The following is a 288,358-nucleotide window of genomic DNA, read 5'->3' as shown; positions in this document are numbered from 1 at the left end:
GAGAAATTTCTGCAAGGCCAAACATACAAAGTTCCATGCAATGTATCAAGCCAATTTCATCATCTTTGGATGGGCTTTCATTAGAGCACTGAAATTTCTTCCCTTTACAAACAAAAAGTTTATGCATCATTTATTCTAATAAATACAAAACCCAGGCTTTTTTAATTAGTCTACAAGACTGATCTGCATTCTGTAAGACCCCATGGAACTAATTTTAGTACAGTGTTTCCAGCATCTTCAAATTCCTAGCAGAACTCCTCATGTAAGAAATACTTGGCTGTTTTTAAGTTTTTGCACTGTTAAACTTGCTGCCACTCAAATCTAAATGACTGCAGGCCTATTGGCAATTGTTCTAAACTGTCCCCTAATCCACTTTGCCAAGATTTATTATTACACTTAGTCTGCTGACTAACTGCATAAAATATTAGTCGGCCTTATGGCTGATGTTATGCAGGAGGTCACATTAGCACATTGATCCCTGGGTCTTATAATCTATACTTGACACTCTTTCAAGGGATGCTTTTATTGGCAACTGTAAACTTTGAAGTGCTATTCCAAGATAAGCCTTTCAGTAGCTGAATCTTAGGAGGAATGTTGCTCTTCCCTCAAACATTTGTATCTTTTTTAACACTTCAACTTCCACTGTTAAAAAAACAACAGTACTTGCCTTCTACATTTTTATGTCAGCCACCACAATTATAGCACAGAGTTATACACTTCTAAAGTTGGATCACTCTGCTTCAATGGAATTCTAGTAACTGGTTTTGTTAAACAATATTATAGTTCTCTTATACTTCTGTGTAGTACAACAAATTTTTTAAAAGCCATAAGCATATCTATAGATGGCACACATGTACAACACTACAGAGAGTAAGACAGTATCACATGCAGTGAACTTAGGCAAAAAGCTAAAAAAAGTCTGCAAAACATTAGGTTTTATCTTAAATTCAAAGAGTCTGAACATGAACACTTTTCAGGTGTAGATTACTATGTCTTAATGCACTAAGTACACTGCAAATAGCTTTATACACGTCCCTGAAAACCTAACCCAGGCTGGTCTCCAAATGTAAAACATCCCCATTGTGCTGTCCAGATCAAGTTAATAAAAAAACCCAAAGTAAACCTCTCCTTGTACAGGCATGACAGGTGAGCACACAATTTGTATTAGAGAAGACTTTCTGTAACAGAAAACTGAAACAAGAAACACAAATACCGGTTTTGGCATGGCCACCACATTATTTCAGCTCTATCAATTGCTGAGTTATGAAGAGTGAGAGAGAAAAACTCTCTCTATTTACTCAAACACTTGCAGTAATGTAAGGTTTTCTGTGTTGCTGTTTAGGTGGCCTGGAAAGGCCCAGGGATGGCCTTGAAGAGCCGACGCTTCAAAGGACGAGGAGAGACTTCTGATCTTGTCTCGGTCTTGGTGTTTATTAATTGTTTATCTAAAAGATTTTCTTTCAGCCCGACAGAGGTCTGCACAGCATGTCAGCCATGGGCACACTGCGAGCCCCCGGGGCGGTCACTTATCTTTATACCCGAAGTTACGTGTACAATATTTATCATTTCTCCCCAATACCTTCTACTCTTATTAACCGGTGCACTTTTAGTAATGACCAATCCCAAAGTGCCACCACCACCACAGAAGATGGAGGCCAAGAAGAAGAAGAAGAAGGACAGGACACGCCCCAATTCCTCCATCTTACTTCTTTAGACCCCCCTGTACCAAAATCCTAAACCCTGTGTTTTACACTTTAACTAACTTATCCCTTCACCATTCACCCAGTGAATTCCTCCCAGTCCTCATACAGGTCTCATCTCCTGTGTAGGATCAAAGTCCAGCCACCAGACACTTCTGGCAACATTCCAGGATTCCCGAGCCCCCCAAGGGTGGTCTCGGCCTCTCTGCACCTCCATCCTGAGGTGCTGAGATCCCACATCTCCCCCTTCTGTTTGCACCAGGAAGACCTCTTTTACTATCCGATTCATAGCGTGTTTTAAACATGCAAATATGCATGGGATGACAAGTATGAGGACTAGGAGAACTATTAAAACATAGAACCCTACTCTTAAAATTCCTCTCCAAATGGGAGAGATGTCAAAGAAGTCTACCAGCTGATCGATCCATGATCCTGTGATCTCGCCAAGTTTATTTATGCTGTCCTTTATATTTTTGATACTTTCATGAATTGACCTTGAATGATCTGAGAGATTCATGCAGCACATCCCTTCAAACTCTTCACACCCATGTCCATGAGCGAGCAATAGATAATCGATCGCCGCTCTGTTTTGAAGAGTCGCCTGCCTCGTACCACTGATGTCTTTTAACATGTCATCCAATGCGACAGACACAGACCGTGCATGTCTGCTCAACCAACAACCCATGCGGTCGATTTGAGTCAAGGCTACCCCTGATGCTGTTTGAGGTGAGAAAATTGCGGTAGCAATGCTCGCTTTCTTGTCCCAAGAAAACATTTTATCATTGCAATCTGCCGCATATTGTTCTATTGATCTTTTTTCTCTGCGTTTTTTCTCCCTTAACATGTTCAAATCAGGCGATAGTATTGAAATTTCTCCAATGCTGCATGGACCTCCCGTGGCATTAGCAGGAATGCCGTGCCAAATTCTGTCTCCGCAAATTAAGAACAAACCCCGCGGCAATTGCACTGGGACTTGGACCGATCCTTTGGTAGTTTTCTCTATATATTTACACCATGCTGACGCATTCTTATAGAATTCATGAATGGGAGTCAAATCGACAGGTCTTGGAAATCCAGCTAAACTTATAAATCCTAAGTTTTCTGTAATACGCTTAATATGCTTGCAAAGTATGGGATTTTCCACCAAGTAAAGTCTCAATTTTCCTTCTGAGATTTATGATATATCTTTTTCCTATTTAGCATTTACTTCAGACTGAATTATGCAGCGTGAGTGAAGCAGATTAGCATTTTAGCCACATTAATCCCTCTTCAAGGGAATAAGTCTTTGGAAGCACATGGGTGTCTCATGTATGACTGCTCAGACATACAATTGTAGCATTCTTATTTTATAGAAAGCCGTCACTACTGAAGTACATTTATCCTGTGAAAGTGTAGCATTACACATTTCCAAAACCACATGTTTGTTTGGGTTTTTTATACATGTAAACGGAAATACTGAAAAAGAAATTATTCAGCTACCAACACTGGGGAAAATATGGAGCCAATGGATGAAAGGTAAAAGGAAAAATATGTGTTTCTTCGTGTTTGTCCTGGTTTAGGAAAAATTTGGGACTTAACTTGAGAAAGGGATGGGATTGTTCAGGGTTTTTGTTACTGAACACCTGTTGCAAAGCATTCAGTACAAAATACAATTCCTAAGAAACCATTCTTTTTTCAAAATGAACCCAAAACTTATTTCATCCTTGCTGCCACTCACCTCCCTTCTTTTATGTGCAATGCTGTCTTTGGCAGAATTTCTACCTAAAAACAGCTGGTCAATGACAGAATTGGAATACAAAAGGTTCCTGTGATACAAATATTATTCAGAAATTGAAGAGTACTTCAGTATAAAAATTTCAACTTGTTCCTTCCTCTTATGCAAATTTTGAGACAAGAGACAGGAAAGGGACATGTGAAACACATTTATAGTCAGCCCAACCAAATACTTAAGCAAATGTTCAGGAAGAAAAGTAAAAGTTATAGAAGAAGAAATTCAAGTTACACTTATCTGTAACCTTATCAAAGTATAAAGCTAGTGTCAATTATGCTTTGACAAAATACTGCCAGCTGCAGTTTGTAACATTTATACAAAGCAATTTTCAGACAAGCCAGAAAAGAGAACAGCTTTCAACATCTAGAAAATTCTAACAAATGAGCATTTGACTGCAACACCAACAAAACATATTCAATAACTGTGCTATTCCAGTGATTCTATCACCTCAAAGACCCTTTTTTTCAAAAACAAGGTAAACAAAGCTTTAAGAAGAAATCAACATTACTTAAAATGTCATTGCCATTCTATTTACTACATAAATGAATCACAAGTATCTTGCTGAATGTCACTACCCTTCCAAATCAAAAGGTCATATGAAGCAAGGTTCTATTTTTGATTTACACACTTCCCATTAAGACAACTAACCAGACTGCTGAACACTGTATCCACCTGTTTCTTGAACAGTTGTGGGGCTGTTTGCAAAAGTTTGGAGCTAATTCAGCTGCATACCTCTGGAGACTGCTGCAAATCCTGATGCCACTAAAGTAAAGAACAATCATTACAGTGTTTCTCTCCCTTTCTGCATGTGGGCAGTCCAGGCCAAGAGGAGAGGCTGCAGCAAAGGGCAAAGCACTAACACAGTTCTAGACTGAGCAGAACATACAGAAGCAACAGACAGCAACAGCATTCTCCTTGAGAAAACTTATCAGTGGCAAGCACTTCATCACCACCAAAGCTCTGCACTGAGGGGACCAACAGGGAAAAAAAGAGGGCTGCAGAAAATAAAGCCACAGATAAAAACCCCCTCTCCATGGTACATGCCTGAATTCCTAAAATATTACATACTCATTTGCTCAGCAGCCATTTTTAATTTAACAGGGTTTATCCTATTATACCACTTTAACTATGTTACACATGGCACTACAGATGGTGTTAAATGACTCCAGGTAATCAGAAGAATGCTCTTCTGAGATAACTACATTTAAGAAGCAATGAAATTAGATTTCTTTTTCTTGTTATGTTCCAGTCCTATTTCTCACTGTGTTTAATACAAAACTAATTTCAGCTTTACAGCACAGTAACATTTTTGGAACCCAAAAATATGTGAATGAAGTCAGTCATGCAAGACTCGAGACTTTGTTAGACTGTCATAAATAACCTGAGAAATTCATCCATTTAAGGGAGAATTTTAAGGAATCTGGTAGGGAAACAGGAGTAAAATTTTCTGTTTATGCCTCCTATTACTCCACAAATTAGGAATAGCTTTTATTCACAATACAGAAACATGCTGCAATTATGAAATAACCCAATTTACATATTTCCATATTTCACATGCATTCAGTCCATGAATCACCCACCCTACTAGCCTTAATTCTTTCCACCAAATCCACAATTAGACTCTCATAAATTCAAAAGCATCATCTTAGGGGACAAGGGACCTTAATTTTTTTCAAATTACACTAGTCCAGTTACCAGTTTAAAAAGTTTTCCACATTGTAAGAATAAAAGCTCTCGTTTCTAACCTCAGATAGCTGTTGACAGTAACCATGATTATGGCCATCTGCAGGAATAGCAGTGACAACAGCTGCAGCCAAAGCCAAGCAAGTCAGACACTTCAAATTATACCAAATCTGTCCTTCCTCAGAGATCATCCTTCACACCTGGCATTTGCTGCACAAAACTAGGCAACTTAAAGATCTGTCCACAATGTATCTGCTGCACATGAGGTACAGGAAGTCCAAATTCTAGCTGCTAACAGCTACACATTTCTGACTTCACATTTGAAAACCTGAGAATTTTCACTTCTACCTCCATTCAAAGCTGCTTCTTTAGTATGCACACGTGAGAGAATGAGCAGATAAAATAGAAAAACAATTCTCAGCATCACTTTTAGCACTAGCAAACAGGACTACTTCTGTATTTGTATACTTTCTTTGGTAATTATTTTTTCAGTACAAAGAGCAAATATTATTTCTGCCAATATATGTTAATACAAACAGCAACTATTACTCTTCCTGATATGTGTTGTTCTTCACTTCAAAGAAAAATAAAAGAAGCATTTTGCATTCACACAACTACTATTATTTGGGTTTGGTTTCGAGCAAGTATCACACAAGTTCTAGCATGACTTTAGGTTTTAGGACACCCTACTTTAGGAACTTGTTTGCACAACACAGCCTGTCTCCTGCCTTCACAGGAACAAGCCTCTCACTCCACTGTCAGTCACCAAGAACAGCCTCGGTGTTCAGTTCCCTTTGCATAACTAAGCACTATGTAAAGTGGCGATTGGCAATAAGATTTTCAACACAAAGATGATGAGGTCCTCTAATTTCTCACTGCAGTTAGCAGTAGGGTAACTTTTGGGACAAATAGAGTGTTTCAACAAAACACAAAAGTTTGTCATTTTCCCAATAAATTAAAAAAAAAAAAAAGTTGTAGCTCCTCACCCCCAAGTCTACCAGAGGACTTAAGTGTTTACAAATTTTCTTCAGTGACAGTCACTGTTATGGGACAGGTCACAGCCACAGCAAGACAGAAATCCTAAACAACACAGCTTCATATTCCACTGCCAAGCTGTAGCGATACAATCCTTGCTAGAGCTTCAACCTCTGTAACCTCATTTCAGGTTTTAGGTCATTACTTTCTAAAGAGCTTCAGTCACAGTTATAACAGGTTAAGACAGCTAAAAAAATACCCATATCACAAATTACATGCTTTAAAAACTAGACTTCCCACCTCCTTTTTTTTCCAATATTAGGCAACAACAGAATTAGCACAGCACTATCTTACTGATGAAGTGGCTTTTCAGGAATATTGCTCTTATGGTGTTCACAAAGTGATTAACAGACACCCACATTGTCTTAGAATGTTAAAGTTTAGCTCACTTCACAATTTCTAGTTCTCATTTGACAATTTCACTTTTTACTTTCTTGTTTTGAAACAGGGTTTTACTTTTTTACATCTCATGAATTGGAAAACAAGTAACTAAATGGCAACCTACACATAGCCAGAACCCCTCAGAGGATGTTTCATGACTTGAGCTAACAGCAGTGAAATCTTGCAGTATATCCTGATATGTATTCACAGATAATTGTACAATCACAGAATCACCCCACGTGTTTAAAACATGGGGAGATTAGAAGAGAAAATCAGCTCTTCAAAGAAGGACAGCTTGTTACACCTTCAGAATGAGAACCCAGCTTCAGCCTTCCAGCTGCCTTACAACAGAATTTGCAGATGAAACAGAACCAATTATGTGTACACAAAGTAGAAGAACAACGGGTGCTGCTGAAACTGCAATATTTCATTCCAGTCTGTAAAGTTTGTGTGGCTATTTATTGGAAAAGTCACATTCTGAGTTACAACAAACAGAACAAATGCTTTCCTTTCTGCCTTGTAAATGCAAAAGGAATTCACACTTCACATAAAAACACAATGACACAAGCATAATGAGGCAGCTCTAGAGCCAGGTACTCAGACTCAATATCCTTGATTATCAAGGAGGAAGAATAGCTGGGCCAAGCAGTGGGAAGCCCAACATGACCATCCTCCTTTTCTAGGTTCCAACTCAACTTCCCTGATAAGCCTGACTGCACCCAGCAGCAAACACACATTTGCTGCTGCTTTGAAAGCACAGAATCACAGAATGGTTTGAGCTGGGAGGGGCCATAAACAGTAGCTAGCTCCAAAGTCCCCACTGTGCACAGGGATGCCACCCACTAGATCAAGTAGCCAGGGCCCCACCCAAGCTGGCCTTGAACACTGCCAGCAGGGGGGCACCCACAACCTCTCTGGGCAGCCTGTGCAGTGCCTCACCACCCACTGAGTAAAGACATTCTTGACATCTAATCTAAGCCTGCCTGCTGTCTGTACTGTCTGTGCAGAGAGAGTTTGTGTTAGAAGATCTGTTGTTATGTGAGCAAAGGCTGAACCCACACGTCGCTGGAGCACAGTATCACATAGTGCCTGCAAAAAAAGGGTAGAACTTCTGAGAAAATCCTTGAAGATTGCTTAAAACAGAAGACACTGAGCAATCTTAAGGTATGAACCACTGACTCTTCAGAGCCACTTCTCAATTATCTCAACATCATTTCCAGTACACATCTGACTCTATAAATGCCTTACAGGGTCACAGCACCAGAACATGGAAATGCCTTACAGAGATCACAACTAAGTCACACATAACTAATACTCCATAATTATAGTTGCTATCCATACATTTGATTATTCTGTTTTCATTGACACCATGGTTAATTTAACCAGAGAGAATTAGCATGCAGGCTCATAATGGGCAATAACTCCTCTTGGGCAAATTATTAACCTTCCTAAACAAAGGCATCTTCGCCTTCAAAATTCTCAATATTAAGACTGAGGTTCGGGCACCTTTTAATATAGAAATTTGCACATATAGTTACTGAGAAATCCTTTACTCTGCATCGATCCCATTGTTATAATGATCAATACCTGTTTTAAGAATCCATATGTGCATTCAAGCATTTTTTCCAATTTGCACAGTAAGGTCACAGGCAAACAAACCCATTTAGATGGATCCTTGGTAAACAAAACTCCTTAGGAGTTGAGAAACAGAATTCTAACTACAACTCTGGCCTCATATATGTGAGCAATAGAGCTATAGGAAATATTATAGTTGACTCTTAGAAGCTGAGAAGTTGAACATCCAGCTGGAAAATGACTATAAATGAGCATTTAAAGCTGTTCACCTCCTTCCCCCATGTACCTACTTTAACTGGAAAGTGAAGCATCAAGATCACTCAGTGCTACAGAACTCAAAAGCACTGCCAACCCTCAGAAGACCCACTGTCAATGTATTTCAGAGCTAAAGAGCCATTCTGCACAGTAGGTATAATGCATGGTGCAAAATGGTAACTAAGCCTGTGTCTGACCAGTCCCATTGTAAGTAATATGCAGCATCACGAAGCTGAAATGCACAGAAATATCCTGCTCAGGATATTTCAGCTAGAAGTGCAGGAATGAGGCATAAAACACTCATTAAACCCCACATGTCAGCAATACAGGATAGTGTCACACTATAGAGCAAACAAAAGCACAGACACTAAACAATATGTGACAGAGATGGCACAAGCCAAAAGCCTCTGAAATAACTCTCCCTCCCATGCCACCACGTGTAAATTAAGCTTAAATTTCTGGCACTCTTGTCTACTTGAAAGTGGGTTTTCCCAGAGAGGAACAAAGAATTATAAAATTACCAAATGGTTTGGGTGGGAAGGGACCTTAAGGATCATTTTGTTCCATCCCCTCTGCCATGGGCAGGGACACCTTCCACTAGACCAGGCTGCTCAAAGCCCCATCCAACCTGACCTTGAACACTTCCAGGGGTAGGGCATCCACAACTTCTCTGGGCAATCTGTTATCCTGTGTGTGGCACATCCATCACATTCACACCTCTCCAGTTTATGGACAAGGATCTTGTGCCAAATGCTTTGCACAATCCAGAGATGACATCAGCTGTTCTTCCCTCACCCACCAGTGCTGCAATCCCATCAGTGAAGGCAACCAAATTGGTCAGGCCCTTTGATTTGCCCTTAGTGACACCTTGTTGGCTCTCACCAATCACCTTCTTATTTACTCTTTGCCATAGCACAATTTCCAGGAGTATCAGTTCCATGATCCTGTAAGGCACAGAGGTGAAACTGAACAGCCTGCAATCTCCTGGGTTCTTCCTTTTTTTCCCTCTTTTAACACTGGCAGTTATGTTTTCCCTTTTCCAGTCACTGGTAACTTCACCAGTCTGCCACAACTTTCCTAATAGGACAGATGGTGACAAGATCGTGATATTTAGATAGTTAGGATTTGAATCCAGAAGCTTGAATTTGAAACAAATAGTTTATAATCAAGTTTTATAACAGCACAATTACAGTGATTAAACTAAACTGCTCATGTGTGATGTTATTTTATGATGATTTCTTTGGGCAGCTTGGTTGCTCCTCTAGACTTCTATTCATATGTCTAGAATGAAAGAGATCCCAACTACTCCTTGCATACCTAATTAAAGAATCCCTACAGACACATCCATCTCTAAAGAACAGCAACAAAGACATCAAGACTAACTCGGCACTCAAATAAAATTTCGGTGCTTTTTCCCCCATTTCCACTTTGTATCCAGTACTCCAGGTTTCTCAATTTGCACACACAAAACCCAGCTGAGGGTAAGCCTGAACTGACAAGTTTGCTTGTTACAGTCACCTACATCATCTGGCAATGTGAAAATTATTTTCACCACATGCCTTTTTTTTTGGAGGAGAGGCCAGACAATACACTACACTAACTTGTATCAAGAAGTGTTATATGACATTTTTTTCAATTTCCTCATGATCCAGTTGGAAAGAGGGATATCACGTAGCTGAAAAATGACAGCACCATCATGAAGCAGGAAACCCAAGTTTCTGCCATCTAAATTCTATCTTTTTGAAATATGTCTAAACAACTCTACTGATATCTCAGTCATTGGACAAAGACCTTCACCTGAAATAATGCACTTTCCAGGAATGAAGTCAGGATTTGGTACATTACAAAGAAATCTTTAGTAAAAGTCCTAACATGCAGGCAAGAAATCCGCTGTCTTCCAGCTCCAAACCTTCCCTGTCATGTATGAGTGTCTAGAAAACCTTATTCAAACACCTCAACCACAAGGTCTGACATTTGTTTCTTTCTGTGCCTTCTCCCCAAACTCATTAATCTGGCATTTTTTGCTGTGTATGAGCCTAGTCTTTGCATCAGAGGTGTTACAAGTGCTCCTTTACAAGTCACTCACAGCATCCTCAATCCTGACAAATGGCAATTTGAATCTCCTCCCGCTAAGGGGAGAAATCAGGATGGCTTTCACTTCCTGCAGAGGTGAGACTTCACCAAATCAGCAAAACTCCCAAAGAGCCATAGAGATTCCTCTTTAAAAGCAGTACACAGGAAGGACACAAGTCTTCAGCACCAGGTCTCAGATGAGTCATGGAATAAACATGTCCCCAAGGCAATGCTCCTGCCAATCAGCTGAGCCACAGCAACTGCAGCACACGGTGGCATTCGCAGATTCCCAGCCAGCCACAGATTCCAGCGAGTGCTCAGACTCATTTCTGCAGCCAAGGGTGAGGGCAGCAGGTGCCAGGTCATGGAAGAGGAGGCAAGGGGGCACAGAAAGGACAAAGAAGTGTCCTGGTGTGAGGTTAGGCAGCGGATAATCTAGGGTGGCACAAGACTGGGTCCTCACTTTTAAGGTAGAAATGGGCAAGGAAACATGGCAATAATTTCCTCATAAGCATTTACTGATTTATATAAAGATGGGAAACCATTGGTACACTTCTGATCCTGAGAGCTCCTTTCACTGCACTTTACTGTTCAGTTGAGCACCACTGCTACTCCATTTAAAACAAGGACATTTGAAGTGATAAAGACATCATAGCTTCAGAAGGTGACCTTTAACTATAGATTACAAATTGGACAGAGAATCTTTTGCAATTCCAATTGAAATACCATTCCCAGCATCTCAGGTGTTCTCCTATTCTATAACAGCAGCAATACATTAAAAACACATATCTCCCATCTCATGTTTGATGGTTCAAAGTACATTCTAAAAAATGCAGTTACTCAGTTTTATACTCCATATCAGATAGCTAAAAGTCAGGCACTAGGGCACCTAAATTACATACTGGAAGCAAATCCTACAGTATAAGTAAGCTTCCATTATATAGGGAGAAAAAAAAGCTTGCAAGTTCTTTTCAATCAAGTTCACAACCACAACTAGAGACAAATCACATGCTTAGTTTCAACAAAAACATTAGCAGGAGGCATATGCTGACTGGACTAATAGTTTCCATTTGTTTATTTAACAGTCATGCACCATTCACTACATTAGTCATTTGGTTCTTATCCTCCCCTCAATGGCATTGTTATAAGGCTCATCAGCAATTCTACTTCTGTATCACTGGCCATATTTTGTAACTGAAGTCTACGATTCCACATACAAAACTTTTGGGTTTGGTTTGATGGGCAGGGGGGCTGTGTTGTTTTTCAGGTTGGTTTGGGGGTTTCTGGGGGAAGGGGATTGTGGTTTTGGTTTTTTGGGTTTTTTTTTTTTTTTTTTTTGGTGATGGTTTTTGGTTGATTTTCTTAAGCACTGATTGATTTCAAGGTTCACCTGGACAACTGTCTTAAGAATACTGTTTTAACTCCAGGAAGTGCAAACAGCACTATTTAGAAGCTTCTCTAATAACAGATTACTAAAACTTAAAAGTTGCAGGATCTGCAAAGCCTTTATTCAGCAGTTCTACAGCAACAGGGTTTATCTCACTCCTTACCTACCCCCAGCCAAATCACAGGTGGGAAAGCAGCCAGTACAATTCCCACCCAAACTACACAGTTTGATAAAGGAACTGCTTTGTGAGGGGTTTATCATGCAAACATTCAGCATCCTACACTCCATAATCACACATTTCCCAGTTTACTGCGAAATGCTGCTGGTTCTCTTCTTGCTGGTCTTCTATTACAGAAATTGCCCTCCTGCTGCAGTTAGCATCTTACCTGGTGCCTCTTGTATTTCAGGACTTCCCAAAGAGAGAATAAATAAGCTACAGGTCACCCCATGCATTCTTACAGTTACTGTTTTACAGGGCTAGTGCAAGACAAACCTAGAAATTTGGAGTATCTAAGTGGGGCAAATAGAATCAGCTCCATTTAATGAATTTATCTCAGTAATTTCTGTCCACACCTCAGACATCAACTGCTGATGGAAAAAGGGGAAATGCTGACACACACAAAACACACTTTCATAGAACAGATGAGTCCTACACCATTACTCTGGTTTTGATTTCCAGCTGCAAAGGAAAGATAACTCAGAAGCTCTTCAGGTCTTGATTTCTTCAGTTGCATCAACAAAGGAGAAGAGGTTTTGCCTGAACAATTCAATTCCAGCTTTTCAGTCACACAAAAAATAATCTGAATTTTCTGCATTGATGCATATAGAAATTTTTTTCCAAGATATATGCAGAACACAAAAACATCAACTATTCATATGCAGGCTGCAGTAAAGAGACTTGCAGCTCAAACTCATGGAACATTTACAGGAGGCAACAGAGCACATCCTATTCCCACTAGAAATTCTCATTTAAATATCTTTTCAAGGCAGCTATTAACAAGAAAATCATGCCTGGGCTGCTCCCTGCTCCCCAGTTACTACTAGGGGAATCCAGTGCAACAGAAGGCATTAGATTTTTCTTCTCCACAAATTAGTTTCTATTTAGAAACTACTTATGCCTATTTGTGAAGCTCTGGAATCTAAAGCACTGTGGCAACACAAGCTTTCACAAATTATTCCAGGCTCCCAGTGCCAGCACAAAACCCCCAGTGGCTCAGAGAAAGGTACTATTGCAACTCCTGCAGTATCATCACTTGGTGAGTCTGATTACAGCAGTTGTGCAAGGATGCATCTCGATTGCTATCTGCCCTGAGCACAGAGTGCTGCATGCTGGAAACTGCAGTCTGCACTGGCCAGGCAGAGCACTCACCAAGCAGGGGGCAATAGGATCCTGTTTTACCATATTCATGGAGCCCTCGGCCTCCTGGCAAACAGCCAAAGCTCACAAAGCTCCAGGGTTTCCCAGAGTCAAATAAAAATGGCCAAACTAGCTTTTGGATGGGCAGTAACATGATCTAGCCTCATATCGAGTTCACCAGAAAAACCCAGAATTAGTTAAAGCAGAAACATAATCTAAATTAGGACATTAGTAATTAGGTCAAGCTAATACCAAAAACCATTATGCAAAATGCTGTGAAGAGGCCAGCAAGGCCTCCAGGGGCTGGGGAAGACACTTGAACAGCAGAAAGTTAGCTAACTGTAATTAGTGATTATGAACAAAAACTTTCTGCCAGATTGACCCATTTAAAATAAATAGAAGTTTTTAAAAAGATATGCATAAATTTAATGCGTGCAAGACTGAATTTGACAGAAGAGACTTTTAAAGAAGACAGAAAAAGACAGAAACACCAAAGGTAGCAAGAAGCTATTTCACATTCCAGTGACTAAACAGCAGAGCTTACTTCATCTGTGCAATGGATTAAAGCTTCTCCTTAAGGCTCATAAAGAACTTGATGACTGCATGAAGACAGAAGCTATCAGTGCTTTAAGCTGCCAACTTATCTAGCAAAAAATAAAAGGTCAGAGCAACACATCAAGTGAGAGACCGCTCAGAATGAGCACAGGTTCAACAAGAGGTGGTAAAGCAAATATACAGATAGTCAATGAAACCACAGACAAAGCTCATTTTTATCTTTCATCAGACTTCAATCCATAACACATGCCAAAAAAAATATCAAGTATGATGATTTTCAGAAGACAGGGACTTCCCAGCAAACTTCAGCATTTGAATGTACACCTGACTAACCAGAGTACTGAACACTGTACCAAACCAACACTACCTCAAAAAAGAATTGAGTAAATACTTCATCTTTGATTTTCCTCAACCTCCAATGCTCAGCCAATACAGCAACTTCAAAAGCCTTCTCTTCACTCACACTCATCTTCAAAGAGATTATCAGAGGAGTGAACCAACATGTGCTGATTTAACATGCATTATAAATACCCATTTTTGTATTGCTCTGCAATATCCAGCCTTTGTGGCAACCTTGACATGCCATCCACCTGCTTCCCTGATGCTTTTGACTAATTTCATTCTATTCCCTAATCCGCAGATGCTTTTCCTGAGCCAGTCCATATGGCCCCAGGTTTCTGTGCTCTCTGCACTGCTGGGCAGGCCCATGGGCTCTCCAGCCCAGGACTGTCTGGCAGAAGCAGCAAAAAATACCCTTCCCAGAGACAGCAAAGCAACTGCAATGGAAACCTGATTCCCTCTCCTCTGTTACCAGACACCACCTAGAAAAATCTGTCTTTGAACTGATGTGTTCCCCTCTAAAGGGGAGTTCTGAGCCATGCTATAAACACATTTTGACCAGGCTTCGTTGTAGAACAAACTGCTAATTAAAAATTGTCAAGAATTTTGCATTATTGAGACAAGATACAAATAAATGCACAGCTCAGCTTTGCTTTTGTGGCTTTATGTTTGTACAGAGTCCATTAATGTCAGTAAAGGATGCAAACACAAAGCATGTTCCAGGCTTTCAGAGACACATGAAATCTCATATTGGACACACGAAGCTACAAAAGTCTGGCAACTTAGCAGAGGAGTAAACAAAACTGAACACTTTCCCATGCAGTCTTTGAAATTTTGTCCTCAGTATTTTGTTGTCCTACATTGTGCTTTAAGTTGCAGTTACAGAAGTGACTTGATACTACAGCCAAAGTACAAACCAGCTCCTCTTCAGAGCCTGGACAATTTTCTTCATCATTGTTGCATGCCTAATTAAAGACTGCCATTACCACCTCACTACATTCCACACCTTTCTCAGCCAACCACAAAATTTCCCTCAGTTCCTGCATGAAATATTACATAGAGTAATATTTCCACTAAGTACAAAGTAAGGTCCGAGTTGCATCAACACCTGAAAAAACCCCAATATGCATCACTTCAATAAGTAAAAACCATGCATGACCTCTAACACAGCTGACTGATCCATTTACTATGATTTTTTTTAAAAACCCTACAAGCCTGACCCAGCTGAAGCCACAGACTTACCTTATCATCTGCACTTTAAGTGGACAGAAGTGACTGAACTAGGATAACTGTAGCCAGAGGTGCATTTACTGGGAAGCTGCTAAGGAAGACTGCATCTACCAGGAAACACACAACATTCAGTGATATTCTAGGAACTACTTGGTTACTCTCCCTTGTCATCAGCATTGATAGGTTTATGTAGAAAATAAAGTCTCTAAAAACATACAGTAATGTAATGAAAGGAATGCATTGTTATAAAGACATTTATGGTGGATTTTTACCACTGCAATACATTTAATTCTATCAGCATTAACTTTGTGGGGTTTCTACAACGTGATACATGCAAAGTAAGTCTGTGACAAGAGATGAGAAAAGGGGAATTCAGACTTCATTAAAACCATTATGAGTTACAGGGTTCTAGTTGCATTAGTGTGCCCAAATCATCCAAATTAGAAATATGACGATGTATCAGCAGGAAAATAATTGTAAGAATTTTTTAAAGTCAGTTTGATTTTTTGTTTGTGGTTTTAGTTTGTCTGGCAGAAGTGAAAGAGCTGACAAATTAAATTTACAAAGCAATTTAAGCCTCTGCTCCTCAGATCCCATTATTTTTCCTCCAAAGGTGATAAAAACTTGTGTTTTTTTCTCATTTGCACTTTGTCACTCTTGGTGAGGATCTCACAATCCCTGAATAGAATCAGAAACAACTACACATTATCTTCACCAAAGAGAAAATAAATTAAAAAAAAAAAGTCTTTGCAACACAGACTGAGGGGAAAAAAATGAGCCAAATCAAGTAACAATCTATACTATAATCAATAAAACAGTTTGAAGCACTAAAGCTTTTTTAAACAAAACTGGCTTACAACTATTTTAAGTTAGTAACAGATCCCACTGTAAAGTAATTTATTTTTTCATTCTATCAACTTCTCCAACCAGGAGGCTTTTTTATTTTAATAAACTAAGGGGGCAAATATGAGGTAATGAACAGGAATTCACCTGATTTGTATGCAAAGGCAATTAAAGGAGTTATTGCTGCCCAAAGTCAATTAAAAATAAAATTCACAATGCATGAGGAATATATATCCATAGTTTAGCTTGCTCTATCTAAAAAAGTATCAGAACAGATTAATACTTGAGTAAGAACATGCTTTCAAAGTTGTCCACAGAATAATCAGTTTCTTGAAAGCTCCTATTTCCCTCTTCACTTCTAAGAGGTGCTGAAATACACAAAGAAATTTTCAACATGGGCTGGGAAGCTGAATTCATTGAGAAACTGACCAAAACAAAGCAGATCAGCTTGTATGTTTCTAGGAGTAGAATTTCCAAAGATAACAACATGAGACTAGTGGAGTTTTGATGCTAGAAGTGAGCTCACTAAGCACTTTGTTTCACTGCTGGACAGAGAAAATGTCAGAGGAGGCTCTCCAAGATCCAACACTGCTGAAGTGAACAACTTATTTGCTCGAGTAATCAGAGCTACAGGGGCTTACATTTCTTTAGTAAGCAGCAGATCAATTACTGTGCACTTTAGATTTCTGACCTCCTGAGTCTTTCACATAGAGAATGTGATCATCTCTTAAAGATGAGAAACATCAAGACAGCACTTTGGTCTTCTCTTGATAACCTCCTTTTGCTACAGCAAGTTGGAAGGGCATAACTAAGAGCAACATGTTTTCTCAACAAATTCAAATTAGGGCACCTAACATTCCTGTTTTAAAAATAATCTCTTCACATTTGAGGGTGGTTGTGCTAGAAAGAATAAATATATTAAGCCACCTTTTCACCCAGATTTGCTCAGCCCTCCTTGCACTCTGGTCTAAAGATGCCTCAAACCAGTGACCAAAGGAAACCCCAGATAGTGCAGGTGTCCTCTTTCCAAATCATGAGAAGCAGGCTAGCAGATCTCTGCTCCCATCCCTGTGAGTCAGCACACAGAATGAAACCAGACAGGAGGGGACACAGGGCTAAACCCCATCAGGCAAGAGCAGATCAGGGTGTGAGTGTCACAGCCCCCGCTCACCCCCACGGAAACACGCTCCCAGAGCCATTGGGAAACAATGAGCCAGGAAAGCCAGAGCGGAGAGTCACCTCTGCAGGTAAAAGTTACAGATCTTCTGTGCACCCACACAGAGGAAACCAAGCACACCACTGCTAACCAGTACTTGTCACACCTAAATTCTGGTCAGTGTGATTTCAGAGGTATTAATTGACAAAATGGTCCCAGGTAACAAATTCACAGAGGCAGAGAACTCTGTGACAGATGAATGAGCATTGCTTTGAAGAGAGACTTCATATCCCTCACATCCCAAAAAGGTACATCACAAAGTCAGCTTCACAGTTTTTATTTTAAAAAAATCTAGAAAACAATGGCTTTCTGTAACAAAAATATAAGTTTGTTGGCTGGCTTGATTTTTTCATGCATTTCAGTACCTTCCAAAATACCTGGTTTGCCAGCTAGCTGATGTTTCCCTAGGTCTCAAAGAAATCAAGGGGCCTACTGGTTTTGCTATGGCTCCAAAATTTGGATTTTGTTCTCACATATCCAGGTAAAGTGTCCTTACTACCAAACTGCTGGCTATGTCATGACATCCAACAGCTAATAAAACAATGTGGGGCACAAGCATGACCTTTAGCCTCCCAAATGCAGGCAGGTGTGCTGAAACGGTTGAGGAATCTTCTCAGAGAGGTCAGGGTTGCTGTTTCACTTGTAGAAAGAGTGAGAACACAGTTTCAAAAATTTCCAATGCCAGAAAATCTCTCCTGTCTATCTGGGAAATGAAGATCCAAGAAAATGCAGTCCACAGATCAAATTCTCTTAATCTAAAATCAAGTGTACTCTAAATCATGCTGAAGTTTTTGGTCCTCTTTTCTCCAAAATGGAACAAAAGAGGAATCATATGAATCAAAGAGCTTTTACATTTTTAATTATTCTGCTGAACCTCTTTGCACTGCTACCACAAAATACACCTCCAGCACACCACTCAATAGGCTACACTAGAAACAAAGTAAAATTTAAAATGTTCATGAACAACTTCCCCTCACACAAGCATCTGAATTCTAAATTATTCACCAGAATTTCCTTTTGAACCTCATGTCTATATATGTGAGCACTCTGTTTAGTCCAGGGCATTGTCAAGTGGACTCCAAGTACCTTTAATCACTTCCTCATACCTGAAGAATCCATGAAACCTCTGATCTGCACTTTATTTTTGTCACTACTGCCATTCCCCTGTATTGAGATTTTCATCCAAACAATCTAGGGCACTACACTCTTAATGCAAAAATATTCCAAAACAAATATTTATCATAACCCAAGAAGATAACACTGAAAAACATTAAACAGACACTGCACACAAGTATTTAGTGACCACTGAAACTTGCATGTAGCAAAGAATATCAAAACCAAAATGACTGAAATGCAAACAGCATAAAAAACCAGTATGACTTCTGCCTCACCTTTTCTTGTTACTGAGCTTTAAATTATTAAATGCTCTCACTTCCTGGTCTGTCAGAAACCACATTGTTTTACAGTCAGAGCTGCTCACTCAAAGGAAGGAGGAGGGACAACAATTGTTTTTAGAGATGTTTTAAGACCTCTGGTAATAGCAGAATATCTTTGTAAACTTGAGGGTTTTTCTACTAATATTTGATCTCCTGCATCAAGGAAACATTACTTACTAGTCTACTTGCTTTAAATCAGGCAATTTAAAGCAACTGGCCCAAAAAGTTCAGTGGTATATATTAAATTTGTAGTTTCAACAAGGAAAAGTTGTATCCTCAATCTTTGATGAGAGTTATGAAATATTAGATACAGCCACACAGCATTCAAAAAATAGCAGCTGAGTCCCTAATTCATTAATTTAAAAGGACACAAACCATATTCTGGTCTTGTGGTCTTCCCAAAAAGCAGACTGTGTAAAACATGTTTGAATTAACTACTCCCTGACATCCTCACCCCCTGCACATGAACATGAAAGTTCTACCTACTTCCGAAACCAACAGGAAGCAAGAAGGGATGTAAACATCTTTGGAAAACTGCTTTGACTTAAAACAGTGTGTGTTTTTTGATGACAGTTTGAGTTACTAAATTAACACTTAACTTTCTTGTTGAGTAAACGTTAAATGTTTAAACATAACAATACATTTCTCATTTCTAAATAAAGCAACAATTTCTCTGAGGAAAACGAAGGAGGAGGATGCTTACAGCTGATTCAAGTATAAGAGTATCTATGAAGAGGCTGATATGCTTTTTTCCCAGCTTTTGAGGTAAGTAAAAAGAATATGGTTGAAATCCAGCATGGTGAAAAAAAAATATTAACAGAAAAACAGCATCAAAAACCCTGCAGATTCTTCTGCACACTCATGCTGTTTTCTCCCCTCATTCAGGCAATCAACTTACCAGGTTAAACACGGTATCGACTATATCTCTGTTGGACACTTCACCAACTTCCACCAGTCCTGTCAGCACAGCAAATTTCATCTTAATGCCTCGGATGGGGACTCCTGGATTCAAAGGCTGCAGCACACTTCCCCCTTCAGCAGCATTTCCTTCTCTTCCCGCTCCTCCTCCTCCATCATCACCTGTTGGCTGAACAACTTGTTTGCCTTCACTCGCCATGGCCAGTTCACCGCAGGCTACGGCTTCCAGCGCCAGCTCCACACGCTCGCCGCTCCGGGAAGCGCTGCCCAGCCGGGAAGGTGAGCGGCGGCCTCTGCTTCCTTCCCTTGGGCTCCGGTTCCCGAGGAAAGCGGCGTCCGGCGGGGGAGGGCGTCAGGCGGCCGGGGAGGACGCGCCCTGGAAATCGCGGCTCTCTCCTCGGCAGAAGGCGTCTGTCAGAGCGCTGCCCCCGGGCAGGTGTCCGCAGCCCTGAAGGACAGCCCGAGTGTGTTTCAGCCCGCGCTCCCTCAGGCGCTGCCCACAGCCCGCGCGTCCCGGCCCCTGCCCCGCTCCCGGCGGGAGCCGCCCTGGGAGCGCTCGCGCCTCTCCCCGCGGAAGTGCTCCCGGACCCGCCGCGCTCCGAGCCCCCACCTCACGGGTTTAATCTGCTTTTTTCTCTTTTTTTTTCTTTTTACCAAGAGGGAACGCGTTCCTCCTTCCCGCCCGGCTGCTGCCCGCCGCGGCCCCAGCTCTGTGGGGCACGGCCCCGGGCAGGTGCAGCGCCCCGCCAAGTTCGCACTCACCGCGGGCTGCGCAGGGGGCGCGGGCTGCCCGACGCGCGGCTCCGGGGCCGGAGGCGACTGCACTGCCCGGCTGCGGGCCGGGCTGGGCTGCGCCGGCCGCTACTCCGCCCGCCCAAAGGCGCCTCAAGTTCCAGCCGCCGCTGCTCCCGCCGCTGCTGCCGCCGCCTCACAGCGCGGTCCAGGTCAGCCCCATCTCCTTCCTGCCGGCGCTGCCGCTCGCTGCCGCCATGACAGCGCGGAGCCCCCGGAGCGCCTGCGCGGGCCGGGCGCGGGCGGGGCCCGGCGCGGGGCGGGAGGCGCGTGCTGCGCACGCCCAGGTGAGCGCAGGTGAGCGCAGGTGAGCCCGAGCCGCGCCCTGGCCCTCGTCCCCCTCACGCCCCTCATGCCCGGGGACGCCGCTCACCTGTGGGGATGCAGCGCCCGCGTGGGCCGGACGGCCTGAAGGCTGTGTGCAATAACTTGTCCCAGACTATTGCACTGTTCACAGAATTGGTAGGGAAGGGGCCTCCGGAGATCATGGGATCCATTCCCCCCGCCAAGGCAGGGTCACCTGGAGCAGGTGGCACGTCCAGGTGGGTCTGGAATGTCTCCAGAGAGGGAGAGTCCTCCCTGAACAGATCCCACTCTGTCACCCTCAGTATAAAGTTCCTCCTCATGCTGAGGTTGAACTTCTAGTATTTTAGCTTATGCCCATTAGTCCTGTTCCTGTTGCTGGGCACTTCTGAAAAGAGTCTGGCACCATCCTCTGGGCACCCACCTTTGTGATATTTATGTGCAGTAATGGGATCCCCTTCGGTCTTCTCCAGACTGAAGATATCACGGCTCCCACAGTCTCCCCATGAGAGAGATGCTCCAGACCCCTCGTGATCTTCGTGTCCCTTCCCTGGACCCCCTCCAGCAGCTCCTTATCTCTTGTCCTGAGGAGCCCAGAACCACACACAGCCCTCCAGACGTGGCCTCACTAGGGCTGAGTTCTGTAGCTGTTCAATAACTGAAGTCTGCCCTTCTTGAAGCAATTTTCTTTTTCTTTTCGGAGGGGTGGTTTTGGAGAAAGGGGGGGGGGGGGGGCGGGGGGAGAGATTGGGTTTTTTTTAAGAATCACAGAAACCCAGTGCGAGCAGCGGGCCCCCAGGCGGGCGCTCGGCGTTCGCGGACCCTCTCCGGAGGAAAGGCGCAGCTGTGCGGGAGCGGAGGTTGTTTGGATGGTCCAGCTCCGGCTCCTGCTGCTGCCAGAACGATCCCGGCGAGCCGGGTGAGTCGCTTCTGCCACCCAAACCTCCAGCATGGGCGGGCGCGCTGTCCTTCCTCCTCCTCCTCCTGCTGCTGCTGCTCCCTGGAGAGCGCAATGTGGGCCATGAGAGACGCCACCCAGATGTGACGAGCTGAGGGAAAAAGGGAGCAGGATGAGGGAAGGAAAACTCGCTCTCTTCCTTCAGGTGAAAAGCCTGTGGCGGCGGCGCCGGCTGTTTGGGTTTCTCAGAGCCGCGGTCACAGCCGCGCCCCAGCCCCAAAAAAGTCTCCCCAAAGGGGCGGCAGTGCCAAAGCCCGGTGCCCCGATGTCCTGCACGTACAGCTGGGGTAAAGCACGAGAAGTGCTGCCCTTTTTGTGCTCTCTCCTAGGGTGAGCTATAAATAGGCATCAACCCCATCCTGTGTCTCTTGTTTGACCTTTTACTTGAATTTATTTGATATTAATCGGAGTATCTGTTAATAAAAGAGTGGGACGGTCTGCTCGTCCGAGCTCTTCTTTCAAGGAGTCTTCAACTGTGCGTTTTTAAGGAGGCTGCCTGTGTTAGTAAGGATTAGACACACTCCTAAAGGCTGTAGGGTCTTGTACCAGCTGTTTAACACACAAACAAGTGTTTGAGGTTTGTTAATAAAGTATCACAGCCAACATGACAGCATCAAGGATTTCCAGTAGAAGGATCATCTCAGGGATGTGAACGTAACCTGCAGACAGATATGGAAAACAAATATAAGCAGATGTACCTTTTAACCCTTCACATCCTCTCTGACATAAAAAGCTGTCATTTATGTAATTCTATGGAGGGGGAGGGAATGAATCTTTAAATGGTAAAAATTTCTGTGTTTTGAGATCTAGCATTAAAGAATTTCCAAGGAGGACAACTGGCATTTGTATGGGAAATAAAACCTGATACTGCACCATGTTCGGGATGGAACCATTTGAATGTACCCCTCCCCTCCCTGACTGTGTTTACACAGACAAAAAAAGGTAGAAGCAAATTCAAACCGCAGTTTTTCTGGAAAATGCTTTTCTGAAGCGATCTGCAATGTTCTTTATAAGCATACTATATATTATTGCAATTATTTAATATTAATTATTATACTAACTGTATTATTACTATTAATATTATTATCAACATCGTATAAAATTTTAACTTGCCTGTGGCCCAGTTTGAGAATGCCATATTTAGTATGTGTAGGTATCAAATTTCCCACAGTTTTGGGGCAAAAAGTATGAGACACTCAAGACAAGACACATTCCATTATGCCTGTTCCATTCTCTTCCTACGTAATTTTCTCACATCGTTACTTTTATCTATAGAGAACATGTCAAGACTAGAACATTTCATAGCTGCTCTCCTCTTTGAATTTCCAAGTCCTAAGAAAAGACTAAGCTCCTTTCTTTCCATTTCTCATTTTCCTTCGTTACATACATACATATACATTATTAGGGAGAGATGGTAGTCTCTAATTTGAGCAGCAAACATCTGCAGTTTCTTCCTCAGAATGAGAAATGTTTAGGACTGTAATGTTGACATGGTCAGTCTCTGTAAAGCTACAGTGTCTTGTGTGGCTACACACACGCTGTGTAATCTTGACATTTTAATCTTAGTGTTTGCTGCTGCCAGCATTTCCCATGCATGTTTTGGATTCCTTACACCTACTGCTTGATCTTCCCTGTCTTTCTGAGTCACCTGTAGTTTGCTGAAGTATTACCTTCCCTCTTGTAAGGGACATACCATTTTTATTTGAGCCTTTAAGCTGGCTAAGTACACAAACATGTTAGTTTTATCTGCCTGCTTTTAAGTATACCCTCTCTCCACAGCCTTTAAGGTTTCCATCAGGCTATTTTCCACCAGGCAAAAGCAAAAATGAAATAATGTTTCAAATTTTTTCCATACCTAGTGACTTGGAGTATGTGTTCTGTTTGTGGCCTCTCTTGTTATCCAAAGAGAATGTAACATTTATTGTTAATATTTTTCTGCTTTCTTCTTTGTTTTAACATCTCACTAGAAAGAAAATACATAAAATACAATAATTGCAAAAATCCAACTTAATGGATTTCAGATGTTTTCATCTAAACTGCCTACTCCAATAGCCAGCAAGTCCAGCTTGCCAGGAAAAGCAGCACTGTCACGTTGAATTCTGTCAGATCTTCCTGTATTTCCTTACAGATAAGTAAATACTCCCTGAGTGGCCTTGATTGTTAAAGGCAGTGGGGTATGTGCATGAGTAAGGCCAGTAAAGTTCAGAAGACTGCCAGTTCAGAGTTCCATAGACAATTGTTTAAAAATGATTTTTCAACCAGCTAAAATCAGTGTTAAATTCTTCAGCTGACCTGTTGATCTCAGTTTGAGCTGGGTTTATGTTCAAGCAACCATGCCAAAAACCCATCACCAAAGATCTGGAGAAACAGACTAGACTGGATTAAAAAAAGTTATTTAAAAGATAGCTGAGAGTTAAAAGCAAACCCTGTGGTCCTGAGCTCCCCAAGTGTGGTTACACATCCAGTGCTGGTTCTGCCTCCCACAAGCAAACTGAAAGTGTTGTGCTAAGGGAATAGAAAAAGGACAGAAGTTTTCTGTAAACCTTACACCCCAAAAGAAAAATCAGAAAGTGTGGATTAAAAATTGACTTAAACCCCATCTTAGGAATGAACTCCACAAGATCTTATGGAAAGTACAAGCAAAGTCTCTGGGCCCCATTTGAAGAAAAAATTATACTTTCTCTTTAAATAACCTTGAAGTATTACCGTGGGTGCTGGTTTAGAAGCTTTGTTCAAACCTTCTGAACCCTCTATTTGTCACTGGTCAGACCCTTTGGGGATGCTGTGTCCAGTTCTGGGCTCCTCAGTACAAAGGCTCCTGGGCACACTGGAGCAGGTCCTGGAGCAGCCCCAGAGATGGTGACGAGACTCAAGCATCTGGCAGGAGGAGAGCCTGAGGGAGCCAGGCATAGAAGCCCTGGGGGTCATTTCAATGTGCATTAATAGCTGGTGGAGAAGTAAAGTACAGCAGCTGAGGAACAGACCCATGGCCAGCTCCATTGCATCTCTTGTAAGAGTAATTTTTGGCAGCTGGAGTCATTACCCTTTAAATTGCTGCAGATAAATCTGAGCAGTGCACAGGAATCAGATCTTTTAAGTAAAAGCTCCCATTTAGTTCATAAAGGAGAAGAAAGCAAGGGTCCACAATACCTCATAACTTTCTTCTGCTTTCACAGTGCAAGTAAATTTTGTGGGGTCTGAGGGGGTTTCATGACACCTAGTAACATCAAAAAAAAGTTTTAAACTAAGTATACTTCAGCAGTTTAATACTCTGCCTTTAAGCAAAATGAGGGAAGAGAAGTAATACATGATTTTATAACTTTTTATGACCAAATGCTTCTTAATCTCAAGCAATGGATGAGAAGAAATGGCTGCAGGTTGTGCCAGGGAGGTTTAGATTGGATATTAGGATCAAAGGGTTATCCAGCATTGGAGCAGGCTGCCCAGGGAAGTGGTGGAGTCACCCATCCCTGGAAGTATTTAGGAGATGTGTGAATGTGGCACTTGGGGACATGGCTTAGGGGTGAGATTGGCAGTGCTGGGTTGATGGTTGGACTCCATGATTTAAGAGCGATTTTTCCAGCCTAAATGATTCTATGATTTAGAGCTTCTTTAAAAATCCTTTACTATTTTAATATCCTGGATATTAAAATTCAAATGAAAAAGCCTCTTTTAAATATGGTTCACCTTAAATATGACAGGTCTCCTCAGTTTCTACAGAGAGCATAGTACATCAAGAGAGCAATGTCATCCCAAAGCAAAGATCAGCCTTGCCTAAAGAGAAAGCTTGCTTTCTTTTTGATTGGCTGTGAAGGTTTTTGCAGTATGTGTTTGATGGCATTATTTCATTTTTTGATATATTTTGGTGCATTTTTATAATGTAGGATTTTAAATTTTTATAATGTACTTTTTAAAATGCAGATGGTGATTTTTTTCTCATTTTTCTTTACAAGGGTAATCAGTCTAACTCCTAATTTGTCTGCATCAGTCTGCATCATGTGTTCATGATTGGTAGATTGCTGCTATCAGTGTTCTTAAAAATACAGAATTAATAAATGAATGTTTAATGAGTCTCAGCTAGGTGGCATTGGAAAATGCATTTCCATTCTCTAAGGAATTTATGCAGGCACTGAGCTGAAAAAACTGCTTTGCCTTGTTTCTTTGGTTCTCTTAACCTAGAAGGAGTCTTCAAAATGTCATTGTAATTCCTTACACTATGCAGGTTATATCAGGAAATGTCTCATGAAGTTTTACCACAGCAAATTCTGAATAAATTTATGGAACACCTCATTATGTACTACTCTTAATGAGCAGTTCTTACTTTTCCTTTAGTTCTGCACCATTATTTTGTTAGCCTTTTTCTTCCACTCACACATTTGTAGCTGCTCCCAACCCTTCCCTCATCACATTCAGCTTGCACTGCTGTTGTTTTTAACATACTGTTCAAACTGTCCAGCCAAGCCTGGTCCAAAAGAAGCATAAGATCCAGAAATAACTCCATATTCGAGTTTTGAGAGGGATTATGAGAGGTTTTCTGCATAAAACTCTCGTATGATCTCAGTGGATGTTTTGAAATCCCCAACAAATTGCTTCTCACAGAGGCTGGATTAAGATCTGTGGAGTAAATGCAGTTGCTGGCCTGTGCTACATCACAGCAAGGAATGAGTAACAAAAGCTTGAATGATTGCTATTATTATTTAAAAACAGCTCCCAGTTGGTAGATATGGTGATGCTTCAGTCTTTCAGTTCTGTTGTACAGATTGAACTACAAAGGTGAGAGATGCTCCTGTAATGGACACAGGAGCCATATGATCCCCCTCTGGCTTTTAGTACTCCTCTAGATCACAACACTGAATCAAAAACAGAAGAGAACAGACAAGCCTGAGGATTTTGGCAAAGTTATTTTTTTCCCAGAGACCACATAGCAACTGGTGGCTACACAAAAAGGAAAAAAAATAAGGGGGAGATTGTGTCTCTGAAAATTCGTGCTGTATTTGGTTTTCTTTTTTTTTTAATAGCTTATGTACATTTGGGATGCTATATTGATTTTGGCTCACCAGAAACCTTTCTATTATAGCTACTAATTCCTTATATTTTTCTGTCACACATATATTTTTGCTACCTCATTTTATTTTCAATGTAGCTCCTCCCGAATTGATGCTTTTTTAGGATTCAGAAGGAGGAGGCTCTGTGGGAGGGAGGAAATTTAATAGGGCTTTGTGTAGGACGATGGGCAGGTCAAGGAAGAAAAGGTGATCACATTTTAGAAGGAAGGAGAAGGACAATATCAAAATAATGAGGTGAATTAAATAGAGGATGGAACAGCAGAAAGTGGAAGGAATGGAGACAAAGAGCCTGTTTTAGAGAAACAGGAATCAATGGCAAGGAAACGCCCAGGGAGACAGTCCATACAGAGCAGTAATGAATCTGTTCCTGCTTTAGGAACAGAATGGAAACAGGAATAAAATATTTAGAAGATTGCAGTTTTACCAACCTTCAGTGTCTTTCATTAGATTATTAGAAGACATGCACCAAGGAACATTCTTTTACTTATTTACCTGAGGAGTCACAAAGTGATCAAGGATTGTCTGACCATTGTCTGACTGGATTAGCTTTGGTGTTTTACATATTAAGTCACTCAAACTGCCTACTTTGCAAAGCAGCCTGGTGCTCTGAAACAGTAGCTTATTGTTAAGCATCAGGCACTGTGGAAGCCAGCATTTCCTGAAGATACAAATCTTTTACATAATCCTTTCTGTATTATCCCCTATATGCTGTACCCATTAAATTTATGAAACCAGTGATTTGCCACTGATCCAATTACTCCAGTTAGCACCAACTGAAAATAAAAAAAGTACTTGCACCTCAAAATTCTGTAAACATCTAGCTAATTCAGGGGAGATAGGAGATCAGAAGAAAATCTGTAGCAGGGACCCTATATTAGGGTATGGAATTAAGGCAAAATGAGGAGATAGAATTAAGGAAGAATTAATTGAGCAAAGTTGGATCTAAACAATCTGCATTGCATGATGTCCATCTTGGTTTGATAACACTTGACCAGATGTGTAATACATTGATAAGAAGTACTACTGATGTTGCAGCAATTCATCTGTGGAAGGAGCAGGAAGGGACACGAAGCCAGTCCCAGCTGTTACCTCAATGACTGGTCTGTGTGAAATTCATCTTCTTTATGTTGATAAGAGATGAACTGTGCGATGAGTTGATGGAGTTGTGTGGCGATTTAAATATGATGGCAAGTGATCACCCCAAATGTTATTAGTAAAAGCAAGACTATTGTTATCTCTGCAGCTGCCAGCCACCTACTCACCTGCCTAAGGGATAAACTGATCCATTCCTGTTAATGAGGATTAGACACCATTGCAAAATTATTGATTTACATATGGCCAGATAAATGAAATTAAACTTGTGGTATGTTATTGCAATTTCATTTAAAAGCCCCAGCAGTATCCTAGCACTTGAAAATATTGCAAGAATTCTGACCCAGACTATGATGCACTGCAGCAACGTTATCCTGTCTAGAATTACTTTTCATTACTGCTATCTGTTGCAGAGTTTCACAAAGGTACTTAAGTATTGTTTCACTCTTGCTCTGGTATTACAATCCTAGTAAGTGCAAAAAGGCCCCAAAGACCCAGAGTATTTTTTAAAACTTATTCCAGTAGTTCTCATAAATCCTAAATTCACAGAGAAAATTTCAAAAGAAAACATTCCTGAGAGACTTTGGTTTTCTCACATTCATGCACAGAAGGCTAGAGAGATGTTCAATAGGATTGTTTTAATCAATGAAGACTGTTCTGCATCAGATGAAGAAGCCACATACTTCACATCAGTGAAAAATGCCAAAGGAGGAGGAAAGTTTAGCAATTGATATCATATTTTTTTGATTTTTGGTCTATTTAAGGCATGGACTTCTTTTCATATGGGAAAAGAAGAGAGATGGGAGAATGCTGCAGAAATAATTGCATGACTGTGATTATTTAACAGCCAAGTTGGCACTGGGCATCTTTAGACAGAGCTTCCCAAATCATGGCACGTGCCAGTGGTGGCACACAGACCGCTGCCAAGTGCTGTTCAGGAAAGAGCCAAGAACTGCTGCTGCCTCAGGGGCTTTCAATAGCAACAGCAGGTGCTGCACGTCCTCCTGTTGCCTTATCTATCAAGGGTTCTATCATCATTATAGTGCAAGCATTCCATATCTCCAGAGTTTGGTACCTCCTCGATGTTTCTCACAGGCAGCTCCTCCAAGCACTGACTGTCCTTGGTCCTTGCAGCAGCCATCTGACTCCAGATCCCACCAATCCACTCTTTTATAACACTGTTCTCATTGGCTACGGGTGTGGCCTGTTAACATCAGGCCTGCTCCTGATCTTTAGTAATTGGTTCAGCTGCAACTCTTTGGGAGACAAGATTACATTCTGTACCACCTCCATACTGTATCCCCTGCATCCTCCCCTTTGGGCCTGCCCAGGGATCCCAGAGCACAGAGGCAGAGGCGTCTGTGAAGAACCTGAATCCTCCTGCAGTTAGCACTTTTTGTGTCATTCACTTCCAGACACCTTGTAAATCTGAGGGAAGATGAACAGTCTAGGTTATCCATGTCCTACACTTCGGTCATTCCAAGTGCCCCTGGTAGATATTATTACTTTTTTAAGTACACCTAATTTTGCATCGTAATAATTTTTAAAATTATTTTTAATTGTCTCTTTTTTAAAAATAATGCAATTTTAAATTACTCTGCCAAATTCATCACTAATGGGTTCCCTGTACATTAAAAAGCTAGCTTTCTTCTGCATGTTTCCATTTCTTTGTTATGTTCTTATGAGCTTGCAAATCTGTAAGCACTTTTCTCTGTTTGCAGGCCAATGGGGGAGGTCAGGATGTTTATAAAGACCTGGAATTCAAAAAATTCATTTTGTATTTTAGTTTTGATTACTACCACTTAAGTGTAATGACAACATCCATCCAGTTAAAAGTCCAGCTTCATTGGAAATTGGGGTTTTATTTCCAGTTAAGCACTGCTAATCAAAAATGTATGAATAATGCTTTCATAAGTAAAACAAAAAAAAAAGGTAAAATAGTCTCATAAAATAAAGTAAATAATGGAGAGTGAACAACTTTCTGTTCTAACATGGCCATCTGTCATTTATAAAGACATCACCCCATTAACCTGTCTAATCAACTCCATTCTTTTTTCAAAGTTGGTTAGGTAAGTTTATGAGGAGACGTGGATGTTCTCTTGATTAAATCTGTTGTAAAATGGCGTCCCTGGTGTTCTGCTTGTGTGCATTTACACATATAAAGGTAATTACAAGTACATATCACTACTGTAAATTCCATGCCTGTCATATTACAGTACATGACATTTTCATTTCCTCCTGGTGAAAATGAAATCTGATATTTTCTGTTCAAGCAATAATGACCAATTAGAATTTGTTATTATTAATGTTTACCCAAAAGTACTCCAAGTCATGGGGTGGTTTCCTCCAAAGCAGCTGAATTTATAATGTGGAAAAAAGGGGGCTGACATGTTGCTATACCACCTTCAGCCATTCCCTCTCAAGCCTGGTTATCCCTTCAGCAAACAGGTAGATCCTTATGGAAAACCCACAATGCAAGGAAGAATATTACTGAGTTCAAGTTTAGAAATGAAAACTCTGAGATTAGCTCAGTTGGTCAGAGCCTGGTGCTAATAAAGCCAAGATTTTGGGTTTGATCCCTGTATGGGACATTCACTAAAGAGTAGGACTCTGTGATCCTTGTGGGAGTGCTCCAACTCAGAATATTCTGTGAAATAATTCCTTTCTTTCTGTGAAACCGTTCTTCTTGCAGAAATTTCAGAAGTCTGTCTCTGACATTTCCTCCCTGGTACTTTGCTTTTATCACAGCAAGCAGAGCTCAGCTGTCCTGTGGCAGCCGGAGGCAGTTGAGTTGCACCAGTCTTGGTGCAATGTGGTTAAGTTACCTACACCAGGATTGCTTTGGTGGCCACGGGTGCCACCAGCAATTGGGGAAATTATTGTAAACTGATCCTCAGAAGGATTGCCCAAGAATCAATCCAAACTGCACTGTCCCTGGGAATCACAACAGGAAGGTTTCTCTAGCATGTGGTCAAAGTTTATGGAGATAGCTCAAATGCTGAGTACATTTTAAATGCTTAACTGGTCACTTAGGGAAGCCTCAAATGGTTGTATTTCACAAAATGCCAGTTTTTTCACTACAAATTTCAGCATTTGGATTATTTTTTTAATTGCCTGCTTCTTTTGTTTAAAAGACACATCTTCAAATCCTGAGATGTGTAAATTTACTCAGATTTACATAGATTTTTCTAAAAAAAATCCTTCAATGGTGATGGAAAGCACCCTTATTTTTAGAGGGGTTTGAGTCTGAGAATGAAAACTTGTTATATTTGAAATCTTCCCTCTAAAATCTTTCCTCTCTGGAGGTAACCTGAGAGATGGACAACACACAAACCCACAGTGAAGAGAGGAGGAAAACCAGCCCTATACTCTATGGAGAGAGAGAGGGTTAAAAAAGAGCAAGCAGTTGGAATTATGTTGGGGCATATCATAGGACAGAAAGCAGAGGATAATTTTGGGAACCTCCCTTTGGAAAATGGAAGCAGATCTGCTCTATTCTCACTGAAATTCAGTGGAGGAAGCTGGCTGGGAAGTGTTACAACTCAAGGAATGGCCAGCACATCTCTTGACATATCTCAGGGTATTAGAAATTCAAAGTCAGCCTAAAAATATTCAGATATAAATTAAATACCCATAGCCTTGTGTCTAGCATAGATACAAAAGAATGGAGAATCTGACTGGCCACTTTTTCCTCTTTCCCAGGTCATATGCACCTATGCCATGATCACAGACATAATGTGGCAGCTGTTTCATCACCTTTTTTTCTCTCTGAAGGAAACTGACACTTGGTAAAACAAGGAGTAGGTGTATATCACCTTTATAGTCTGAAAACAGCAGGATGTGACACTATGCAGCAGCTATTTTCAAAACTTTAAAAACTGTGCAGTTTTGAATGATTTGTGCTTTACTGGCTCTTCCCTTTATATTTTTTTTTTCCTCAAAAGTGAAGAGAGAGAGTAGTATCAGAAGCAGAGAGTAGAAGTAGTAGTGGCAGACTAAAAACTGAACTTCTGCTTGTTCTGGCAGCCAGAAGACAGGATGTCCTGATGATGAGAATTTGTGGATGCCCCATCCCCGGAAGTGCTCAAAGCCAGGCTGGATGGGGCTCTGAGCAACCTGGTTTAGTGGGAGACTGTCCCTGCAGGCAGGCTGGGATGAGATGATCCTTAAGAGCCCTCCCAACCCAAATCATTCTGTGATTCATGGCAGGGTACTCTGAAGGGCAAAGGGCCACAGAGACCGGTCAGTGTGGGATGCCAGCCTCCTGAGAGCACAGGGACCATCCACCCAGAAGTGCAGGAAAATGGGTGCGCACAGCAGGCAGCCAGACTGGTTGAACAGGAAACTCCTAACTCCGTTCAAATGTGACAAGGAAGTGTCTGGGGCTGGAAGTGGGGCTGGGCTGAGCAGCAGAAACAGAACTTTTGTGGCTCTGCAGGGATGGAGTTGGGTGTTGCTACTGCACATTGCCAGACAGGATGTCAAATCCACAGCCGTGAAAATTTAAATTAAAAAAGCTTGAATGCATAAAACCCTGAGCAGCCTGACTGAACTTTCCAACCTAAATTACTAATGATTCTATATTCTTTACAGAAATCAGAGTTGAACAGGCCAGCCTATACCACTTTCCTCAGGGCATTGTCCATCTGAGGTTTATTCTACAGAAAGGCTACTTGCCATTTTAACTTAGTCATATGAAATGAACCTAACTTAAAGTCAATCCTTACTGTTCCATTTCTGGCAGTCTTTCTTTTCAATTTGTGTGACATGTATGTACCAGTATATGCATTTCTTTCTTGAAGGGGATGTCAGATTTTGAATCAGGATCTGCATTGTTACGAGGATTTAAAGATGGAATCGATGAACATCCTGATAAAATGTAGGGTAGAACTGATTTTTTTCTATAGAAATACAGGCTAAAGTCTACCTTTTTGTTGTTTATTTCTATGTGCACAGGCAGTTTATAAATGTATAATATTATATTTTGAAATGAGAGGTACTTCAAGTTCTTGTTAAAAATTGTCTCATTTTGAATATTGGTAGTTATTAAAGAAAGAAAATTTCTAAAAATGTTTTCTGATTGCCAGTCAAATCAGAAGAAAAAAATCCATGTGTTGTTAGTATGATGAAAAATAAAGAATACAAGAGTAGAAGGAATTTTCTATAACAATCACTGCACTTTTTATATAACATTTTATATAAATGAATGGATCTAAAAATATTTATAGCAGTGTAGTGAACCAGATGACTTCTTGATGGCACATCCTGTAAAATATTTGTGTGATTTTTTTTTGTCAGGATATCCCACTACTACAGACGTAAGCCCAGGGTTGAGAAGCCTTTCTGCATAAGTTCATGCATGTTGAAATATGGTGAGGTCCCTTTAGTTAGATCATTGTATTTAGCTGAAAAAGATCCAATAAAACAGCCCTAAGTGCAGATATAAAGATTTACATGATCTGGTATTGCAGCTGGACTGGTTTTTGATGAAAATGTCATGGGTGTTTTTTCCCCTTTTTATATTTTAAGTACACTTCCAGTAGAATGGCAAGGATATGTATCCATTTCAAAATAATCTATTTTTCAACTTAAAATTTGTATCTTAAAAGGATACAGAATTAAAATAGGTGTTATCAAATGTTAGCATGTAATCTCACTGTTTAAATTTACTAAATACAGCAAATGTGAGTCCTGCTTAAAGAAAGAAGCAAAAACTGAACAAAGGGTTTGGGATTCAGCTATAAAAAATAACTCTAAGTACCCATATGTTTCTAAAGGCTTGAATTCCAGCATTACAGGAGTGTGAATATTGTTGGGGACTGGATATAGTATCATTCTAGTGATAAGTCTATTTGCTCCTTTTTGGAAAAGAATTTTCCACTAAAATCGTGGCTGCCAGATTTCCTACATCCCTTGCTTTCCTCAAATATTTTGAAGGCTCCCATCATCTTAATATAAGCTGTGAAAGGGATGATTTGGCCCTGGGAGCACATATACAGCAGTTCCTATGACACTTCAGACAGCTGGTAGTCTGAAAAGCACAATTTGAAAACTCTTATGTGAGCAAATAATCATGTTCTCCACTTACTAAATTAATTTAATGGGCCACGTTGTAAAATTACACTGCAAGCCATTCGTGGTCCTTGAGATGAAACATGCTACTCTTCAAATAATGCTGTACAGTGAAATATTTATTCCTTGAAAGGAAAAAAAAGTCACAGAAATATCTCAATTTAGCTGTGGTACCTGATCTTTCATATTTTTAACATATGGACCCAGTAAAAGTGATGATTGGGTAAATAGACAGTCAGGCAAATGCCTTTTAGACAAAAACTTTCAAAGTCTAATTTTCTTAATTTGAAGTGGGTGCTGGATAAAATGCATGAGGAAAGTCAGGTTTTTTTGCCAACTACAGCATAGTGGAAATCTTCTTGCATAATGAAGTGTTAACTAAGTCATGCTTTTGGAGAATGATTTAAAGTGTGATTCCAGCACCAAGAGACTGTGAAAAAAGCGGGGCACCATGGTGCCTCAGTAATTTCAGCATAGGATATGCTGAGTTTGCAAGGAAAAAAGGTGGGAATGTTTGGTTTGGGATTTTTTCCCCTTCCTAATTTCCAGCTGCCCAAACTCCTCCTCTGAGATTTTTACATTTCATGCATGATTAAGTGGAATAAATTATCATTAGACTAAGTTGCATGATTGATTATAGGTCAGTTGGTAGGAGAAAAGGGGAGATTTTAAGCTGCACCATGGGCAAATTTGGAGGGCAATAACTGATAAAGAAAATTCTTAACTACCTCACTAGGGCTCTTTTACAAAATAATATAGGAGAATCAGATCTTTCAGAATAGCATAATAATGAGCTAAAACAAGCGTATATAAAAAGATGCATACCATTCCAGTTACAGGAAAACTCACCAGCAATTTTATGGATTCCAGATTGTTCTATCAAACATCAGGGACAAACACCAGGGAATTGGGAAGCAGACGGATAAATAAAATCTTGATAATCAATCCTTTGCTTAGGATAGAAAACAGGAAAAAGAAGAAAGAATACACAAAAATGCCCTAAAGCAGGTAAATGTGAACAATCAACTGAAGCATGACCTAAAAGAGCAGAGGATTATGGACCACAGGCACTATCTGCCCTCACCCTGTTTAATTTGCAGAAGTGAAAAATTAAGAGGCAGTGGCCTCTTTTCCCTACAGAGGCCACATTTAATTGTACTTACACTAAGAGATCATTTTTTTTGTCTTAATAGCTTTCTGCTCTTTCAACCAGAGGGCTCTCAGGACTCTGGCTCTGCCTGTGCCCTCCAAAGCTGCAGCAGAAGGAAATGGATGGAGATTCTGGGGGAGAAGGCAGGAGTGGCCACTCCCAGGGAAGGGAGTAACAGGAGAGATGAGAGGGACTGGAAATTCACTGTGCTCCCTCTTATTACAAATGCTGGGAAGTGAGCCATGCTAGCAGTAGTTTTTCTTCATAATTTATGTGCTATGCCATGGTGTTTTCCTACAGTGGGATCCAAACTATTTCAAGTATTTTTAATTAACAAGGACCCATAAAGGAAGAATTATATATCCATGCAAGAAAATAGGACAGCAGGGAGGTTCTCTCAGCCAGGGCTCAACAGAAAATCTTGCCAATAAGGTATAAGGCTGCCTGCATCTGCACTTACAGAGTGCTGTAAATACTTTGGGTGAATGTAAATTTGAAGGAAAATCAAAAGCAGAGAATTAAATAGGCTGAAGAAGTGCCATAGAAAAACATATCCTCACCAAAAATGAACACTGTGTGACAAAGTCCTCAGACCTTGATTTTTTCTGCCTAAATTACACCTGAGCTGTTGACTAATGTTACTCCCAATGAAATTCAGGTTTGACTAATCTATTCCATAATACCTGCTTGTTGTAGGCAAAAATAAAGTGTTACACATATCAAAACCAAATATTTTTTCCTAAATTAGAGTATTTTAATAAAAACTTAAGTGAATCTGCCATGGAAGTGGGCCATCAGGATCTGGCAGTGCTGAGGTACAGAGCTGGTTTGGCTTTTTTGCTAAGCAAGTTATTTCTGTAGATATACCCTGCCTGTAAGATTTGCTAAACTAGAAGTGCAAAAACAGTTGTAGGAGTTATCTGAGAAGGGGACAGGAGGATTTAAAACAAAGAGCTTGTGTTTTACTTTGCTTGTAAGGTAAAAGCAAAGGGAAATTTCAGGATAATGTGTATTATGTATACTTTATGACAACTAAAATAAAAGGAAAGATACTTTTTTACATCTGTAAAGAATAATCTTCTTGATTCAGATGCTAAATAAAATGATGATAATTCCTCCTTCAAACATGGAGTACATAAATAAGTTACACAGAAATACTGATTTTGTTGTGCAGTACATTCATAAATATTAGATAAAAAAGGAATCGCAGTTACAGAAAGCAACAAAAGCTGTTGCAGTCTCTTGGGTTTTCCTTTTTTTAAAATAAATTAGTAGTCTTTCTTGGAAATTTAAAAACAATTTCTATCCAGAAGTTAAACATATTTAAATAAATGGATGGCATAGATTTCCAAAGAAAGAAAGACCCAACATTACTGTCAGATTTATGAAGAAAGTTCCTTATTTTTATTTTAGTAGATTAAAAATTATATTTTGAATAAAGCACAGTTTATGTTGATTTACTTGATCATAGTTTGTATGGTCAATGTATAAAAAATTGGTTTCTAGAAAAGAGTCTGTTTTGACAGGAACTGAAAGTTTTCACTGGTGGCTTAAAAAAAATACCACAAGGTTACATTTATTAAGAACATTTAAAAATATCTTTGACATGTAGCAATAAGAAAGTGTTCAAAGCTTGATCATTTAAAGAGAACTAATAGAAATCCTTTTTGTTCAGACTGGTTATCTGAAAGGACAAGACTGAACAAGACCTTCATGCTCCTTTTTTAAAGGAGGAGCAAAGTAATATCCTGAAGTGTTGATTGAGCTGTGCACTCTCAGTTCTCCTTGGCTTTAAAGGTGCCCTATTCTTTGTCTGCAGTGTGTGATATGGGAAGTGACTTCTTCTTTCTCAAACCTGTGTAAAGATCTTTGGGACTGATTTGATTTTATTTGATTTAGGGAAGTTGAGAAAAGGAAATTTCTGGCACTTCCACTGTCCTTATCTTGCATCGTGATTATTAGCAAAGGGCACTAGAGAACCACTTCATGTTGAGGAAACTCTTTGCAAAGGCCAGTCATTTTGGGTGGTATAGACAAGATCTCAAAACAGTTAAGGAGGAGGGGAGGTCAGACTTGGCTTCCTCTATTTCCACAAATTTACCAGGAGCTACATAAAACATCCTGGCTTCTGAAGTAGGAAATCATGTTTATTCCTAGGTGGGGGTTACAAGTCTTCATAAGGAGACAAACAGTTCCTTTTCTCACAAAACCTTTCAGCTAGCAATAGAAATGAAATAGAGCTCAGCATTTAAAGTGAGAATTTCTTTAGCCCTTAGTTATTATCTTTACACTTATATTTTAAACCCAGTTCTAGTGCAGACATGCATTTCATAACTAGTTCTGACCATAGGAAATAATTTTGTCTGACATGGTGGATATGAAAACCACATTTCACAGCTTACCTTCGCTTCTGTCTCCTGCCAGGCAGTAAGGGCCCTCATGGGCCAGTCTGGTGGGACTGTGGGCAGCAACACCTCTGCTGCTTATAGCCTCTGGTGAAGCCAGATCTATTCAGAGAAGTACCACAGCCTAATGAAGCCCCTTTCTCAGCACTGCTGGTGCCACACCTGGAGAACTGTGAAGGCCCAGGTGGCCAAGAAGGTCAATGGCATCCGGGCCTGCATCAGCAAGTGTGGCCAGAAGGACCCAGGCAGTGTTCACCCCCCTGTACTCGGTACTGCTGAGGCCACACCCCAAATCCAGTGCTCAGTTCTGGATCCCTCTCTACAAGAAGGACATTGAGGTGCTGGAGTGAACCAGAGAAAGGAAATGGAGCTTGGGAAGGATCTGGAGCAGAATTCTGATGAGGGAGATAAGGGTGTTTAGTCTGCAGAAGAGGAGTCTTAGGGGAGCCCTAATGCTCTCTAAAACTACCTGAGAGGAGATTGTAGCCAGATAGGGGTTGCTCTCTTCTCCCAGGTAATTAATAACAGGACAAGAGGAAATTGCCCCAAGCTGAGCCAGGGGAGGTTGAGATTGGATAATTAGGAAAAATATGTTCGCTGAAAGGGTTGTCAAGCTGTGGAACAGGCTGTGTGGATAAGTGGTGGTGTCACCATCCGTGGAGGCATGCAAAACCCATATACAACCCATTTGCTTTTGCAGTTTAGATGTGGCACCTGGGGACATGGTCTAGTGGTGGGCTCGGCAGTGCTGGGTTAGCACCATTAACCCTAAGGGTCCTTTCTAAGCCGCAGGACTCCGTGACTCAGCGCGTGAATCCCAGCGCAGGGGCCGGGATCAGGCGCGCTCCAAGGCCGTGCCGCAGTGCATCCTTTGTGCCACCAGGCGGCGCCAGCGAGGGCGGCTCTGCCCCCCCTGCTCCCCGCCGTGCGGGCGGGCGCTGCTGCCGTGCCGCGCTCCGGGCACCAGGCGGCGCCAGCGAGGGCTCGGCGGGAGCGGCACCGGAGATCCGCAGCCTCTGGATCGCCCTGCGCTCGCCGCATCCCGGTGATCCACAGCCTCTGGATCGCCCTCCGCTCGCCGCATCCCGGTGATCCGCAGCCTCTGGATCGCCCTCCGCTCGCCGCATCCCGGTGATCCGCAGCCTCTGGATCGCCCTGCGCTCGCCGCATCCCGGTGATCCACAGCCTCTGGATCGCCCTGCGCTCGCCGCATCCCGGTGATCCACAGCCTTCTGGATCGCCCTGTGCTCGCCGCATCCCGGTGGTCCACAGCTTCCGGCCTGCCCTGCACTCATCCCGCTGGGGGATGTGCGCTACTGCAGAGAACTGACACGGAGAGCTCCTGCCAGCGCCCAGCGCGGGACATTAAATCACAGCTGACGCTGTTTCATGGCCCCCTCCGGGCTGGAATAGCTCCCAAGGCCAAGAGAGGAGAGGAAAGGAATGAGGCGCCTTGAGGCTCAGGTTTCACGGTGGTCACGTAACTCAAGTACACTAGAGGTACTTTTGCTGGACATCATAATGGGAAACAAATACAAACGCGTACATCCTGGTCTCTGAGGAGGAAATACACTGGGTTTTGTCCCAGTTAACAAGCTCCCGAGGCACTGGAGAGACCCTGCAGGAAAGCACCCTCCAAGCTATTCGGTTCCTTCAGCAAGGCAGACCAAGTGTTACAGTGTTGAAGGCAGTTCTTACCCGGCAATTGCTCTGAGATACTTAAATCAACTTACTGTTACCATCTTGGTCCCTCTCCCAGTTAAGGAGTTGAAAAATTCCCATTTTTGCTAGAACTTTTTTCTCCATGCACAGATGGAAACACTATGCAGAGGTTTCGCCATGGAGTGGGATACCTTGGGAGCCCAGATACCTGAACTACTCCTGCCTGCAGTAATCCTCCTGTGGGTTTCCCTCAGAGACCAAACTGAAGCAGGGAATTTAAAACGTGTTTTCCAACTAGTGGCTCCTGTGACGCTGTGCAGACAATCCCTGTGAGTGCTGCTGATGGGGGAAACCACAGCCCTGGCCAAACACAGGACACAACAGCAAAGATCTCATCTGTCACCCACAGGCTGCAGAGTCTCAGCAGACTTGGCTGGTACTCGTGTTTTGTGCTCTTCATCTTCATGGAGCTGGCACTCACAGCGCCCTTTCAAGGAAAGGGAAATACTCACTAATATGAATCAGTGCAGTAGGAATTGCAGTGCTGCTTCTTTAACTGGCATGAGGGTCATGTTTCGTGATTTATTTCTGTACCAGAGGCCAAGGTTATATTTAACATGCCCTTTGTATGCTTGCTGGGATTGAGGCAGGCAGATGAGCAGACACAGGTCTCAGAAGAACTGCTGATTTCAGAGCTGGTCCTGATGATGAGCAGCAGGACACAACAGTAATTTTGTCAGTATTTACAGATATATTGCATTTCCAATAGAACAGGTGATGACTGCCTTGTGCAGCCACAGACACAAGGGAATAACTGTGTGGGGAGACAGACTTTTGCCCATGTCATGATGTGGGGAAAGGACATTAGAATAACTTTGCAGCTCACCTGCCATCTCACCCCCAGCTTTTGCTGTTGCCCAAGATGTCTATGAGCACTTTGGTAGGAAGGGACATGATGAAAATCCACTGTGGTCCTGCATTTGTAATTCTGTGTCATGGTTTAATCCCAGCCAGCACTTCAGTCCCACAAAGCCACTCAGTCACTCTTCTTCCTGGTTAAAGGGGGAAAGAATCATAAAAGTGAGAAAACTCATGGGTTAAGAGAAAGACAGTTTAATAGGTAAAGCAAAATCTCCACACACAAGCAAAGGGAAAATAGGAATTCAGTCACTACTTCCCATGGGCAGGTGTTCAGTCACCCCCAGGAGAGCAGGTGACTTGGGAAGACAAACACCATCACTCTGAGTGTGCTTCCCTTCTTCTCACCTTTACATGCTGAGCATGACTCCATATGTTATGGGGTATCCCTGGGGTCCCTTGGGGTTGGCTGTCCTGGCTGTGTCCCCTCCCAGCTCCCTGCACACCCCCAGCCCCCTCACTGCTGGGGTGGGATGGGAGGCAGAAGAGGCCTTGGCTCTGTGTAAGTCCTGTTGGCAATAACAAAAACATCCCTGTGTTATAAACACTATTTCCAGGACAAATCCAAAACACAATTCATGCCACCTACTAGGAGAAAAGTAACTCTACCCCCAGCCAAAACCAGCACAGACTGGTTCTATGAGAGAGCCCAGTTATTAAAAAGGAGGAACAAGGAGGTCCCCTAACCACAATGTCCTCCTAACCAATCCTTTTCCTTTAGTACCCAAGAGAGACACAATCAAAAGTCCACATCTTCACCCAGCAAGGCTGCAAATAAAACCAAATGGGTTTTATTTGTTTACCTCAAAATCTCCTCAGCATTATACTCATTCCAGATAAACACCTACACAGCATGAGAGACAGGTTTTCTTGGTGTCAGGCAATTAAACCTCTATCAAGGTATAAATTGAAACACCAGGTTACAAATCACTGTCATCAAACATTGCTGGAGGTTATGTTTCTTTTCTGCAACTTACTAACCATATCTTTCTGGAATATGCTCTTTTAGATTTGTCAGAGAACTTGAATTCAGGTATATGGATGAGTGTTGACATACTGGAAATAACTTGTGAACATTTGTTAAAGAGGCTTGTGCCTTCATTTATTGGCTGTTATATTAACCTGAACCCATGTCATATTATGGAGAAGTGTGCACAGATATGAAGCTGTCAGATGTGTCAGAGCTAATTGTGTTGGACTCCAAAGAGCCTGAGGGTCTGTCCTGTCATTGGATTGTGCACCTGTGACTGATGCCGACCTGCCCAACTTACACATGTTGGGAAGGTGCCCAGTGAGGGGCTGGGGCATCTGCCAGGTCACTGATTTCTGACTGTCACACGCTGAGCTCTGTGAAATTTGACTTTGCTGTGCTACAATTACTTAAATGCATTACCTGCCCTTTGAGGCAAACAAATCAAATTTGCTGCTGCTGCTGTACACTGTGTTGTACTGCACTGTGCCTTTTCTTTATTCCAGCCTTACACCATCAAAGCTGTCATTGAAAGAAGATGTAAAATGGAAGGCAACAAACTGTCTGCATTAAGTGACATTTAACTGTGCAGGTCATGCTGGATGGAGTCCTGTTTATCTACTCTCTGTTGCTCATAGTCAGATCTTTTAGAAAGGAGAATATTTTGCATGGCTTTATCAAACATTTTGAATGCAGTTCATGCAAAGATCAAGAGTTCCTATGTGGTCAATAAGTGATAAGCCATGTTTAAAATGCATCAGTTAAAAGACAATCTAAAAGTGCTCCTTTTCCAAAGGATCATGCAGAATTCAGAACATGCTGAACTCAGAAACAGGTACATCATGACTGCTGTGGGAAGTGGAGGCAGAGCAAAAAAGTGACAAGCTGCCTGTGGAGAAGAGGAGGAATAAATCTTGCAGGAACAAGAACTCCACTCACCTTTCACAGGGTATTAATGCTGACCCTAAGAACTGGCCTTGACTCCCCTGAAATGAAGACCCAGGGCCTGTGTCTCTCCATGTCTCCTCTGTGCCAGGGTGCTGCTTTTCAGCCCCTGCAGAGGTACCTTGCAGAACAGCTGGGTTTCCTCCTCAGCTTACAGGCACTGTGTGCAGAAAGGATCCTCCACTCCAGCTCTGCAGTTTGGGCCCAGATGTAAAGCAGCATTTTGGAAAAGATGCACTCTAGCATCTCATTGGCTGTTCACACTGTGATTTAGGGTTAACAGCTGTTAAGACAGAAGCAGCACATACATGTTTTTGTTTGTCACAAGGACATTTAAAACCAGACCCTGTAAATCTGCAAACAACAGTGGTGTTGGCAATACACTGTGCTCTGTGCAAGGGAGAACTCTGGCAAACCATAGCTGGAGCATGATGATCACAGGGAGGAAGGCAATGGGGCCATGGAAGGGAGAGATTCAATGTGCTCTCACAAAGCATTTTGGCTGGTTCTGTGCTACAGGAAGAGCCTTTTTTTTGCAGCACCAAGCATAAAACATGTTTTTGCTTATTTCAATACATTGGAACAACAGTCATTTCTCAGTGGTGTAGAAAAAGGTGAGAACTTAAATACAGACTGGGGGCAATCTGAAACCCAAAATGAGAGAGAAGGAACAAAATCATGCGTGGATGCAACTGTGCAAAGTGGTTTGCCTGAAAGGCAAAAGGCTGAACAGGAGTCTCGAGGAGCAGAGACCAAAGGCACATGGAGTCAGGACCCATGAGAACCTGTGAGGGAACACTTGTGTTTACTGAGGTTTTCCCATCTGGTGGGATAACTTTACATGTTTTCATTCAGAACTACAGCTGGGCCAGGCTTGCCCAGGGTTAGAATACACTAGGTGACAGACTGAAACAGGATGTGCCTACCTGCTCAAAATTACCATTCTCTTAACTGGGTGAAAAAACAGGTAGGCTCTGCCACCCCCTGTCACAGTAAAGGCAAGAGGTAAGGCCATACTTCATTTTTGTTTTCATCAATATTTACTATCATTTCTTTCAAAACAATTCTTTTTAAAATAGCCCTCTGGATGACCCTCCACCTGGTTTTGGAAACATTCAAATAACATTCCTAAAGATCATCCTAGGCAGTTAATCCTGCACAGGTGGGTTAAGCACAGTGTAACATTTAACAGTGTAACTATCATACCTCCACCCTGCGAACAAAGCTAAATGCAAATATTACTTCTTTCCTCTCCCTGTATTGAGTTGTTCTGAGAACTAAGCAGGTATTTCCTCAAATGCTGACAATAAAATTTGTGTTATTCAATCAGCACAAATGTAGAGTTCTGGAATAATCAGAAATGGAAGAAGATATTCTGCAAGTGCAGAACCACAAGAACCCCAGATTCTCAGTGCCTGTAATAGGCCTTTACAAAAAGCAGAGGGCAAAGCAGCTCAGATCACACACAGAGAATATTTCTACATGATATTCTCCTGCCAAACCCAAAGATTACACACAGCTGAAGCTTCCATTCAATGCTGGATATGATTTTGAATGCATCCATCTTCCTGTAGACTCAGTGCCATCCATGTTAAATCAAAATTTGGAGGATTCTCCAAAATTTCCATATGCTATGGGTCAGGATCTGCAAGTTCCCAGGGTCACTTGTAAACACAAGATTTCATTAAATTGTTTGCATTTCAAAATGATGCTTGACGATTTCATTTTGCATGTGGGCTCTGTTTTTCTGGTTTTATATAAACATGTAATTTAATTGGAATATTGCTTCAGTTTTGGTCTTACAGAAGGGTCATGGATTTACAACTCTGAATGCTGATTATCCTATTCTTTTTTGCTCTTAAGATAAAGCAGTAACCCTTTCCATAACAGTAGGCAGTGATTGGAGTAACAACTGGTAAGTAAAGATGAGTAGGAAATAAAAACGAAAGGGAAACAAAAACTGCTAGTAAGTACAGTAATGCCACAGGCTGGGTCACACATGAGCTGTTTTCTGCACGATTTCTACTTTGAGGAATTTGTGCTAATTTCTGCCTTCAAACCCATGAATCCAAAGAAGCAACTGCTTTCAGAAAGCACTCTCTTTTTCTGTGTCAGTTCTAGAAACTCTTGAGAGTTCCAGAAAGAAAAGCATGGCCAAGCAAGAAGCTACTCCTACACATCAGGCTTACCTAAAGAAACAAGTATGAGAATCTCTTAAAGAATGCTTGTCAGCAATTGCCTCTCTTCACCAGCCCTATTTTCCCAGTCTGCCCCCAGAGACTCCAGCACTGCTGGGGCACGCAATGAGGCTCCCACAGGGCTGATAAACACCAGGCAAGTGCCCTCCATTCGGATCACTGTAGCACATTTCCCCTGAGCAGCACTTGTTTTCTTGAAGATGCTCAGCTCAGTTCTGCTAAAGCTGCCTTAAATCCCAGATATCCATAGCAAATAAGGAAGCCAATCCAAATCAGAATGAATACATAACTGGAAAGCTTTGGAGAAGAGCAGGAGATACTCTTTGTGTTAATGATGCCTCCAGGATTCTCCATCATTAATCGGCTTTACATTCTTATTGATCATAAATACTGAATATGGGGTCGAAGGATAAATTATGTGATGCCCCAGACAGCTGAGATGTAAAACAAAAAATAAAAGAATGCAGGCTGTGCAGCTAAGAACTGTGCTTGCTTTCTCTTTTAATGGGGAACCACAAGTCACAAAAATTGTCTTGTGGTGGAAGGGAACTGTAGACAAATGAGAAATAAACCCCCCATTGCTCGGGGCTGTTGGATAGCACAGCCAATGTGAGCATGGACAGCTCCTCCACCCCTCTGGAAGCCTATGCCAGCTAAGAGGTGTGTCCTTGCTCGTCTGGATAAAGCCTGGCAGGCAGCAAGCTTCCCTCTGAACTGTTGGGCAGTGAGGAACTGTGCATGACCCAGCAGTGCTGGAAACAAGTGCCTTTAATATTGCACGGCTGATCCGAGTCCAGCAGGATACTTAACAGCATGGATTGATCTCTAAAGAAGAGTGGTTGCCAAGGAAACCACTTAAAAGCCTGCTTTAAAATATTTGCTACATATTCAAAAGCCACAATCATTTCCTGCTGTCAAATTATAACAGCTCTTCAAAAATAATTTGGAATATTCTTTAATCATCAAGGCAGAAATAGTCACATGGTTCTTCTCAGCAGGCAGATGACTAAATTCTGATCTGGAACATTAAATATTATCTTTGTAAAACCAAAGCTGTGACACTGAAACAAAATCTGCTGTGCAACCAGCCCAAAAATCAGATCTTTCAATTTCATATACAAGTAATACAAAGTTATCATGCATGGCATCCTCATATTTTGAAGTATCACAACTTCTAAGTTATGATACTTCCTAATAGAATCATACAATCATTTAGGTTGGAAAAGTTCAAGGAGAAATTCAATTTACACAGCTAACATGCTGTAATTGGAGAATGCCAAAGGCACAATGTGAAGGGCTAGGAACATTCTGTTCTCACTTTTCCCTGCATTTAAGATGACATCTTTACAAGGGGTACAAAAAGCTCAGTCAAGCCTTTTTTTTGTCTGTTTCCAAATAAACTGCTTGAATATTCTGAAGCCATTTAAGTCAGGATAAACAACTCAACCATTTTCTTTTACTTTAGGAAACTCAGTCTGTTGGGTTAGTTAACTTTCTCGTAGCAGTCCTCAGTGCTGCGGTTTGCATTAGTTGCTGGAGTGGTGTTGAAAACACAGCAGTGGCTTGGCTGCTGCTGAGCAGTGCTGGCACTGCTCGCTGAGGAGGGGCAGTGACAGTGGCTCCATTAGGTGGCTGCTCAGGGGCAACCCACCACGCCAGGGATGACCAAGGAATGAAAGCTGACTTTGATTTTAATGACAACAGCCAATCCTCTAGGCAGGCTCTTGATCTGCCCTTCCCAGCACAGTGTTTTGGTACAGGAGTTTATTTTCCATCTTCACCAGGACAGAATCAAGCCATGTCATCTGAATTGAGAGGAATCCTTTGAGAACAGATGTACAACTGACTCCCACCTTCCCTGCAAGTGAGAACTGGTTCAGAGCCAGCAGTTTGATCTGGGCGGTCCTGGGAATTTGCTTAAGCTACACCACAGCCCCTCTGTTTCAGAATGCCTTCTGTCTCTCTGTAAACCATGAGTCCCAAATGAAGTAGAAATTTATTAAGTAGGATAACCAGAGGAAGACTACCATATCCCAAAGTCTGAGCACAGAAGGTTTGCACATCACCCATAAAAGTATAGAGTACGAGCTTGAGAATTAAGTGTTGCACATCATTTGAGCAGTGTCAAAACCAATGTTTTTAATTCTTGTTTCAAAACAGAGTGCCTATTAGCTTGCTTAGTCATGTTTCAGTGTTAACACTGTGATTATTTATACAAGGGCAATACCTGGCAAGAGTACCAAAAAGCACTGGAAGAAAAAAGCTGCTTATTACCCACACCCTGAGGACTGTGTGCAGCCCTCATCAGCATGGAGAAGCATGGCTGCTCCACCAGGGCTGGGGATAAGGGAGATGGTGAGGCAGGCAGGGACTTCCCTGACAGCTCCATGGCACCTAAGGAGAGCCAGGCCAGCAACAGGGGGGACAGCTGCAGTCCAGGGACCACCAAGCCTGACCACAGAGACTAGCCAGATTCGAGGATCTGTCAGCCAGGGAAGCACAGGATCATTGACCAGGCACACCCACAGCATGGCTAAGGCAAGGGTCTGAACTTAAATTTGGCTTCTCATCCTGGGAAAAAGAGATCCCCAATAAGCTTTCCTGCTGCTCTTCTCTCATCACCAATGTCCACACTGAGAGCTGGAGTATCCAGAGCTGTCCATGAGCTACTGAGAGGCAGTCAAATGGCCACGCCAGGGGTGACACAGTAGCTTACCTGATTTTGAAGGGCTGCCTTTGAAAAGTACTGTGAGAAATTATAGCTTTTGCCAGTTATTTGAATGTTGATATTAAAATAGTGGCCACTTCACTATAGTCACAGGTTGTTTTCTGGTCTCTTCTGACCAGCTAAGAGACCTAGATTGTACAGGCAGATAATCAGCCAGAAGGAAAAAAAAAAAAAAAGAAAACAAAACAAAACAACAACAAAAAAACCCAAAAACCCTATGAGGACAGAAAGCATGATGCAATGTTGTGTTATATATCAAGAGTTCTATTATCATTATAGTGCAAGGACTCCATATCCCCAGAGTTTGGTACCTCCTCAATGTTTCTCACAGGCAGCTCCTCCAAGCACTGACTATCCCTGGTCCTTGCAGCACCCATCTGACTCCAGATCCCCCCAATCCACTCTTTTATAACACTGTTCTCATTGGCTACAGGTGTGGCCTGTTAACATCAGGCCTGCTCCTGATCTTTAAATTTGTTCAGCTGCAACTCTTTAAGGGATAAGATTACATTCTATATCACCTTCATTTGCCCATACTGTATCCCCCTACAGTGTAAGAGTAAATTCTCCAACTTTTAACATCATGTGCTGGTGAAAAGAGCCTGGCACTCAGAATCAGCTTGCAGTGCATTTATAGCTTGGTGTGAGATATGATACATGGATATTACAATGGACATTTCTTCTCCCCCCAACCAGAATTCCAGCTGCTGTTTGCTCAGTTACAATGCTGGGCAGGACAGCACATAGAAAACCAACCTGCCCCTGCCCCCAGGAGTTTGGTTTGTTTTCCAGTCACACAAGACAGTCCCAGATTAAGGGTTTAGAAGTTGAAGATGGAAGCTTGCAGGAAAGATGAGTGAAAACGGGAAGAAGCAGGAGAGAAACACAGAAAAATATGTGCAAATCATTAATAAAATTGAATAAAAAGGAGAAAAAATAAAGTAGAATAGGAAGCAAGGGAGGGAAAGGTCAGGAACAAGAAGAAGCAGCAAAAACAGAGGCAGTAAGACAGAAGAGAGAGAGAACCTTGCAGGAGCAGAGATTCTTTTAGGAGAGCTGGAATCTAGGAATACTTACCTCATCCTTCAGGGGAAAAAAACTTGTGAGAGGAAAGTCCAAATTAACTGTTTGAAGTCAAAACCAAATATTGCACAGTACAAGTTCCTGCCTTTTGTGTTCCTGATTTTTTTTGCCGCCTGTTCTCCAAGTGTTATCAGAGGCCCCTCAAAGCACCAAATGCTGCACTGCAGCTCATCCTGCCTGCCCTGTCCTCTGACCTGTGTGTTCTTGTTGTTGTGCCCTGGTCTTGTCTTCAAGTCTTCTGCCTTCTCACAAAGCTATTCTTATGCTTACTGCCTCATTTTTTCCTGCTGCCTCTCCAGATGCCTCCCACTTGCCTTCCAAAGCCTTGTAAAGATAAGAGCAGTTCTACTGCACATAAGTGCTCAACATGAAACATTTATCATTTCCATGCTGGCCTTTCACTGCCAACTCAATGGGGCAGAAATTGTCTCCCAGCACTCGTGCCTCCATGTCATGTAGGACCCTGACACTTCTGAGGAGACCCCACTGGTGCTGCTCTGTAAATCTGTTTTACAGATAATATGCTGGTTTCGTTCTCAGTAATTCACTGTGATACACTCCTGTATGAATCCTTTGTGCTCAGGAGAACTGCTGCTCTCTGCCCAATGCCAGGAGAGTTGGCAGGAGAGCTTTGTTTTTCCTGTCTCACTGAGGACAAACGGGAACCAGAGAACAACTTGCAGCGACAGATGACACTGTTGCTATCCCCAAAAGACTAACAGGAACAAATTCCATTCTAAATGCTGAGTGGGACACCACACATCTGGAAACCAGAACAATCTGGTACGTGCTGCCATGTTCACCTAACCCCTTCTTCTACAAGTAGAGCTGTACAGTGAGAGGTCTGAGAGGTTTTATTGCTACTTTTCTGACCAGGTTTTGCAGCAACCAGAAACCTCACTCCAACAAAACAAAAGCTTCTTTACCTCAAAAATATATAGGACAAACTTGACAGCAACCTCCTTAACCTCCTATGGAAATTGTGTTGGCTCTGACTTTTCTCTCAGGTGTCTGTTTTCGAGTACTCTGGTCTCCAGCAGACAGCACGAAATGGAATGAACAGCGTGTTTCAAGGCTTTTGTAATCAGAGCCATCTGATTCGCCAAATTGCATCAGAGGTCAGAGACTGGCAGTAGCACAGTGTGGAGCAAATGATCCCTTTAAAATCCTGATCAGACATGGGTCTCGTCAGGAGGCAGCAGGGCTTTGCTCATGGAAACAGCTGCCTCAGAGCAACACACACAATCGTGCTTTAAATCTTTTGGATATTTGATGCATAAAGGCATCACTGCTGCTTCCAGAGGCCTCTTGGGCAGCCTGTGGGCAGCAGCTGCAGGCACAGCCTGGCTGTCCCGGCCCTCGGGCTTCCACCTGCCGAACCCAGGCCTGGAAGGAGGCTGGAGCCAGGTGGGGGCCGGGCTCCTCTCCCGGGACAAGAGGACACGGCCTAAAGCTGCTCCAGGAGAGGGTTGGGCTGGATCTGTGCAGGGCCAGAAGTGTGTCTCTCTAACTCAGTAAGTTCCGTGATTCTGTGAAATTAGGGGGAATTCCATCGCAGAAAGGGTGATTAGACATTGGAATGGGCTGCCCAGGGAAGTGATGGAGCCACCCTCTCTGGACGTATCCAAAGAAAGACTGGGTGCGGTTGGACTCAATGATCTCTGCGGTCTTTTCCAGCCTAAGCGATTCTGTGATTCTGTGAAGCCGGGGGCTGTGCAGGGTCACTGCGGCCACGGCCACTGTCGTGTCCCTGCACCTGGCGCGGCCCCAGGCCCGTGTGAGGGGCCGGGCAGGGTCACCCCGGCCACAGCCACTGCCGTGCTCCCGCTGCTGGCGCGGCCCCAGGCCAGTGTGAGGGGCCGGGCGCGGCCGGCGGGCGGGCCGGGGGCGGTGGGGGAGGCTCGGCCGGCGCGGCCGCCGCCGCCGGGGCCGATTGGCCGGGCGGGCTCGGCGGGCGGGGCCGGGCGGCGGCGGCGGGGCCGCGCTGCAGCCTTGGCCGGGGAGGCGCCGCTCTCGCTCCGCTGAGGCGCTGCCGCCGCCGGGCCCAGGCGCGGGAGGAGGTAAGGGCCGCCCGCCCGGGGCATGGGCCGGGGGCGAGGGAGGGTGAGGGGCCGCGCTCGCAAGCGTTTCCTTCTTTTGCCCCTTCCGCTCGCTCCGGTCTCCCTTCTCCTTCAGCCGTGGCTGCTGGGCGGGAAAGGCCGCGGCTGGGTTGGGAATGTCAGGGAGCCGGGCTGGCACATCACGGAGCGGGGCTGGGCACGGCTGGCGCTCCGCAGGGGCTGCCGCGGGACGCCGCAGCTTGATATGCGCGGAATAAACGCGGTCTGTGGCAATTCGTGATACGCAAACTGCAGCAGAGACACCTTTAAATTGCTGCTGTCCACGTCCAGTTTGCTGTCCGGGCAGGGAGGCGTGTCACGGATTGAAAAAAAATAAAACCAAACAACAAAACAACAACGCACCTGCTTTATGGCGAGCTTAACAGCCAGAACCGTACGGTCCTGCCCACATCCGTGGGGCTGGGAAGGCACGGGAGGCAAGTGCACTTGGAGTTGTACATTCCTTTTCACATACGTCGGATCCCCTGGGGCTGCAGGCATGCCTTCGCTTTCTTCCGGGTTTCCTTTTCTTCCCCTTTGCTTCTGGCAGCCTGGAAAATTTCCATCTTCCGAGGAGCAGGCAGCCTGTAAAACCACAGTTTTAATCACCTCATCCCGCTTTAAGTGCTGTGCTTCCCTGCCTGTCTGTAGGAACTGTTTCCCTCCAGGAAAACGTGGACAGATGACCAGGATCAGATGGAGCACCTCAAAGCACATTTCTATCTAGAACTGTCCATCTTGCACTTTGTCTCTCACACCTGTGCCCCCCTTTTCATTTCCTCGGTCTTGTTTTGCCCAGATTTGACTGCCCGGTGTTTGCAGGCATACCAGCTGGGAAAGCACAGACTGTTGTGTGTCCAGAGCTGTTTACATAACAAACTAAAAGAGCAGGTTCCTACTTCTGTCTTGCAGAGACGCTTGGAAGGCAAAACTATCGTCACTATTTTTACTTGCCTGGTGAGAGTTGAATTTGATAGGGAACAAATGCATTAATTAGCTTGTGAGTTTGGATTGATCCTCTGATTCATGCTGTGGATACAGGGTAGTCTAAATATAGCAAGCATTTCATGTTCTCTTCTCAAGCTGACAGAAGTGAAAGCGAGCGTGGGTTTTGCTAATTGACAGGCTTTTAGTTTGGGCCTGCTGTGCTTCACAGAAGGAAGTTAACCTGGTGCTGTGCAAGTCAAGGATAGCATGAAAGAAAAAGCAGCTCCAGGAAGTAAACCAGGTTTTAAATACCTGTAAGTATGCTAAAATAAGGGTGTGATATTGCAATCACCCTGCAGTAGAATGGAAAATCCAAAGATTTCAAGAAGTTCCATATTCAACTGGTGCAACAGCAGTGATTTCCAGAACATTCAGCCTTTTATCAAACCAACAGTTAACCTCTAAGTGCTAAGTAAAGAAACCTTTCCTCTTTTCATGCAACCTAAGAATTGCATGAAAGATAAGCCCACAGCATCTGAAGCAACATGCCTAGAGCTAGGAACAACATGTATATTGAAGGCCTTCTGAAAGGTCTGTCTCTGCCATTTTTCTACTAAAGCAACCCATTACTAATTTACCTTTGATTGCATGTTTTTTGTGAGGTCAGAGACTTTTATCTAGCAACCTAAAAACATAGTTTTAACAAATTTTTCAGATGTAGAGATGCAGTTGTGATTGGCTTGGGCAGAGGACAACAGCAAGGCACTCCAGCCCAGAATTAAAGTGTCTCTGGGGTACCAGTGCTGCTCTTTGCTGCTCAATTATATCAGATCACCCAAATTATTATTACACCCTAATAATAATAATAAATTATTATTATTTTTTTTTCATTCACCATAAGCCAGGGTATATTTAGATCTTTTGTTGTCATATAATACTTCTCACTCATAATTTTGCCCTTAGCAAACTTTTAAGTAATTAAATTAGGAATTCCTCACTGGGCTTATATTTTTAGTGTGGTTAGTTACAGTGATCTGTGTGGTCCAGTTTGAATTACTCCATTGCAAGCACATGTAATTATTACAAACTGCATCCCTGGACTTGGGTGAAGTTGGGTGTTATTCTACAAAAGATCACATAATCCAATCTTTCTGCACTTTTCAGCATGCTAGGTGAGTCATCCTTAGCGAATTTTTGTCTGTGCTGAGCCAAGGGATGTGTTTGAATTTATCTGGGCTGGAAAAGAGATCTGAGAAGCCAGTAGCAGGTCTTGTCTGCCTGTGTCAGCCCATTTCAGGGTTAGGAGGCAGAGAGCCTCAAGCCAGACAAAACAGCAAATAGCTGCAGGGGGTTTTTTGAGGGGGAAGTTTGTATGTACAGTTGTGGATGTCCATGGATACACTCTTAGTAATCATTATCAGAATTTTTTAAAAAATCACAATTAACTTAACAGCTCTGTTAAAAAGTATTATTCAGGATCTCCATAAATGTGACAGAAACAAATATCACATACAGATTAAAAATTTAAAATCTAAGCATGTATCTTTTTCCTCCCTTTCCCCTGGGAGTCACAGTGCAGATATCTCAGCTGGGGTTTGCAGACCATGCGAGATAAGCTCATTTTCTCAACCTTATCTCATATTTTCACATATTCATATTTTAGTACTGTCGTCACTCCCATTTGCTCCATCTCCACCCCTTTGGAAGCTCGGGCTGTCGTTCTGCAGGGGCAGCAGAAGCGCCTCCCTGGCTGTGTGCCTCCCTGGCGGAGCTGGGCTGGATGTGGGATAGTTTCCCGGTGAGTCACGCACATCCCGCTGCAGTGGCTCCCAGGGCGTGCTGCGCTCCGCACGCTTAGCGGGCTCTCAGGGTGACATTGTTTCCCGAATGATGCAACTGAAAATTCCCTTTCCCGTGCTGCTTGTTTCCTGATCGATTCTCCCTCATTCTCTAAGGCATTCCAGCAGCTGCGCACCTTTTGCTCCTGGTCCCTTTTCCCCGGCGAATCTCTGCGAAGACAAGTGATGTCCACAGCTACCCTAATTAGCTTGGTACGGAATGGAGGGTTCCAGGTGAGAAGGAGAGCCGCGCTCACGTCCCGGCTGCTGCAGGACGAGAAGCGCCCCGCAGCCGCCTGCTCCATCTCCACCTGCGAGCGCCGCGCCTCCCGCTTCGACCCCGACGGCAGCGGGCGGCCCACCACATGGGACACCTTCGGCATCTGGGACAACCGCATCGATGAACCCATTCTCCTCCCACCCAGCATAAAGTACGGCAAGCCCATCCCAAAGGTGAGCCTGAGCAACGTGGGCTGCTCCAGCCACATCGGGAAGCGAAAGGAAAATGAGGACCGGTTCGATTACGCTCAGCTGACAGAGGATATCCTGTACTTCGCGGTGTACGATGGGCACGGCGGGGCGGCAGCTGCAGACTTCTGTCATAAGTACATGGAAAAATATATTAAGTAAGTGCTCATCAAGGCAATGTATGTCAAATAAATTACAACCGAGATTCCTTCTTTCATGGGCTGTACATTGTAGCTAAAACTCCCAGGTTATGTAGCCGCCTGTCCTTATGGAACAGCAGGAGCGCTGGGTGGAACAGACATGCTATGAATGACTTAATGCATTAGTGCCTGCTCCATTGGGCAAGCCCAAAACTGCAGGAGACAAAAGCACAATTGTGTCCCTGTCCAGGAAAGGTCTTGGAACACAGGGAGAGTGTGGACTGTTTTCACACAGGCTCTCTGTAATTGTTGACCTGTGGTTTGCTTACACTCTTTTGTAGCTATCATATCCCTGAATGCTGGATAAGGAACTTAGATATTTCCAAAATTGGAGGATCATGCTTTCAGTGCACACAGTAAAATCACATTACCTTTCCACTCAGGTCCAGCATGATTCACTGGGTGCAGGGAGGAGATAAGACTGAGAAACAGATTGATCAGGATGTCTATTTCTTGGAAAGACGTTTAATTTCTTTGTTTACTTGCTTGCTTCCAGGGAATTTCTTGCTGAGGAGGAGAACTTGGAAAATGTTTTGAGCAAAGCTTTTGTAGAAATAGACAAAGCATATGAAAGGCATGCTAATGTCTCTGCTGATGGTAGGTAAAAAAAAATTCTACTCATATAAATGTGGAGAATAAAGTTTGTTTTATTTGCTCAGTAGCTTTGCAGTAAAATGTCCAGAAGACTGGCTTGAAAACAATTTTACTTAACACAGGATTTTGCTCTGGTCACTTACTGCAAATAAAACAATTATGCTTTACCTCCTACAAATGAAATAACTACTGTAAGTCTCAGTCAAATTTACTGGAGGAGTTATGAATCTGAATGTTAGCATAATCATCAATGAATTTCTCTTAATGTGATTCTAAAAAGGATTATGTTTTTCAAGGTAGCAAAGAGTGATTTAGATTTGCAAGGACCATAATTTTACTGGTAAGAAATGTGGAGAGGGGTGTTTTTGATTCTCTTTTTTTAAAAATTATTTTAGGAGTGTGGAGGTGGGTGCTTTTATATGTTTGCTTTAAAGCTGTAAATCCCGTGGATTAAAAGCAACAGTGTCAAAGTTCCCCTTCCTAACTTGGCTGCTGCACCTGAGGAGGAACATAAGCCAAAATTAATGCAATCCATATTGCTTCTGTACAAACAGAATCACAGGAGTAGCTGAGTGGGAAAGGGAAAAAAGCAGTGAAGAGGAAAACAAGTTTGGCCGTGGTAAGGCTGTGGTAAAGCTGGTACCAGCTCTTTTAGACTCCCATTTAATCCTGGCTGTTAATGAAGTTCTTGTATATGTGTCTAGAGACTAAATACCTCTGAAGTTGCAGTTGCAGCAAGCAGAGCTTATAGCAAGTAACATAGGAAGGGAGATAGAAATCCCTGTTCCAGTTCTGTCACAGGAGCTTTCTCAGCTATGAGATACAATTTTGAGAGTCAGTTTAGCCAGTTTTAAAAAGAAAACCCCAAACAAACCCAACTAAAAAAACCCCAAAAAACAAACACCTACCCACAACAGAAAAAAAACCCAAACAAAATCCCCTACAAACAACCAAACAAAAAACTTGTCCCCATGGTGGTGCACGCACTGGTAAAACAGCTGAGGTTTTACCACAAGAACAGAAACTGTAAAAGTCTTCTCTCCAAGAAAGACTGGAAACCAAGAAACCCTGTATGGACTGAAGTGATACTGGATTCTCAAGCTGCTTCTCTGAAGCATTGTTGAGTACAATCAAGTAATGGAGTGGCTTTCTGCACTTTAATTGCTAGATGAATCTAGGTAGGCTCAAATGCAGATCGGGTAGCCTGACTGCTGCAGCACTGCCTCTTACCTTAGCCTGCATCAAGGATTGGGAAAAAAGTCTTAAGCCCTGAGAGGCAGCCCTTAAAAAAGGAGGATCAGATCTATAAAGGTAATTTTCCCATTGCATTTCATGTTGTAAAAAAGACCAGAGTTAATTTTGACCTATGAGCTGAGTTTGAGCTGAGTTTTAGCTGAGCTCTTGAGAGACATCAGCAGAGCAGATGTGCTTTTTATCCCACAGCCTCTTTGCAAATGTATTTTCTTACCAATCCAAATCCAAGACATATTTGAGTACAAGTTTGTGTGCTTCCCTGGATCAGGCCATTTCATTTTCAGATCTAATTGTCCCCTTCCCTGCCCCTTTGTATGTAAGACAGCTCTTGGTTTGGCTCATTGCAGTGACCTCTGTGTCAGAGCAGCTCCTTGAGGAGAAGGATTGAGAACTGTACTGGATGTATTATTCTGTTTTTTTCTGAAAACTATTTCAAATCATAACACTTGGTAGGTGAGACTTACAGAATTGGATAAGAACAATATTTGACAAAGTGTGCAGCAAGCAGAGCATTTTAGAACTGCTTGTAGGATTTTTTTCATAACCAATTAACTGGTGCTGCTTAATGCCAGAAAACGTATGCGATGGTTACCAGGATACTGCACAAGCCCCCTTCATTAAAAAAGCAAAATAGAGGGTAAAAGAGTTGCCAAACATCCACAGGGGCCACGCTCTGGCAGGCACTCAGTGTTTCTCAGGCTGAGCACCTGCAAGCTCTTGCAGGAACATCAGGGATCTAAGAGAGCCCATTGTTCTTGGCTGGAAATCAAGCTCTAAGGCAAAGAACGGAGTAACAGGGTGCAAAGTCAAGTTTGGATTTCTGAACAGATTAAACTTGTCACATATCTGTTGTTAAAGTAACTCAATACTTTGTTGATTGCTTCGTGTGGATATTTCTGTTGTTGCTTATGTTTTGAAAGTTTCATAAAATTTCAGTGCTTGGCATGTGTCTGTTAGAATCCTGCTTCCAAACTGATTCAGTTTGCCAGCAAAATTTCTGATTAAGTGTGGCTATTCTGGATGTGACAGTCAATACAGTTGCTAGAGTGTCTTGAAGTTGGTGGTTGATTGTGTAACTTGGTGTATCTGGGTTACACTGGAAGCTCCCCAAGACTGACTCCTTTTGAAACCTGGCCATAGCTGAGGAAGTGCAAAATAATAGCTTTGACTTGTTCCAGCAGATGACCCTTCCAGGACTCACTCCTTTCACTGTGTCTGCAAAAAAAAACCAGTGCACATTAAGGATGTCCAGCTCTTTACTAACACACAGCCAGCTCTAAAACTTGTACCTGGGTGTTTGAAGGAAACTAAACCCTGGGACAAATCCCTGTAGCCAGAATGGCAGGTTTGAGGCATTGCTTATAGTACTATTTAAGGAGTAAGACCTTACATAAGGCATAAATTTAACAGGACTAGAGAGGTTCCTTGTTGGGGGACTCCAGCTATGTCTTCAAGGGCATGGCCCTCTGTAGGTCACTTAACAATGATACAGTATTTGAAATGATAGATAGAAAATACATAGCATGGTAGCTCCTGTGAGCTTTCAATAATAGAAATGGTTTATGTGTGTGTTCCAGGCACTGCTGCTGTGTCTGGCATGCAGTTCACCAGTGCTATTGCCAGCTCTATTGGCCTGCTGGGGCCTGCTCCAGTAACCCCTCTGACAGTGACCTATACCTGCTGTTTCACACAAAAGCATAAGAAACTTGCTGTAGGCAGGTCTGGGATAATCTCTGCTCTGCCTGAATCCTGTGTAATCATTAACAGCTTAGAACCCTGAAGCTTGGTGTTTGATACCTCTTCAAAAATTTGTTTTCATTCACATCCATGCATTTAAATACAGGCCAGTCACTTTCAAATCACTGCTAAAGTTAGGTATAGACCATAAAGGAAGCTCACATCCAACAAATGACATTATCCATGTCCCTAGAGATGAGCAGAATTTTCTGCTATTTTTTACCAGCCATAAAAACTAAAATGTAAAGGCTGAAAAGCTTTGCTCAGCAAGGATAGAAATAAGAAATTAAATTCTTTGCTTGAGGAAATTTGAGCATTTTCCTGAAGAAATGTGAGACAAAGCCTTTCTTGGCCTACTGGAATCCTATCAGGTATTGTTACTGCTTCTGTTCACTGTGAGCCAGAGAAAACAAGAGGGAGTTTGTCCATCAACCTCCACATTCAGTGCATCCAACTCTAATCACATTGGCCACTCACATCTGGAATAGCCATCTTGTTAAAACATAACCAGGTATTAACTTGTCTACCCATGTTTGAAAGCATTCTTACTGTTGAATCTTATTATGCCAACAAACAGCTGAAGTTATTTTAAAGTAATTCTATTTTTAAAGTAATGTTTGTTTTGTTGGGCTTTTGTAAAGTTACCGTTCAAAAATGATTTTCATTTCTTTAAATATGTTAACCTGCAACACTGAGGGAAAGGGAGAGCTGCAGAAATTGTACTTGAGTATTTAATAAATTTATCAGCATTGTAAAGGCAGCCTTTTTATCCAAGGGCTCTGATTATAACCTCATCAATTTAGAAGATACTAATTACAATATTAAAGGTATGTTTGTTTTGGCTATTTCCCATTAGTCAGAACAATTCATAAACTTCTATCCAGTGCCTTTAAGGTGGCCCCATTTCATTTGGCACTAGTTTGAACTCCCCATATTGGTGTAATTACCTTGAGGGAGCAGATGTTCTTCAGTGGCCACTCTTGCCATTTATGAGACAGCTGGTCCTCTAGCATTGATAAAATTCTTCATTTGATAGGTTGGTTGGTTACTTATCTCCATAGGGGAAACTAAATTTAGATTTTATTTGGGTTGAATTTAAACTGGTTTTGTCACACAGTTTTAGTGAGAAGGTGAGAACACTGGCCAGTATTTCCCCAGAAATACCAAGGCTGATTTACCAAGGCCAAAGATGCAGGTGCTTCCTACGTGACCTGCACAGGGCAGTGCAGGCAGACCTGACAGTGACTGACTCCACCTCCTGTTCTGCAGCCCTTATTCTCACATCTCCAGTGTTGCAGGTTTATTTTGTCTGAACAAAGTCCCTGGGTGAATTTCCTATTTGCCTCTGTGTGCGTGTTATTTGTGGCAGACACTGTACCTGGTCAGCAGCTCTAGAACTGGAGGCCCTGGACACTTTAAGCTGGGCTTCAGTGGAAAAAGAGATCTGCTTAATTTTGTCCCAGGTGAAGGAGTCCAGCGGTTCCTAGCCTGGACTACTGGAAGGTTTCCACATCCTCTTTGTCACATTAGTTGAGATGACTTGCAGTAGAAGTTGTCCAGTGAGTGTTAAGAACCTATTGAAAGATCTTAGTTTTATAGTGATATTGTTAGGAAAACAAACTCTTTAATTGTTAAAACCAATACATGTGCTGATGCAACGTATTTTGTGTTAAACTAGTAGCAGTTGTAGAAAAGCATTAGAAATGCAATCCCATCATCATTCCTGTGGTTTTGAGCTGCGCTAGAAATCACATAATGCTACATCTGGCTTCATGCATGTTCTTGCATCCCTCCTCAGAGCATGAACTGGATCCAAGGAAGAGATTGTGAGCAGCATGTATTTTTTCCTAGGAGTGCTATTTAACTAATAAAGTTCAAGTCACTATGTTCATTACCACAATTCTGGACAATATATTTTTCTTTAGTGCCAGCCCTTGATTTTGTGATAGCAGCTCTTGTCATTGGGAGTTTGCACTGAAAAGATGCAGATCCACCCGAATTCCAAATATTTCCAGTCTTCTGTGAATTGAAGAATGTGATTTAACTTTTCATATGTTTCTCAGCATAGTTCTAAAACCACAGAATGAAATGGGAAAGTAGCAGCAGTTCTGCATTAATTTTAATGTCTATATAAAAGGTATCTTCTGTAAAATAAATAGGTAGTTTAACATAGGTTGCTCTATTTCACTTGTTCTAACTGTTGGCTAAAACAGGTATTTTACTGGTTCTACTAAAATTTCTAATTGCACTGGTACTTTTTAATATCTTATTTTCATAATGTGCCTCAAAGTGACCCTGCACTGGGCTAGTTCTTGCTTCAGATGTGTCCTGGTTTAGGGCAATTGGTAGAGAACCTCCAAAGGAGGGCCCCTCCAGAAAGCAAACCCACACGTCCCCTCCCCGCAACCGGTTTGGGAAGGATTCCTCGGAGAGAAGTGGAACGAACCTGTTTATTTAACAGGCACAGCATCCCCCAGCACATAAAATGAACAATACCCGATGACACTGCTCTGAGAAAGTTGACAAAATCAGAAAGTCTCTTTCGGGGGTGGTTGCTCTGCTCTCAGTCCCTCCGGCGCTGGGCAGCTGCTGCAGCCGAACGGTGCAAACCCTCGGTGTTCCCAGGTCCCAGTCCGGAGCAGGTTCGAGATGGTCACAGAAACAGGAGAGGAGAAACAGTCCAGGAAGGAATTTGGACTGTTTAGCTAAACTAGCTAATAAGCAGAAGCCAAAGCAGAGCAGAAGCAAGAGCAGAAAGAGAGCAAGCAAAGCAGCAAGCCAAAAGCAAAAAGCCAAAACAGCCCTATGTACTGCCCGTCTCTGTGTCCCTGATAAGAGAAACCCAAACAAAACTTTCACTCCTCAGAGACAGTCTTAAAGGCACAGAACAGATAAATGGGGATACAAGCATCATAACGTCACCCCAGGACAAGATGAGAAACAGGATGTCAGTGCCCACCAGTGCCACCAGTCAGAAGCTGCCACATCCAGTTTCCAGTGTCCCAGCCTGCATGGCCCTGGCACAGCCCAGGGTGTGACCATGGCCACTGACGGTCACCCCTGACCTGCTGGTTCAGCGTTCAGCTAAACCCAGTCCTGGCTGCAGTAATAATACCTGTTTTAAATACTAACACCAGCTTAACCCACCTGTTTGTGAGGGTTTGTGTTTGGGTTTTTTTGATTCGTGGACTCGCTGCTTTCACTGCACAACAAGGCTCAATGCATCTTCCAGGGCTTGGTGACTTCAGTTTGCTCCCAGCCCCATTTGACTTACAGGGTGCTGAGACCTCACAGGACTGGGGAAGGAGGCTGTAAAGATCTCACAGTTCTTGCATTTCTGTTGCTACCTGTTGGCATGTGGTCAGATTTGGGGCTGCCTGGCATTCCTTGGGGTCAAACACAAAGTCCTGTCTCAAATCTGTCCCATGTCCCCAGGGCTGCAGGGCTGCAGGACCAGAGGTAGGAGCACATGTAGTTGTAGCTGATCTCTGCAGAAGCAGTGGTGGAAAGACAATGAAATGTTAACTGTTAGCATATGAAAGCAAGAATATAACTGGGGAGTCACATTCCTAAGCAAGCCCAAATCTCATCTCAAATTGGCTTGCTTTGAAAAACCAGAACAACTGGAAAAGCCCAGAAAGCAGGTGACCTACAGAGGCCCTTTCAAAGGAAATTGCATTGGCTGTAGATGCAAATGTATTCCAGGCAGTAGCCGGTCCTGTCCAGATATTTTGGTATAATAGCTCAGGTTAGCAGGAGCTCTCCAGGCCTCTCTTGCTGGGTTACCTCTGCAGAATCTGCAGGAAGAGAAGATAACAACTGTAAAGTGGGACTTGCCCTTTCAAAAAGCAAAGAAAATGAGGCAAGCTGGGCATTTTTTCTGGTATTTCTTCACTGCAGATGATACAACAGATCTTTTTCCTAAAATAGGCACTTGCATTTCTCTTTTTCAAGAGTTTCTTTTTTTTTTTTCTTTTTTTTTTTTCTTTTTTATCTCCAGACCATTGTAGCAATTGAAATGAGAAGCCCTCAAATCTGCTTGCATGAGTGAATCCAGGCAGGTCCCTGGGTGCAGTCAGCCAGCCCAGCTCCCTCCCTTGCCCTGTAGAGGAGGGCAGCACCAGGGCTCTGTTTCGCCCTCTGGGCACTCACAGTGAACCCTGTCAGCTGATCTCAGCAGTGCCCCAGAGGTTCCCAGACAGCCACTGCCACCTGCACCAGTCTGCAGGCACAAGGCAAGGCTGAATCCCAGAATCCATCTTCACCTTTGCGTTGGGACCTCCAACAAGTTCACAGGGAGCACCTTTCCCGGAAAAAGCCAGGAAGCCTGTAGGCTGAATCCCCCTCTGGGGCAAGCAGAGGGGGAGTAACAGCTCTGACAGTGACAGAAGGATGCCACAGACTGATCTACTGCTTCCCTCTGGTGGAATTACAATTACTGGAACTATAATTTATCAATTACTGTAACTATAATTTATCAATTACTATATAATTGCCTGCTTCACCACCTAAAAGAAAGAAAGAGCCATCAGCTTTATGGTGACCTACTTGTGCAGTCACTGTGCCCAGGGATAAGGACAATAACCCTGTAACTTGAGGTGAGCTCATGGGGCTGGAAAACGGCTACAAACTGAAAGGAAGCTACTGTACCTTGTACTGCTTTTATTCCACTTGCCCTGTTTGCATGGAGCCATGTTGTTGCACAGAAACACAGAAACACTTCATCCTTCCCACCTCCCCTCTCTTCCTCTCCACTCCTACATGCATGAATGTTTGCTTTTTTTTTGTGTATGTGTAAATTTAGTTTTAACTTCAAAGCAGTTACTTGCTGATTAGGTAGAGCACAAGTTGTCTTTATTTTACCAATTGAAATTGTTGCTGTTTTAAAGGACTCCACTCTTTGAGGCAGTGCTAAAACTTCTCTCTTTGATGACATTTGTAGCAACTCTGCTGAGCTCTGGGACCACTGCAACAGTGGCTCTGCTCCGGGATGGAATTGAGCTGGTTGTGGCAAGCGTGGGAGACAGCCGTGCTCTGCTGTGCCGGAAAGGAAAGCCCGTGAAACTCACCATTGACCACACTCCAGAGAGAAAGGAGGAGAAGGAGAGGTACCTGCAGGCTGATGATGTGGCTTCCTGAGCACAGTGGACAGCAGAAGTCCAACTGCTGCTGGGTTGGGCCATAAAGAAAGCAGAGTTGGACACAGAGCCCTTAGACCGCTCTGAGCTGGCAGTAAGCTCCAGCCACTGGGTCCCGTTTAGAGGACCAGGGATGTGGAAAGACCTCCATGAGCATAAGATCTCAGCAGTAAGATCAGCATCACTGAAATTCAGAACAGAGCTCTGACCACAAGGTTTAGACTTGTACAAAAGTGCCAAGTTAGAACCAACTCAGAACCTGAGAAAATGCACTGTGGTTCCCAGGTCAGGACTCAGCCCACCAAGACACATCACTTCCATAGAGCCCTTCAAACAGATAAAGCCAACCCTCAGCCCCCAGCATAGGCTCTCCATACATCATTCCTCATTCTAGCTACTGACAGAAATAGAGGATAGAGATAGGGGTAATGGTGTGAAGCAGTAACTCATTTGCTTTTTCTTTTGTGCTTCTGGACAGGATTAAGAAGTGTGGTGGCTTCATTTCCTGGAACAGCTTGGGACAGCCTCATGTGAATGGTAGACTTGCAATGACGCGGAGCATAGGAGATTTGGATCTTAAAAACAGTGGTGTGATAGCCCAGCCAGAAACAAAAAGGGTTCAGGTAAAAGATGGTCTGGTTTACAGGGACAGCAGCACTTGGACTAAGGGCTTCATAGGTATTTGATGCAGTGGTGCTACCCACACAACACAAGCCCAGGTGAAGCCTGATGGCCATGCATTGTTTTTTACTGAAATAACCAGAGAACAACTCTCATTAAGTTGTTTCAGATTAACAGGGCAGAAAGGAATCTGGTACTAAATTCAACCAGATCAACTTCTAAATCTCACTTCTCACAGCAAAATATATGATGAGGGAAGAAAGACAACACATGATATGTATTACAGGTGTTAGTCTGTTTGGGTCCTGTGGTCAAATGAATAATTTTGAGGCTAATGCTGGTATAAAACCATCACTGAGAACTGGGTGGGATATGGATGGGCTGTCATCAAAAAAGTAGGATGTAGAGAGATTTGCACAGTTGAGAGGAAGAGGGGGAGGAGGAAACGACAGCTGCATGTATCTTACTGTGGCTCTGTAGTCATCTAGAAAACAAACACTCAGAAGGTATTCAACCTCCACTTTGACAGGAAGCTCTCCTGTCAATTCATATTCTGTTTGTTACTTTTCCCCAATGCACCTCCCAGGGCCCCAAGAACTTCCATTGGTTTAGTCCCAATAGAGTGCCACCCACAAGGGGTTTAGGGAGATGACTGTAGTGTTATCATGTCTTCCTTGAAACCCTCAGCTTCAGGAGACATTTTGCAGGAGAGCACACAGCACCCCAAGAAAATAAAAAAGTGTTTTGCAAGAGTGTAAAACCATGGGGGCTGTTGCCTTGCCCTGCAGCACTCACCCAGGTCATGCACCCCGTGTGCTTCTGTTGCAGCTGCAGCACGCAGACGACAGCTTCCTGGTGCTGACCACCGACGGCATCAACTTCATAGTGAACAGCCAGGAGATCTGCAACTTCATCAGCCAGTGCCATGACCCTGCTGAGGCTGCCCACGTGGTCACTGAGCAGGTAATGCCAGCGCTGCTCTGGCCACCAAGGGCTCCTGCTTGGGCTGGTTTGGCTTAAAAAACTAGAGTTTTGTTTATACAGTACCACACATTCAATTAAATTGAATGGTGCTGGCTGAGACATTCACTATTCCTGCTGGCCAGCCTTTTCCTTGCCCTGGGTCTTGCCACATCCTTGCCAGGCATCATTCAATGAGCTTGTTTAGCTCACTGTCCACTGAACTGCACGGGATTGTAACTGCAGCTTCTGCCTGTGCTGAAAATGTCACTGTCATAGACAGAAATGGCCAGTTTCTGACCATGGTTCTGGATGGTAGCATATCCTATGGGAAGCTCTGGGGCATATCAGAATGGAGGATCAGGGCTGGGAAGGGGCAAGGGAGTCTCTGGCCTCAGGGTGTGCTGTCCCAGGTGAAGCCAGACATTGTTTCTCTTTCCAAGCGAGACCCCGATGCTGACACTTCGTTTCTGCTCTCAGGCAGTGCAGTTTGGCACTGAAGACAACAGCACAGTTGTCATAGTGCCATTTGGAGCTTGGGGCAAGTACAAGAACGGGGACATTACCTTCTCCTTCAGCCGCAGCTTCGCTTCCAGCGGGAGGTGGGCATGAAGACAAGGGCGCAGCGATCCCTTCCTGCCATCACCTGGACACAGTGTGCTACAGGAGAACACCTCCATCTGTTCCTAGGCTGACTCAGTGTCTTGTCCATCTCTTCTGTTCCCAGTGTTAGAAGATGCCACTGCTCCCTTGGTGCGTAGTGCCCGTTGTTGCTTACGGCTGACCGTGTCTCGCTGCCTGCGTCATTCCCGGCAGCGTCCTGGGTTTGTCGCCCCAGCAGCTCCACACATCACTTTGTTCACACAGACGAGGTTCTGGGCTTTCACCTGAGGCTGGAGGGGGTGCACAGTCATTTCATGCCTACCTGTACTCCTCAGGACCCTCAGCTCCCTGGCAGCTGGGTCCCTGAGCCACATGCTGGCTTCCTTGTCCGATAAAACATGGGGGAACAAACGCACAATGTTCTTAGGTAGACAGAAAGAGGGTTTGTTTCCTTCTTCTGCTGCAGCCACCTGAAACTCCCCTGTGCTCCAGGAGAAGTGGGTGAAAAATAAAGGAGAAGTTTTAGAATGTTTAGGTTCTATGCCAGTGGCATTTGGTGTAGCTGTACAAGTTCCTGAGACAGTGCTGCTTTGTGCTCTCACTGCCAGCATCTGTGATCCTCTAGCTCCAAGGAGACAGACCAGGCTGGAGCCATGTGCTGTTGGACAGATGGGAACCTTTCTCCATTGGGTCCAAAGCCTGTGCAGTCTCTGTGGACCATGCAGCAGCCCCTTGCACTGTCTTCTCTTTGCTGTCAGTGCCTGACAGAAGCACAGAGGAGGGAAAAAGACGCACAGTTTTGATATCAGAGACTTATCAACTTGAATTTCTTTTTTTTTTTTAATAAAGAAAATAAGCTAATTTCAAAGAGTTTACTCCTCAAGATCTGATGCTTAACACAGTTTATTTCTTCATACATACATGAGGATTTTCCTGCCCTCTGCTGAAGTTGTCTGAGTTAGTTGTGATCTCTCACATTTCTTCATGGTACACAAGGAGGTATAAATTGCCCCAAACTAGCTAAAGAAAGGAGAGAGCATTGTAACAATGTAAGGTAATTTTTGTAAGTTTTGGGTGTTGTTTCTAGTAGATATCAGATATTCAGATACCAGAAAGGAATATTATCCTTAAAGGAAGTGTTTCCACTTCCCTTCTTGGAGGGGAATCTGTATCCAGTGTACATGATGGGGGACCAGAGCTCTGATCCAGCTCATATCACTGCTGTGACATGGACTGCAGGTGACATGTTGGCACATCTGTCCTGGTGTGCCTCATTCAGACCTCTTCCTTCCTCTACTCCATGTCAGCTGTCAGCTCCTGTGGCAGTGAAATATGGACAGAGAAGAATTGGTCTTTTCTCAGACTTGCCACAGTATTTTTCCTTCTATGGATGCTTCCAACAGCACAATGGTAAAAACAAAACAAAATGAAAGAGAAGTTGCCTGATGTTAAATTACCTTGTAAAAAAAGAAAAAGAATTCTGAGGTGCCTGGACTGATTCTGGTTTTCCATTGTGAAGTACATATCTTTATTACTTTTATCCCTTTCCTTTAGTCCAGGGTTAGCCCTTAGGCAGTCAGTCCATTAGTTTTTCCTTGCCTGTGGTGGAAGGCCCAGCAGCACCAGCAGAGCACTATGTGGTACTGACAGCATTAAGCACTGGGTGTGCAGAGTGCCCTGGGTTTGTCTGTGCCATCACTTGGTGTGGTGAGCACAATGCACTTATTTGGGTTGTGACTGCAGTGGTGTGTGTAAATCTCTGCTGTACTGGGTGCTGGTGCCCAGGCCTGTGTAGTGAGCACACCACTGGTTTACAATCCTAATTCCCTCTCTCTCCTCAGATTTTCCCCAGAGTCTGGGTTCAGTGTTCACCTGAGGTCAGGATAGTTGCTGTTGGGGGTTTTTATTTCTCCTAACAGCACAGTTGTCTTCTTGGGGGAAGGATCCATCCATAACTTTGAAATTTTACCAAGGAAGGGATAGGACAAAGCTCTGTGAAGCAGAGGATGATTAGATTCTGATGCATTGGTGGTTGCTATTGCTGCTTCTCTACTATCACAGAAACACTTGGATTGGGAAGGACTCCTGGGCACCATCTCACCTCCAGTCCTTTCTATTGGATCCATTGCTTTGTCCAGTTTCTTTTCCACTCCTGGGGCAATTCCTGTCATTCCTGCTGTTGTTTGAGTCCTGCCCCAAGCCCAGCCCTCTCAGAGCACTGGACTGAGGCTTGGTAGGCACAGGCCAGGCCCCAGTGTGGGGCAAAAGCTGCTGGTTTTCACTGGGGTGGGCAAGGAACCCCTCCATCAGGTGACACACCGGTTTGCCAGGGTTGGAGCCCATTCAGGTGTAAAGTCCCAGGCTCTGGGTGGTGATACCTGTGCTAGGAACCTGCCCAAATCCTTGCACACACCCTGCCAGCCAGGGAACAGCTGCCTCAGGGTGCATTTCAGTGTTGCCTCACCCAGAAATCTTCTCTTGTACCATGATGACACCAGATTCCAGCAACCCCATGATGTGCCAACAGTGTCAGGAGCATTAGCAGCTCATGTAAGCATGAACAAGGACCCCTGGACCCTGGACAATCATCCACACCAATCCAGAGCGAGGAGAGGGAGATGTATTCCCTCATCCTCTTGTGGAGACAAGACAGTTCCTGCAGCTCAGCCAGGCCATCCGTGCCAGGACACAGCCCAGAGCCATTGTTTGTACAAACACATTCCCAGCTTCAGCCTTATAGAGGATAAGCAGTGCAGCCAGCAAACTCCCTGACTCCCACAGGAGCTTGTGGCTGCTGCAGCAATAACACACTGCATACAAAGCTGCCATTGTCTGTGCCCCTTGTTAGGTGCCAAAAAGGACCATGGAAGATGAACCTTGGCTGAACATCAGCTGCCCAAGCTGCTCTTATCACTCCCCCTCACAGCAAAATGGGGTCCGGAGGCAGAAAATAAAATGAAAAGACCCCAAAACCTGGTCAAGATAAAGATAATTAATAAAGAGTGTTACCAGCCCCTTTTCAGGTGCCAATACACAGCCCAGCATTGTGAGGGTGCTGTGGGGAGAGGAGCTCCATCCCAGCCAGGCCCAATAAACACTTTAGGTTTTCCGTCTGGTCACTAGGCCTCCTGCAGCCCAAGGCAGCTCTGCAAGCTATAGCTCCACTGTACCCCCCCAGGGACTGGCAGGATCCTCCTGCACAGCAGAGCTCCTTCAGCTTGAGGACAGAGAGCAAATTGTTCTAAAACCACAGCTGCCTGCCAGAGAGGTTTATTTTTCCAGGACCGTGAAGGATGTTACACTTTGAATGAAACAAAATGGAATGTTTGCTCTCTAGCTCACTGTCTTTGTTGTGCATCTGAGGTTACAACAAAAAGAGTATTTTTGTTTATGACAGACTGAACCAAACATTAGGGATGACCTCCTGAGCAAGCTGTAAAAAATGTTCACTTTTTTCTACTTTTTAGGGGATGGATTCTGAAATCCAATGGATTTGGTATGAATATTTTCCTGCCTGAACGTGGCCCCTGGAGCAGTGGAATCTCTCTCCGTACAGGCACTGTAGGAGGGTGGGCTGTGGGTGCAGAAAGGCAAAAATGCTGTCCAGCTAAGTATTCATTTTTATTGTGAGGATATGGGAGGCATGGGGTGGCCTCATGTTGCTGGATTTACCAGGAGAGGTGTTGAGGCTGCAAATGGATTTCCAACTTCAGTCTCCCCGCCCCTTGCAAAGATGGGGGTTTCATGCTTTATAGAGGGAACTCCCAAAAAAGTCATTTGCAGCCTGGATTTAGGAGAGCTGGTCTCTCTGGATGATGAACGTAGCACAGGAGACTGAAGTGGGGCAGAGATACAGTAATTAACTGAATATAGGCCTTCATTACAGTTAGTCCCTTTGGGCTGAAACGCTTAGGGCTGGAGAATAATCCTGGAGCATCTGAAAATGGGGGTGTGGAGAGAAATCAGCAATATCACTGCTTTTTACATATTTGGAAATTGAGAGGAGCTTAGACTCACTGCAGGATTTCTGCTGCATTCCCTGGGATCAGGGTTCCATGAGCCACATTTTCTGTCCCAGGTGGTGGATATGCAGTGGTCAGAGACATTGGGATTCTTGGCTAAGGGAGAAGCACAAAACAACAGCTATGAGTGAAACTGGTTTAATAATAATTTATTTTAAAAAACCTTCAGTTGGGCATGGCCAGGTCATTGCTCACTCACCCAAGAAGACAAAGTGCGGTACAAGAACACTCTGGGCATTCCTTGGTTCCAAACTGCTGTTCTGAATGCAGAGATACCCATCAGGTGCCCTCTCAACCCGGGATATGGAGTGCTTGGGCAGTGGTGCCTGTCATAACTTTCTTACAGACTTAAGTGCAATTGTGCACATTTATACATGCTTTGCCTTGGGGCTGTGTGTAATTTCTGTGGTTTGATGTTTATCTTTGGTGTAATCAGTGTTTGAATTTCATCCACTATGAAATTTTATAGAGGTGCCCATCTTGCTTTTTTTTTTCTTTAAAAATGTTTTTTCATCTTCATAAACTCAAAGCTACAGTAGAGCAGCTAAGTCTGTACTGGAACGCTTACCAGATCTTTCAATAAAGAATTGGCTTCTAGAAGCTGTGTCACTACAAATGGATTTTTCTTCCACCACCGCATTGCAAACAACCAGAAAAGCTGCAGCTTCTCAAGCTGTGTCACAGCTGTCCTGTCAGCCCTGGGCCTCATCCTTGCCGTAAAAAGCTTCTGATAACCAAGGCTCTGGCTACAAAGACACTCTCCCAGTGATAACCAGTGCAAAGCACCTCCTGTGCAAAGGACCTCTGGGCTGTGCTGCACCAGGATGTAATGTTCCAACTTGCTATTTCTGTCTGCCTGGGTGGCTGTCACAGTGAGCAATGCCAGCCTGTGACACAGGGCAAATAAACAAATTGGGCCTCTGCAGGAGCACAGTTTTGCTGCTGCATGAATTCAAAGCTGCTCTGTTACACTTGAAGAAACTATAAGGAAAAAGTAAGAGCCAAGGGTTTTAACTCAAAGTAGCCCTGAGATCACTGGTATTTTTAGTTAATATAGCTTTTCACAGTTGGGCTCAAACCTATTTAACTCTCTCTCCCTTGAAGGCAGCAGCCTTGACTTCAATGAGGCCTTAGTTGCCTACAGCTAAGCTCCAGCATTTCTTTTTAGGAGCAGAGTCCTTTTGTGCTCTCCTTTGTTGCCAATCCACATCTCAGCTCAGTTTGGAGCTGGATCAGCTCTTGGATATATGCACATATCCCATGGCAGTCTTGTAATCGCTGCTCACATGGGTAAATTTGAAGAGCTTGGGTGGTGTGCTGGAAAACCTGCTGGCCAGCTCTGCCCTTCCACAGGACTTGGGAAATGGCTCCCAGGTTTCTCTGCAGCTGGAGCATTTATCCCGCAATGAGCATCCCTGTGAGCGGCTGCTTTATGAGAAGAGGGCAGCAAAGCACCAGCAGCACCACGGTGGTTTCACTCCCCAGCCTCAAGATGGTCTGGGCAGAGCAGCCAAGCTTTTAGGACAGCTTAAAGCCTCAGAGGAAGGGCTGTGCCTGGGAAGGGCTGGGAACTCTTCCCAGAGCTCGTGTGAGCACCATGTCCCACCCCTCACCCGCACGGGATTTTCATCACTGCTGCTGGGCAGAGCCTCGCTACAGCTCCCCCCCTCAGCGCGGGCAGGGCAAACGCTCCCACCCAGACCCTGTCTGCTCCTGCCCGGCTCCGGCACCAGGGGATTGCATTCAGGTTCATCCACGACCGAGTTTTGGTGCCATTCCTTACAAATTGCCCTTTTTTGTGGGGCCAGGCCCACATTCATCGCAGTGCCACACAACTCTTCTCCAGGAAGAAAGGGCAGGATTTGGCTCCCAGCACATCAGCCCTGTTCCTGGGCTTGCTTACCCCTCCTCCTCCCTACACTTCACTACTGAATCAAATCTGTATCCTGACATGGAGAGAGATGTGTCCCACTGCCAGGAATTCCTTAAAAACACTCATACATTTTATACAGAACACTGAGCCTGGAAAGCAGCTCAGCCTCACCTTTCTGAACTGAGTTACTACACCTGTCATGAAAGGCAATTTGGTCACAGCAAATTGGCCACAAATCTGGTTTTACCTGCTAAATGGAAAGCCTGGTCCCAGGCAGTGCTTCCACCTGGCAGGAACTGTGGTGGAGCCAGAGCCAAAGGCTGGGGCACTTGCAAGGAGCTGCCCTGTCACTCAACAAGTGCCTCATTTCACTCCCAAACTGGCTGCTGGCCCAGCTGATGCCTGTTGGGATCTACAGGGCTGGGACTGCACTTTCCCAGTAAAAAGGTCCATCAGGATTGTGAGCTCCACCACTTCCCAATGCTTGTTCCTGGCACCGCTGCTCTCCACCATGCCTAGGAAATGAGCTTGAAATATTGCATATAGTAATTGACCCAGCTGCACAGAGCAGCCTGGAGCTGCTGTTAGCAGGAAATCTCTCCCCAGAAAGAGTGGGAGGCAATGCCAGATCCCATAGCCCAGAGTTGGCACGGTTACCTGGCTCAGAGCTTTAGTGACATTCACCCATGACCTGCTCCCTGGCAGCAGAGGGACACTCAGGCTGCAGCTGTCATGTGTCTGCAGCTGCTGAGCACAGTAACTCCCCCAAAACTGTTGAAGAGAAAGTGGTTTTGGGGTTTTTTTTCAGTGTGTGGAAAGATTTAAAATGTGGAAATGGCCAAGTGTGAAATACTTGAACCTATGCAAAATGGACATTACCGCCCTATATAACCAAGACATAGCTAAGCAAGGGACCACGTGGGACATTGTGGACACTTAAGTGTGAGCTCAGTGACCAATGACCTGAGGGCACAGGGCAGGCAAAGGGCAGCAACCTGTAAGGGGGATGAGGAATGAATAACTGGGGTGGGCAGTGTCAGCTGGCCAATGGCGGAGGCAATCTGATGTAGACTGGCAGTAGTGCTGCAGAGCATCATGTCTTCTCTTTCACAAAGTCTTCTCTATCAGCCTAGGTGGGAAAACCTCTATGGTATCAGGGGATTCCACATTCTGCTGAATTCACACTCTACAATTTAAAGCAAAAAAGAACAAACTAATGCACATGATTTCATGCTGCACCAACATGGATGGGCATACTCACACTCAGAAAGCAAAAATGCGAGCAGTAATAGGAACTTACTTCTCATGATGACACAGAAAAATGTTACTCATTAGCTATTGCTCCCGAGTTAAAAATGTTTATTCAACTGCAAATGATCTGTCTTTCCAACAAATGCAAACCAGCTTTTTGGTGGTAAATAGCAGGTATTTATTTGAAATGAAAAAAAATACTTCAGTACCTGAACTATTGCATTTAATCATGTATTGTTGTAATTGTGTTACTCTACCTTTTTGCATTGGAGACAAATATACAATGAACATTCAGATATCACAGATTGCACACTAGATAGTAAATCGTCAGGCCTTTTACGTAACCACCAAAAAACAGATATTGGATTCTGCAATATAGTACAAAATTCCACACTCCAGTCTTAGCCAGTTATCTTCAATTTACTCCTGATGCTGTACAAATAAATGGCCATTTAACTAGGGTTTACAAGTTAATAACAGGACAAAAAAAATATACATTGCACTGACACAAAAAGTCAGCTGTGTTAATAGTCATGCAACAAGTAACCAAACTTGCTGAAATTAAAAATACTTTCTAAAAACAGTTTTAACTGCATAAGTATTTTATACACAGTTCATTTACCAAAACAAAAGGAGTCTTTAATGATACAAAGCAAATATAAGTTTCTACCAATTTTATACATAAGAAAGTGCAAAATAACTTATCTAAAGTGTTTTGCTATTGAACTGATGAATGTTGGCTGGAGGCAGCCAACCCCTCTCAAAAGCATGACATTACAGTTGCACACTACACACGAATGTTAGGAGTACATGGATAAGTTTACTACAAAGAACAAGGCAGGCGAAGACATGTGAGGTACTTGCAGAGAATACAGTCTACTAATGTTAGTGTAAATGAGTATATTTTTGCTCAACAGATTTTTACATGGAAAACAAAGCAAGTATTTGCATTAGAAGCTCGAATGAAATGGAAAAAAACCCCACTCCCACGTGAACACCACAGTTGCCCACAGCACCAGCTGCCAGAGGGAATACGAGCAGGTGTGTTTGTCCCCCTCCGCCTCCAACAAGCAAAAACGTGGTTTTTTGGGAACAGCATTAAGTCAGAGGGCTGTGGTGGTTTGCTTGCAAAATGTAAACCGGGCCTACCTGCACACTGCAGAATTTGTAAGGAATGGGGATTTCCTCAGCGCGCTGCCAGCGCCGCAGGCACGGAACAACACCCGCACGACACAACTGCGGCCGACAGCGCCGTCCTCGGGAGCCGCAGCAGGGCCCTGGCCTGGCCTCAGGGCTGGACCTCATCAGTGCTGCTGTCATAGCCTTGCTTTTATTAGGGCTTAACCACGTGGCTGTACAAGCTGCAGTCCACAGAAAAGAACGCTTCCTTAAATTTGGGGATGATTTGGAAATCTGGAGGCAAGGGGAGAAAAACTGTGGACTCAAAGGCATTTAGAGTTGTTAAAACAGCCTTTTCTTCAAACAGAAAACGTTAAGGCCACTAGCCTGTCTTCTGAACTATGCTGGTTTTGCATCATTTTGGGAAGGGTGAAGGCAACGTTAGAGAGAACGGCTGAACACAGAAATTCCAGTGCTCTGCACATGCTTACCGAGGACCTCTTCCTGGTTTTAGGGTCAAATCTGCCAGGTAGCCAGGAGTCAGTGTGGCTACTTGACCATCACTCTTTGGATCCAAAATTTGGGTCAGCTAAGCTCAACAAACCTGAATTTACTCAACAGTGTGCAAGGGCTCTAGAGAAGCCTTTCTGTTCATTTGGGGACCTAGTATACATACCAAAACAGGAATATATCTCATTTTACAGACCAGCACACACATAATAAAGAAACAAGTATCAAAATACATATTTAACCTTCAGTGCATAAACATGTGATACCAGGGTAAATAGTAAGTGGTCAGAATTAACAAATTTTTCACTGCTAAAAGCTCAAATCAAGAGAAGACAGGGGTGCCCCCACAGCGCCAGGGACCCTCTGGAAGGAGCTCACCCCAACAGAGAGGGCCTGGAATTTCTGATGGTGCAATTCCAACAACAATGCTGGTTTTAAGGATTTGCTGTCCCTGGGCCAGAGCCTGCCCAAGTCATTCCAAGTGAAGGATAATCTCATCCCTTTGAGCGACAACATTCACTCAAGTACTGCCAGAGCCACCTGTCTTCTGTTGGTCTGGGTCATATCCTTACCTCTATTTAAAAGAATCCATTGTGAATATACCTAGCTCTAGATCAGTTTGTCACCCATTTACAAAATATATACACATATGTTAAAAAACAAAAACAAACTGACCACCACCTGCTGCCCTCCCTCTACCCAAACAAAAACCCACTGGCAAGACCTCATGCAGAAATTAGGTCCATGGGCCTATCCCAATGCACGTGCTCCAATCCCAGCAGATATCAGTGTCTCTACTTCATCCCATATGTAGTGCAAAATAAATGACAGAGTAGTAAAAAAATACTGCAATTAAATTCATATTGAAACTTAAAAACCATAATGGAAATCTACTGCTGTCCTCAAGCTGATGGTGTGTGCTGAAAGACAAAGAGAGCTCCGAGGAGCACTTCTGACATGACCAAGATCACTCTGCTTTAGAGCAATGCCTGTTGTTACAAAAAGGTTTTTTGCAGAGAAGCTAGGGGACAACAGCAGTTCAATTTTATGCACAAGGAATTAATTCTGTACCTATATGCAAAAGCCAATTGCTATTGACTAAAGAAGGTAAAAGCTGGTTCTTGCACTGCATGAATCAGCTGCTAATGAACAGTAAGTAATTAACAAAACTGCAGCTCTGACATATGTATAAAAGAGGCCTTATTAAATATGAACAACACTGAGGTGGTAAATAGTTTGGTATAAAATGCAACACAAGTGTACAATTTAGTTCCTGGTTATCTTACAGCTAGAATAAAATACTCCAAGTTCCTATTCTCAAAAATGTTTTCTTTTGAAAAAATCTGTGTAATTCTATGAATAGCCTCACTTAAATTAAGATACTGTGGGCAACTGAAAGAACAAACATGCACAGATTGGATTTTTAACAGAAATACACATAATGCCTTTGAGTTTTCTGTTTTTTTGTTTTTTTTTTTTTTTTAACATTCGTATTTAAATTGATAGATGAGATAAAGATGCCACACAAAGTACAGTGGTTAATCTGTAGTCCCATGTAACAGGCAGTTAAGTTCATATTTAGATAAAAAGGCCGTTATACCTATTTACAATATACACAGTTGCTTGCGAAGAAGGCAGATTTACAACTATCTTCTAAAAAGCCTTGCCCTCCCTCCCCCCAGTTAAGATGACTAACTCTACAAAAACAAGACAAGAAGGGGTGTTTACGATAAACGAGGATTTTCGTGACAGCCACCTCAGCATGGGCTTAGGGGCTGCCAGTTCTGTTGGATTTGTAGTTATTAACCATGTCTTCCTGGGCCTTGCTCTTCTCCTTATGTTGTTCGCCTTGTCTGCCTTCTGTCAGCACAAACCAATGCAATGATCCCTTTTTACTCTTAGTGCTTAGAATGCAGTATAAACATAAGTGTAAACAGACAATATTCCAATTCCTTCTGATGCTCTCACTGGTTCTTGGAGTGGCAGGGGGGCTGGATGAGGTTTGCCAGGCCCCATCAATTTCTGGGCCCCTCCTCTGAGCCCCGCTCGTGCTGCAGGTTGTAGAAGCAGTTCTGGCACACTCTGACCGGTGATGAGATCTTCAGCCGTTTGATTTCGGACTGAAACCGGCTGCACCTGTGGAGAATAAAGAACCATCACTGAACACAGGTCCTCTCCATTTCTACCCATTTTCTATTGAGCTCTGGGAATTATCACCATGACTTCAAACACCAGAAAACTGTCCTAACTCACCTTAACATAGAGATGCAATGTAGTGTGGCAGAAGCAGAATTTAACTCAAATGATCACCACAGACTCAACGCAATGAAACTGTGTGACAGCTCAACAGCAGCTGTTGTCACCAGTTTAGACTCAGACAGATAAAACTAGAAATATCATCTCTGACCCAGGGGATCAGAGATGAGACTTGCACTTCAGTTTGTGGGTGAGAGGAGAGCTCACACACATCCTTTATGTCATACATTTTGTCTGAGGCTACCAGCTAGCGGCCCCTAAATCAGCATCCTCGCCATCCTGCACACAGTTTAGGCAGCCTCAGTCTTTCACAAGAGTTCTGTGGTATGTCACAGCTTTGCCCCACCTAAAATCCTGTGTGGAAAAGAGCCCAAAGGAGGCTGTTGGCTGCTTACTTCTGGCAGAAGAGCTGTCCACAGTTCCTGCAGTGGTGCCGCCTCTCGGTGAGCGAGAAGCGCACGGTGCAGCCCGAGCAGCTGTCGCCGCCCTCGTCCTTCACCCAGTGGTCGGCCGCGGACCGGCCCGGCTGATCGCTCACTGACCAGCTGAACACCCTGCCCCGGCCGTCCCCGATCAGGATCCTGCTGTGATCCCTGCAAGGGAAAGCAAAAGCATTCCTGCAACAGCTCTGGCACAGTAACACACAAGCATCGATGGCCAATTTTAAATGTCAGAAAATGTAAAATGGTAAAGCACTGGTGTGGTGACTAACCCAACTGCCCTGCTCTAACTGAGAGATGGATCTGCAACACTCTGTGTAACACAGTGCAGCTGAACAGCTCTCCCTCTCTAGTGTTTTTATCTCAGTTCTTGAAGAAGGCTGCCCCAAACAGAAGCACCACAGAACAGAGTTATGAACAATGGCACCTCTTCCTGCTGACAACAGCCAAAACTGTTTGAAGTGCTCAAGTGTGAGCTACTCACTTGGAGATGCCGAGCGCAGTGATTTCTGCTGGGTGTGCGTTGTCCTTGCGATCAAATGCCGTGTGCATAGTTAGCTTGCTTCTGAACACCAGCTGACGCTCCCATCTGTATCCTACAAAGGAGTGGAAGTGGGAGGGGATAAAGTAAATTTGGTCATTCTCATTTTTGTTGCCTCCTCCCCCAACACACCTGTAACTGCAACTTTGTAGTACGAACAAAATCTCCCTCAGAGATTGAAGTTTTTCTCTTTTTCTATAACATTTCACTTAGAAATAAAACTGAGGGCTGTGCATGGTTTCTTTTACCTGGTTTGAGCTTGCTGTAGTGCCGTGCTTCAGCATAGCTGGGGTGGGGGTGGTTAACCTGAGCATGGGGATGCATTTTTGCTTGTCCCTCCGAATAATTGACAAAGATAAATCCATCCTTCTCATCCAAGCTGAGCTGATCTGACCAACGCCTGGAGTCATCGGAGCCGCTGTCTGCTGACCACGCTGCTGCTGCCCTGGCTGACGATGAGCGGGGCCTGTGGCTGGTGCTGCCTGGCTGGCTCTGGCTCTCCTGCACTTTGGTGTCCTGGCCTATGCAGGCATCATCTGCCTCGGAGTCACTGCTGTCCTCCTCATGGGCTTCCTGCCCTGGATGGGCACAGCAGGGAACAAGGCACTGTTAGTGAACCTGGCCATGGCCTGAGCTTTTTCCTTGCTCTGCTGCTGCACTGCCTGAAACCCAATGGGCACCAACTGCTGAGAGAGAGACAGTGCATGCAGGCATTGCAGGCATCTCGGAGCCTTTTCAGAGATTCAGCTCCTGCCAGGAATCACACCATTCATATTTTTGCACTTTTTTTGCACTTTTTTCTGTTTTGCCAGAGAATGACACACCTTAGCTGAAGCTACTTCCTACAACAGTCCCTCTGAGGAAGGCTATGATAGACAAAAGGAGCAAACACTTCAGAAACACTCAAGTTGGCAAAACCTTTCAGCAAAACTTACATAAGGAAGCACAGTCAGCTATGCTGAAACCGACTGAAAAATATGATGCAGACTTGTTAATAACAGGACTTGTTAATACAAAAGAGCAATTAACAAAGACATTTATACTCCAAGTGACACTGAAAATAACCAAAAGCTGTATTTATATAATAATTACTTATGAGTAAAAATGAGATTCAGATCCCAATCCAGATCATATCTTCAACATGAAGAGTGCAGGAGATGGCTAAAAGAAACAGTCATAAGGCACAGAGCAAACTCTTCCAAGAGTGGAAAAGAAAATCATTGCTTGTCTTGTTTAAGCTGTTCCATCAGTAGATTCAACTTGGCTGTTATGCTATAATTCCATTTCACACTAAAATATATCTAGCTTTTGGACAATCCACTGAGCGTGCCAACAGCCAAAACAAACAGAGAAAAGTTTTGCCTTCACAGAACAAAAAGCTATGATGGGAACATTTTTTCTTACATGTAGCAATATGAAGCTACCTTAAGTAAGGTGGTGAACACAGAACTCAGATGCTCTGTTCATTGTGCCACTGTGTATCTACTGCCTTTTGAGATAAAACCTCCATCATTCCATTCTGCACTGTATAACCACAGGACTTGACCTCCCTATAGCAAAGATCAGATAGAACAGGGAAATACCAAACACTTGTCAGGAGACATACCTATTTGAGCATCCTGACAGTCCTCTTGCATTTCCAGCATCTCCACAGGCTCTGGAGCTGGTGTTTCTGGCACTTGCAAAAACTCCATCCGCCAGAACTGGAGGGACAGGGGATAAGCAGAGTGGCACTTACTGAACTCTTGCCTTTTTCCTGAGCTACTTGAAGAGTTAAAATGGCTTTGTAGAACTGTGTATTCACAATGGTAGCATGCAAGGCGGGTCACATCTCCATACTTAACTCTGTTTTTGAGGACTAGAAACTATAAGAGGACATCTGTGTTCATGCCTGAATCCACTCCACACAGCTGTCTGACCAGCAGACTCTGGTTAAAGCTGCACCCAAAAGTACTGCAGGCAGGGTTAGACATGTAGTGATCAGAGATGACACTAAGTTTCTCTTTTCTTTCTAGCCAAGCAAAATGAATTGTCTCAAGGTGTGTGAAATTAAAATGGTGAACCAAAGCAATAGTCTCCAGGTATGAAAGCTGGTGACCAAAACAGAGCAGGAAGGAAAATGCATGCTCTGCTGACTATTGCTGGTTACCACATCCCAATTGGGGCACCAAAAAGGAGAAAGAAGTGTTCAGATGAAATTCCCAAGTAAAGCAGGACTGCTTTTGGTCCTGGTCAGGACACTGCGTTCTCCTGGATAGGCATGACTTTTCTAAATACTATCACCAGCAAGGCACAAGCTTTATTTTCCAGGCAGTGACTCCTGGTACTTACCCGGACAACTCCATCCGAATGCCCCGTGACAATGACATTCTGGGTGTCCCACTCATTCATCTCTGACACAAAACAACACATAATTTGCTGGCTTCGGCCAGTGAAGGTGTTTACACTTGCAGTAGGGCTGCCATTAATGCTCCACACGTGGATGTAAGTGCCAGCACATGATACAATGTCTCCCTGCAAAGACAAATAACACCTCCAGATTTCAATACGAAGCTGCAGGTATTCTTCAGCAAAAATATAAGTCAAGCTCATTTATAAGTCAAGTTGCTGGCACTTTTCAGGAAGTTCTATTCAAGGGGCGTCTGGCCAGCTGAAGAAGCCTTTAGGACCTAGAAAACCACACTTAATAACCACCAATTTGTTCTATTTACAGCATAGAATGAGTTCACCAATTCCTCTGCTTTTCATAGCATAACAATCCAACAGCCTATTTTTAGTACTTCCAGTTTCCAAAGACTGTTCATGTTCACACTGCTCTTTTTCACAAATATGTATCACCTTAAATTTCATTTGCTTCCTTACTGGGAACAGTCCAAACTAGTGCAGAGGGAAACAGGAGCTGCAGGCTAAAGCACTGGCAGCACTACAGCCAGACCACCAACAGCTAATAAACTGTACTTGCTACCCCCTGCTTGCATTACAGCCCTCTCTTGTCTTGATTTCTACCACTGCATCTGCTCCAGCTGCAACAGGGTCCATCCAGCCTTGACAGCCAAGCATGGGAGCTGGATAAATGGTGACTTGTAACTCACAGGACCACCAGGGACAGAAGCTTTTAGGATACATCTGTTTCCACTACAACTGGCACTGCACTGTCACTCAAGGTATCCCCCTGTTTCCTTTAAATTCAGCTTAAGACAAGAGAAGCCGACCAAGGTCGTGTATCAAAAGCTCTTCCTGGCTCCTGTGGCAGATCTGGCATCTCACTTGGAATGTCACACTAACAGTGCTTGCAGCACTGTTAATAAATAACCTCCTATGAGCTCAAGCCACTCTGCATGGAATGCACCCACGTATGGCTCTAGACAAATGACACAAATTATTCCTAAACCAGTTGTTAATCAGTTTTCAGATGAGTTATACAAGTTCTGCCAAATTAACAGGAGAGCCCAGTGGCTTTTTTCCTTTGGTTTAATGATTTCCAACTCTTGCTACTGTTCCCACTGCAGCCTGGTGGACAGGGTTTGGCTCTCACCGTTAATTCGTTTATGCAGAGTGCTGAAATGGGAGCCCTGTGCCCCCGGAGCTGTGTGAGGAAGGAGAGCTTGTTCAGGTCCCAGATGATGCAGGTGCGATCCCGGGACCCGCTCACAATGATGTGATACGCCAGCGATGCTGTTAGGCACGTTACAGTGTCAGTGTGACCCAGCAGTGCCTGCAAAACACAAGTCAGGAGCAAAAGTGGGAATCAGGAGAGAGCAAAAAATTCCACATCAAAGCCTCTTACCTGAAAGATTCAGATAACCTAACCAGAATGTCCCATCAGAAGATGCAGCCACTTTATAAGTCTTCAGTTGATAACTATTTCTATAACTGAAAATGGTAAAAGTAATATTTTTTTCAGTTTAAAAAGAGCTCTGACAGAACAAAATTTCAAGAGTCTAATGTTACAGATCCTTCCACTGAAGAAAACCCCATTCTGCATCAGTACCACTTGTTTATAAGGTCAGAAAGTGTTCCAGGCTGCACCTGAAATGACATCCTGACTCCTACAGTAACTGCTGATGACTAGGAGAAGACAAAAAAGACATGAAACAGTTGCAGCCAAAAAACAAAGTCTGTTGGAAGGAGAAGAAAACTATGAGCATCTACTCATATTAGGCCCTACTTTTACATTTTAGGCTTAATCTATTGGAAAGAGTCTGAAATACAGTCAGATTACTGCACCTTACTCAGTTAAAATGAACTCAGTTAAAATAAAACTCACTGAATGCAGTAAATGTATTCAAATATGCTGCCCCAAAATTTAAGATACAGTGTTTTATCATGTACAGTTCAGAAAAGCAGCTTGGGACAGTTGATTACTGTACAAGGGAAATTACTGAATAATTCTCTAAATTTCTTTTCATAAATTTGAGGAAAAGACTTCCTCTAAAAAGCAGTCCTTCTATGAAGATGCTAATGGAACCTCTAACAATGATACACAGCTGCTAGAATATATGGACTTAATTGTGGTTGGATTTTTTTGGTTACATTTGTTGGGTTTGTTTTTTCCTTAGTAAACACACAAAACTTACTTTGCACTTAGCTGCAGCTGACTTTAAAGCATGAGTGCTTGTTTTAGATTAAAAAGTGCTATAATAAAAGTAATTAATTTTTTTTACAAGCGGAAAATTAACCTTTAAGGCAGCCTCCTTTTATGTCCTTCCTGACACAGTTTTTAGTTGGGGGCATTACAAGTAATACTACAAGGCAGATCATTTCACAAAACCCACCTGCATCATTTTGTTAACATCACTATCAAATTCCCTTTATCTCCAGAAGGCTCCTTGTGACCCACTATTCTCAAAAACAGTGCAATTTTAAAGATGCATTTTGCCCACTTTCAATGCAGATCACCATCTCAACTACTCCATTCTCTGGGGATCTGCTGGACTCATGGTTTCAAAGGTGAGCAAACCCATTACACAATTACTTTGATCTTATAAGATTACTTTACAGCTTTATTCCATTTTACCTGTTTCAGTGTGAGGGCTTTAGCTTTTTCTTTGGAGACACCCATTTCCCACACACACACTGCTGTGCTTGTTCCTCCAGTGATAACTAGTTTGGGGTTGGGGCAAATGGCACACAGGATCTGACCCCATTCTGACAAGCATTCATAAACAATCACAGCCTAAAAATACAGAACACAAAGAATTACTTACAGAACTAGTACTTGGTAGGATAAAAAATATAAACCTGGCTGCCACCTTGCACTCATTAGGTCACTAAGACCTGGTAAAAAACTATTATGAATTAATATTATTCTGTCAACATCCTGGTGAAGACCCTCAAGAGAGAGCAAAAAAACCTGATGCAGCAGAAGATTATTTCATTCATGTGTGAAATAAATGTCCATTGTTATGGTTTTTTTCACTATTGAGTATTGATTGCTGGAACAAAGTTCAGATTACAAACCTTGTCTGATTCATAGGTACCCAGTCTGCAGCTGAGGTCTGCATAGCCCCAGGCAAATGTTTTATTCCAGGTGGGTGGGATGAGAACCTTGTTCTGTTCTACTGCCAGAATGCCTTTATCAGTACACACGATCTGCCCCACAGGCTCCTTGAGCTCTGGAAGAGAAGATGGGGTTATGTTTTATTGCTGGGAGAGACAAATACTATCAGATCCCTTTAAGTACCTGCTGCTCTTCCAAAGCAAGGTCTCTGTAGTGGCTATTTTTACATTCTTTGCATCAGCTGCAGTGATGGCAACTTTTGCTCCATTCCTAACAAATGCAGAGCCAAATATAGATTAGTGCTTTCTAATTTCCTGACTTAGTCTTCTCTCTAAGCCCTGCTATGCCCCATTTAATAGCATGTCTTCTCTCCTTACAGCAGGGAGCCACAGATTGCTTTACTCAGCTAGGAAAGAAATCCCTGTACAGCATTTACCTGCCTTGCAGACAATTAAGTTTTGTTCAGTCCAATGTCAGATTTGAAGTAAAAAACCACTTTCTTTTGTCTCAGTGCTGCTACCAACACCATACTTTCCTGCCAACATTCCTTAGTATTTCTTGGCACTGTGATAAATAATCCTTTTGCTGTGAAAATCACAAAAACAGAGGCTATCACAGGCCCAGAAACAACGTACTCTGAATGTTGTTCATTAAATTCAAACTTATAAAGAGGTGCTTGGGCTCCATTTTATCCCTCTATTTAAAAAATGTCATATTAAACTGTGCAGCTGTGGTGTTTCCTAAGATCCTTTAAAGTAGCTAAGAACATAGTTGTACACGATTAGGATATTTTGAATTTGTCTCTCTCACAAAACTACGGGCAATAAGAATATTAGAAGTAAGGAAAAGATGGAAAAGTACAATCTTGCTGAAACTCTGAATGCTTGGGCAAAGAAACAGCAATAACTACTGTGAGTTCAAAGTTTACCTTTCACTGGGGCAAGAGATGGCCGCAGGTTGTCCAAATGATGGAAAAAGATCTTGTCACCTGTGGAACCAGGGGGCACAGAGGTTCCCACAGCCTCTCCGTTCAGACGGCTTCTAACACGCTTTGGTGGGTGGGGTTTTTTGAAGAGCTGAAATTCATCAAGAAACTAATGACCATCAAAAATTACAGGTTTACAAGGGCACTAGTTTAAAAAGATCATAAGTCTGTCCAATATATCTTCTAAAAATTCTGCAGGTAAGCAAATGCTTTACTGCTCTCAGTATTCACTAATAACTCATGATGAACATTTCAAAAACCTTAAACAATACAAAAACCAACAAGGAGCAAAGTTGCTCTGCCCCGTCAGTCCGTGGCATCTTGGTACCCTCATGGAGTCTGTGAGAGCCCTCTTCCAAACATACCACCAGCTCTGCAATGTTTTACATCATAACTTTTTAAAATTTAAACCCAAACTGCCAGGCATGTTACTAGTGGAAGAGGTGGGACAAAGAAGATGCATGTTACATTGTGCGGGAAAGGAGTGCAAAAATGCACAGCAGCCATGTCACAGAGAGCCTGCCCTGGATCCCCCATAGGAAATAACAGAGGGAAACAGCAAGACTCTACAGTTACATAAAAATGTGCTCCAAGAGCACTCACCCTCAACAAAGCCTTAAGGAAGTTTTGAGTTTCCCAAGTTTACTGCAGTCTATTTCCTCCAGCAAAGCATCATGCAATTCCTGGTAGATTTCACCACAGCTTTGTACCTAACAGGCATCTGAGGATGCAGGCAGAGCTCTGGACTCAGCTGCAGTGCTCTCTCTTGCCCTGTCCTCTGCCCCAGTCCCTGTCTGTCCATCTGGCTTTAGCTGGCCCACGTCTGATTATTATCACAGCAGAGGGATTGGTTATTACATAAGAGGAGAAAACCCTACAGCCACTACATAATTAGATTATTGAGAGAGAGCAAGGAAGGGAAAGGAGAAAAGTGACAGAAGACAGATAAGCAGTTCTTAGCCTTCCTTCCAAGCAGTGAGAGACAGATAGCTCTAAATGGGTTGCCACAGGAAATATTGTGTGGCTGTCCTGAAACATTATGTGCTGAGAGTTGAGTTTAGAGTTTCCAACACATGGCTTGAGCTCCCAGCCAATTGCTGAAGGTATCTGCGGTTTCCACCAGATCTAGGATTGGAAATATTTACCAAAGACATTTAAGATTTTCACTGGATAGCAAAAGACTCCAAAGAAATGCCCAATAAAAAACCCAAATCAAAACCACCAACACTGAGACTCCCCCCAAACCTGAACCCCCAGATTTAATATTACATTGAATTATTTAATGTAGTCTCTTAAAGAGAACACAAACTTTAAAGCTGCACCAAAACCTGGTCTTTACATCTTCTTAACTATGGCTGTCCTACAAGAGGGAATCACTCATGAGACTAGGATAAAAAAAAAGAAGAAGTTATTATAGAAATTGTTTTATTACAGGGTAACTTCAAATACCTTAGCACTGGGCATTACTTTGAGGTTGCACTTTCATTCCTCCCCTACGACTCAGCAGCAGGAACACACTTCTGGGTTTTTTTAATGCTGATTTTAAGAGTTGAGCTATAATTCACCATGCCTTTATTTTAAGGATGTAAAGGGGAAAAAAGACATTTCTAACCTCACAAGTAAAGCCCAAAGTCCATCTTTGTTCAATTTATGATGGAAACATAAATGACTTTGCTTCACTGGAAGAATATTTAGGAAAAAAACACTCCCAAGAAGTTTCACTCCTAAAACACCTTCCTGTTTCATATTAACACATTTCAATTTGAGTGTTAACTGGAAAATAAGAATTCTACAAAGGGTATACCTGCTTTGGTATCTGTCCAAAGTTATTAATGAATCCTATGGTAGCTGTCTCTTTTAAAGGATCGTTGATGTTATATATGTCCACTTGTCCCTCATAGAAGAGATGGTGAAAGACATTTACAGCTTCTACTGCAGCAGGGCCTTGCTGTTTATAGCCAAAGATCAAGTCAATCCACTCATGCAGGTGAGCACTCACAAAGTCACATTCCAGAGCCTGAAATTCAGAAGGCATGCATTAAAATGAGTTGAATTGCTCACTGATTGAATTTACTACACTTGCTACAAGAAGAAATGCAGAACATGATTTGACATATTTTTGTCACATTTTGACAAAGCTTTTTATTGAAGCAAGTCTGGCCTCAAAGTACTCTGTAGCCAAAAAGGAAGGAGAGGAAACACTGGTCCTACAGACCTTGGCAACAATCAGACACCAACCCTGAACTCACAGACTGGCCTGTGACTGCACAAATTGAGCACAGATTAAAGTGCAGTGGGAAGTCCCAACAGACATTCTACTGTCACCATGAAAATTCAAATTACCTCCCGATGGACTCTGATAAACTCACGAGGATCTCCTTTTGCCCATGGAGGGAGTATTACATCACCAAGTTTAGTCCCATTTTGTTTACAACCTAATAAAAAGAAAAAGAAGGAAAAAATTTGGACAGAAGCACTGAAATTGAACGGCAACAGGAAAGGTGAAAAAAAAGGGAAAAAAAGAGAAAAAATCAAAGTTCACATATGTATAAAGGAAGCCATTTCAGTCTTTTCTTTAAAATACTACTGTGGTTTTAAATGTCAGGCAATAAAACATGAAAACTTTTGCCTCAGTTGTTCATGTAAGATTGCTTTCAGGAGAAAGAATCCAAATACTCCTCACTAAGGCTTCTGAAGAGGAAAACAGCATTTCATCATAGAATGAAATTGTCATTTTACTGCTGAGAACAGCCCGTACTCCTGTGATGTGCAGCCAAACACTCATTTCCTAGCAGTGCAGAGCTAACTGGCATGCCCCACAAGCTCCATGACCAAGGATACTGGCAATTCCCTGATCTTACCATGGCCTGGGCACAATACATTCACTCTGTCCTGGACAGCCCCCTTCTCACTCTGGACATCAAACAGTGGCACGTTGTGATCAACAAAAATATATTTGGTAAAACTCCTCAGTTATATTCTTGTTCTGTCACTTGCTGTCAAGAGACAATTCCACACTTCCTATTAACTCAGAGGAACACCTCCAAATTTCCAACTTTACAGGGGCACACAAAAAATAAGTGCAACACTCCAAGAGAAACTTTACTTGCATCACCAAACTTCAAATCTTCCTTTCTTTTCAGGTGAGAGGATGGGAAGCAGGATCACTACAAATTACCTCAGTGTTTGACAATTGCTCCTAAAAGAGCCCTTTCTACTGTTGGTCCAAATGCTCAATGAACAATTTCCAATGGTTACAGTCTAAAATTATCAGATACAAAGATAAGTTGACAAGAGCTCAACATTTTTTCAGTAACACTCATATTCTTTAGTGTAAAATATTGATGGAAGAGGTATTGCAAAGTGTTCTTTGGGTTTTGCTTTTCTTTTTTTGTAAAGTTGGGTTTCCAATCTGTTACAATAGATTTTGAATAAAGGCTTGCAGGCCACTAAAACCTATGATTTGATTAATCTTTATTGTTGGTAATAGATTCACAGCACAGAGCTCAGAATATGAGAGCTTAACACCAGTGTTAAGAGTGACATATAATAAGTAACATTCATCTCCAACAAACAGGTCTCCTACATGACTTCTGCTGAATAATCACTGTCACAATTGCTGTGACAATTCGAAAAACCTTTAGGAATATTTTCAAATGAAGTTCTAAAAGCAAAGATTTGTCAAACAGATTTTAAGAAGCTTCAAAAAATAAACAACAAAGATGGTGAACACCATCATGGAATAGGTTACAAGGAGAAAAATGCAAAGCAGAGAAATTCTAAGTTTATTATTATCTGTGCATTTTGAACTGGTAAAAAAGCCCAAATGGACAAAAATACACTACTCCAAACAAAAGCCTTTTCAGGGACTAGTTCTGCAATTCTCAGAAGACACTTTGTATTAAACTGCTTACAATGAACACTCACAGCTTGAGAAAATACCTGAAGTCTGGCTCTGTTCTCCCACCCACAGTGCTGCTATCAAGCTCTTTTTGCCTACCTAGATCAAAATTGTTGGAGTTGAGCAGGAACTCGGGGAGGTAGAAGAACTCTGGGATGAGCTCCTTCACGTCGGCCATGTTGTGCTTGGAGGCGGAGTACCAGGCCTCGCGCACGCTGTGGAACATGCGGTCAGCCAGGTCGAAGTGCCCGCCCTGGGGGCACAGAGAGTGGCATGTCAGTGTCACAGCATCCCTCAGCATGGCAGCTTTGCCAGGAAGGCAAATCAGAACATCCTCTGCCAAATCAAGACACTAGAACATAGCACGTTTCTTTTTTTAATGCAACCAATCTAATCAGCTGCATTACTTTCAGGTACATGATAACAGAAAATATAGATACACATATACAAAACTTAAGGAAGAGTCTCATCTGTCTGATTTCAAATCTAGTCTCTTTCAGAGAAACAGCAAAATATTTTTCACAGTAGAACTCATTTTGGTTTTTGTCTGCTGCTACTTTGTTTTGTGTACATTTAGGAAAATGTTCAAACTACAAGGGGAAAAAAAAAGGTGAATTCCATCACATCATTTAAAAAGACATATCAAAAACCTGCCAGGCAATAAGAACTCTGCTAAAAGGTGTTTCTTCCATGATATTTGATGAAAACAAAGCTGACTGATCTTATTTCCCAGTCATGTCTGAAATAAGAGCAGGCAAGAAACCTGAAGTGCGTTTTTACCTGTAACCGTAAGAAAATCTGAGTAAAAGGCTCCATCCGGACAAGATAGGAAGCCACAATCATGGCTGAGGAATAGTGAGTCCCATAGTGATAAGCTGGGGTTTCCCCTGCAGATTAAAAATCATAAACATAGAGAAATAAAGTCGTTAGATGACAGAATCAGTACTAATGGAAAAAAATTTAACACTGCATTTTAATTACTCTGTGGCCTTGGACACCTTCAGAGCTGGAATTTGTAATTTTCATTCTCAGATATCTGAAAGCTTTATGTTTTGTCACTTGAGTTTGGCTGCAATACAGTAGCCCTAATTCAATAGGGTTCTGCAAAGCAGTACTGAATGGTCACTCATTTTTTGTTTTAACTAATTGAGATATTGCAGTGCAACTACAGTGATTTCAACTGAAGAAACATTTCTAAAAATTTTTTCTTTTTTAATTTTTGGTGTTATTTTGTACTATGGATTTAAAATCTTGGGCAGAAATATGTATCAGAACTGTTGCCTACAGATTTTGTACATCTTTTACTTTCTTAATTTCCTGGCAAAATGTCTGCACAAGCACACTTAGAAACTACTGATTTGTTTCTAAAAATGAATGTCTTTGCCACCTGCTGCTGTTTGACACAGAACAGAACTGCAGTAGTTAAACAGGCTTCTATCTTCAATGAAAGCACACAAGAAAACTTTTCTTGCCAAACACAGAAGTTTTATTTTCAAAATATAAGCTAGCTCTAAAATCATGACTAGGTAACTTAACTGAATCTCACTCTGAGGCTTTTTTAGTTAAGAAGCTGCTGGTTCCTTAGTCAAAAATCACACTTTAAGATTAGAAATGAAAAAACTAGAATACTGCTAATGCAGAAGCATTTGCAGTCTTTGTATTACTAATCTTCATGCAGCAGCAATCAAACTGTGTTAGCAGACACAGCTGGTTGTGTGCTTCATGTGCCTGCCCATATATATATAATATTAAACTCATCTAAACGTGCCACTGTCCTGTCTTTGTTTTTACATATAAACAAAGGTGTTATTTAGAATTAAAACAACACAGAAAGAAAGTCAATGTCTATTTGTTCTAATTTAGACTTTGTTGGATGGTCACAAAAAAACCCATGGTAGAGTTCTGCACATCCATATCCAAATCTCTTTACCCACATTATAAAAACATCCATGAGTCCTTCCTACGATGACAGGCACATGTTTCTCTGTTCTTTCTATAGGATGGATTATTACTTACCATTGGGATCCTCCCAATCCTTGTATCGCTTCTTGTACTGGGCTAACCTGTCCTCTGTTTGAGCTCCCATTGGTTTGGCCAGGTTTCTGAATGTTTTGGGATTTGTAAGATCCAGTTCCTTTAAAAATAAATCAGACAACGATTTTATAAAACCAAAACACATCCTCTGAAAACTGCTGATTTCCACAGTTAACACCACCTACCTCTTAAGGTTGTTATCCCTGCTTTCTACAGACACAGCAAGTGCAATGTTGGATATGCTTAAAACAGTCCTTCAGTCTGATCCAAGACAGCGAGCGTGTTTTATCTGCAATCACATCTGGGCTCTGCACAACTTCTGCCCTGCTCCTCTGATCCTGTCCCCAGTTCCCCCTAATTTTTCCACAAATACTCAACAAGTCCCCAAACAATATTTTAAGTAATGGTCTGGTTGGTGGCAATGGCTGTCCACAAAAGCATCAATAGGATGTTTCATCTTTTTCAAAAGCACATTCTTTCACCATGGGGCCAGATTTCATAGTAGCCCCTATCACAGTCTTCTGAACAGGGACACCTTCTCTGTGGGTTTAGCATACTTCAGGATACACAGCTCAAAGCTAATGCAGACATTTACAGGAACTGCTGCAAGGTAGAGGGGCAAATGTCTCTATCTGGATCCCAGTCCTCAGCTGTGCACAGGTCAACAACATCTGTAAAACCAGCCCAGCCAAGATTCTCTAATACCCTCCCTGTTGAGAAGTGGGAGAAACACAATAGAAATGTTCAACTTATACAAGATCACTATCAAGGCTGACAAGATGTTGTATTTACCTCTGAGTCATAGTCTGCAAGGATCCAGGGGAAGACAGGGTACTGCATGAGGTCGTTATAGGATCTGCCAGCCAGGGTGTTCAAGTGCATCAGGTACTGGAAGTTACTGATTTCTCCTCTCTTAAGACAGACAGATAACAGCACAGTAAAGTTTTCACTTTACAACAATCAAATGTCAACCGGCCAGACTGTCAAAGTGCAGCCCTCCCCAAACATAAAAACTTACTTCAACATTGCAATGCTCACTCTACTTTTACTACAGCCCTCCCCCTGCAATTCAACAGTAGAACCATTTCCTATTTGATGATGATACCAGGAAACACTAAAAATTAAATGCTGAGATACTCTTTCTACAACAGTATGTTCCACCTGTTAGAATAAGAGGATGCAACTTATGTGTATTGATTATTTATGTATCATTACAAAATGTGGAATTTAATACAAAAAATATTCCAGAATTTTCATACTTACTTCCCATCTTTGAGTAACAGATTTTTCTCCCACTAAAGTGCTAAGCAAGCCAGACCTAGCAGGAAGAAGAAAGTGAATTTCTTGAGTTTGCAGTAAGAACTGGGTTACATTTTCACAAGACAACCCAAAATTTCAACATTAAAAGTTATAAATTGCAACCATTAGAAGAACGTATCTTTTCCTTTTGCAGTACCTTTTATTAGAATTCTAAACACACACTGTAAAAATTAAATTGCATGTTAATTATGCAATTCATTGCAAGTGGTGGCTGATGAGTAAAATATTTTTAACAACTTGGATAAATCTGATGGCTTCAGCACTCCAATACTTTTCAGAATGCATCAGTATACCGAAAACATTAATTCTGATATTCTCCAGATAATCATGATATCAATGCAAGCATAATTTATTGGAAACTGATGAGCCACAGAGGTTGTGAGGAACAGAATCACCCACCCTTGCTCCACGCTGGTGTTTGGTCTCTGCCCAGACACTGACTCTGAGCTGTCGGTCAGAGACGGCACCACAGCCAAAAACCTGCAGCAGCAGTTAAAAGAATATGATTAGTGTTTCTGCCTTCTGGATGTCATCTCCTGAAAAGCAGCGTGCATTTTGTACAGTTACAGACTTCCTTTTGAGCAGCTCCACAACATCTCAAACAAATCGCAGGAGCCTCTTCTCACTGAAGGCATGTAGTGCCTTCTAGTGGCTCTTTCCTGCAGCAGTAAGGTGCTAGCAGACACCAAACAAATCCTCCACATAGGTATTTGCAAACATTCATGTTAAATACTCTAATTTATTTTACATTACCTTTGATAAACTTTGTTTCTAACCCCTTTCTGGAAAGCTAGAAGATAGTTCCGTCCATCTCCTGAGAAAACTTCAATTGCAATTGGCTGAAAACAGAGGACAAATCCATGTCAATAATAACTTATTTTCTTGTCACCTCTGAAGGCCAGGCACAGACCAGTTTAGTCATGCTATATGTGGCACTAAATTACAGTGAAGCAGACTTTACTTAGTGCAACCAAATGTTTTATTTTTGGACGACTGACATTGACTAACATGCCCAATAAACTAAATCTGGGTAAGTTGCAACAAGGATGCCCAATCTAAATGCTTCAATTTCAACATAGTCAATAGCTTCTCTTTCCACATATTCTTCAGTTATGTATTGATTTTCATTTCTAAAAATGACATCATCAAAACACTCCAAATATAGTGTCCAAGTTACCTGCAAAAGATATCTCCTTTTGTGTACCTCCTTGATATCTTCATATGCAAAAATGCTGCAAGTTCTTTTGAGTTGACTTGGACCTTGCCTTGCTCCCCTAGGTATGATTGGCTCATGCATCCTGTAAAGGAACATAAACAGGCCTAAGAGAAGTGATTAAAAAGAAATTTTCTTCTTGGAAAAATTATTCAATAATTTTGTATGACAGTCCAGTTACAGAAACAGTTGATAACATATTTTCACAATATACCATACTACAAATAGCTCAGTACGCCGAGGTCTTCCAGCATCTTACATTATCTTGGAATTGACTCCTCAAAAACCTCATTGAATACTTCTTGTTCAGCTTCTAAGGATCAAGGAAACTCTAGGAATGTACTCACTTTGGAGGCAGCGTCTCAATGTCCCGTATCTCCCTGGTGGCTGTCATAGTAAACCCATCGATGACATAGAAGTGCTCTTTCCCAAAGAGAAGCAGCCCCTCGCTGGTGTCAAGGCCCTGAACCCGAGCACAGCGGTACATGTGCTGGATCTATGAGGAAAGCAGATGCTTAGGGAAAGCAGGTTAAGGAGCACAGGCTCAGACCACTGCTCTGTTAGAACAAGTCTCAGACACTGCAGTATCACTTGCACATACAGCAAAAATCCTGTCAGTCTCTCCTGTAATCAGACCTAATGCTAGTGACTAGTAACTGGGGAGGAAGTTGGATAAAGCCTCATTGGTATGATATAAATGTATCTATTTACCAGTTTATCCACTTGCACTACACTGCCTGAACCTATTTTAGAACCTGCAGCCTACTCAGGTCAGAGATCAGGTCTAATAGATCACAATGCTATTTAACGGTATACTTCAGACAGACAAAGCCTGAAATACCAAATACACAGTATGGTAAATCACCACTGATCTTGGGTATAAAATACTACTTTATCAAGGCTTCACATTCTAATGAAGGCAACAATTAATTAGGAACAGTGGGCTAAATTCAGTGCTTACATTTTCAATGTTTATTTTCTATCCTGATCATTAAATTGACAGGACAATAAATCTAGCATGGGATAGTTCATAGCCTTCATTTCAGGGCAGGTGAAATTTTCCCTTGCAGGCAGAAGGTAAAAAAAAGAACCAAAATGTTTCCAGTACAGCATTTTTAGGGTCAGGCACACAAAGTACACATTATAAGGAAGAAGCCGATGAAATGTACAGACCAAGGAAGATATATAGGACATTTATTCATGTCTGGGACACATAATGAAGAAATTCCAATACATCAAATTCTTAGTGTGTTTGAAACAGTACCTTCTCTCCTTCTTCAAGCAGTCGAAGCAAAGTTGTATTGTCAGTTTTCTCCTCTTCATCAATTGAACTCCCCTCAACAATTTGATCCTGTGACTGGTCCTGGTTCTCATCATCTCCTCCATCAGGAGCAGAGCGAGATCGTTTCAGGGGAGGCTTCACCAGGCCTGGAAAAGAGCAGAGACAGATAAATGTCATAAAGAGACATAAAAAAAAATAACTTCACAGACCTATAATCTTTTAAATTACTGATCCAATGCCAAGAGAGAAAAACAAGAGTCCTGCAGGACTTACACTTGTCTTAATGCAAATGCATGAGAGGATGACAAAGCAAACCATCTAACCTTTGACTCTTGCAATAGTGTCCTCCCCGTGCTCTGGCTCCTGCTGAGCTGTTTCCCCAACGGTGTTCTCCTCGATGGCGTCCTGGAAGACGGCGGGGTTTCCGGAAGCCAGGCGCATGTAGTACTCCTTGCTGTCATAGCTGATGGCTCTCCGGTAGCGAGCAGGTTTCTTGGGAATAATGGAAGAAATCGCTTGGTCAGCCATCTCCTCCCTCAGGCCCTCAGTGAAGGTCTTTCAGGAACAGGGTGTGCAGCACAGTGCATGCCCACTGAGTGTTTTGTGCGTGCTCATATACCAATACAGACAGGAACAGAGACTCTTCAGGAGATCTGATCTGTTGGCTAATTTGCAAGGAGCTATAGAGCCATTTAAGCAAACACGAGGTTGCAGAAAAGCCTGCAGATAAAACTAGAACATGGGGAGTAGGTGTAGCCAGTATGTTATGAACTGTCATAAAAGGCTGGGGTTATTGTGCTTAACACTCATTACTCAAAAGGCCATTTTATCATCTCTTTACTCCCTACCAACATATGCAGTTTATTTGTTAGCCAGCTGAATTCTCTGTTAGGCAGTAACTTGAACAAAAAATTGCCTCAAGAAGATACAACGATGTGGAAGCTGGTATGAACTAAAAGCACTCAGGGATTGGCTTTAAGTCTCAAAAATTCTTCATTAATTTAGTTGCTTCTTTTCTTCGTAAAGTTTCTGATGGCTTATGGGGAGGAGACCGGCATGAGAATATGCATGTACCTGAAGTAAATATTTGAGCATGGTTTGTACCTTTGTGTGGCGCTTTTGGTCTTTTTTTTGTGGGGTTTTTTTGCCTTGTTGAGTGTTTGTTGTTTTGATTCAGGGTTTTTTTTCCTGTGTGTAATGTTTCCTTCCTCTTTGTCTGATCCAACCTCCATCACAGGGTAATTCTTATGTTCCTCACTTAATTAAGGAAGCAACATTCAGAACAGAAATCAAACTAGCTTTATTGCAAATTGATGCTCAGGATGATAAAGACACTAAGATCAGCAACACAGAAATTTATTATTCAGGTCAAATTGGCTGCTCCCAAAAATCAAAAATTTAAGGCGCTGTAATTAAATTTGCTGACTTATGTTTAACCAATCTTCATGCCTTATCAGCACAAAACATCAGCATTTAAATGATGCTTAAAACATTTGTGGAAACAACTTATGTATAACCTACAAAGAGAAATCCTTTATAGCACTGCTAAGGTGAAGGAATGAAGGAAAACAGTAACAATTCATATTAGATATTCTGTATAATATAATTACTTGCATTTATATGAATTAGATAATTGTAGAAGGAAATTCAAAATGAGTGAATGCACGTTACACACTGTACTTAGTGATGGGCAAGACTGCGACTCTAATTAACAGAGAAAGGCACAATATTGAAATGCTTGCAGAGAAGCCACTTCCAAGCATGTCTGCTCTTTTCAAGAAAGTATTCATATTTTTCAAGCAAATGTGTGCATTTTATTAATAGCAAAACAGAGAACAGTCAGCTAAGACAAAATTAATATTGGCTTTAACAAAAGTCAGCCTTTTAAAGCCCATTATGGACAAAAAGGAGAAAAAACACTCCCCCAGATCCTCTCTTAGAAGGAAACACTTTCTCAGTAAGTGCTTCCAAGCCATGTGTTGCCCATTACTAAATGTGTTCCACTGACCAACAGTTTCAGGTCCCAAAGCCACAACACTCCACACAGTGAGAACAGTGGTAGCACAGCCCAACACAGCCTGTTAGTGTGCAGCAGAGAAGGGAAGGTCTACAGAAAGTTTTATTAGGTGAAGGTTGAGGACAGCACAGTAACATCTTCTAATGTGATTACTGAAAAAACCCTTAGGTCTGGAATTGTTTACTGAAAGAGCAAGTTGAAAGCCAAACGTAGAAGCCTTGTTAAGACTGCCTAACATGCAGAAGTTGTATTTATTTTACATTCTTTCAGTCAGTGTACTTGTTTCTTTACCTTTTGAGGAATGGTATCATCAGATGGCTCAGGAAGTCTGTTTGAGAAGTCAGACTGGAAACAGGGCATCAATTACATAAGCATCAATTACATCAGAGAAAGAACACTTTTGAGAAGAATGTATGATGGCATGTTCTCTACTTCATGTGCATTTGACTGTCACTACAGCTACTGTGTGTCAGACCACAAGCAGGCAAAAATATCTAATAGTTTAAAATTGACAGACTTCAAAGGAGAAAAAAATCCTGCATGCATACACACATGCTTAAAAAGACATAATAAAGACTGCTTCCTTTCTTAAAAGCAATGTTCCAAAATTAACAGGAACTAACTGCAAAGCTTTCAAAGGACACAAACTTTTCTGCTCCACAGCCCACCTTCATCTTCATGGATTGATGAAAGTACATTTCAGAAGTGCACCCAATCCAAGGCCTGTAGCCCTTTTTTCCTTTTTTTTTTTTCCAGATCACCTTCTCCACATTATCTAGATTAAGGACAAGAACCCAGACTGAACCTCACACAATAATGGAACTTTCAGTCTCTGGAGGCTTGTGAAGACGCCAGTGCTGTTTGTTGGCAGGATCACTCAGCACACCTCACATGATATTGCAATATATCCAAATTTGCTTGGTTTTGAGCCAAGTGACTCAGTCCCTTCCCTAAATATATCATGAAGAACAACTGGACTTTACCAACCATTTAGGACAGACAGAAGAATATCAGGTCATACCAAAAGAGTAAAACATCTTTCTTAAGAAAAACTTATCAAGGAAAAGAAAAAAAAGGCAGCATTTTGCAACAAGGTGTAATCACCCATCCCAAGCTCCTGAATACTTACCAGCAAGTTTGTTTCCTGCTCAGCCTCGGGCATGTAGGGATACTGAGTATAAAACATGTCATTGCGCACCATCTTCTTCCTCATTCTGCAGGGCCCCTCAGTCATCTCCAGCATCCACTTGTCCAGGTGGGAGCCGATGGGGGGCCCCCAGAGCCCTCGCTCTCGCAGCAACTCGTACTCGATCTGAGACCACTCCTCAGTCACGTATTTCAGGGCGTTCTGCTGACGCTGAGCACAAAGAAATGCATGCAATTTGGAAAATGATTTCAAGAATGAAACCAGATAGGAGCCTTCCTGTCCTTATTTGCACAGGAGAGAGAAGTTCAATGAAGCAAAGTTTGGTGGTCGGGTTTTTGTAAACAAATTGCTTTGAATGACTTGTTTCTCTCAGAGGTTATTTTTAAAGATTTATAGCACATAGCTCAGCAACCAGTGTTGAATGAAATGCCTTTGGGAACAATTGGCAGACACCACAGGGTGGAACAATTTCATTCTGGAAGGCACAGACCAGCCACTTTCTATGGATGACGCCACAAAATTTTCTTTGTGTTACTATGAAAATAGCATTTAGACACAATGCTTTTCCACATTTCCTCTTGTTTTTCTACAATGCTCTAGAAACACAGTGTATTTCCAATCACTCTCTTTTTGTTCCCTGCTTTGGTTTTTTTTACACTTGTAAGGAATTTAAGCTTCTTAAAAAAAATTCACACTTAACATGTGATATTGCTACAAGAATTTTCATCTACAACCAGATCAAAATGAGTTTCGCCATTTGTTTATGTGATTGTACCTAAAAACCCCATAAAAATAACAATTGTGTGGAAACATCCATGCATTTCACCTGTGAGAGCCCAATATTTCACAAGTCTCATACTGAGAAATGGCTTTGGTATAACTTAACAGGCCAAAGTATCAGTGTCAGGTAATTAGCACTGCAAGCCATCCATACCTCCTGGTATTCTTTATACTGCATATCAACCAGGTCCCGAACCACTGCAATGTGAGTAAACATCCACTGGGAAATTTCCTAAGACAAAAACAAGGTGACAAACAGAATAAACAAGAGTTTGTTATGTAAACAAGAGTTTGTTCTTATAAACACGAGTTTGTTTGAATGAAAAGCCTAGGAATACACCACATTGCTAAACTTGCTCACAAAGAATTGTTCCTTAAAATAAACATTCAGAACATTCCCCAGCAGATTGGCACTGAGAAAGAGTACTCTTCCCTTCCTCCTTTCAAGTAATATTTTGTGGATGGTGCCTAGTTTGCTGGAAATCCTCAAGACACCCACCCCTCCTCACTTTGTCCCATGATATCTCTGTTTTCATTTATTGCTTCCTCTTCTGATACAACCAGGAACAGTTCCTGTCAGCTCCGTTTGTTAAATTCTTCCCTTTCCCCTTCATTATACTGAGAGCACTGAGAATTCATTCATTTCTCAATTCCACTGACTAATTTTCAGCTCAGAAAGAGAACTAGCAACATATTTTTCCACAAAATTTTTAAGCCCCTCTTTCCAAATTGAGGGCAGAATGGGGAAAAACTCAACACCTGTATCACAGCTTCCATTTCAGTGCAGCATTGCAAACTGAACTTAGAAAACCACAGTCATGAACCAGAAGCAGCTGAGCAGTCTCACCAACAATGAAGGGTTGACTCTCAGCTTAAGGTTACAGATATGCAGATGGACCTACTAAATTAGACACACAGAAGCAAGATGTCCAGTCTGGAGAGTCAAAAAAGGGAAAGAAAACCAAGCATAAGATAATGCTTCACACTGTGCAAGACACCCCCACCTTGGGATATTTACACAAATCCTGAACATACATTGCTGAATTTTAGACTGCATGTTATTTCTTGACAGAAAATACCTGTGTGGAGAGGTTGTGTTTACTCAGCCCACTCTCCTTGCGGTTTCTCCTGGAACCAGTCAGTTTAGAGAGGCCAAATCCACTGCTGACTCTTGAAAGTTTGGACTGTGTGGTTGGAACCAAAGCCTCTCCTCTACTGATGCATTTTTTCTCATGAGCTGAAAAACAAAGTATTGGGAGCACTTTTTAGAAGGTTTTTTTTCCCCTCCCCCATTATACTTGTTTTTTTAGATAGAATGACCTTTTCTGTTGCTTCAGAAAAGGTGTAGCTGTACTCAAATGCTTTCTGCAAATATACTGGCCATGAGGGAGATATTGGAAACCTTAACAAACATCAGCTAGGAACACATAGAAAAACAGATACTGCAAAAACAAGTATTCCAGGTTTCCAAATATGTTTTCTTTACATCCAGGTTAACCTCAATTACTTCAGAACTGTGAAATCATCAAATGAGTCACATCTATGGAATTGTAATTTCTGGTGTCTAAACTCTTGCTAATTCAGTCAAGCACCAATTGATCTTTATTACATGGATGCAGAGCTAATTTGCCTGTAACTTGTCCACCAGGATTCCTGGGTCCTTTTTCTCCAGAACTGCTTCCTATGCTGAACATATTTCCTAGCCAAGAATTAGTCATAGCATCACTGCTGCTAGAGGAGGACTGCTCAGCCACCCATTTCCCATCTCATCACCAGACCAAGAGTTTCCAGGCTGCACCCACACATGCTCAAGAGGATCCCCCTACCTCCCTGGTACATCTAATCCTGGGAATGGTAATACAGGTCACCACAATCCAAGGGTTCATGGGGAGGAGCTCAATGCTTCTACCATTGTAACCCACAATATGCTCTTTGCTGACTCAGAAAGGGCCCTGTGCACTGGAGTGTAAGAATATCCTGTTTATGGTCCAGTTTCTGAAGGATTCTGTGTTACACAGTGCCAGTTTATAGAGTATTTACAGCTACAAAAAAGTTGAGCCTATATTAAAACAGCAAGTTAACAGAGTTTATGCTGAGAAAATCCACCCTTCAGGACAGACAAATCCTCAGTCAGGACTTACCCAAATGGTTTTGCCAACACTTTAAACTCGCTTCCTCAATGAAAGGTCTGGCAACAGTTATATCCACTTGGCCACGATCATTGACAGGGAGTGTCACTTTGAAAACTTCTTCCAAAACCTGTTTCTTACTGTGGATCAGCTCTGTCCACACTCTGTTTATGGCTTTTAAAAGAAGCTGGCGACCTGCATAAGTACAAGATCACAAACAGCAAGCTCTCTACAGTGCTCATAGCGCTGACATTTTTACAGTAAGGAAATTAATAATTTCTATGATTACACTGTAGTTTCTCCCCCCCTTGCATGATGTGTGAAATGCCTTTGGCCAGAGTGCCTGTTTTTGCCATTATGTATGCTATCAGAAAGTCCAACAATTAATTTTGGTAGTTTTTTCTCTGGGAATTCGAAACACTGGCTCTGATTAGTTGTGACTCATCTCCCACACCCATCTATTAACAAAATGAGACTGAAAAAACCTTATAGGAGTCTGTGTCTATAAATATATATATAATTCTTATACAATTCTATACATACATTGTGCTTCATCATTTTTACATATAACGTGTGCCTAAGTACCTGTGTCAATATTAAATACACACATTTAAGAATCACTGAATACTTTCTTCCATAGCAAGTTCATAAATTTCCTTTGAGCAAAAGATGATAAGCATACCACAAAATAGTAGCTGTATAGTTTATCCCATATATTTCTTATCTTAAAATGAGCCACTTCTATTGCATTTAAAACAGTGCACATAAAACTGCCTTTCTAATTCTGGAGAATGTCCAGAAAACAATGAAGAGCTCTTACTATTTTAACAAAACATGTATTAATCCTCAATGTGTCTATCTTGGTACTTCCAAGAGTCTTTTCATCTATTTTTAATGTAATTTTATACACACACAGCCCCAATTACTCCAGAGAGTAACTGGGTAACACACACATACCACAAGACCCTGCCCTGGGTCACCAGGGTAAAAGATTAGTGATGACAATACAAAACTGGCATTATGAGAGATCTGTGGCTTTGTCATTCTCAGATTACCTTCACTGACATCTTGACTGTAGACTCCATCTGGTTCTATATCAGAGGGGATCATAATGTGCCACGTTGTCATCCTGGCTTCTGCTTCCAATCCAAACCCATCAACATTGCTACAAACACACAATGGATTAACAATCATCAGAATAAAAAGACACAAAAACCCAAGCCAAGATGAAGCATTTGATTTTGTATCAGATTCACAAAGTTTAATACACACTACTACAGCAAAGCATCTTCACTTCTGTCCATTTGAGTTCTGACAATTTGTGGTCACAAGCTGAACTGAAGGTTTATGAAGAGATGATGTGCCACAGATATTGGTGTCACTAGCAGAAGATGGTGATATTTGAAGAAACACAAAACAGACGAGGTCAGAAACGGAGAACACTGGGGTTTGATGACTGTTACTAAGTATCCTTGGATGAAACACAAGTTGCGGCTCTTCTTGGAAAGAACAAATGAAAATGCCAGGCTGGCATTTGCAGCAATGCAGGAAAGGAGGTGTCTACAGCATTTGTCATGGATGCCTGATTTAATGCATGACTGGCCTTACTGAATGCTATACAGAACAAATACCAAGATATTGAACTTGTATGGAATGATTCAACAGACAGTAAATCCAGTGACAGGACTCTCTGACTATTAATTACCTAGCACCAGTTCTTCCTTCTATCTTTAAAACATTTCAATTTATAAAAGGTCAACAACGAAATAGCTGGATAAACACATTTGTCAGTATTTAAAATACCTCTACAACAGGAGATAAAAATGTTCTCTATTTTCAGGATCTTCAAATCTAATTTTGTCTCAAAATGAATTTCTTAAGCTTGCTTGCAACTCACTGGCTGGAAAATTATAAACAGCCCTCCAAAATTTGCTGACTTATTTGCAAGATGAGTAAAAAGGGGTCATTTTAGTACTTCCCTGCCCTGGCTGTGGACTGCTCTTCTGCCTGACATATTTACCTTCCCACATGAAGATTAATCAAGCAGTGAGCTAGGCAGCTGATGAATTCCTGATCATGATTTCCAGGTCCCAAAATTAAGTTCCTGTTTACAGTAAGGACCCTTAGGGAATCAAGGAGAGCCACTTGCTGAGGAACAGTTTTGTGTGCTCTTGAGAACTGATACAGGATGGTTCTGTTCAGGCAGTGATAAATGGCATCCAGCGAGAGTCCCTGAGATCTTCTTTTTGACTAATGGGAAGTAAAAAAAACATGATCAGAAGTAGCAGCAACTCATTTTACTGGCACACAACTTCCCTTGAACTGATCCAAGCTCATTTTCCAGAATTAGCATTTTACTGTAAGTGTCAATTCCATTAATTTCAAGGACTAAAATGACATTAATGATTAAACACCTAGAATTTTAACATCTATAAAGATGCTGCTGATTTCTAACAGTAAGTCTTCTAACAATTTCCAATAAAAGTGTGTGAGGAAGGTCCCCAAAAATATCAAGGTGAATTTAAGGAGCTTCTCAAAATTCATGTGAGGCATATTTCATTGTTTATTTTGGGGAGATTTCTAAAAAATAATGTGATCTGAGAGCAGTTCTTACTCAATTGCTCTTCACAGAAAGATGTGCTAAGAAAGCTCTGTAAAGAGAGAGTGAGCCTGAGAAAGAAAAGCATATTCTGTGCTCTTCCCAAACATGTATCACTCTCAGATTGTTTAGTGGCATCACTCCATGCATTTCCACATAATCTACAAAAATGGTTTTTCAGGCAGGGTAATACAACAAACAGCCCTGTTACCTGTGCAATGAGCTGGATTATGAAGTCCACAAGAAGCTTGGATTCTTTGTTGAACATGCCCTGCCAAAGCTTATCTACCACACGCTGTGTAAAATAAAACACATTGTTCACCAGCACTTGGTAGCTTCCTCCACTTGTTATAGGCAGAGATGCATCTTCACCTAGGTAATAAAATCCCAAAGTTTTCTACATTTATCAAATAACTCCATCTGCATAAATACATTCACATTAGTTTATGCTTTCTAGACTTCCATAAAAGAGAAAGAGATTCAATGAAAGCTAAAACCTCATGGCTTCCCTACAATAGGACTTTCCCTTTGATGTAAGCAACTGCAGCTCTGAACTTTTATTTTAGCTTTTAAAAAATCATTCTGGAGTTTTAAAACATGATTCTGGATTTGTTTTATTAATGCACTGCACCCACAGGGAGACTGTGGGTCTTACTATTAAATTAAATTTATTAAATTACTGCTGTGGCAAGAAATGGTGAGCCTTACAAGGAAGTCTGAACAGAAATGCATACAGTTCCTTATGACACCTGGGATGGAGGCAGAGCAGCCCAAGAGCTCCTGGGAAGTCCAGCAAGTCACCATGAAATGTGACTGGACTCCTTAAGCCATATAGTTGTTGTGAATAACTTATTTTACAGCTTTGGCACAATCAAGATAGGGAGGGAACATGCAAGCACATCAACACCATTTACACATTAAAGGAAAGGAAAGGGCAGGGGAAAAAAATTAAGATGATCAAGGTGCAACAAAACAGACCACCAAAAAAGAAAAAGGTCACAGAATCAAAACCCGGTGTCCTGATCAAGAGATTGACTATTAAACTTTCCTATATTACCCAATAAAACATCAGCTGCAAGTAGGTGATCCATCACTCCATCCAAAACATATGTCTGAAACTCCTTCTGCTGGGTTCGTGTTGATCTTTCAGGAGAAGCCTAAAAAATGATATTAAAATAATATTAAGATAATTAATATCTCTGAACAAAAAAGAGGGAGAGGGGTGGTGTTCTGCATTATTTCCTTTTCCCTCAGCTCCCATGAACTACATTTTTTTTCCTCTTAACATTCTGTCTCAAGTAAAAAGTTTTGGCTTTATCAAAAATCTAAGCATGCACATCGAGTATACACTGGCTGCATGCAGACTTGCAAAGCAGGCATTATTCCTTTTTAAATCCAGGAAATTTATCTTCTGCCATAACAGGTACTGGAAAAGAACACATACTGAAAAGGTACATGAAACTCTCCACTATAAACATATGTTCAACCTGTGACTTTTTTCAGTTGACACAAGTCACCTCCTTCAGTAAACAATGAGCAAATGATCAAACGTTAAAGTTGCAGAAAGAGAAATAACAGTAAGTCTGGCAGCGTGTACCTACCTAATCCTATTTATGCTAATGGGCAAGTAACAGTGACAAGTGATAACAAGTTAAAAGAGCTGTGAAGAACTGCAGCCACTTGAACATGATCTCAAATATGCGCCTGGGTTTGTGCATAACTGACATCTTCTGACATTTCATTTGTTTTTGCTTTGTGACAGCAAAGAGGGGCCCAACTGCCCCAGGAAACTTGTTAGGAAATATACAAGCATGCAAGTATGGCCCAAAATTCCTGCAGCTTTCAAAAAACTTCAGGGAGACTCAGCAACACATAAGGTGAGGTAACTAAGAGGTAGATCAAGGTGAATGAGAAGTGATGTGAACATTTCAAAATGTACTGTCTGAAGGTGTAGGCAGTTAAACAGTAACTGAACTCCTCACCTCCCTGCCTCACCTCATTAGCAGGACAATGCTTTCTTCAAGTGTCATGAACTTCAGAAGTTGATTTACAGCAAGACAACACAGTTATTTTGTGAGGATTTATAGTATATGATCCCATATGTCTTTTTATCTAACTGATACTATCTATGGCACAATTTCTTTTTATCTAATACAAACAGAACGGAAACCCTAATTTCTGCAGAGGTTTTAAATTTTCAACAAAGTCAATAGAGATGTCATGGTTGGAAAGGTGCTTAACCACTGAATCATACTCCACAAAATAAAACTTGAAGAAAGCTTCTTATGCTGGTTTTCCAAGCCATTAAAGAAAGGTTTTCCAAGCCATCAAAGAAAGGTGAACAAGCTACTCTTTATGAAACATTAGTGCTTCTTCTTTTTTTCCACTCTTACTTCATGACAATTCCACTGAATCTCTGGTCATCACTGGCCTAACTTTGTAAGGCAATAGAAGAAAAAACATTTTAGGAAAATAAGGTGTCACAACTAAGCTCAAACAACAAAACCAAACTAAAACACAAACCATAATGAAATTGTACCTCTAGCAGAAGGTCTACCAGTGGAGTCTGTTTGCTGGCTGGTGTGAGACATAGGTTATCAATGATCATCACACGCATGAAGTCAAACACAAACTTCTTGGCAGGGTGGTTGGTCAGGTAGGTCTTGGTGCCCACATTGCAGTATTCTGATTGGCTCCTGTTCATGCCAGAATCAGCTGCAAAGGCTTTAAACTCTTCAGCTGGGGACCCAACTTCGTCATCGAGATCAGTGACCTGTAAAAACCAGCATGTTAAAACTGCAGATATCAGCTAATTAATGGCAGTTTCTTCACTTCTCTATTCTTTGCTTGTCTTTCTAAAGGTATTTCACTGCACATTTTGCTTCTTAAGAAGCCTTTTTAGAAAATTATGATGTTCAGAATCAGTTCTCCAATATGGAAACAACCAGTTTTGGATTCTCAAGGCAAATGATGATCTGGAATGTGTTACATTTCATGCTCCCTGACCAACAGAATTGGATGAATTCTAGATACTTGGCAAAAATAAATGTTGTCATTGAAAAAAAAAAAAAAAAAGAAGAAAAAGAAAAGTTTTGAAAAAGTTATTAACTAAAGCTGTTAAAATAAAATCAAGACAGAAGCCAACTAAAAAAGGCCATCAAGCTTATATAACATAAAATAAAAAAGGAACTGAGCCTTTTTTTTTCTTTTAATACAATACCTTCATCAGAGTGCAGTTATGGGTAAGCCGGTTTCCCAAAAATCTCTAAAAGAAGAAGAAAAAAAAAAGGGTCTCCACAGCTTTCCCATTTCTGATGAACAGAAACCTTGAAAGGCTAGCTCTTAAAGAGGACTGTAACAAAAGCACAAACAGTAATGAAAGCTGTCAAATCCAGAAGAATGACTCTTTCTATGCAACTCCCTTCCATAAATGAAAGAGGAGACAATATGATTTCCCTCAACAGGCTTCTTGCATCGCCAGCTTACATGTCAAGTAATCAAATGTTTTGAACATTTGGTCTGCTTTAGCAGGAGAGTGTTTTCAACAAATTAAGAGAAGCCCAAATATGTATTCCTTCTATTTTTAAGAGCAATCTCAGAAAAGCTGAAAGACCTTTAAAAAAGTTAAGAATCTTCTCTCAAGGCTGAATTTAAATTATAATGTTTTGTTGCAGAAATCTGGCTGTGATTCAGCTATTTCACCAGGCACTGATGAGTGCTACACATTTGGGCAAACAGAAACACAGGAGGAGTAAATCTATTTGGAGTGAAGAGCACCCTCAAACAGCAAAGAGTTCAAGTTGCCAGGCAGCAACACAGAATTTCAAGGGATCTAGCAGTTAAAGCCTGCTTAGAGACACAAGGCTCCTCTAAAAACTCTGCACAGGTAAATGCCAAATCAGCATTACCAGTTTGTAAGTGGAACTTTTTTTGAGAGAGCAAGTTCCTAGTATGTACTTGAAATGCAAGTTTAACAAAAAAGCAAAAAAGCCCTTGTCTTTATGAGAGACTCACCAGCAGGCACTGTTAAAAATTGGTCTCCCACTTTTATTGACAACAAAATAATAGCACACCACAAGTTATTACTTCCTGAAGGTTTTTATCATACTCTCCATAGTTCTAGCATTTGGCAACTGCTAGACTAATTATCCTTCCATGTTCTTAATAAAATTACTTTTAGATGCTGGCTAACAATATCTGTTTTTTTTTCCTTTCCATTCATATTCTAGAAATAGTATAATTTGAAAATGACACTAGGCTCAAAGAAAACTTCAGCCAGCAATGCAAACAAAGTTGAATTCACACCCTCTCTTGGCTTGAGCTCAGTAGTTTCAGGAAATACAAGAACACTGCTTTGTGGTTAAGCCACAAAACCAGAAATAGAAATGGGAAATGTGAGGAAAAAGAGGTTTTAGGTTTCATCACATCCTCCAGAGCAGAGGGCTGACGGTCTCTTTTGCTTGTGTAAATTTGAGCTAGCATTTTTCATTTGATTGAAAATGATGTCCTCTAGAAAACAAGCAAACAGTTTATTGCCCCTAAAATGCTGATTCTGATGTCCCTGCACAACTGCCCTGCAGTTTAACACACTCTTCTATCAGATCCACAACCCAAGTACAAAAGATCCAGCTCAGCCCTGATGATGACCTCTTGTGCAAGTGAGTAGAGCTTTATCTTGGTGCGACTGGTAATTGATAAATCCTCAAAAGCAAAACTCATGTGAAAAATAAAAAAGGCAAGCAGCTGGATTTCCTACCATCTCCGAGTATGGTCGGATGTTGAAAGGAAACACTGTTGCTGCCAGCGCACACAGGAACTCTGGACTCATCCACAGGGAAATGAGGTCAGGTACATTGTGATACAGATACCGAAAGAACTGCATCAGGGTGACTGGATACTCCCGAAGCCAAGAGCCTTCTTCCTCTGACTGCCAGGGCTGGGTTGGGAAACAAACACCAGATTAGCACAGACTGCAGCACTTGAATACTCGCTCCAGAAAGGAAGAGCACGCTTTCAAGCACTTCTCAAACAAGAGACCAACAGCATTTTACAGCACATCATTGACCATAAGCTAAAACGTGTGCCCTGTCATGTAATGACTCAGAAATATTGGCAAACATGACCAGACTGAAGCCAACCCCAAATGTGACGGCACAGTTGAACATGCCTGGTGTCAGCACACAAGTCACAGCACATGTCTCTGAGCATGTCTGAAGTGTATCCAAACAGGTGAGGACCAAACACAATGGTCGGTCACCAGCAGAGAGACAGAACATGTGACAACAGGAATGGGTTCTGCAGCAGGTAGACTTGTCCAGAAGATGCTTCTGGACATGTTACCTTGGGAGAAATATGCAAGCAATAGAGCATATCACAAACACATGATGATCCAACAGGTGACAACCAAACAGGTGCTGCTTTTCAAGCACTACAGGAGGCAATTCTCAGCAGATAACACATTCTGGCTTCAAGGAAATAAATAATTTTCCCACTGAGAAACCAACTTTCCCTACTCTTGACATTAGATTCAAAGATGAGAGGATGACACATTTCTCTGGCAGTAAATTAATCTCTTCTGGCATGGGGCTATTCATAGTCAGGGACTTCTCTGTATGGGGAAGGTTCATGAACGAAATCTGCAACTCACAAAGCTCTGAGCAGATGGGATACAGAGTCTCAAACATTCTCCCATGATGTTAATTGGGAAAGAAAGGGAATAATCTCTGACAAGGACATTGTATTCTTCTGCTTTCTTGTTTCATTTTAACTGTAGCTAAACAGAAAGCTCAGCCTTTTTGTGGAAAAACAGTGATAATTTTGTGGCCACTAATATTTCTACAGATACAGGGAAAAAAAGTAACATAGAAAAACTCAAGAAAATTACACTTTCCACCCAAGTATTACAAGACTAACTCACAGGCAATTTTTGTCATGATACTAACAAAAACTTGACCTTTCTAATTTGGTTTTTAACCATGTGGAAAACTTGAACAACACAGTATACTGAAATACAAGCAAAATTTCCAATGCTTACAGAATTCAGCATGCTCCTCAGCATTCCCAGTAACAAGAAGGCAGCTTCTGTGCAAACACTGTGTATTGAGGAGGTAACAGTGCCACAGGAGGCAGGAACTCCAAATATGAATGTCCAAATGGAGTCTAAATCAAACTGCAAGAGGTGAAAGAGAAGACATGAAATGATCCTTTTCTCCTGGACAATTGTATACTGCTTTTTATTACAGATACAATATACTCATTTTGCAGTAGATAAAAAATTAGTTTACATCCTCCAAACTTAATCATCAAACGCAATATGAAGGTCACATGTCACTGAAGAAAATTTCTTTTAACCATAAGCTAATGAAACTGCAACTCTCCTCTTCTCACTTTTTCTCACTTCTCATAAAGTATGCATATGTTTTCAAACAAAAGAATTGTCAGCACACGTGCCACACAATCAACTTAGTTGACCAACATGCAGCAGTAAAACCCACATGGTATTCCGTAGAAAAAAATGAACAACACAAACAAATCAAGTTGTATTTTCCAGCAAGTCTAAATAATTAAATCAATTAAAAATAAAAAGGAACCAAGCGTCCACCTCTAGCATTAAGAGTGCTGCCAAGCAGTTGAATTTAGTTTCACTTTAACAGTGTCATACTTCAGTGCTGGAGGCAGAGGAGTGAGTTTCATGCCTCTACCTCATGATAGCAGAGTGCTGAATGTGTGCCAAGTATTCCTCTTGAGAAAGAAGGCAGTCATCTTCTGGTTTGAAGTTTTACTTTTCAGTTCTCACTGATAATGATGTCAGCACTGCACCCATTCTAAATAGGCACCCTGTCTATCTAGAATGGAGTGTGTGGCTTTTCTTCCCTGGGGTTTCCTAGGCCTGTTGCAGGTCATATAGTATCTATTCACTTCAAAAAAGCCCAAAATAACCTGTTCAGAATAAGAACAATCAACATTTTTCAGCAACAACTGAGTTGTCTCCCTACAAAACCACAGAGACTTTCTGAAATAAAAGCAACATTGTTTTGCTTGTAACCTGTGAACTCTCTTTAAGATAGCAACTGCCCACTTCTTAAACAAAAAAAAACCAAAAAACCCACCTCACAACCAAAGCAAGTAAGTAAAAGGTTATGTTCCCTTCAGTGCCCACAGCATGCCAGCTTGAACTAAGGATCTACTTCTCATTTGACCCCAAAATGGACCAGAGTGACACCAGTGATGGCTAAGCCACAGCAGGCTGGCTTCTACATACTCCCAACCCAAAGGGCTTAGCACTAAACACCACATCATGGCGGTGAGTCAGCTGCAGAGAAGGAAAGGGCCTGGTTAATTCATTATTTTCTTTCACGACAGACAGAATTGCATTCACATCTTACTGGATAATCCCTACCTTGGCACCCTGATTACACTGGCTGCTGATGACAGGCGCACTGACCTGCAGGTTTTCAGGCAGCTCAGTGACTGGCTGCTGCAGGAAAAGGGCCATGAGGAGGAAATAGAGTGCAGGCACGTTGGTGTGCTTTGGGAGAAGGGACTGCAGGACGGGGAAGCCTGGGAAGTGGCAAGCATCCCGGTTAATCTCCCTCACTGTCGATCTGCCACCAGCACTCCGGCCAACATTGAACCCTGGGGGAGAAAACAAGGCACAAAGCAACAAGGTTAAGGGGGAACTACCGGTGAGGACCCTTCTTGCTCAACCTGGTGAGATTAAAAGGGAACCTACTCAGAAACTAATGATGTACAGAACAAACATGCACATAAGTCTATCACACAAGACACCCTTCTGCTTCAGATGTCTCATTTTTTTTAAACAATTAAAAAATAAAGGAAATTACTGCTTTCCAGTACCACATAGATGACTGTTCCATACAGACTGCTTAATATAATTGCTTACACAACATCCATTTTCTGGCTGTAACCATAACTTCTGACTTTTAAAACACCAAGGTTTCTGAAAACAGGTATTTTGCTGGCTGAGAGCGAAATATCACCTTAATCTCAGTTACAGATTTACATAATGAAGCAGCAACCCATGGTCCATTTAAGTCAACGGGCAGCTAATTTGTGTCCAGAGAAGTCTCACAGACATTTTGTTTCAGATATTTTGTTAATGATTAATCAGCTGGTAGTAAGTCTTAAACAGCCTTATTTTATTTAAGTGCTGCCAGAACCACTTTTTGTGACCATGCTTCTACCTATGTATTTCAACTTCCTACTTAAAGGAAAAAAAAATACACTGGGTGGCAAAAGCACTTATTTTCAAGCAAAGAAAGAAGCAGGAAGACAGGTCAGTCTCCACATCAGCACTATGAGACATTGGTTTGACACTGCCAGTGGTCAGATAGTTTTTCTGAGGCTCAAATACAGATACACTTTCCACCAGAAACTGACTTTTTAAACAGAAAACCTCTATCAGGAATCAAATTAATGAAATCTATGCTACACAGCTGCAGAAATTCCATCAATAACCTTCAACAAAATTCATCATACTTGGTTTCATGAGAAATCTTGGAGCCAGTATGTTATGATTTCTTAAAAAACACAGCATACAAAAATTAGATTATCTGTCACTATCAGGTTATGAGACTCAAGTTTAAAAATATCTTTTTCACCATGGCCTAGCTTGGATATAACTGAAGTGATAGTATAATAGGAAAAACAGTGAAACTTGAAAAATACTTTCAAATGTAATTGTAAATCAAAATCTTACTTAGAAAGATTTTGTGACTGAAGGAAATGCTAATGATATTGGACATTTTAAGTACATACTGAATAAAGAATGGTTTACTCCCTAAAATGCCAATGGTTTTCAAGTTTTTAAAGCACAACCAGGCAAAGGAAATGCATGTGCAAAATTGTTTCTTAAATAAAATACAGAACCTTAATCAGAATGAGCCAAACGACAGATGCTTTTTATTTTAACAATAAAATATTTGCATGTGTTTTACAGCTTCTGAAAAACCATTTTCTTTAATCCTCCTAATTCATGGCAATGCAAAGAACCATCCTATGCTGGTAGCCGAATATCCTGAGGGATGTATTGTGGGAAACAGTAAAAGGAGAGTTTTCTTTCAGAAAAAAATAACAAGATACTATATTTGAAACCTATCAAAGATACAAAGCAGAAATAAATATTTTTTATATTTTTGTATTTTCATTTCAGGAAGAGCCCTCTTCATGAAAGAAGACTTCAGTTACTTCCTTATAGTAGACTTCAACAAGACTTCAGTTACTTCCTTATAGTAAATCAATTCAAAAAAACTTTTAGTGCAGTACCAGATCATGTACAACACAGACAGGTGGCCCCTTGAACAGCTATTTACAACAATGAAGTACTATTGATACCACTGCTCTGATCTAAAGGCTACTGAGGCTTATGAAAGACCCTCATTTAATGTCAATGAGTTTGCACCAGAGCCTGAATAGACATTCATCTGAAAAGCACTATTTTACTTTGACTGGGAAAAAAACCAGGTTGGTGGGAAATTGCCGCTACACCTCTCTATAAAGAGCTGACAAACATCATTTCAAACATTTGGAGATACATTTCAAGTACCTCAGAAATGCTCAAAATGGGCTCTGTAGCACTAAAATCTTATACAGAATTCTAGGTCACTAGGGGTAACTGAAAGGTCTGATAACATGGCTAACAGAGGATTTAAGAACCTGGAAAAAAAGCCTTTAATAGAAAGTGTGCTTGTGTACACAAGAAAGCAGTGAGGGAAAGGAAAAGAAATGCTGAGATTATACTGTGAACACAGAAATTTCCAAGACAGCAAAAATTCAAACTGGTAAATCTGATGGAGACAGCACTCACTAGTCAAAGCAGCTCAGATATAATGCTGCACAATAACTATTAAACGTAATCAAACAAGCCAATTTTACTGCATCTTTATTAGCTGTGTGCATAAAGTGCTGCTCAATGCTTCCTTTGCAAGTAGCTCAGCCATGCCTGCCCACGGGACACACTTCACCTCACCCTGATGGTAAAACAAAAAAACCAATTAGCTACACATGATGCACCAAAACTGAGCTACAATGACATCTGTGTCATGTCAGCTACAGGCAGCTTTGTACAACCACTCCCTTTTGCTTAGGAAACCCTAACTCTTGCTTGTAAGAAAATGAAGTCAGAAGCATCTGATGGCAGCACAGACAGAGCAACAGAAAGGCCTCAGCCAGACAGGACCCGCACAATAACCCAGAGCTCAACTCCCCAGCACAGGTGCTCCCAGCAGCCCCCTGAGCCCCGAGGGGCTGAGATGCCTACCTAACACAGTGCCAATCTTATTGGTCAGGACAGAATCAGTCTGATCCAGCCAGCCTCCACCACTGAGACCTTCCTTGAACTTAATAAGGATGGACTGATTGCTCAGCAGGACCACGAGAATTCGCATGGCTGCCGTGACTGTGGTGGAATGAAGATGTTCTTCCATAAACATCATAATCCAATCAAAACCCAGTGTCTTGACCAGTTCTTCACAAGCCCTACGTGAAGGGAAAAATAAGTCACATTTTACAGCATTTAGTTTTCTACTACACAGCAAAAATCCATGTCCTCCACTGCAGGGAAAACCTTAAGAGCAAACTCTTAGTTAAGTTTGCTACAAACAAGTAATACCACTTATCAACTCTTTATATGAAACAGGTTACGTGCATTTGTTTAGAAGAAAGGAAGGACTAAATACAGCTCCTGGGATTAATTCCATTGCGTGAGATTTCTCCAATAGCTACTTTTGATAACAAATATGGAATTTAGAACTGAAATCATCTTGCTGAACAAGAAGTTTTCACATGACTTCTTAATGAACTGGTATTAAAAAATGAAGGAAGATTGTTTCTTTCTTTGTTTTTATTATGGGAAGAGTTATTTGGGAACATCTGAATGTGTTTCTTGCAATTTAAAGGGGCATTCTAGGGCCGATGATCTTAATGATAACCCCTACTGAATCTTGTGGATCTCAACCAAATGAGAAGCTGATTATCCCACTTCTCTAAAATCAAAAGTTTTCTCTTGGACAGATTTTATTTTTCTATAGCCACACATGAAGTTGAGATAAAACAACAAAATTACAATGTATCCCATTTCTACTAGCATACCCAAGAGTAATTCAGTGACATCTGCATAAATCATTCAACATTTCCTATAAAATGATGCAATTCAACTAGTGATTTGAAGGGTGGCTGTATAATTCTTCCCCTTGAAATAAACTATTATATCCTTTCTCTGCTTCAAGGGTTTTTTTGTACTTACTGTAAATTAACAGTTGTCTTTTCTTTAGATGTATACAGAAGTTTCAGAAGGATATCTAAAAGCCTGTTCCGCAGTAGAATAAGATTAGCTGAAACAAGTCCTCCAAAATCATCCTCTGTTCCTAAATATTGAATAAAACCAAACAAAAAAACAAAACAAACAAACAAACAAAAAAACAACAACAAAAAAAAAAAGAGGCAAAATCACGATTTTGGAACTTGAGCATTTTAAAGGCTATTCATAAATTCCATACATAAGCAAATACAACCTGACCCCCCACTCAGGCTCCAAGGAAGCTGTGCTAAAGTGCAAGCAGCCTGTAATATGGTGCCGAGAAGTGTCTGGTGCCTCCTCATCACTGTCTTACAGACTTCAGGCAGCTTGAAGAACAGGTAAAAGAGAATCATAGCCTCTCAGACAATAATCTGAACTGAGGTGGTCACTATCTGTCACCCTTCCTTCCCATCCCTCCCTTCTCTCAAAACTGCAAGACATGGTAATTAAATAAACATTTTGCATTTTGAAAGCAGAGTGGTTTGGGGGGATGTGGAAATTGTAAGGAAGTGACCCTGATACTTCCCAAATCCCTCCAAGCCTAAGAAAGAGAGAGAAAAATTAGTTTCCTTTTCTTTCAACACATCCCCAAGCTCATAATCAGTTGAAAAACACATTTACTGCAACCAAGGCAATCCATGCAGCTCAGGACTAACTTTACAGCTGTTTTGCAAACCCCTCTTCCTGTAGCTTATGCTGTCAAAGAAGGACCCTGCTTTTACATTATTTAAAAAAAAAAAAGGCAGCATAGCTTGAGGCAACATATATAAAAATGAAGACAGATAAACAGAGAATTTCTGGACCATGGTTTTGTGCACAAGATATAGACACAAAGGATCTTCTATGGCAGAAACCCAGCAAAAGTGGTGAACTCCACTAGCCTAAAAATCTCATGCCTTTTGCCTCAAAAGTTTCTCTATTCATTTCTGCCACATCCTGAATTTCTCCCCAAGGTTCTTCAGTCCCCTATGTAGGCAAAATCCAGCTCAGGCTGCTGTTAGCATAGAGGAAAAAAAGTGAAACAAAATTCATGGCCTGTAGTGGGAAGACCAATCTGGATCTCTCTCCAATACCCTCTTTTTCACTAAAATCTCAAATTTAATTATCTTTGAGACCACAAAGCCAAAACTATTCAGAAGGAACAGGTGAGGCACAGGAAGATAATGACTGGACCATGGAATGGTTTGGGCTGGAAGGAACCTTGAAGACCATCGAGTTCCTACCCCCCCGCCACAGGCAGGGACACCTTCCAGTGGACTTCCTCTGTTTGCTCAGAGCCTCATCCAAAACCAAACCATCCAGGGATAGGGCATCCACACCTTCTCTGAGCAACTGGTACCAGTGCCTCACCACCCCCTCACAGTAAGGAATTTCTTCCATATATCCAACCTTAAACAACTCTCTTTCAGTTTGAAGTTATTCTCCATCACCCTATCACTACATGCTCTTGTGAAAAGTCCCTCTCCAGAATGTGCAGACTGCCCAAACCCTGGGTTTTGTGACACCAGACCAATATAACTATTTGTGACACCAGACCAATATAACTAAAAGAAGAAATGTCTCTCTCACTTGTCCCTCTGTCCCAGTATATTCCCAAGAGATGTAGAAACAGAGGTTCTTTGGATAATCCTTCTATTTATTTGGCTGACATCCACTGTGGGACTAAAACATTTCTGTTCAGGGAGACAGATTGAAAATGCAATTGCACAAGGCAAATAAGGGTAGAAATGCTCTTAAATCAGTTCAATGTAAGAATTATTGAAGGATGGTAACATTTCTTTTTTTGCCTAAAAAAAGGCTACGAGGCAGTCGTAGCTAATTCTTTCACTTCTTTCACACCTGGAGGGCTGACACACCCAGCAACCACTTGTTTGGTTTTGTTTTTCCTTTTTCCACAAAGAAGCAGAGATACACAGCTGATTGGAGGGAGCAAGTGGAAGAAAGAGAACAAAACCATACAGTGTTAAATGAAGGAAATTAAAAAAAAAAGGGTTTTGCTCTGCTTTGCACTCAATACTGAAAACTAAAGCCCCACTAACTGGCAGTCAGGTTATAACAATATTGTAACATTGTTCATGCCACTATTTATACATTTTTTTGTATTCAAGCTCAGAAGATACTATAATGTATTTTATTCTACTGCTTCTAAGTACTGCCAACACTTACCACTATCCAGCTTTTCTTCATTGTTTATTTCCATGACCACAAATTTCTCACAGACTGCAAATGTAGGTAAAGTGGAAGAGATGAACTGTCCAAACCTTGATGTATACAGAAAAAACATCACTCATTGATATGACAGATGCACTCTCATCTATCAATAATTCACCTTAAATATAAAACCATGACACCAGCGACAGGGAGATACCCAAAAATGTCAGCTTCCTCACATCTGAAGATTGATAAAAACGGTCTTCATTTAAGGTCACTGGCCAAAACACAAATTAATTTGTAGTAATTAATAGAATACTTGCAGACAAGGTAAGGAGCCCTGAAAATGCTAGGATTCAGGAAAGGGAACTGGGAGATACTGCTGAGTCCTAGTAAAAGGAACACCTCAAGTTAAAGGAGAGCAAAACATTATTTTCAACTCCTTACAGCTGAAAAATTAGTAGATCAAAACAGTGGTTACTCAACTCTGGAAGAACATTTATGCCTATAGCTTGAGGTTATGCAACACAGGGTCATGGCTTTCCATGACAAGACACTGATGTACCACTCCAAGAAAGGAGATGCAATATATTCCTCTTTCCTCTGCAGCTAAACTGAAATGGCTCCTAGCTGGTGCAACTTCTCCCAAGTTATGCAACATTTTTCATTCTTTATTTCCAGGAAGGAGAACAGAGAACACTGGTCTACAATCTATTCTGTAACCATTAAGCATAAAATGAATAGTTTTATTCTTGAATATTTTTTTCCCTGTATAATTAAAACAAAGACAGGAAAGATACTCATGTTGAGGCTTCTGATACCTTTGATTGTACTTAAAAGTAAGGAGCTGAAAACATGACTATGCATATGCAAAGAGCTCCTAAACCCCACAATATTTTATCCATTTCCATTATAATGAAATAAGAGATGAAAAAAATCAAGTTATCAAGGAGTTAAACTATTCTTAAAGCATTTCAAATACTCCTGTACATATGAATTGCAGTAACTAGTGTAATTTTCATCAGTCAGAATTAGTAGCACTATATCTGACATCCTTAAATACCTTTTTATACGGTGATGATTAAGAAAAAATCTGGAACTAAACCTTACATTCAAGACAGTAATCAAAACTGCATTTTAACCAGAATTATCTTCTTAGCCCATGTCAAATAATATTCAATGGTATTCAGGAGGAATGCTTAGTGCTTTATATGAACAAAAGGGGCTGCTCAGCACCTTTACTTTTCACCAGTAGAACATTAAGCCAGTTTGACCATCCAACCATGCTTGGTCAGATACAAATTGAAAATCACATGCAAATCAAGGCTTCAATATATTGCTAATGTCTAGTTCAATCTAGTTCATAGAGAAAAAATAAAATCAGTACATGAGCATTCCATGTCACACAGTCCTCAGCAGTATGACCATGAAGTACTTTTGACCAAGGTAACAGAACCAAGAAAGACAAAATGATCCAGGTGTGGGCTACCTGAGTAGGTCATAGCTGCTGGGGAAGCCCTGAAGCAGAAAGCTCAACACATTGCTAATGGCAGCAATAGTGGGCTGGGACAGGGACATATCTCGAAGAGTCAACAGCAGTCTTGGGATGAGCTGGAATTCCCTCATTAACTTTGCATTCTTTGCTGCTTCACTGGAAGAAGAAAAGAAATGAGATGGTTGTTTTAAATTGGAGTATCCTCTAAATATCATCTAATCCTGTAAATCCCATTACCAGGCTTTCATCAGTTCATACCTTGACTCAGTGAGGAGTTCAATGAAGTGCTCAAATAATGACAGATGAAGCTCGTAGGGTGCATGAAGCCAGACCTGAAATACAGAAAAAACAGTATTTTTTTGTACACAAATCAACTTGTAGGTTAAAACCAAAATTAATAAATCAAAGGTTATGAAGGTATTAAAATCATTCATATACATGACTGTTTATCTGGGCGTGACAAACCACACATCAATTCAAAAAATATTCTCTGTAAGGGTACCGTGCTAAAAACTTATAAAGGGATATAGACAAAAGGTCACACACCTTTGTCTTTTTGCACAAACTTTAAATAGACAGTGCAATGACTCCAAAGGAGCTATTGGGATTTACAAGGCTGTGCTAAATTTATTTCATCTAGGTGAAGGTTTATGTCTTCATAAAATTAACTTACTACCTTCCTCCAAGATTAAACTCAAGGTCTTCCCTGATTTTTTTTTTTACCTAGCATTCCCTGCATTTAAATTATTTAGATTCTTTACCAATACCCCCAAAGTATCAGTTGTTCAATCAACAGAAATAATAGAAGATATAAAAGCCAGAAAGCTCACAGTTACAGCTGCAAATCTTAAAATTGATTTGCTATTGAACAACTAATATTTGTGCTTCGATCAATAGCAAATAAATTTTGGTGTATAAAACTGGCTTAAATGAAAAGCTTTCTAGTTTTTGCTTTTCTCCTAATCTTATAATTTAAAAAAATGACAAGAACAAATATTTTAATTTCCCTGTTCTGCATGAGTAAGAACATCTAATTTATCCAAACTAAGTGATATGTTTGGGTCACTGATTTCTGAATAAAGTAAATAATTAAAACAATCAAAAAACTGAAAAAACAATAGCCAAAATCTCAGACTTTCTTCCTAAATAGGGTTTCCAGGGGTGCTTTGAAATACTCAAACAGACATCTAAAAAAAGGAAATGGTTAAGTCTATTAAGTTATTTGTGCAAAACTGACTTGCAATATTAAGTCAGCAACTTATAGCTGGCTTAGCAGTGGTAGTAGGGTTTTTGCTTTCTTACTTTAATGTACATGAGTCAGAATTCTTTTAGTCAGTCTATGTCAGGCACAGATAATGCCAAAGGAACACATACCAAAGGGTAAGTTCTGGCAATCTTTTATCAGCCTCTACTGCATTAGCATTTCCCTCTGAAATTTGCTACTTACCTTACTTTAACACAACATTTAAGTATTTCACAGGTTATGCAAACAGAATTTTAACTCCCTTACTAATAGCCCTGCAGATGTATGATAAAATGATTTCCATGTGCTATGTTTGAAGTTTACCTTCTACTTTTATTTTCAGGGCACTTTTCATATGATATAAGTATCTTGATATATGTACTGCAGTAGAACACACAGGTGAAAAGAAATTAAGGAACAGAAAACTACAGAATGTTGACTTCTAAAACAACAAAAAGCAGAAACACCTGTGGCACCCATCCATTGTTTGTGCAGTGACTCAAGCCATTTCAGCAGGAAAAGTTAGCAATAATCCTGCTGCTCACCTGCTCCACTGTACTATATAAGAAACAGGATGTTCTCAGTATAACAGCCTAATTTGCTACTGTTCAATATTTAAGGTACGCTATCAGCATCTGACTTAATCACTATCCAGCATAATAATCACTCTTCTGTGCAGCGCTACATACTTCAAAATCACAGAGCAGGTCCTGGAAGGCAGCAGAGTTTGGGATAATGGATGTCTCGTGTCCGCTGTCAACAGTTCCCACCAAGGAAAAGGTCAGGTGGAGGATGTGGCTGTTCAGAAGGGACCGCTTCTTCTTTAACAGCATTGCCAGCAGCTTGAACAAGCAAACAGAGAAGGAATTAGTCCTGTGAGCACACAGCAATGTTGTCTAAGCATGCTGGAGAACAGATGAAATGCCTGTGCCCCTTTTGAGAAGACCTTTAAAGTATGTCTGTTGGTTGATACTCTTGATGAAAGAGTTTGAAAGTGGCATTGCAGTTCATTACAAAAGTGGCATATCCAGGACACTCTCTAGCTCATAAAACATCTGTTTACACCACAGATAGCATCTAGGCCCAGAGGATTAGGGACACACACACTGCTCTCAGCTCGCTGGCAGTCAGTCAGTGTAAGACAGCACATCCTTAAGCAGTTATGTTGCTGGACAGCAATCATGGACATGGCAGACAAATGGAGCAGGCCTAAAGCACTGCATGCTCAAATGAGAGGTATTCTGGCACTGAAAAAAGTAACATAAATATGAATAAGCCTCTTTTTTTCTTGCTATGCTTTGTTCCCCAGGCATGTCTGCAATCCCCACTTGTGCTCTAACTTATAACCTGGGCTGGGAAAGAACCATTTGCCAGATTTACTGTTACAGTCTCTTTTCTTCTGAAGCAAACTTGTTTAAACACTCAACATTCTGGCCTGTTCAGCTTTACCATCCTCATTGAAACACTAAAAAACCACAGATTTCTGGGAATCTCCCTCAAACCACACTATTTGCTGATCTCAATACAAGTGGAATGTAAGGTCATTTGTGACGATCCACTGACCACTCATGATACAAGAAGGACACTGTCTAGACTTGTTTGCTCACAGTAAGTCAAGGTCTGCACCAGGCTCTTTGGAATGATACATTTTGATATATCTGCATCAGGCACTAGCATTTCAAGGTTTGTAAATACACAGCCCAAACCACAGAACTTTCCATTTCAGTAAAGCAACCTCCATGAGAAACATAAAACACATTTCTCATGTGAAGACCTCTTTGAATCAGTCAACCAATCCTTCTGCATAAGTGATTGCCTTTTCCCCATCCCAGTGGAGAATTACGTCTTCAGCTTGAAAGGAAACAGCAGCACTAACCACAAAATCCATGCAGTCTCTTTAAAAGGATGCTTCTAGGAGTTCACTTGTTTGGGTTTTTTTTGTGTATCCTTATCCTCTCTCTTGCTGACACATCAGAGACACAAGCTCCTGGGCTTGCAGGGGTGTGTTCAAAACCACAAGAAAAGCCTCGTTCAAATATGACAGTTGTGCTCTTCTGTGATGTTACTGAAGGCTCAGTTTCAGCAATGCAGCTAAATATGCACAGCGCCTTAGCAAAAAACTTTTCACCCTCTCCTTTAAAAGACATTGTAAATAATTCATCTATGCTAATTAACCAAGACCTCAAGAAACTTTTAAAGAGAAACTTGGGTTACAACACAACAAGAGATTTCCATGGGAACTGTGATGACAAACAGTGCAATTCAATGCAATCAGCCTAGTCTGTTTTAAGACATTTCTAACATACCTGATAACCTTTGATTCTTTCCATCTCTTTGCTGGCCAGTGGATTGCTCTTTACCACACAGACCAAGGCTTTCACAGCTGCATACAACCCTTCCACATCTGATGCCATGGCTACAAGTCCCAAAATAGCAGCAGCCCCACCAATGTACTGAAGTGTAGTGGCAACAGGTTTGGGGACAAATGTTCTTACTCCTGAGCACAGACAGAGAGAATGAATATATATTCAAATCAAATTTTTGCAAGAAATAATTGCGAAAATGTGAAAGCAATTTTCATTTTAGCATTACTTGAATTAGAAAAAGAATGTTACTAGAAGAATTATGACACCTTAGAAGAGAAAGCAAAGGAAATATATAACAATAGTTTATGACCTAAGGTAAAGTAATTGAATATATTTTCATATTAATGAATCATAAACTGAAACAAGCATCCATGCCCATGTAAGCAAAAAAAAAATAATAGTAAATCCATAAAAATAAAAATGTTCAATAAATACAATGCACCATTAACATTCATCAATCACATGATTTATTATCTAGACCTAAGTTCTTACTGACAAGTAATTAATAACTTTAAAGCATAATAACTCTTAAGTGCTCAACTCACCCAAATACCCTATCAAAGCTGCCCCAATGGAGCGTGCTGGTCCATTCAAATGTCCTGCTGAGTTATGTAGCAGCTTCACAGGTGTGGCATTTTCATGAGAAGAAATTGCCAGCTGAAGAAAACAAGAAAAAACAGCAGGGGTTGAAGGGAAGAGGTTATTTCTATGCAAGCCTAAAATTCATAACTTACAAATTTCCCTACTGTGATCAGGAGTAACATAAAACAAACCCAGATTAAGCCTTTCCTTTCAGGAGAGATGCTCCATCCCACTGAGCATCTTGGTGGTCTTCCCTGGATTCACTCCAACAGGTCCATGACTTTCTTGTGCTGGGGACCCCAGAGTTGGATGCAGCACTGCAGGTGGGCTCTCACCAGAGCAGAGGGGCAGAATCCCCTCTCTCCCCTGCTGCCCACGGTGCTTTGGATGCGGCCCAGGACACATCTGACTTTCTGGGCTGTGAATGCTCATGGCTGGGTCATGTCCAGCCCCCCCTTCCACCAGCACCTCCAAGTTCCTCTTAGCAGGACTGCCCTCAACCTCCTCATCCCCAGCCTAGATTGATACCAGGGATTGCCCTGACCCAGGTGCAGCACCTTGTACTCGGTGTTGTTAAACCTCATGAGCTTCCAATTGGCTCACTTGTACGGGCCTGCCCAGCCCTGGAACTCATCCAGATCCCATTGGATGGAATCCTGTCCTTGAAGTGGGTCAATAGCACCACTCAGCTTAGTTTCATCAGTGAATGTGCTGAGGGTGCACTTGATCCCTCTCTGTCATTAATGAAGGTATTAAATAATACTGGCCCCCACACGGACTCCTGAGGGACAGCACTTTGTCACCAATTTCCATTGGGACTCTGAGCCATTGACCATGACCCAGCGCATGCAACTGTCCAACCACTTTCTCATACATCTTAACAGCCCACCAACTGAATCCATATTTCTCCAATTTAGAGAGAAAGATGTAGTGGGGGACTATGTCAAAGGCTTTACAGCAGTGCAGATAAAGCACATCTGTAACCCTCCCCTTATCCACTGATGCAGTCACCCCATCATAGAAGGCCCCACAGAAGGCCATCTAGTGCCTAGAGAAGCTGTGAGTTCTCAGTCCCTGGAAGCATTCAAGGTCAGGCTGGAATACATTTTGAGCAACATGACACAGTGAAAGGTGTCCTTGCCCACAGGAGGGGGATCGGACTAGATTGTTCCTGGCTGCATTGAGCAAATTGTCTTGAAGTAAGTTAAAAGAAAGGAAAAAGTCATACACATTTACTGCTTGACTTTCCAACATACCTGCTTGGCAATAGCTTTACTATCCAACTTGTTGTAAACTTTCCTTATTTTTGCCACTGTAAATGAAGAAACTGACAGTGCATAGAGACCAAAGGAGACCTTTTCTTCTGGAACCAAAGACACCGGTGATGGATTGATTCCTTCAGACTTTGAATCTTTACCTTAAAGACAAAACAGAAGTTCCCTTCATTAATGGCACTGTTTTTCTTTTAATTTGAACAGTAAAACCTTAAGCAACTTATACTGCAGAATAGGTATAAAAAAAAAGATTTTGCAAATAGCTGAGATGTGATACTGTCCCGCCTAAAGGCTGTAAACTTCCCTTCTCTTCTGAAGGAAAACAAAGCAAGCAAAAGCCAGAGAAGCATTTGGTAAATCTGCATCTTTGCCTGTGACAACTGGTTTTTTATTACAGTTTGATAGGAAAGCTGCCTTGGAATGGTATGAGAGACACAAGATTCAAATAGAATATATAACCAGATCTTTAAATTTTTGTATCCTTTCTGATTTCACTTTCTACAGATAAATATTGCATACAGTATGAATAATGACTTTTCTAACTGGTTTAAAACCAAAGTGAGTAATACAAACACTACTACTTTATCTCAGCACAAGAATTTGGATTCCTATCATCCTCCTCAACAGCAGCTACTAATCTTCTTCCTGTGAAGAGCAAGCTTTTCCTCCCTTCTCCTGCATACTCTCTCACCTCTTCAGTACGCACACAAGAATTCCAGCCCAGCCAGCCCAAGTTACCAGGTGCCACCTGACCTGTACTTACATGGAACATAAACCGCTTGGAAGCTCCCGACGTAATTGGGTCCCAGCTCGTAAATGGTGCTGACCCCTGGGGCAGGCAGCACTTCCTCCAGGAAGTGTGTGGGGCCCAGGCGCCACACCAGGGAGGAGAGCTGGCGCTGGGCGGGCGGCGTGCCGATGTACGCGTACACCGTGCTGACCACGGGCGGGTTGGCAGAGCCAGAGCCACTGGGGCTGCTGTGGATGTAGTGAAGCTGTGAGGGAACAAAGCACAGGCGAGTTAGTGAGGGAGCAAGGGTACCGTGACAAAATCAGAAATTTTGTCCAAAAATTGTTCTGCAAGCCAGGGGAGGTACCAAATGATTGCTATGTAACACAGGGTATTCTGACACTACTGAACTAGACAGTGAAGAACATTAAACAGAAAGGAAATGTGAAGACCAAAAGTGGCTATCAAAAGATGAAGATGTGTATGGAAACACAGGAAAACATGACAATTCTGTGCCTTAAGAAGCTGTATCTTGATTCTAACGGCATGGTGCTCAAAGTAGTGTTGTTTCTCCTTCCCAGCCTTTGGAAATTAAATCATTTCAAGCTAAAGTGCAAATGTGAAGAACTAAATTCAGCAAGACTTTTCAAATGGTTAAACAAATACACGAGTAAGGTCCTGACCAATATATAAAGACAATAACAACCTCACAGGCTTTTTTCTATTTACATTGTAAAAATTCTGTTAGTAGCTATTAAATGTAGTCATGAGTAGCCAGAGAGATGCCCAGAGAGACACTCATGTGTTACAGCTGTCAGCATAATATAATGTAGTCCTCCTCTTGCAAAAGGAATACTGGGAGGTAAACTTTGGAAGTCAATGTGCTGTTTTACCTACAGCAGCACGATAACACTAGCTAGTTTAAACCCCACACCAGGTTATGATTTATACCTTAAAGCCCACACCTGCCAGTTGTCAAATGATGTTTGGACATCTGTTACATAGCTTGGGAATATTTTGTGCTCAGTGGACAGGTCCACAATGTTCTTCACTGCTCGCTGCAGTTTCTTCCACCTAACAATGAGGTATTGATCTTTATAAATAAATGTGGTGTTTGCTTGTTGTTTTTTGTTTTGTTGCTTGGGTTGGGTTTTTTTTCTATTCTGTTGGGGGTGACCACCTTTTGGACAGGGTGGTGGTGGTTATTTTGCACTTTTTTCTTGTGAGGTTTTTTTATTGCACAGAGAAAAAAAATCACTCAAAATGAGAATTGAAAATTTTATTTTACCTTAACAGTGTTAACAAGCTGTCCATCGAGGTAGAGTGCAGCTGTGCTGTTCTTCAGCATGCCTTTACTCATGACCAGAACTAGGTGATGCCACTGGCCTTCCACAATGAGGTCACCGCAGCGGAAACGGGCACAACAGGGAAGAATTTCATAAAATGATGATTCCTCACTGAAGTCATCAACTAAAGGAAAAGCACCAGTTAGTGGGCACCAGCAGAAATGTTACAAGAGCTTAAAAATCTCAGGATATATTCAGACTTTTGACAATTGTATTTTACTTCTCACCTTCTCCCCTCCCTTCAAAATTTCAGCTGGAATTACTAGTTGGCTCAAGTTTTTACTTTCTCTTGCAGCCATGCAAGTCACAGAAAGATCTTCTGTTCTTTTCTTAAAGAATTTTCCACAGTAGCAGTCACCAAGAACCAACAGATGTGTCCCCAAACCCACAGAGCTATTTTTCACCTTTCTCACACTGTGGAGAGGATGATACCCATACTCATAGACTTTTTATTCCCACTTTTGCATCACAAAAATGACCCTTACTCTACTTAAAAGCTGTTCCAAAAGAAAGAAGAAAAAAAATTCCCCAAAACCCAGGGAATGTTTCAACCATGAACTTTTCAGATCTCTCTTCACTCTTTCATACTGAAGGAAAAGAAACCATTAATGCTCTTACCACAAGAACTGCCTGCACAGGGAGAACACTAATTTCTTTAGAAACAGCACAAGGAAAATGTTAAAAGCAGAGTATTTAGAACTAAGGTTCAGATACAGAAATAATCTCAAGTTCTTTTTCTTGGCCAAACATCTCTAAGCACAATTCTTGCTCTCAATAAGGGTCCTTAAATCACCCCATTTATTCTTACAAGAGACTGTCAGCACTTTCAATCCCTGTGTTGTGCACAGCACTTCCAGTCTCAGTTCTTCAGGTCCATACCTGCTCAGCACTCAACAGTACACCACCGACTACGATTTAGACACAACAGGGTAGAATTTGAGTGAAGCAAAGTGTCCTGGTTGAAGTAAAAAACAGTCTTTATATTCAGAAACCTTCATATCTTCTCTTACAAAGCCTTTTCAAATCCAATCTCTTTCAGGGAGTTTGATTATAGGTGCACACTAAACTAAAACATATGAACTATAGCTTCAGTGCAGCTAAAACAGTTAGTGTGAAGATAAACTTGCTTCATTCCCTAAGAATTTGGTCCTCTGAGAAAGAAAGCACTGTCAGTATCTTTGTAATTTAGGCAGTTTAATTCCTACTTTACACTACGGGTTTTCAACTCCCAAGTTTCAGGTTTTGAACTTGACTTCTACTAAGAGAGAGTGCTGCAGTTAATGATGTGAATGTCTGCTTACAGATTATTCCTTACTTTCATGGTAACAGTCTGCTTAGTTGCTTGTGAGAGTTTTTTTTAATAACAACAATTGTACAAATTCTTTATTAGTGCTGCCTACTCAGAAGTAAAGAACAGGAGCAGGAACAGTTTTTTACATCCATTTGAGCTGGTCAATGAAGAGCTAAGCCTGAAACACATGCAGAAGGCTGCCTGCTCCTCTCAGCTCCTCCACAGATTCAGTGTGCAAGAGCCTGTCAGAACCAACCACTTTTGGAGGCTCTGATGGAGGACAAGGCTGGAGACAGCTCATCCTCAAGCCCCTGAGTGCACTGATAGCTCTCTAGCAAATTTATTGATATCACCAGCTTCACTTAGATCTTCACCTCCTGTAATTCCTCCTTTGGTCACAAATACTGAATGGAGATATAAACTGTTTCTGAAAACTGACCACAGCATTAGAACATAAAGTGAATGACTGCTTGCCTTCAAAAATCCCTCCAGTACTGGGACAATCCAGACTGAAAAAGCCTTCAACCTATTTAGTTTACTATTATTTAGATTACTATTTCCAAACTTCTTCAAAGCAAAGACAGTTAAAATTTGCACATCAAGACCTCAAAAGATGATGTCTAAAATGAATGACGCAATATAAATCAAAGGCAAAACCTTTCAAAATCAATGATGTAATCCCTCCCTTGAATACTTATTACCTGGGGTTTTGGCAAAATTTTTTCTTTTATATACAGAAATCAAACCTTCTTTGGAAATTATAAAAGCTCCATAAATTAATGTTTACAGTTTGCTTTTTTCCATTGTCAAAAAATGAGGAACCGGTGAAGCAACAATGAAAGTTCCAGCACACAATTCTTCTGGATACTGGGTTTAAAGTAAACTTGCTGTTGCATCCCTATAATACTGTCAGCATTAGCTGATGATGTGGCACAACTCCTACCATAATTCTGAAGCAATTCTTCTTTAGTTGAAACAATCAGCGAGCGGTCCTTTGCTGAGAGGACAATGGCAAGGCAGACATAATGCTGCTCCGAGGAGTTGGCGCGCCGCACTACGGTGAGGAGTCTCACAGGGTGGTTATTGGGAGGTGTACTAAAATGTTCAATGCAAAACCAAGTTGAGTAGCTTAAACCAGATGGCGGTGGGAAAAACCTTTCACCTAAAAATAAAAAGAAGCCCATTACATAGCTGCAGTCAGGATACCTACTTGATCCTGTTCCTTTTTTCATATCAGCTCAGCTAATACTAGCTGTGTTTTCTCAGATGCTGGAGAAGCCCCTGTTAAGGGAATATCTGTCTACCACATACATCTAACTCCACCTGATATCCCAGGATGCTCCCACTAATTCTATCTTACTGCAGTAAGCCTTCACCTTAGTTTTTAGACTTAACAACTTGTTTAGACTTAGCAACTAAGTGACCATGTTCAATTAATCCCACAGCTTTTAATTAAGCATTCCAGTTCCGGAAGGGTGAATAATCCACAACAACATGTAAAAGCAATGGCAAACAATTTAGATGGGGCTTTTGTGATGGTGTGTGCAAATACACCTTTAATAAATGCAGTCAAGGATTCAGCAGAACAAAGTCACAAGTACAGCATTACAATTCATTCCACATTTCCTATGTGCTCTACACACTACGACCTCCACTTTTTCTTAATGCATCTGGCTTATTACTCAAACACGTTGGTTGATAACAATTTAGCCTTCTACTTTAAGCTTTGCATTTTAAAGCAATCACACATTTATATTTTATATTGCTTTTCACTGTCTTGGGGGCAACAGAAACACATTAAAAAAAAAGACACAAGAAGTTCCTGATTGTGGGTGCACAGTGTCCAACACCATACTATCAGTTCACGGCTAACCAAGAAGTCTAAGAGAACTAAACATCAGACACAAAACACTCTCTGTTACCAGTCATACTGGATACTCACCAGTTCCAATTCCGCTCACAACGGCACCATCAACAAGTCCTGTAGTAACAGCATTATTTGTAGGTGCATTGTGGGGAGCCAGACTTGGCAAGAACAGGCAGCTGTTAAACACAAGACCAGTAACACACTGGAGTTTATGGAAGTCAGTGTAAATGGAGCTCAATACAAACAAAACATGGCTTAGGAAAACATACCATAAGCACACATGCTTTGTGGCTTATGCAGTAATGAAAAATAGGAATTAATTCTCCAGATTGCTTATTGTGAGTCTAAATTATCTCCGGCACAAAGAACTTTGGCAGTGTAAGCCTCTGGTGTGAAGGTATAGAGTCATGCCCACGTGGCTCCATAGCCTAAGATGTTCCCTTGTGGGCACCTGCATCTTGCAGCAGCCTTTGAGTTGCTCTGAACTTTCTAAAGAGACTGGATCAGCTAAATAGTGAAAGGATCTGGCAACTGCAGACAATGGCATTCCTATCTTAAGAAAGTATGTTCTCAAATTAACATCATATTCCTCCAACTTAACTATGTTTGGTCCTTACAAGAGCCTCTGATGCTGTGGACACAATGGAAATCAATATAAGGAAAAAATGTTATTAATTTTTTAATTTTAATTTATTATAGAAGCCTTCTTAGTTGACTTGCTGAAACTACAAGAAGTCACAACTGCATTATGTGAGTTACTTCTGGACATGTTACCTGTACCCACAAATCTCCTGAAGCAAACACAATGAAAATTCATTTTGCCAGCCTATTTCAAGTTCTTAGGTCCAGACAATTTTCTTTTCTTCTCTCTTATGAAGGATGTAGAACACAGATTAGAGTAACATTTGTTTACTAAAAAAAATAAGTCTGTCCCTGACTGTATTGGATATTAAGGCTAGATGGAAAACGGAAGCTACATCCTTGCTTTACAGAGCTGAAAAGAGAATGCAGACAGCAGCAGAGCTCCCAAGTATTCAAGATTTCTGTTCCATTTTTACAACCAAAATTTTCCTTAAACAGATGTTGAGAATGGTGTCATGCTTTCATCTTCTGAATAGTTAAATCATATTACACGATCCTCAAAAAAGTGCTTCACTCAGCAGGTGTTTAATTAGAGAGAGAAAAACAAGTAAGTGGTGCTAAAAGAAAAAAAATTAGCTAAGCATGATATCCAGGCTATGCCTCCAGTTAGTAATACTAAGTTTCTTTCAGTTCTCTGAACTCATCATAGCTGCCTTGTCTGCTTTATTTGTATTTCTGATGCAATTTCACATTTTCATGTTTTTCAGCAATTTTAAGTGGGTCTCAGAATACCTGTGCCATCCAAATGTCATACATAAATGACAGCAACCCTTCAAGGATATGTTGGCATTCCTTTGTTGTGAAACTCAGAACTGAGCGGGTCCCATCAATGACACATACTTCTTTTTTTCACTTTCACACATGGCAAGCAAGCATTTTTTATCAAGATATTAATGAATGAGAAAGTGGAAATTTATGTGACTCAAAGCATTCCTTTCTCCTCTTTAAAGAGTTCATTTGTTCCTCACTTGCAAACAGTCTATTAAAATTTAAAAGCATTCCTTTGGGAAAGCAGGAAGTAAGCAAACACTGCACTGTGCCCCACGCCACATGAGAGCACGGCAGGACCTTACCCAAACCCTTCCAGAGATGTGTCAAACTCGATGAACGCCGGTGTCACCGATGATCCGTGAAGCCTGATATCATGTGGGGTTGTCATGGAGACCAAGCACTTGACTCTGGTCAGGGGCACTGTGCTCCCTTCTGCTGGTTTGAGCAGGCTCTTGCTTATCCGGTAGCGGCTGTCCTCGTGCGCACCGAAGACGCTGTCGGGACCCAGACCTTCCATGGAGGTGACCATGCTATCTGCAGGAGAAGCCAAGAAACAACACAGCACTGCAATACAGCTTTGCAAAAGGGAGGCATTTTCAGGCTGTTTATTTGGACCTTTCAAGTCTGGTGGAATAGCTAAAGTGTCCACAGATTGTCAGCTAGTTCAGCCTCTCATAAGATAATGAGCTGGGCAGCATTGCTTTGATTATAAAAATGCTCAACCAAGGCAAAAAGATGGATATCTTGCACAAAATGCCAAGGAAAGTTTGTGGTAAAGCCAAGAGGCCCTCCCCATTATCACATGTCAGCACAGTGTCCTTTTTGCAGAGGCTCCTCTTCAGATGCATTCCTGCTACCTGACTTAACAAGCCAGGAAAACTCTGCTTTGTGCTTTTTCAGATGCAGTCTCAGAGCTCTTAGTGAACAGAAAGTAAATTTAGATTAGGCAATTTAACATAACTTGTGGTACTCAGGAGGTAGCTTTGCATTCTCTTTCCTAGGCCAAAAACTTTCTAGTCTCCCATTTTTATTGTTCTCATTGTTTATTTTTCCCGGTGATAATACTCTAATGCAAATATATATATATATATATATATATATATATATATATATATTTGCATTAGAGTCAAATGATAAATTGAATCAAGATAAATTGGTCAAGAGATAAATTGAATCTCTTATTCTCCCTTCTTTTAAAATCTACTGAACGTGATAATATACCATGAATTCAGTTAATTTATTTTGCTTATTTATTTCATGATTTAATGCTTATTCAGTATCATCTAAGATACTTTCTAGTTTCTTTTAAGTATTTCAAAAATTTCAACTAAGGTATTTTTAATGATATGTTACAGCCAGCCATACAATGACCAAGCTGACACACAGAAATAAATATTTTGTGCTTTGGAAACTTTACAACAATTTCTTTGTATTATAATTTACTGAGATTCTCCTATACTACATGAACAGCCATTCCCAAGCTCTACAAGTCATGGATAATAATAGGGGATTAAGCAGTTATTTTATCTGACACCTGACTGAACCCATGGGAGATACTACACAGATATAATGATTTGCTATGTACACATGAAAGTAGCTGAGAAAAAAATAATGTTAACTAACTACAAATGCAGGACCTACTCAAGACTTAAAAACAAACTATTACCATATTTAACAGTTACTTCCTAAAATAAAAAACCTGTAATAATCTTTGCTGGATATATATTCAATATAAGTACTACATTCCCTCTGGTTTTAGAACTTTTCCAGTCTGACTGTGCTGATGATTTCACATTCATACAAAGCAGGGGTAAAGTTGGGTTGCTATGAATGCTTATCTAAAAATTTTAAATAGGTATGCAACTGGGGCACATGAGCAAAACATTATTTACACACATTTTTAGCACTTCAGCACCTACTTCTCATTTCTGGTTCAAAACTCAGTGAGCTGGGTTTGTGCACTCGGTACTGTTTCAACAGCTTTTTGTCCCAGGCTCCGCAATTCAAAGGATTTCCCAAGCGTAAAAATTCCCTAAGAAAGAGAAAAAAACATTGGAAGTATTTTTCTCTACTTCTTTGCCTATAGTGGCACCAAATCTAATAGCACTTTTTAAAAAAGACAGTAATTGCTTGCAATAAACATATCTTTTAACTAAGAAAATTATCCAATGCATAATTATGATCCATAACATATTTGTTCCATTCAAAACAATTTAATTTTGGAACACATGCTCTCAAAAGTTAACACTATGTTGAATAATCAAGCACTTTTGATAAAGCAATTTTTTCATAAAATAAAGCAATTTTGATAACTCCCTGCTCATCATTTGAAAGGAGGCTGCTGCATTCTGCAGGAGAACATCAGGACATTTGATGATGCATGTCCAGCAAGGGGACTCTTCATGAGAGGCAGATCATAGACAGAAGTAAGCGACTTCAGAATTGTTTTACCAGTGTGTCTTATTTGGTTGGGGGAATCATTTCACAGCTATCAACACCTGTATCTCTAGATAACTACACTATCTCACTATTGAGCTACCCAGGCTATCAGTGTCTCTGCTTAGAGACACTGATAATGTAATGTGACTATGAGCTAAAGGGCTCCTTGCAGAATCCCTTCTGACACAGCTACATGTCACTGAGGGGAACCGAGCAGCTGTCCTGGCTACAGGTCAGACAGCCAGTGATCCATAGGAAATAATACAATTACATTCCCTCCTACAGCTGAGATCACAGAACCCCAGGACAGTTTGGGTTGGAAGGGACCTTTAAAGGTCATTTGGTCTAAGCCCTCTGCTGTGGGCTGGTACTGCTTTCACTTACACTAGGTTGTTCAAAGCCCTGTCTAACCTGACCTTGAACAACTCCAGTGATGGGACATTCACAACTTCTCTGGACAACCTCTTCCAGTGTCTCAGCTCCTTCACCATAAAAAAGGTCTTCCTCAAGTCTAATTTAAATCCAGCCTCTTGCACTTTAAAACTGTCACTACAGGCCCTGGTAAAAAGTCTCTCTGTCAAGAGACAACCTATTTGATGAGAAAAAATGGGATATTGTGCTATCTCTACCACATCAGGTCCCTAAGGCTCTCTACCACTGCCAGCCATTTACAGAGAGCCAGGGACAGTGCAGGCTGCAGGCCTCAGTCCAAGTGAACTTCAGGGCTATCCTGACCTCAACACCATGGGCTGCAGAGCCTGGGAGGCCAGCCTTTCAAACATCCTTTGGAGTGGAGGATGCAAGGAGTGGTCCTCATCTGCCAGAGCAGCACTGCATCTTTGCAGAAGTCGTGCATGGAGCCCAGCTTCACACATGACCTGCTGGTTTCTCTCTGTGTGCACCAGAGACTGCAGGATGTTGGCCACTGCCAGCTGCAGATCCAGCGCATGCTGTAAAAGAGAACAGCACAGGGCTTGAGAAAGTGCAAACTGAGGAGGAAAATAGAAGAAAGGCTTTATACATAATAATAGAAAAGAAACTACCATTACCAATAAATACAGAAAATTTACTATACTTAAATATACATGCATGCTCTTGTGTGTTTTCAGGGTGTGTGTGCGTGCACATGTCTGTGTGAAGAAACACTCTGCACAAAAAAGGGTAATTAGTTAGACAAAGGATTAGCAGAACTATGGTCAAGAAAAATAATTCAGGTAAGAATGGTTAAACTAACCTCTACTTTTCACCAGCAAAGAGAGCCAGCTTAGAGAGAACTAGAAACTATTATTTTTGTGACTATTAAGCTATTCCTAGTAACTTAGAAACATAATCATTTAGGTTGGAAAAGACCTTTAAGATCACTGAGTTGAACTTTTAACCCAGCATAGCCTAGCCCACCACTAAATCATCTTCCCAAGTGCCACATCTACATGTCTTTTAAAGACTTCCATGCCTGGTGACTCAAACAGTGCCCTAGGCAGCCCATTCAAGTGCTTAACAAACTTTTTGGTGAAGAAGTTTTTCCTAATATCCAACCTAAACTTCCCCTGGCACAACTTGATGCCATTTCCTCTCAGCCTATCACTTGTTTGACTTGTTGGGACGGCCCCTCCCCTTGCAATAACCTACTTTCAGGTAGTTTTAGAGAGGGGTAAGGAACCTCCTTGAGCTTCTTTTCTCCAGGCTAAAACTCCCAGCACCCTCAGTTACTCCTCTCAGGACTTGTGCTCCAGACCCTTCCTCAGCTCCTCTGCTTTTCTCTGGACAGGGTCCAGCACCTCAACATCTTTCCTGTAGTGAGGGGTCCAGAGCTGGACACAGGATCTGGGGTGCAGGCTCAGCAGTACCAAGTATGATCACTGCCCTGCTCCTTCTGGCCACACTTGGTGATACAGGCCAGGATGCCATTGCCCTTGTCGGCCACCTGGGCACAGCTGGCTCATACTGCAGACCAGCATTCCCAGGTCTTTTCCAGCCACTCCAGCCTGTAGCACTGCCTGGGATGTTGCAACCCAAGAGCAGGGCTCAGCACTTGGCAATCTAACACAACTGCTCTTAGCCCATCAATCCAGCCTGCCCAGATTTCTCTGCAGAGCCTTCCTGCCCTCCAGCAGATCAGCACTCTGGTTGAACTTGGTGCCATCCACAAACCGACTGAGGGTGTACCTGATTCCCTGGTCCAGATCAATACAGGTAACTAAACAGATCTGGACCATTGGTCACTGTCATTGGTGGTGAATGGTGTAACTCCATTCACCACCACTTTGGGCCTGGCCACCCAGCCAGTTTTAATCTGGCAGAGTCTCCAAACACTCAAGCCACGACCAGCCAGTTTCTCCAGGAGAATGCAGTGGCAAACAGTGTCAGAAGCTTTACTAATGTCCAGGTAAACAACATCCACAGCCTTTCCCTCATCAACCAACAGGGTCACCTTGTCACAGGAGACCAGGCTAGTTAAGCAGGACCTGCCTTTCATAAAGCCATGCTGGCTGGGCCTGATTTCACAACTGTTCTGTACGTACTGCAGCATGGGAGGTGTAATGATCTGCTCCACAGCCTTCCCCAGCACTGGGGTCAGACTGAGGGGCCTGTGGGTCCCCTGATCTTCCAGGACAGTCTTGTAGATGGGCATCAAATTGACTAAACTCCAGCCAGCTGTAATCTTCCTGATTAGCCAGGACTGCTGGTAAATAATGGAAAGTGGCTCAGTGAGCACTTCCACCAGCTTCCTCAGCACCCTTCGGCAGAATCCATCAGCCCCAAAGATTTGTGAGTGTTTAACTTGTGTATCAGGTTGCTAACTAGCTTCCCCTTGGATTATATGGGCTTCATTCTGCTCCCCACCACCACCATAACCTCTAAAAAACTAAAGACGTATGCAACACAATTGTCAAATTTATGTCATGAAGGCAGAAAGTTACCACACTCATGACCAGTAGAGACCAAGAAAGAAGAATCCAGTAATTCATGCAAGCTTTCAGAACTTTTTTTTTTAATAAAAAGTATTTTTCAGGGAAGACATTTTAAACAAAAAATCCATAAGCAACTTCCAAAACTGTCCAACAAATCCTTCATATACAAAGACACTTTGGGCTGGGAATTGTACAAAGCAGTCAGTATAACTTAGAACTAGAACATATTTACAACTTTAAACTTTAACTAGAACAACTTTAGAACTAGAACATATTCTAGCTCCTTCAGTGTGCATAGCCCAAGATATGATGTTCAGTCCTGTGTCCTCAGAGTATACATTAATACCTGATAAATCAGGGAAAACATGAATTAATCACAGTGCTTGGAAACTTATCTGATGGCCACTTCAGACCTTTCTTTAAACTTACATTACTAACAAGAGTTTGAAAGAGATAAACAGAAGAAAGCCCATGAAACAAAGCAATTTCTTTCAGATCTCTATGCCACCAGTTATACAATTCAATCTGTGAAATATATTAGTTTTTCACTACAAAATGAGAGGACATCACCAGCTTTCCTATTTCCCACAGCCATTCCTTCCCCCAGCAACTCCCAAAGCTTCAGACCACACATTTTTTTCCCTTACCTCTGGGTGTGTTGCTGATCCAACAGAGGCCAGAAGATCCAGCATTGCAAGCATAGCACCAGGGTGAATAATGACTGCATCAGAGCTTTGTATGGATGTGGGTCCTGTCTGGAGTTTCACATCAGCTATATTTTTCTGAGGGCAAACAGGAGGTGTTGAAACAGAATGATATGTGTGCCTGCAGGACAGAAAACATCCCATGGTTACAACACCCAGCTACTATAAGCTCTGCATTTTTCAAACAGCTGTAAAATTATATTGGCCTATAGATGTTACTCCCTTTTCCTTTCTCTTCCCTCAGTTAGACAAGTGTTCCTCTTCTCAAACCTTTTGGGCATGTTTCCCTAAAGACAGCCTGGAGAGGTTTCAGTATCTCAACTTTTCTTGAATTTGGAAGTGTCTTGAAACATGGTTTCAAGAATTAAGAGATTGTTTTTATTGCCTCCCTCTTTTCATTCTAGTTGCAGAGGTGGCACACAACTGCAGTGAGCAACCTACCACTGCTCCTGTTCTCTGGATGTGTGTCCCCATTTGCTTTTCATTAACAACTGGTTATGAAATGTATTATCACAAAACTCCCAGCCTAGGGGAATAGAAAGGTGGTCTCTGTGCTCATGCCAGCAATCTGTATGTTCTCAGTTCTTCCATGACTGCTACAGCCATTTGGTTTTACATGAAGATGCTTTAGTCTGACCCAGGGAAAAGAGGATTTGACACACTGACTTAGAAGCAACCACTGGTGCTGAGAAATGCAGACATGTTCTTCATTGAAACTCCTGGAGGTATCAGTTTGATGCCACTCTTCTTTCAGCAAGGGTTTCAACACACAAACAGCATGAGCAGCTTACTGAACATATGCTTTCAAGATGCTGCTTTAGAAGCAAAAGTGAGATTGAAAGACTCGGGCTCACCACAAAAAAAAAGAAAACCAGAACACACAAGAAACCCCCAAAAGAAAAAAACTCATGAACCCAGGACAACCCCAACCCAAATCGCCATAGCCCACAGTATTTATCATATGCTCATGTGTAAGAAGAAATAGAACAAACTCTGTGTAAGAAATTTTTTTTATGATCACATATTGTCCTTTGTTTTACAACTGAATACAGCAAAATAAGAAGAGTTTCTTCTTATCATATCAGTTGAAAGAACTATTTCCTCTCTTCTGTTCTCAGTGACAGAAATTTACTCAAACCCTGACCCTAGCACAAGTTAAGACTTTGAGACTGGCTGTTCCTCACCCTCTAGACACTTCCAACAAGGCAACCCCTTTGTCCTGGGAAAAACAGGACATAGATGGCAAAGGAGGAAGGCTGCAAACACAATTCTGCGCTAAACACAGCCATCAAGCCCAATCCCCCAGCAAGAAACACATCTATGGGGGAAGGCTGAGACATTGGATTATTCAGCCTAAAACGGGACAACAGGAAGCACAGCACAATCTTCTGTGCTGGCTGGAAAACTGGTTCAATAAATAATGTTCCAATAAAAAGGTTCCTACTGAAAAGCTTTATGGCAAATCAGCAAAAACCTGGCACCTGAACAACCCAAGAGTACTGTTCAAAAGAGAGTTTTTAAGAAAAATTAGATTACCAATGCTTTACTCATTTAGCTAATGCTTACAGGAAACAGAAAGTAATATGGCAATTCTACTGAAACCAATTGCTAAGAAAAAGATCTCCCTAAATGAATTTTTCTAGTGTTTTTTATCAACCCTTAAGCCATTAATTTTCTAAACTTCTCTGTCAGCCCCACCACTTATGGAAACATCTAGCAGGTAAGAAAGGCTTTGTTGTTGCTTTTAAAATGAATGGAATTAAGAACAGTGTAACAACTGGTAATACTATCACAAAGAGATGTAATCTCAAGCCTCTGCCCCAACTTACTGCAGAAACTGGAATACAAGCAATTGTTTCTCATGCATCCTAAAAGCACTGCTCTTCATCTGAAGGAGAAAAGCGCACTCTTTCCAATGTCACCTTGAGCATCTTAAAGCAAATTTTACAGGATGCAGTTAAAAAAACTAAATAACCATTTAGATTTAAGAATTCTCATTCTAAGTCTAGCAAAAGTCCACTCCTTAAGACATTCTGTCCACTTTTAAGTACAAATTTTACTTTTAAGCACACTGATCTGCACTATCACGTTCACCTTGTTAGGTAAATTATGAGGTTAAGACATGGTAGGACACAGAGAACATGACAAAAGCATTGCTCACTGTCAGCCACAAGCATAAATATGATCTTGGTCTCAAACCACCTGGACTGCAACATTCCACACAACTGAACAGGCAATACAGTCCAGATTAGGCTTCCTGTTAGCAGACTAAGGAAAAATTTTTTTTAAAGCATATATTATTAAAAGTTTTTCACGTAATTTTAAAATACCTTCTATTTTTAGTTTTTCCATATACATATACAAGGAGAATTTGTATCAATTCAGGAGGGAAAAAAAACCAATTTGTAAAGATATCTCTACACAGGAAAAAGAAAAGAGATCTTACAAAATCCTTCCAAAATATTAATTAAATGTTATAGATCTATGGGTCAGGGTAGAACTTGCAATAAATTAATTTAGCCATACATCCATAGTATTATATGCCTCCTTTGAGGAAGAAGAAGAAGCAGATAAAGGAAAAAGGCAGTGTACACAAGATGACATGCATCTGTATGTCTCATCTAATGTAATAAAATATATAATTTCAGAGAAATTAATTAATTAATATAACTTTAGTTATATAATTAACTGTAATTAATGATGAAAATTACAACAGCATTTTGATCTGGAAAGAAGTTTACTGTAGATAAACCCTCTGCATATCGTTCCCCAAGAGTGATCACTACATAAACTTTTTAAAAATAATGGCTAAAAAGTCTAAGCTACATTCTATTCTCTACTTTACCCTGTCAGGACCAAAATATCCCCAAGAAAAAAAAACAGAAAAAAAAAAGAAAGAGAGAATGCTTATTTCTGCTAAAATTTCCAGCATTCAAAGAGTGGAAAAAGCTGTATTTCTTGATTCAAACTGCACAGGTGTGGAAGAACAATGCATTTCAGGTAACAGGGAGGACAGCCATGCACTGCCATCCCAACCCATGCTGCGGGAGTCCCACCTACTCTGCTTCCATAAAGGAGAACACTTGGAGGGCAGCATTCCACAGGGAAATACAGCTTTGAGACATATCTGAGAGAGAATATTAGCATATCAGTGCATCTAAAACTATTCTAGACTGTATGAGAAACCAGAACTGTGCTATTTTTGTTTATAAGAATTATTTGTGTGCACAGTGTCTGCTTGCTCTTTTAGCCAAACAACAGAGGGCTCTCCCTTAGGCATCTATCTTAGAAGTCAAAAGGCAGAAAACCAGGCCACAACAAGGGAGATCCCAGGGATGCAAAGCAAAGGAGACAGAAAACAATAAGAGAAGAGCAAACACTTCTGTGGGAAGAGTCAACTTTGACCGAATTTGACTGTATCTGACATTTAGGAGGAGAAAAAAATAAAAAAATAATATTGGACTACAAACCCCAAGCTGCTTATTTTTGAAAGCAGAAAGATCACAGCCACTGGCACCGAATTCACTAGGAATGACAAACATGATGCTGTGAGAAAGCAGACAGCTGTTCAAACAGACTTTTTGGAATGCCTAGGGTTTTTTTTTTAATTTAAAACATGCTTTTCAGAAAGGATCTGAAAGTCACCCAAGCAAGCATGATCGTTCTTTCTGTCCACTTTTACTTTGAGTCTTACACAATTTGTAACAATCCAAAGGCTTTTTTTGTTTGTGAAAATCCATTTCAAAAGCACTTAACCCCAGCAAGTACCTACATTACTGTACTGGAGCTTACCTGAATTGCTGAAAGCACCCCACAGGGAATGACTTTTTAAACTACCCAATCTTTACCTTGGGCTTTCAAGCAACTGCTTGCATTTTCAGTACCACAAAAAAAACCCAAGGGAAGCCTAATGTATCTATTCATATATAGCTATATTTATATTTTAATTTCCAGGCTGCGTCAGCCACCCATCTGGCAGTCTTGTTCATCACACCCTGGAATCAGCTCCTGTTTGGCAGGCACGGCTTGGGTTCTGCTGCAGGCCTTTGCATAGCTGTGTGTTTGAGTAATTCAGTGAACCTGAGCAGCCCTGCCACCTACACCTGGGAGGACAGCAGAACGTAGCAAAGGGATGGGCAATCTGCAACACTAGAGCTTAATGCAGGGCTGAAGCTGTAAAGAGCCTCCACAAGACACACTGTTTTCTCACATGTTTCTTCAAAGTAAATGACAGGAAAATACTTTGGCAGCTAAGGTTTTTCTCTCTAAACTATAATGTTTGTTCTTAAATGCCTCAGTGTTAGAAAAGAAAGGAAATTACAATCAAGAGGTTCTGGGTTACTGGGCAGGCGCCTTTGTCCAAGCCACCCCTGTAGAATACCCAGGTATGACTTGGGTAACATCACTCAGTAAAGAAAAAAGGTTCTCTTTATTAACCTGCTTTAGTATACACATTCCTTTCAAATCAGTTTCCAAAAGCATCTTTGGTTGTTTTCCTTTGCAAAATATTTTACATTCCAACCATGAAGCTTGATGTCCTATCTTAAGCAGCATATCACTCAAAAATGATCGTATTTTCTACACATGGCACCTGCATGTCAGATAAGCCTGTGTCTTTCAAATGCCTTTTTAGCTCTCAAAAGCAAACCTCTGTCTAACTTCCATCTGTAGATAGCAAAGGGCTGCTCCCTTCCCTGGGGACTCCAGGAAATTTTTTTTTTCGCATTTGCACAAACCTGTAAATAACACAGTTCATACAATAACCTTTATTTTAAAAAAATATTAAAGTCTACCAAATACATTAAGATGCATGAGAAAAGACTGTAGCTTGGGAGTGAAAGCAGGTGCTTGGATTCCTGAATTGGGCCATTTGTGCTTTCTTTCCAAACAGTTTAATTCAGCACGTCTCCACATGATTTGGTAGTCAAGTACTGACAGGTTCATTCTTTACTTTTTATTCTCTGCAATTACTAACAAATGAGCACCTTTACAAGCATCCACCTTCCACCAAAAGTAAGCTTTCTTGAAAAATTAGTCAGGAAAAAAGAAATCCTGCTGTATTCATTGATGTACTAGCACAGTCTGAAGCCCTTTGAACTGTTCCTGAGAGTGTGATATATACCTCCCTTAGATAATTTCTTATGCTAGGCTTTATTTGGTTTTGAAACACAAGCCTAACTTTAAGTGCTATGGGAATCTGGAGACATCTCTAATCTCATCACTGCCTAGGATTCACTATGAAACATGCCTTTACATATTTTATCCAGTAAACACACAAGTGGAAATGCACTCCTCAGAATAGCAATTGAAGAGAAACATCCCTCCCCCAAAACAAAGAAACACAACAGCAAGAGAGAAAAACTGGAAAGGAGATCAGCTTCTCTTTGAAGGGTCGGTACCTTTTCCTGGACAAAGCTGGCGTACCCCAAGGAGAGGGGAGAGAAGTCTCATTTGTCAGGCAAGGAGGGATCTGTTCTGCACGACTACAGACAAAACAGACAGGGGTAGGACAGAGAGGTTAGAGAAGAAACCAGAGGCCATAAGCTTGTTAGTTTTACAAAAGCACCAATAAAATTGTTACTTGGATCCACCCTTCAGAAACAACATGGATGACAAAGGACAAATTGAACAACAGCCTCAGGTGAACACACAGACATGCAAAGTGAGCACAGGTCTAGTGTTGTGACTCTGCACTGCTTGTTCAGTGCTCTGCTGAGAGTTACTGATACCAGCAAAGCAGAACATCTTTTAATGTTCAACAGCAGAAATTCAGAGGAGAAAGTAAAGCTTCAGTAAATTAGATATAACCAACAGGAATAAGAAATAAAGTCAATGTAAATTCAATAATGAATGATGAACAGAAAATTTAAAGAAGAAAAAAATCACTGAAAATAACAGCCAAAAAAAAAAGGGAACTTAGTGAGGTATCTTATGCAACATCACCATGTGATTTACTTACTCCATTGTTTCCTCATTATCTACTGTTGGCCAGTGTCAACTTCTACAGTATGAGTAACACACTCTTAATACAAACTGTCCTCCTGCTATCTGAATGCTTTCATAACACTTCAAAATGAGATCAATTAAACTGATTTCTGAAGTTGGCTTTTTGGTGAATGTGTCAGAGTATGTGTGTGCGTATTAGGGTCATTTTTTTGTTGATTTGTTAGTTAAAATTTTCATTAAAGAAAAGAAAAGCACAAAGATCTCTTGCTTGGGGGCAAGATGGCCCATCTTATTATAACAGGGTCACATACATTCAAAGGCTGGGGTATAAATAGCTTAAAGGTCCCAGATACGAAGGTTAGGTCTGTGTTTCATGTTTTGAACCTTAAATTGTGGCAAAAACTACTTTAAGACAAGCCAATCTTCAATACATATTTCACAAAGTTTTGTTGTCATTTTAAACCTTTAAAACACACTTTTGTTCATTTTGAGTCTCATTACAATTTAAATTCAAGTTGTTTCACTCTGGGAGTGTTTCCCAGTTAAATTTAACAAAAACAGTAATTTACAGACTACCTAGAACTTTAAAGAACAAGCAAATCCATGTAAAAAAAGATGTTTATTTTATGTGCTAGCAAGAATAAAAGAGGCACAGGGGAGGCCCTATCATCTCTAACACTACTTGAGAGATGGTCATAGCAATAGAGTGTCCACTTCTTCTCCCAGGTAACTAGCCAAAAGGCAAGAGGAAATGGCCTCAAGTTGAACTAGGGGAAGCTTAGATTTGATATTCGGAAAGAAAAAATTCACCAAAAGGGTTATGAAGCATTGGAACAGGCTGCCCTTGGATGGAGTTGAGTCATCATCCCTAGGGGTCCTTAAAATATATGTAAATGTGGCACGGAAGGACATGTTTAGTGGTTGATTAGTAGTGCCAAATTTACACTTAGACCTGATCTTAAGAGTATTTTCCAACCTAAATGATCCTATGTTTTTAAATTAATCATGGTATTCTTTAATCATTTAAAGTTCCATATCAAATGAGACATGAAGTTATGGTATGACATTCAACAGCCAAATTTTCATTTCACTCAGTAAAAGCATAAAAATATAGTTTTTCTAATTATGATAATGCAATCTGTCAGCCTATCAACCAACAGGTTGCTTCAACACATCAAATATAACCATGAACTGATATCTCTATATTAACTTCTGCCACGATAAAAACATCCAACATCAGAGAGAATGCTGTACATCCTGGAGAACACCAGCAAGCTAAGTCATTATGTGGTCAGATGTTGACACCTTATCCTCCTCTCAGTAGAGTGAAGGAAGAAGTAGATTAAAATGGAAATACAAAAGCAATGAAGGTATCTGAAGAGAACTATTCTGGGGAACACGGATGTGGGAAAGGCAGAGAAGATGAAAGAAAAGGAAGAGAAAAAAAGCAAAGGTCATACCTGTCAAAAGAATCTGTTGCTACCTTGTAGAGGTAAATAAAAAGTTTGCTGCAGTGTCTAAGAGTAGGTGACACAGAATCCAGGGATATTAGGTCATCGTCCAAAAGCCTTTGAAAGAGTTGTGTATTTGAAGGGAAGACATTCAAGGGACTTATTTTCCTCAAGTCTGAGAAGCAGCCAAGTAATCGAACAGCATCTGCCAGTTTTTCATACTGGATCTCTGTCTTGAAGAAGTGAGAGTTGGCTGGCTCGTAGCGCATAGCTGCAGTCAATGTGCAGAACACAGTGTGAAGCAGTTCAAACACTTGGTTCTGGTTTACTTTTTCCCAGCCATTCTTAGGTGGTGAGCACAAAGATCTTTCCATGGCAACAAGTAAAGATGTGACGTACACAAATCCACCGACTTTCCTAAAAACAGTTCTTGTGCGGTGACTCTCCCTCAGCACCAAGAGTAGAGCCTGTGGACAAAACAATCAATCAAAACAGGGAAACAACAGCAACAACAAGCAGCAGCAGCATTACAAACAGCCTGGGAAAAGGTAGGAACATTTTTGTTCACAAAACATCATTGTGGTAGTAAAATCCTCGTGTCACTTGTCAGAACTTGGTAATGCCTGAAATCTCTGAAGGTCAACTTTTACTACAAAAATTCTGAAACTCAAAAGTTTACAAAATAAATAAAAATATAGGGAGCAAAGTAGAACATTGATCCTTATTTAGAAATAAGAAATTACCTTCCAACAGAAAAGACCTGACCAAGCCCAGAATGGAACCTAAAATTGCCAAGTAATTGTCTTAGTGACTAGGTGAAGAGTATCTCTGTTAGAAAGGAATCTTCTCTGCCATCCCACTTCACAAACAATTTCAAACAAGAGAAGGCAAATGACTTCTTTCAGCAATGAGAATTCCAAACCTTGGAGCATCCTAACAGTCTCCTAGAAATCAACAATGTGGAAGCACCTGGCAGCTATGAATCCACAATGGAACTCAAATATAACAACTCAGTTAGCAAATCCAGGCAGTAAAAAATCAGCCAAATACACCCACTTATTTTTAGCTTTCCTCTATAAATCTCTGAATTGGGACTGAGACTATATTTTAAGAGTTTCTTCTCAAAAGTAAGCCGTAAAGAGAAACGAAAGGGGATAAAACCTTATTTGCTGAACTAATAAATGCAAAGCCATGGTATAAACAGCAGAAAATACATGAACTTAGGTACTAGAGAATAATACTCATTATCTGTGAAATCAGGGGGTGGAGAAGCCCCTCCGTACAGCCAAAAACATATGCAAAGGATACCTGTCATGGGAAGTTTGACCCACGTGTGAATAAAGAAGAAAAAGTCTCCCTACAGAAAGCATCATAAACAACAGAAAAATGTTACTGATACAGAAATATAGGCCAGAGAGAATCTTCCATGACTGAAAGTTTACTTCTTCAGAATCAAGCTGTTTTTTTAAGCACTCAGAAGATGGGTAGTGAAATAGCAAGACTGTCGTTCCTCTGAAGGCACTATCTCCTTTCTTGACAAACTTGAACAAACAGTAAGAGACACATCACCACACTGTTCTGGGCTGTCAGTTCCATAACCAAAACTTCTGAGAACAGCATCAAGGGAGGACAAGTACAACAGGTCAAGAGAAAGACAGAAATCCTGATTTTCTGTTAAATCCTCTGGGGAACTCCAATATCTTTTCTTTCCCCATAAATATGGTGAATAACACATGCTCAAAAATTGCTGAAAACCTTCCCAGACATTACACAGTAAATGAATAGTTTTATTACTAGCTTTCCTTTGGGTCTTTTGGAATAATATGAAGATGTTCATCTGCCAGAGAAATACTACAGCTCCTTTGAACAGAAATTAACCTTGATGTCTGAGTTGTCTTCTTTAAGACTAATTTGCTTTCTACTATTTGCCTCAGCTTTTCTACCCTAAAATAAATCAGTATTTTGTCAATTTAAAAAATAACATTAGCTACTCTGAGGAGAAATTGTGGGTCTAGATTAGCAAATGAAACACTTAATACAACAGGAAACAGACAAGAGTTTTCTTGCTTCTTCCTCCACTCCAAGCCGTACTTTCTTACTATTCCATTATTTTGCTTAAGCAAGTTCTTCAGCTTTATCTTCTACTATGATCACTACAATTTGCATTTATATTAATTATTTCAGCATTCATAGATACAAATTGGTAAAATAAGATGCCACAGAAAATGCAAGCCAGAGCTGAAAAATAAATGTATGTTACTTGCTTGCTTTTTTTTTCCTGTATGTATTCCCATTATTTTTAACTCAGTAAGACCCCAGCAGGGAAAATTGTCATAACTGTAGAACCTCATTTTCTATCCACAAATATGATGATGCTAAAAACATATTCACTAGCCTACATCTCCAGTTCTGAAGCTTACCATTGATATAGATGGCAGAAAGGAAAAATAAAACCATGGATCAAATATATGTGTTTCAACTTCAGAGACAATCCACGTACTAAGCAAACACCACCCATCCAATCCAGCTCAATCCAATGCCCTTCTCAGTGTTTTCTCTCTTGGAACCACACTGTAGGGGCAGGAGTGCAGAAGAACCCTTCACCTACCCTCAGGATGTCAGTTTTAAGCTGCAGCTCCGTAGGTGGGGCCGAGTGCATCAGCCCCAGCAGGGTGCCCATGTCATCCTCTCCACTGGGGGACAACACCAGCTGCTGGATGATCATCAGCGCGTGCTGGCGGCACTGCGGGTACTTCACAATGTTGTGCACGCACCTGGCGCCACCAAACTCCCTGAAAATGCCTGCTCAGAAACAAGGTGGCAGAGTAAGCACTTCAACAGCAAGCAAAATATAACCAGTGGAAAATAATGACAACAAAACAACACCAAAGGTGTTAATTTTCAGTTCTACAGAATGAAGGGCAGAGTTTTAGCTCTATGGATGTGTAATGATTTACTACTATTTTTCCTCCTCTAACACAAACAAAAATAGAACTTCAATGTCTTCTGACAAAATTTTTCACTAAAGGCATTGTGTACAAGGATGGAGGTCAGCTCTAAGAATTTCCTCAATAATTCTGTTTCTCCAACAGCAGTTACTCTTTACAGGCTAGAGGTCAAAGGGTCTCAGGATGAAATAAAAATGTACCAAACCCTCCATGTTTTGTGAAGACCATATACTGTTCTGGTTTAGGGTAGTATTATCTTACATTTAGTAATAACCTAAATGCAATATTAACTGAAAATATAACTGGGATGTTTCTGGACATGAGCACTGGTTGAGAAGTGGTTCAGTCTATCCACATCATTTGTAAGATTCTGCAGATTTTTTATGGCAAGACCTATCCCTGTAGAGATTAAGCATAAGTCAAACTAAGTTTTTCAAGTTTGCTGGTTACTGCGATAACCAAAAGTTATATGAAAATTTATTCTGAAAGCATTACAAACCCCAAAGTGTATATATATGGCATATATAATGTGTGTTTAGTACAGTGTCAGCACCTAGAACATTGCTCTTATGTTAATTACTGAAGATGAAAACTGACTGGGGAAATGGATCAATGCTGTATTACTGCATCAAAAGGGATAATTTTCCATGTGATGATAAACTCAAAGAGCAGTTTAAATGACCAAGTTCAGGATTAACAAGTTGATAAGTTGTTTCCCTCTAACATATATATATATATATATATACACATATATATATACACACAGACATGAATACCACTATCCATTTCCTGCCTCCTGCTTTCTCTGATGTCCTTTGGATCAGAGATGGATTCAGTGCAAAAGGAGAGACCTCAGACCTTGAGACAGATGAGCTTGTTGCACTCCTTCACAAGTAAAGTCCATCTCCTTTTTGGTTTTCATAGAGACTGGGATAACATTTTATGTTTGTCCCACTCTTTGTGTAGGTTCTCAACTATCCAGCAAACCTGTGTGGGTCTGACATCCAAATTTCCTGTTGAAATGTAGTTGGCAGTTCTGCAATACTCTGGAAAGCTTATCAGAGACTGGTTTAAGATCAGACACCAAGCACTGAGTGTGGTATGAATCACTGCAAGGCTGTGCCTACTTATGTTTCTGTGATGACCTATAACCTCTGCTGGCCTCTGGATACAGCACCACTGCACTCACATCAGTGGCCAAACTTTCTGAGAAATAGTTTCTCAGCTCCTCCTGTATGCTCTGTCCTGCTCCAGAACTGGGAGACCTACTGATGAAATGAGGCCCTTGAACTCTCCAAGATTCCTCAGAAAGATCATCTGTGGCATCATCCCAAATTGCCGATGTCTTTTACACTCCTGCTGTTGTTTCTCCAGTGGATATTCAGATATGAAATCAGTCCTGAGAAGCAGCAAGGAGGTCCTGATGCCTGGTTGATGCTTCCTAGGTGACGTCAGGAATGCCATCTAACAGCAGTCAAGGGTTTGTTGCAAGGCAGGTGGATGCTACCACAGTCTCAAAATCACTAAGTCTTGGTTAATGAACTATAATACAAAACTGCCTTACATTTACAAAAGGACAACTGTAACAGAGCCCTGTGTGTACATACTGACTGGGAATAACTCTTTAATATAAATGAAAAAACAACTTTAACTAAAGGTACAGGCATTACATTATGTAGACATGACACTGTGAACACTGAACTACTATTTCTAATTATGTGCTTAAAGTTTTGAATATCCAAACAGTCTTACAAGCACTACCATGAATTATTATAGACCTGTTGAAGAGTGATGGGGTCTGGTGTTTGCCTTCAAGTAAACAATACGAAAGAAATTTAAGTTAAACACTATCTTGTTCTCCTTATGTTATGCACTCTAGGCTATGCTGTCTATTCTCTTTGCTAGGAAAACTTGGCCAGAGAGAACGTGTATTTCAGTGTAGTTGAATACTGGCCTGAAGATAGAAAGTCAAGACATTATTTTCTTCATACATATCTTGACAACAATCTCTTCACTCACCTGCATTTGTGTTTGATCCTTGTAGTAGTACTGTCAGGGTCTCCATAACCAATAAAGCCAGCTGCTTTTGGTCCTCAAATGAACTATTTCTTGAATCCACTACAAAAAAATTTCAGAAGCTAAAGTCATAGAAAATATCACTCTTTTCAAAGATGTTTCTCAATACTGTCCACCAACACTTTTACTTTATTTGCTTCCCCAGAGAGCATGCAACCCCACCATTTTCCAAAGCAAGCTGTGATTTAGTCTACACATGCATTCCTGGGAAAGCTTAACTATGAATCATACAAAAAGTTAATTTTATAAAGACAGTAATATAAACTGAGGTTTTAAAGCACTGTGAGCTCCACTGTGAGTGCCTGGCATTGCAGCTATTGTTTCTTTGAGCCACAAATGACACCAGTTGAAGATTAACTGCATCTGCTCTTGTTCAGTTTTCAGTACCTGAAAAGAGAAATTCCGCACAAAGCCCACAAAACTACACTCACATAATTACAGCAAACGTGCTGATTGCTTAACAGGTGTGGCAGACCAACACTGCAATTGGCATAGTACACACAGAGAAACACTCCAGGAAAAACAGTGGGGGTTTGGTTATTTTAACTTACTCTAACAAAAAATAAAACCCAACACAAGGACATGTGCACCCAGGTAGCACCCTGATTAGATGACATCCATTTATTTACAGGAACATAAGAACTGACGTGTTTTCCAATGGAGTTGAAGGGAACAAAGCTTTCCAACTAACCTACAGTTATCACTCACTAATGAAGCCTCATACAATTAAATCCAGGTGAAACATCCAGCAGTTATGGTTAAAAATTGTGTCATTGATGCACACAAGCTTGACTGCAGTTTGAATGAAGAATGCAAAAAAAATTGTCTGTCTGTGCACGTAGGCTCCTATGGCACGTGGCAGAGCCTGCCTTGGAGGCCTAGTAGCTAGAGCTTATCTGGGATGCTCCAGTCTGGAGACAACTCACCTTCATTTATTTTTTTAATGCTTAGAAAAATGTAGACCCAGCTTATAAAAAAATCTCCTATTAAGAGCTCAGATATGTACTCTATAGAATTTTTTCAAATCTGGGGCTAAACACGAAGTTACAAAGTACCTTTTGTTAGGAAGAACATTGATGGTGTGCATTGTCCCTATACTTTTTTCACATTAAGTAACAAATATTGAACCAGTACATCAAGAAATCATTTACAAAGGAAAATATGAGCTCGTACTACTTCGCATTCATACAGCATCATTCATTAAAGTTAGCCTCGAGCTTCTCTCAAGAAACTGAGAGAAGCAATTCCAATGAGCTTTTAAGATGGCACAGCAATCCTCAGCAGAATTCAGGCCTTGAGGTACATGTTCAGACTCTCTCATTTCTCCTAAATGCAAGACTTCACTATTTCCAGCCAAAAAAGACAAGAATTAGAAAAATGGAAATGGACACACTACCTTGATCATTCAGTGCCTGAGTGGGATCTTTCAAAAGGGCTGCATATTTATGAAGAAGATTTACCATCACCTCCAGAAGCCCCACTTCCCTGAAGACATCCTTAAAGATGTAATCATGACGAGTGAACTTCAAGAGTGTCTTCATGGCAATGATGCTACACTGAAAAGAAGCGCTGGATTTTAAAAGGATGCTCACACTGATCAGTTCTTTACAGGGTATGTAATTCAAGCTGAAGACAACCAATTCCAGCATCTCAAAGTATTTGGTCTGCACTTCTGGAAGTTTCGGAATTTTCTCTGCAAACTGAGACAATGTGTGCTGCGATTCCAAAATGAAGTAGTTGGCACTGTCCGCCATATAAATATTCGTGATGGCATCAAGGATGATTTGTGCTAGATAGTTGGTTTTTGCTCTCAAAAATGCATTCTGGAGGACAGAAAATGCTTGAATATTCCTCACACTATGACCTAATCAGGAAATAAAGTGGGATGGGAGGAAAAAGGAAAGAGAAAAATTCTTAATCATCGTAAACAATGAATGCACTTATTAATAATGATCCATGCATTTTAATAAGTAGGAATAAAATAACAGCGTATGATGGTCACTTTTAATAAAAACATCATTAAAATTAATTTCAAAAAAGCCTCTGCACATGCACTTACACTGTGAATTCCACAACCTACTATTCTTTAAGATGGTATCTTAATATATATTTGGTAGTAAGAGTTTATGTAAGCAGCTAAAGGTGCTGATCAGAGATAATTTCTTTAAAACAGATAAGTACACTGATTTAGTGTTAAAATGTACATGGGATACAGTCCTAGAGACAAAACAAAGCCTGCTCAGGATGTACCCACACCATAGGAGAACTCATTATAGGAACAGTGATACATTCTATGTTCTGTAATGCAGAACACAGCCCTTGCAGCTGGGAATAAAAAAGCTATGGCAGGGTCCAGTACTATTAACAATTAAGGAATTAAAACACAGAGAAAGAGTTGTAAAGCATAAAGTAGCTATAATATTAGCACACAAATATCTCACAGCTTTAAAGCTCAGTCACATTTCTATTGTAAGTACCTTCAAGTTCACTGATGTCTCATTCACTTAGCTAAAGAATGCATCATTTATGAGTGTGCCCCAAAATTTTCAATGGGCAAATATTATTCTTATTCTACTCAAAAGATGCCTTAAATTCAACTTTTTAAACTTCTGTAGGAATAGTACAAGACACAGTGGACAGATCCCACAATACAGAAAACAACTAATGGTAAAACATAACCAACAAAATACACAATCAAGAGTGAGAACTTTAAAGACAATCTAAACAAAGCATTTAGGATGTTTTAACAATAATTTTTTTTCCAATAAAGGTATATGCAAACTTTTAACCTGATTTAAAAACCCTTTCATAAACAAAAAATTCTTATTTATTATGTATTCTCTATGGCACACTACTCTCTTCATTTTTGTAAACTAAGTTGTCCAACTGAACAGTAAATTCAATTCAATTATCTTCATGCCTAGCCTCCCCACCTTCCATTTCAGTATTTCTCCAGAAGGCAAGAGAAAACTCCCTAGTAAAAGAACATTGGAACAATTTCACATCTGGAAGAATATTAGTTACATTACAACACAGTTGTTCCTAAAGGGCCTTATTTGCATGCTTTCTTTATTATGAAAATGTTCAAATGAGGGGATTTAGAGCTTCTTAAATGTGACAGGAACATAATAGTTTCAGATACAACTATTAATATTCTAACTTAGTATCAACAATTGTTCCAGGCAATCAAGTAGATTAATAAATTATTTTTGATTATTAGGAGGACCCCTGAAAAAACCAAATTCTAACCAGCTTTTCAGAGTTCAGGAACTAAAATGATTTAAATGGAAATAACTGAGAAATTAGTAAATTGAGAAAACACAGTCTCCATAAAAAGACAATTTTCCAACATTATGAAAAGCAAGTAAAAGGAACAGAGATGTCCTGACAAACACCACAAAGTTCAAGAACTCTTTTGCAGATTGCAACAGACCATGGTTTTCTCATAATATTGTATCAGACAAGCTGATTAACCTAAAAAAAAAAAATTATTATCAAAACATGAAGAAATTAAACTCTTGAGTGTTCACCTTCTTTCTCTATTTAGTGCAAAAGAAAAACAATTCCTAAGAACAATGAACTCTCTCTCCATACCAGAGAATGGAAGTCACTGTCCAAGGAACCTAGGATGTATATTCATTAGTCTATAAATCTGTAAATGGAATCCTAGAATTAACTTTTCTTGTGCAGTGGTATATCTCATAAAAGTTCAAAGTAGCTCCACAGTCACTATTAAATTCCAAACTCCTTAGTTACATAGAAGACTAACCTGAATTTTAAATTTATGAACAGGATATGAAACCTAAGTTTATTTTTATACAACCCTTTCTCCCTCAAGACTTCCTCAACCTTATCTCCAAATTGTAACTGACTGGTTTCAAACACATCACAGATTTTATCACTCTGATCGCAGTGGTGATGAAATCACAGATTTCAGCTCACAAGTTACACTTGCCTGAGCTGACAAAAGCTAAGAGAAAGCAAAGAGGAGAAGGGGAAGGATTTAACAAAAAAAAAAAAAAATCCCAAAAAACAAGCAAACAACAAAAAAACAACAACAAAGAAAATCAAGCCAGCACATCAGCCTTTCATATCAATTTAGTAAGAGAGCAGCTTAAAACACTATAAATCAAATCAGTGCATCTCTCCAATAAGATAATCTCTTCAAATCTCCACATAGAAAACTGTCAGCTCTACAGTGAAGAGGCTGGACCTGTCCCCAAAGACAAAAGCCCTAAGCTTTCTTCTTTGGGTACCAACCCCAAAATAAAATACTTGAGACCAAAATAACTGAGTATTTGATACAGAATCTTAGGTAAAGAACGTAGACTTAGTTGCAAAGGGTTTGTCCAATACACAGCTGGCTCTGTATCTTGTCACTTGCACTTAGAACAACAAAAAAGTAAACAAAGAGAGAAAGAAAGCAAACTCACCTTTGCCTGCAGGCTGTGGGACTGCAAATCCAGGCAGCAGGAAAGGTACTCCAGTGGTAACACCAGCTGGCTTTAATTCATTGACACCGTATGTTGTTAAGGAAGTTATCAAATTAACTAAGTCCTTCAAAGCATCCTTAGATTCAGCTTCTTTTGCCTGTTCTAACCTAAAGAAAATATAATAGGATCAAGTTAGCAGCACTAGTTTATCTGAACTCAAATCACTTCAGTAAGGTCTGGTTTATTCTATCAGTTTAGAGATTAATTTTACTGCCCGATTCCTGCAGTATTTTCCATGTCCATATGTCATACCATTAGATTATTCAAACATTGGACTTAAAAGAGCAAACAGTTATTTGCCATAGGAATTTACCTCATAAATCTCTTCTTGAACTCAACAGTCAGCAGAGAGACATGAAAAATTACATTAAGAATCCTCTCACAGACATGAAAATACTGTACAGGAAAGTATAGGATAGTCTGTAATTAAATAGATCTGCAATTAACTTGCTAGACTACATCTGCCACTTTGGGAGTGAATATTTTGTGCTAAGGAAAGGGTATCTTGGTAAAGGATAGCACTCTCAAGCACGGGATGAAGCACGCTCACTAGAACTACAAACTCTTACCACTTTGAACACAAGAGAATGGAAATGCTAACATCCCATTCCAACCATTTACTGACAGGAACACACCATCAGACCAAACCCTAAAAACTGACTCGGAATCCTAACACCATCCTCATTTTCCTGCTACTTCACCACAAATAAAATCATGTTTAATTATTTACTAACTGTAAACTGGGGTCCACATTCTTCTATAGACTCAGGCAGTACAAGCTGTTTTGCTTCTTGCTGACAAATGATTGTGGGAGCCCTTTACAAGCAGCTCATTCTGCATCCTCCATCTTCTTCTCAGGCAGATGTGGCTGAGGCAGGAACCTCCTTCAAACAAGAACCTCCTGCAAACAGTCACTACTACAGAAGCACAGAGCTCACCTAGTATCATTCTACTAATCCTCCACATGCTCTGCCATTTCACATCATCCAGATGAAATTACCAAAGTGCTCCTCCTGCCCCCACAGATCTTCTGCAATTTCTTACTGAGCCACCTTCTTCACACATCCTTCTGCTTTTCCAGCTCCAAAGCCTTTCTTCTTTGCAGCCAGAGACCCAGTGTCCAGATTTCATACCCTCACATGACACGATGAGTTATCATCATAAAAGTGCCCCAGAGTGAACAAGTCTCTGTGGGCAGGTTTGAGCCAAAACAGGGAAAATACAAAACTGTGGTCCATCACTGATCAAGGCATGGGCTCATTTAAGATCACTGTTTCTTGAAAGGAACTATTTTCTTCTAGAAAACCCCCTCAGGAAGAAATGAGGATAACACATTCCTATGCCATTAACCTTTACTGATGTCACCTGATGATCCCAGGTGTCCTCCTTTTTCAATGAGACATTCAAATCCCTAGGCTTACTATACCTTTGGCAGGGATCCCCCATTCTTTGATCTAAGCTTAGAGGAGAATTTGTTTAAAACACTCTATCTACAGAGAATCACTTTAGTACCTCAACATGTAACGTGACAGCATGTTCCCCTCCTATTTCTCCTAAACTCTGGCTGACAATTTCTGGAAAACAACTGCATTTGAATTACACTACTTTGAATTAATGCATTAGTGAATATAACATACTCCAAAACTCCACTTTTAGAACACGAAAAATAACAATTCCTTAACAGGTGCTTTAGCTTTTGTGGCACCAAAGGTAACTTATGAGTAATTTTAAGTGTGATTAAAAATGTCAAATGCCATGTCTATGTCTGGTATCCATTTAAAACAAACAAAAATCCCCCTCGGAAGTATACAATGTAGTGGAAAATTTAGTTCAAATATTTGGGTGCCAAACCTCAGCATACTAACACCAAAAACAGGGAGATAATATTAGCATTTCTCAGTAATAATGTCTTAAGCATCTTTGACCCAAATATACTTCCTAAGGTGTACACTTACAGTTACCCAGTATGTACCTTGGATTTGTAAAATATATATATTTTTTATATATATAACAGTAACAGCTAAGCATTCTTCTTCAGAACTTCATATTCAAACAAAACAACATAGACTGCCCATAGATTTTACACAAATAAAGCAATAGACATTCTTGTCTTTCTCAGAAAATTAAAGAAGTTTCTTTCATGGAAAGGAAAAAGAGATCATGGATAAATCATATACCAAAGGTTTTTTGGGCAGGCATTTTCATTACCATACTTTTTAATGCATTAGCAGCTTAGAAGTACTTTTAATTAGGAAAATAAAAACTATTCCCTCATAGGGTTCACCAGATTTACATATGGGATTTTTCATTATGATAACATGATAAGACTATATTTATAGAATTATTTAGGTTGGAAAAGACCTTCAAGATCATTGAGTCCAGCTGTTAACCCAACACAGCCAAGCCCACCACTAAACCACACCCTTAGGGAAAACAAAACCAACGCCAACCACTCAAAAATCACTAGTTGCAGCCAAAATTTTATGTTCTGGATTCTCCCTAAATATTTAGTACCAGTTTTTATAAGCAACTGCTATCTTTCCAAAACAAGAAACACTTACTAATAAACCAGTACTAAACAGCAATAAGTTCAACAATGTAGTTTAATAAATGGAAAGAACCACAGAATTCAATGTTTTGGTCTTAATATCTTAATTCCATAACAATCTATAATCACTTATTGTTTAAACCTATTCATCTACTCTTTATTAAGAAAATTTTTTTTGAAAAATTCTCAGTGATCTGTCTGCACTTCTTCAAGCACTTTTGCCTACCTGAGGAGAAGGTCACAGAGGAAGTTGTATCCTTGCCATATCCTAAAATCATCCAACAATGTTTGGGATACATCACTGGAGTCTTTGAGAAAACAAGAAAGTCCAGCAAACATCTCAACTATTTCTAGGGGAGAAAGGTCATCAGACTGCTGCATGTTCTGGACACACGTGGACAAACATTCCTTTTCTGAAAAGAATTGCAGTGGAGAAATTTAGGATTTTACTGACATTAATGACAGCAAGAGCCATAACCAACATACAAAACACAGCAATAAAGTAATTTATTCAAGTATCTCTTGTCACAGAACACTTAATATTACTTGAAGATGAGAAGGATTCTCAAACGGCTTTGGATCAGAACCCTAATCTCTTTCTGCCAACCTCTTCCTCTCTTTTACAACCTTGACTATTGGAAGGAGGAAACTGTAGATAAATACTAATTTTTACCTAAAAAGTCTGACCAGATAACTCAACAAAATAAAAAGACAAATATGGCAACTGTAAGTAATTCTAAACCATATTTTTTCTTTTAAAACACAAAGTTATACAAAGCACTGACTTAAAGTGTTATTAAATCCATACATATAAACCTTTACACCATGTCATCTTATTCCTTCTCTGGCTGGCATCCAAGAGACATAGTTGCCTTGCCCTGTATACTTCTCATATTCCATCAGTTCAGTAGGTCAGTAACAAAGTTTCCTCAAACCTATAGTGAGATTTTAAGTTGCACTCTGTTTTAAAGATGCTCCCTTCAATTATTTGCTATTTTAACTTTGCAGCACGCACAACACAAGCACAAATCTTTCTAGCTAGACTGATAACATAATTTTCCGGAGGTTAAATCAGAGCATGAGAGCATGAAAGGATGCTCCTTTGCATATGATGAAATATCTTTTACTGAATATAAGTTGAGTCTTGTGACAGATGTTCTTATCTCTTAAGTCAGGTTCACTTTTTTAATCAAAAAGAAAGAGGCAATGCTGACTGCTTTTCTTTCTAAAACTCCATTTCACTTTTTAAAGAACCTAGAGTATCTTTTCACATGCCAGCTTCCCTCCTCTGTGGATCAAGCCCATAGAGAAGCAATAATGGTAGCAACTGTAACACACCAAATGACAGTCAAAACTCCATTTACTTTCTTCATTGCACTTAATAACAGCTTCACACATGTACATACACCTTCTACACTCATCAAAAGCCCACCAGAAGCCTATCACCTTTTAAGTCCTAAAAACACTCAACTGGTGACAATGCTGTGCTTTGAGTGACACTGTACATTCGCATCTTTTTGACTGGAATTGGAAACACACTGCTAGCAGAAGAAAAAAAAACAGACTGAAATTTTCTCTGAAATATGTGAGAGCAGGGTGATGTATTCAATAAACCATCAATATAGAGTTTTGTAGCTACTTGCTTCTCAGGGTGTGAGCAACCCAAAATTGGGGGTTTCTTCTTTTCCAGCAGGTGTACACTGCTAAAATGTGTTAGGATGTTAGTTTACTCCAAGCCAGTCCAATTAAAAACTACAAATGCTTCCTATGTTGCCCCTCAGTCTAAAGGCCTTAAATACAATATTAGAAACATATTTTATCAGATTTCTTACCTCAAGTCCTGCATACCTAAACGCTCATATAGTTTTCAATTAGTGCAAAAAGAATAATTTGTACGCAAAGCTGCTTCCAGGGAGCTAATATCCTCTCCAACATTGGTTTTCATCTGCAAGTTGTTGTCAACCAGCTTGGCACCTCCCTCTTTACCAGCTCCTTGCAAAGACAGATGATGACTAAAGTACTACTTTCATTAGCTACCAAAATCTGTAACCAGCTACACAAATGTCCCTGTACAGTTTCCATGCCAGCAACAGCCAGGATCTACTTGTCTTAAAAATGGACAGGAGACAAACTGGAATGATTCTGGATGCTTCACTCATTTAGTGACTTACAGGCTGGATTAAGCCCATGAGATAACTTAACTTGGCCTTCAGCATGCACAAAATCTTCAATCAAAAGCAAGGTGGGGAAGAAGAGGGTCTGGCAGAAGAAATGCATGCTGATTGAAGTGTCAATCCAGTCAGTGACAGACCAGGGAAAACATAAGGGCTCCAAACCCATCCAGCACAGGTATGGTTCTCAGCCAAGCAAAGAGCCTCCATGGGCCAGGCCCTAGAAACAACATCCTTGGGTTGGGAAAGCTGGGCTGGACCACAGCGGGGGAAGACAGCTGCCTGCTAAGAATGAATGCATCTTCACAGCAAATATTTCTCAATACAGGCAGTTAGTGAAGTTACTGAAAGCCTTTCCTTTTGGTTATCATGAACACTACAGAAAAACATGAGAGGAAATGATCCTTCCAGATTAAACTGAAATGTGAATGAGAGACTCAGCTCTCTCACTACACAACAGCTTAGAAATGCAATCTGCATGTAAATAAGCACATGCCCAAACTAAAAGCCTAGAAGCCCTATTATTTTCATGCCTATTTCCCAAATAAGAAAACTCTGAAAGAAGAGCAGGAAAACATCCCAATAAAAAATACTAAAGAAAGACACATACCATGGATGTACTTCACTACATTGACACTAAGGCCATGACGAGATATGGTCATTAGTACTTCTCCTGCACTCTTCCTCCAAGGCAGGTTATAGGGAGGGCACCATGAGGTTATTGCACTGAACAGAAGCTGGAGATCATCCTTCTGAGCCAGCTCTTCCGCCGGGGACACAAAACTGCACAACTTTACTAGGATCTGAAATGGGAAGTCATTAAACAACTAGCATTAATACCTTTATCACTGAAAATTTTGCCTAGACTTAGTAAAAGGTGAAACATTCTTCCACTGAGGAAACACATTAAAAAAGGTAATTTGCTGTTTTCTCTTTGTATGTTCCTATACTTTGAACACAAGACAAGGTTATTTGACACATGGTTATTTCAAGTCCCAGTTCAGTTTAAAATGCTTACCAGAAGACTGCAAGCAGAATTTAAATCTCTTAGGCTGACACGGCATATTTGCATGGATACCAGAATATTCCATTCTTGGAGAATCTGACAGTTGCCTAACTTGCAGGTTTAAATTCTGCACTGAGGGAGAAGCCTCGTGAGGCAAACTGCTGTATTCCTTCCTAATGCAGGAAGAAGGCTATTGATGGGTTGTTGGCAGAGCAGCAACCATAACACCTTGGTCAAATTAAGTTTGTCAGGAAAGGCTACAGCAAAACTGCAAACATACCTGAATAACTGACACCTGGTCTGAATTTCCTAATTACCAAAACCAAGACAAAATGCAGCTGTGTAGGTGAAGCTACTACATCACACTCCCTTTTCTGCATGTTTTGAAATGTCTGATTTTTTGCATCTCATGCAGGAAAAACTCAGGCTCCCTCTCAGAAAACTGGAGAGAGGCTGTCTGCAACTGGATGGGGAGGTCTGAAACCTCACTAATTCCAGTCAGTTCATTTGAGAGCACCACTTTATTATCACTACTTTTTTACTATATCTATTTCAATCAGTAACAGCCAAAGATAACAAGTACTAGGACCAATAAATGAAAACAGAATAGTAATTCACACGTTGCTCCTTTTAAATATCTGTGCAGAAAAGCTGCAGAGATTTCTGCGCAGGAGGTATTTGTCAATGACAAAAACTAGAGGAGTGGGAATTTAACCTCAACTGTGCTTGCAGGAAAATCCACCTCTGTCTTAGCTATCAGTTAAGAATCAAGGAAGAGTAAAACCTGGCTCAAGTGAAAAGTTCCTAGACTTTGCTCACATGGAGTATTTACATTCCTCCTTCAAATTCCCTGACCTATTTTACCTTTCTTACCTGTACAAAGACTTTCTGTAGTAGCGCTCGGCGCTCTGCGAGAGGTAGTTCATTCTGTGCTCCTCCAACTACCTCAGGCACGTGTGGAAGGTCAAAAAACAGATACAGACATTTAACAAGTGTGGAAGGCACTGACATTGTAGTCATGCAGTCCACAGTTTTCTGAGGAAGAAGAAAACACAGCAAAAAACACCAGTTCAGCATATTGTATATTCCAAACATCAATAATAATGCAGTTGATTGAAATGCTGTTTTTTCTTTCTCACACCTTTGGTGAGGTGTTGACACAGCAGTAAAGATTCACCATCTATTCTTGAGCGCCTATCCAAACAGTAATTTTTAAAACAGGATGATTTATTCACATGACAACAGCACCTCACAGCCACAGTTCAGAGCAATCAATGCACAGGACAGAAACAAAACCTGTCAGTCTCTGCCAACAGAAGTTAACAAGTTAATTACAGGACCTTCAGCCAAGCCCTAATCAGCTATCAAGTCTTTGTAATAGGAGAAATGGGAGTGAGAGGAGGACATTTCAATTTATGCTCTCACTTGGCAAGAAGGTGTAAGGAGCTGTAAGAAGCAAGGTAGTAGAAAATATGAAAGCGTCAGTAGGAAGAAAAGACAAATTGGTGTGGAGGCTGGTGACATACTAAAACAGAGATAAGATGATGTGCTGAATTACAAAGACAGATTAGAGCAGAAATAACAAACCACAGAGCTGCCCAGTATCCTGCCAGAGAAAGATCTGTGATGGAGCACAGCACCAGAAGCAGAGGCAGGAATGATTCACTACCACCCCCATTCATCACTGCTCCAGGCCTTGCTTTTGCAACTGCTGTGGCCCTCCTCCAGTGAGGTGTGCGAAGTTCAAGGTCTGAACTATTTAGGTGCTCTATGTGCCATGCATCTCAGGGGGCACTAAGCAGCAGTATGCAAGAGAAGTCTTTGGGCAGCAATAAAAGTTGCATGCATTATTCAAAAGAGCATTATAAATTAAAGTCCCAAAACTACTCTTTTTTTCAGGCAATTGAAACCACAAGGAGCTAAAGCATAAGTCCTGTGGCAATACAAGAGAAAGAGCATCTTAATACAGAAAAGCAGAATATAGTTACATCTTTTGGTGAGTGTTCATGCAGTTCATTTTATTATTGCTTTTGTCTCTTCCACTCCATAATTTATCTTTAACTTTGCTGTTTCAGACTAACCTGTCCTGATGAAGCTAGTAAATTGATTGTGGTGAGCAGCATCCAACCTCTACTTGCTTCTTCACTTTGATTGACCTCCAGAAACTGGACTATGGCACGACTTGCAGCCTCTGTAGGGGCAGTGAAAAGAAAAAAAGCAGTAAGAATTCAGTCTGCTAGTCTGCAGAAGGGAACACATCCTCTCAGCAGCCCCAAGCACTGAGAATAAATTCACCTTTACAGCACTACTTCAAAAAAAAGGACTAGGCTTAGGCCTATGCCTTCCAGACACACATTCCAATCTTGCACATACATTTGGCTTTGCCACTGGTAAGGCTGCAAAAAGTACATTCTTTGGTCATGCATCATCCTTTGACCAGCAGACAGATTTGAGCAACTCCAGCAACATCTCTTTGAGTAGTTTTGCTTTATCAATATACAATATATTTTTTCGAAAGACATGAAGTCACCAACAATTAGTGGCCTCTGTGGAAATAGCTGAAATTTCTGGAAAAAAAGCTGCACTGTAACAACAGTATGGATAATGGGGATTTTAGGGAAGGAGAAGTGCTGAAAGACAAAAGGAATTAAAAAAACAGGAAAAAAAGTAACATTAAGAGTATGATCAGCAATTACCACATCCCCATCCCACATTTTTGAAAATGAAGACAGTAACAGCTTACAGATAATTCTTATGATTGAGAACCACTTCTGGATGCTATTCCATATCAGTCAGAGCCAAAGAGAAATACTCAAACTAGTAAACAAGTTATCAGCCTCAATAAATAAATCAAGAGAAAATGCAACCCTATATCACTGCTGCATGAATACACACTTAAGTAAGAAGTCTAAAATGCCAGTTGTGATGCCTGCCCATTACCTTTAAGAGACATCTAAAAACATTTTTCATTAATAACTGTGTATAAATCATCTCCTGTGCTTTTAGTGTCAACTAGGGCAGAAAAGGAAGGTGAATAATATCACATAAAAAAGAAATTACAAAGGAATTACTAATGGAGGAATAAATCTGCAACTGAAGAAAAATCCTTTTTTAATATTGGCTTGGTTGCTTCATCTGCTGTTAAGATTTCCCAGCACATACCTGGGAAGTTTATTTGAAAGGCAGCACATTTCATATGGCCAAGTACTTATCAAACTTGTAGTATCAATTACAGTGAGAAGATCACTTTCTGAAGCATCACACTGTAAGCTGTGCAGATTTGGTTCATTTGTTCAATGGCTCCTCTCTCATGTTTTTGTCTGGCAGAATTTTTTTCCATAACAAACTTTTGTACAAACGGCTGGTTTTCCAATTCTGATGCTAAAGTAAGGAAAGGCCCCTACCACTTCCCTCCATGAAACTGAGATAAAGTTTGAGATACCAAGGTGAAAAGTAAGGCAATTTATAAAACTCTCACAAACAAGGACAAGTAGGAATTTCCCAGCATGCTGACCTGAAACTATCAGTGCAAAGCACTGGTCAGATGGTTGTGTATATGAACAGGCCAACTTAGAAAGCACAACAGCCATGACACAGTTGCATTCCCTACACTAAAGGCATAGGCAAAATGCCAGAATTCCTGACAAAAGCTGTTTTTTCTCAGTTCTGAGAGCCAAGCATGTCTAAAGCATGCACTGCTGCTACAAGTGCCCCACTAGCACAGCATAAGGAGTGATTTTGTAGGCTTATTATTTTTCTATTCCACCACAGACAGAGCTGGGCAATCAGTCTCTGCCTACAAGAGACTGTCACACCAAACTGGGTGTGCACAGCCTCCTTTGGGCACAGTCTCCAAAGCCACCTATGGAATAAGGGCTGGTTCAGTCATCTTTGAGAGTGAAACTCAGGGGTTAAGTCCATGCTTCTGAAAAAGTTGTCATGCTGTTGGCATCCTGGCATAGCAATTGAACACTATAAATAGCAGTTTCAAAACTGTCACTCTTAATTAAGCACTACCTAAAACACAGACAGCATTTTAAGTGCTGGAACACGTTCTCTTGTCATCTGCTCTGAGCAAATTTGATAGCGCTATCATTTAAGATTAACTTCTATCATCAGCACTAGTCTTAATTTATTCCTTGTACCTTTCCCCTGTTTTTGAAGAGCCCAAGACATCATTTAATATAACATCCTGTATGTGCCCCACTCAGATGTCCCTAGCCCTTCAACTTCTGCTGCAGAAGAAAGCCAGTTCAGGAGCAGGATATGCTAATTAGTAAAAAGAGCAAAAAGGCAAAGAGAAAAACCTATAAAGTAAGATGTAAATATACCTATTGAGACAATGGTGCAAGTATGTACATGCGAGTATGACCATGATTATGTGGTTACATGGTTAAAACACAGGAGTCAGATTTTCCAGCATGAATTCAGTATATATGGGATAGAGGCTTGGTAGAATCAAACAACAGAATTTTTTTCATGCGTAAGAAGTGCACTGCATCCTGGACTTCAGAAAACCAAAAGGTAGCAAGCAGTGGATTTAGAGTCATTCAGATGGGTAGCAAAAATCACACTACAAGCACTGCAAGCAATGCTGTTGCCTATAGCAATAGCACTAAGGGCAAATTTAGTACAAGAAGCTTTTAGTTAGATGATGGAGAACCATAAACAGCATAAAATAGCATAATCAGACTTCTGTAAAGATTATTCTGGAGGGGAATATTAGTGAAAAAATATCTGTTCATCTGCCAAGAGTGAGAGGGGAGGTGCAGTCAAAGGTATGGATGGGTGTGTCAGGAGGTGGTAAAGGTGAAATCAGGGATCTCTTCTCTAACGGAGCCTTCTAGAAGTCTCTGCTTCTTCTTTTGGGAAACGCCTGAAGACACAGCCAGGTATCTAAAGTTACAGAATACAAATAATTCCAACTGCCTAGACAGTAAGAGAGAAGTATCAACCCAAATAAAAACGTGATGGCACAAAGTCTGCCCTCCATCATCAGGAGCAGAGTTGGGCTGTCATCACACGTGGCAGATATGAAGTGGCTGATGCCTTTGCAGCATGCAGGAATGGAGGGCTGCTCATCCAAAGATACAACAACCCAACTGTGCCAGCTTTTAGCCTCCCTAATGCAGATGATAAAAGAACACTTTCTAGGATCTCTTGGAAAGGCGCTACATTGTACTACACTTGCCTTACATAAGGGGTGGTAGAAAGCACCAAAAGCAAACAGAAAGTTGACCAAAAGTAATAAGATATAGGAGTTGTTGATCAGAACTGGCTTTTAATGAATAGTAGCTGACAGGACACTTTCCCTTCTAGAGCAATATCAATAAACACAAACCAGAATCGCCTTGTAAAGCAAAGTCCCCCACAGAACAGGAAGAACATATATATGCAATGAAAAGATGTGCAATCCCAGCATGCAAAATAATTTCCAACACTCTCTTCTCAGCAGAAGAAAAGTTAACATACCCAAAAAAGTCTGAAAGCAGCCCCTAAGTGCACTTCTTTTATGGACAAAGATCCTCCCTATCAGGAAAACTTCAGACTTCATTAAGGAGCCTGAAAGGCACCTTAGTAGAAGATCCCTTCAATTATCATCTGTAATTCACCCAAATGCAAGATACACTTAAACAAATTATACTAACTTCTGTGGATTGAGGATAAACATAAAATTAGTTCTGCTGATGTGACAGAGATTAACTAAAAAAAAAAAAAAAAAACCAAAAAAAACCCCCAAAACACCCATTAGAGTTTGCAGATTAATGAATCTTTAAGAAGAATAAAGGTAGGCATTCTCAGAGGCCAAATATCAACCACTGATGTGGTTTTCTGCAATGATGATGAATGTTTATCAACTTGATCTCCCAAAATGATTTGATGATGAGATAATGATAGTCTTTCAGCAGATCTGCTAGAAAAATGCCTGAGGAGGTTAAAAGGATTTTCAGTGGTGAAACAGTTTGAACAAAGCTGTGAAATTAGGAGGAAAAGAAAAACTGGGGGTAAAACCCCCCCCCAAAAAAACCCCACAAACTAAAAAAAATAAAAACGCCAAAAAACCCAACCCAAAACCAAACAAACCAAGAAAAAAACTCCCTAAAAACTAAAAAGAAGGGTGGGGGAAAAAAATTCAAACTGAAAACAAACCAACTCGCCCCTCCTTACCCCCCAAAAATAACCCTTTAAAAAAGACAAAATCACTCAACGGCCAGACAATATAAACAACAACTGAAAGTGCTGGAGGTAGGAAGGATTAGCTGAACAGCCTAGCAGTACAGTAAAAATAAATATAGCATGCAATAGTAAATACCGTAACAAACACCAACAAAAAATGTTGTAAATATGAAATTAAAAACTGATTGAAATTAATAGTGACACAGCTTAACTGACCTTAGAAGGTGCAGTGATGTACACTAGCTATCCAAATAACATCACCAAAAAACCAAACAAACTTTTGAAACTGTCTTTGAAAGGACGCTAAAAAGTTCCAGACCTGTGATGCACCACTTCGCTTTCTTACTGTTCAGTTTTCTACCCTTCTTCAGTTCCACTTGTCCTTGTAACTACTTATTCATATTCTGTCTACAGCATGGCTTTCCAGGTAGCAGGACTGCCCATCACTTAGGAAATCATTCTGAATCTCTCTGGGATAAATGTTAATGCATTAAATAATGGGCCCTGACTAGATGTCATTTGGTGTGCTCGAGATGCAGACAATGGAGAGTACTGAGTTAGAAACCCATTTTAGTAAAAATGGAATAATCACTACCACAAATAATAACCAATAACCACCAAATCACAGGTTTGTACACCCTCAACTGATGAAGTATGAGAAGCTGTTTAGAGTGAAAGAGAGGTGTTGGTTAGAGCTTGGTGTTAATAACACCAGGGTATGGGTACAGGCTGTGGGTACAGTTCACACAGGGGCCACTGACCTAAGAGCTGGACTCGACAATCCTTGTGGCTCCCTTCCAACTCAGAATACTCTCAAATTCCTTCCCTAGCAACTTTAGTTTAAAGACATGCTGTTGGAATATCTGCAAAATCACAGAACCACCAACTTCACCCAGAGTATGTCTTTAGAAAAACACATTAAATGAAAGTGTGCTTTCTCTCTAGCCAAAGTAGTCATTAGTAGCCACATTGGTTCTACCAAGTTTCAGCTGTGCCTGTCCCTTTTTTCAGAAGTGATTTCAGCTCTGAGCCAGATGCACTTGCTCCCAAAAGAAAAGTTAATCTCAGAACTGAGACTGTATTAGAAATAGATGTTTGAACATATATTTTACATAGTACTACCACAACTTTTTGATCAATTCAGACACAAAATTGGACTTATTTGTGACAAATGTGGCAGCTAAAAATCTCAAGTATATAGAGCTATCTCACCCATGACTCCACCATCTTCTACACAGACTAGACAGTCCATGGCAAGGGAAACTATTCACTAATCCTCCTAAACAGTTACTGCTGTCACCAGAAAATCATCCCTATTGTACAGCAAAGACTGAAACCTGCAAGATAATTTAGCTCAGATGTAACTGCTTAATTTTTCTTACTGTCCCTACCAGGGAAATAAAGCAGTTGAAATGTAGCTGAACACACAGCTTCAATGGCAATGTTCAGAGACCACTTAAGACAGGGTGCTGGCACAGTTACTACAGAATCACAAAACACTATTCTGAGAAAACTACTACAGCCTGCCAAGAATAACTGAGATATGCCTCCACCATGGCAAGCATTACTCACATAGCTATTAGCATAAATATTCAAAGGCCCGATGAAAATAATTGCCCTGTGTTCCATTATCAGATGGAGTAGGGAAAAAAAAAAGAATAAGCAAAGGAAAAAAAAACAAAAGAAACAAAAAAACAAGCCACAAAAAATCCCCCAAAACCCCAAACAACCATAACATACTGACAGGCAAGATTTAACCATACCACATTCCCCACTGTAAAATACTGCCAACACATTTATAGAAATCAAATTCTTGCAAAATTTCTTCCCTGCCATTAACTATCAAAAGTTTACTTGTATGGAAAGCTTGTCTCTAACACAGGCTCAGCTATTTTGTTGACTTACATGGAGCACTTCACACCATCAGGAGTTTGCACTTGTATATTACCAGAAACATTTCCTGCATGTTGTTGCTACTGAAGTTTTTTTACTTTTAAAAACATGTTAGGAGATATAATTATCTGTCAGCAACTATTAAGGCATGTTATATCTTTGTGTTTGAGACACAAAAAGAATGGAAGTTCTAAAAAAAATTATGGAAGAATCTTCACAATCCACAGACACAGTATGAGGTCTTTAACATAAAACATATTCTAAAAAGCCAATAATTTATATTTTTTTAACTCAGCATCACAGGAAGTGTGTATCTAGCTCTAATAATTTTAACACAGAAGTCTACAAACTGAGTTTAAACAGCATGTTATTGGTTATTTCTGGAGAGAAAACTGCAACTCACTGGTCCCACTGAGAGAGTCACAATCGAACTGCACAACATGGACCCATCATGTCCATGGGTCTTGAGGTATAAAAAAGGTTTACTGACCAGAGTAACAGCAATCCTGATAACAGAGGAAAAATGACTGCTTTCTGTTTTAATACAAACATTGGTATTCATTACATTAAAGCTTAGAAGAGCACCAAACTATCCTTTTAGTCATTGTAGTCAAGTTTCCAAGTGGGGTGGAAAACATGAAAAATATCCCAAACAACCACCATCAACAAAAATCTGACTCTGATTTGCAAGGTTTTAAGAACTGGATTATCTCGGAGCAATAAGCAGAGATATGGCTGAAGTAACACAAAAACTGTTATTCCCTGCAGAATCCAACTGACTAGCAGGCATAACAGATGTTCCCAGGGAAAAAAGGTCAAGCAAACACCTCCATTCTGCCAGCACGGCTGTTGGACACTTATTTCCCCCTAATACTCAAAGAAAAGACATTTTGCGCCTGTTTACCCATAGAGAACAGGTTTGGTCTATGATATCTGTTTAGCCATCTGGAATGTTTCACTGCTTCACTGTTAGTCACTCCACTTAAAATGGAAATATATTGTAATTGGCATAGTTTGTGACTCCTGACTTCCTGTGCAATAATTTTCAGAGCCTTTTCCAGTCCTCATTTGCCACCAAATCAAAACTGAGAACACAGCACAGATCTTAAAATTATCTAGTAGGCAAAGACTTGATACTTCTTGGAAGCACTCCTCTTCAGAAAAGGAAGACTAAAGGAAAACTAATGAAACTGCCCTCTTGGTGCACTGTCCTCAGTTATGCAACTGCCAATACAACATCAGGTTCTGATACATTCAGAGATCAACAGAATTAAATCTCACCCTGACATTTAACAATCAGAGGAGTCCACTGACAGTTTTCTAGGGCTGGCATTGTTGGTCTGAATGGGGGATTTTCTGTACTTTCACATCTTATTAGCTTCCTGGCCAGCAGCTAATTTAAGATGCATAGTTTTAGAATGTTAACATATCCAAGTGACACAACACACCACCAACAGGCACCTCAGGCAAGAAACAGCAGCTGTTCACATGCATGTTCTTGGCCTCCTTCTCCTAGTAGGTCATGCAACTCAGTTCACACCTCTCTGTCGCATCTGTTGAAATTTTGTGGAACTCAGCTTTCTCTGTAATCCAGGGAGGAAACCTCTAACCTCTTCCTCCTCCCTCCCTCAGTACAAAGGAACAAAAAAGACAACACATTTTCATTGCTAAAAACTCAGTTTCTGCGCCTGCACATTTGCTGTGAATGGCAGCTCTTAGTGTTCTGACTGATCTGAAAATCACAATGCACAGATACGGAAATGGCCACCCTTGTGCCCCATGCAATACCTGTGGACTTATTTGATGCTCTCCGTCGAATTTCAGTCACCATCAATCGTGACACTTGAGTAGTAAACTGCAGGAGGTCAGAAAATTTCTCTGTCATTGTACTTGGAGGAGCATTTCCAAACACCTAAACCAAGAGAAAAATGCATTAAAATAACTCAATTTACAAGGATCACTACAATGTTCTTTTGCAAAGAAGTATTCCTATGAAGATTACAAATTTTTCTTTACATGCTGCAGCATTCATCACTGCACTGGTTTGCAGAGTGCATGCTCTAAGATATGTCAGGGTTGGAATTCAGACCTCATTCAGGGAGGTAAAATCTCATGAATGGAGGGGAAAAGAGAGTTGTAAGTTTTCTTGCAAGATGAAAACCCTGCAGATCCCTAAAAGACTGAGATTGCACTTAATGAGGTAAAGAACAGGTACCAGACCAAATTCTCCAACAGGACTTCTGTTTTTAAGATAAACTCCTTTACTGCCTACTACTTCTTTACTATCTACTAAATATAATGACACATGTAAAGTCTTTTAAAAGGACTAAGAATTAGAACTGCCTTGTTATGTCCTTCATCAATAAACTGACAATACCAGGAAGTCTCCCATGTTGCTGATATCCTGACTTACTCTCCTCTTTTGAGATCTCCCTGAACAAAACAGCAGGCTTTTTTTTTATAAATTGTCACTTAATTCTAGTAACTTATTCTTCATGATTAAGCATTGATTTTGTTATTAAATAATGTATTAGATCACATAAAATAGGGAAAAATGTGTTAACTCTGTGGTATTACACTAAGCTGTGGAACACAATCTCAAAATGGATTAGCTACTTGCTGCAGTAATTTACTCTTCATTCAAGACTGCACAAAAAATGGAGTCTTTATCCACATTTCCAACGCATAACTTGCACTAAAATGGTCACAATAAACCCACGATATTCATTATCAAACAAAGCATGCAATCCCAATTATGGTATCATCACTTGTGTTCGTGCTGAAGAAACAGAATGGCCTGCTCAACACCTGAACAGTCTCTGCTTGTTTAATTTTTTTTCCCTTATAGATATTTATGCAACCTTCAGTAGTGTCCCTGATGAGCATAAAAGATGAGAGCATTTTTCTAGCAAAACCTAAGTTCAACAGCTTACACTGGCCTCCCAGAAGGAGGATGTGCTCTACAACAGTACAGCTGATTTGGACTCAACAGCTGCTTCACCCCTGTCTCCTTTCTCTAGGTGACCCAGTTATCCTATTACAGCTAAACTGCTGACATACTTGGCTGAGGTCATTCTCAAGTCCAGGGACATCCAGTGAAATCCATTATTACAGCCAGCAAGGATGCATGGTAATTGTGGTGCAGCTAACCTTGGAACCCCCAAGTCACTGAAGATGACTTAAAAGGCAGAAGGAAAGAATAACCTTTGTCAAAGTTTGACTTCTTACCTCCCTTATTATCAGCTGCTCCAGCACATCACAAAACAGCCAAAAATATTTCTCCTGTCTACTTGCACTGCAAAGTCATGATGAAATGGAGCCAGAAATACAACATTGAAATGGAACACTCAGCTTCCTCAAAATACAAGTAATTTTCACCAAAGGCATAAGTACTTCTCATATTGGAAAGATCAACCACCATTATCATTAAAGCAAGCAAATGGGAGACCAGACATTACAGGCAGACAACTGTTTTCTGCACACCAAGAAAAATACCCCTCATTTGAATTACAGACTACACAACACGCCTAGTACAGACAATCCAAGTTTCCCTAAATAGTTCACAAGACCTCCTTTTGCAGTTGTCTGCATCAGCTCCCAACTCATCCAAGAGCCCCTAACTTCCACAAAGCTGTAAGAAGGGAAGAGGGCCTTGAGGTTTGCATGCTCACATAACTTAAGCAAGATTATCTAGACCAGAATGCACACTAGCATCTTGTCATCACTAATTGTTTAAAGCTCTTTCACCCAGACCAAGTGAAGACGAAAAACTATTGACCTGTCCTGAGCTTGCTCAGATTTGTCAGTAGTTACCAGGAAATGCAGAGAACTCAAAGTTACTGTAAAAGGTTAACTGAGGTCAACTGGATTTTAATTAGTTGCCCCATAACCAAGTTTGCACTATGTAGAATAAGCATTTCCATTGATATTTATATACCCTTAGACTAAAAGTGGTAGTAAAAACCAAGACAGGATGTTACACATTTTAGCAGTAAATTATCTTTTTAATATGGAAAAGCAAGGCTCTTTCAAGGTAATGAAACACTTATTCAAAACCAGCCTCTTCATCATTCTATCCACTTTTTTCACATACTGCACAAGCATTACCATCATGTTGGTAGAGCAGTGCTTCCACAAACTCACTGAACTCTGAAAGGAGCCTTTTGAGTACTCTTCCACAGGGCCAATCTTTTCTTAATTATGCACCAATTTAGCTTTTCATTATAATAATGATATATATAAATTATGTGATTCATCATTTCATAAGCCTCCCTGAACAATGAAGAAAAAGAAGTGGTCTGTAAACTCACTTGTTACCAGAACTAGCAAGATGGTTTTATCCACGCAGATTTGAGACATGCTCTGTCTATAAACCAAACTTAAGAATGCTTTAGCTCTGCTGAATTTACTCATTAATAATGCTCAAAATAAAAAAGTGAAAAGGAAATGAAGCTGCATTTCCCACAAAACTTGAGATACCTCTGATGAAAGGAAAAAACTCAACCTGATGGCTAAGCAAGAAAGTCTCAAGAGCTCCTGGATACCCCAGTTATTTAACTGGCTGCCAGCTGCTGGCCACTTGGATACCTCTGGGAAGCAGAGTTACCGTCTTCACTCTAGATCTCTGCAGTCAGCAAAAATAATGCTTCTCCCAGGACTCCTTACTGCATTTTGTGTGCACACACACACAGATTGCAGCCAAACACATGCAGCTCCCACTTCCAACAGCTCACCACTCTGGTATAGGAGACATTCTGGACTACACATAAAGGCATGACAGAAGTTTTGATCTGAGCTTCACAATTTGAGTTTCTCCTCCTAACATAACCATCCCTATCTTCTAACTGAAAATGCTTTTATAATCATAATCTTTGCTGAAGGCAGTAACAGGAAAAGGACTCTATCACACTTCAAAGTCTTTGACAGAATAAAGATAACAATGGAAACTAACTGATGGATGGATTCAGTGTCTGAATTTGAACAAAGCTATTAACTGATCACTTGAACTTCAGCAGCTAAGGATTAAGTTTAAGAAACAAAAAAAAATTTAGAAAGGAACTTCTAATAATGTTTTAGTGTTTCCTGACAGTAAAAGGTCCCTTCTCAGAGAAAAGTTGTGTCAGAATTTTAGAGTGAACCAAGATTCACCCTATCTGCCACTGAAAATCTCTTCCAAGACTCTTTGGAAAATGATATTTTTTTTCTTGTACTATTTTTTATTCCAATCACAATTTGTCTTGCTGTGACCTGCAGCATTACTAAGCTTGCAGGATTGTTCCAAAACAACCTGTACCATCAACAGTTGACACTCCAGAAGACATAAAACTAAATAAACTGAGGAAGCCACAGCAGACTCTGTATGTGAACATCAAAAGAAGAAGGTGGCATTAAACACGAATCTAAAGAGGTAAACTGCAAAAGTAGAAATAGATGGCATCACAACTGCTCAGCCTCTTGAATACAGGAAAAGAATGCCTTTACATGAAATGAAAGGAAAAAAAAACCCTGTAACAGAGACAGGATAAGATCTGACTGATCAGGAAAAACCAGTTTTGTTTGGGTTACACTATCCCAGTTCATCAATGACCGATAATAGTTATCAAGGTCTGCAAGAAAGGAAGTGAAAGAGCAGAAACAACACCTGCTTTCCTCAATATACCAAGCTATAATCCAGATTTTAGAGACTGAAAACTAAATTGACAACATCTGGCAAGACCCTGTATTTGTGGCACAAAGGACAGCTCCAAGAAGCTCACAAGTTCAAAGAAAGTAGAGCTTGAGGACAGCAACGTTAAAACTAAACAAGGAAACTGAAGGGGAGAAAAATGAGGAAAGAGGAAGAAAACAGCCAGAAGTAGGACTGAAAAACAAAACATTTGATAAACATGTAAGAATGTGCCTTTAGCACCAAGTTCACTTCAGTAAAGAAGGGTACAAAAGAGTCTCTAGGACTCACAGAAAGAGCCCATAAACAAAACTAGATAGATTCTGCAAAAGCATAGAGACATGGGGAACCTGGGGAAGGAAAAGCCACTACAAAAAAAGAGAAAAACTGAAGAAAAGAGTAGCCAAGACACATTTATACAAATAGAAATCACAGAAACCAACAATCTGTTCAAGAATATAAATGGTACCTGAGATTACTTTGACAAGAGCTGATTTTCACAAAGTTAGAAGAAAACTTGAGGCTACTGATTTGGTTTTCAGAATGCTTCAGCACGAGCTGAATGAAGGACAGTTAGAACATATGGTGCAGAGACATGAAGTAGCTTCAACTGGGTTTCAGCAGAGTGCAGAGGAGGAGCTGAGAATTAGGACAAAGCCAGCAAGTGGTGTAAAGGGAGGGGGGGATGAGTATTAAGAAAGAAAACAAAAAAGAGAAAACGTAGAAACAATGGAGAAATTAAAACTTGGATTTTTTTTTCACCTTATAAGTCTAATCAAAGTCTTTCCTTAGACTGCTATACATGCATTGATACTTAAAAACAGTAATATCACCTCTGCAATTTCTATAGCTATAATGCTTCTGCCAGTATTTACCACAAAGGCTAAGAAAAAATTCTTTTTCACCTGCACAGCAGAGTTAAGTGCTGAAGAAGCTCAAGTGGGGGCATTCTATTTTCCAGAAGCATCAGCCTCATGTAACCACCAGAGGGAGATTTCTAAGCATACCTGCATCAAAATAACCTTCATGGGCTCAAGGCAAGATTAAGACTCTATTGTGCTTATTTGTAAAAACAAATCAAAAAAGTCCATAACTAAAAGGCATATAATCTAAGATAAATTAAAGAGGAGGCATATAAAATGAGCTTACTTCTCCCAAACTCACACAACAGGTTACCAGTAGAAATAAGACCTAGGGCATTCAAGCAATCCATCCACTAAAGCACACTACCTAGTAGACTGAAAATCCCAGTAACACTGTGTCTTGACTAGGATTAATTTTCCTATACAGCATTGTTGTAGTTTAACCTCAACTGGCAGCTAAGGACTACACTGGCCCATTGCTCTCAGGTGGAACAGGGCAGAGAAACAGCAAGGTAGCAAGTAGAAAACTCATGAGTTGAGATAAATACAGTTTAATAGGGAAATCAAAAGCCATGCAAGCAAGCAAAGCAAAACAAGGAATTCATTCACTGCTTTCCATGGGCAAGTGTGCCCAGCCTTCTCCAGGACAGCACGGCCCCATCATAGGTAACAGGGGCTTGGAAAGACAAATCACTTGAACACCCCCTCCACCTCCCTCTCATCTTGCCCCTGCTTTATGCTCAGCCTGACACCATATGTGGGGGATATCCACTGGGTCAGCTGGGGTCATTGAGTCTTCTCCCAGTTCCATTGGCACTCCCAGCCTCTGCACTGGTGGAGTGGGGTGAGGAGCAGACAGGCCGTGCCTCTGAGAAAGCACCGCTCAGCAACAACTAAAACATCCCCATACTGTCAGCATTATTTTCAGCACAAATCCAAAACACAGCCCATACAAGCTACTATAAAGAAAATTAACTCTATCCCAGCAACACCAGCACAAGCATGCAAGCAGCTCCGTGTCTAACACCTTCATCAGCCATACCTTCAACAAAACATCCTTTTAGTTTTTGGATTATTCCAGTTCTCTGAGCCAGCATATACAAGGACAAATCTATCACCCAATAAGTAAAGAGTAAGAGCACACAGTGGGGAAAAAACCAGAAAGCTAGATATGTCTGGTCTTTCATGACCCTAAAACTACCATCAAAATCATTATTCGCAATAACCTGGTGGGTTAACTGACTGATATAAGACATCAGGAGGATTTAGTTCCTATTAATTCCAGTGACAGTTGCCACAGTTCTGCTTCAAAATAAAACCTGAGTGCCTAAGTACAAGAGAGTAGTGAAATATGAATGCCACAGTAAAAGTGGCCATTATACATTCCCTACAGATTGCTTGTTCAAAATCTCCCTTGTCCATGAAGGGAGATTCAGACTCAATACATAGAAAATGGCCTATAAGGGTGATAAGAACACATGAGAAATAAAAATTGTTCAGCTCATGTAGCCTAGAAAAACCAAGTTGACAGGACATATTATGATTGCTATCTCTAAATATGCATCAGTACAATAAATGCAAAGAAGGGAGAAGAGCTATTTAGACTCAAGGACAGTGCTGTCACACAAAAAAAGTGGGTATAAACTTGCTTGTGAAGTTTAGGTTGGAAATCAGATGACTGATTCCACTGCAGAAAAGCTGTCAGGCTACATGCATCTATCCACATGCATGTGGATTGCACTTGAGAAAAGGTGATAAGAAAAGGAAATCTCCAAAGGTAAGTTCATCCCCTAACACAAAACCCTGTGAGGATAAGGAGAAAATTGAAAGGATGCCAATGGGAGAAAATCTGTGCTAGCTTTTGGTTGTGCTAGAACCAAAAGATCTTGGGAATACAAAATATGAGCAAACAATTCAAATAATGACAACACTTGTTGCAAATTGCCTGGCTTACCCTGTTGAACACAGGTAACATCATGTAGAGTTTTTCTTCCTGCTCTTTCTGTGTCATGTGCCGTGGAGGATGACAGAGCTCCGTGAAGAGGCGCCGCAGATGCATCAGGCCCAGCGCGTTGTCCTGGGGGCTGCACTCCTCCTGCCGGGGCCGGCCCATGATCCTCTTCACCATATTCATCTTGGCTGACTTCTGGAAGCTCCCTCGTATCCTGCTCAGGAAGGAAAAGGAACCTGCTGAATACAGGAGACTGAGGCATTACTCCACCAAAGCCTACGTAGCACCCTCCCTCACAGTAAGTACCACACTGGAGTTAAGAGCATCAGCTAATTTTATACGCCAGGCATTGATTAGGAGAATAAGGCCAACAACTTGGAAAAGCAAAACATCCGATATTCTCCAGCAGAAAGCATGGCTGGCCAGGTTTTAAACACTGCAAAATGCTTTGGTACTTTTTATTGGATGAGTTTTATGATCCTTTGGTGCACATCCCACAGCATTTACAACAGTGTTATCTAACTAATGCAAAATAGTCTCAAATTAATTCTGGAATAAAAACAGTACTTTAAAATCTAATCACACAAGACCTTCCAACTCTCTCAGACATCAGCTTTATCACACAGAGACAAACAGATTTTTTTTTTCCTGACTTTCCTGTGGCAAGAGACAAAGCTACCCAGTGGAGCTATTGTTCATCTCACCCCTCAGATACTGATTCTGCAGAATAACACCTCAGTCTTCAAAACAACATGGACCAAGTGTTCCAGCTGTGTGACTGAAGTCTATCAGGCAGGACCTGGTATGAGAGGTGTGAGGGCCAGAACACACAAATCCCTAAACAGAAGTAACCAATCCCTAAACAGATGTAACCACTGCAGCAAAAGGGACTAATCTCACAACCAGAGTCATGTTAGGGAAGGAGTAAGGGGAATACATGGAAAACAGTTTCTGCTCCATTTATAAAGACCACCAACAATTAAATACTCCACAGAATTGCCATGGCTACATCTCACTGCTTAAATGTAGCTGAAAAACCAAAGGTCAGTAACAGCTGTAAAAATTATTCAAGAGTAGAAAATGCCTTGCAGTGAGAAACTTAAAGAACTTAATTATTTAAATTGTCAAAAAGAGAGGTTACCACAAAGGGTCAATTAATAAAAGGAGAAGTGGTGATTCCAAAGGTGCTGTAATTAGAGTAACAAAGAGAAAGTAGACACTACTGGAGAACTCCAACCCAAAGATTAAGTTGTGATGAAAGACTGCAGCTGGATGCTAAAGCCAGGAAAACAACATAAATAACAAACTGGAGCTATGCTTGTAAAAGTGAAGGCAATTAACTACCAATAAGAAACATTAATAAAAGAAAAATCTTCTCTCTCTAACACAAGAAAAAGATACCTCTCTGGAACATGTTCATAAAATGTATTAATAGAGTATTTTACTAAAACATAGTAAAACATTAGGAACTAAGGCTAATGAACATTTTAGTACCATTATTTTTGTAATTCATGAAATGAGAAGTCAGCAAAAAAGCTAATCTAAGTTACAAGCCAGCAACTGTAAGTCCATGCCAGAAATGTGCACTGGCTTTTCACAACTGGGGAAAAATTAGATAGAAATGAGTGTTGTCTTTTAGTATGTCATCCCTAAGAAATAACACAGGTAACACTTCAAATCAGTATTAATCATGCAGCTAAAAACAAAACACAGTTTCCTCCAGAAACCCATAGCTTTTCCAAAACTCCTCAGTTTGAGGATGCTTCTCTTGCTGTAACAGGTTAAATAGCAGAATACCACACCTGAGCTCAAAGACCCAAACCTTCACTGCCTAAGCAGCAGGAAAAAAGTCTGCATCTCACTTTTAATAAAATCTTTTAAAGACAATATTTTAAATTTCTTTTTATGATTCACAAAATGCTGAGAACTTATACACCCACCCAAAATTCATATTGTCATCAAATTCATGACTGCTGTGAACTTTGCTCATGCAGCCAATTTTTCTTTTAAATTCTATTGCTTTATTCAGCCTAAGCACTCATCTAAACCAGAAATTTACACTGGTTCAGCCACACACTTGTAATTATAGATCTGACAAGTTTTGTATAGTCAGAGAAGTCCAAAGAAATGTTACACACTATTTTCCCAGTGTAAAGGACCCTACTGGAATAGCATTTGCAGCTTTGGTCTATTTAACTCCACCGTGGCAGTTAACTCCAAGGGATGACAAACAAAGAAAACAATTACAATAGTCCTCACTTCCTCAACACAATCATGGTCCCTCCCATCTATTCCCCACCACGGGGAGGGGAGGGAAGATGATGTCATCCCAATTAAATACCTCTTCTTTTTTTTCCCAGAAGTAACCAAATTCCAGAGCAGATACTACATCTGGAATTATTCCAGAGTTTAGAGAAACTCGTACTGTGTTTCTCTCTTATTAGAAAAAATGCTAGTGTGGGCTCCAAGCAACGTAATCTGAAATATATTGTACATAGAAGCTGAAAGAATTTCTGTGATTTATTTCTGCCTGTCCAAATCCAGTGATATTTTCTCTGATTATCACAGCACAGATTATCTATGGGAAGAGGGCTGTCAGCTCTGGGATCTCCAGCATTAGGCCCAAATCTTAGACATGTGAAAGAGAACAGAGAAAGAACAGTGTTGTATTGTTATTTGTCCTGTACAAATATTTTGACTGATCTTTTCTTTGTTTAGAATTAGGCCTGCAGAAGAGAAAGCAGTATACCTAAACTTTTTACTATAAGCAAAAAGTATCTAGAAAAAAGCGTGTTCCTATTCTAAGTGAAAGCATCTTCACAATCCTCAGTCAGTTGCAACCATCACATGAGACTTGAATTCAGCATTAAGACCTGGCAGATCCTTTAATGTCAAAAATGAAAAGATTGCAGTATTTTCAGTAAAACAGCTACTTCACCTGCTCACAACTGCTTGTTTATAGCACATGACAATCAAGCACCCTGCACAGTAATTAAGACAAGCAAACTCAAAAGTTAGGGAACACCAGTCTTGTAAATGATTGTAGAGCTTGAATTTGGCCTGGCTCTGCACATGCATTACAGTAGAGTCTTAAACTGTACACTCACTTCCTACAGTCCCCAGTGAGCCTCCTGCCTCTCTCAACAGATGCTTCATGAGCAGCTGGTTGCTATTTTGTTACTTCATCCCTCTGAGCATGATGCTACACCTTGGCTCCTACAACCTGGACTGAAAGGCTGCTCTGCACACCCAGCAGTGCATTTCCTCAGGGATCAGAATGCATCACAACTTCCTTTCACAGATATGCCCCACAGCACAGGCACTGCAACAGCCTCAATATCCATACAACGAACACACATCTTCTCCTATGCTAAAATTGATCATGTCTAATAATATGGTATCTATTTGAAGATGCTTTGGAGAGCAGCTAATCCTTCACTCTTGCAATGCTTCAATCTTTCTGCTTGCTTGCGTTGTGTCCATTAGAGACAACAAGCGATATTCTTCTCCTCTCAGCTTGTGATCTCAGAGCTAAACACCCAGTACACTCAGGTGCAATTAGAGGGCAGCTCCAAAAACCTCAAGAGTTTTGTGGAAGTGGCAAGGACAGAAACCTGTTCTCAGCACAGGAGTCTCTTCTGGCACGTACATCCCACTGCTGCCCCACATTCTTTACTACATAGCCCCGATGAGTTACTTCCCCCAGCAGGTCCAAACAGGCACACTCCTCATAGGGAACCTGTAAGTTGGACATTCCAGCTGTTGGGTGTTTGGCTTTTTTAAACTGAGGAAGAAGTTTTCCTGAAAAAGCAAACTAAACAAGTGGAAGTTCTATGACGCAACCCACCGCGACAGGCATGTAGTTTATCAGGAGGGTTGAAGCATTTCAGCCTATTGTACCCATTTTAGCTACTAGAGCTAAAAATGTGAATTAATGGCAGTTGCAGAGTATCATGTTCTGTATGGACCAAGACTAAAATAAAACACTTGATGAGTAGATTACAAACATGTACAATAAAACTACTGCTCTTGTAATACACATTACAGTTTTCTCTTAGTGGTAGAAGCAGAAGAATCTCTATGTGAGGAAAAATTGAGCAAGCAGTGAAAGCATAGCATAAGCATACTCACTTTAAAAACTGCCCTTTGTTTTTTCCCACAGGCTGTCAGATGGCTGCACATTTCCCCATGAGCATAAGCAAGGCTGATCCATTTGAGCAGCTCTAATATAAAGCCATTCACCAAGGTTCTTAACTTTCCTGTTAAATTTATATGGGAATCTCACAAGATGAACCCATGAGATTCTCCAGAAGTTTCACAGGAGTTAGTGTAAGAGCTAATTTCTACCCTTCAAAATATTTTAAAGTGTTTTCTATTGTTAGTGGAAGCTGTTGAAAAAGAGAATAAGAAATTACATTACAGAAAATAACAACAACTTACAAAGCTCAAAGACAGACACTACAAGAAAAACACAACACACACACATAATCATTAGCACGAGTTAGGGTATGATAATGTGAGGGTAATACTACTACAGCTATCAAAACATTTGTGAAGAAAAAAAAGTAGACAGAAGCTGCATGAGACACACTCATTTTCACAACAGCTATTATAAATCCAAGCTCTGCATCTAGCTCCAAAAGGATGTTATTTAAATAAGCAGCTAGGTAATTAACTGCTTAGTAATTACAGTCACAAGTGCCTGTTTCTCCAGGCACTATATTGTTATTACATCAGCAACTTAGCAGCAAAACAGGAATCAACTTCTCTCTTTGCAGACTATAATGGGACACTAGTACACACTTCCACCCCAACTATCTCAGGAAAATTAAATTTAAGTCTTCTTCCTATAATCAGTCTCAGAAGTCCATCAGGATCAGCAAATTCCACACCTGCTAGTTCCCTCCCCACTAGGTCTGTTACTTCTTCCCTGAATTTCAGGTTCCCTACCCATGCAGTGAGTACTAACATTCTGAGGATGATCATCAATATGCACTATTCAATAGAACATTGTCTGGCCCTCAAAGCGAACAATAAAGAGCTGTTACTGGCTAGATACACATCCATTTTTGCTTAGAACTGAGCAGGAATAAAAAATTCTCTTTGTAGACAAAAACATCAGTAGGAGGGGAAGCGAGGAACACAACTACTTCCTCCCATTCCCTTCCCCCCCACCAGCCCTGCCACCAAACACAAAACAACTACTCACACACAAAGAAAATCATGCACAAGCAAGCTGTGTTGCTGAAAAGGATGCCATGAGCTTTCCCTGACAGACTGAACTGGCACGCATGCCTTTGGGGAATGTTGCCTGGTAGAAGAGAGCCTGAAGTAAATCTCATATTCTGCCCCAGTAATAAAAGTGCTTATTCCCATACTATGATTTCCAGTTAAGTATCCAGTCATCTGGCTGAAACAGGAACTATTTCATTAAGAAACCTCCCCAACATGAAAACACCACCAACTCCCACTCCACCTTTTAAATATTGCTAAGTATCATTAAGGAAGTTAAGGAAGGTGTGCAGGCAAGGATTTGCAAAGTCACACTACTATTTCAAAGTCATGACTTTTGTGTGTATGGTTTGGCTTTTTCCCTCCTTTGCACTGAAAAAATTCAAAATTTCTTGAGCAACCTTATGTTACCACCTAAAAACAATCTTGGCTTTTTTAGATGAAAAAAGAACTAATACTGGTCTGTTTCCATAGGTTGAAGAGCTGTTTACAGAAGTGGCTCAGTTCACAGGGTAGTATCCAAATCTGAGAACTCAATGCAGCTATTTTTTGCTTTAATACCTCTAAGAAATAAACAAAAAAGCCTTGCTATCCTTATTCAGGACATGTTTTTCCTGTTCTCTGAACTCCAGTCAGATGACAGCTAAAGATAAAATTTCTCTGTTATTTGCAATATTAGAAATGCTATTCTTATACTCAATCTGACCTTAATGCCTTGAAATCTCTGCAAAAACAAAAATTCCTAATGCTTCAACAAATATGAAGAACTTTAGTAACTGTTTATTGAGAAAGATAAAGCTATAAAACATGGACTATCAGTCTTATTCGATTTCCCACAAATTATTCATGATAATGACACATAATAACAAGTGCTGATAGAGTAGATTTCCTGTGGTTTGTACCCTCTTGAAGGTTAATGTTTTATATTCAGTGTAAAAGGACAACAATTAAATAACAGCAATACTTTTGACCTATGCTGCTGGGATGGAGGAGAGCAGTCTTGCTAAAGACTAATAATGCACATTTTCTTACTTACTGATAACTTAAATGAAAATGACCTTTAGTTCTATCAACTTTTTGCACTTCATTTTTTCCAAATAAGAAAATAAAGCACTGCTTTTGACTTCTGCAAATAGGCTATTTTTTTCCTGAGTGACCATGTAAAGCTTGTATCTAGAAGACAACTGTCACTGTGTTTTCTAGTGCTTTAATAACCACATTTCCCAAAATTACTTGCACTGCTATAACAAATTATTTCGAGGCTACAAACACTTCTGCCATCTCCAAAACAAAAGCCTGTAATCCAAAGTATTAAATCCTACCTACTCCAGCTGAAAATAGTGTGTAGGACTTCTCCAAACTGCAGCTGAAGTTGCATCACTTTTCTTCATTGCTATCTCCGTGCAAGAAAAGCAGAGACAACTTCGATACCAGGAGTGCAGTCCCACAATCCAGAATGCCCTTGGGACTGAAGAGCCTGCTTCAACATCATTGTTCAGAGCAATAGCACAGGACAAGAGCTACCTGGCATGAAGGACTACCCATTCACACATGGAGGCAAAGGATGTGATTGCAATCATTGCCCACAGACATCTGGAGATGGTGTACAGAACTCAAACCTTGATGAAACAGAGGGGAACTACGAGTTATTTTTACAGAGAGTAAAGACGAGACAGTGCACTAGGAAGCAAATGTGTGCCACCTTTTCCTACATGGAACAAATCTGTCCACACTGCATCTAGAAGGTGATTTTTGGCTGGATGATGACAATTCCACTTCCTACATCTTTATTTAGCACTCATTATGATCTGTCATCACCATGAACCCAATTCTCAGTCCTGTTTTTCTTTAAGGAAGCCCTTAACAAGACTTAAGGACTTCCATTTTCTCATAAACTGATAACCAAGCTAAAGAATTGAAAAAGCTGAAAAAACAAACTGCCAGAAAGCTCAAATACAGGCTATTTAAACTGGAGACATGTTGATTTAAGGTGTCTGCCTTTCTACACTTTACATCTTTTTCAATTAAAATGAAAGATGAATTCTTATTTTGTCTCAAACTATCACACACAATCCTGAGGACCAAAAGGTAAATCTGCTGTTGTAAACATTTGAATAGCTAAATCCACCACTTGTTTAAAAGCAGCTTTTGAAAAACATCACTGGAACTGAATGAGTAATTTTCACTTTTCAGAAGCCAAATAGCATGCAATGAATATTGTATCCAGCTAGGAAGAGCAGAAAACCTCATCTTTGAGGTATCTGTAACAGATCGTCCTTCATGTCTTCACAAGACCAAGAAATACCTTCCAACAAATCCTAAGGCTACCTGAAATCCATATTTGATTGCTGCGTTCTACACACCTTCATCTCTGAATTTCAATGCAAAGTCTTAAACCACCTCATCTGCATATAAACACATATCTGATCTCCAGAAAACCAGTGTAGGTTTGCTAGCCATCAAAAAAGGTGGAAAATTCCGTACCTCAAAATTGCTCCATGGTATCTGCTTAGGTTGGAGAAAAAAGACAATATTTACACCAGAAAAAGGTTTTCAATAATTTGTTCATGGCAGAAATATATTGCGATTGCAGGGCTGAGGATCAAACAAACTCTTCATGTGTAACAGAAACCTTTCTGCTTTACGAGATGAGAAATGGTCATTCCAGAAAATAAATCAATCTTGCCATGTTTCATTACCCCTAATCATCAGTTACAGCGAAGATCAAAGTATAGGGCTCTATGCAGGTATTATGTTAGAAAGGAGACACCTGCATTAGCACCTTCAGGTCGTTCATTCATAGACATCCAGGCTCCAAGAAACCATTTGCCCCTGCTTGAGCAATCATACCACTGAGACATTTTCTCCACTCCTCTAACCTGTTCCCGTGTGGTCTCAAAGCTGGCAATCCAGCTCCGAGTGCCACAAAGTCTGAACTAGCTCTGGACATACAATTCCTCCTCTACTCAAGGAATGCAAAGGACATTTTTTACCAGAAGAATATGCTAACCGAGGAAACAAAAATATGTGTAACACAAAAATCCTGACAGGCAGAAGCAAAGTCCAACTTGGCTGAAGCAGACACAAAACATGACAAAAATAGAGACATTGCTCACCAACATGTATTTTTGAAACGCTTATTTATAGAAAAATGATGCCTAGTAAGTTAACAGGTTTTGGACTGAGGGAACAGAAATTCTGTTCTTCAGTGTAACCAGTATGCATACATTATAAACCCAGCAGATTCGTTTTGGAACCTATAATTTGTCAGATTAATGTTAATCTGGAACTGTGTAACTGGACATTTGAGGTAGGAATGACCCCCATTTGCACCTGCTGGTTGACAAGACAGTGGAAAGCAAACTCATATTATCCTGTAAACCTCAATACTGCTATAAACATCTGTAGCTGAAAAACACATCGAGGAAAAGTAAATACTGAAACATCATTTTAATTTTGAACATATGCTGGCAGAGTTGTAACATCTTAGAAACATTTGGAGCTCAACAAAATTACCTGAAATGGAGGAATCAATTGGAACATTTTATCAGAAGCTTATGAACCAACTAACCTATGCAGCATCAGAAAAAATACACAGAATACAACAAAGATATGTAACAACTGGTTAAGAAACTCAAACTAAAATAAAACAGACTATTTGCTTCCTCAATATCTTGGAGAGCAACTTCTAATTGAATTCTTGATGTGTTCCATGGAAAAACAACTTGAGCATCTTTGAATGCTGGTTTTCTTGTGTTTGAGTTGTTTTGTTTTCAAAAGGCCTAAATAAACTGATTTGCATTAATTGGACAAACAGGATACTAGTTAGAGCCCATTGGACATATAGCAGAACTGAAATTTTAGGTTGAAGTCCCAAACTGCATGACAATGACTAAACCATGAATTCAGGAGAGAAAATTCTGCTAAGAAGCCCCTAAAAAACAAAAAAGGGGTGAGAGGATGAGAGGGTAGGGGACACACAGAAAAACAAACAAAAATGCAAAATAATCTGGGATCTGAGGAGACAAGCGTGTGCTTCATTGGAATGCAGACATCAACAAATGCACAGGAATAATAACACTGCTCTGGAGAGTGGCACTGGCATTCACAGTAAACAAGCAAAGTAAAAAAGCCTTCCTAGGAAAGTTATTGCATTTGAACCAATAGTGGAACAATGAGCCACCATCAGGAACGGGGAAGATGCTTTGGTCTATTCACCTTTCGAAGTAATGGGGAGTGGGAGGGAGCGGTGGGGAAGATGGGGAAGGAAACCAGGGAAACTGGAACAGGAGAGAGCCTGTATACCCTCACTGTAAGGCCATGCAGGAAGCAAAGAAGCACCAAACAGGACATGTTCAGTAATGACAATAGTGACCCTAAGCACGGTTCTCACATTTAGCTAAAAAAGCCACCGAACTTTTTTAAAGGGAGCACGGTCCCCATTTGTGGTGTTGGTGGTAGTGAGTTTTCTTCTCAACAGAAATCTAAAGCAAAAACTTCCTGTAGCCATGTAACCCAGCCATTTATACACCAAAAAGAAAACATTTCTTCTGCCTTTAGGAAATTTGCATATGAAGGAGCAGTAAGTAGAAGCCCATTACCTGTAAAATTTGTCTCCATAGAGCCACCCTTGTTTCTAACAACACGGATAAGAAAAACAACAAAATTATCCTACCAGCACATGTTTGGCTGATGTAATAAAATTCCTCTCTCTGCTACCATCGAAGCAGAAAGATTGTAACAAAACCAGCAGCATATCTGCATTTAAATCAGCATTAAAGGCTGGGCACAAATGCTTGTTTATTTTTGAAGCAAAAGGAAGTGAGAAAGGGTCAATAACCCCAATGTTTTAAGCTGCATGTTCATAGTATTTCTAAGTGCAAAACAAAATAAAACAGCCCAAGACCTTATAATTAGCAATTCAATCCAGAGATTAATGGAAAAGCAGCAGAAATACTTGCATACATGTTATCTACTGCCTGAAATTAGGATGCTCCAAAGGCATCAACTGAGCTCCACTGGAATCAAGTTCTGCATACCATACAGTACAGATCCAAAGGACTACTTAGGCTGGAAAAGACCCTTAAGATCATCAAGTCAAACGTCTAACCCAGCATTGCCAAGTCCACCACTAAACTATGTACCCAACTGCCTCATCTGCACATCTTTTAAATATGATGACTGGAGCAGCCCCTTCTCTGGGCAGTCTCTTTCCGTGCTTGATAATCCCTTCTGTGAAGAACTTTTTCTTAATATCCACTCATTTGATGGCTGGGTCAATGGGATCCTGGGGTGCATCAGACAGATGGGGGAGGCAGTCCTGCCCCTCTGCTCAGCCCTGGTGAGGCCACATCTGGCGTGCCGTGTTCAATTCTGGGCTCCTTAGGACAAGAAAGACAAGAAGCTACTGGAGAGGGTACAGAGGAAGGACACAAAGACTATGAGGGATCTGGATCACCTCTCATATGAGGAGGGACTGTGGAAGCTGGACCTGTTTAGTCCGGTGAAGAGAAGATTGAAGGGCATCTCATTACTGCCCACAAAGATGGGCGCCCAAAGAATGGTACCAGACTCTCTGCTCAGTGACAGGATGTGGAGCAATGGCCAAAAACTAAAACACAAGAAGTTCTACCTCAAATGGAGGAAGAATTTCTTCAGCCTGAGCGTGGCATAGCCCTAGAACAGGCTGCCCACAGAGGTTGTGGAGTCTACTTCTCTGATGACATTTCAAATCCACCTGGATGTGCTCCTGTGTCACCTGCTACATACAAGTGACCCTGCCTTGGTAGGAGGGTTGGACTGGATGATCTCCAGAGGTCCTTTCCAACCCTAATGATTCTGTGATTTCTTCTCATCCCATTACTTGGCATAGAAGACTGACACCCACCTCACTAGCACTTCCTCTCAGGTAGTTGCAGAGAGCAGTAAGATCCTCTTCAGGCCTCTTTTTCCCCAGGCTAAACAGTCCCCCCTTCCCTCAGCTGCTCCTCATAAGAGGCACCACCAGTGGGAAAACCAGTAAAGATTGCTATGCTTTGTGTAACTAAACAAGTATTGTAACAATGGGAGAAAAGTATTGTCTTTTCTCCTCACCTTCCCTCTCTTCTGCTCCTCCTTTCCCTGACCGCTGTTGGGTGCCAGAAGATCCTCTGGGAATTACAGTCACAAATTGCAGATAAAAGCAATTCAACCGTTCTCAGTCTCATCTTCAGTCTTCCTGAGGACTGCAGGCAGAGCTACATTAACATCCCGGACTCCCAGGGTGGTTTTGGATCCAGCTCCACCAGACTGCACATGGAAACACTTCTCAGGAGCCTCACATGGAGCAAAGACAAAAGAGCTGATTGTGGACCTTTCCTTACAAAAAACAGCTCTAGCTCCTCAGTAACACAAGAGACTGCTGCTCCCAGAACACTGCCTTGCAGAGAAAGCCTGGGACAGATCCAAGGCAGGACTTAGCTGTTTGGATTTAAAAGTAGCCCATCAGAGCTACAAGGTTTCCATCTCCAGCAGCGAATGTGTCAGATAAAGGATTAAACAGGAAAAAACCAAAGAGGGGAAAGACAACACACCCCCACAAAATAAACACTTAACAAGAAAAAACACAAATCTACAAAGCAGACTGAAACTGCAGACTTTAAAAGCAATATTAATTACTCAAATGAATGGATTCCTCCAGTTCTCCAGTGAATTTTTTTTTCAATGGCACACGTATTAAATGATCAAAGTGGGCATAGATATTTTTGTATATTAAAGCTGGTGTCTCTCATAAAGGGAAAAAGCTGCAACATTTTAGAAAACCCATACTTATTTTGCTCATTTTTGATTGCTGATAAAGAGGTTGGTTTATTTACTATTTACCATAACTACTTTTAAAACTATTTTTGTTTTTCTCTTCATTACTCATGTTCTAGCTCTGTTTGGCAATAAAAGCTGTATTTCACAATGAATAAATGATTTCTCAACACCAGTTTGCAGCGTATTACAAGATTAAATAGGACAGCTAGAAATCCCCCCAAAAGTGAGTTTCTCTTATTCAAAGGGGAAAAATGAAGCCTATAGCACTCAAGAGACAGGGAAAATACTACCTTAATATTATTTTCTCCAACTTATTAGATTTCTTAGAACACATGTAACATAACTTGATAACAAGTTTGCTTCACAGCAAAACTACTGCACTCAGGGCTCATATTAGTTGTATTTTGAAAACTACCCATGTGACAAACTAAAATCAATTGTTTTCTTCTAGCTGGGATCATAAATGTCAACTACCTACTTTTAACTTATTTCTCTAAAGCCAACATCCTAAACACAGAAAATCATGCAGTGGTACATTACTCATTTTATTCAAAAATATCACTAGACTGTGACTAAACCTTTGATCAATCACAGCTTTGGTTCAACTTCTCCTATAGCAGCAAGTCTGAAAACAAGAGGTACAACTTCACACGTGCTAGTCATGAAATTAAATTTTAGTCTGTGGGGGCAAACTATCATGCAAAGAATTAAAAGCAGCTAGGATTCATTTAGGTCTCATCCTACCTGGAATTCCTGAAGTTCAGTGCCAGCATCTTAGTTTCCAAGCGGTGCCCTTGTAAGACCCTAGAGACAGGAGGCAAGCTGCCGTGCCTCCAAGGTGCTGCCAGCCCTGGGTCAGTAAACATCCCTGCGGCAGTCAGGCGGCTCTGCCGGGCTTTGCGCCACCAGCCCCCGCACGGGGCCGCCTGTACCAGCGCCCAGGCGGGAGGCACTGCAAGCAGGGAGCAGCTGCTCCCTCCCGAGGGAAGGGAGCCCTTGCCCACTGCACAGGCCCCAGCCACTGATACAGCTGCTTCACAAAGAATAAATCCAACTCACACAAGCGCCGGATCAAGATGAAAAACTGTGTGCTCAAGTAAACTGACATCTGGTCAGCAGCGCAATCACCGCAAAGGAGAATGATGTATCATGGCTTACAAATTAATTTGCAAGATGACATTTTCCTGCTTCTCTTATCACACAGGAAAGTAAATACATTTCAATTTTGGTTACAATAGAACTAATTATTCTAGGGAAAATAATAAACTAAGGACAAGAGACACTCCTTGTGTGGATCAGATGTAATGTGGATTTTCTTGATTAACTCTTCTGCTTTTCAGGGCTTAGTTGGCTTGTTGTCTTTTTTTAACACTGTTTACTATTCTAGCTTGCAATGCTACTTTCATGCACAGCACCATACAATCTAGTGTTGCAGTGAGTTGTAATAGCCTGTTATAAACTTCCGGGTCCCTTCCCAGGTATGCCTATACCTCTCTCCCTTCCCCCTCGCCCCCTTGCTGAGTGAGTCCTGTCAATCAGGCTTAACATTCCAGGAAGGTCATCATGTGGTTGGTCAAGTTCAAAAGATGCCCCTATGCCCAGAGGTCATTGGCCTGTCTGGGTGTCATCCTCCCCTGAGACCCTGCCCCTCCCACCTGGTTGGTAGCTCACCTGCCCCTTCCCTCCCCCTCCCCCAGGAGCTTAAAAAAGTAATCAGACCATGTGCTCGTTATTCTGTTGGAGCTGTTGCCTGTGATTCAGACCTCTGTGACCATGGAATAAAGCTCTGGATATAACCCTCCGGCAGAATCCGTCTCCTTTTCCTCCTCACCATCGCCTGAAGCCTTCCCTCCTGAGGTAAACGGAGTTCCAACCAAGCCTGGACTTGTTTCAGTGCCCAGCTGCAATCTCCAGCAAGCTAAAGGTATCTCTGGGGTGATACACCACAGTTGCTGCCTTTGGCCCAGCAGCAAGGGTCAGACTGGCCCAGGCACAATCTACCTGGTAATATTGGGATTCATATTCCAATATTCTAGAACTGCCACGTGTTTTGTTTCAATAACAAAAACTATTCAGAAGTGGTAGCATTTTCAACGAAATCCATTATGTTATCCAAACTCACACGTTATGTCTCACCACTACACTTGCCCCTACCCCTAGTAATAACCAAGGGAACAGAAAACAAATTATGATTGAAGCTGCAGTTCTCTGAAAAGAATTTTCCTAGAATGATACTCAAATTACTATAGTGGACACTGCTTTCCAACTAAATTCATCCCAGAAGAGAGCTTGAGCATCCACTTAGTAAAAGCACAACTACTGAATGGAGTTTATTCACATTTTTTCCTTGGATTCACCTATGCATACACACAGTACTCACACTAAAGAAACAGACTTCCTTGCTGGAGGAAAAAACATTAAGAAGAGAACAAAAAGAGAGCGAGTAATTGTCTATCAAATGCACTGTAATGTCATTTACATAAATCACTGAGTAGTTATTTAATGCAAGTCCTTTCTTCTGCAGTGCATCTGTGAAAGTGTATAGCCTCACCTAAATGACTTACACTGTGCTTGGCTGTTTCTGGATGCAAAGAACCTGGGGACAGACATTGCTCCTCACAAGAGAGAAAAGAAGACTTTTCAGTTGCTACCCCTTTTCTCTCACTTTGTGTTTCTTTTAAGACAGTAAGCAGCGTACAGAATGAGGATAACTACTCTTATTTTCTTGTTTATTTTTACGACAAACACAATGCAATAAACAGAGTGAAACCTAACAACATGCTGGCAAACAAAGACACATGAAATAATTAGGCAAATAAACACTCAATACTAAGATTTAATTGCAACAGTAGTTGAAATCAACAATCAAAGCAAAGGCTTCTTCTCTTATACATCCATATATTCCTTCACAATTTCATCGTACATTTCTTTCTGTAGTTTGATTTTACTTCTCTGTCTTCTCCTAAGGTGACCTTTTAACAATACCAAAGAGTTAACAGCACTTCTACTATACTCTCACTGCAACACAGGCAGGTGGTAGCCCACTTCTGCACTATTATTTCCTCACTTATAAAAATTGCTGCACATCAGTTTCATCTCCCAGCACTTTGAACAGTTATTCTTGCACCTACAGGAATGTGCTTTTGAGATTTCTCCCAGGCAACTTCCTGAAATGAAAATCAAACAAGGGAAAGCGCTAAAACTAGGTTTACCATGCCTCCAGTTTGTTTCAATTCCTGGGACTTGGAAATCTTTCCAAGGGACTGCCTAAGGTTTGCCTTTCAGAGGCTATCACTTATCAGCAATGGCTCTTCCAATATTCCCCTCCCTTTGGGACAGAAGATGGGGCATGAAACCTTCACAGCACTCCTGCAATTCCAATTACAACACTGGTGCACCACTTTCTGCTGCTAAGGTGTACCTTCTCAATTTGTAGTTTTACTAGAAAAACATTTTCTAGGATACCAAGGAAAAAGCCATACCCCAAGAAGTCAGGAAAACAGCAGCAGGGATCACAGAGACAGAGAACAGCATCCCCACAGAGATAACCTAAATAGAGATTTTTTTTTTTGGCCTCACTATGCTTCCTCTCCGTAAGAAACTATGGCATCACAGATGGGAACATGTCAGACAAGGGAGTTTTAGGCATTAATCTACTGCGAGCAAAAATTACTGACCCAGTGTGAAATATTAGTGTTTACCTCTAAGGGAGCCATGAAATGAATCTTTCATGATAACCTGACAACTATGAGAAGAGCATTGTGTATACAAGAGCATGGCACACAACACCCCTTTCTATCACAGGGAATTTAAAACAAAGCAGTATGACGGACTCCCTGACACCATCCCAAGACAACAATCATTTCCATATTTCATATCTTATTCTACAAAAGCTCTTAAAAATATGGTCACTCTTCCTTACTCACACATTTTTCTCCCTGTGGCAGAATAAAGAAACTGCTATAAGTAAACAAAGACTTCCTTTCCAGTTCTAGGTTTCAGTGCTACAGTTTTCTAAAGGATAAAAAAGTACCACAAGCTGTGCTGTGAGTGTTGGAAGAGGCCATCCAGTGCCGTAAACTCAGCATAATTAGGTTACACACACTGACTGAGCTCCTTTGGTATAACAAATAAACACAGGGTGAGTCAGGTCAAGCCAACACACACACTTTGCTTACCCCAGTGACAAACAGCTTCATATCAACCCTCTGAGCTGCACATTCTGTCTACTCCCAGACTGACCTCACCTGCACACCTCGTAAGTAAACTCTACTCCATGTACTAAAATCTAAATAATGGGTGCCATTGACAAACCCAGCCATGACAAGCTAGTATAGTATGGAAGCCTACTTCAAATGCTTTTCCAAGTGATCTCAAATCCCTATTAAGTGCTCCACAGAACCATTGTTAATAATTTTTGCTCCTGCAATATAGTAATTTAAAGAAGATCCCATTTAAAAAACCAAAACACTGCACATATTAGGCTCAAAAGAACATCCTTCAGAACCTTATACACTTCTATTTGTATCACTTCTATCCCTTGCCTCCCTTATGCACTAATCTAATTCATCTGTCAAGGAAGCAAAGTAATCAGTTTGACACAATTTTCTCCCTAGCAAATTTATGTTGGTTGGCTGTCTTCCCTTATCTCATTATCTCCTGTGCACTCATAAACTGCATCACAGTTTTTACTATTATCCATGTAGCTGCAGGTAAGTCATTCCACAGCTGGAGAGAAACTCAACATGGCCCCATGGAGAGCTCAACCAAATCAAATATAGCAGGCTTGGGTCTGAAAGGAACGTAACCTAAAACCCTAAAACCAAGATGTTCAGTTCTGCCAGTTCTTGCATGTCCTCAGAACTGAAAGAACAGGATGCATGAAGTGCCAAGGAAATATTTACTACATAAGTACCTGAATAGCAGATCAGGATTCTAACAAGACAGTCTTCACAGAGTCACAAAATAGTCTGCATTCAACAGGCACTTGAAACCAACTGCTTTTACTAAGTCAAGAGGGAGACTATCATGAGAAGAGATGAATTTTTCATCTTCTTTTATTCTCCATAAAGTAGTATATATGTCTCAAAAAAATCTAAACACAATAGGCTCAAGGGAGCTAGGTATTTTCTATTAAAGTAAAAAAAAGGCATATTTCTGTCAGACCCCCTCGTAGGCAGGCTTGTGGTTTTTGTTAATGAATAAAACATTGGAAACAAAAGTGGCAGCACAGAGCTAGAATGAAAGTACTGATGTTGGAGTGCAGGATTTCACATGGAAGGATGTGCTTTGGGGTTTCTGTCTTTCTCTATACTTTTGTTAAATTAGAAGTGATACCTCACACTTTCATATAAAGCAAGATAAAGATGGCGAGAATACATCAATGGCTGCAGCTCTTGATAAGAAAGTGGCAGCACTTGCAGTTGTTGAGCTCTTCATGCCTCAAAGAGTGACGCCAACTAACATTTTCTTGTCTTTTCCCACTGGGTCACTTCGTCACTTTCAGCATCTGTGACATGCTGCAGCCTTTTTTCCACTGGGTTGTTTTTCTTTTTGCTCCAAACAGGTCTGTATGTCAAAGGGTGTCCTAGCAAAGCTTGGACATTACTCTTCAGCAGCCACACCACACACACCTCTATGCTTGTAAAGTAAGCTAACAAAGATTAGAATCCTTTACAGATTCTAAAAAGCCAGACAGATTTAACAGATTTTAACTCAACTGCTCCAATGGAAATTCACCTCTTTGCTTCAGCATTGCACTTCAACCAGCCTACCTCTTCCCTCTCCCCCTATTCCATCTAATTTTACTTGCTACATTCATTTTTCATCAGCAAACCAAGCCTTACTGAATTTAACAGCTACACTTTTTTTTTACTTCACTAGTTAAAAAGTAATCCACTAGGTGACAAATCTACTTAATCATAGGCAACTTTCCAAAAAACATGGAAGCTAGACTGAAAGTTCTAGTTGCAAAAGGAAGCCTCTTGTAGGCCGTAATGTTTGTAGAAGGACTGTAGAGCTCTGGGGAAAAACATTCACAGCAAGCAGTCTGTACAGTTTGTACAAACCCAAGTAAACCAGGATTTAACACTGAAATACAAGTCACTTGAGGCAGAAGCAGAGATAGCATTACCTCTGTGTGGATACAGAATGGACCCTTCCTAGCCTGTCAACTCTACTGAAGATCAGGAGTATTCTTCTCTCAAAGTAAAAATTAGAGATTTGAGAAATTCAAAGAAGAATCAGGCACTATAGACTCATGTATTATGATCCTTCTTACTGGGTTTTTTTTAACCTATTGATGAAAACCTCCACGTTTAATGCAGCTTGTCTCTAAGCATGCATCACACCCACACAACTTTCTGTGACCACTCAGCAATGTATTTCCACAGCATCCCCACAAATAAACAGAATCCTAAATTTTGTTTGGGTAGAGCAATTTTAAGCTGACTGTATTCTGACAGTGCTTGAATTAACTCCCTTTCTGTGACAGGCAAATGAACTGCTTCCTACAGAATTTATTGAAGGGTGTGCCAATTACAAATCAAAAGGCAATTTCCACAAAAGCTCTTCAACATTCACATCACTAACCTCTACAGCATTCCTGGGATCAGAGCAAACAGCTTCAAGAGAACAGGGCCCATTCCTTTCCGAGGTTTCTCTTCAACACCAAAGCTGCTCTCTCACTAGGTAAAAGAGAAAAAGGTTAGAATATAAATGTGACAATGAAGTCACAGAGCTCTGCTCTTCTGAAATGAAAGAGGAGTCATTCCTATGACAACTGGACTTTCACAAACTAAGAAATCCTTTAAATAGCTCTAGGAAAAGGAACAGTAGCAAACTAGAAACTGACAACACAGCAGTATTTCTCTGATTAAATGACACTCACTGAGAGCATATGAAGTGCTAAAAGAGTTAATATAAAGCACAAGCCTAGTAATTAATGCACTGACAGCCCATGATCAGCAAGAGCACCCCTCTGAGGAAGCAAGTGACTTCCCACCATTACAGCACAGGAATAAGAACTAAGCTACATTGATATTAACCTAGCTGAGCAACTGCGAAGCTACTGAACACAGTTTTCCCTGGCCTCTCCCCTAGTTTGTCTGCCTCTTTATTTTCAGAGTTATAAAATATTCATCTTTGAACCTGCAAGCAGACACACACAAGCCAACAAGGGGCATCAAGTGTGAGCTCACTTCAGCACAACTCCAGGAATCCATCACCAGGTTCTCCAGCTAACCCAGACAGGTGATAGAGGCAGTAAACCCAGCAGTGGCAATTGTAGGACCTGGCAAATAACTAGGTGAAATGCTGCACCTTGGCTATAACCATGAATTGGCAGACCTCTGATTATTTTACCTCTGATTCCCAGTCAGTCCCATTTGGCACTATTAGTACAGGGCTCCTACACTCCCGAGCACCACACAACACAGACATACCTGAAGCAACTGGAAAAACTTCATAATACTACTTATATAATTTACTGTTTTAATATTTTCTACGTTAAAAGAAACAGATAATATTTTGGAGTGGGGAAACTGGCTTGGGTAAAAAAAGCAGTACAGCATCAGACACCTTTGAAAGGCTTTGTAAGAGATGGCACTAATGTGAAGATCTCGCTCACAGCAATGTTGCAGAGGTTAAAATTTTGTTATGATGTTGTTCTATGCTCTAAAATCTTTAGTAACTTGCTAGCAAGTTCAAGTGTTCAGCATTAACAACTAAAGGAGAATTTCTCTCTTAATTCCATCATCCATGACCATGAAATCTTCTCCCTCCAGTTCTATCAGTTCATGGGCAGAGTAAGGAACCATCAGCCACAACCAAATACCACCTGTGCACACAGCATGTAAAACTGTAGAAATTGGACCATGGAACTCAGAAATTCCAAAAGTAGGGAGAGCACTTTGATTTTATCTCTGCAGAAGCAAGTAAATATTTAAACTAAGATGATAAACAAATGTCCTTTTGTCATAGGAACAGTTACTGGACAAACCTTAAAACAAATAAGGAACTGCTGTTTCAGCTATCTTCATTTCACCCTATTAAGAACTTTATTATGTAACCAAATGCCTCTCAGGTTCAAAATTATATTTTTTTGTTTTTTAAATACAGACAGTGGAGGTTTCAGGCTCCAAATCAGAACAGACTGTGATTGCACTGAACTTAATTAATGCTTACTATATTAGCAAAGCTCAAATGACCAATTACACTACAAGTACACAAAACCCACAAGCTTCCTTGAGCAGAAATTAAAGGGTAGTATCATCATCTTTTCCAGCTAAAACTGTAGGAAAGGTCATGAGGAAGTACAACCTTGAAGACAGCTTGCAACCCTCTCTCATATTTGCTATTTACTTGGTCCTGAACCAGAAGTTTATCTATGGTTTATCTATACTCCCATAGTACATTTAGAATGCCTTGTCTCTAAGTCCTGATTCCCCTACATTTATCCTACTTCTATATTTTGTCAGGGTCACAACAGCTTGAGAAAGACTTTATCAAATGTATCTGTACAAAGTTAATTGTTTTGACTTGCAGTCTGAAAACCAATAAACACAGGGGAGCAGGAGGTCCTGTTTAAACATAGTTAACAAGAACTAAATGCCTTCTGTGGTGCCAAAAAAATGAAGCACTCCTACCTTACTTCCATCAACCAATCATCAGCATTGCCCAAGCTTTAATTCTCCCTGTGGTCATCAGTTAGCAAAAGTGACTGCAAGACCAATAGCACACACTATCTACACTACAGCAATGAGAAAAAGGAAGATGTTTTCAACCTGGAATATCCCAAAACACCAATATCCTCCAAAGAAATGCAACTAAACTAAGCAACAAAACAGGTTAGTTTTGAATCCACCAGTCAAGAGCAAAACTCTAGAAGCACCAAAAACACTTCAAATTACTCCAGTCTCTTCACATCCCCAGTCTAGCGGAGGCACAGGAGCCCTCAAGAAGAAATGGCAGCTACTCTGACAAAAACTCTACTGCAATTTCTGAGAAAGGAGAACCAGTTCTGGTCAGTGTCAAGAGGGCAGCATAGCTTAGTCACCTTTCTGCCTTATTGAATCTCCAGTGTAAAGGAGAAATATCTCTCGGAAGTATACTGACTGGCATGTTCAACAAAACCTTTCCTGGACAAAAGGATTATGTTGTACAGACAAGATTCAGATTTAGCTTTCCTAGATGATTTCTTAGGGTATTCACTCTCTCTCCAGCTGAACTAGATTCCTGACTTTCCACAGGGACAATGGATCTCCTGGCAACACACAGACAATATAGTACTCCATGGCTATGCTGCCTCCAGGCTTCCTTGTCCATCTCTGTCCACTAAAAGGGTGCAGACAGGAATGTAAGTACATGCCGAAGCTCTCCAGACAGGCAGCACCTTGCTCTCTGGCTAATGGCTTTCCCATTTGCAGATCACACACTACCCAGAAGCTGCTCAAACCCACAACAGAAAAGCAGCACAGCAAAGAACCAAACTGCCCATTCCATATCCGGCGTCTGCTCCTGACCGCTTCCAAAGTGTCCCAAGTGGCAATTACCTCATGAAAAAGTACACCATAAGTAACAAATACAACAGGGAGTTGTGGTGGCTCCACTTGCAGTGCAAAACAAACAGGGTGGAGATTTCTCCTCCCCAGAATGCTGCACGCACAGGTAGCGTCTGACTCAGCCCACGGCAGTGCAGATGAGGCGTGCATCACCTCATTTTCATGACCCACCACTGAACCCTGGCAGCAGCCTCATCTATTACTTTCCAGAAGTGTCATTCAGCACATTTCCAAGTGTCATTCCCCAAACAAGTCTCAGCCATCAAAAACATCCCCACCCATGGCTTACATAAAGCTCCCTGCTGCACTGAAGGGCTTTCCTTCAGTTCAAAGAGTTGTAACGTATAATTTGCAACTCTTTTCTCAAAACGTAATATTAGGGTGGCCAGCCTGAGCATGACCAATAAAAACCTAAGTGACACTTCACCACAGTTACCATCAATTTTAACAGACATTATCTTTTTCAGACAAGTAACTATCTACAGGCAGATCTTTAAGAGTTTATTTAGGTAATCTGCATAATTACATAAGGCAAAATATTATAAATTAAAATATTAAATATTAAAATTAAAAATATTTTTCCATCATATGAATAAAAGCTTTTTGGCTTTTATTGGCTGAACATGTGTTTTATAACAAATGCACTCTGGAACTATAAGGGGTTTTTTTTTGTATAGACATGTTGAGCTATTTCTTATCCAATCACACTTCTTCAGAACTGATGCAAAAAAGTTTAAATCAAGTTCCAATAATATGTATTTATGACTTGAATAACTTCTCTTAGCTGCCATTACACCTTTGTTCTTGTGAATTAAATAATTTGCTTGCTGTAACAAGTGTTTCCAGACCTATATCCGACTAGGTATTCAATGAGGTGCTTTAGGTCTCTTTTTATTTTGCCTCAATATCTGTACTCACTACTTCTAGAGCTTAACAAATCAAATAGGATTTGATTGCTACACCCAACAGACATCATACAAAAAGTGCTAAATAACAAAACCTCAGCAATCACAAACCACTTGGTTCCTGCAAAGAGGAAAACTGATCAAGTAACACCATTCAAATTTGCTTTTAGGTACATCTTATTTCTGAAAAAGAAATACAAATGTTATGCAGACTCCCATCTTAGTTGCTTTCCCCTTATTTATTTTCCAAATATTCCTCTGTGCATAAACTATGTTTATCAACTTTATGCACACCATACTGGTGCCATCAGAATATCAAAAAAGGAAAGCCCTACAGGAGCATAAGGTTTCTTCTGTGTCTACACACACAAGTATTCAACAGAAACCTATTCACATCAAACCAGGCATTTTCCTCCCTGCTTCCACATTTTGTAAAGTTACAAAACTCATTCACATGTTACATCAAAGGGGAGTCAAGGAAGACATTACATATAAACTGTTGTTAATAGGAATTACAGTACCTGAGTGCTATCATTTACTCCACAATGGATAAAGAAAAAAATCCTGCCTCTGATGAAAAGAAATCAAAGGGATCATAAACATTATGTGATCCAAGTATATTTTCCACCTTTTCTAGCAGACATGTGTGCTCAGCATGCATTCTCAACCTCACTGGTTCACCTTCAGACACACTGCAAGGGATGTCAAAGCCCGCCTTCAGTCAGATGTGGTCAGGACCATAGACCAGCAAGAGCCTGGATCTGAATTCACACTATGATAAGAAATAACTTTGGCAACAACATATTTCTGCTGTACATAAAGTCTGAGAGAAGAAACACAAATGTGGGCAATATGTTGTAAAAGTACTCCCAGCTGTTTTAACAACAGGATCAGGATGGAAGAGCCAGATGTTTCCCTGCAAAGACAAGACCTTAAAAGCCAACATAAGGGTCAGACTCATTTGTAAAAAACAAACAAAAACCTCAAACAGGTAAAAAACTAGTTTCTATCTCCCTTGAAAACACTCTTCATTACTGTTTCTTATTCACTACTTCTGCTAAAACAAACTCTAGTATTGCAAAACTGCACGCAGGAACAAGGAAAGAAAGGTACCACATCTGTTTCCAGTAAAGTTCACAACTCCAGCACCTGGGTACTTTCTTCTCCTCACTAGCATTCCTGGATTCTTTTGCTTTTTGTTTATAAATCCAACTCTCAGCACTCTTGTCATACTTCCAAATGAATGAATGCATGCTTCCTAGTGAAGACTCCATTACCTCCTGCTGCTCAGGGAGGATGAAGGAATGCATTAAGGCACACACTTCACTTTCTCAGAGATCAACTGCAGAGGTTCACGGTAGAAAACAGCAAAAATGGCACACTCAAGTCTACAGACTCTTGTCAAAACACACTGCTTAAAAACTTTCAGACTATTATTCCATCCATCTTCAAATTAGAATATGGTTGAACATCCGTAACTCTGTGTTCTTGGTGTCCCGAAGACCCAGTGTAACACAGCTTGGAAACACTAGAAAGAGGACACCAGAAGTGAGCACAGAGGAAACACCACTGCAGCTTAAATGCAACTTTATGAAGGTGGAGGGAGAATAAATAATCCCAACAACTAATCATGTTTAGACAAGTAAAAATTAATTGGGTGGAAAAAAATGAAGATGAAGATACCCTACTCTGTGCAACAACATGCCAAGTTCCAAGCCAATCTTCAAAATACCTTCACACTCAAGAGCTAAGGGAAGTACCCTCACAAAAGGGGTTTTAATGACAGACTGTTACAGCCACCCTACTATATACAACTCTTAATGTTGTTCCTCTTCATTGAAGTTGTCCAAGAGCCAAACACAAACAACAGAGACACTTGCTAGATTGCCTGGGCACCATGCACTTTAAAGTTCCTCCTTAATCTAAAAAAATCTGCCTTTCAGCCAGGTTTTTCCCAATATAGCAAAGCCTGAGAAGATGTAGATGCAAATGGCCAATCAGACACAAAAAAAGGAGACATCACCCAAGAGAAATGGCTTGAGCTGCAGCTGCATTCACATCTCCTCCAGAAGCATCCTCTACACAGAAAAGCACAATGCAAAACAAGAACTTCAACAATCTGGCACTGGGTGCAATTTACCAGCAAGGAAAATTTAACACCAACAGTTTAAACTTTTTTAAAGCAAGACAGTGAGTCAAGGAAATAAATCCAGTCTCATTTGTGGGCAAGCTCTTTTAGACAGCCCAAATCTTGCTTCAGTGTAACTGCAGTCATTTGGAAGTCAGGAGGTCTGATTTCTATGCCACTGGAAAGAAAAAATGCTCCATAAACTGCATTTATGTTAAGTCAAAGCCAAAATTAGTGTGAAAGAGGAACAAGAAAATTGTCATACACACTTCATGTTACTTCACCTTTTAATTACTCTCTAATTAAATTTGCATGCTTTGATAATATCTACTATTATAATTTGATGCTCCAAATGGAAATAAATGCTAATTCCCTCTGCAAATGAACCATCAAAACTACGTACATTTAAATAGATTAGAAAAATTTATTTCAAGTTGTCTTCAGAATGCTCTCACCTGCCGAACTCAATCCTCAATTTACAAAAGTCTGCCAAGGATGCATTAATTCAGGCACCTATAAACTGTCTTCTGCTCTTAACAGCAAAGACAAGTGCTTCTTTTAGAAATAAATCACAATGTGTCAGTGCTAAACTCCAGATGCTCCCTACACAGACATGCTGAACTGACTTGTAGGCCACCTGTGACATAAAATTTCATTAATTATATTCTTGATAAGAAGCATTGTCCTTACATAGAGGTTTTCAAACTAAGCAAGTGGGTCTTAACATTATAGCACTGTGATCTCTGTCACTGAAACACTGGATGTTGTTTGCATGCAAATACAGAATGACACAGGATGGAAGACTTCTGTGAAGCTCAGTGCTGTCCAACCTCTGCTCAGCACAGGGGCAGCTCAGATCAGCTGCTCATGTGAGCTCCAAGCATCTCTGAGAGTGGAAATCCCACGGCCCCTGAGAGAACCAACTGTGCTGTTTACCTTCATGGTACAAATTTCTACCCTACTTGTAACTGGCCTTGTGCTGCTTGTGTCCAATGCCTCCCATCTTATCCCTGTGCATCTCCAAGAAGACAGTCGAAATTTCTACAATGGTCACCTCTTCTGAATTACAGATTAGTGACCTCAGAGATACTCTATAAGTTGATCAGATATCTGAGGACAGAGCCCTTAATCAGATCAGTCAGGTACACATTGATACAGTAAAAGTCTTTTTTATACATTATTTTATTTATGAATGAATAAAATAAACCTAAATAAACATACATAACATTTTGCTTCATCAAATGAGAAATAAAGACCAGAATAATAAAGAGGGGTTCTTTATTTCAGGAAGCTAATGCCTGACTACTATCAGCTTTCCATAAGATGAACAAAACCCTCTGGATATAGAGACAAACCCTGATTATCTAAATCACTGGTATCTAAAATTCTGAAATCCAAAAGTGAAATACCTGCCTGGAGGACAGATGCTCTGGCATTTCTAAGAACAGATCCGTTACCTTGGTATTTGAAGGCTTCCAACACAATTCTAAACCTAAGTTCAATTCCCCCATTGATGGGTGTATGGTTGTTTCTTTTACAAAGAGAAGTGTATAAGTTGTTACAAATAGTACACTCAAAAGTAAATAAAGATTTTTCCCTCTCAATTAGTGTCTACATGCTAGCTTGCTCAATAGAGCTACACTCACTGATGCTATATTGCATAATGTAATCAATATATCACTATGTTATCCCTGCCATTAATTCCAAGCTCATAAGCATTTTTATTTACTTTAATTAATCACAAAGTTACAATTTCCTAACAAGGACTGAAGGCTGACCTATATTAAAAGATGCCACAGGCTACTGGCAAACCAAAGAGGAAGTCAGGCTTTTCACAGCACTGAATGATGGGAGGACAAAGGACAACAGATATAAATTGATACAAGAGAGGTTCAGACCGCACATAAGAGAAGCTTTATTCCTCCACTGAGGACAGAGAGGCACCAGAATGGGGCCCAGAGAGGCTGTGCTGTCTCCAGACTTGGAGGCTTTCAAGCCATAACAGGATCCAGCCCAGTACAACCTGGTTCCATCTCAGCTGGTCCAGCTGTGAGCAGGAGGTTGAACCACAGCCCTGCCAAAGTTTCCCCCAGCTTGAGAGATCCTGAGAGGTTCTCTTCCCCACTGTCGTGTATAGAGCAAATTTTAATCCCAGTGTCCCATTCTAGTATTTAATGTGCAAAGTCAGCTGCCTTGCTGCCCTGCTTTCCCAAACCTCCCAACTGCATGGATTCTTTTCCCTCTGCAGCCTTCAGCTTCCTGCCTATCCTGACACTTCACAACAGGGAAGGTAACCCTTTACCAGTGGACATAATTTTCTCTCCAGGCATCTACCTGAAGGCCAGAAAACTAGTCACCACATCTGGAGTACATGAAAAACAGCAGGAAAAATCAGAAAGCAGACAGACTATAGAACATGCTGGGCAGAGGACAGGTCCTCCCCCAAGCATGCAGACCTCCTGAATAGCAAAGCCTTTTGTATTTAACTCACATCCAGCCCTACAAGTTCCAAGCAGGTTCCTCCAGAGCCCTACCAGACTGGGTAGTCCAGCACACAAGTCCTGTGACAAGTTTTTCTCCCCCTCCTGCAGTGTGGGGGTAACATTTTGGCCTGTGCTAACAACTCCTCCTTAAAAAGGATCACAGAGAATCTCAGCATAACATTTTGGTGGTCCTGCCTGGAGTCAAGACTAGGGTACTACCCAAAAGCACCTGTCATGGTGAGCTGTGTTTGACAGCAGCACAACCACTTGCATGGTGCTGTACTTCAGGTAACATTTTAATAAAGGCAAGAGCTGTCTTGCATGTGTGAATATCCGCTTTTGTCCATGGAAAAATTGTCCCAGAGCTAATGGAGCCATAGCTGTGCTTCCTGGAGAGCAGCTTTAGCCCACATGCACCTCCTCAACAGCATCCTCACCTCAAACACAGCACTGGGCCACTCACTCAGAGTGTGCTGAAAGGAAAATTAGGGCAGCTGGCAGAGAGGAAGACGACTTCCAGGTAAGCGGCCAGCCAGGCTGCACACACTTCCCAGCAGTGCTCCTGCCCTCGGCTCAGCACACAGCTCTCAGGCTGTGGGCTGCACAGCTGCTGTCCAGGTATATCCAGGGATCAGAAGAAACAGATTTGCAGCAGAGCTTCCATTTCTGGGTTTCCAGGTAGCTATTTCTGTTCTACAAGAAGTCTCTTCTGGTCAGTGACCTTCGACTCCAAGCCTTGAAGGGCATGTATTTCAATAAATTGTTTCTTTGTTGTTAAATTAAATGTTGCCGTTCTGAGAAGGTCTGTAGGTCATGTCACTTTCTGACAGAGAATTTTGCCAGCTCAGATTGAGCTAAGGCAGTAAGTAGCCTGTCCACCAAAAGAACAGATCAGTATGTATTTAAATGCTTATGAATAGCCTGAAGATACTGTTCAACATTGCAACTGAACAAGTCAAAGTTGATGATATACAGGAATACTACTAATAAAGATTTCTTTATTCTATCACACACTCTACCATCAATCTTAAGCTCCCAGATTCTGTTTCCAAGGCCCATGCACAGCTATAAAACATTTTGTAGTTATTGTGGTGCTAGTCATATCACTACAATTTGCCAGCCTTCACCTCTCAGGAGAGTGCTGCAGAACTCTCTCATCTCACAGAAGAGTCTTTTTACTCAGCTCCTTGAACTCCCACTAATAACCAATTGTTTGTGCTCTGCAAGTTTGCAAGGCTGGTATATATTTGGACAGCTCTCTCCAGGTCCAATTTCTAAATTAAATGAAGTAACAAGGCATGTTAGAAAAGGAACATTAGGACAACAATTTCCGCAAATGCTAATTTTACTCCAGCATCTGATAGTAAATTAGATGATGCTTTATTCTAGTAACTGCATGGAAATAAAGAAATCCACTAAACTACAGCCACAATCCTGATAGAAGACATATTCTGAATAACATCCAAGATCATTTATGGTGTTCTTGGGAGAGCTTGTTCTGCAGACTGCCTGCAAAGGCCTCACATCTTTGGATTCTGCCTTCTTGGCGGCTGCCAGAGATCTCATTTTGAATCAAACTTCCCATCTTGCCCAGTTAATACAAATATAGGAAATAAATTGTTTTAAAATCCCAACAAAGATCAGCAGAATAAATTGATACTGACTATCCCAATAACTGCCTCAGTTTGCAATGTGAAATCAAAGAGTGTCCAAAGTAAAAAGCCACCTTCTTGTTTAGCAACCCCCAAGTTAAACAGATATCTCCTCACAAATGAGGGTCAGACCTCCCTGTGCAGCTTATCACTGGCACTTAATAAACAAAGCTAATTGAGTTTTTTTCCTTGAACTAAAGGGAAAACTAAGGTACTGCAGAACAAGTCCTACAAGAAAAAAAGAAATGTCTAAATGGAGTCACTCTTAAAATCATCTGCAAAAATTATGACCATGTACTTCTTTCTCTTCTTTGAGACAACAGCAGTCACTACTTGAAACATGCCAGTCTGTTTCTTAAGAGTGTCTCCCTTGACTACTCCTTCATTCCTCAACTCATCATTCCTTTTTCCTTTTTTTCTGAGATGTCAGATCCAGGAGAGATCACAGGCCAGTAAAGATCTCAATACCCACTCCTGATCATTATTAAGTCACATTCAGATCAGTGAGTAATACTAATTTTTATTTTTATAAATACATTTTTATTCTCCAAGTTACAGTGTAACTTGATGTATTGCCTAGCAGTCCTAAGAAGTTGAAATTGTAGAACACAGAATTTATTTAATTTTCCATGTTTTCTTTCTGTCATTCTACACAAAAAGCCTCCTGCCAAGACTTCACACATGATGTCTTTACATAAAAATCCATGGGTAAATGTTCAAAGCAAAATCTGTAAAAACACATGGATGCAAATGTCAGATCCAGACAATTTTCAATGGCTGAATTTTAATACAAGAGGAAAAAAGTTAAAGACACTGAATTACTTAAGGAAGTGTAACTTGCCAATATGAAATCACAATGTCTCTTCAATCATCCAGTAACCTCAATATTTGCATGATCTGCTTGACAAATCATGAAGAAATGTCACAAGAGAAAATATCAACAGTTCAGAGATTTAACTCTTTTTCCAGTTATCCAGCTCTCCCTCTTACACAAGCACAGAATCATATCTTCATTTGTACATATTTCTAATAGATTTGTAGTTACTGAGCTTGTGTATGCATGAAGTTTTTGTTTCCATATGGATTTTTGTCTTACTCTGTTTTGGGGGCAGGTGCTCTGCCTTGATTTCGGGTTTTTTGCTGAGGAAGGGAAAGGGGACAACATTTAGGAAGAGGACTCCAACAGCTACTTGATGACATCTTGATCCTTCCTTGCTCTTAACACATTCTTACTCAACTTGCTGCAAATATAAGTTGAAGAACTTATTCTTCCTCTGCCTGTGAGCCACCAACAGTATCATTCTTTTGCAATTTTCCCTCTACTACCTGCCTGGAGTATTTCCCAAATGAAGAAATCCTACTACTTATACTAAATGCAATCTAAGTTGTCCATAATTATTTTTTCTATTGAAAAGTTAAAACTATTTTAAAAGTCTGTGCTAGAACTATCAAAGTAAACCAGAAAAGCAAGATTCTGGCTAAAATTGTGTGTACTATAACCATGTGTACAAAAAAACAATGTCCATAATGGAGAAAAAAAATAAAGAAACCCCCAAACATATAGTAAAGTTTCATTATCATTCTGCTACATGAGAAATAAGTGAAGAAGTTAAAAAAAGCTAAAAACTGGTGAAATATGAAAGCTACTTGTTAAGAGCATTTAAACTGTTGTTTATTTGTGTATATCCCTTGGAAATATTTGTGTATATATTGTTAAAACTGTTTAAACTGTTGTTTATTTGTGTATATTCCTTGGATATATTTTTCCAGGGGAAAGGAAGTTACTCTGAAAAATATCATTAATGACACCAGATAGTCATAATTTGATGACTCTAGATTCCTACTCATTCTGTAAAGAAATGTCACATTTGGTTTGCTGTCCATGTCACTGAAAAACAAACCAAAGTTCATGTGATGTTATTTTTGAAAGAATTGAGCTTTTCATGACATAATCAGAAATATTTAGGCTTGCCATGGCAAAATGAGCTGCACTGCTGAACAGTGCAGAGTGTCAAAATAAACACATTTAAAACTGAGATTTGGTGAAACAGAGCTCAAGAAAGGTATCAGGAAACACCATATATACTTCTCTTGTATGAGACAAGTCATTCAGCTTATTGATGTCATCATCTTCATAGATAAGGGCTTCAGCTCTCCTTTAGAAAAAGAAGTGTAACCAAGATAAGATACTAGATTTTCATGCTTTTCCATGTCCAAACAAAATTGTTTTTCATATTGCAACCACAGTCTGTCAGGAGATGTCAAGCTGGAGTTAGTTTCTTTAGAGAGACCATTTCAGGCAATAATACTTTGCTGTATTTGCAGTGAAAAGTTACCATCTCAGTTCTCTTCTCGACCTAGGGTTTGAACTGTGATCAAGCACCACTCTTGATCAAAATTCTTCTCATGTCTCTCCTTACTAGGTAACACAATTGAGATCTACCTCTTGTAACAATAAAGGTACAATGGACAGATTAGTCTGAAATCTCTTTTAAGAGAATTACCATTTCATGAATATGTCCTTAGTACTTAATTAGAAAATCCAAACAGTGCTTAATAGGAAAGAGAACAGACAAAAAACAAAATTCTTCAAGAATATTACTGAACTTGAGCTGCTGTTCATTTCCAGTGTGCTCCTAATACCATTGTAAATTGGTGCCAATCTTCACCTGCAATTCAACAGAAATGTGTAGAATTATCATTTCTGATTGTCTTCAACAGAATAGAAACTTTCCAGTAACCAAACTCAACACTGCACTAAGAGGAGATTTAGGTAATGGCAACAAGGAAAAGAAACCACCAGATTTAAAAACAAACAAAAAAGCTTTTCTCCAAAGTAGGGAAGATTTTCCTCCTAAATTGTTCAATTCCTAAGATTTTGAACTCAACTGCTCAATAGTTTTCAAAACCAATAGTAAGAAAATGCAAGTCTAAGTTATCATCGTCATCTAGTCACACACTAATTTATGCACATGTTCATTGAAACAGCTGAAGAGTCATTAAATGTTTCTCAGGGATCATATCACTTAAACCCTTGATGAATCAGTTGAAAAACTACATATATAAAGCAGAGATATGGAAGCAAACAATAAATATCCCAGGAACAGACACTACTACTAGGACCACAGAATATTTCACTAAGGTGTGAAAAGCAATTTCAAAATTCCCAATTAAAGTTTTCTGCCTTACAAAAACACTGATTTTGTGAATTCTGTATTAGACCAGGGCATTAGCACCACCATGCTGATAAAGAATTAGACATAATATCAAGCTTTTTTCCAGAAAAATCTTTACAACTCTTCCCTTCTCATCATTACTTTCTGGGTCTCTCCAGTACCAGGTGCTCTGATAAAGTACAACATTCTCATATTCACAGTGCCAGAACTGCGAGGCTGAGGGAAGAACTCTAGCAGAACCTTCACTAACAATGGAAATAATCAAGTTAAGTCTGTGATAAATGTGGCTACAACATACATTCTCTTCCAAGCCAGAACTCAGTGTCTCTGTCATGAGAAACTGGAGGGGAGAGGTGTAAGTTGACAAGACTGAAGCAAACACACTATATATATCCAGTCTTTTGGTTGCAAAAGAAAATATCTTCTGTGTGCCTGGTCTGTTGAAAGCAGACAGGGACAGACTGCCACTAAAGGAAAAGAAATTCCAACAAAAAGAGCCCAGAAGGAAGGACCCAATTTTCTACAAATGACAGCATCTTCTCACCTCTCCAATACCTGATCTACAATACAGACACTGTGAGCAAGAAAACACAACCTTTGCACTGCCTATGACATCTTTAGCATAAGACTTATAAACTAAATAAGGACCTTAAACCCTTGCCCCAATTTATTTCCTGATATAGGACACTAAGCACTAGAGCCTATTTATGACTGATGCAGATCACACTTGACATGGCAACAAGCAGTGCAGCCAACAGTGTGGTAGCACAGACCAACTATTATTTCCTTCTGCTGGGACTCATAGATGGTATACTCAGGGAATAGAACTGCAGTCTACCAGTCTACCATCTCTTCTCCCATCCCTAAATGTTTAATCAAGGATCAAAACAACCTGCCTTGGTCACTTAGGCTCACAGGAAGACATGAAACATGAAATGGAAATGACATGACATAAAACTGAGAACTGAAAATGGAGTGTGAATAGGGCAAACAGTTTTACAATATATTAACAGCCTTTATTATACTGCAGTGAGATCACTTGGCTGTAAAAGTATGAGATTTACAGCTACCTCATCTTATATACAGGAGTACTACATTTTATTTGGCTATCCCAGGGCAGGACTAGGGGGAAAAATTACAATTTGTCACAGGCCCACCCTTTGAAGGAAGAGGAAAAAAAAAAAAACAAGGAACTAAACAAACAGCAGTTATTTACATGTTTCTAAAATCATGAGAACATGAACTTGGAACTTTTGACCTGAAATCTAACAAAGGCCATCTGCAATATTTCATTTAGATCCAAGCAACTGCCTTTTCTTATGTACCCATAAAGTATCAAGTTACTTTATTTCCCTATACATTTTAGATTTCCCATGATGTACATGGGCAGTTTGATTTTGCAGATAGTGAACTGAAGAATGAACCCAAACAAAGCACTGTCTCACTGGCACTGGAAAAATAAGGAAACAGCAGCATGGGGAAAAAAAAAAAAAAACTTGTTCACAAACAAATCAGGGCAGGGACGGGGGGAAGAAAGAAAAGGAAAAAGCAGCAACCAGAACACAAGCAGCTGGTGCTCAGGGACTAGGAAGGACTTTGGCTCCACAATAACAGGATCAGTTGCATAATTGCTGCTGCCTGAGAAGTTATACAATGTCTGCCCTTCTCATCGTTAAGAAAACAAATAAGCAACAAAAGTATTTTTGGGGCACAGAAGCTAATAAATACAATACCACATGTAAAGTTCTGCCAAAGAGGAGCTCTGTAGTTTCAAACACTACTTTTTAGCTTACTGAAACATTAAACATCAAATTGTATGTTGACCCTTGCTAAAAACATCTATTTCTCCTAAAAGCAACATGTCCTGAAGCCAGTGTCAAGCCACAAGAATTTCCCACCTGGCTTTTCCAGTCTGGCTCTCAGAAGACACGTTTGCATGGGAGAAAGCTGTCCCTAAGGCCAACTTGAATGATACGTGACCTCTCTTCCTGCTGTAGAACTTTATGAATTCTCTGGCTATTGTGGCATTTGAACCAAAGTAATAAACTACAGAAACATCCCAAGCACTAACATGATTTTAATTGTCTAACCGGATATTTTGCAGATACTTACAGGAGAACCAGTGTAACATAAGAGAAATGAAGAAAAATGAACTTATGAGGAATGACCTCACTGAAGAATGAGCAGGAAAGAGGTTTTCCAGAGTGGCCATGTATTGTGCAGACCTGACACTGAGGCATTGCTCAGAGAGTGAGAGTGAAGTCCGATTCAAGAGTGAAAGACCACAAAGATACTGCATGCTAATTAAGAGGCAGTTGAACTTGAGTTTGCCAGCACTAAATACATAAAGATAATTCTAGCCTAATTACAGCTCTCTCATTAAGGACTTGGGCCAAAAGAACAACAGCTCTATCTCCTCATCTAAAATTTGCATTTCGCTGTGATTACCTCTCTTCTGCTCCAAGTCTTGTCCATTTGATTCCTCTTACCTCTGGGTCAGAAGTTTTGCATCTTTTCACCACGATTTGGGCTCACAGCCCAAAGCTACTGCATTGCAGGACCAGCAAAGACATGATGCAGCAATATTCCTGAATTTCTCTGGATGTGGAAGTACATGTCATTGCTGCCAATCTCTGAAAGCCATCCAGATAAAATTCAGAGGCCCATGGCATTTCAGAAAAAAATTTTAAGAACCCACAATGACACTAAGATGGCCATCCTGACACTTTATGTCCCATTGCTATTTTCCAGCTAGCATCTAGAACACTGCAAAATTCACTGATTGTGCAAAGACAGAACAAATATGTATTCTGCTACTCACCCCTAAAACTCCACGTTACCTCCTGTGCTCTGCGCACACCACTTCCAGAAACAATTGCAGAAATTAGCAGAGAAGTGGAAATACCAGGATCTGTATTGCAGTGGAAGTACAGGCCAATTTCAGAAAGAAGGGAGACACCTAACCTGTATTCCTCTTGCCTCCACTCCAGCCTGTCAGCTCTTGGATAAGCAAACAGAATAAGCATGGCAGCATCCCTAGTGGAGGGAAAGGAGGCTGCTAACCTGAAAGCCTGCACAAAGGAATATGCTGGCCATGCACTGATTCTGTATATACAACTTGAGGGACCAGCAGCTGCAGCAAGGCACACTGCTCTCTGCTTAACTCACGAGTGCTGAACTTGCCTCAGGAAAATGCAGCAGCTGCTGCTCTGTCTCACCAGCCTCACTACACTCAGCAGATTGTCTTGACCAGTTACAACTCCAGAACCAGTGGCCAGGTCACAGCCACATTCCATTAGCAACCACCTTAACAGGAGAGCAGCACATTCCAACTCCATCTTCCTTATATTTTTTTCATATCAGGGATTGCTGCAGATGGCAATAATTCAATCCTTAAAGCCCCTTACTGTGAATATGCTACAAAGCAGGATAGCTTTATCCATAATGTCTCAGTTCTGAATTAAGTAAGCCACTTACCTCTCCTAATGCTTCTGCAACAATTCAGAATTTTGATTAATGACCTGCTCTGCAACAAGCACCCCTTACACCAACTTCATCAGCAGTCCACTCATTTCCCTCTTGACTCTGGCAAATGCTTTGAACAATTCTCATGTTTAGGACTCAGGGGAGCCATTTTACCTACTCAAATAGTAAAGCAACACCAGGCAACTCTCAAGACACTACTGTACACTAATCCAAGTGCAACTGGAACAGCTATTGTGGATAAAGAGCACGATGCCCTTCCTTGTGGAAAAGAAAGGAAGGTCGAAAAATCCCATCCATTCTCCCATTCTTTTTGGACGTGGTGCTTAAGAAGGAGCAGAAGGAGAGAAACCACAAAACATGAAGTGCTCCAAGAATCCAATAAAAAAATCTGGCACTGTAAGCAATTTACTTACAAGACACATAGTAAAAATGCTAAAAGCTAAGTAAACAGTAAATCTCACAGCTAAGCTTCCAAAGCTCCTCACTCTGCTACTCACTTTCATTAGACACATTTATATAAAAATGTGTCTTATTAGTAAACTCACACACCAAACATAATTTACTCAAAAGACACTTCTTAGGTGGCTAGGGTTGCTCTAGAGTTGGTAATTTCTGATTGAATAGCTCTCTGAAAGTATGATCTTCAAACCAACACCTAAGGTAATGGGAATTAAGTACCTGCAAAAGACTATTTCCTCCCAAGGCTGCAGGGGCATTGCACATCTATCTTGATTTTGGACAGCTGGGTTCGCACCCTTGCAAGAGGTGAATTCTGCCCTCTGTGCAGCTCAGCTGATGAGCAGTTTCTCGTAACTTAATCATCCACCCACCATCCACTATCAGATACTTCAAGTCTATAATGATCTCTTTTCCAATAAAGAATGGACACACAACTAACTCAGACTCACTGCAGAAGCCCTCCTAAGACTCCAGGCTTTTTACATCCTGGTAATTTGTCTTCAGGCTTTGCAAATGTAATTGAGACTCATTCTAGGTCCTGAAAAATTTTCCCCATTACATTACATCTATCTCTTTCCTCAAAGAAGGAGAGAGAAAAGAGCAAACTAGAAAGAAAGAGGAGAAAAACCCAAAAGGCAATTATCAGCGACTTGTAAAAAATTGACAAAATTGAGCAGGCAAGTTCTGGACGCAGGAGGAAAAAAAGGAGATGCATCCAGAAGGCATGAAGGAGATGGAAAATGGAAGATGGACTACAATTCTGTGGACACACAAGTCCTGAAAACCTATTTATTTAAACCATGAGAACCTCAAATGCAGATGTTCAAATCTGATTATTCCTGCTTTATAACCCTAAAGCTTAGTTTTGGAGGAGGTCACAAAATGAAGGCAACAATAGCATAAAATAATGAAAATAATTGTCATTTGTTTTTCTTTTTAAATCATTAAAAGGCTTTTGCCTTCTTTGTCAGTAGCATAATCTAGGAAATCCCAAAGCTTACTGTGTTTTGGCCTACAAAAAATGCAATGAAGAATATATCACTTCCTGAACCTGTCAAGTCTCAACAACTCTCCTGTCCACCAAAAGAAAAAACCACAAAACATCATCCTTACATCATCCTAGTCAACAAGAAATGAACATGAAACAAAATTAGGATTTAGGATTTACATATATTGCATAAAACTGAAGTTAACTCACTGATCACCAATCCTATGGACAAAAGGAAGCCATTGCAGATTCTATTAATCAGAAACAATTATGCTAATCCCAAATTACCCATGCATGCACATGCTGAAACAACCATAACAACAAATTATTTGCCTAAAAAAAAGCAATATTATTTAGAACAACAATATCCTGGATTTAGGTGAACTAATGCTCTTACTAGAAGCAATTAAGAGGAGAAAAAAATCTAATTAGTCTTCAGTTTATTCTCCCTCTGATTTTTAATGATAATAAGGTCTCCATATTAAAAAAAAAAAAAGGGTGGAGGAGCAAGTTTTGAGATGGGTCCAAGTGCATAAGGCCCATGCTGCTATCTGTGGTTTCTTCCCTGCTCCGATGCATTTTCAGCAGGACACTGGAGGAATTCTCTGAAGCAATCTTTTTCCAAGCAATATTTTGGCATGATTCCAAAGCACTTGTTCTAAAACAGAAGCCCAGCAGTCTGGATCAGCAACAGACCTGCAGAAAGTCCATAAAGCATAATTTTCTTTCAAGGGCAGATCAGGATCCTTGTACAATTGAGATTATGCTGCACAAAAAAAGACCCCCAAAAAAATCTCTCAAACCAGCAGAATGGATAAATGAATGCTCTGACAAACCAGCACAGACACACACAAGTCTGCTTGCTCTCATAAGCAGCATTTTTGGAAGAGCAAAATATTAAAAGACAAACAAACCAAACACACTGGGCCAGGAAGGGGAATTAATGCATTTGTTTCATTTAAAGCACTCCCAGGAGCAACAGTAGCACTTACATGCCAGACTTGCAAGAACAAACACTGCAAGAGAAACACTAACTGTGAAACAGAGATGGGTCACTCAGCTGGGTTCTTACTTGTGGCAAGATGACACATTCCTTCTGTCTGCTTGTCCAGACTTGTCAGCATTCTGCTAGCAAGTGGCTGAAAAACCTACAGCCATGTTGATAATCTAAAGTACCTTCAGAGAGCACCTCCTCCTCTACCAGCCCAAAGGGAGAACTCCACCATGAAGCAACAAGCACTCAACAGGGCACAAGGGTAAAAAGGTGTCACTAACCAGCCATGAGAAGGAGGAAGGCAACAAAGAGTACAAATAAACACTCAGGGTGACTGAAGAGCCAACAGTGTCAGAGGTACAAAAGAAATATTCCCTCTTAAATTTAATCAAACTCTCATACAATTAAAGAGCAGGGACAAATCTGTCAATGTCCAAGTGAGACCGACTAGTGCTATTCCCTAAACTGAAAGATGATGAGGAAAAGAGCCTTGCATGATGATTGCAACACAATTTTCTTAAGTTTGCAGATCTATGAAGATAGTTTCTCTTCTGAACTGTCTTCCAAGACCTACTGCTGCACAACCAGCACTGCTTTGTCTCCACTTCCGTCTCCCTGCCCTGTTGACAATACAACCAGCACACCAGAAGCCAGAAAGAAACAAACTGGTTTAGTACCGGGAGGACCTCATATTCTGAAATTCTAGCATGCTTAAACTATTGAGGGGAAATTAAACAAAAAAACCTTCACACCGATAACAACAAAACACAGCACCACAAAAAACACCAAACCTTACAAACCAAACAGACAAAACCCCAACTCGCTCCAAGCCCTCACCTACTGGGTTGATAATTAATTTCCCACCATTTTGAGACTGAATTGTGACTATGATAATGATGATAATGTTATTTAGACAAGCTATATTAGTTCAGATTTGCCAGCCATCTTTCTCGGAGACATTTATATATGCTATCTCACCTGCATTATTAAATTGATCACTTTGAGATAAGCATGGTATCTTCACATGAATATACTCAGTCACTACCAGAGCTGGCACATGCTGCTCAGCATCATTAAACTGATACCTTCAGCTCAGCAACCTACCTTTAATCACATTAAAGGTACACCAGCTAATATGAGAAATAGAAGCCAGTAATTCATGTACCTGGATGAGCACCCTGGAGGAGTAGATGGTAATTACAAAACAATTATTTGGATACAATTATTTGCACCTCTTTGCAGACAGGGCATCTTCCAATCATACCCATTTTAGTACCTCCAAATGCATGGCTATGTGCTAGAAACCAGATTGGGAAGAAGGGATCTGAACACACAGAACAAATCCCAAAGGAACCAGCACGCCCATGGTGATGTAAGTTACATGACCCTCGAGGGCAGCAGGAGGCATCCCTGAATTGGGGAAGGAGGGGAGGACTTCAAAGCAGGCAAGAAATATTACTGCATAAACCAGCACATCAACAGACTACTGTGTGACATCTAAAGGTCAGCCTTCTTATAGCTCAAGAGAGCAACCAGAATACAAATGACTACCAAACACTTAAATATATTTTATTACTGAAAGCTAAATTTATTATTGAAGGTCAAGATAAAGCTAAAAAGAGCCTGAGTCGGCATCTCTGCATGCAGATCATATTTATACAGCTCAGGGCTCTTGGACCAAGCAGATAATGGCATTACAACACCTACTGGAAAGTGAGCAAACTCACTTCAAATATGAAAATGAAACCTCTTAGGACTGGTAACTGGCCAGGAGAACAGATTATTAACCATGTAAGATTTCCCCCTTAACTCACAGCCATTAATTACACAGAACATCTTTTTAAAAGAGACACCTCCATTCAAATAAAAGATGTTGCAACCATTGCAGCACTGCTTATGTAGATAATTTCTTACAAACTGTCATCCAAAGCTGATCATCACAACTGAAACAACAGATTCTTCAAAAGGCAGTTGTTTTCAACTAAGAAAGGACACCACACAGAGTGAAAAGATGTAACATACTGTAATTATAGGGCTCCAGTACAAATGTTTTCCAGATATTGCTCCGGAACACCCATGTTCTCTGTCCTTACCTCTTCCTTTACCATGCCTTTTTATTGAAATAAAAGCTAATTTAGACCTGGCTAGCTATTCTTCCAGATGAATCAACATGACATTTCAAAACAAACAGAAAATGAGAGTAACCTATTAAGAGGTATAAATTTTGAGACAGTAGTACAAGCCTACATACTTAGTACAAGCCTTCAGCTCATGATGAAGCTTTGCCACCATCCTCCCAGACCTGTTCAATATTTTCTTTGACGTCTTAGAGTCCCATCTCAGGAGTATTCGTTACAAATGGTATAAACTAACATCAACATAAGCATAAGCAAAGAAAAAAAGAAAGGGAGGGTGAGAACACCACATTCCTTCTGCAAGAGAGGAGTAAGGAACAGTATTAATGCAATATCTATCTGTAAGCACATACACTCCACACAACTCAGCCTAAGCATTATTCTAACAGTACCTGAGAGGAGAGCTGGAGGGCGACACAAATTATTTTTAACCCAAAGACTAAGAGTTACAGTAAAATGGTCAAAACAAAATCCTCATGTCTTGTTTGTCAGACTGTGGTTTTTCTTCTCCTACTTACATGCTGCTAATAAAAAAGCTAGGGACAGAGGGAAAGGGACTTATTTTGCTGGTTTTACTTTTTATTGGTAGATTTTTGCTTGTTAACTGGTAAACTGGACATCACCATACCAACAAAATTTAAAAGAAGGTGAAAAGAATTCTACAAAATTCAAGACACACAGAAATACCTCTTGTCCAGACTAAAAAATAACCGCAATACTTGAATTAGAGAGAAAATAGCATAGAAAAAAATTAAAGTTTTCATCATGCCTCCATTTTCCATTCATGTAGACAGAGCAATCTTCCTGAAACATTTATACAGAAAACTACTCAAAGACAGTCTTCACACATTAGTAAGAAAATGCACCACTGTGCACCTACTTTTCTTCTTTAAATATCAAGGCCATTCATGAACCCCAAACAATGCAGTTCTTTTAAAAACATGGGTTTTTCAGAGATTTCTCCAACATTATTTAATGCTTTAACAAGAAAGTGTGACTTCTGACCAGTGTTCTTTACGTGCTCCAAGTTAATAGCAAACTTTCAGTCGAGTCAGGGTGCTCCTGACCAAGCTCCTGTACTTCTCCACCTGATTAAGTGCAGGCTCATTTCTTTGAACACCCACCCTAAGCCAAGTAAAAGGGTCAAAGGGCACTTGTTTGTAATTAATTTGTTTAAGTCTACAAAAGCAGCTTGCTTTCTCCTGGGTAGAGGTAAGAGCCCTCTGCAAGCTGTGCTCACTTTTCAGCAAGGTTTCCCTCAGCCACTGCTGGCACATCACTGCTGCCCACCACTCCAAGAGCAAACAGAGAAGTCTGAGCAACAGACCAGTTATAAGCCCACAAGTGGACAAAAAAACAGTTACAGTAAAATATCCAGTCTTTGATAGCCTACCACATTAAAAAATATTTTACTATCTTCAGTATCATGTGGGGGAAAAAAAGAGAAAAAAAATATCACTCTCTGCCTATCTGCCACTGGGCTTCACAGTGGACATGAAATATTCCCATGTCTTCATTTGCTATTTAAAGCATTAAAAAAGCTTGTCCCACACCCTTACCACTTTCTGTAACAAGTCAGGCCTCAAGCACCATGTTCCCAACCTCTGCAAATGTCCTGCTTCAAGCACGATTACAGATGTCCCTTCCAACAAAAATTTGACCAGTGTGTTCAAACTTTTCCAGGTGAACCTAAATTTTAAGATGAGTCCTTCCTCACATAATAAAGATGAGTATTCAGAGACAGCAGCAGTCTATTGAACCCAAGTCAAAAAAATGCATTTCAATTTACTATGACCCTGCAGTGCTTGAGGTGCTCCACTTCCCTACTCATTGTGAGTATTTCAAAGGCAGACAACAAGCGTGTCTAGGGACTTTCACCTCAGCACCACAACCCTCAGCTTAATGCAACAACACAACTCTAGGCTGAATGCCACACAATATGAACACCTACTAATGATGGCACCCTTTTCTTTTCCTAAACTACTTAAATAAGCTTATTCTCATACTCTGTGCTATTATGTTTTCATTTGAAATGTTTATCCTTACTCAGGTGGCAAGTTCAACTTCATCCTGCAAAGGATCATGGAAAAGAGGATAGACAGGAAAGCAGAAGAGTGTTTTCATCTTTTAAATTTATTCTGTTTGTTCCAGAGGAACCTAAACCCTCACCTTGGTATATTCTCTACTCAATCTGAGCTACTTCAGACAAACATCAACTATATTGATCTCCTCCTCTAAAGAAAGATCACAATGCAAAGACACATAGCTAGACTAAAAAGATTTTTCCAAGTACGTTACTTGCAGTACACACACCTCCTCTGCTTCCTTTTATTAAAAAGGAGAAAAAACCCAAACAAAAAAACCTAAACATTCACATAATCTGTATTTGAAGCATACAATATGTGTATATGTGCTTTAATGAAATAAAACCAGGTTATAACTTTAGGGTTTATCTGATCAGTAGGCCATCCCAATTCATAGCAGGGAAGTTTATGTGCTGACTTTGGCTGGAGTAGACTTCATTTTATTCAGAGTGGCTGGTATGGGGGTGTGTTCTGGATTTATGCTGAACTCAGGGTTGATAATACAGAGATGTTTTTGTTATTGCTGAGCAGTGCTTACACAGAGCCAGGGCCTGTCCTGCCCTTTGTACCAGCCACACCAGCAAGGAAGCTGAGGATGCTTGGGATGGTGGGAGGAGACACTGCCCAGACAGGTGACCCCAGCTGGCCAAAGGGATATTCCAGACCATGTGACATCATGCCAAGCATACAAAGTGAGGGGAAGAAGGAAAGGGGAGTGATGGCGTTTGTCCTTCAAATAAATGGTTACGCATGATGGGGCTCTGCTGTCCTGGAGAAAGCCCATGGGAAGCAGGGAATCCATTCCTTGTTTCACTCAGCTTGTGTGTGTGGCTCTTGCTTTCCCTGTTAAAATGCCTTGATCTCAACCCACAAGTTTCCCAGCTTTTACCCTTCTGACTCCCTCCCCATTCTTGGTGCAGTGCAAGTGAGCAAGTGGCTCCATGGGGCTTAGTTACCAGCTGGGGATAAACTCTGACACTGTACAAGTAATTAAAAAATAAAAAATCCTGTTACTTATACAGCACATCCAGAGTCCTGTCTGTACAAAAACACCACCAGCTGAACTACAAGGGCTTTCAACAGACAGCAGGGAAGCCATGGTCTCCCCTGTCTTGATCCAACACTGCTGGGAACATGGCTATGTTGCTGGAAAGAAATGCAAGCAAAATATTTCTGTCTCCAGAAATTGCTACAGTCAACATAAGACATGTTGCTTTACACACTCTAATAATGAAAAGCTTGAGAAGATACTCCCTGCTTACTTCATGACCCACTCAAAATCTAAATTAAGTATTCATCACTAGCTTAGGCTCACTGCTCAGAACTGTTAAAAAGAAACTTTTGCAAACCTAATTAACAGGCAAATTATCATTTTCTTAGACCATATCCATAGAGACTTTGTTTTTACATTTGTACTGTGGCTCACTGCTCAACTGCTGACTCAAGTATCAGTATTTAACTTGTGATGCAACACCAAAACGGTTTCTATGCCTATTCCACATGACTGCTTATAAAATTATAACAAATGTTTACTTCTGCCTGTTCAGATAGGCATTCTTTCTTCTGCAAGTGTAAAGAAACTCCCAAATAAAATAGATTTCACTCCTCCTCAGTCACCTTATCAGACAGGAAACCAGTGATGACAAGAATATTACCAGCTCTGATCACAGCTTTCTCAGTCTCATACCTGTGGCACTCCAGCTCACACAATTTTGCCATGTGAAGATTCCAAAGATGACATAGCCCTCACAAGTTGTGGGGAAAAAATGACAACTGCATGCTTAAGGCTCAAAAGAAAAAAGAAATCAATTTGCTTTGTGCTTTCAATGCTTTAAAAGCCGTAACTTGAGCCAATCTCTCTACTGAGGGCCTACACCATGACACTTCAACTCTGAGAACAACAAAAGGCCCAACTTTCACATTAAGAAATGCACTCTTCAGCTGTTTTGTCTGTCATTCTGCCATGTGATACATTCTGTACTCTGTGCACTCATGCAAATACAAACCAAGGCCTCACCTCGTTCCTGGCTCTCACTTGAAGACCCAAGGACCTCCTTAAAATGCCATTAGAAGTAAACAAGCCTTGGCAAGCATACCAACACAGAACCAAATCCTAAGACCATCAATGGCACTCAATGCTATCAAGGTGGTGAATTCCTGTCTCTTGGTTCCAATACTCCTTTGGTTGTCTTCAGGCAACTGTTCAGTTTGATTTTTTGTTTTAGGGGGTTTTGTTGGGGCTTTTTGGGGGTGTTTTTTTTGTTTGTTTCTTGGGGTTTTTCCCCTAAACCTAAGTATAATTTCTGAGCTTGCTTCCACGCTCCCTGCTCTGCATCCCTTGGCTGCAGGAATCACATGAACTGGTACTGCCACTGATGCCTCCCTATCATAAAAACAAGCTTCCCTTAGAACAGCTCTCTACCACAGGCTGATACTCCCCACTGGTCTAATAAACCTCAGACAAAAGCTCAGGCTCATTATGCCAAGTGCACTTACATCTGATTAACCTTCTCAGGGAACTTCACCTAAGGCACTCTGAACAGTCTGTCTTTCTCCCTTTCGGGATTGCCCATCATCCAAGCACTTTAAAAGTCTTTAGAAAGTTTTATTACCAACCCAAGTTGATATTTTGGCCTATTTTATCCCCCTCTATCCTCTAAATAACATATCTTCTGGACACCCTAAGCATTTGCTTAGCCCTGCAATTTCTCCTACTATTTCCTGTATCTCAAATTAAAAAAAAAAAAAAAGAAGGATATGCTTACAGTGCCAAACAACCAAATAGAGACTTTTTGAAGTTCCTGCTGTACAAATCCCCTCTTCCTGTTACAGCCCATCGGTGAGCTCAGATTTTGGTTCTCAACAAGAACCAGGGATAAAAAGCAACACTATTTATCACCATGGCATTCAAACACATTCCACCTGCTGAAACAACACGCCATCACCTATTCACACAAATCAAACCATCCTGCTTTGGACAACAGCGAGATTTTCACCATGTCTTCAGATGAAAATGTAATGTAAGAACATAAAACGTGGTTCACTTGCACCCACATTCCACCTGGCAGAATGATACTGAGAAAAGCAGCACTAGGTAGAGCTACTCTCTCATATCCAATGCATGGTGATTGCTCTGACAAAAGCTGCAGTAAAATAGAAAGCCAGATGTACATTTTTCTCAAGAGCTACAGATCGACACTCTCACTGAAGTCATCACATTCCAAAATTGAAAGACCCCAAAAAAAACCCAAAACACCTAAGAACGTGTAGGAGTATCCTCTCCTTCTAGCCATGTGTCTATCTTTGCACTACCAAATTGTCAGCTCTGAAGGCTTGGGGTTTTTTCCCATTTGCTTATTTGATATAGCTGGTTTAAGATAAGGATCAATGTTGCTAACTCCTCAGTTTTGAAATCCTTCACTACAAATCCTCAAATGCAAATTCAAAATCAAAAGTGTCTCAGCCATTAGTAAGAAAATGTATGATTTGATGGAGGGACCAACTCTATAGTTAAATCTGTCTGACTTTTCTAAGGTAGATGTCTTAGAATTGGAAAAAGAAGCTTAAGTTACCCATGGAACTGATGAATACTCACCCAGCCTGAAAAAGCAGGAATTTGTCTCTTACATGCTTACAGTGCAACCAAAAAAAAAAAAAAAATCTGTAGAGCAAGAGAGAAAGGGATGAAATAAGCCACCTGGAAAATCCACTTCTTCTATGTGTTTTCAAATTTATTATTGTCTGTACATTAGATTAGCCAACCTGATCAAAGCTTTTTCCACATCATATTGTAATAAAAATGGAAATAATATTTGCGATGGTGTAAGAACTAAAGATCCTATTAATGCACTTCTGAATGTTATAATTCAGATGCATCCGTCTCATCTTTCACTGACATTTCTTAAAATTTGCCGAGAAATGAGAAGCTACTTGCCTTCATACCACTCAACATCCCTTATTGTTTATGGCTTCCACACAATTCCCTCTTTCCTAGCACAATACTGTTCTAGTGCATTTGAAATTTCAGAAGGTATTTTTTTACATGCGCAAGTTCTGCAAATCTGTTCCTATTCTGTGATATGTGAGAAGCATTACAAGTCACATGCTTAAGACAGGCAGAAATCCATCACAGGCAAGTGATGAAACACCAAAACCAGCAAAGCAGTCAAACCCCTCTTCCCTCATAGGAGAAAGATCCCAAAAGATAGCATGTAGTTCTCATTGGAATAAAGTAATTCCAAAACATCAAACTTCCCCCCCCCCCCCAAAATCTCAATACAGTTTTACTTCCACTATCACAGCTTTGCTCAACAGGTAGGGAGAGAAAAAAAGAAAATACACCATAAGAAAAAGCCAAAAATATTCCCTGCTGTCATTCAAAATTTCAAAAACATCAGCACAATGGTCAAAAAGCATGTCAATTGCACATTTGCACACAGAACAAACATCAGAAAATTTTGCCCCAGAGCTTTCATGGGAAAAAACTAAAGATGTAGGTCATATTCACTCACAAAAGACTTGAAGGAAATAAAAAAAGATCTCCTGCATACTTAGAGCAAAGCAAATAGAAAAGGAACAAGACCTATTCTTCCTTCTTTGGACTGGACAAAGCAGCCCTTCTCACTTGTTCTGAAAGCCTTGATACCAGCCAAGAGCTCCTAGCTCTTGGAATAAGAAAGTTCCCCCAACAGTGACACTAGCACCTGAGACCATGCCATGCCCTCCCCAGCAAGATGTTGCCATTCAGTGCTCAGAGCAGTCACCAAGCCCCTGTTTGTACCAGGGAGCTGCTGTACACATTTACCTGTAATACCCAGAAGAACAGGGGATGTGCCTAAAAAGCCAAAGCCTGCACTGCTGCCCCATCAAACACGGGTCGCTTGCCAAACAGATGCACTCAAGGCTGGATCACCACTGAGGCACACTCAGGCCTGCAAAGCTTGCAGCGCTCTCACCTCCCCAGCAGTGACTTCAGTTAAAATGTTACATCCTGCCAGCAGGATTTTGTACCAACAAAAGGACATGGCAACACTTTCTGTGCTGTCTGTGGGACAGCAGCTTAAAACAAATGCACACAGGAGCCTTATCATGTCCTCCCCAGCCTGGACAAGGTATGAACAGCCCAGCAGCACGATGAAAGTTTCCAACAGAAGATAAACAGTTTCACTCTCACATTATGAAACTGTAAATGAAATGACAAAGTTAAAGAGAGCTGTTCTAGGAGATATGACAATCTTACATCGATGCACCTCAGTCCTTCAACATATGAAGGCCTAAAGACTCAAGCTGTTGGTCACTTAGGACAGATAAGTAACAAAAAAGTACTTTTTAAAGCAACCAGTATTCCAAACACAAAGAAACTGACATTTGTATGTATTTGTCATAACTTGGACATTTCCAATAGTGTACTATTGCAATCAGCAACACCAGCAAGATGAAAAAAAAATAATCAAGAAGGAAACCAGTGAAGTTAAAAGCTTCTATATTAAAGCCATGAGGAAATAATTTGTTTTCCACCTACACACATATCCAGAAATTGTACTGTGGACCAAGAGAAAATTCTATTTCCCATTACAAAATGCAAGTTACATCCTAGTAACATATCATAAGAATAGACTTCCATGGTATTAATTATCAGAGAAGTAATCAAGCAATAGGGGGTAAATTGTGACTTAGATGCATGGTTTCTCACAGCATACTTTATCGGAACTCTTCAAAATCTGTTTATTTTGGACAAATGACACAAGACTTCCTCATGGCAGGAAGTCCTGCAAGTCAAAGGCCACTGCTGAAACAGTATTTCCACTATTTTGCAATAGGGACTGAAAAATCACTTACAGACATGAACGAAACTGCTAATTAACAGGAACAGATTTGTCCTCTGTCAATTTAACCACCCAAGAGGGAATCACTTTTTTCTCTTTACATTTTTCAGCTTAGCACATCTTCAGAACCCCAAGTGAAGGCCCAAAATCCAGCCACAGAACAATTCATATCAACATTTGGGAAGTGAAACATCATGTTACAACACCAAAGTTTCCAAACAATCTCATGACAGTCCTGAGCATTTCAAAGGGTAAGCAGAACATCTGTCCACACTCACCCCCATTCCCTGCACATAAAGCACCACTGAAAGTCTCCTGAATGCTAAAAAGCCCACAGAACACTAGTGGAAAACTGTGAATTAGTTAATGCAAGGTTGCTGGATGTGAAACACACTGCTGAATTCCTCTAACAGCAACACACATCAATACATCCTGAAGACCTGCTCACCTTGCACACTTGTGCCAGTTTAGCTCCACTAAGCCAGAATTAAGTACCAAGGTTTGAGTAGCCACACAGGCAGCTGTCAGATCACCTTTTCAGACCACTCCTATACCAAGATGTATAATTTCAACCTTGATATAACAAGGCTACATTATCAGTTACCATAATTATTTTTACATTTAGCATCTTTCTGCTACCACTTTGAACAAAAAGACAAGCATTCTTTTCCCACAGTCCTGTTCTCTTCCCTAGTACTGTGTGGTAGCAGAACTACCAAGTAGCTGATCTCAATGTATTGAACTGGAAACAAGCAACTGACTGGACACACCAACCCTTACTTAAACCTTGATACAGAAATGTTATATTACATCTTCAAATGGGTGCTGAAGATACTAAGTCACAGCAGCATCATGATTAACTAGATAATCAGCTGGCTAAGAGATGCAATATGACCATAAAAACCAAAACATACTACATTTTTATTCCAAGTCTAGAAGCCTAAAATTGCCCAACTAGAAAAGCAAATGTGCCCAGTTCATAGCAAACACATACCAAAGTGAAGAATACCATCCTCCAATCTGATATTTGAGGGATTCTTCTACCCAAAACACCTTGTTATCAACAGTGTTGAGTATTCCAGAGCTAGCTCCAAATGAGCTCAACAGACCCACACCACACAGTGAGGAGACACCCACTCACAGTCCAAATGTGCAACTGAATTTGGACCGCCAGCACATCTTGACCAGGGCCACGGAACAAAGGCACAATGCCACATAGACACACTTCCAGGACACGATGCCTGCCTACAATCTAAAAGCAAAGAAAGACACTTAGCTGGCTTACTGCCACTGACCAGTTCCCACAGCAGGTAAGTTCATATCTTCAAATGCTGTATGTCTACCAAGATGGCGCAGGATGAATGAGATATTGCAGAAATGTCAGTTCACACAGACTGTACAATTTGTTCACATAGCCTACTTCAAGATACTGCTAGCTTGTCACCAAATTATGCCAAGGATGCAATCAAGCTGGCTCTCTGCAGAGCCAGAATCCATAGGATTCTGTGAGCTCAGGAATATCCTACAGCTGTACAGCCATAACTGGGCACAGAAGCATGCACAGGCATCAGGGAGCAACTCTGCTTCAGTGAAGAAAAATAACTTCTGTTAGCTACAACACACAAAAATTACTTCTCTTAACAGGAAACCCACCACTTGTTTTTCGTAGTAAAATTTCATGGTCCAATACATGGACACGCATGGACCTCATCACAAACCAACGTTACCAAGAAACCAAAATTCAGTCATTAAAATAAGGCCAGGACTCACAGGTCTACACTGAAATCTTGCAAATTACTCTAGTTAGGAAAAAAAAAGTCAGTTAAATCATTCATGAAACTCTAGGTCAAAATAAATACATCTAGTCCTTTGCACTTCTTCCATAAGTGTTTTGCTATGCTGGCACAGTTAGAAATTATAAGCTTAACATTTCAAGGTGAACATCACACGGGGTTTCAGCACCCAGCTGAAACTGACTACTCTCTATGCAAACCTCTCCTTTGAGTGGACCATCTCAGAACTGCAGGGCGAAAACCACGCTCAAGACAAGGAGCAGGTACTTCAGCAGCCCCGCAAATCCCGCAACACCACGTTCCGAACCCTCCAGGGGCCACGACTCCCCTGTCCCCAGGGACGCACCGGGGACAAACCCGTCGGGTTCTGTAACTTCAATGTCCCTGCCGCACCGCGGGGTCGACAGCTCCAGGCTGCCGCCAAAATCAGTACCCGCATGAAAAATCAAAATAAAATGTGGGGGGGGAAAGCCGACCCGACCCACCGCCTGTGAGCCGCCCAGGGCCCGTGGCGGCCCCCCCACATTCCCTGCAGGCCTCCCCAGGGCCGGGGCCGCTGGGCCCCTCCCGCACCCCGCCGGGGCTCCCGCGGGAAACCCGCCCGACCCAGCCACAACAAAGGCGGTCGGAGCGGCCCAGCGCTCGCGGGGCTCCTTCGCGACCCCCAGGCTTCCCCCGGGCCCCCCCGGCCGCGGCCTCTGCATTGGAGCCGGAGGGGGGGGTGCCCGCGCAGTGACAATGATCGGCCGCCCCCGGCACCTGCGCCGCCGCCCCCTCCTCCAGCCCGGCCCGGCCGCTCGGCATCCCCGGGGAGCGGGGCCTGCGGCCGGGCCGAGGGGGCGCCGGGTCTCCCCGGGCCCGCCGACGGCGCAACAAAGCGGCGGGGCCCGGGAGGCGGCGGGCAGCGCTAGCGGGCACTCACCGGGGGGCAGCGAGGTCCCGGCGGTGTGGCTGTGCCGGCCCGGGGAGGGGGCGGCGGGCGGTTCGTCCCTCCTCGCTCTCGTCTCTGCGCTGCGCTCTCTCTCCGCGAGCAGCGCTCGGCTCGGGGGGTTACGCGGCACGGCGGCCGCGGCCGGGCGGTGCAGGCCGGGCCGGGAGGACCGCTCCTCCCGGGCGGGCTCCGGCGGGAGGCGCCGCCGCCGCCGCTGCTGCACCGTCCGGGCGCCGGGGTCGTCCCGGCCCCATCAAGGCCGGGCCGCGCCGAGGGGGCCGCGGAGGGAGCGGGGCCGCTCCCCGCGGCGGCTGGTGGCCATCTTAGTCCTCCTCCTCGGCGCCGCGTGCCCCCTCCCCGCCCGGCTGCCAGCGCTGCCTCCTCCCTCCGCTCCTCCTCCTCCTCCCACTGCTCCCGGCTGGCTGCGGTCGCTCCCGCGGCCCGACGAGGCCGCCCGAGGAGAGCCGCTTGGTCCTGGCAGGCCGTGGGCCCGCTTCTTAATTCTGGGGTTTATCGCAATTACCTTACCTTTTGGAGCGGTGGGTTTGGCTTCTCCCCGTTCTGTGACAGAATTCCCACTCCTCTAGCGCTGCCCGCCCGTGTCCTCTCCGTCTGCCCCGCCGCCACAGGCCCGAGCTGCTGACCCGCGAGAAGAAGCCGTCCCGAGCAGGGACCTGGATGTGTCATGAGAATGGGAGTGCAGGTCAATGCCGGAGCAAATAACCCACCCTTGAGCTGGGCTTGAGGTGCTTTCCCTTTTGCTGTTTGTCAAGTATACATCTAGGGAAAGTCCTCTGGATATCCCTAGTGCCAAGCACAGAGAGGATTGTATGCCTGTGCTGACCAACCACTCTCATCTGTATGATCCAGATGTTCAAACAGAATTAGTTACCCGTTTCCTACTAATCCAGAACTCCTGTTAAATTCCCAAAGCCGAAGGACTCCTTTTGTCCGCAGGACAAAACTTCGTTTTAGCCTTGCGCTGGGCACAGAGTGCAGGGTGTAACTGCACCCCGGAGGGGAGCTTCATCCACTTGGACGCTCCTGAGGAGCAGTGCAAAGGTGTGTCCACACGTGTGTGACCAGATATCCTTCTGCCTTTTTCCAATCACTTATAAACTTACCTCCTCTAAGAAATCAGCTGCTAGCAGCCATTCATTCTCTAGCAGTTTTGTTTGGGTTTGTTTTTTTCTTTTTGTTTACAAAATCCCTTCTGAAGCCTTCATTGAAAAAACAAAATAGCAGTTTGGAGAATCTGGCTGCAGGGGTAAAAGCTGCAATAAAAAATGCACAAACCATCTGAGACTTTTATGTTTCATTGGCAAATTATCACAAGCACCAGGAACCAGGACCATTGCCTCTTGCCTGTGCTACAGGGGTTTATTAAGTGAAGCTGTGTACTCTGTTGTGCTTGAGGATAAATGGAGTAAACACCATTTATCCATTCTTCTTTCTCTGGCCGTTAGCATCAAACATGTAAATGCACTTAATGTTTTTTCTGGCTAATGTTCTGCTGTTCAGCTGGCAGTGGAAATTTTCCAGTCCCATTCAGATGGGAAAAACTGCTTAAAACTTACAGATGTCTTGACTGAGGCTAGCTCTACTCCAACTCCCATGAAGCACTCACTGAAGACAAAAATATAACTCCAGACAAAGAAAGCCTACTTCTCCCAACTGAAAAATAAAATAAACAAGGAGAAGTGTGTAACATCCTTGCCTACACAACACAGTGCCATCTTTACTTGTTAAAGATATTTTCATGTGTTCAAAATTCACTGTGTGGCCAGAAGCAACATTTAGTCCAGCTCAGGGGAACACTCCAGGCTATAGTTTGGCTTGGAATGGAGCTAACTCTCCCTTTGCAATACCTGTCTTTTTTTTCTGCGCAGGACAGTCAGTGGAGAACCGAGAAAGAAATCATGCACAGTATATCAGCCATAGTCCTGTCCCAACAACTGTAATATGATCAGTGGCAGAAGATCTTAAGGCAGTTGGTATTCTTGCATCTCCCAAGAAAAACTTAAATTTTATTCCATGTATATCTTGTTTTGCCCCTCCTAATAAAATGCTTACTTTTGCCTACTTCTTAAACATTAAGCATTATAACAACTTCTTCCCAACCACTCTTTGCAGCCTGCCATTCCCATGTCACCTGAAATTATCACTGTCTGCTACAGAAAAAAAAACATTTGTCTATGGCTAAGGCCATATAGGAAATGTTACAAGGATAGGCAGTTCTATTACCATTACAGCAAGGATTCCATGTCATCAGAGTTTGGTACCTCCTCAATGTTTCTCACAGGCATCTCCTCTAAGCACTGACTGTTCCTGGTCCTTGCAGCAGCCATCTGACTCCAGATCCCACCAATCCACTCTTTTATAACACTGTTCTCATTGGCTACAGGTGTGGCCTGTTAACATCAGGCCTGCTCCTGATCTTTAGTAATTGGTTCAGCTGCAACTCATTGGGGGATAAGATTACATTCTCTACCACCTTCATTTACCCACACTGTATCCCCCTACAGGGATGCCTTTCTGGGGGCACTCACCATGTTTTGTAGGCATCATATAGCAATGTATAGGCAGAAAGGAAAGTAGGTGTGTTGGGCTACTTGCTATCACATACCAGACTAACATGATTTACCTACCCCTTGAGTGAAGGCTAAGCCCAGGAGTCAGTGGCAAATATGTTTCTGCTACAAAACTGCTGGGGTCTCTCAGTCCATTCAAAGCTAACATGCACTGAATTTTTATGGATGCATCCTCCAGCCATGCCAGTCTAGAAGCAAAGACACAATGAACTCTGCTAGGCAGAATTTGGCCCCATTTGGTGTTTTCATTCTGAATGGCAGCAAAGGCAAGCACTGATTCCATCAGCTTGTTCCAACAATTATTTCACTTACTGTGCAAGATGCAGCCTGTGAATGGAACATAGCAGTTACACTTTACAAAACAAACAATCTTCTCCCTGTAATTTACGCGCAGGAGGAGACTTGTATCTTTCTTAGGTAAAGTTTTATCAGGACCTATCTGAGCGAGCTCTACTAGTAAGAATCAAAGCTAACAGAGATGGTGCTATTCCTAATTCATTGTAAGTAGTGGGAAATCAGCAAAATCCCCCAGGATGGCAGTGGGAGTTCCAGGGACAGCTGTATGCTATGCCAGATATACTTTTTGCTGCATGCCAAGTTACACTGTTTTTTTCTTCTTGCACAGCTAATGTTCATTGCATTCCTATTTATAGTTCCCATCTTTTGGTCAGTTGTCACAGTTCCAAAATAAATAATGGCAAGCTGTAATGTTCCATACTGAGTGACACCAGACACTCTTTTTACCTTCTCAGCATCTCTCCTCTCACACAGCTAATCACGGGTACCTGCTTGTCTTTCTCAGAGAAGGTGTGAAATAGTAATTACAGTGCTATAGTTAGACAAAAGAAAGTATTTACAGTTCATCTTTCTTCCACTTTGCAAAGCAACTGTGCACAAGGGATTGCATCAATCATTAAAAAAGTGGAGATATATTTAAATGTCTTTCCCTTCTTTTTTAGAGGGTAAGGTGAAACTAGCACAATTGACTTTCAGCGGTGCAATGCCACTCCACTTTCAGGTGAGATGCTCGTATACTTCCATTGCATTTGTTTCACGCATCTTGCACATAAAGCTACATCTGTCCTCTTTGCATATACTAAGGCAAAGTACAGGCAAATCCAGAACTGGAAAGAAATTACTATGAGAAAGTGAGATAAAGTAGAAGGAATTTTGTTGTTTTTTTTTTTTTTTTTAATTAGAATTATTTAACAGAAAAAAAATGGCACTCTTTCCTTAATTTACACAGCCTAATATTTTAATCATACAGGATTCTTAATACTTCCTCTGAGAATTACTCTTCCCTCCTTGCTTGTTTACAGATAGTTTTCAGTATTAAATAAGAGGAAGGGTGGGGCTGTTGAGGATCTAGTGCCCCTGTCCTGTGACACTCATGTTGAACTTGGCTGAAATTTGAAAAATAAAATAAGTCCCTTGTCACACATGTTCTTCAGAATAATAATGGCCTGCTTGTCATAAGTTAATAAATTATACAATCCCCAAATAGTCTACTACTGAGCTCATAGCATTTGTAAAACATTAACACAGTCACCACAGCAGAAACACCAGCAACCTGATAGAGTAACAAAGAAAGCAGCAGCCAGGGCTGCTACCCCTTCACCCTCTAGGGCCCAGCAATCCAGCTCCACTTTGGATAAACAGCATTTCTTATGCTGTCAGTGTTAGTCACATGGTTCAAATTAAAAAAAACATTTGCATCCCAGTGCTGCAGAATCCAAGTTTAAAGGTAGATAATTTAAGAATAGTTTGTTATAGCTGGACATAATGTGTAGGATTTTTTCTTCTGAGACAAAACCACCAACAAAGCAGCATTGTAAGCAAGAACATGAGCATGAAGGGAAGAAGCAGGACAGAGGATGGTGAGATAACAGAATTCCCAGCTTGCAAAGCTTTAGGCCATGTCTGTAACTGTAAAAAAACCCAGAGCTTGCAGTTTAGTTCTCAAAATCCCTGCTCTGCTTCAGATTATTTGTCCAGAACTGGGTTCTTGCAATGGAGGTTACAAGTCTAGTAGCACATAACTCGTCATATGTAAGTTGTGTATAATGAAATATTATTCAAGGAATAAAGCATCAATAGAAAAGGACACATGCCAAACTTGCTTGGTGACAAGTATTACATTGGGCATGTGTGTATATGGAAAAGAGCATGTAGTTAACAAGAACATCAAATAAACTTCATGATACTTAATATTTAGAGGATGTGGAAAATTTGGAGGTCAGAGCTGTATTCTGTGGGTCTAAATTTTTGCGTACCTGTTTGCTAATAATTCTTTTAAGACTCTCAGACCTGCACAAACAAAAGGCAGCCATAACTTCAAGGGCCTGGATTCTGTTCAGGCCACTTGAATGTGACTCTGCATGTCCAATACAAGTAGGAAAAAGGAGCAGGTGGCAACAGAGAAGGTACAGTTCAGCTGAGGTCATTGTGGCTTACAAAGCCTCAAAGCCTGATGATCCCAGGAGTGAATCTGAGAGGATGAGATCACACTCAGTGAGGGAAAAATGCTGCCATCTGGTGCCTCTGGAGAAAAAGAAAAAAAAAGAAAAAAAAGGAAAAAAAAAGGATTATGTTGATGGTGTGCTTCATCTGCAGTGGTATCAGTGCTTCTGGTTCAGTCCAGCAGACCTCCAGCTGTCTTTTTGTTGTTAGGAGGTGTTACCATTCTTCAAATCTTGCTTTAAACAAACACACTGAAAAAGTGCATTTTACAGTGGTTTGCCTACAAGAGGAATATTGGTAAGTATTAATGTAGTCTTTAAGGCAATTTTAAGAAAGATGGTTTCAAACAAAGTCACATCTGAGAATAACATAGACTTTATTTATTATGATGAAGTTATGCATATTCACACCAAGAGATTGTAAAATGCTCTCCTATCACAAATCATATATATATATATTTATTTATTTTACTATTATGTAGCAGAAGAAACTTGTACTCTGTAAAGTATATCTGACAGAGAATGGAGATGCTGGATTTTGCTATCAAGTTGAGTGAAAAAGTTTGACAGAACAGGAATTCAATGCATTTCTATTGCAGAACTGACTTTGACCTTGAGCATCACTGCCCAGCCTCTAATGCCCACTATTTTATCTTATGAGCATTGTAGATTATACTGACTGCATGTTAGAAGCCTCAGAGGATACAGGACCAGACACTAAACACCACTTACTTTTATAATTCGCCTTTTACATCAGCCTATTTTGGATTGTTGTTGATAGAGCCTCAGAGGATGTGCCAAATATGTACTGAGACACTCCACGGTCTTAGACTGAGGCAGTGTTATTTTTGTCTAAGATATTTTTATTTTTACAAGCTTTCACAGAAAGCCATAATGGTAGCTTGGAGAGGTTGAAATTACTGATTAAATGAAACCCCATACATTGCTCTATTTTAGATGTAATAAAGATAGCTCTTTCTGGGAACTTAAATTTGTTTATCCCTTGACTAGGGAAAAATCTGAGGGCCACAGGTCAGCTTCCGCATGGAAGTAAACTGAGTAAAGTGGTTCATATACCATATTCATTTTTAGACACAGCATTTTTGTAACCAAGTAGTCACAAAACCTCAGGAATGAAATTCACTCTTGCAGATTAACTAACTCCTGCAACACCATACATTTCCTAGGAAGATATTCTAGTCTAAGAACAGCTTCAAACTCATGAGGTAACCCGAGGACCAGAAAGTCTTGAAAAGGATTTATTGTACAATTCTGCTGAGCAAAGAAAAGGAACACATCCCATTTAGTTTCCAGCCCTAATGTATCTGCAGCCACCTTATACATGTTTTTCCTAAAAAATCCCTACATTTTCATTCAAAACAGAGCTAGATCCTTATATCAACAATGTTACATTGAAAGAACTTGGAGTTTCTTCCTCTCCAACGGCATTGGAATTGCTTGTGGCTACATGGAGGGAGTCTGAATTTTTTAGGTGTGTTCATAACTTAGGATAGAGGAGTAATTTCTTTGACCCTCCCTTGATGATGAACAAATCAGGCAACTTGAAGCCCTTCTAATATTCTTAGCCATATCATATAAAACTATGTTTAGGAAACAACAAAAAAGCTTTGTCAGTGTCTGTGGCAGCCTTATTGACAGCCACTTCAGTCGTCGGTCGCCATTCACGTTACAGTCTGGGAAGAGCATTTCATTTCGCACATAAAAGTGATTTTGCACAACTTCCACCTCCAAGTAGAGTAACCAAATCATGCCAGCAAGGTGATCCAAAGAGATTTCTTAGTAGCCAAACTTTTGTCTACTCCCAAGGGATTTGATGGGAGTTTTCTGTAGTAGATTGATAAATGGCTAAACAATCTTCTGAGCAAGCTGTGGGAAACATGGCTGGAAAGAGCCTGTGCCTTGTCAGTAGGCTTGTATTAACCTGGTCTACAGGCTCCACATCTCCACTGGATCACTCTTTAGGTTCCTGCCTTTTGAAAGGAGTGGGAAAACACCAGGCTAAAATAACCAGGGGTCGGGTCCAGATATCCATGGCCCAGAGAAGTGGAATTATAGTAAAGTTACAGCCCTGGTGTATATGTGGGGTCTTGAGGATAACAAAACACACCTCATGGTCTCTAAAATGACTTGCCCAATGCTTTCCAAATGACTAGATGTGTTAACCTCTGGGCCCAGGTGGCCACCATACCATGAGATGTCCTTACAAACCCGATTAGTTTCTCAGAATGCTTTAGCCATCGGCCTACAATCATTGCTCAGTGCACTCATGCATTTCAAAACTTTTGTTGCAGGGATAAGAGAAAGATATAGCATGTCTTAGCTTTTCCTTGGTTTATGCAAATGGGTGCAGATAATTATCTGTCAGCACCATTGTCCATCTGTGCACTAGCATACACTACTTTAAACATGTAAAAATGGCACTTTGCCTTCAGTCAAAGCAGTGACTCCTGGCTTTTTTATGTCATCACTTTAGCCAACCAGCTTTTGCAAAGAAGTTTTTTTGATACACAAAATGGATGCTTAACCAGTTCTGGAAGAAAGTAATGTGCAAATATTCCATAGTAAAACTGCCACCAGCTCAGTACATGGGCATCAGCTTCCTTATGCTTTTTAAAGAATTTTTTATGCATAAATGCTACCTTAAAGAACGGCTTCTTCTTTCAACACCCAATTGCCACTGTCAGATGCAGAATGTTGGCTTCTGAAAATGAAGCAGACCCCTCAGCTACCCCCTGAAGCAGAAGTGGTTGCAGCTTGATGTAATCTGTTTCTGAAGTTCAAGTCAGCCACATAGCCCATCACACAGGATGGGGTTAGAGCCCTGCTTTGCCAGATGCACATTCATCCTAATAATGTTTGTGGCTAGCACGTGCACTTATTTTATTGCAGATGGATAACATGCCTGAAAATAAGACTTGGGTCTGAAAGGCAGCAGTTTCCTGCATGATTTTTAGCTTGTTTTTTTTCCCTCCCCATTAAATCAGCTGATCAAAAAGTACACAAACTAGCTTGCATGTTCATTTTAATCCTCTCATCTATTCTCCTCCACCATGTGATCCTTTCTTCCTCAAAACGCCTGACAGCTTTGTACATTGTCAGCAGTAAGAAACCAAGTACAGGAACCTCCAGAATGTCATGGGCCTTTGACAGAAGGCAGTCCTGAGTGTTATTGCACACTTGTTGTCTCTGCATGAACCACTCTGCTTTCTCAAAATGTCTCATGAAGACTGTTAGAAAACAGTCCCTTCCCATAAACTCTTCCTGAGAGTATTCCTTCATTTGTAGCACAAATCTTTCCTGTCAACAAATTTGCTTGCTCTCCTCATAATTTCCTGCTATGGCCTCTGAAGAAATAAACTGCAAACCCTGCAACTGGCTTTTATTTCCTCATTCAGGCACTGACCAGAAAGGCACGGGAATATTCTCTTGTCAAGTCATCAGCATAAAATGCTGACTCTCACAGCTGAGCAAAGAGACAGCAGTTCATGCAAAATCTGTATTCTGGAAAGTGGCCAACAGAGCTTGAATAACCTCTCACCTGCTCATTGAGATAAAAAACCAAACCAAACCAAAACAACAGCACAACAAAAACCAAAACAAAACATACACCTAAAAAGAAACACCTTGGATATCCATTAGTACATCTGAAACATTACATTTCCAGCAGAGGCTACAGGAAGGAAATCAAGGTAAAGGAGTGATATTTATGAGGAAAATAATGAATGTCAACTCAATTGATTCTAATTATTACAAAGAAGGACCTGTGCAGAAAATACTTCAGCTGTTCCTTCTCCCTATCACCTAATAAGAAATCATGCAAGGAGATTTTTCTTTCCATTTTGGAGAAAAACCACAAACCACATTTTTAGGAGCAGAAGAGTGCCCTGCTTATCTGCTCTTACTAAAGCCAAAGAGGTAGAAGGTAAAGTTTGCTGAAACAATTTTTGCAGTAATTCCATTCTCCAGCATCTTCGAGAGGTGCCAATCTTTTGGCCACCAAAACCTCAGTTATCTCTCATAAGGAAGTAGTTGATCTAGTTTATTCTGTGATTTGTGACACAATGTTGAATTATTATGAAAATGATTCACATTTGGTCAGAGATAAGGACTGTAAGAGAAAAGCTGCTGCCCTTCAACCTCTGTGATATCAGGACTCATCACATTCCTCTCATTTCCCCTCACTGGGGTATCACCCTCAGATACAGAGCCTTCTCATTCTCCTCACCTGGGAATCACAGCTGGTTCATAAACCCATCTATTGCCAGTTTGCAATAGGATAAGACTCCTATGGAAGTGGTCTTCAGTTCGGATTCTACTAGCACAGTGACTGAAAGGGAGAAATGAAGAAAATTTAAACAAATACTGTGACTAAAGTAGAGAACAACATCCTGTGTTCACAGCAGAGTTCATCCTAAGATCAGAATTTGTGATATAGACTCGCAGTATTGGATTAATTTAAGAGATTTAAACCTTTGTATGCAATATGAAACGAGAAATATTAATTGGGGAAAAGAATCAATATTATGTTAAGTTACACAATTTGTCTTTTCCTTCATGACTGTCTAAAGACTATATGAAGGCAAGAAAAAACAAAAAACTCAAATTATATTGGCTCACATGACTGACTCCTAATACTCAGAGAATCACATTTCTGTGACAATTTTCCAGCAGTAAAAAAGCTTCTAAATTAAAGGTGAGATTGCTTAGTCATCAGGACTTGATGATGTAGTTGTACCTGCCACAGGGGATTGTATTACATGACCTATGATTACCATTCTATTCCTATTTCTCTGTTGCACAAACTGCCCAGCAGAATTCCTAAAATTGAAAGGTGACTCAATCTCCCTATCCAGAAATAACGTTGATATTTTTTTGCAGGGGTATAAGCTCCAGCTTGCAGTGTGATGATAAAATCCTTCCTGAGACACCCAGGGAAGGTCTCTACCATGTAGGAGTTTCCATCACTGTTCCTAGAGGCTTACTGAGCAATTCACATGCTTCCCACGTACCACATTTCCACCATCTGCAGCTTCCACGTGGTTTCCAGATGTCATATTGCCACCAGCAGCCGTTTGTGCGGCAGCCTCCAGAGCAGGGCTTTCTCACCGTTTCCAGGGCAATGCAGCATGGCCACACATGTAGCCAAAGCTCACCAAAACACCATCTCTGGCTACACAGCATCCCACCACCAGCCAGAAGGCTAAACTCAGGCCAGCCCTTGTCTTAATTGCACAAAGTGATTCAGAGCAAGAGGAATTGTGTCCAGCAGGCTGCAGAGAGGATTTTTTGAAGGTGGATTGCAGAGGGTGAGAGCTACTTGCAAGAGACAGGTGCCAGGAAGGGGACAGAGCTTTTGGAGGATGGGAGTGTTTGCTAATGAACATGGCCTGAAGAATATGATTTGTGTGCTTGAGCACGTCCAACCAGTATGGCCACCTTCAGTTAGGAAATGTTGTGTGCTCCTTCCTGATCATGGAGACTGATCTCAGAGTTGGCTATTTTGCACAATTGCTTTCATTTCGGGTCATTGCAGTCCATTCAGAAAAAACTTCATCTGCTTCCTCTATCATTGTCTTTCCAAAATACAGAAAAGCCTTCTTTTAGATTTTGGTTTGTTTTTTGGGTTTTTTTGCTCAATGAGCAGGTAAGAAGCATAAGTGGCCAATTCAGAAAGATTGCCTGTCCCAAAATTGCAGGAAGCATTTGCATGCTCTTGTGAAAAAGATGTGGCACCTTAGTTGTTACTTGATTTTCAAGTTGTTACACCTAGACGAAGTCATAAGGTAGAAACTCACTTGGTGTTTTAAATAGCTAGTTCTGGCAAAGTGTCACCTTTCCCTCAGGTTTGGGGAGTTTGGTCTGTGAATACAGCTAATTTAGGCATTATACTGCATTCTCTTAGCTGGGTGGGTGTTGGATCAGGTGTTTGTGGCTCTGTGGGACCACCAGATAGGTGCACTCTGCAAGACCATCCTCAGTGCCTAGGGCTGCAGGTTTGCATTCAGGGCGGCTGGAACATGAGAATGTCACCCCCAGCACCTGAAAAACGCCCATTCTCAAGCTTCTGGCTCTGTGTTGAAGGGTTTTTTACAATACCTTACAGAGGAGATGCCTGGTGCAATCTGTGTTTCGGTGGATGCTGCAGGAGCGCTGTGGGTTGCAGACAGTGCAAGGGGGAGGGAATCAGTATCTCCTGTGAAGCGGCAAGCAGCTTCTTCTAGGGACAGGCACACAAGCAAACTTCCTCCTCTTCTCTCTTACTGTACTTGTCAAATCAGACAGTGTTCAAAAATACTAGTCTGGTTTTGTGGAAACAAGGGCTGTTCTCTAAAGACATTGGAAGCAGGTAAAGCAGCTACCTTGGTCCTTTTGTCTAAAGGAGACAGGTTTCGTTTGAACTACCAAAATATATTCTAGTTTTTTAGTCCAGGACACAAGTACTGTTTTTCAAAATACTGCATTCAGCTGCCAATCTCTTCCTATGAGAATGCACTGGATTTCCAGGTTTCCCCTCATAAGTCTTGCTTTAGAGATTTCTGCTTTAGGGTTATGTGTGTGTTTTTTAAAATAAAAATAATTAGCCCCCCCCCAACAAAAGTTCATCTTTACATCTAAAAAGACAAACATAAAATAACCTGTTTACTGATGGCTAGATGAAGAACAAAGCTGAATGGTGAGAAGGTTGATTTATAATGCATTTTCCCAAAAAACAATTGCTGAAAGAAGAATATGAGAACCAGGCTTAAGCAATGGAAAAATTGCACATCATTTAAAAATAATAAAAAACCTGCTATAATAATCCTCAGTAAAACAATAGTTTAGTCCTTCTCCACTCTAGAAGTAAACTACAGTCTGAGCAAGTGTAATATTATTCACCCAACTGTGTTCTCACTTAGGTCAAGTTTAATTAAGACTTGTCTTAATTCAAACAGTAATATCACATCCCTGATAAAGAGCAAGTTAAACCTCCCCTTGCATTGAACACCATCACATTCCCAAGAGTTTCAGTATTAGCTCAAGTTAATTATGTTTAAATTATTTCCTTTAGTGTGCAGCTGTAGAGATAATCATCTGACTCCTCAGAACAGGAGCAGCAAATTAAAGCTTTCTGCACTGCCAGCAAAGGCTGCCTTACCACTGCACCCTCGTGGTGGTTTGCCTGCCTTGAGTTTTAACACTGAGGGGCTACATCATGTAGAAATCATTGCTCAGTTACACTGCTTGGCTTCTTATCTCTTAAGATTCTTCCGGGGAGGTTTTCAAAATTCTTATCATCCAAATATCTTTGTCTGGCACTGGCATGGAAACAAAAATCACTGAGCATAAATGCTTCCCTGTGGAAGTTTTTAAGCATGGGAATGTGTAAATTGGAAGCTGTTTCTGTCTTACAGCACAGCTAATTACACAAAACTTCCAGGTGAGACAGTTGAGAAAAAAACAATGTTTCTTGGGCAGCATTCCCTTTTTGATTGTTTTAAAATGAGCCCTTCAAACAGACAAGGGACAGGAATGAAAGAAACTGGATGAAATTGCCTCGAATCTGTTTTACAAGTTTTCAAAGTTTTTAGCCAAAGAACATTCAAATTATCAGAAAATTGGGATCTTTTTCATATATTGTGAGTATACAGATGCTCTGGTCATAAAACCAAACCAAACAACAATGAACCAGAAGAATTTGTTTGTAGTTAGTGTTATCAGAATTCTTGTGCTGAAGACATGCCGAATGTCTGCACAAATTAAAAACCATGAAGTACACAAAGGGACCTTTTCTGATTCTGGCAAATGCTTCCTTCTGACCTATTGTGGTGAATTCCTCCACTGTAAATAAATAAAAAATTACTTAAGGCTTTCTCCTAGACACACTTTGTGATCTGATGGGTAGGGATGATGCCATCTGAAGAAGACAGACCATTCTTTTTTCCTGCTGTACAGGGGTTTTCACAGAAAAAAAGCTTAAAAGCAGCAGAAATCTACAAGCTGTTTTTTCTTACAGCCTCTGTTCAAAAAGGATGGCATTACACTTGCTGCATATCAGATGAATAAACATGATAACCTCAATGCTGACAAATTGTTTAAGAGAAGGCAGAAGGCAAATACTATGTTGTCTTCTAGCCAAAGCTTCAGAGGACTTTGTCCTTGGTTTAAAAATTAGGTCAAATACACCAATGCCTACAGACTAGCACTCTTTTCAATGCCACCCTAGCAGGGAGCTCAAAGTCCCATCCAACCTGCCCCTGAATGCTTCCAGGCATGGGAAGTTTAAAGCCATTCTTCCTTTCTCTATCACTACCTGCCCTTATAAAAAGTCCCACTTCATCTCTCTCATAGCCCTTTTCAATACTGGAGGGCTGCTAGAAGGCCTCTTCAGGGCCTTCTCTTCTCCAGGCTGAACAACCCAAACTCAGCCTCAATTTTCACAGGGGAGGTGTTCCAGCCCTCTGATGATCTTTGTGATGTCCTCTAGACTCCCTCCAACAGTTCCATGTCCTGCTCATGTTGGAGACACAGTACTCAGGGTGGGGTTCTTAGGAGAACAGAGTAGAGGGACAGAATCATCTCCTTTTACCTGCACATTGCTGGGTCATGTCAAGCTTCTCATTCACCAACAACCCCAGTTCTCCTCTGGGCTGCTCTCAATCACTGCCCAGCCTGTACTTGTACTTGGGATTGCCCTGACCCAGGTGCAGGATCTTGCACCTTGTTGAACTTCAAAAGGTTCACATGGGCCCACCTCTCAACTCTCCCAGGTCCCTTTGGATGGCATTCATCCCTCCAGCATGTCCACCACACCACACTGCTTGGTGTCATTGGCAAACTTGCTGTGGCTGCATGCAATCCCCCTGTCCACGTCACCCACTAAGATTTTAAACAACTTCTTTTCTAGCTAAGCCTTCTTTTTCCCTTTGAATCAGAAGTGTTTGTAAACATGTATATTTGCAACGTGAAATTACTTTAGTTGCATAATAACTATAATTTGTCAGTTTACAGCAGAGCAGGTTAAGGTCAAATTTACATGCTGTGTTTGAAAGTACATCTGGCATTAGAAGAGCCAAGGACGCTGCAAATGGAGAAAAAAGCTTCCCCTCACGTCCATTCACTTTGCCAAGTAGTCTCCCTAGTTTTTGTTTGAAGCTGAAATTAGCTAGTTTGGGACTGGTTTGGAAATTTGTTTTTGCTGAAGAGAGGAGGGCCATTCAAGTGTGGGAAAAACTGTTTAGTAACAAGGTGTCAGATAGCTTTGAGCCCAAGTTGAAAATCTAAGTTTTTCCCTTCTATTTGCTAACTATGCTTAGCCTTGAAGTAGTACTGACTGCATGGGGTAGGAACAATTTGGCCACTTTGCTTAAGTGCCTGGGTATAAAAGCCTCTAGAAGAAAATCCATCGAGATAAAAAAAAAAATCTTTCAGATCAACACAGTATTTTTCTATTAAGCCTGTTCCAGTTAATGCAAAATCTAGAGTTTCATTTAACCTTTGCTGCATATTTGGGAAGCCATAATCTCAAAATACATTTGAAGTCACTTTTGCTCAGACAAACAGAAAGGTTAGGGGGTATTTAAATACCCAAATCCACATACGTGTTCTGCAGGATTCCTGCTAACTGATCCTGAAATTCTTTGACAACACAAATGCCTACAAGCTTTCAAATTAAAGCTCCCCAGGTTCACCAACTTCTGCTTCTGAGACTACTCAAAACATGTCTCTTTCAGCCTGAGGATTAGCCTGCATATCCATGCTTATCCTGAACATACCAAACCCAGATCACAGCTTGCCACATCCTCCCCTCTAAGGTGCTTGGCATGCAGTGTCTGCCAACGACAGCTTTTTCCAGAAGAGACCAGAAAGACATGATTGCTTCCCAAGACAGAGAGAGCACTGGGAATTGGGACCTGCAGCTTTGGAGGTAAATGCCTGTCCCTTTAGGATAACTAAGCATTGAGTTTCCTTCTCAGACAACCTCCACATCACAGAATTCTGCTACAAACAGCCACTGTGGGAGACAGGATTTCATTCCTGACATAGTACAGAGGTGCTCTCTAGAGACAAGGAGGAGACTGGAACCTGAGCTGGCCACTATTGTACACTGGAGTAGACAAGGAGGGGTGATGGCTGCATTCCTGCCCTGCTGCTGGTTGCGGAGGGAATGATGGTCCTTGCTTGGCTCTCAAGACAGAAGAATTTGTTCTCTCTTTTCAGCAGCAGGAGGTACCTCACTATAAATCATAGTACCAAAGACACTGAATTCTGACCAGAAATTTAAGGGGTCTAGGATGTACAGGAAGTTGTCTGCAGCTGACTCTGCCAACTCCTCATTCTGAAACACCCAATTCTTACCAACATTTTTAAAAATGCCTGTTACCAAGGTTATCCTGAAATCACATCAGGACAAAACACATCAGGACATCCAGATTTCTAGCCTCAGAACAGTGTATCCCTGGTGCCACTGGAAGTCTGCTGAGACACAGCTTTGCTCAGTAGAAGCTGTCCTTTATTCCTGTGACCTCTACCACGGCTGGCTGTCCCTTGCTATTCTTTCGGTGAAGAAAGTTTCCTAATACCCAAGCTGTGTCTCCCCTAGTGTAGCTCATCCTGTTGCTTGCTACTTGGAAGAAGAGACTCCCCCCACCTCACTACACCCTTTTCTCAGGATAAGGTGTCCCTTGTGTCCCGATCGCGCAGCTCGGCCGCCAGGCGCGTTCTCCCGCAGCGCCTCCCGGATGAGGGAGGGATGAGGCGGGATGAGGAGGAGCGCGGCGGGATGCGCGGGCGGCGGGGACACCTAGTGGCACCGAGTCCCGGCCGGGAGAGGTTTTGGGTCCTGCTGCCCCACGCAGGTACCTGGTGAAATGCTTGTGGAAAAAGGAAAGTCAGTATTTTTGGACCGCTCTGTTCAAAAGAGGGAAAAAACAAGTTCAGTGTAATTGTCACAAAACCGGGTCCACAAAGCGTGGCTGTTTGCAAGTGATGCACACTTATTTATTTAGCCTAACACTCTTTAAGTCTTACAAATCAAGCTTCAGGAGGGAGATTAACTGTTAGAGAGGAGGAGGGTCCATTCAAAAACAGGATGTACTCAATCCAATCAAGCCTCATCTTAATGTCCGGTGTCCAACACTGACATTAAGCAGTTGACATCAAAAGCATAAGGCCAGAGCCTTCCTTAGGGACACTCCAAATACTCTTTTGACTTCATAATTTTCAGCTCATGCTAGGCCACGTACTGTTGTTGTCCATTTAGGATGTGTCAGTGTGGTGCAGACATGCCTTATACTCATGGGGCTGCAGTGCTGTGGCACAGTGGCTGGCCCTGGGCAGAGGGAGGCCCATCCCATCCCATCCCATCCCATCCCATCCCATCCCATCCCATCCCATCCCATCCCATCCCATCCCATCCCATCCCATCCCATCCCTCCCATCCCATCCTGCCCATGGCACTCACCAGTCTGGGTCTGCTATGGAGCCACCAAGACCATGTCAGGGAGGCAAGAGCTGCTCCTTGCCCTCCTACTACAGGAGATGTTTCTTAAGCAGATATAAGAATTACAAGTCAGATATTTCTGATGCCTGCAGGAGCCATTGCCTGCTTTTAAAATTTAAAACCGTACTTTTTCTCAGCTTTTTGTGTTGAACCAATTTTTTTGTACACACAACTCAGGTAATTGGGCTAAACTGACAGTTTTATTGAAGAAAAATTATAACATATTATATACAAATACATATAAAACACAGTCTGTTTGCAAAATGTGTGTGATAAAAATGAACTAGATCTAATCATAATGTCTGAAGGGGAGTCACAGACTGGTGTCATGAAGACATGGCCAAGAACAGTCTGGTAGCAGGATGGCCTGGGGACAGCCAGGTGCTTGGGGCACTGTCCCTGCATCCATCCCTGCTGTGTTTCCCTGTGTCACTCTCTCAGAGGACGCTGCTGAGGCTTGGAGCAGCTGTCTGCAGGCACCTGCCTGGCACTGGGAGCAGGACACTGCTGCTCCTGCTCCCGTGGGTGGTGGGTGCCATGGAAGGCCCTGCGCACAGCCCTGAATGCCCTCCTGAACAGGGACTGTCCCTGCTGCTGCACTGTGGCGTGACTGGTTGTGAGGGAAGGAGAGCTGTCTCCAGGGGGCTGTGAGGGCAACAGGCAAGCTCCTGCCTGCCCTCCTGGCACGAAGGGCACTTTCCAGGAAGAAAGGCCAGTTCTTGTGGGTCTGGTGCCACTGGCCTCCCCTCGCTGCTGTGATGCTCGAGCTGGGAACATGGCTGGCTCATCCTCGGTGTCCATGGAACCAGACAGGTCAGGAGATGTGCTCTGCAGTTTGCTGATAGCCTCTCCTGTTCCTGCTGTGCCCTTATCCTCTTCCCCTTGAAACAGCTCTTGGTCACTGTACACTTCTGATGTGCCTTGGGACTCCTGGCATTGGCTGCATTCTTCCCACATGTCTGAGGGCACTGGAGATGTGACATCCTCTTCCAGTGTCTCACGTGACTGCTTCTTGTCAAGCTCGTTTTCACCGTTCTCTTCCTCATTGGCCAAGGTCTGTGGATCACTGGGAACATAGAATTCAAGCCACTGCAGCACCTTCTGCCTGCTCGAAATGGCCTCCAACCTCTCCAGACCTATTGGCAATGGCTGCCCAAGGTTGAGAGATGCGCTCCCCTGGGAGGTGAGAAAGGAGAGAGGGTATTTCTTGAGGAGTTCTTCCCCAGCTTGAGTAAGAACTTCTTTACATTGAGATGGCAGAGCCCTGGAATAGGTTATCCAGGGAGGTTTATGGAGTCTCCCCCTCTGGAGACATTCCAAAGTCACCTGAACTTTTCTGCATGTAACCTGCTCAAGTTGATCATGCTTTGGCAGGGTGTTGGACGGGACTATCTCCTGAGATCCCTTCTAATCCTAATATCTGTGATTCTATGTGATTCAGTGATTCTGTTATTTGTAAAGGTCACCTGTCTTCCTCCAGGAAATACCTGCTGGAGACCTATCAGCAGCAGCTGCTGGAACAGTGCTGTGGGAGGGGGATGGGGCTGCAGAGGTGCAGTGCAGCAGCCGGGTCTGGTCAGAGGGAGGCTCATCCCCCTGTCCCATCCTGTCCCATCCTGTCCTGTCCATGGCAGTCACCTGCCTGGCTCTGCCATGCAGTCACCTCCCTGGCTCTGCCATAGAGCCACCAAGACCAAGTCAGAGAGGCAAGTGCTCCTTGCCTCCTGGCACTCCTCAGTGGAGCCCTGCACATGGGATGGGCCTGGCCAGCTTTCTTTAGCCCTTGCAAGGGCTTCCACTTACTTCACATGATGGCTGGGGAGCCCTCCATCCCATGAGCTCTGTGGGTGGAGGAGCGGTCTGAGCCTGCCCCCATGGAGGGACAAGGCCTGGGCCTGGCTCTCCAGAGGCGCTGCCTCTGGCGGCCTGTGACGGACCCTTGGGAAGCAAGACCAGGAGGAGGAAGAGTGGGATGGAGGCACTGCCTTGGCACAGTGTCCCCCACAGTGCCGGCAAACCCAGCCCCAGCCCCCAGGCAGCTCCGTGCAGCCCTGGCCCACAGCCGGCCTGTCCCTGCTGCCCCGTCCCTCACATGGTGCATCACGTCCAGGCTCAGCAGCTTCCTGTGCATCTGTGACTTGGCATTCTTCACATAGCTCTCTATGTCTGTCTGACACTCTCTGCTGCTGGGGCTCCAGCACCTCCTGCGGGAAGGGCTCTCCTGGGAGTGGGCACCCCAGGGCTCTGCACTCCTTCAATCCCCCACGGCCAAGGCCAGGCCTCGCAGTGTCACAGTGGTCTCTGGGCACGATGCAGCCCCTCATCACAAAGCCCTGGCAGCTGAACCCAGGCCCCACTGCCTGTGCACATCTTCCATGGCAGACAGAAGAAATTATACAAAAAAATTTATCCCTCAGTTCTTATACCTTAAGCAGATATAAGAACTATAAGACAGATAGTTCTGATGCCTGCAGGAGCTGTCACCTGCTTAGAGGTAATAAGAATACCCTGTGAAATTTAAAACTGTACTTTATGTCAGCTTTTTGGACTTGAACCAATTTTTTGTATGCACACAACTCAAATAAATTGGGTAAATTGACAGTTTAGGTAAGAAAATTGAACACTTACTATATTGATATGTGCAATAAATTTTATTTGTGAAGCATTTGTAGTAAAAATATGGAACATATCTAATCATAGTCTGTCTGAAGGAGAATCATTGGCTGGTCTCACAAAGCCACGGCCAAGAGTAGTCTGACAGCAGGATGTCCAGGCTGTCATCAATCCATCAAGACCTGCATCCATGTCAGGGTTGGAAGCTGCTCTTCCTGCTGTGGGAGTTCTCTTTCAGTGTCTCCTGCTGCCATGGCAGGGTGGCATTTCTCCTTGGAGCCCTGCGCTTGGGACGGGCCCGGCCGTTCCACTGCAGCAGCTGAGGAAGGCCCTTCTTGCTTGGCAGGGTGCTGGGGTGCTTCCCGCCATCCCGAGAGCTCCGTGGGAGCAGTGGCAGCCTGTCTCCATTGAGGTCTGAGGCCTGGGGCTGGGTGTCTGGAGGCACTGCCTCTGGCTGCCTTTGTCCCCCCTGCAGGAAGGAAGAGGAGTGGGATGGAGGCAGCTGCCTTGGCACAGTGTCCCTCACAGTGCCAAGCAAGCCCAGCCCCCAGGCAGCTCCGTGCAGCCCCATCCCACAGCCGGCCTGTCCCTCACCTGGCACATCCAGACCAGGCCCAGCAGCCCCTTCTGTATCTGGCACTTGGCATTCTTCACATAGCTCTCCATGTCTGTCTCTGACACTCTCTGCTGCTGGGGCTCCAGGGGAGATGCACCTCCTGCGGGAAGGGCTTTCCTGAGAGTGGGCACTGCAGGGCTCTGCACTCCTTCGATCCCCCACAGCCAGAGCGGGGCCCTGAAGTGTCACAGTGGTCTCTGGGCACAATGCAGCCCCTCATCACAAAGCCCTGGTACCTGATTCCATTTCCAGTGCATGTGTTCCATGGAAGATATAAGAGACCATATAAAAACATTATTTTTGGTTTTGAATCAATTTTTTTATGCACACAATTTAGGTAATTGGGCTAAACTGAGTTTTATTGAAGAAAAATTATATTATATACAAACACATATAAAACAGTCTGTTTGCAAAATGTGTGTGATAAAAATGAACTAGATCTAATCATAATGTCTGAAGGGGAGTCACAGACTGGTGTCATGAAGACATGGCCAAGAACAGTCTGGTAGCAGGATGGCCTGGGGACAGCCAGATGCTTGGGGCACTGTCCCTGCATCCATCCCTGCTGTGTTTCCCTGTGTCACTCTCTCAGAGGACGCTGCTGAGGCTTGGAGCAGCTGTCTGCAGGCACCTGCCTGGCACTGGGAGCAGGACACTGACAGGTCATTGCCAAGGAAGCCCTGCACACAGCCCTGAGTGCCCTCCTGAACAGGGACTGTTGCTGCCATCATGTCAGGGACAGGGGAGGAGGTCTGTCATGGGAACTGTGTGGACATCAGACAAGCTCCCACCTACTCTCCAGGCACTGGGGGATCTTCCCAGGAAGGAGGGGATGGTGCATGGCCAGTGCTGGTGGGTGTGAGGGTGCTGAGCTAGCCTGGCCAGTGCTGCTCTCTGTGATGGCTGCGCCTGGCTTGCCCTCGCTTGGACAACACTGGACTCAGGCATGTGGCTGGCTCATCCTTGGTGTCCATGGGACCAGCTGGGCCAACAGACATGCTTTTATAGGTTTGCTTCCATCTGAAGTCAGAAGTTTGTTTTGTGCAGCTGGACATGACACAGCATGGAGTCTGGCAGAGCTTGCTTTTCTCTCTGTCCTGGAACAGCCCATGCTTGTATCACACTTTGTCACATCAAAAACAAGGTCAAAGTATGCAGAGCTACACACACCCTCCAAGTACATACAACCCTCAATGATAAGCCTCAGTTAGGTAGGCAATATAAGCCACTATTGGGCAATAAGAGCTCTCGGTATGTTTTCTTTAGAGGTGTGCATATCTGCCAGATAGCATGAGTATTTCCCTTCCTGCAATCAAAGAGCAGGGTCCCAACAGCAGAAGTGAAAATCAGCCTCTTGCTCTGAAAACTGCGTGGGACTAGCTCAAAACTCGAGTTCCTGCTGAGCTGGGGACAACTGGCCCAGTCACTTCATATGGGAGCAGCAACCACTTGAGGAAGCAAATTGCTTCTATTGCACCTCAACACAGACAAGTGCAAGTCACCTGGTGGCAATTAAAGGGGGCCAAACCTTGACTTCCCTGTGAAAATATTTACACAATCACTTGCAAAGGATATGTGCATGCTAACAAAATCCTTATAATAAGCAGTCTTTGTCATCACCTGTTCCTTGAGGGATCAAAATATGTCCCTCTATTCACCAAGGAGCAAGCATCAGAATTGAGAGGGCAGGGTGCAGTATGTATGCAATGAACAAATCCCAGTGTCTGTAGTATTCAGCTGTACATTCATGGAGGACTTGGAGTGCTGGGCTAATGGCTAGACTCAATCATGTTGAGGGTATTTTCTGACCTAAATTGGGTATGTGTTTATGGGTGACACATTCCCACCTGTTTCTGGCATCCTGTCATATACAGGACTCATGCTTAAGTTCATGCAATTTGAAATTGCTGAACAAGGAACTGAATATCCATTTTATAATTGGGAAACTACTTGCAAGAGAAAGGGAAATTGCAACTTAGGTAGTAGTACCAGCTGGACAAAAGGACTCTGTGTGAGTCCCAAACGTTACCTGTTTAGCAGGAGAAAACTCACTGCTAATTTTCCCCTTCCTTCCCTCAGAAGACCATTAGGAAGCAGATGTGGACCACAGGAAAGCTCTGTGCTTCTCCACAAGTTTCCTAAAATCCAAGGAGGTGCACAGCACACACCCAATTGGCTGAGAGTCAGTGTTTAACAGATGTTACACTCTGTGTAATTTAGAAATAAAGATGCATTTTTTACCTGGCTTGTTTGAGGCTGCAGGAGGTGAAGGGCCTCAAATCCAAGACTTAAAAAGGAAGGAACAGGAAAGCAGGGAGAGGTAGCTGCCAGCTGCCACCCCTTCAGCACCACAAATGGTGAATTGTGATAGGCCTATATCAGTATTGTTGGAGTGAGCACCTTCAGGAAAAGATGACAAGCTTGCATATCTTTGGACACGAGGCACATTGTACAATTTTCAGCAACAGACATGGATAGTCTGAAGCCCAGAGGGGCAAAAGGTTGGAAATTAATAGCAGACTTTCTATTAAGAACATAAATGTAAGGAATCAAAGGAATATAAATTCTTGTTAAGAAAACTCCACCCACTATACATACTAGAGGAAATAAAAGACAGGAGGACTTCTGTCCCAATTTTATTTTTTTTTTACAGACCTGCTTCAATGAAAGATTGAAACAGTCAAACTAAAGCAGACATTAAATGCTCATACCATTTACAATATTTACAGAATATACATTTTTCTTTTTTGCTCAGCAGGTAATTATAGCCACTTGGGACAAAAGTGCAAGTGAAAGGAATCACTGATGTACAAAGTTAGCTTCCCTGTTGATCATGTTGCAATGCTTGAACTAACAGAAGTAGCCAGTGTGGTAAATTCTCTTTATAGTAACCAAGCATGGATGTCACTTCACAGAGACAGATCCTGCTCAGTCATCACCAAGCCTAAACCAGAAGGAAGCTATTACTCTACCTAGAAAATTGATGAGTGAGTTCACAGGTGATCCCATCTTCATTTTAACATTGAAAAGCAGAATTGCAGTGTTGAATTTTCTATTGTGCACATTGACAGCAATTAATTTCATATGCTCTGTTGTATTAAATACTAAAATATATTTTAACTTCCTTATTGTACATGCTATAAAATTACACTAAAAATTTCAAGTTTCTGAAGTAACAATTACCCTTTTACATATATATTCTCTCTATATTTTTAAAATATTTAGATTTTTTTTAATACCCAGGATAAAGCTATACTAGTTCCAGTATGGCTGCATTTTATCATAACATATACCAGAGTCCCATACATAACCAAAGCCTCATCTAAAAGCTAGTTTTGAAGATATTCTACTTTGGTTTCCTTCACATTTTTTTCTTCCCTTCTTTTTAAATCATCTTTCCAAAGGTAGCTGTGCTACCTTTTAACTTCAGGTTGTGCTCTACCTGGAGTGAGGGCTGAACTTCAGTCCCCTCCAACTAATAAGCCAAGTCACAGAGCCACTGATGGACAAGCAGCAGGTGATGTTTTTCCTCTCCTGGAGTGTTCCTTCAATACAGTACTGCAATCTCCAAGTCAGACATAATTTGAGTCTGTCAATACTTGACATGAACAGGAATTACTTCAGACCTGGATTCTGTTGAATCTACAAGGGGCTGCCTTTCCATACACAAGCTGTACAAGCTCAAGTGCAAAACAGAGTGCACGGTGGTCTCAGCTACGTGGTGTTCAATAAAAAGCAGTTTGAATTTTACTGATACACCCAAATTTTCTCCACAATCGTATCCTCAAGTAGCACCAACCATTTAAATTTTAATCTTTAGTATATATACATACATCTTTTAATAATTTATATACACACACATAGATATGGCATCGGTATGTGGAGAAACTTATTTACAGTTAGTTGGAAAAATGAAATTGTATCAATTTACAGTATATGAAGACAAAATTGGCATTTGTGCTTTCTGTTTGTACAGCAGTAATTTTTGTCATTTCAAAAAAAGTTCATATTTTTATTTGCATCAAGACATGTTACATGATGAAAAAAGTTGTAAAACAACTACGATTTAGAATAATGGAGCATTAATTCTCCTCATACATCCCACTAAGTCTACAGAACAGTTGCTTTCTATAAAAATTCTCCATTCAAACCCCTTTGTGGTTACCCAAGCTTGCTTGAGGATCTTCTTAATAAATAAAGATACACAGCAGACGAACCACGCATCCTGTCTTGCACTGTGCACATTCATGAGATAAAAGTTTCTGCCCTCACTGAGTAACACACTGATACACACCACTTAAACCTCACTTGTTAGTCAGGACCTCAAAGTGCTTTTAAAAAGAAGGAAATACCCCGGTTCTACAAAGCAGTTAGGAGGCACAAGGAATAAGGCTTGAATTTCTGTCTTCAGACACCGACCTGGCCATGGGAACTAGGGACTTAAGCTTCAGATTCTCCCTGATCTGTTTATTGGGCTGGAGAATTCTGTTTTCTCAGGTAGTCTCTACTCCTGGAGGTACACACTTGTTTATGATGTGTAATGTTAGCAACAACAACAAAAAAAGCAGCTTCACAGCCCAAACTACCCAACTGTATTTCAATGCCCAGCTGTATTTCCATAAATGTATTTTTCTCTTGAAAGCATGAAATGGTTTCATAAGAAAGCTGTTAAAAACAGAGCTAAGTTTAATCTTCATAACAACTAAGTAAATACAGGTAGTCTGATAGAGCAGGCTTGAACTACTTCTTTGACCAGGCTAACAAGTGTTTTCTGGCCAATAGTAATTTCAGCATCAGCCTATACAGAAGTTACTGCCTTCCTGACATGTTTACACTTCATTAACCATTGGAGACCAAAAGGTATTGCTAAGATATACAGCTTTAAATAATTAATTAAAAACTTACAGTGAATTTCATAATTTTTTTTCTTAAATACAAAGACTAGTAGGCTGGGTGTTGAAGAACGACTGCTGCCATCCATCTCAGGAACTAAAATGCACAGCATGTGTACCATTACTCTGTAAGTATTTGAATTATTTTAGGAAGAAGAAATCTTTAGTGTCCTAGTAGGAAGTCATAGCATTCACATTCATTTCAGGAAACATTCACCTTTTCCAGACTACAAACTACTCTTCCTTTAGCCATTATTTATGTGCACTTTTGCAATGTTTTTCCACAGGCTTCTGGTAGATGGAGTTTTCTTCTAGTCCTCTGTTTTGACAAACTACCCTCTTAGAGATGGCTGCAAGATCCCTTTTTCAACGAGGTGAGATTTCAGGGTTTTATACACACTTAATTGTTGTTCAGGCTGAAGTATCAACAGCTGCTTCAGTAATTTGCTGGGATTTGGACCCCTGTCAATGAAAAAAAAAATTGTTTTGTGACCACAGCTCTAATGAGCCTTTTAGATTTCCTCTTGCTGCCCAACCAATGCCTTCCCTGTCTTGAGGGCACCAAGTTACAGATTTCTCCCAATCTGTCTCCTCAGGATGCATGGGCCAGCATAACTGGCAAAGCATACTCTTAGCTAAATATAAACAGAAACTAAAAGCATTTCTATTTGCTGTCCAATGGGGATGTTAAGAAGTCTTATGACAAATAAGATTCCTTGATTCGTCTTTTATCACTGTAATAAATTTTTTATTAGCACAGCCTTATTTAGTTTCTGTTGTCTGCCAGATAAGCTATGTACTACTGAAATAAATGGGAAATTGGCCAAGTCAGTAAAGAAAACTGCAAATTAAACCAAGCTTTTCTAAATATCAGCCACATTTTTAGCTAGCCATTTACAATCTACTTCTAAGATGAACCAAATATAAGGCAAAGAATCTGTTGCTGATTAGGTATCTAGTAATTATTTAGCCATATGCATTTACAAAACTAAGAGCATGTCTTGATTTGGCCCCTTGAACCACCTCTGCCTCAGAAACTAAAATGTCTGTTATAAGAGAATTGTGATTCCCATGATTTCATCTTGAAAGCTGGTGTGGTTCAGGAAAGATGAGCAATATTTTAGGAAGTTGTCTCCTTTCTTTAACTATAGCATTTTCATCTTAAACAGAAAATCCAAAGCCAAGCAACTGAGAAATACTGAAACTCATGGGAAGAACTGCAGTCTCTCAATCTACAAGCTCTTTAGGAAGCACACAGGGAAAGCAGATGCTGCACAACCCTCCTGCCTGAAACCCCATCCTACACCTTTCTGTAATCAGTAAATTCTAGTAAAACTTCTGCTAGGCTGCTACACAAAACTTTCTTGTATTTCAAGTACACATTTTTACCTTCAATAGAAGTCACAGAAACATTCAGGCATAGTTTGAACCTGAAAGAATGTCCCTAGGTAGGGACACTTAATGTTTTCTTAATAGTCCTGTATTTGAAATGACTGGATAAATGCTATTTAGCAACCTGCAATCTCTGCTATGCTAACATAACTCCTATGCATTCATTATGGCACAGCTCCTGTGCATGTTTCAGTAATTAATATTGTAAAAAGTCCATACCTTATGAAACTGGTGATGTAGACATGAACAAAAGTGGCCATCAAGTACTGACAATCAAAGCGATCCATTATCCCACCGTGCCCAGGGATTGTGTCTGCAAAATCCTTTTGGGTGTAAAGGACAAGAAGGGGAAAGAAAAAAAAAAAAAGATGGTCAGTGGTTCCCATGAAACACACCAATGATGTTATCTCTTGGCAGCAGCACATTAGGGCTGCAAGTAAGCCATGGTTTCACTGCCTGGAGCCAAAAGTTAGCAAGAGGCTCCTTTGCTAAAGCAGTTTTTAACTGCAAAGGCAAGCCAAGGGGTGAGAAGAAAAAGAAGAGAAGCAGCAATTTGTCCACAGTTTTGCACAAGAGGACAGTAGTAGGTCAGGAGCAGGTATGCCAGTACTGAGAACACTTGTGTGCCTATATACACTTTGTTTTGTAGCAAACCTCTTAAGCTGCTGGCTGTTGTTTCTTGCCTCTGCAGAATCTAATTCTCCTCTTTAAGACCTTTTTTGCTTTATCATCTACCATAGCTAAAAACCATAATATGTGCAAACAATATAAATTCATCTAACAGAATCAAAAAACACACTGTGAAAAAATTATCACTACTGAAAAAAAAATTTCTGATGCAAACAAATCCTTGATACACTACCTTTGTGTTACCTAGCTCATCTATAGAACAGGTTTATCAATAAAAATACCTTCAGACATCCTTTCTGTCAGCCACACTCACTCATGTCCTCTCTGAGTGAAAACCTTGACCTTAGTCATGTGGGATGACTGCCAGCAAGTTAAACTAGTTCTGCCCAATGCAGAGCAGGCATGGAGGGCACTGCCTTCAGCAGCAATTCCACAACATCCCTGACTTCTGTCAGTCCTCAAGTCATCACTTTGGGGCCCAGAAGTATTAAAAGGAATCTACTTTTTTACTTATCACTTTAAGAATAAGTGCTGCTTTTCAGCAGCATTTTTTTCACCCCGAATTCCTTCTTCACACAACGTCTTTTGCTATGTGGCTGTACAGGAATGAGAGTGCTGTGGCCAGCAAAGTGCTGGGCAAGCTGCTGGGACCAGCATGAGAAAGAGGGGTAAGTACAAGCATATGTACAGGAGTTCAGCACAAACAGAGAGGTTTACACAATTCTGTGCAAAGCACACGCCGGCTTGGTGGACATACGGAACAACAACATGAACAACAAGCAACAGGGTAAGAATTACAGCAGTCCTACCAAGACATAAAGAAGGTCGGGAGAAATTTGGGGCTGCCCTCTTGCCATACTCCTGCTGCCATTTAATACCAGCCAAGGACAGCATTGCCACAAGCGACAGCGCACACCTTGCAATAAACAGAGGGTAGCAGGTCACACAATTTGCCAGTACACGCTCCTGTTACAAGGCAGATGTTTGGCAAAGGCAGCCAAACATCTCATGCTTTGGTGAGCCTGACACACCAGCATCTGCCTGTGACACCAATGCCACCTGTAAAAACCAGCCAGCCAAAATCTGAAGGGTAAACCACTGTCAGCACTTTTGAGGTGTCTACAGATTGCCCTTCATGTCAAGTACAATATCTCACATCTTGCTTGTCTAAACCACTTCTGCAACATTATTTGGAAGAATAATTATTGTCCAAATTATGTAACCAAATTATTCTTAGATTTCCAGCATTGAAGTCACATGCTGACTATGCAAAGTTTGAAGAATATCACACACACACACACCTGATAAAACTAAGTCCTGCTTCTGATACTAAAAACCAGCCAAAACATTGTTGCAACTCAGTAGAAATACAATTGTAATGAAGGATTTAAAAAAATCCCTAACCCACCAATTTATCTAATCCAAAGAGAAAAACAAAAGACAATTTAGAGGCTTATAGGATTCATTACATACCTTGATTTTGAAAGCTCTTTTAAATCCACTGGCAAAGAATCCTCCAAATGGCCCAATTAATGAGGCAAATGTTGACAGTGCAAAGCTGTGCAACTGAAATGGGTACATATTCACCGTTTCCTACAAGAAAAATAATTAACACTGTGTTTCAATATGTTTGATTGTAGGCATCTTTAGCTTACATATTTAAAGGGTCAGAGAGTACATTACATATAACTAATGCTGGTAGTGCTTTTTCACACAGCACAGAAGTAATGGCACTAACATTCAGGATTCTGTGTGGGGAAGAGAGTAAAACTCCAATCCTAACAGCAGCTACACACTACAGGCTTACTTCAGCTTGCCACTATTTCCAGCCATAACAAGCCCTTGTCCACTTCCCACAGAAAATTCGAAGGTTGCTCTTCAAAAATAAGTTTGCAAAATGCCTCAGTGGCATCCATGTGCAGCACAAAGAGAGCACAGGCCTCAAGAGCACGGGCAGGTTCCCTCAGGTGACCACATTCCCTGTAGGAGCAATGGAGGGGCTCATGGTATCGACCCAGTTCTTAAGGTTAAGCTTTACCAGCATTCAGATATCCTTCTAAAATTATTTGGAAACCCATTTAAGCAGGATTTCAATTTTAACCAAAGCCTGTTTTTTAACCTTACCCATCCCAACACAGCCTGAAGCAATGGTGGCACAGAATACTTCTTCATTTGGAAGAGCTCTGAAGGTTCACACTCTGTCACAAATCTGTTGGTTTCACTGTTGTATTCCACAGGGCAGACAAAGTACTGATGTTGAGCCAAAAAATAGGAAAACTGAAAAGCAAACAAGAACACCTGAATTAGGCATTTGTTATTACACTCAAAAACCCCACAGTAAATGGCTTTATCACCACAAGCTCAGGGTAATAAAAATCTTTCTAATAAGAGACACCGAATGGAGAAAAATCAGCCTGCCTTAACTAGAGTGCCTCAACAAGGCAGATGTTCCATGAGCTTAGTGAGGATATCCCAAATTATTTTCCTTTTTCTATCTCTCAGATTTCTATCTTCTGTATTAAAAAATCCAAAAATGTCATCCACTCATAATTTTTTTGCAGTTCACTTGTCCATTAAAACTTGAATATTTCCTCTACTAAGTTTGGCTATTATGAGTTCTGCTGACCTTGGTGACAAATTACTTATCACAACAGTTATTTCTGATAGTATTATCATTTGTGCATGTCATTAGAGTAAATTGCTTTCCAGGAGAAATATCATTATAAAGCATGTAACACAGAGGGACTACTTCACAAAGTATAAATAATGCTACTGGTAAACTTCAATTTCAAAATGGGGATGCAACTAATAGATAAAATTATTCCAGATACTGTAACAGAAATGCCAGAAAATGGTCAATATGATCTCTTCAGTAGAGGTTAAAACCTTGCCTATCCTTGGCAGCTAGTTATGAATTGGCAGAATTCTCTAAGCAAAAAAACATCCTAACCCTGAGGCTTTCAGGAGTCTGAGATAAAATTAGTTATAAATTTGGATATTTCAAATAAAAATATGAAGTCTGATTCTATACAAAGAAATTCCCATGTGCTTGGAAATGTTCAAGACCAGTTTATATGGGCTTTGAGCAATCTAGGGTAGTGGAAGGTGTTCCTGTCCATGGCAGGGGGATTGTAAAGAGATGATCTTAAAGGTCCCTTCCAAACATGACCATTCTTTGGTTCTAAGAGTGCTTACTCACAATAAATCCAAATACAACAGTGGAAAAGAAGCCTCCAATGAACCCCTCCCAGGTCTTCTTGGGAGACAGCTAGGCACAAAAGAGATAGTGTTAGTCCATCAGTTAAATTATTGCACCTTTTTTTACTGTATTTCTTGATGTTGTTTGTGAAAATTAACATCCTGCTTTGTTCTTCAAAGGTTTCTGTGAAATACTGAATGTCAGCAGCTGCAGCTACTGAGAAGAGTATGGTCATGGCCCATTCCAGGCAAGGTGTGGAAAAGCCAACCAACCAACTTTGTCTGGTGCTAGTGGCCAATTTGAGGGAAGGGAGAGCTCCCATCCCACCCCATCTGTGGCTGCTGCTGACCCAGGTTAAGCAGCTGAACCCCCTTCATGCAGAAGACTGGGAGACCTGCAGGAGCACACCTCAGCTCTGTTGGAGACCCAGTGCTGGGGATGCTCCTCAGGAGACATCAGCTCTCTGCACAGAGATTGGATAACCAGTACAGCAAATAACCAGAGAGACCAGTGTGACAAGCTGTTACCAAATTCTATCACATTTTCAATTTAAGAGCATTTTAGTATCAGAACCAACTAAATCCCCAAAAGTTAACATGGCAACCTCATGAAAATAATTCATGGCTTTCTGTGGGGTCTTGCATATTCTACCAGAATAGGAAGATTAATGCTTGAGCCCTTCTCAGTCAACAAGAGGAGCAGGTATATATAACTTAGTGGCTTATTTTAAAAAAGTTACTGTGCAGTAGGTATGCAGCCAAACATGCATCTGAAATCCAAAAAGAATGCAATTATAAATGATGATGCAATAGGCTCAAACTGCATTATCCTGTAACACCAATATCATATTCACATTAATCCCAGTTTCCCATATTCAAACTTTCAGGAACAGGATAGTCAGTTTGAGCTTTTTTAGCAAAGCTGTGAATCATGTAGTACAGTGTAAACTATTTTTTTCCATTAACATGTTTTTGAACAAGTAACAAAATTGCTATAAATTGTAAAAGCTTGTTAGCAAGGAAATGCCTAAGCACCTACCTTAATTAATGGAGTTCTGCCAAAGAAGAATCCAAAAATATAAGCAGTAATGTCATTACAGATAACACTTGAAATTGGAACCAGAAACCTAGAGAAAGACATTAAAAGTTTCACAGAGAAAAAGTGCCTGAACCTAAACACTGGACAAAAATGGAAAGAGCCAAATTTCTTTCTGAGAAATTTTTATGTGGTATTTAGAAGGAATTATGTTTCATAATGTGTTTGCCTTGCTCCCCATGAGCACCACACTCAGCTATACTGGTTTTAGTCTTCAGCCAAACTACATTATAACAGATTCATGTTAGTTCAAGTTAAAGTGTTATTTTGATGCATGAGCTTAAAACATGAACAGGCTGGCTTTTTCCTATCAGGCTTAAAGACTGGTACCACAGGTAAGAAGAAATCAACATGTTTTTGTAACATCAAAACAAGCAAATTACTCAAAAAGTTTAAATGACAGCTAAATTTAAAAAATATATAGTTATCCTTTATTTTTTCCCTTTGTAAGTTTGGAGCAGCTTTTAAAATGTTCTTTGCATGCAGACTGCATCTGAAGTTGTTATTCAAGCCTATAAAGCTCTCTTTTCTTTCCCCCTTTTCAAAGCAGGGATGTATTAATAAGCTAAAAGTCAGATTTTTTCATCTCCTGCTGAATTGTCTAGCAAGAGTGGCAATAAGAAATAGTTGGCTAGCAAAGGAACTAGGTTCAGTTTTTGACACATGAACATAATCACTATGAAAAGTATTTGTATATAGAAACTTTGTCAAAGGCTTTGGGCTTTCTTTCTAACTGTAAATATGTCTTGTCTAAAATAATCTCCCCAGATGTACATATATCAGGAAGAGGAAAACGTACAGCATTATGTCCTTGGAAGAACACAAACCATCTTCCACATGCTTCTTCTTTCTTTCTCAACTTGAAATTTACCCTGTCCCTGAAGAAGAGAGGGGGAGGAAAACACACCCGCTCTCTGAGGAGTGGCTTTACATAATCAAGTTTAACTGCATTGCCAAAATTTAATGTATTACTGAAAATGAGGCACAAATGTTGCCCAATCATAACCAAGATTAAAACTCTTAAAGTATTTTAAGTACTCGGAATTTATTTGAACAGGACAGGCTGCAGGGAAGACAGCCAGATGAGAGATTTCAAATTAAATGGTCCAACTTCAATAGCTCTGAGCAACTTGAAGCTCCAAAGTAATTGCAAAAGAATTGCTGGATATTCATTTGTTCAGCAAAATGCTGTGGAAACTATTTGATCTAGCATGCAATCAATCCTATTCCCTGCAAGTAAATGAAGTGATTGTTCAAAACTATCAGACTTGTGTCTGTCAATCTAGATAAAGAGGTTTCTGCTTCCTCTCCTGTATGCTTTACTCCACTCCCAATTCTCATATTCCCCTTCCAATTAGACGTTAATGCTCCTATAATTCATCCTGCTTAACTGTTCCCACAATTATTCCCTAACCAGATCTATGCAAAAGAACCAACCTTCCAATGCAATAGAGGTACAAATCAGTTTGTTACTGTCCCCTTACCAGATCATGCCTTCAAAGAGATTTTGGATGACAAGATGAGATTGAGTTACAGTGATCAGCAAAGTGACATGAGTCCATGCGAACTGTTAACAATGCAACAACACAACAGTTAGTGAGAACACCGACCCGTAGACCTCCATAAATCCTGGCACATCAGCTACAGGAGCTACTGAGGAGCTCCGTGGGAAGACCAGTTCTAGTGATAATGCAAGAGATGAGTGCATACAGTATATCACAAGTGAGCTGGCTTTCTTAGGCAAGTTCTAAAACTTCAGCAGGTCTCTTCATCACTTACCTCCACCTAGAATTTTTCAACATGCTGTTTTAACACCTGATTTAATAAGACATACACCTCCAGCATGAAAGCAGCAAAGAAGTTTAAGCAATGTGATATTCTGTATATACATATAACAAGCATGTTAGAACTGTAACAATAAAATGGCAACGAACTACTCATGAAAGAGTACTGTTACACAGATGTGGATGTCTCATAACTTATGAAACATGAAAATTCTCAGGATTAGCAAAAATGAAGTGTTTGTTTTTAAGGGCATGGTTATTTAAACAATCATTTCGTTCAGTACTACTGTGTGCACTTGGTGTTTAATCTGTAGAGCGAGTGTACAATAAAGTGGTTTCCAAACAGGTTACCAGTAAAGATTCTGCAACAGATTTTATTTTCCAAATGCTTTTAAATCAAGAACTGGCAGTTTTCTCATGATACACCAAACTTAGGCACTCTAAATGTCTGGGCTGTTTACACTCAAAATGTCCTACTTCTTTAATTCTCTTATCATGTGTTTACCTACGGCAGCCAGGCTCTGCTTCCAGATAAGACAACTCAAGAGGCCTTAAAGGGCGGAGTGGGGAGGCTACAAGAAATGACAAAAGGTTTCTGAAAGGATTACCAGCTGGTTAATTAACACTGCTCTGCACCAAAGTTTTTAGCATTTGTATAGTGACATTGGGACACCATCTAAACCCAAATGCTTACTCTACTAGAATCATGGAGCAGTTTGGTTGGAAAGGTCCTTAAAGATCACATAGCTCCAACTCCCTCACTACAGGCAGGGACACCTTCCACTAGACCAGGTTGCTCAAGGCCCCATCCAACCTGGCTTTGGACACTTCCAGGGATGGGACAGATTCTCCTTTTCTTCCTAAACACTGTGTTGCCACACAGTAGATATATGGCTTCACTTAATTTTGTTGCAATTCCTGGGTAGTCGCATTTTCATGTTTTCTGGGCAGACACCAAGTCACATGACTGACCTACAGTTTTTCACCTTTTTTCCAGCAGAAGAGAAAGGAAAAAATAATGGCCAGTGACTATATTTAGGTTGTGCCAATCTGAAGATGAGGGTTTGTTTTTTTTTTTTTTTTTTTTTTTTTTTTTTTTTTTTTTTTTTTTTTTTTTTTTTTTTTGCAGATTAGAAGAGAAAGACTAGAAAAGCTGCATCTCACTGTCAGGTAAACTCTCATACAAACAGGATATATTATTTTGAGTAAAGGATCTTTTTATTATAAGGCTCAGTTAAGCCCTGGTCTAGAAGTGGGAATCCTCAGTGGTAAAGTGCTACCAAAAGCAGTGCAGAAACAGAAGGGTTAACTGCATTGCCAGAGCTTTAGGAAATCTTTAAATTGTGCAATGCCCCGATTGCTCAAGTTCTTTCAAGACAGGAGCTGTACTGCACTGTTGTTTCACTGTGATTTCTAATCATTCCTACATAGAAGTGGGAGTTGGGGTGTTGTCAGTGGGGTGTTTTGGGTGTTTGCTTTGGTTTTAACCTGTAATGTTACAGAATTAGTTTTCAGCGTATAAGATACATATAAGAAAAAGGTTCATGCTGTTGCTTGGCTACTATGCTGATTATTAGGTGGACAAATATGAGAGATGAGAATGCTGGTTTCTTTTAATTCATCAATGAGCTATTGAGACACTGCAGAGCAAAAGACCAGAACAGCTGTGAAATGTCATGGAATAAATATTCCACACAGGCGTTAAGATCAAGACCCTTCATGGTACTTCAGTGGGGCCTCTAAAAAGCAAACTTGAATCCCAATAATCACTTTCCACACAATGCTGAACTGTTTGGCTTCAGACCTGGCAGGGCGATGCACCTCCCTTCTCCAGGAAGCTCTTTCATATCAGCCTATCACGAAGGGAAACATATCATGTTTGACTTGCACAAGGCCTCACCAAGGACAGCTTGTACTGAGAGGCCACATCCTGGGATATAATAATAATCATCATAATTTGGAAGGTGAACAGATACAGTCCAGCATGACTTGATTTCATGTAACTCTCAATTTAAGCACATTTTCCATGCCACTCTTCTGAACTATTTTATGCGCATATGGACATGACTGTTTCCAGTGGCATTTGGAATGTGAATGAGCACAGCAAAGTGGGTAATACACACCATGTAAAACTGCAGACGATAATGTTTCTTCACTAAACTCAAAACAAACATGCAGAATCCTGTAAAACAAAGCAAGTGCAGTTTGTACATCTTATATTTAATGACACTGAACTGTGATATACCAGTAATCCTCTTCCTTTGAAGTAGTTTTTAATCCCTCTGCTGCTAGAAGTGTTGGCTTATATTCAGTCAAAAGTACATATAGAGTTATTCTCATACAAGACTATGATTTAGTTGACACAGATTTAGCTAACATCAGTAAAGAACATCCATAGTAAACCATCAGTAAAGAACAACCCTCTAGGCACATACCAGGTCCTATTGTGGACATCAATTTTTAGCAAAGGAGATCATCACTTTTAAAAACCACTCAAAAGCCAGGTCAACAAACTAGTTTTGAATACTTAACAAAAGTAAATGAAAGGAAAAGACCAGCTTGCGCCTTTCCCCCAAACAGGCATATGACTGCAGGCGATGCAGGTGTGAAGCACAGGTGTTGGAGAATTCAGCTGACCAAAGAGAATTTTCTGGGTGGCTAATTGAGTGCTCCTCCTCTCCTATGGTAACCTCCTGCACCAACAGGGGACCACAGGCCCTCAAAAGACCCTGAACCCCGGGGACTGCCCCAAGTGACCCCACAATCCCAACACCAGGGGGTTCTGCTATGCCCTGCCTCCTCCCTTTGCTCATGCTCGGCTTGTCTCATGTCTCCCCTCACCAGCTCACAAGGCATTATTTAAGTTAGTTTCCCCAAGCCAAGGCCAGCTGAAAAAGGTCAAGTCCTGCAAAGCTGGTTTCAAGTTTGTGATCTAAGCACTGAGCAGAATTTTTATTTGATTTAAGAAAAAAAAAATAGAAAAACTGATAGATCATCACAAAGATCAGATTTCTCAGTACACTTTAGAAATACTTGTAGCATAACAAGCCCCTGTCCCTTAAACCAATCTGAGTCTTCAGCTGATTTAATTTTATGCTAAACTGCATTGCTGAAAAAATGTATTTATGTGTTCACAAAGCAATACCCCAAAAAAATACCAACTTCTGTCTCTTCTTCCTAGAAAAAAGGCTTTTTAGAAGGTTTTTTGACAGAGAGGAAATTTTTCCATGAGGAAAGTATCTGAATATGTTGCAGACAAAATTAAGACTCAGGCATTTTGACTAATCAGTTTAAAAATATATTAGTAAATCCTATTACTGGAGACCTAGGAGAACACTCGCACAGTAAAGAATCAACCCAGGACAGCAATTACACACAGAAGTCATCTCTACAGCCTGCCAAAATAGCATCAGGTCTTCTGCAATCAAAATTAATGCTTGCCAACCTATTTTGAGCACTATTATCTCAACTGTCTCAAGATCATCCCCTTGTTTAGGCTTTCTTCTTTTCAGTGAATGCAAAATTTGTACTCATCTTTTCACAGGAAAAAATATAACTGCAAACACCTCATTTCCTCAAGCATTAAGAGGAAAAAGAAACTGGAAGTGGATAATGATGGGGAATAATTAATATTTTAATTAATGTGGGGAATAATTAATATTTTAAAATTAAATGAGCAAAAGCAGCACAAAGTTCTTTCATTTTTGTGATTTCCTGCACTTACCTGTTAAATAGAGGGCAAAAGATATAAATCTGTGGTAACGAATGAGGAATTGCAGCTGCTCTCTTCTTTGCACAAACGTAGCAAAGTAATCAGCTACAGTCTCTCCATAGAAGAAGTAGTTCACACAGAGCAAAAAGTACCTGCAATATGCAACATCTAACAGTTATTGTAATAAGATAATATATATTAAATTAAATTCTTAAAAACAAAACAAACAAACAAGGATTTATTTATAACAAGTTAAAAAAAATAAGTAATAAAATGCCAACTGATTTGTCCAAGTTCACAGGGGGAACACAGCTACAAAATTCTGTATTAGACACAGACGTCAAGTTTTATGTCTGCACATGACCCACAAAGCTGTCATTCCACCACAACAGGTGAGGAAGAAGATGATTTAAGTATCACATCCTGGCTCATTGATGTTCTGGCTTGCTACTCACCAGCTGAGGGATCTAAACCACGGTAAATCATACGAGTGGTAGACTCTGTAACCGATAGTAATGATTTCATGATAACACTTCACTTGAATGCTTAAGACCTAAAATAAGAGAAATAAAAACTTTGTAAATATGCTGTAGTTGTTTCTTACAGGCAGTAAGGAGCACTGCAGCCTGCATTAAGGAAGAAATTATTCTGAAGTCAAATTCCAGTCAGTAAACAGCTTCAAATCAAATCCAAGGAAAAACTAAGCTCCATTTAAAGCTTTAAAAAAATCTCCAAACCACTGTACATGAAGGAAAAAAAAACCCTCACATTGGGCTAGCTTCAAGAATATACTTGCAAAACAAGAGAAGGCTCCTGACCTTTCTGCATTAAAGCAGTTTGATAGCAGCAGGTCAGAAGTGTTTCCTGTAAAGAAAACTCTCCTATTTCTTTTGGCTAAGTTTTATCTTTACATTTAATTCTAGAAATATTTTCTCTGCCCAATGGAAAAAACTAGCTGTGCAACTCAGGACACCTTGGTCTTTCACTTGCAAGCATCTCATTAAGGGTAATTAGCCTTTATGATTAGAGGCAAAGCTCAGCTAACCCAGGTCTGAATGCCACACCCTCCCAGGCCTTCATTTGTTTTGCTGACCTCACTGCTTGCCCGCATTGCTGGGCAGTGTGTCCTGTCATGCCTTTGGGCCTCAAAGGACTCTGCCACGCCTGACCAATCCTCAGACTCCGAGTAGATCACCAGACATAAGGAATTGCCAAACTCGGTGCCCGGGTGATGCCGCACGTGCCAGCACGCATGGCTCCGAGCAGGCCTCACCGCCGGCGCTCCTCAGCACGTTCCACCTTGCTCAATGCCTGAGTGCGGACTCAAAGCCTTGCACCGCCCCAGCGAGTCCATGGTGAAGCTCCCCTGTCTTGTGCTCTTTCTTCTGCCTGGCCAACCTTACAAAACTGAAATGCTACAGGCAAGAGCAACATTACAGGATTGCACTTTACGGTGGAACAGGGCACCAGGGTCCGAGCTACGGGAGCCTGTTACCCAAGGAGGCAGCAAATGCAGAGCATACATTCCAGCTCTGTAGAGCAGGCTCAGGTCTTGTCCTCCAAACCTCACTGGATATTAATCCTCCTAACAAGTCTCCGGGCATTTTCAGTCCCAGTATTGAGATTTGTTATTTAAATAACAGTTGTCATGTTAAAACCAACTGTTATTTAAATACAAGCTATTTTATTCCAGTCAAATTAAATAATTAATGAACAACACTGGGTTTTCCTTCCATTGTCCTTTTTATGTAGTCTCAAATATCAACTAAATTACCAGCTCATTATAATAGAAGACAGACTTTTTGCTTTATGGCACAAAAGAGGAGCTCTATTACAATTCTCTACTAACTGTGATTACTTTTTGGTTCATGTCTTAACTGCTTGCCCATGATTGCAATCTCACAGTATACCATGAATACACAAAATCACCCTGCAAATTAATTAGTTCCTTTTTGTTCATAATTATAATTCTCAAATGTAACTGACTATTAAAGGATAGATTGTGGGGGGAAAAAAATCTTTTTACAGCAACCTGCGCTTTAAAAGGGCCTTTTTTGCTGCTTCTTCACACACTAAAAATAAAATCCTCCATGAATGAGACAATGAATTAGTAGTTTGTTATGTCATTCATCTGAAAACAGGAAATATTAACCAGACTAATTCAGGTGTAGAAACTGTAATGCAGACCATAATGCTGGTGAAGCAGCATTCCAGTCCCTCAAGACACTGGATTTTATGACCTTTGGAAGAAGGGGCAGGTGACTCAGAATGGCTGCAAGGATGTTATGAGGTTATGCAGGAAGAAAAGTAGAAGGGCCAAAGCCCAATGAGAACTTAATCTGCCTACTGCCATAAAAGACAATAAAAACTACCTCTATAAAGACATCAGAAGCAAAAGTAGGGCTAAGGAGAAGCTCCATCCTTTGTTGGCTGCAGGAGGAAACACAGTGACAAAGAGCAAGGGACAAGCTGAAGTTCTTGGCCTCTTTAGTGGTAAGACCAGCTGTTGAGCTGGTTACCCTGTCCCCTGAGCTGGGAGACAGGGCTTGGTCTCTTCTCCTAGGTAACAAGAAAATGGCCTCAGTTTAGATGGGAGCGGAGGTTTAGATTGGATATCAACAAAAATTTCTTCACCCAAAGGGCTGTCAAGCCTGGCAAGATGCTGCCCAGGGCAGTGGTTGAGTCGCCATCCCTGCAGATATTTAAAGGATGTGTAGATGGGGGACTTGGAGACACGTTTTGGTGGTGGACTTGGCAATGCTGGGTTAACAGTTCAACTCAATTATTTTAAAGGTATTTTCCAACCTTTAGTAATTGTATTTAGGAATACAATCCTAAAATTGCCTCATAGGAGGCAAGAAAAAAGTTTAAAAATTTTGATACCTGAACAAACTTAGAGTCAAAAATCTAAGCAGTTACCTAGAAAAATCAATTTCAGCATATTAAAAGCTAAATTCCTGTCTGTACCTTTCTAAGACTGGGAAAGATAGTTAAACCATCATTCCATAAAAATACCAGCAATTAAAATGGTGCACAGAAGCAGTAACATCTGACCTGCTATATAGCATGTATGAGGATTATTATAACTTTTTCTTTATTGTTATCCTTATCAGTATTTCACTTCATGACCTAAAAATGCACTTTGTCTGTACCTCAGAAAGGGATCTCGCTCCAACTTACAGATAAATGCAAGGCCACAATGAAGCCTCATAGAGAAATATGGAATTAAACAAGCATGGCTGAGGAAAGCCTTTCATGCCAGTTGCAGACAGGAGGCCAGGGCTGCCTGCTTTCCTTAGCCTCAAAATTGCACCTGACTCTTAATTTTTTGATTTTAGATTTTTTCTGTTGTTCGCTGATCTGGAGTTTTCCCTGAATTAGTTTTGGTCTGATTTTTATTTGTTTGCTTTTTCAAACAAACTTCAACATGCAACAGTAGGTGATACAAACTAGTTAATGAAATGGATGGTAGTAGTTAAGCAAGGCAACAGTAATTCAACTTGGAGCTACTCTAATTCCTAAAGAAAAAAAATTACAGCATCCAAGAAGTCCCTAATCTGTAAGGTCCAGTTTTTAATCCCTCAAGTGTTTTTCAGAAGTATTTACATTTACAGAAATAAAAGACAATTGCTCTGAATTGTTCATGCAGTTTCCTTTCAGCTCAGGCACGATGGATGAAGAGATCAAATAACTCTTGCACAGAAGAATGCATTTAAATAAACTTACCAGAAGCATCAGCATAAATGATCCCAGATATATAATCAGAAAAAATCCAGAAATCATAGCTAGGGAGAGAATTCCACGAATCCACCAATTTTTCCACCTATTAAAAAAAAAAAAAAAAGCAGCAAGCAGTTATAAATGAAAATGAATTCCACTTCCTCTGCTAACTAGAGATTAAACTGTATTAGAAACAGTGGGAAAAGCAGAAGTTTTTGTGTTAATCAATGCATAGCAAGAAACACAGGATCAAACAACTATCCTACTGAACAGGATGCACAGTAACAGAAATTAAAGCTGGACACCTTTCTTGTTCCTGCGTGCTGCCTCAACCCTGCCAAATGTCATTTGCAATGAATTGGTACAACTCCACATTGAAGCTGCTGTGAAAACACATCAGGACCCTCAAAAATCATCACATCAGCTGCAAGACTGATGAGGGCCCAGCCATGCAAAGGCTGGCGTATGAAAGAAAGGCTGCCAGTCAAAAAGCAAATGACTCTTTGAGGAGTAACAGACACAGAACAGAACCTCAGAACAAAACCTCCTTTCTACAACAAAGCAGCTCTTTTGCCAGGTAGAGGGTTATCTATTGGAAGCAGCCCTATGCTCTTGTGAGCACTGGAACCAGGACAGGAGAATATGTGGCAGTTTGGGTTGATGGGTCAAGCTAGCTGTACTCTTTGACCTTGTAGATCTGGGCAGCTGCTAGTGGCTACCTAAGGAAAACAGAATAAAAATTTATGTTACTACACAGTCATAGAATCATTAGAGCCGGAAAAACATTTAAGATCGAGTCCAACTGTTAGCCTAGCACTGCCAAGTCCACCACTAAATCATGTCCCTGAATGCCACATCTACACATCTTTTAAATACCTCCAGGGATGGTGATTGCACCAGATCCCCAGGCAGCTTGTTCCAATGCTTGACCTTTTTCCTAAATTAAACCTCTCCTAACTCCAAACCTCTTTCCTAAATTAAATTTTTGTAACATCCAACCTAAATGTCCTTTGGCACAATTTGAGGCCGTTTCCTCTAAAAGTCCGCTGAAGCAACTAATCACAAGCTACTGCTAAACACAAAGCCCCCTACTATAGCCTGAAGACATTCTTCCTGATGCTTTGCTTTGCATCAGTCTTGTGTTTCACTGCTTCACCAGGAGATACACCTGGTTCAGTGTTAGTTTTGAATCAGACTCCAGTTCCAATGTAAACTTGAATAATTTGATTTTCTAGAATGTGACTCATTGACAGGTTAATGGCGCTATAGCTACTAATTGGATTTGCCTTAAGTATCAGAATAGAGGCAGAAGAGGCTTTATCACAACATGTTTTATAATGCTCTATGATGTGGGATACACAGTAGCAGCTTGGCCCTGGTGGCATATCCATAGTGAGCAAGCCTCCTCCAGAAGAATTCAGCTTCCTTTATGAGTAATGTTAAAATACCACGTTACCTTGGGGGTGTTGGCAAGCACAGCACTGGAAAGACAACTTCGGTAAGACAAGAAGCCCCAGAATTTAGGAGGCCACCTGGCAAGTTTCTTGTATCCTAACTCTCTGCTAGGAAGTTATAGACACCATTACTTTCAAAGGTCAAATACAAGGAGTATCCACATTTCTGAAAGTTACAGTGCAATCCACCCACGTTGCACATGATGAACAATGACTCTGCTGGGATTGCTGGCTACTGAACTGGCAGGTAATTTCAACTTCAGCATTCATAAAGCACCAAGAATTTGATTTTTCAGTCAAAGCACCCTTTCTACACTTTGGTGCAAACACTCAAAGAATTTCAAGCCATGAAACAGGAAAGATGTCAGCTGCACCTCTTAGTTGCAGGCTTTGAGGTATCACCATGCCCTTTGGAACAAGTCTGATTTGGAGACCCAAGACTTCCACATTTAACACAATGACAGAACTCTGAAACAGACAGTCCTTGCAGTGCGATGGTAACAGAGAATATCACATTCTGCTCACAGCTGCTGCAGTTTAGAAACAGGCTTTTTAAAACCTGAAGCATTACATCTGCTTATAGCTCATGGACATAACAGAAATGGACAACAGATTAGAAAAAGAGCAAAGCAAAAATTCATTTCACAGTGCTATTGGAGATATCTGCTGGAGACCAGTTTTATTACAAGGATTTGGAAGGTTTTAATTATAGTCTGGATTAGAGATCCTTCTCTGACTCTTGCAAGACCGAAGTTGCTTCTGAAATATACACTGTATATTGCTTAATTTGTTATATTGAGCATAACATAAATATGACACCCATATTCATTTTAGTAGGTAGTTTTTTTTATATCTATCACATGAATGCTCTTTTGTTGCGTCGGTGAAAAAACCATAATGCAACTTGCTTGCCCCTAAAGCATTTGACTGATCAGGTGTTGTAAAGGGACTGCATAAAAATTATACAAGGAACTTTATCCAACAGCCTTCATGAATATGCACATCCACATGACTATCTGTCTATCTGTACATATACACATCCCCTCACATTTGATGGCCATCAAGATCCTGGGAAGATGGAGGTAGAAACTTAAGTTTGAAAAGAAACAGCAAGAAAAAAAAAAGTATTGCTTTAAAAAGTATACATACATATCAGTTGTGATGTATTTAACTGTACAGTAAATTATTTAGAAGTGGAAATGTCACAAGAATCTAGCAAACCTTATGTTGAGAATTTACACATCTTTTCATTCATAAACCAATCCACCTCTCAATCTTGGAGGTAGGATATCAGTTTATTACAACCTCCAAAAATAATAATTCTGTAATTTAAATTCTTTAGGCCATGTTATTGCAACTGCTTAGACTCAGTAGATATTTATATAAATTGTGCTCATTTAGAAAAGCATGCAATGGGTAAACACAGGTGTATGCAAAAAATAGTCTACTGAAGGGACTATCAAAGCATAAATAAATCAATAATATCCAGCAACAATTTATCCTTGAAATTTTCACATCTACCATATGAAACTTAAAATTCCAGTACAATTTGTAAGACTTAAAACTCCAACATAATCTGTAAGACTTTTAGCCACCAGCTGTTAAATTTGAGATATCTTTCTTTCACTTTACCTGGCAGATAAGCCTGACAAAGCCTTCTTGAGGATTTCTGGAGTGCTGTCTGTTGGTGGAGGAACATCAGGAATATCTGAATCACCTCTAAGGTCCAACTCATGAAGTCTTTCTTCCAAATCCACTTCCTATCACAAAAAGAAAAATAAAACTATCAGAAAACAGAAAAAATTAAAGATTATCAGATATTTTGTCAGAAAACAGTATTCTGAGTAAAACATTAGGAACCAATAATATCTGCATTACCTTCTCAAAGACAACAATGGTGTACTAGTGAAACTGTAGATGTAAGAGACAAATGTATGCCAGTAAATGTTTATAGGAAGGCCTGTACTTGGATGTTGTGACATTACCTGCTGTACTCAAGAAACTTCCCATTCTAGGCATTACTTTTTCATGGATATTTGTTTCCAGAAATACTTCAGCTGACAGAATACTGGAGTTCACCAGAAATCCCCAAGCCTTTTACACATTCCCTCATCTACATCTCAAACTACCCTTCTATGGAACAAGGGGAAAGTTAAATGTCACATTAAGAAGAAACAATAGAAAATGTAATGTGTGAAAAAACAGTCCCTTTATACAAAGAAGAGGCTGCTGGCAGTTTTATACATGGTACATTGAAACCTCAGGCTTGAGAAGAACAATCCAAAACCAAACTGTGAAGTGACGGAGTGTCCCACGGACAGAGTATTACTCAAAATAATTTTGTGTATGACTAGAACACTGTAATTCTTTCTTCAGTGCTTGCTGAGGACTGCTAGAGAAGACATCATCTAGACAGACTGCGTGTCTAACCCAAATGCAAAACAGGTGCTACATATTTTGGTGTCAATGCACAAACTGTTACCAACTCTCAGAGCACAATGTCGGGACTAATTTTCCCTCAGTTAAAGGCAACACAAAGGGTGACTTCAGTCATTGTAAAGTTGCAAACACCACAGCTCCAGGGAGCTGGAAATCTGCACAGCAGTAACGCAGAGAGCAATCTCTAGCTCAGTGTCTGGCTCTTTAGAGACCTGAACTTCCTCCTGACCTCCCTGACTCTGCTCACCTTTTTACAATCTCAAACAGCTTCCAGCCTGCCCGGGTGCCTCAAGTTCATCAGCTCTTAGTCATTCTGGGGACTGTTAAGTAACTGTGCTTTAAAACTTTCTTCTCCACTGCTATATGCTATTTGCCCATCTCCCTCTCTTTCCAACTTCCTCATCTCAGCTCTTTCTCCTTACTTCCATTCTCCTCTATTTCCATTAATTAGAAACTTCTGCTTTTCTTTCCTACTCTTCCATAACAATGTTACTTTCTTCCCTTGTTCTGAGTATTTTTGTCACTTTTTCTAAGCCATCAGAGGTACACCCTCTCTTGCATCCCCACTACAAGACAGCACAGAATTCAGGCGCTTACACCCCCAGTCACCCCACCCACGCCCAGCGTGGTTACTCTGTCTATAATCCATGGCCTTTTCCCTGCGGCTGCACCTCGGTGTAAGCTCAGTCCCAGTGCCTGGCCCCTGCAAACAGCACGAGGCAGAAAATAAAGTTTCTCAAAGCTGGTTGCCCAAAGGCAAGGGCCCAGCCCACACCCGGGGTTGGGCAGAGGCAGCGGTGGAGGGGCCGGGGGTCAGGAGCTGACCAGGGTGCTGCAGCAGGCTCCAACCTCAGACCCTCCCCGGGGACACTGATCAGAGGAAAATCACCACCCTTCCCATTAAGACTGTGCTTTTGACCTTTCAGAACCTGAGACAGTGTGCTTGCACTGCACACATGCACAAGCCAAGTGGGTAGGTATGTCCTCTCTTTTTTAAAGTTAGGCCTGGTTTTTTCTCATTCACTTGGTGTACTACATACATGCCCTAGATGAAACCATCAATTTTACACCATTTACTTCTTTCAAAAAGGGGATCAGTGCTTCCCCAGACTGTGAAACCCCACAGCTGAATAACTAGGCAGACTCTGCCTAAAATTAATACAAGTAACAAGAGCAAATAAGCTCTGGTCCGGACTTCAGAAAGTCTGTAGAACACCTGAAAAAGCACATAAATAAATAAAACATTACCACACTCACAACCCTGCTATTCAGAGATGTTTCTCACAGTTTTGCACCATTGCCTAGGAAACCACCTATAGATGCAACTGAGGGGATCCCAGCTCTCTCCAAAAGCCATATTTCAACTCCTGTGACCTGCTCTGGAGTGCAGCAAGCTGTCTGTGCAGTGCTACAAGACACCACTCACTGCGCAGATGACGGGCAGTAATCCTGGCCCTAAGACCATGACTTAGCGTCTTTAATATTAATCCCTGCTTGCAGATGGCAGAGATGTTCTCTCTTCTAAGCACTCAGAACTAAGAATATCCCCAAACTTTGTTATTCCACTTTGGTGTTGCAGAAAACAACTGTGTTTAAACAAACAAACAAAAACATCCTTAGTTTTGCCCTTCTGATCTTTTATCAGCAATACTTTAAATTTGCTACTTCTAACATCTGAATTCACAAGTGCACAGCTTTTTTCAGTGTATCTAACCAGCTGGAAGAAGGGGCCTGTGTTTATCTCATGTGACTTTCAGCAGCTCATGAGAGTTTGGCTGGTGCAACCCAAAGTTGCTTAGAACTTGGTGCAATTTTTTTGCCTTATGTTACTAAAGTCACTGGGGTGGGGAATCAACACCTCAACTATCTTCGACTTCCCCATGCAACATACCTCAAAAATTACTATGAATGTTTTATTTTCCAGTTAACAGCTATCACAGCCACAACAATTTCCTGAATGAGGCATTTAATTTGTAAACTCAGGAGCCAAAGAGGACATAGCTCACTAAAATCTAGTTAATTGTCTTCTGCATCCTTAAGTGCTTAGAACCCCATCACTGGGGGACAAGACTTCCTTGCTAATAATTTTCTAAACTATTTTATGTGATTGATTACAAACATTCCAGTTTATACCCACAAATAACGACAATCATTATGGAAGGAAACACTAAGTTAATCACTATAAAAGCACTCCAAAAAAAAAAAAACCCCAAAATCAAGAGCCTTACTACTGCAGCTTGACCTTGTAGAAGCAGTTCTGGAGTTCAGCACAAACCCAAGCAGCCCTTCAGATTTGAGATGTGGCCAAGCTCAGTACACAGTAACACCAAGGACCTGTGAAGGTCCGTGGGAAATGCTGTGGGTTTCACACTGTGAGCAGGTATTCAGGAGGTTTACAAAGGTTAATTGAGACCAGCACAGGTTGTACTGTCCTAAGTGCCTAGGAAACCTTTCAACCCCACTCCAAATTAAGTGTTTTATCCAAGGTGTTTGGATTTTTTTCTAGAGTTTTCAAACTGCTGGTCACAGGACTGTTTATTTATTTACAGAGAGTGTGCCACTCCTGCCTGCTTGATTCACACACAAAGTGTCTCTAAGTTTAGTATTCTCAAAAGACAAGACTTTCATCTTAGTGCTAAATCTTCTCTACAAGAACACAAATACTTGGCCATACAAAGGGGGAAACCCAGCCAGTCAAGAGCTTGAGCCTCCATACCAGGAATTCAGAACATGTGACATCTTGCCATAAATTAGGCGTCCATGTGGATTTCTGCTTGCCCACTATTTTGCAACAGCTCATGAAATACAGCTGTGTGTCATGGAGAGAAATCCATCTTTCATCATCTAAAAGGCCACACATTTGAAGTGCTGTTTTGTACCACATGCCCTCCACTGCAATTAATACATGCCAAGCAAACCACGCACCAGAATTATTCTGGTTACAAAGGCACTTGCAATGTTCCTCTTGTATGGCATTTTCCCAGGACACCATAAGAAACTCCTAAATAGATAGCAAATATGTTCTTCTTTGAGGATGTAACATCCCCAGGAAGAGCAACTAAAAAAATGAAGCCACTGTCCAACAATTTATGAGAAAAAGTTAATGAGCAAAAGTATTTAGTTATTGTCATTTTATAAGTCTAAGTACTACTTGAAGTATGTTTTCTTCTCCATCTTTGATCTTTCTGCAGTCTCTCTCAAAAGTTCCATAGTAAAGTCAATAGTTCAGTTAGAGCACATTGTGGAGTGTTTAATTAGTTGCACTTTGATACCTTCCTCTGAAGCCAAGATATCAAAGTACCAGAAGATCCTGAATAATGAAACCTTTTTTACCAAACTATGAAAGCCTGGCATATGCAGAAACTCAGGTGAGAGCCTGCACATACTGAATCAGTAACTGGAAACTACAGACCCTTCGCTCTCTGCATTAGTACTAATTTGCCACCATTTCCAAGAAAACAGATGCTTGGAAATAGTCTGCCCTGATTATTATTACCATGCATGTAGCAGAAAGCATAGAGGTTAGACTTCTCTGTGAAAATTAAACTGATACATTTTTGGGGTACTCCAAGAGACTTAATCCCAATGAAGTAACGAAGTGATCCATGGCAGACAGACAGATCCACAATAGTCTATACTGCAGTCAGGAATTTTGTTTATCTCCCAGGAGGTTTCTGAGCTTTTGGACATTAAAGATACAAGTGACAAACTGAGCTTCACAGGTCTGAACAACTTCTCTGGCAATTGATTCCTTGGAAGGGCTGTCCCATGGAACAGAAACAGCTTTTTCAATGCCACAAGAGAAACAGCATTCAGTGATTCCAAGCTTCTTGTAGTTATAAATGATTAACAGCCAGCAATGCAATACAATCACAATTCCCCCTCCCTGTCCTACTCTGACAACTCTGTACAGTACAAAGAAGAATAACTGTACGATTTCTTCCAGGATATGCTAATTTTTTGGAAGCATTTGAAAGCACTGTCCCTTGCTTTTTAGCAAAAAAAGCAAACAATTGAAATTTTAAAAGAATCATGAACACATGAAGATCAGCATCTGAATGCCAAGTCATTCCCCTTTCTCCCAATGCTCACAGAGTATTTATGAAGGCACTTTGACCAGACATTCTTAGGGAAAAGAGCAGCCAGGGCAAGGAGCAGGAAGTAAGAAAGCGACAACCAAAACATCACTCCTGTATGCCACAGGACAGTACAAAGAAAACAACAAACTTGTGAATTGCAGGGCCCTACACAGCAAAGGCATGTTCACAGCAATTTTGCAAAATATCACCAGCTCAATAAGCTAATGAGCAAGTGGAGACCCTAAGACTTGCAGAGCTTGGGAACTTCAAGAAGCTTTCACAAAGGATATATCATATTCCTTCATACAAAACCAAGGAATTGAACTTTCCTTTGAAACTCCATCAATATAGAAATAGCTACCAGTTGTTTCAAATTAGTGACAAAAGGCATGCAAATGAGGAAGAAAATCCCCAACGGCTTCACTTAAATTCAGTAGGAAATGAGCATCTATGGACATAGTAAGTGTAACACGGAAAGTACCAGAGAGCATGCTGAAAATAGGGCTCAAAGTAGAATTCAGAAAAACCTTCAAACGTATTTAGTGTTTCTGGAGCTCTTCAATAAACACAGAGGGCTTCTCTACTTAGACAAAAGAAGATGCATGTTGCCTTTATGTATATGGAAGGCTTGATTTGGGCCAACAAGATCAGAAGCAGAAAAAAGCACATACAACCCAAAGAAACAAGTTTTCTCCTTCATTACAAGTGATGAAGGGGGTGATGTTTCTGAGTTGCATTCTAGAAAGCAGTGCAAACCCACTGAATCATGGCTATCTTGAGTAGTTATCAGCCAAAGAACCAGTTTTGAGTCCAAATACAGGATCACCACACGAAAAAGGTCATCTCAAAATAGCCAGAGGACAATAAAAATATCCACTTGCTGTAAAGTCCAGGCAAGAGACAGAGCAGAGTGATAACCATCTAGGAAGCTGTATAATGTGACACCTGTGAATCCTGATGACCAGATGCTACTCATCAAATCACCTACAGCAGATATTATGTGTGTGCTCATATTCAAAACAGAGTCCCAAACTGTGACCCACTGATTGAAAACTCAGTACAAAATACTGGTTTATCTCTGCAGTTACCAATGGCACTAAAGCCAACTTAATATGTAAAATCAATCCTTATTGTCACTTGTGAGCCACGACAAGGGTCACCAGTGCTGGGCACATTGCAGATGGGTTCAACAACTCCAGTGGGAACACAGAGGGTCCCACAAATAACCCATGAGAAAGTCTCCTGTGCAGTGGAAAAGGCTTTCCCTATCTGCTGTTCATGTGAACACAAATGTATGCACATTGAAATCTATCTCCTGTAACCAGCATCCTGGCTGCACACACAGCACCAGCCTCCTGTCTGCTCAACACCATCTGAAATGGGGTGAAACACTAAGCTGTTGAGTGACTGGAGTAAAGCCACAGTAGGCCTGTTAGTAAGAACAGCATTTCCTCTGAAAATCACACAGGTAAACCAAGATTAAAGGCACCCTTTGGAGGTCTGGGTAGCAGAGGCTTTGAATGGCAAGAATTCTTTGAAGGCAACTCACTGCACACCTCAGAAATAAACTTACTCTGCAAAATAAAGCAAACCAGAGTATCTCCACAGGAAAACAGCTTTTGGAGCACACTGTGATGAGAAATCATGTTTAAATTTAATTCTCATTTACAGAGAAATAATGTGCACAGCTATAGTCTAAACACTATCTTATGTGATCACAGCTCTCAAGGCAGCACAGCACTACAAATTTGCAAATTCATTGGCTTTGAATTAAAGCAACCAAAGCATGGAATAAAAAGTCTTGAGTTTCACTTTCCAGTTCCTTGCCACAATGCCTAAGGCAGACTACACACTCTGCAACATCATCGACACCCATGCAAGTTTAAGCACCTACTGATTCAAGTAAAAACACAGTATTGCTACCTCAATTTAGCCATCAGAAAGCTTGTTTCTTAACTTCAATTCCAGTTACCCAAATGAGACCTTCTCTTTCATTTTATTCAGACAATTGGCAGCTGTAATGTGGTGATGTGCCTAACTTTTGTAGAGATAAGCCTTAACTCCACAGCAAACAAAAGAACAGCACTGTGGCTGTTTTGCCACTGTAATGAACCTGATGCATAGACTTAGTATTTCAAAAACCTCTTGCCTTAGCAGAAATGTCATACTGTAAGTCCTTTCCAGGCCAGAGGTGAATGCCTATCACTTAACAGGCCATAAAGCAGAAAGAGTTGCTGAGGAAATGCTGACACAGCCTTTAAATGGAGCAGATCACTGTTCTGAGTTAGTTCCAGTGCTACTGGACTGGCCCAACCACACTGAAGCATGCTCTTGGCCTGGGCCGGTGTCCCAGTTTTCTCCGGGATAGAGTTAATTTTCTTCCTAGTAGCTGCTACGGTGCTATGTTTTGGATTTAGCAGGGGAATAACGTTGATAACACACTGATGTGTTGGCTTCGCTGAGCACTGCTCAGCCCAAGTCAAGGACTTTTCTGTTTCGCGTGCTCTGCCAGTGAGGAAGCGCACAAGGAGCCAGGAGGGGCCAGAACAGCTGATCCGACCTGGCCAAAGGCTCTCCTGGGGGGTACTGGCTGAGAAAGGCCGATTGATTGCTGCTCCTTGTTGGGCAGGTGGCGAAGAAACTGCATTCTGCACCACTTGCACTTCCTTGGGTTTTATACACCTTTTTGTCATCTCCCTTCTCATTAATGCCACTATTTCATTTCAATTATTAAACTGTTCTTATCTCAACCAACTGGTTTTACCTTTTCTCCCCGGCTCTCCTCCCCATCCCAGCGGGCGGGGGGAATGAGGGGTGCGAGGGAGCGGCCGGGGGGTGCCCAGCAGCGCTGGGGTCACACCCCGCCATCCGCTCCCTAGGCGAGAGGTGAGACACGACACGCAGCCACGGCGCTGGGCTTTCGCTGCGGGCCCGGAGAGAGCCGGGCCGCTCCCATTTCGGTCTCGCCACAGGGAACGGCAATGGGGTAAAACACGCGTGGGCACACACCCCCTAACCTGGCACCTGGCCCTCTCTCTCCTCCCGCCGCCCGAGAGCGCGGCCGCGTTACAGCCCGGGAGGCACCGGGAGGGTCCCTGGTGCCGGGGCCGGGAGAGCGGAGCCCCACGGGCGGCGCGTCCGGGCCCTGGCGGAGGCAGAGCTGCCCCCCTGCCCCAAAAGCCGCCGCCGCCGCCCCCGCGCGTTCTCACCTTGTCGCTACCCGCCTCCTCCTCCTCCTCCTCCTCCTCTTCCTCCTCCGGCTCTGTGGCCGCCCTCCGCCGCCGCCGCGCCGACATCGCGCCGCGGGAGCGCAGCGCCCACCCGGCGGGAGCGGGCGCAGCCGGGGCCGCGATCGGGACGGGGAGGGCGCGGAGGCCGCGCCGCGGAGCCCGCCCGCCGCTTCTCCTTCCTCCGCCTCCCGTTCGGAGCCCGGCGCTGTGCCCACCAGCGGGGAGGCGGCGCTCCAGCCGCGGACGCCGCCGCAGCTCGGGCCCGCAGCCGGACCGGCGCCCCGGGAGCGGAGAAGCCCCGCGTCCCCGCGGCCGCGGCTGGGGCGGGGCGGAGCGGGCGGGCGGCGTCGCTCGCTCAGGTGCGCCCGGCGCTCCGCCCCCGCCGCCGGCACCGCCCCCGGGGCGGGCAATGAGCGCCCGGCCCGCGGGGCTCCCGGCCCGCTGCGTGCGGTGGGCGCCGCAAAGAGCCTGACCCAGGCGGGGAGCTCCGGGCTGTTCTCTCCTGGATGCCGGAATGGCCGCGGGACGCTGCGTGCCTGCAGCCCGCCGGGAATCCCCCGGGAGCCCGGGACGGGCATCGCCAGGCAGCCCCGGTGGCAACTTCGCATCAGCGCCCGTGCTGCAGCCCCGCGGGTTTCGGTAGAGTGCTTTGTTTCCTTCTGGGATACTCATGGCCACCTGCTCTGTGTCCCTTTATGAGGACAGGTGCTTGGCTCGTCCCTGCCCTACCATGCCATGTGCCCTGCCAAGTGTGGTGCCACCAGAGTGCACAGAAACGAAACGCACCTGACTAGGAGCTCACAGTGGAGAAAAGCGCTCTGCAAGGCCAGCTACAGTGCTGAATTCCCGCAGCACCCTGTATCGGTGCTTGTGCCACTCCACCGGTTTTGTATGGCCACTCTCAGCCTGGCCATGCCAACAGCTGGCTGCCAGGGAGCATTCCCACAAAGACATGCAGTCCAGATGTCACTTCCATGTCCACACACCAGCTCACTGTGCCTGCAAACACAGGGCCAGCACCTCCTGTGAAGCAGTGCTGAGCCACTCCTGCTGTCATTTATATTGTCCTTATGGTGACTGGCTTAACCAACCTTAATTGGTTTTGTTTCATTTTTTTTAAGCTTTATTACATAAACAAGATTATTATTATGTCCCTCCAAAAGTATGCTTGGTATGTTTTTAAGGTAAACATCATGGTTCAGAGCTGATGCTGTGGGTGGACACGGATTATGACATTAGTAAAACAATTCCAGTCTTTCTGCCAGGAAGTGGGCACACCTCAGTATTTCAGACAAACAGCCATTTATGTGAAAGATTTTACCTGTGCACTGCAGACAGTCTCAGGGGGTAGTATGTCTGCAGCATCCCCCAAAAAACTGAAGAAATTTACTAAGAGAAGGGCTGGTCCAGCACAAGGCAAAGCAGAGACCCACAGCTAGGCCCGACAGGCTACAGAGGCAGTTTCTGGCATCATGTCCCTTGGTGAGATAATGTGAAAGGTGAAAGCAGCAGCCCACTGCAGGTCAGTGATGTGGCCATATGGCCGGGCCAATCCAACACTTTACTCTTCCTAAGTATAATTTTGATGTATTTCTCCATAAGTGAAATGGGGTAAATTGAGTTGGAAAATTTCAGCTCTCCTTGCTCAGAGTATGAGAGGGTGAGAAACAGATCCCCAGCAGGTCAGAAACCCAAACCATACAAGGTGAGCAGAGGGGACCCCGATCAGTAATGAAGCATCCTTTCCACTCTCTCCTTTTTCAATATATTTCCCCTACTGACTTTTCCCTTGTGAGTGTTCCTCCAGCAAAGCTCTCAGAAGAAACCAGTTTCCCTTACTCCAAGTGCAAGATGTGCCTTTAGCCTGTTGGCCCTGCAGATGGGAGGAGCTGTCAGGGGGGAAAGAATAGACGTTTATTTTCTCTGTGCAGAGAGAATAAGGAGTGGTTTCTCTGGTCCCCACCCCTTCACTTCCCATGGCTGCTGCAGCACGTGGAGCAGACATCCAGGCTGTTTCCCCCAGCATGCAGCTCCCACATGTTCCTCAGTAGCCTGGGTTGGGGTGGACACCAAGTGCCCTGTTTGCACCGTGGAGCAGCTGGGTCTAGCTGAACAAGTACATGCCTTGTTACAGCCCTTCCTAGTAAACCTGAAGTGAAAAATATAGGGCTAGAATGACCAGATTTCTTTTGCCACAGGAAAAACCTTTCTGTGGTCAATGAGACAGAGACTATCCTTCAATACCTGTATAAAGATCATTAGGCAGATCTTCACATCCCATCTAGGAGAAGAGTAAGGACCTCCATTTCTTCTACATCTGTGCTCCATCCCTAACCTAAACAGTAAAGGGAAAGATAATTTTTTTTAGAAAAGCTGAGAGGAGAAAAAATATTTGTTTAGCAAATGGTGTGTTGGAAAAAAGCAGCAATAATGTCAAAGAAGGAAAAGGTGAAGTAGTCAATGCATATTAATGAGCAGAGGCAAGGCAAATTCAAGAAGATAAGTCAGTGTACAGCAAGCAGTGAACAACTGGTGACTGTGGGATGAGGGGTGAAGTCCTCTGGGCAGGGCCACTGGGAGAGAGAAAATTAAAAACAAGGACTAGGCCCCAGTGGGATCAGGCAGGAATCCAACCCCAGCTTCGCTCCTCTCTCCCAACTGGGTGTTCCTGCTCCTGTCATCCACCTTTTCACCCACAGAGTGCTCAGAAGTGCAAGAAGGGACAGCAAAAACAGTTGTATCACAGCAAAGCATTTCAAGCCTCTCTACCTCAGAGGAAAGAGGCAAGGGGCTCCCAGAAGAGTTGTGGGGCAGAGGGCTTATGGATGGAGCAGATCATGGGAGTGTGGTTGTCCTGCTTCTCAGCTGCAGCGCCTTGCAGCCATGGGAGCCTGGTACCTGGTTAGACTGGTCGGATGGGAATTTTCCAAGTCAACACCCTGTTACTCAGGTTCCTTTGGGGCAAGTAACTACACTGGCTGGAATGTAACATCACTTCTGCAAATGTTGTGACTAGGCATGGTTTCACAATGTGTGGCAGAAACTTCCATGTGCTCCCAGGACAGAGGGATTAGCATGTCAGCTGACGACTCTCCTGATATTCAAATACTATCAACTCTCCTGGATGGATTTCAGTGTCTTGAGGTGTGAGGCCTCAGAGGTTTCTGCTGCTCTGTGTTGCTCTGTTCCCTCATGAATTTAGTGGCTCAAAGCTGCCAGTACACAACCCAAACCTCATCTACCGACTCAACATTATCTGCAGCACAGGGAAGCTTCTAACAAGCACATCCTTGCACTTCCCCCTCTGCCCCAAGCTAGGACACATCACCTGCCCCGCTGTGCTGCCCCCTGCCCTGCACCCTGGTTATCCAGCAGGCAGATCTGCCTCCTCTGCTGCTGTCTGAGCCCGGAGCTGCCTCTGCTCTGAGCCCCGACCTGCGTACAAAAGGAGGAGTTTTCTGCAGGCAGACACAGAACCAGAGCCCTGACATTAAAGGAGTTATATAAGCCCTTACACAAGCTGCATCCACGCTCCTGGAAAGGCAGTGGGCACAGAGCTGCTGCTGACTGCCCTGAGCAGCAGCAAGGCCCTTGCATGGCAAGGGGCAGAGTGGAGCTGCTTCATGGCTGCAGCAGCAGAAGGAAATGGAGGGAACTGCTTCCCTGTCTGCTCAGAACCTGGGGAACAGAAAGTATCTGTTTCAAAACGTGTTGGAAAGAAAGGCACATGTGCAGTTGTAACACTGAGGATCCCTATTGCCAGCAGTCTCAGAAACAGAAGTGGTTTGCAGGGTCTGAGGTTTCTTTTTAATGGATTCCTACTAATGCACAGAAGTGAGACAAGTGGAAAATGTTGATACCTACTGGTCAGTACAGATAGCAATGTTAGGCCTTGTCAGCAACAGTTCAGTATCCTCTTAAATAATATCAATTATGAACAATATTGTAATGCACTGCTTTCAATCAATTTTTTTTTTTTTTGCATCCCTAAATCATTTGAAAGAGGATAACCCCAAGTCAGAAAGAAGCAGAGGAAACAGCGATACAACAGCCTCAATCAGGCTGTATGATTGCTCTCCAAACACAAGTCTAGCTATTAATACCCTGTGCTCCCCTGACGAAACCAAGAGCTGCAAAACACTGCCTGGTGCTGCCTTGAGACAGTGCATGGGAGCCCAGGTGCTCAGGATATGCTTAAAGCTGAAATTCCAGGTCAGAAGCTCATTATTACACAACTTGTACACTCTGGGATGAATCCTCCTCCAGCTCTAGGCTCTAGACTCAGATGCTAAAAAAAGGGAAAGCTGCACTGAAATATGGGCTTGTATGAGGTTGCTTCCCCCCCTTTAATGAATAGAGCATGAGCTGTAATACTGTCTTACTGGGTTTAACAGGGGTCAAAAGCCAGTGATACTTTGCCAAGGCATCCTGAAGAGAGCATACATATCTATATTTTAGTAATTTAAATCTACTGACAGCACTGAATTGTTCTTTTGTGTTTAGTTAATATGTCGTGTAATCTGTTTTCATTTGCTAGTCTGGCATAAAAACCTCATAGTCTGTGGCATTTGTGGTCGACTGTTTGCTTATTAGTTGTACATTTGAACTTTATAAAATAGGCCACTTGTATGCCAGTAAAAACAAAGCAACAAAACAAACTGACCTCATTATTTCCAAGTTATGCACTAGAGTCTGAGGAACACAATCTAGTGACCACTGTGAGAGTTCTGGCAGCAGGAACCTTTGCCCTAGGCAGCTGTCACCTTCTGTTTGGTCCAAGTGACTGAGTATTGCACAGCTACTGAGTTATCCTTTTGCCTTTATTCCTATCATAATCCCAGGGATGGTCATACTCTTTCCAAAAAAAAAACAAAGAAACCAAACCAGGGTTCATTTGTGCATTTGTGGTGGGTGCTTGGCAAGCTGCTGCCGTGTTTGCATTAGACGTGAAATTAATTCTTGAGCTTGTTGAGGCTGTCTGAACATGCCATGAAATTGCAACACACCCTCCTTGTGCAATCACACGTGCACTATGCGTTATATTACCCATGCAGATTCTTTCTTGTCATACAAACCTCCCTTTGGAATGCCATAACTTGCAACTCTTCTTTTTGCAAGGAGATGTGGGCATGGAAAAAGGTGGAGACAAGTCTGATGAGGAAACAGACTTGGCAGGGGTAAGGACTGTATGTTTACAATTCCAGCTGGGAAAGGCTAAAGGGGTAACCACTGGATTGTTTAAAGGGACAAATGGCACCACTCTGTCAAACACAGGTGGCTGCCAGAGAAAATGAAGGAGCTGGCTCCATTCTAGCCAAGTCCCACAAAATGTAGCACTGGCAGAATCAGCTGTTCCCCAACAAATTCAGTCTAAAGTAATTGGAGAAACTAGCTTACCCTTGGGCAAGGGTAAGTCCCTTGGGCAGGACTGAAGAGCAAACCGTTGTTCAAAAAGTTGCATAAGGTGCTTTTTAAAGGGCCTCAGTGGATACACAACAGCTCTTTCAGGTGACCCCATGCACAGCAGCTCCCCAGCCCTTCAGGTACCAGCCTGGGGGAGACTCAGGGGGTGCAGGGACACCCCATCCCTCACAGGACACGGTCAGGAGCCCCAACACACAGCCTGCAGCAGGCAGGGCAGGAGGAAGAGGAGAGTGGGTGCCTCCTACACAGCTCCCATCACTCTGTCTGGCAACACCTCCTTGTCAGGAGAAGCTTGGCCAAGCAAATTGTGCCCAGTGCCACTTCCCAGCGGTTTCCCTGGAGGTGGAGCCCATTTATGTTAACACATATAGGGCTGGCACCAGCCTTAACACCACAACTGCCTGCAATTCACAGCCAGCTGCAAGAGATAATCCCTTCTGTATGAGGTCAAGGCAGCAATGTTTGTGCCCCAACTTCACTGCCCTCCTCAATCCCAGCTCACTCTGGCTTTTCCTGTGTAACTGAGCAGACCACGACGCTCTCTGATGGACAGACTCTCAGGGAAAGTGCTTTCCTACCACTCTATGAGCAATCCCCATTTTATCATCTGGCAATACTCACGTGCTCCCCCACAGGCCAGATATGAGGCTGAGCCCTGGTCCCATCTGTGGGAATTTTGCCATTTTAGGCCAAGGCAAAAGCTCTTTGACAGTTTCAGCAATATCTCCCAACCTCAGGTTAGAGTAACTTCCACAGGAGGTATTTACTGTTTACCGGATTTGTGGTGCACAGAGCACAGCTTGCACTTGTCTCTGCTCTCTGTCACTGGATTTGCTCCCCTCCTCTTTGTGTTGCTTTCTATACGTTCCATATAATTTCATTTAATTGAGCTCCTGTATTACCCACTCTATTACATTTCAGTTCATGAGAAAAGTTCATCTAAGGTATGATAAGGCATATCACCATTGATTTTTAGCAGTTTATGAAATATCACTCTGTTTTGCCAGCAATACCATCTAACTATCTTATCTCAAGGGACAGGAGGAGCATTATGGCCCACTCAGAGTGTATTTTATAAGTGGTGAGCAGCCAACAGGATGCAATTAAGCCAAGTATTACAGTCACAATCTGCAAAGGTTGCCCTGTAAAGTCTTGGTTTGCTGCCACTTTGCTGTGGTAGTCCTCAGACTGAAGTACATCTTGTACTTTACAAAGGTGTTCCTACATATTCACTTAGGAGCATTCTCTGAAAGTTGTCTTCCAGTGGTATAGCTGGTAAAAATACTAGGTATAAAAATACTAGGTAAAAATTCTAGGTAAAAATACCCTAGAAATTACCTGCTGGTTATACATCTTTTTCATCTTTTTCCAAACCCTGTGCACTGGAACTGTGTTACACGAGATCCTGAGGTTTTTACTAGGGGGATACCTGTTGAAAGAAGCATCTTCCCTGTAGTTAAAGAGTCAAGACAAAGTGAGCTTCAAAAGATGGAGACTTGTGGCCTATTCTCTTTTGTTCTTTGTGTTTCCAGGTTTGTGGTTGAAAGCCTCTCAATAAATCTTGACCAGTGACTTTTGGATATTTGCCATAGCACTCCCATTTCTGATATCACTTTTCTTCTCCCTAAGTCACCAGCACATGCAGAAGCAGCTCCCGGGAAGTTCTTCTTATCCCTCTTTTTCTTATCTGAAAATGCCAGGTTTATTGGGAAAGCACTTGATCCTGGAAAGCTTCTTCTAGAGACTTGCTATGTGTGCTAAATGGGCAAAGGCACCTGGGCTCCATCAGTGTTGCCTGTCCCGCAAGCCCCCAGCTGGATGTCTGCCTTGATCACAAGGAAGGAGGGGTCTGCAACACCAGGAGGAATGGGTACTGGTTGCTCAAAAGAGAATCAGTCCCACCTTTTAGCATTTTTAGCTCTTTTGGGGGCTGTGACCAAAGTGGCTGGTCCGCAGTGAGCTACTGCCAGAAGAGCAGGACCCAAAATGGGAACGGAAAGCAACAATAGCAAGGGGCTTTCTGCTGCTTCTATTGTTGTGCCAGACAAATGTCTGCTTACCTAAAGTCTGCAGTGTGAAGCCAAAACAAGAGAAAGAAGTCCAGAACCATATCCTCAGGCTCACTCTCTGATCCAGGTAATTTTTTTTTCATGTAATTGCAAACTAAAGAAATTTCCTGTGTGCCAGCACAAGAAGACTCAGTTTTAGCCAGCTGCTGTACCAGCATGGTGCTTTCTGAACAGCATCCTTCACGCCCTCATGTCACATAGCCAAAGATAGTACTGGAAGAAATTACCTGGATATCTTATTACAGCCAGGAATTCCCTGCTGTCCTGTCCCCAGTGCCACTAGAGGTTGATGCAAGCTGCACAACGTGACTTGACATCACTGGTTGTGAGAGATGAAAAGGAAAGTGTGAGTGTAATCAGAGCAAGAGCTGATAGAGAGGACTGAGAAACATGTAGAAAAATGACAGTTTCCTCTGTGGGGCAAGAAACAGGAGTGTGCTTTATCCCAGGAGTTCTTGACATTACCACTGCAAACCGAGGCAAGAACTGGGATTCAAACTCTCACAGTAGGAAATTGCCCCTTCTGGATGCAGGCTTTTTAATGGTCTACATTTCTGATCCTTCACTAGAGAGGGAAAAGCAAGGGGGGAAAAAACCCCTAAAACACTGAACAGTTCCCCTAAGGATCCAGCTTCTCACAGAAAAACCTGACCAGCGGTTTTCCTGCTTCCTCAGCAGCTCCTTCACACCTCTGGAGAGCAGGTCCAGCCATCCTGTGCTTCCCTGCGCCGGGTCATCCCCAGCTGTGAGCCTGCTGCCCCTGCCGAGCAGCACTTCATCTTCTCTGCCAGGGAACGGGCTGGAGCCCGACAGAAGCCACCACATCCCCTCAGTCTATAGCACACAGCACTCACCTTGTTAATTGCCTCTAACAAACATAACTCAACTTGTTAATTACCTCTAACAAACCCCCAGGCTGCTGCTGGGGCCAGTGAGCTGGAGTTTGTAGGGCTGGGAGGGAGGTAACTCTTTCCTGCTGCTCAGTGCACTGCCAGGCTGCTCTGCTCCAGGCTGTTCTGCTCCAAAGGCAGGAATTCTGCACACCAAAAGCAGCAGTGGAAGCTCCAGCCCTGACCCATCCAGGGAGATGCTCCTGCCCCTTCCATTGCCGCACCACAGCCACTCCTGGCATGGGGCAGGCAGACGCACACTCTCCCTCCTGACTGCACGAACTGATTTGTGCCTTGCTGCGGTTTCCAGCACCGGCCAGCGCTAGGTGGAGCTGCCGGAGCGAGCACGGAGCGCCGGGATCCGGCCCCAGCATCCTAGCCCCGCGTCCCAGCCCCGCTCCCCGAGCTCCCCGTGCTCCCGACACCGCCCAAATTCCTCGGCTCGTTTCTGTGACACCGAAACTGACACGGAGTATACCTCTATCAGTGGTTTTCTCCATCCTTTGGGCTGAATCCGCTAATCAATGAGACCCTGTCAGCCTTTGATGTGATGGAAAATGCTGAAATATGATTTTCTAAGAATCATAAAATTATGCACATAGTGATGGCCGTCGCACTGCTTTCCCCCTCCCACCCCCATTTAGATCATCAGTTTAATGATTTTCAGTTCCCTGACACTGGACCACGCTGTGCCAACAGCTCCTAAGCAAAGCTCTCACTGCTGATTTCCGTGGTGGGGCTGCTCAAAGATCAATAGCAGCCATGGCCTAGTGTACATAGATTTGTCTCACAGAGTGAAAGAAACTGCATAAAAGGTCCAGCTTTGCCAATTAGATTTCCATACATTTTTGCTGCTAATATGGAACTGAAGCAAAGCCAGACATTAGTTTTAGCCATAGAGTATATGTGGTTATCCACATCAAGAAATCCCTCACTTGGATGCCAGGGCAGTACCTGGATCCATATCCAGCTGTTGTGGGGGCACTCACTGTCCTGTTCAACTGGTCAGCCAGGGCTGGGGGATGATGGGTGAACTTCTGTTGGATTTAATTGATGTCTTTATCCACATCTCATATGCACACACACTGCAGAGTGGGAAGTTTCTGTGCAGCAATGTTCAATGGAAGGGAAAAGGAAGGTAACTTTGGAAGAGTGGCACCTTCACAGCCCTTAGGCAAAGATGAATGAAGGGGATGGAGCCCCGGTGTTTCTTGCCCCTGCTGTTGCACACCTGGTACACTTTGGCATCACTGTTTGCAGCAGGCTTCCAAAATAGTTTCTTTGCCTGGGGCTGATTGGCTGCATGCATCCAGTCCCCACAGAATTCCCAGCTGGAAATGAATGAGGCCCCTCACCAGCCACCACAGCACAGACTGAGGTGTGCAGAGGCAGCAGCAGTCCCATTGCTGCTGCTCCCAGGTGGAGAGAGGGGCCATCCCTACCATAAGCACTTTGGTCCTTAGCAAGTCAGAGGGAAATGCCTTGTGTGAGTGCCAGGTCACATCACGGGCACATCTGTGCTGGCTGCAGTGTTTAGGGGCACCACACGGGAATACACAAATATGGGAATGTTGAGAAATCTGTTGTGCGGGGCAAGTAAAGAGTAATGCCACAGGGCTTTGGAGGCAGGATGCCAGCAGGGAGGTGGGTGCACCTGCAGGAGATCCCCGTGGCCACATTAAATCGATGTGTGCTGTTCCTACAACGTGGTGTAAGAGTGGAGGTGGTGACAGGTCCTGGAGGTGGAAGCCGGACAAACTTCAGGTAAAGTTTGTATTGCCCAGAGGGGAGAGTGCAGTGTGGGCAGGGCCTGAGCAGGGCATGGGTCTGGGCTGGGAATGGGTCTCGGAACAGGAATGGTCTCGGGTGAACCTGTGGGTTCTGGATGGAGACTCTGCGCTTGTAATCCTCTCCTCCTAGATTCCCCCAGCAGGGGTCAGGCTGAACCAACGATCACAAATCAAAAGTAAATGTAACTACTCCGTTTCAGCAGCAAATATTCTCAATGTTCCAGAAACGAGAAAAATATTTTGCGTCCCTGAGGATACGGAAAATGCTTGAGCATTTCACTTAAGAACAGCAAAAGAAATATTGAAGTGGTAACAGAGGTGAGTGCAGGCAGCAGCCTGCGACACCCTCCTCTTTGCAGCTGTTTTTAAAAGGCAATGACCGTGTCCCGTTCACACTCAGCCTCCGCTCCCAGTTACTCTGGGTACGCTTCAGTGTCAATGCAAAGAGAAATTGGGGCAGAATGCTGGGAGCGCAGCGGGGCCAAGTGACGGGAGCGCGTCCCCAGGAGGGACCGGGAGCCCGGGAGGGCCGAGCCCGCAGCATCGCCACCGCCCGACAGGGAAAGCGCTGCCCGCACAAACCATTCCTGCGCGGGCACACGTGAGTAACGCAGAGCGGTGCCGGCCCTAGGGCGAGGCCAGCACATCCCAGAGAGAGCTGGCAGCGTTTCGTGGTCCTCGGCACTCTGCAGGCAGCCCAGGGAGCCCGCGGTGGCATCTCCCGCTAAGCGACGCCTCTGACCTAAGCTGTCACCAGAGGTCTGCGGGCAGACACTCTGCAACAAGAATGTCAAAAAGCAGGTGAGATGTACCCAAAGGACCGTCTCCTGAAAATTCTTTTGGCCAGCTTTGTCTCAGTTTATCACCTAGCAAGAGGACACAGGATGGCATTTCATGCGTGGAATTTTAATGATAAAATTATTATATTTTAGTGTATTATTGGAGTCCGATTTTGTAGTCTTACAAGAAATTTCCGTTTCCACATCTCCATTAAATGTCTGATTCATTTTCTTGGCTCGTGGTAATGCCTCAGGCTACATCACTAAAGAATCAGTGCTCTGCATTAGATAAATATAAGACCAAGTCTGATTAACCTATTAACTATTTTTAATTAACTTTTACTGTTCTTCAATATTCCGTGTTTTTGAGGAAGCAGGAAGAGGATGAGAGCAGGCTGGTGCTGTAGAGATGTATAGAGCTAGCATATGGACCGAGATTATTCATCATCATTGGCAGCAGCTCCGCTGTAGGGAATCTTGCAACAACATCACAATTTTCCTCTAGAGTGAATGTCATAATGGACACATTTGTGGGGTGAGTTATGGCCAAGATAGAAAAAAAAAATTCAATCTTTATAGCGTTTTTATGCTCTGTCTTCCTTTTTGGTAATCAGATCTTGATTAAGAGTTCGAATTAGCGCCCAGAAGAACATTATGCTTTCCTGGCTCAGCTCCTTCCCACGATGTAGGGCAGACGACAAATGATTCAAAGGCTTTACAGTGCTGCTACAACAAAAAGGTGTCTATGTACCCATCCACCACTTTGGGAAAGTAACGGGCTGCCTGCTTGCAATGAGGAACATATGGTAGTGGCAAAATATTTTATTTGCTAAATAAAGTGACTGCTTCATTTAGTTCAGACAGGCTCCTCTCACAGCCACGATGACTTATTAGGGAACAAGCCGGGCAAGGTGGGGTTCGCTGTCTCTGCTGTTGGGGGCTGGAAGAGCTCTGTGGGGCAGAGCAGCCCTTCCTCGAGGGCAGCACCCCGCACGATGCTGCAGTGCGGGCTCTGTCTCGGCAGCTTGAGGAACATCTGACCCTGCAATGCCAAAGCACGTTCGACCTTTTAATTTTAGGTGTTCTTATGGTTTGGTTGGGGTATTCTTTCCCTTTCAGATACACTGGGACCATTCTGGTGGAAGTGAATTTTGAGTGAATTTTGGAGCCATAGCTGCTCCAGCACTCGTACTCGTACTTCTTCAGCCTCGAACGAGCAAAACAGCTTGCTTCTTTCTTTCTTTCTTTCCTTTCTTTCTTTCTTTCTTTCTTTCTTTCTTTCTTTCTTTCTTTCTTTCTTTCTTTCTTTCTTTCTTTCTTTCTTTCTTTCTTTCTTTCTTTCTTTCTTTCTTTCTTTCTTTCTTTCTTTCTTTCTTTCTTTCTTTCTTTCTTTCTTTCTTTCTTTCTTTCTTTCTTTCTTTCTTTCTTTCTTTCTTTCTTTCTTTCTTTCTTTCTTTCTTTCTTTCTTTCTTTCTTTCTTTCTTTCTTTCTTTCTTTCTTTCCTTTCTTTCTTTTTTTTTTTTTTTTTTTTTTGACAACGCTTCTCCTGCGTACCTGTGAATCCATACTCACGTCTTCCTTACTGCCTCCCGGGGAGGCC

General features: G+C 41.5%; 4 protein-coding genes and 1 long non-coding RNA gene across 7 annotated transcripts in view; 1 reads left to right on the top strand and 4 right to left on the bottom strand.

Annotated features, from left to right (window-relative positions):
• LRBA (LPS responsive beige-like anchor protein) overlaps positions 1 to 20,704 on the bottom strand; it is a 372,144-nt gene extending 351,440 nt beyond the window's left edge. The window contains exons 1-2 of the mRNA XM_059469874.1: positions 20,517 to 20,704; positions 19,735 to 20,202 (exon numbers count right to left, since the gene is read on the bottom strand). Of these exons, the coding sequence (XP_059325857.1) occupies positions 19,735 to 19,953 (219 nt within the window). The 5' untranslated portion in view covers positions 19,954 to 20,202; positions 20,517 to 20,704. The remainder of the gene's footprint in view (positions 1 to 19,734; positions 20,203 to 20,516) is intronic.
• A 1,425-nt stretch (positions 20,705 to 22,129) lies between these two features.
• Positions 22,130 to 29,096, bottom strand: LOC132072099 (uncharacterized). Its single transcript, XR_009418289.1, has 3 exons — positions 29,041 to 29,096; positions 23,663 to 23,770; positions 22,130 to 22,466 (listed from the first exon to the last, which is right to left on the bottom strand). It is a non-coding gene; the product is annotated as an uncharacterized LOC132072099 (long non-coding RNA).
• Positions 29,097 to 50,088: 20,992 nt separating this feature from the next.
• On the top strand, positions 50,089 to 66,013 carry PPM1K (protein phosphatase, Mg2+/Mn2+ dependent 1K). Of its 2 annotated transcripts, XM_059470100.1 has the most exons (8): positions 50,108 to 50,156; positions 52,786 to 52,920; positions 53,078 to 53,586; positions 54,125 to 54,225; positions 62,156 to 62,321; positions 62,830 to 62,974; positions 63,801 to 63,935; positions 64,413 to 66,013. In XM_059470100.1, exons 2-8 carry the CDS (start codon positions 52,903 to 52,905, stop codon positions 64,542 to 64,544), a joined length of 1,206 nt encoding a protein of 401 aa, XP_059326083.1. In that variant the 5' UTR covers positions 50,108 to 50,156; positions 52,786 to 52,902; the 3' UTR covers positions 64,545 to 66,013. The 2 variants fall into 2 exon arrangements, with proteins under 2 accessions (XP_059326084.1, XP_059326083.1); XM_059470101.1 differs by lacking the exon at positions 52,786 to 52,920 and having other exon boundaries at positions 50,089 to 50,156.
• A 5,822-nt stretch (positions 66,014 to 71,835) lies between these two features.
• WDFY3 (WD repeat and FYVE domain containing 3) lies at positions 71,836 to 224,714 on the bottom strand. Of its 2 annotated transcripts, XM_059471358.1 has the most exons (68): positions 224,393 to 224,714; positions 192,394 to 192,488; positions 173,776 to 173,986; positions 167,082 to 167,205; positions 159,305 to 159,414; positions 158,097 to 158,258; positions 156,828 to 157,020; positions 154,273 to 154,459; positions 151,439 to 151,605; positions 148,402 to 148,869; positions 146,949 to 147,047; positions 144,590 to 144,783; positions 141,991 to 142,448; positions 139,984 to 140,067; positions 134,528 to 134,705; positions 131,704 to 131,918; positions 130,449 to 130,561; positions 128,832 to 129,063; positions 127,192 to 127,292; positions 126,193 to 126,411; positions 123,901 to 124,082; positions 122,646 to 122,877; positions 121,865 to 122,025; positions 120,572 to 120,683; positions 119,967 to 120,157; positions 118,350 to 118,502; positions 116,676 to 116,749; positions 116,412 to 116,573; positions 114,938 to 115,032; positions 112,718 to 112,838; positions 111,734 to 111,951; positions 108,854 to 109,089; positions 107,489 to 107,623; positions 106,211 to 106,390; positions 104,675 to 104,719; positions 103,994 to 104,227; positions 102,512 to 102,611; positions 101,666 to 101,826; positions 100,876 to 101,105; positions 99,911 to 100,020; positions 98,868 to 99,050; positions 97,806 to 97,963; positions 96,881 to 96,958; positions 95,929 to 96,156; positions 95,091 to 95,144; positions 93,106 to 93,274; positions 92,765 to 92,928; positions 91,848 to 91,996; positions 91,465 to 91,585; positions 91,041 to 91,126; positions 90,687 to 90,767; positions 90,231 to 90,285; positions 89,760 to 89,879; positions 88,950 to 89,067; positions 87,714 to 87,820; positions 87,033 to 87,186; positions 85,376 to 85,467; positions 84,837 to 85,049; positions 82,976 to 83,123; positions 82,008 to 82,162; positions 81,565 to 81,723; positions 80,083 to 80,262; positions 78,879 to 79,061; positions 78,154 to 78,250; positions 76,796 to 77,125; positions 76,491 to 76,602; positions 75,962 to 76,159; positions 71,836 to 75,446 (listed from the first exon to the last, which is right to left on the bottom strand). In XM_059471358.1, the coding sequence occupies exons 3-68, from the start codon at positions 173,953 to 173,955 to the stop codon at positions 75,326 to 75,328; spliced, it is 10,629 nt and encodes a 3,542-aa protein (XP_059327341.1). In that variant the 5' UTR covers positions 173,956 to 173,986; positions 192,394 to 192,488; positions 224,393 to 224,714; the 3' UTR covers positions 71,836 to 75,325. The 2 variants fall into 2 exon arrangements, with proteins under 2 accessions (XP_059327341.1, XP_059327342.1); XM_059471359.1 differs by lacking the exon at positions 139,984 to 140,067.
• A 22,089-nt stretch (positions 224,715 to 246,803) lies between these two features.
• CDS1 (CDP-diacylglycerol synthase 1) lies at positions 246,804 to 275,933 on the bottom strand. The gene is made up of 13 exons (XM_059470314.1): positions 275,786 to 275,933; positions 267,691 to 267,818; positions 264,611 to 264,707; positions 261,340 to 261,437; positions 260,897 to 261,036; positions 259,296 to 259,354; positions 256,873 to 256,955; positions 255,332 to 255,419; positions 254,294 to 254,362; positions 253,219 to 253,371; positions 252,568 to 252,687; positions 250,684 to 250,787; positions 246,804 to 249,534 (listed from the first exon to the last, which is right to left on the bottom strand). Exons 1-13 carry the CDS (start codon positions 275,870 to 275,872, stop codon positions 249,405 to 249,407), a joined length of 1,356 nt encoding a protein of 451 aa, XP_059326297.1. The 5' UTR covers positions 275,873 to 275,933; the 3' UTR covers positions 246,804 to 249,404.
• Between the last annotated feature and the right edge of the window lie 12,425 nt (positions 275,934 to 288,358).

This window comes from Ammospiza nelsoni, chromosome 4 (genome assembly GCF_027579445.1).
Source record: "Ammospiza nelsoni isolate bAmmNel1 chromosome 4, bAmmNel1.pri, whole genome shotgun sequence".
Taxonomy (NCBI): Eukaryota; Metazoa; Chordata; class Aves; order Passeriformes; family Passerellidae; genus Ammospiza; species Ammospiza nelsoni.
Note: the sequence above shows the minus strand (reverse complement) of the source record. Positions and strands in the feature narration are given on the sequence as shown.

Bases quoted from the DNA above. Each gene is read 5' to 3' on its own strand.
- WDFY3 (XM_059471358.1), bottom strand. From the start codon at position 173,955: ATGAATATGGTGAAGAGGATCATGGGCCGGCCCCGGCAGGAGGAGTGC. The intron at 157,021-158,096 runs GTAAGAAAGGTA...TTCCCATTTCAG, and splicing joins TACAGAAAGTCTTTGTACAG to ATCCTAGTAAAGTTGTGCAG. The intron at 99,051-99,910 runs GTAATCTGAGAA...GTACTTATGCAG, and splicing joins CAGTCAAGATGTCAGTGAAG to GTCGCCAGCTTCTTTTAAAA.
- CDS1 (XM_059470314.1), bottom strand. From the start codon at position 275,872: ATGTCGGCGCGGCGGCGGCGGAGGGCGGCCACAGAGCCGGAGGAGGAA. The intron at 264,708-267,690 runs GTAAAGTGAAAG...TTTTTTTAATAG, and splicing joins TTGTCAGGCTTATCTGCCAG to GTGGAAAAATTGGTGGATTC. The intron at 261,438-264,610 runs GTAAGTTTATTT...CTCTTATTTTAG, and splicing joins CATTTATGCTGATGCTTCTG to GTCTTAAGCATTCAAGTGAA.
- PPM1K (XM_059470100.1), top strand. The intron at 53,587-54,124 runs GTAAGTGCTCAT...GCTTGCTTCCAG, and splicing joins TACATGGAAAAATATATTAA to GGAATTTCTTGCTGAGGAGG. The intron at 54,226-62,155 runs GTAGGTAAAAAA...TGACATTTGTAG, and splicing joins TGCTAATGTCTCTGCTGATG to CAACTCTGCTGAGCTCTGGG.